The sequence below is a fragment of the Pleurodeles waltl genome, chromosome 7 (assembly GCF_031143425.1).
Source record: "Pleurodeles waltl isolate 20211129_DDA chromosome 7, aPleWal1.hap1.20221129, whole genome shotgun sequence".
NCBI classification, from domain to species: Eukaryota; Metazoa; Chordata; class Amphibia; order Caudata; family Salamandridae; genus Pleurodeles; species Pleurodeles waltl.
This window is the reverse complement of record NC_090446.1, coordinates 1,226,691,248-1,226,979,605: the sequence shown is the minus strand read 5'-3', so window position 1 is coordinate 1,226,979,605 and position 288,358 is coordinate 1,226,691,248.

The window sequence follows — 288,358 nt, the reverse complement described above, 5'->3', positions numbered from 1 at the left end:
TACCACCACCACAGCCTGCATTCATCACTGCCTCAGTCGAAGTTTGCACTGGAGAAAAGCAATCATCGACACACTCACCTACCTCTTGTTCTTTGGGCATTGGCAGTGGCAAGAGTGGCACCTAAAAAAAGTTATCCTCTCTAGTTTGGGACTTCTTTAGGATTAGTAAGCAGAAGGATAACATTGCAATATGCTCCATCTGCCACGCAAGTGTTTGTCGAGGTAAGCCTTGTTCACCCTATGGTACTGGAGGCAAAACGATCCATATGATAAAACATAAAGCATTTCGGTGAGAGGAGCACCTTAAAAAATTGACGCAGGTGGTGGTGGTGAGGTAGGGGAATCAGCTGGGTCAGGTGGGAGGTGAAGCTGATGAGCAAGAAGAGGGTGACAGCATTATGCAAAGCAGTCTTCTCCCCAGCTGTGCACCACTATCACCCACTTCAGCAACCACTAAATGGCGCAAGAGTCAGATGGAGTCAACACAGTATAGATTAACTGCCCCAAGACGCACATTGGGGCTGATTCAAGAGCCCCTAGTGCCTCCTTGAATCACATTAGTGTAATTTTTTATGACTCCAATGTGGCCCAACAAGGCCAAAAATGCTGCGCCAAATTTACAAAGTGGCATAATGCATGCATTGCACCACTTTGTAACCCCTTGTGCTACATTATGACTGCACTAGACATAATGTATGTAAATGGGGCGTTCTCCCGTTAGGGAGGCTGAAAAAATGGTGAAAAGAAATCTAAGAGATTTCTTTGCATACCTTTGCATAATTTTTTTCAGCACTTTCAATGCCAACTCAGAGCAGGCATTAAAAAGAGGCACACTATTATTTATAATGATCCTCAATGGGCTTTGCAAGATTAGTATAAAAATGTTTGACACTAATCCTGCAAAGTTCAGAACTAGCGTCAGATCTTTTGATGCTAGCTCCCCTAACTATTGCCATGGTGTGCCGTATCTTAAATACGATGCACACATGGTGATATTTGGATGGCGCTAAGGGGTGCAAGAAAAGTGGCACTGCACACAGTGTGTGCAGTGCCACTTTTCTTAAATCAGACCCATTGCGTCTACGACCTTCTACTTCTTAGAAGTCACCAGTGTCAGTGGCACCAGAAAAGAAAAATTCCAGGCTACTATTGCAGGCGTGTTTAGGCAGAAGGGCCCTATGAACAAAACCACCCAACAACATGTTTGTTCAATAGGAAGCTGGCAAAAATGTTAGGGCTGGACCTCTTCCCTTTTTCTTTTGTTGAAGGAGTGGGATTTTTTGAATTTGTGGTGACAATCTGCATGAAATGGAAGGTTCTCAATCAGACTTATTTTGCCAGAGTTGCTGTTCAAGGTGTCCATCTCAACGTGCTGCAATTGGTTGAACAAACTTTGCAGCAGAGTGCTGTTTACACTATCCACCTGATGACAGACATGTTGACATGTTCTCAAGTAACTGATTACATGTTCATCACTGTACACTGGATCTCTTTTGCAGGGGATAGGCAACAGCTATCCACAAGTCTCAGCGCAGAAAAACTTTTAAGAGAGTTCGGCGGCATGCAACAGTAGCCATGTTTGCAGTGGAGAAATCCCATACAGCTGCATACATCTTGGACGACTTCCACAGCAAGGTGTTTCAATTGCTATGTCCCAATATTTTTACAATAGGATTTGTTGCCACAGACAATGGCAGCAATAGAGTTAAAGAAATGGCAGATAGTGGCGATATTTAAGGGTCCTGTGTTTGGCACATTGCCTCACCCTGGTTGTGCAGAACTTTCTAAAAAAAGAAGACATAGTCAGGAACATACTGAACACCTGCCAAAGAATCTGCCCTCAATTCAGCCAATCTTTTAAGGCCCTGAAGCATTTGAGGATCTTTCAGTGTGCTAATAGTGTATCAATTAAGGTTCTCAGAAGGTGTCAACCTGTCGGAACTCAACCTATTACACGTTGCAACATCTGTTTGAGCAGTACAGCCTGATCAATTACCGTCATTCAAAGAGGCAGCAATGCAGTTGGGAAAAGCGCAAACATGGATGTGTTCAAACGGGGTCTAGTCAAATGCCTGACATAGAGAGTTTTCATAGGGGAAGTCATCAAGGAGGACAGTACGGTGAGCCAAGCTTTCCTGCTGTTGCATCTGCTACAAGACCAGTTAAAAAAAAGGTGTTGCAAAGGTTTTCCGGTCTGAATGGCAACAGAGAAGAGCACGAGTTGGCTGAGAGCTTAATTCTTTTTTACCTGATAATTCAAAGCTGCAAATAGGGATAGAGGCATATTTATAAGAAAGTGGCACATCGGTCCAGATGCAACACTTGTCTTGTGTCGACCCTGCCCCACCTAACGACACCATGGTTGTGCTGTGTTTACAATATGGTGCACCATGGAAGTCATTAGGACAAATCATCAAATCTTCGAAGCTATTGTGGCGCTTTGATGCACTAGCATCAAACACTTTTATGGTAGTGCAGCAAAGCACAGGGAGGCCTTGTTTAAACTTGGTGTGTCATTTTAATGCCTACTCTGAGCAGGCAATAAAAATGACTGAAAAAATGGCACAGTGAAATATTGCACATTTCAATGCACCATTTTTCTGACCCTCCCTGTGGGGGAACGCCCTCTTTCATACATTATGCCTAGCACAAGCATAATGTGGCACAAGGGTTTACAAAGTGGTGCAATGCAAGCAGTGGACCACTTTGTAATTACAGGGCGGGAGAAAGGCCTGCTTAATGCCGCCTTCATGGTAAAAAGATTATGCTAGGGCATCGCAAAGTGGTGTTAGGGGCTTGTCAATATGCCTCATTGTGCCGTTCAGAGAGTACATCTGTACCACAATACTTGATCCAGGGTACAAAAAAATACTGGCCACTTTCATTCCTTTTTCAGAAGGGGTTGTTTCACTAAACAAGACAAGGATTGTTGAGCAAGCAAGAGACCTGGAAGAGGAACACATTGAAGTTAGAAGCCCAGTATTAGAAATAGGGCTTCTGGTTAGCTAGGGCATGGACCTAAGGCAGGCAGAGCCCACCACTTTAGTCAAGGTAAGGTAGTTACACACCTAAGATAACCTGTGCTCACCCTTCTGGTAGCTTGGCACAGAGTAGGCAGGGAGTCTTATCATAAGAGGCAATGTGTAAAGTATTTGCAAAACACACAAAGTAACACAATGATGACACCACAAAAAGACTCCACACAGGTTAAGAACTCTATGGATTATTTATGTGAATATAGAAAGACCAAAATGACAAATCAGTATATCCCGAGAAATAATTTTTACAAATGTAAATGCCAAAGCAGTGATTAATTTGACTGGGCTCCCTATAGAACCTTTACGGTAATTCTTCAATAGCGACACAATGTCAAATGTTTGACACAGGACTCAACGTGTCCCTGCGCCAAAGTACTTTGGTGGATGATCACAGTCACTGGGGAAGCCGGTAGTCCTTGTACATGGGGCCCGCATTGCTGGGAGGTGAGTCGTGCTGCTGTAGGTGAGGTGCACAGTCGTACAGATGTTGGGGCAATCAGGAATGCAGGGCCGGGGCACACACTCTGCTCAGGGACTCCCGCAGCAGTGTTCATCAAAACCTCATAGATACGGGAGTGCAGCCTCATCAGATGACTGAGTCAGAGCTGCTCCTTCAGTGCTTGCAAATACAGAGGCAATGCCTGTGTCAGCAGACGAGCTGCTCCCCAGGTACTCCTCGAGATGGTGAGCACTGACCTCCAGATGCATGTATATCAAGGAGCGCTCACACATGGGGAACAGTTCAAAGACTGTGATAGAGCACAGAACTCCCTCCTCTCTTCAAGCACTCAGCAGCAAAGAGGCACTGCTCCTCAGTCAATTGTGAACAAAACAAAATGGAAAGGTTCACTTTCATAGAACGGTGAGAGGGGCTGAGATGAAGCACAACACTCTCTACTCTGATGTGCCAGTGGTAACAAGCACACTCCTGCAACTTGGAGCACTTGTCCCGATTGCAGAGTGCAGGGAGTTGGATGCACAAGGTCATTGATGTCCATGAGACCTCAAGAAGAACAGGGGTCAAGCCAGTAAGCCCTTGGGGTCACTCCGGGTTTAGCCCTTGGTCCTTTGCAGGGCAGAGATCAGCAGGCAGCAGAGCAGCACATTAAACCAGAGAAGTAGTTCCTGGGAAAAGCCAAATATGGGAGAGAGGCAAACCTTACAGCACAGCAGTCTTTACTCCAGCAGAGATCTTTTCAGATCCAGTAGTGTACTGATTTCAGGGGGTCAGAGACCCAGCATTTATACCCATGAGTGCCTTTGATGTGGGGGATGACTTTAAAGGCTCTATCTGAAGTATACAGCTCTTCCATTCAGCCCAGCCCTGGCTCCAGACTGTCAGCCCTTTGTGTGGGGCTCAGGCCACTACCTTTGAAGTGTAAGTGTGAGACCTTCCCATCCTCCCTGCCCAAGAAGACCCATCAGTATACAGATGAATGCAGATGCAGTTGAGTGTCCTGTGTTGTGGGTATCTGGAGGGAATGCACAGATGTAGCTATCACCCAGCCCAGACCAGACATATATTGGAGACAGGATGTAAGGCACAGAGAGTAGTGAGAGCAGAGAAATGCCCCCTTTCTAAAAGTGACATTTCTAAAATAGTAATAATAAATCTGACTTTACCAGTAAAGAGGATTATCCATACCATTCCAATGATATGAAGCATGATACAGCTACTCCTTTCTGATCAGGAATTACAGCTCAGAAGTATATATAAAATGTCCAATACCGGCCTCTGAGATGATCAAGACTCACAGTTTTGAAAAATGACTTTCAGAGTTTTTCATTAATAGGACATGTAAAACTTAAAAGTATATGTCCTGCCTTTTACTTACATGGCAACCTGACCTATGGGCTACCTAAGCCCGACCTTATGGATGACGTATATGTAAAGAAATGGGAGTTTAAGGCTTGGCAAGGGATTTTGATCCCAAATCGAAATGCCAGTGAAAGTACACACACAGACTCTGAAATGGTAGGCCTGAAACATGTTTAGGGGCTACTGAAGTCAATGGCACAATCAGTGCATCAGGTCAGCTAGTAGCATTTAATTTACTGACCTTGGGTATATGATGTACCACTTCTCAAGGGACTTTCAAGTAATCTAAATATGCCAATTGTGGATACACCAATGTTAGCTGTTCAGAGTCTTAAGTCCAACTAAAAGATACAGCAATAAAACAGGAGGTGAAGGCAAAAAGTATGGGGTAAGACCACCCTAAGAATGCCACGTCTAACACCTGGGCAGAAGTTGTGATATTCAGCCTTCATCCTCCAGACAGGGCAGTGCTTTTGTCTCACTGCAGTCAACACCTTCAATAAGAACACTGGCAACAACAGCAACAGAAGAATATGACCAAACTTCTGTAATGGCTTGGTTTCAAGTGGCAGGGCTTAAGTTAAGTGCAGAGGTGAGGGCAAGCAAGTGGCAGCACCAATGACCATGCAGATGATGTTCCAGGACTATCTGTTGACTCAAAAGAGGTCTAAATGTATGGGAAGATGCACTAATGTCCAGAGCTCAGCAGGCTAGCAATAAAGTATCAGGCTTGCCTGGTAGTCAGTGTGTCTGCTGTGCATATTTTTAGTGCAGCTGGGCCAGATGTCACTGTCAGAAGGACCAGTCTTGTGGAGAGATTGATCATGATCAAAATGATACAACACTTCATACCACACAATTACACTGTTCCTGAAACACCACAGGAGGAGGAGGAAGATGAAGGTGGTTGGTCAGACTCAAGTATGTTAGCTGACAGGTTCTGGGCAAGCCCCCTGAATTTGAGAACTAACTCTACTTGCCTACTGCTGACTGATTAGGCCAATATAGAAAATGTTATTTATTTATCATTGAACTTCTTAAAACCTGCAAAAAAACATGATATAGCTAGAGGAACTTTATATATTTTGTTTGTGTCTCACTTATGCAGCCCCACCATTTTGGGCACATGTATGGCCGTGTTTGAGTTAGACCAGGGTGCAGTGAAGAAGCCTTCCCATTCCCTTCAAAGACGGTGGAGATAATGCCTGACTCTGTCCAGTGCCTATGCTTCTTTTTTTCATCCCCTCTGGGTCTGACCAAGTAGATTTACAAAACTGTCAAATTCCAATGTATTGCTTGCTTGCATCAAGGAGGAGATACAATTGTATACCACCTTGCTTGAACTGGAACACGTAACTATGAGTGATATATTATTTTTGAGTGATTGTGAGTGATGATTGATGATTCATGTGGGGGCAGACAGTGAGAGAGGGTGTTCAACTAATTTTAAACTTGATGTTGATAAATTGCAATGCTTGGGGCCAGAAGGGTGATCATTTTCTCTGGAAAGTGATTGGCCCTTTAACACTTAGTGAGATTTACTTGCAAGGTCCACTCCTTTTTTCTGGATCTTCAGAGACCAGGTGAGTCACTTTTATTTACAAACACAAATCTGCACAAAATACTGAAATTATGTTTTGCTTCTTGTTCTTTAACAGCAGTGAACTACAAGCCTGTCTCACTTGGGTGGGGATGGAGTTGGACTGATTTGTTACTCTGAGTGAGGAGGAGGATGGGAGGAGTCAGGGTAGGACTACCTCAACAGCCAGAAGAAGGAAGTTATCGACTTCAAAGGGAAACCAAACATCATGATAATGACTCTTAGGCCTACTCAGCTTTGCGGACTGGAGAGAGATAGATTTGAAAAATGCTGCTCAGTGTGTGTGCTGGCTCAGATGTGAAACTCCTCTTATGTGGTCCTAGTCAGTGGGACCTGTTACTTGTAACTGGAGACAGACCTCTGATGCCACATCATCATCACACGATGCACACACTTGACTGAATGTTAGGATGACACTTGTGAGATTGATCAACTCGGTACACGCAGCTACTTTTCTGTGATTGGTTGTAAATTGCTCTCACTTCTCAATTAATCAATCACACATGAGTCTTAAAATTAATGATTGCAGCACTCTATGCTCTTGCTCTGCCTCTCAGTCTTTGTACAGTCCTCATGAAGCTTAGATTCTGTCTTTCTTCTAGACTCTACAATATTGTTTCTGTTTTGCAATTCACTGGTCTTCTCTTCTGCATGAAGGCCGAAGCTCCATAACACTTCTGCTTACCTTACTGGACCAGTTCAGCCAGGCTTCCAAGATGGACATTCTGGGAAGAATGCAGATGCACCACCCAACTGTGTTTGTTTACTTCACCATAATTTGTATTTTTCAAACCAAGATGAAACAACATTTAGATACAACTTAGGACTCTGGAGCTAAAGGACTGTTTGCAATGCATGTAACTGAACTGTGTCATTCCTTCATTTCCTTCCTTAACAGATTGATGATGATGATATGCTGCTTATTGTTCTGATTAATGTTGTTGTGTAGTGTTTGCCTTTGCCACACCTTTCCCCAACTCCCTATTACCATCCATTCATTAAATCACTAACCCTCTTCCCCCGGGCTGTGTGATTTATTGAGTTGTGACTTAATTTACTACATCAATGGATCACATACTTGATGGGGTGGATGTGGTGAAGGCAACACAAACTCACTGCAGTATCTTTTATTATCTGAGCAATAGCACAGAGCAGTCCCATTTACCCACCCATGCATAAAAGGGGTCCATAAGTTTGATATGTAACATCATTCTGATCTACATCACCTTTCGGGCCTTGTATTGCGTAAGTGCTTAACCTTGTCCACTGACTCCTGACTCGAGGATTTTTGTAAATTTAGTTTTAATTAAACACTAGTTCTCCATTACTCAGAAGAAGTTTCTATTGCTAGTTCTTGTTATAATCAGTCACGGCTTGCTGACCTATAGGGGCGGGGCAGGTGCAGCATGCATGGGGGGAGGGGATGGGGTAACATTTAATCTAAAAAATAAAAAATATAAACTTATCTCCTTGTCGTCACTGCAAGCAGGAACAGGCTCCCAGCCTGCCCTGCACACAATGCTGACACCGCTCAGAGTAGCGACACGATTGGCTGGGAGTGCCCTGGCTGGGTGCTCCCAGGCAGACTAGGAGCCTGTGCAGGCTCTTTCCAGCCCGGCAACACAGTGCTGGGTTGGCGAGAGCCTACTGTATATGTATGTTTGTCCAGTCCTAGATAGGTAGTTGAAAAATGTAGAAACTCAAAAGAGAAAAATTTGAGCAGGCATAAATTCGTTATGGAAGCCATGAAATATATGTACATAAATTACTTGGCAAGATAAATGTAGCACATGCTATGAATAGATTTTTCAATTTTTTTGGTCGGCTGGAACAGAAAGAAAGAATAAAGGAGTGAAGTACTTGGAGGTGCCCAAGGAGGCACTGGGGGGGGAAACACACCCTGATTTCTGTTTGTGATTCATTGAAATCTTTGTAAATGTGGCATTAACTGAAGCAGACACACATTACAATGCCAACACTGCAGTGCTTAATTAAGCTGTGCTCCAGTCTGGTGATTGCTGGTGAAATGCCACAGGCAGAGAGGTGATGAATGATGATGGGTGGGATAAACATCCACCTCACTTAACAAATACAGTGAGTGTATGGTAATATTTTTTGTAAATGAGCAAGCAATGTCACTTACCACTGTCCTTCCCTGCCACCACTGGTACTACCCCATTAACCGTCTCTGCTTCTGCATCTGGGGCACTGGCACTGCTGCTGGTCTCAGCACTGGTGGTCTGAGCAGCTAGAAAAACAATTATGTATTTTAGATTCCAAATACGCCTCCCCTTATTAAGTTGTTTTTTTTAAAACAAAATACAACAGCAATATGTCACTACAGTTTGGTTAGCACTATTTTCTATCTAACATCTCACTTTCTGCATTTTGTTGGTTGACACTGTTAGAAAAGCCAGGTAGTCAAGCCAACCAATAACGTTTCACAAAGGATCGGCGGAGCTACTGACTCTGAGTCAATGAAGCAAAACAAAGGGGTGGAATAAATCGGTCAGTGAAGGATGTATGGTCTAGGATGGCAAATGCAAATGGACCTCATACTACTTTGCTGCCAGGCTGCACCATAATGGAAACTGCTGGTATAAAATGAATGATAAAATAACACAACACTGGGGGGAAGGAGGTCCACCATGACCTGGGCCACTCTCTTGGTTTACTCTTTAAGCATGAACAAGAAACATAAAGCATTCTCAGTATAATTACATAGAGGAAAATCGCTTACTTGGTATTGCAATCTTCACATTAATGTACCGAAAACCTGATCACTCAGTCTTACAGCAACAGTTCACAAGATATGGTCTACAGACCAGCCGAAAAAATCTACAGACTACTATAGACAGGAGGAAGTCAGCTACTGAAATACAGAAAAAAGGATAATGCAGGGATGAAAATAATTTAACCCCTAGGGTGGGCCCTCGTCAGCCAATGACATGTATTTTTACATTTTACATGCCCTGGTAGTGAAAAACTCTTAAAATCATTGTTCACCACTGCAGGATGATCCTCTCCTTTAAGACAAGATTGGAGTTGCCTTATTAGATTTTATAAGTGTAATTTTCAAATGGGAAGAGATACACAGTTCATGTTTGGTGTCCCTGGAATCCTAATTTAAAATCTTAATGTATGGTGATGTTGGATTTTGAATTACAATTTGGAAAATACCACTTTTATAAAGTTGGCATTATCATGCCTTAGCCATTTGGTGCCTGCAGTCTGTCTCTGACCAGATGACTGGGTGTAGTTGGCACTTTTGTATTACTCCAAGACAGCCACATGCAATGGGAGTGTAGGTGTGTCTGGATGGACATCACTCTCAGGATGGGAGTGAGAAACTGCACCCAGCCTCACTTATACCATGAAAGGCTGTGTCCTGTCTACACACAAAGGGTTGCATACCCCTTTGATATAGTCTGGTGTCAGGGTAGGGATGTCATGGCATCTGTGCACTTCAAAGGCATGCTTCTAGAATGGCACAACTTAATGTAAATACTGGACCTCAAACACCAACTCTTCAGGACACTTCTGGACCTGTAGGCACTCTGTCGGGAAGGCCTGGTGTTCTGCTGAAGGACTGCCACCTTACTGGACTGCAATCTGCGGGACTCCTGCTTTGCTGTGCTGACCTGCTGCCCTCTTGCCTGGTTGAGAAAGACTGGACCTGCATCTTTTCAACCCAAAACCCACAGTGTCTCCAAGGACTAGTTGGTAGGCCTCCTGGTCTCAAGACTCAGGGACTGAACAGACTTCCAACAACCTTTCATCTGCACCTGGACTCTGCCATCTGTGTTTCTTCCCTTCCAAATGGTGCCACCTTTGTTCTGGACCCTGGGAAGTGGGCTTAAGGTGCTTTACTAGCCCCAGTGGATCCAGCAGAAGCGATACATTGCCCCTGCATAGCGCAATCCCAAGCAAAACAGGTGCATCTCCACTTTTGTGTGGATTGGACACAATACAAAGACTCACAACCTGCATCGCCTTCAGAACAGCCACTGCATGACGCATCCTTGGCACATCCCCTCTCATTTCTCATTGAAAGCAGCGTCATTTATGATGACACAACCAACACATTACCCTGATTGTGCTCTACCTCAGGGATGGCAAACTTTGCATTGGAAGCCCCATCAAAGGGATCCTCAACATCAATGCAACAGGACCTCACACCCCTCATTACATCTCAGAACTGCTAAAGCTGACTGGCTGTGCAACACATCTTCGGCGTGGATCCATGCAATGCTCCACAAATCAGAATTGAAGGTATTCTGTTCTGTGGGCCTAACTGGGTCACTGTGGCCAGCCTGCACTCCATCACAGTCAGCCTGGACTTGTGTCTTTGTCCTGATCCAGTATGACCAGATATCCACAGTTTTCGCTTCATACCATTTAGGGGGTCATTCTGACCCTGGCGATCCGAAACCGCCAGGGCTAGTATGACTGAAAGCACCGCCAGGCTGGTGGTGCTTTTTTCCCCATTCTGACCGCGGCGGTAAAGCCGCGGTCGGACCGCCGGGTCCGGCGGTTTTCCGCCATTTCTGCCCCGGCGGCGATAATCCACCAGGGCAGCGCTGCTTGCAGCGCTGCCCTGGGGATTATGTCCCCCTTAACGCCAGCCTGTTTCTGGCGGTTTTCACCGCCAGGAAGAGGCTGGCGGTAAGGGGTGTCCAGGGGCCCCCTACCAGGGCCCCGGCCAGCTTTTCACTGTCTGCCTAGCAGACAGTGAAAAGTGCGACGAGTGCAACTGCACCCGTCGCACGGTCGCAACACCACCGGCTCCATTCGGAGCCGGCTTCTGTGTTGCGGCCTCATTCCCGCTGGGCCGGCAGGCGCAAACTTGGTTTGCGCCCGCCGGCCCAGCGGGAATGTCGGAATGGGGGCCGCGTGAGTGCAGCCGCCTGAAATTCAAAATCTCCAGATCTACTGATTGGATTTGTGTCATTTTGGTCTTGATATATTTTTCAGAAACTCATCTATCATTATACACCTGTTTTCTGGACTCCTTTGTGATGTGTTTTTACTGTGTTACTGTTTGAGGTGTTGCACAAATACCTTACACATTATCTCTAAGTTAAGGGTGACTGCTCTGTGCCAAGCTACCAGGGGGTTGAGCAAAGGTTAATTTGGATTTTGCTTGTGCCTTAACCTGACATTGATTGTGTTTGTTGCTTGACCAGGGATCACACCTCAGTCAACCAACACCTTGATTTCTTAGATTCAGGAGGTAAAGTTCACCCTGGTGGTGATGTTCACGTTGGTGAGGGAAGGATGAGCTGTGTGTCATTGGAGTAAAAGACAATGTTGGTGCCTTAGGCTCTTATGATGCAGACAAGGGATACCATGTATACTTTGAACAAGGTTGAGGTGAGGGAGGAAACCTAGGGGGCTCCACAGACAAGCTTCTTCCATTCGGAGGTGTGACAGGGGAGTCTGACTCATTGAGTTCTGTTGGAGAGGAAGAAGTCAATCCATCTCATGGTGGGCTCTTCAATTCCTGAGTCCTGGAGTTTGGCGATGAGTGTGCCATGGGAGACAGTGTTGATGGCCACCGAGAGGTTGAGCAGGTTTCCCCCGTCTGTGATCGGCCATATGTCATTTGTTGTTGCCAGGAGGGCGTTTTCTGTGCTGTGGTTGCTGCGGAACACTGACTAGGAGGAATCCGAGAGGTAATGCTGTTCTAGATGGGCAAAGAGTTGTCTGTTGACCTCTTTCTCCAGGACTTTGGATGAGAGCAAGATGTGTCTGTAATTGCTGAGTTGTTTCAGGTTTGGTGAGAGTTTCTTCAGGAAAGCTGTGACTCCTGCATTTTTCCAGCTATCCGGGAAGATTGTGCTAAGGATGGAGGAGTAGATGATGGTGTTGAGGTTGGCACTGATCAGTGTCCTTTCCAGGTTACACATGTGGTGAGGGTAGGGGTTTGTGGGGGACCCTTAATGGATGATATGCATAATTCTGGTGGCATCTTCTTTGGTGAGTTTGCCCGAGTTTGTGGGATGGTGTGGCATTCTTGGTGGTGATGCGAGGTTGCATGATGATGTCTTCCATGGTGGGTTGGGTTGCAAAGTTGTTGTAGATATTGAGTATTTTGTTGTGGAAGAAGTCAGTGAGGTCATCCCAGGGGTCATGTGAGGGGCTAATGGTGTTGGTGGTTGCCATTGGATTGGTGAAATCTCTGGTGATATTGAAAAGTTCTTTGCCGGAGTTGAAGCCGGATTCTAGTCTTCGCACTAGTGCAGCTTTCCTTGCTTCTTTTACCCAGATGTCATACCCTCTAAGTGTTGATTTGTAGGCATCTCTAGAGTAAAACTGGGCAAAATTGTAGATTTTTGTTCCACAGAATTCCACGAAGTGCCAAAACAAATCAGCAAGATTCTGCAGAACTCCACAAATGGGCAGAAGTGCTTGTCTGCCTGTTTGACTTCTTTTTTACTAGCAAGTAGCACGGACCGTGCTTCTGCGCTTACAAATCAGTGCAAATGCCACCATTTTGTGTTACCTGCTTTCTTTTCTCTGCATGGTGTTAGGCTTGATTTTTTAATACATTTGAATCCTCCCCCTTTCTCAATCATCCACCCCTTGTTTACATTTTTTATCCTTTTTGTATTTTATGTTTTTCTCTTTGTTTCTCTTTCTGTGAGTTTGTACTTTTTTGTTTCTCCTTCCTTTCCTTCCTGCTGCTCCTTCTTACCATACCTACTTGGTTTTTCCTATTTCTTTCTTACCCAATGCCATGTCAGAGGAACAGTGCCAGGAAGTAAGCTGTGGTGCCAGTATGGCACCTAGCCGCATTCCTTGCGGTCACTGGTGCCACCAAGGGATGCAGCCCCACCCTATTATTTTTTAAGCAGAGCTGGCTGCACTCTTTTTTTATGTACAGTGCCACCTCCCGTTCATGCTAGCAGAAGGTGGCAGGCCTGGGAGGGAGGATGCTCTGTGGCAGTGTGAGCTGCTGTGAAGGAGCACTGGTGTGTGTGCCGTAGCACTGGGGTCCAGCTCACTCAACAGCAGCTGATACATCACAGGGCTGACATACTCAAACGGGATCATGACCTGCTCAACGCTGGGTGTCAAGGATGCAGGGCTCAGTGAATAAATATTTGTTTTTTAAAATGCTATTTTATTTCCAAACAGCATGAGGCTCACACTAGAGGTAAGTTAATTTTACGCAACCTTATGAATATTATGTGATCCAGTTTGAGATAGCCAGGTGCTTTGTTCTACCTAATCGTTCTTGTCAGCACTCGCTTGGGCTGATTACTGAAGAAGTCATGAAGACTCCTCTGTCCTCCTGTGACTAAGAAGGTAGTAGTAAGTAATATCAGTGAGTTAGCATTCTCTGAGCCTTCCCTTATGTAGCTCATACAGTCCCAATCTCCCAGTGATGTGTAGTATGCATCTATGCATTAACATGGGAGACTGAGGTGGCCCACCAAATGGGGTGAAAACTAGAAGCAAAGATCATTTGTTGCAATGCATTAGTTGTTCCAAATATATCTTAGATTTAGGAAACTAGGAATAGTGGGTAGATGTAAGAAATTAGGAGAATAAGTCAACCCAATATACTAGTAGTTTAGGTGGTTTGATTACTGTGTTTGCTTTTGCCTGTGAAAATATTTTTTGGCGAGATTAGCTGTATCATTAGTCATTTTTGTATCTTCTTTATTTCTTATAGCAGCACCCAAAGGCAAGAAGAAGACTGCATCATTGAAGCAGGTCAGAGAGAAGGGGCTGCCACCAACTGTGCCACGATGGGTGGAAGTTCAACCACCAGCACTACAGCCACAGCTGATTAATTTGCTGACCCAAGTAAGTCCTGCTATTATTTATTCATCTCCCCTTTAGAATAGTTTTGCTGTGCCATGACTACCCTAATCTATAACACTAAACCAGGTGGCAGGAAAGGATAAATCAGCTGATAAATTACAAAAATAGTACTTAATTCTATTTCTTTTAGGTTAATTTCTTTCCCAAATTTATTTTCAATAAATCTAAAAAAGGAGCTGTGGTTATTCAATAAATCATTAGACACCACATTAATACAAACATACATAATATGTACATAGACAATAGACGAGACATTATTTATTATACTAACAAATGATATAATCTATAAAATTTAACAATAAACGAAGGGTTATGCCCCACACATTTAATCAGTGGTCACTATCATGTAAATACAGTTGTGATCCACTTCCAATGCTGTGAATGTGGGCTTTTTTTGCACTTAGCTGTCAAGAACTGTGTATTTCTTTCCCACAGAAATTATATGGTGCAAATCAAGTCTCTTAACTGTAGTCCATTGATTAACGAGCCCACACACTTGCAAGGAAAAATGTCAACGCGTTTCGGCCTTCTGATTTAAGGCCTCATCAGGACTGAAGAAGGGCAATATTATCTCTAAAAAATCAACAATAAACATAAAATTTGTGTTACAGCACAAAAAACTACTTTTTCTTTTCAGGTGGTGTTAAAGTAGTCAGTACATTAATGCAAAGTAAGTCAGTGTCATTAAAGTGCTCTCTATGACCTATTTCCATTATGCCCACACAGATACACAAAGATGTAATACCATTTTATCCCGTTATCAGTGTTCGAAAGGCTCTTTGCGTAATATTGAACCCATTTACCATTATGTGTAGTCAGACTTGTATTGTATGCTTTCCCCAGCCATTGTGCGTTACCTGGATTCATATGAGTAGGGAATTACTGACAATCAGCCTCGTATCCTTCTGTATAGTCGATTGTTAATCAATTAGTTTTACGGCACTCTCGTGGTGTAGGGAACCAAAACCTCAACCTACAGAACAGGCAAACATACACGAAGACAAAGACGCTTGTATGTCTCTGTTACAACCCATCTCGCGTTAATTAACTGTAGCATGGTAATCCCAAAACTCTTACAGAGACACAGAAAGCCCGTGTGACTACACATCACGGTAGTTCAAGGCGAGTCGTGTCTTCGCTGTTTCTGTTTCATAGCAACCATCTGTTCTTCGGAACGCGCAAACGTCAAACTCATGGCTTTCCTGCTCGCATTACTTTATACCTATGTGGGCCAACCACCTTGCGTCAATTATAGACAAGACGCGGCGGCCATCTTGGTTGTGTCGTGATTCTATGTGTTCCTCATCTTACGAGCGTTTTATTAGTCTCTGACTACGTCTGATTATGCAATCCTTCTCCAAATACGGCAGCCCTCTTAGGTGTGCCATAGTCATAAATTCACCATACTGCAATTGTATCCTCTAGATCTGACGAAGTCATCGTCTGACCAGATGATTAAAGAAGTCTATATATAAACTGTTACAGCCAGCTGCCTGAATCTCACACATCAGTCCATCAACTTTCTATAATTATTTTAGGGGGAATAGTATCTCTTCTTAAAAGGCCGCTACACCATATTGTTCCATAACTGTTACATCGGCGTTGGGGTTGCAGTGTTATGTGCTAAAGCAGACTAACTGTGACTAAATAAATCAAAACATTTATATCATACAGTTATCTTTCGAAGGCTTATTTTCTCCGATATCGACAACCAAGTTTCAATTAATTAGAGACCACATTTCATCATCATCGTTTAGTCCAGTCTTTTCAGTGCAATTTCTTCTTATTCTTAGGAATTGCCCATACGGCAAATTTTGTTTGAGTGTGCGTGGGTGACCGCTTGAAAAATGTAACAGTTTATTGCGGTCTGTCGGTTTTTTATATAAGCTGACTCCTAGTTTTCCGTTTCTATTCCAGATCCATAGATCAAGGAAATTGATTTTTATTTTATCTTTACTCATAGTAAATTTAAAGTCAGCTGTACGATGATTAAGCCAATTAAGAAACAGATCTAAATCTTCTTCTGTCTCTTGCCAAATCATCAAAATATCATCGATGTAACAAAACCAGTTACTAATGTGTCTGCTAAATGGATTGACCTGTGGGTAGATCCATTTCTGTTCAAAATGGTCCATCACCAAGTTAGCAATTTCTGGGGCAAAACTACATTCCATTGCTATTCCTTTCAGCTTCTCATTATATTTGAAAACATTGTTTTTCAAACATAGTGTGGCTAGCTCCACTAAGAAATCTGTGGGCGGATTCATTGATTCCGTATTACTATTTAGAGTCTGTCTAATAATCTCTAATGCTTCATCCTGCGGGATATTGGTGTAGAGAGACTCAATATCGAGGGTAACTAAAAGCTGACTATTCTCGTCAAATGTTAGATTTTCTGACTTATTGATGATATCCGATGAATCCCGTACATAAACTGATGTCCTAGCTACAAAAGGTTTTATGAAGACATCAACAAATTGAGCAAGGGGTTCTAGAATAGAGCCACAGGCTGAGACTATTGGCCTACCTGGTGGATGTTCTGCGTTTTTGTGAATCTTGGGAAGGATGTAAAAACATGGAATTCTTCCCTTGTTTTGGTTAAAAAATTCATGTTCTTTTTTACTTATCCAACCATGTTCCCTAGCTGTAGTTGTCAATGTTTCAATTTTCTCGCTGACCTGATGGGGTGTATTACTTTCAATCTCCCATTAATGTGATTGGTTATTCAGTTGTCTCATGGCTTCTTGATTGTATTGTTCTATACCCCAAATCACAATACCACCTCCTTTATCAGCTGGTTTTATTATGATTTCTTTATTTTCGGCTAAATTAGTGATGGCTTCTTTCTCTATTTTAGAGCAATTGTCGTTATAGTGAATCCTTTTGGAATTAAGTAAATCCAATTCCTTCAACACTAAATTTTCAAATATTTTTATTTCGTCAGGCAAATCATTCCTTTCCGGTAGAAAGGTGGATTTGGGTCTAAGACCGCTACCTCCGGTTTCATCTTGTATTGGTTTTGAGTTGAAAAAGGCTCTTAATCTAACCTTGCGGAGAAATTTCAGTATTTCTATTTTACTTTCTACAGGGTCTTGATTCCTGATCGGGACAAACGAAAGTCCTTTACTCAGAACCTGTTTCTCAATTTGTGATAGAGGGTATATGGACAAATTGTAGATAGGGATTGAATCTTCTGATCTCATTACTGTCTCCTGTAAACTCTCCTTCTAGTTCGAAAAAAGTTTTGATCTTGGAATTGTCCTCTGAGATTTCCGCCCCCTCTCGATCCTCTGCGGCTGCCTCTGCCTAAAAAAGGTTGTGCCGCATAGGAGGTACCTTGTATCTCTAGCTCGGAGTCAGACGATGTGTCTGAGAAAGTTATACATTTCTTGTGGGATCTTGTTTGAAATTGTAGGTTGAGAGTATTGGGATTATTATTTTTATAGAAGTCTTCTCTTAGATAGGGATATGTATTAAAAATATTAAAGTTAAGCCTCATAGGTCTAAAATGTACTCCTCCCACCTCCCACCTGGAAGTGGAGAGAATTACCCAACTCCCAACTCCTTGAGTGTTCTTATCACTAAGGTGGAAGAACCTGGATAAACCATCAGCATGGCACGGTCTGTTTCAGGACAGTATTCCACTGTAAAGTCCATTCACTGTAGAGAGATGGACAACCTTAGGGAGATGGACCACCTCAACAGCTGATTTTCACCTTTCATCTCCGTGAGCCATCTCTGTGCCGGTGGACATAAACTCCTGGTAATGAAGGCCACCGGTTGGTCTAGGCCCTTCTTATTTACTGGGTTTAGACAACCCCTATGCCATGCATTGAAGCATCTGTCTGCACTATGAACTCCTTAGAGAAATCAGGATCCATGAGTACAGGTGCTGAATACATGGTCTCCTTGAGGGTATCAAAGGCTTTCTGGCAGGCCTCTATCCAGCTCACCTGTCTGGGCTGCTTCTTTGCAGGCAGCTTTGTTAAGTGAGCACCATTGATGCCATATCCCTTGACAAACTTCCGATAGTATCCTGTAAGGCTCACAATAGCCCTCACCTCAATCTGTGTTTTACGGGGTTGCCAGGCCAGGATAGTGTCAATATTGGTCTGAAGGGGCTCTAGCTTGCCCCAACCCACCATGTACCAGATAAACCACAGAACCTTGCCCTATCTGGCACTTACTGAGCTTTATAGTCATGGTCAGGCAGACCTGCTGCAGGGCCTAAAGCATCTCTTGGCAGTGAAATAGGTGTTCCTCCAACTAAAGCTCTAGACAGCTATATCATCCAGGTAGGCGGCACAGACTTCCTTTTTCCCAGTCAGGACCTTGTTGACCAACCTCTAAAAGGTGGCAGGGGCATTCTTCAAACCAAAGGGCATCACCAAAAACTGGAAGTGGCCCTCTGGGGTTGAGGATGCAGGCCCCACATTTCCTCTCTCAGTCAAAGTGATTTGCCTGTACCCTGATGTTAAATCAAAAGTACTGAGAAATCTGGCAGCTCCTAGCCTGTCTAGAGCTCATCAACTAAGGGGATGGGTGTATGTCTGTCTTTGTGATGGAATTGAGAACCCCAGTAGTCCACACAGAACCTAAGTTCTAGAGTGGTGCCTCGTGGGGCAGCCTTCGGTACCAGAAGTAGAGAGATGGGCCAGGGATTGTTGGAGGGATCTATCACCCCTAAAATCAGCATCTATGAGATTTCTTCCTTGATACTGGCCCTCACCTTGTTCGACAGGACACAGCTTATTCAGGTATAAGTCAGACTTGACCCAGCTTTTCCCTCCCATCATGCCAGTGATGAACATTCAGTCACTCCTAAGCTCCCGTTCTGAATAGTTGTCTAGGAGGAATATACAAAGCCCAACTGCCAACTACACCCAGACGTGTGATCGGAGGCAGACTGCAGGTACCAAGGGCCACATGTATCAAATGTTTTAGCATCTGCAAATGGTGTGAATCGCAAAAATAAGCCATTTGCGAATGTAAAATTGACTTCCACAATGTATGAAAGGCATTCACAAGCCAATTTCAGGGAATCGGAAAATAAGTGATCCCTCAAATTGTGATTCGCAAATAGGTAATCACAAATTCAGTGTATTAACCCTTCACAAATTGCAAATGGTCACAAAACAGGGTTTTGCATGTGAAATTTACCACCAACTCAAATCAGGAGGTAATCAGGTGCAACTTATCTAAAGAGGTACAAAGTGCATCAGCGTTTTCAACAATGGCTGCACTCTAGGTCATGGCGAGGAGGATGAGGATCCTGGCAGGTTTGAGGAGAGGGAGTAAAAGACAGAAGTGCATTTTCTGAGTGCGCATAGCATTGTCTGACCAAACAGATGAGGAGATCAATGACAAGTGTAGCCATAATTCAGCCATCATTTTAGATGTAATAGCAGATTTGCAACCATAAATGCAGTGACACACACACACACACAGACACAAAACCAGTGCAATACCCACTCATGTGCAGGTGTTATGTTCCCAGCAGCAGTTGGAGGTGTGTCCCAAAGTACACTCTCATGCTTCTTCCATGCATTTTTTTATGCAACATTAACCAAAATAAATGAGCACATGAAATTCCCCAATACCACACAGGACTTGCAGCTCACAAAATTGCATTTCTATTAGGAAGCCCAATTCCCACCCATCATTGACTGCATTGATGGGACATATGTCGCAATCTGTCCACCATCTGCCAATGGATATATACACAGAAATCTGAAATTTATGGAAATGTAGCCATTCTATGAGCATACAGGTCATCTACAACTCCTCAAACATCACTAATTTTGTGGCCAGATTCCCTTGTAGCAAACATGCTTCCTTTATATTTAGGCACAGTGAAATCTACATACAGCTACTTGGTGGAGAGTTTGGAGAAGGATACCTTCTTGCTAATTAATCACAGAACGATGTAGCACAGTGTACAGATGCAGTGTTGGAAGGTGGGTAATTAGTTGTGTGGCCTGCGCAAGTAATGAGTCCGCACACGACCACCACTGGGAACCAAACACCCCATTGTAGTGCTTGACTCTCATAGGGTAGCGTTGCAGTGCAGTTCAAGGCTTACTCGAGGGAGGTGGTGTGGGCTAGTAATCCCCATTCACGAGCACACAAGCATGACCCTCAATAAATGATTGTCCAGTCTGTGCTTTTTCTTTTGATAAAGTAAAAGTACATTTATTGCTCACACACACTACTCAATACTATACAACAATCTACAAATATAAACAAAGTGATGGAATCACTCTGGGAAAACATTGTGTAATCTCTCATGTCTCCTCAAGGGAGGATCTAATCCAACAACCCACATGGCAAAACAATTCCCAGTGTTCCCCTTGCAACATTTGAACATTTGACAGTAAGATAAAATGAAAGCACCTACATTTGAAATTAAATACTTGTATCTTGCCAAAAGGTGGCTGTCAGTGTCATTATTCAAATTAGCATCATCAGGGAACATATAGACCCATATTCAAGCAATTTAACCATTATGATTACTTTTGAATTACTCCTAATTGACCATTGAATAACAGCTCAATACACTGGATAATCCAGCCTACATCTCTAGTAGGCACAGTCCCACAAGCTAGAACAAACGTTCACATAAGCTTGAGCTCCAACCACAGGTCTGACCCTTGGGGGGGTTATCCTTCTTTTGTCCCACCGTAGCTATGGTGGGGACACAAACGACGTTGGGGGGAGGCTGTGCTGCTCCTGCAGCTCCTCCTGTCCCTGGGTGTCAATTTGGTGGTGGCCCCATCTTCCTGGGACCACCACAAGCTTGTTTAGGGGACCAATCCCCGGCTCCAGCCCCACAAAGCATGCTGGAGCGGCCGCATATTGAATGAGCGTCTCTCCTGCTGTGCCGGGGAGAGCCGCTTTGCTGCACAAGCCGATGCTGGTCCCTGAGGTGTGCCAGTCCCACCCGGGCACCCCCGCACCAGGTAAAGTCTCCCTCGTTGGAGGGCAGCCCAGGGAGCCCACCCATGACCGCCCCCGCCGGCTACCAGCATGGCCAACACCTCCTTGTGCTGCCGCAGGAGCCAGCCTTCACTGTGTTGTCTGCCCGCTCCAGCGGGCAGAGGCGTGGAGACTCGCGGCCGGACGGGCCGCTTGGGGGAGTGCAACGGCACTCCCCCTTCCTCCCTGCAGCTTTGGGGCCCCAGGACGAGGTCCGAGGCCCCTCCTCATCTCCGTGGGGAGTGTGACGGTCCTCCCCGATGTCATCATCTTCTTGAGGCCCTGGGATGGGGTCCGGGGCCCCTCCTGGGGATTTTCAAGGGGGCGCAACGGCTCCCCCTGACTTGACTTCTGCTGGGGGCCCCAGGCCAACATTCACGGGGAGCGCGACGGCGCTCCCCGGCTTCTGCTTCGCCGCCGGCTCCTTCACTGCCGGCCGCCATCTGGCGGGGGTGCGTGAAGGCACCCCTCCCACTTCTTCACGGGGCCCCGGGTTGGGCCCGGGGGCCCGTCTCACATCTTCATGCGCTCCCTGGCTTTACTTTGGACGCAGGGGGCCCCGGAATGGGGTCCGGGATCCCTACCCACCGCAGCAGGGGGGGTGCGCGATGGCGCCCCCGCATCGATTCACATCAGGCCAGGCTTCACGGGGTCCTGGGATGGGGTCCGGGACCCCTTCCTCTTCCAGAGGGGGAGTGCGACGGCACTCCCCTCGCTCCTCTTCCTAGTCCAAAAACACAATGTGTACTTAAATCAAATGGTTCACCATTAACATGACATAGGTATTGCACGGTTACAAAACAACAAGCACTGGAACATATCCCCATTACTTTTTACATCCACGCACTCCACTGGAACAGCAGTTAGTGGGTTCAGTGACACCTCTTGTTGAGACTTCTGAGACAGCACTGTGTCTGGGACCGAGAAACCTATTCTCCACCACAGGGGAAGTCACACTACTGAGGCCAGAGAGCTCCTCACTATTCCCTTCACCTAGGTCACTGTTCCCAGCGATATGGGCTGTCTGCATGTTCTCCACTGCATTGGTAACCTACACCAATCCCTGTGCAACGTCTCCAATGCAATGTGCCATCTCCACTTCATGCCCACAGCATGTCATGAAAGTAAAGCAGTTGTATTTGTGAGGTAATAGACAGATTTTCTAAACCCATCCAATCAACCTATCAATTGGTGAAGACACCTACAGTGGGTGAAATGGTCCTGCTACATTACTGTGCAGAGTTCCTTAATGGCATTCGTCATATTCCTTAAATTGTCTTCTGTTGCTTTCTGTGCTTCCAACACTGTTGCATTCAGCTGGCACATGTTGTGATTGAGTCACCAACTGCCTGTGCATTAAGTTCATGTGCTTACATTGTAGGTGCTGCACCTTCAACATTGATGCCTCCAGACCTCCAAACATAGATGAGCCCTCACCTTCCTCTAAGGTCTGCCTGACATATGCTCTACATCTCCTGAAGAGAGCGTAATGGTGATAAAAAAGGGACTGACATATGTGGGTGTGTCTATCCTCTGAAGGTAGTGTATGCAAGTCTTGTGTCATATCATCAGACTCCAGGTTGAAATCAGGGAGTGGGACCACTGTTGCCCTGTGTCTGGGTGATGCAGGTGTTGTGGATGGTATGGACATAATGTTTTCAACCTCAGACAGTGGCTGACTTTCCTCACACCCCCAGTTTCTGTTTCTGCTGCATGTGGTGGAGAGACATCTTTACAACATCAATGAGCAATATTTCAGTTACCAATTACTTTTGCTCAAAGTTTAATTTTGAAGTAAACAGTTTTCCTGACATAGGGCCATATTTATACTTTTTGACGCAAAACTGCGCTAACGCAGTTTTGCGCCCAAAAAATTTAACGCGAGCTAACGCCATATTTGTGCGTCGTGCGAGTGTCAAATTTATACTTTGACCCTCAGCGGTGCAAATCAGAGGTGTGAGTCATTTTTTTTTACGCACACCGCAGCGGCGAGTCGCAAAGCAAAACAACGCTAACGCGACGTAACTCGCTTTATGACCGTGCACAACGTATTTGCGTAGTTTTTTGACGCAATTGCGCCAAAAATCGCCGTAAACACAGTCATCGCAGCAGAGGAGAGCCAAAATGGATCCTAGATGCCCCAACAGACCCCAGGAAGAGGACAACAGACCAGGAACAAGCCAGGAGGACCCACACAACAACCAGGACACCTCAAAGAAAAAAAGAAAGTGTCGCTTCAGTGCAGAGGAGCAGGGAATTCTGGTCAAAGAGGTGACAGAACACCAGCACCAACTGTTTGTCACATCCAAATTGCCCATTAGTAGGAGAGAGGCCATATGGCAACAAATTGTTGACAAGATCAACAGTGTGGCAGAAGTACGCAGAACAGTCATCGAGTGCAAGAAACGCTGGCATGACTGCAAACGCAGGACCAAGGAGAAGATGGCCAGGAACAGGAAGGCAGCACTGCAGACTGGAGGTGGGAGTCCAGCACACCAGGAGGCCCTGGACCACATGGAGGAGATGGTCGCAGCCGTCATCCCTGAGGAGATGGTCACAGGGATTCAAGGACAGGACAGCGCAGATTACCAGGAGACAACACACATGCAGGGTAAGTTGCATGGGGAATTAACATGCACTAATGTCAACTGTAAGCGGGGGGATACCAACCACTAAATGCATGGAAGACATCATATACAATGAGTGGCATGGGCTAAGGGGGATGGCATGGGGGCATGGCCTGCACAGACAGAAGCTGGGGCACACCATTACACTACACCATCAACAGTCCCATGGGGGCATGCCGACATGCCAACAATGGAGCAAAGGGAAAGCCAGGCCAGCAGGGAAGGGCACAATGTCAAACTGACATCCCAGCACACGTCAGCCACCATACCCCCTACCCTAACTAGGGCCCTAGTAATAACCACTAGCCATACTGACAACTGCAATGTCACTGCCACAACAGTTGCCACCACCACCTCTGCACTGTGTGCAGCTCAAGTAGCCAATGCCAGTAACTTCCCCATGGATCATACACACCTAAATCAGAGGGTTGGGGATGACAGCTACAGTAATCCCCTGAAAAAAGACAAAGGCCCCAGTACTGTCAAATGTCAATGCCCATAGTTGTCCACAATATCAGCCAACATCAACAACAATAGGAGCCACACAGCACTAAGGACACACCCATGCTGCACATGTCAGGGTCCATCCTGTGCCTGGGTCACAATGTAACATCACAAATGTCATACTGCTCAGACAACAGCATTGAGGGGGAGGACACATGTAACTGCTCACTGAGATACACCTGCACAGTCAGAGAAGGAAATAGGACACCACTACCATTATCAGGGCATTCCAATGTACCACACATTCACAACATCAGCTCCAAACATTACCAATGTCAACATCTATATCGTGCCATAACAATGCTATGCATAGGAGATGCCACATGTCAACTACATTTAAGTGGAAGCGAAAGATCACAGACTGGGGCAGGTCCAGATTAGTAAGTGTGCTGCCAGTGCCATCAGAACACCCACAGCCAGTGAAATGCTCACCATGAGAATGGAAGTAGAGGGAGGGTTGAGTAGGACAAGAAGGTGCCAAATCACTAATTGGCCTAAAACTATACTAGAGGAGATGATGCTGACAAGTCCAATAACCTAATACTATACATGTGACATGCAGGTGGGCCATAGGCCTGGGAGAATGTCCATCTGAAAGACTGGAGCTATGCACACGAAACAAGATCACAATGTGAATCCATCACAAGGCAGCCATGTCACATCACTAATGCCACTACACAGACCCATTAATTGTACCCTGTTTCATTGCAGAGGAAGATGGATCTCCTGCAGATATGCCTGTCCCAGAATACCCTGATGACATGGATGACGAGCTGATAAACATTACCCAGGAGACCATCCAAGAGATCCTTGGAACCCTCCAGACCCCACCTTCAGTCACAAGGAGGAGCACAGAACAAGCAGCCATCACACAGGAAACAACTGTAAGACCTGCCAGCTCCAATACAGCTAAGGACTCAGACGACACTGGCACCAGCTTTGAGAGAACTGTAGACGGAGTACAGCGGGAGCTGGCCAAGGAGGTGTGGGTGGGGATGCAAACTATGGCAGCCAGCCTTGAGGGGGTGCGCTCGTGCATAATGTCATCGGCAGATCAGGCAGCAGCTATGCAAGCGCTAACATCCACCTTGCAGGAACAGCAAAAAACCCAGAAGGAAATCTGCACAGCCGTAATACAGTTGACACAACACCTACAACAGCAATCCTGTCAACGCGTGCACGAATGCAACATAGAACCACTCAGGGCCGACCTGGCTGCCTACCATCGTGATGTGGCTGCTATTCTTAAGAATCAGCAGATCCTCCTTGCAGCAGTACTGCCCTTAATACCTTCCCAAGGAGCAGCGGCCGGGATGTCTGACTCCACGTCTTCTAACACTGAGGTGGGTGTTGCCCCTTCACAACCAGCACCAATAAGGACAGAGGAGGCAACACACACATCAGAAGAAGAAGACATGAAACAGATCACCTTCACACGGAAAAGTACCCGGAAGCACTAGTCCCTGCCACATGGCCAACTATTACCAAGGTCCTGCGCTTTGTAACATGCCAGTCTTACAACAACTCGACTCAATGACTGTTCTGCTAACCACTCTATATCTTGTCAGCCTGTCCAGTGATTGTCTCTCTCCTACTAATCGGCAAATCCTGTCCCTCTGCACTGTCTGTAACATCACCCCAGCATGTCAGTAGCATTACCTTCACCCCTTCTGTAGGATCACAACATATGATTTCACTAGAATGGACTCATCAAACATGGACAATGTACATATTGCACTACAGCACTTTTCAAAAAATAGCACTTGAACAACAAATCTGTCTCTGTGTAATGTGACACATCAACTGTGCAGTATAGAACACAAATGTGCCTGTGTTCAAATCATGTAGCTTGTCAATACAACTGTCCTGATACAGATACATCTGCACAGTGGCCAGGATTGCATCATAGCCTGCCCATCCTGAGGATAATAAATGATGAAGTGAGAAACCACACACCATCATGCTGTGTTGGACAGAATAATGCTTCCTCAACGGATATCAAAGTCAACAAATAGTGGCTGATAAATGTTGTCACCATGCAATATTAACACATATAACTGTGCACACTAATCTAAGCAAACACTACAAAACACTGCATGAATTAAGCTGTCTGAGTTAACATCCAAATAGGTAATCATGGTGAATAGTGCCACAAATGATCTATGTGAGTCATGAAGACAAGAAGACAAGAGTGATTACAAGAACTCATCTTAGAAGGGGTCCCTGAACATCACACTGCAGTCAGACCTAAAACTGTCCCCCCAATACCAAGTCTGGAAGCAATCTTTGTGACGTAGAAAACATACTCATCAACAAAAATACTTTGTGATCCATGTTAACTGTGATTGATGGTTGAAACAAATGGTGGATTCTTACCAAGGTAGCTCTGGGGCAGCTGCCATTTTACACCTCAGTTTGTATTTGTTTGTAGCATAGGACACAAATGTCATAGAACAACAATCATCTACACTGATGCCAAGGCCATGATCAAGTAGCAGTTAACACATACTGTAAAGGGTTATCTATATATTTATTAAAAGCTAATCACACAAGATGAAACTGAGGGAAAAGTCATGCCTACTCTAATCTAACCTGACTACTCATTACCCACAACTGTCCCTAACTAACCTAAGCTAAACTTACTCATCACATGTAACTAATCATTCTAAACATCAACCCCCCACCCCCTATTATGAGACGGGACACATGGAGGACAACACATACTAACCTACACACATACTATACTATCCTAAACAAATATATATATTTTTTTATTTTTTTTAAATAATGTTTTTATATTTTTTTTATGAAACACACAGGAACCCCAACATTGCCCATCCCACACACTTAATAAGTAAAAGTAGAAAGAATCAGGACCCCCCACCCCCTCCCTAACACTAACTAAACTAACAGCCTATACTAACCTAACACTAATCCCCCAAGACCACTAATCATGAGAACAAGGAAAGAGGAGGGAGGGGAGGGAATCATGTCCATTGCAAAAAAAGATATTTCTAGAGGTTGGCCCTCTGGAGGGTCCGCCTGATCGATTTGACCCGCCTCTTGATGTAGCTGACATCCCGGGTAAGATTGTTTACCCTCCTCAAAACTCGGTCCATCTTATGTTCCAAATCCCGGAATGCCGCTGGGTCAACTGTTGGTGCTGATGCCGTTTGTGTCCCGGCCGAGGTGCTCTGTGGCCGTGTGGAGCCTAGCCCACTGGACTGTCCTGCAGCTGTTACACTGCCGGTGGTTGTGGTGGTGGTGGCTGTGGTCGGCAACGTTGGGCCACCCTGTGGTGAAGCTCACCATGCTCCGGAGGCCCGTTCCGCCTGGTATGTACCTGCAGGATGTGTCGGTACCTCATGGCCCACCTCTCAAACTCATGCTTCTGGCCGGGTGTCATGTTTGCAGCTGTGAAGACAAAGGGCAACTATTTACCATAGGAACTGCATTGTTTGAAATAGCACAAGTGGTCAATCTGACAATTCATCTACTGTACTTGTAACAGCTCATATCACCATACAGATCATTGAAAGTCTCAGAGGATGTACATGGCAAGCCTGACTACAAAGGTCATCTTACACATAGCACATCCAAAACCTACATGATGGGTAGCAACTGGCAATAAGTTGCCATCTGAGTTCTGACAGTTGTCAGCTAACAATCATGCTGCACATCCTCCGCCTATTGCCTGGACTACATATGTCAGTGTATGTGATGATAAACAAAAACCACAAGGTCTGCTATTTGTAATAGGATTTGCTAGCACAGTACTCATGTGCCATACCTGAGAGTGTACACTAGGTTCCAAACAAACTTTCAAATAGTCACAAGTATGTGTAACATACTGGTAGCTTCAGTCCCAGGTACCCTATTCACAAACCCATGCCTGTGTTTGAGCGGGGGGAGAACAAAAAACAATTCCAAACAACATGCACACGCAGGAGTGTATAGAAAGCTCATCATGTGTTTGGCTCTACACACACACCACGGGTAAGGGCTATCAACAATTCGGAGTCAGCTAAACCTTGACCTATCCAAGGCCCACACATGTCAGAATATACTGACCTAGGTCAACATCACATACTTCCAGTGAGGCATTATTTTCAACAGACACAGAGTAGCCAGAACACCCATGATCATGATTAGCATGCACACCTAGGCCTTAGCACTCTAGTTCCACACACTTGTAGTACTACATGTGGAAGTACATGCTACCAGAAGGTTCAACCTGCAGTGTAATCAGTACATCGGTGAATAGGGAAGCAGCAGTCTTCAGAAAAGCAATTTGCAGAAGCTATCTGGGAGAATGTGAGTCTGACATGCAGACTCAATCTGAGACGAGTCCCAGTGCAACTCTTATTGTTACTAGTGTATTCCACATGACTCACCCCAGTTGTCATAGCGGGCCTACAGGAAAGGTCTACAAACCCTAGATCATACAATTGGATAAGCATTGGCCTAGTCTAATATTTAAAGACTGAAATCCCACTAATGGAACAAGACTAATGATTGGGCAGCGCATCACACCTTGCAATGTGTTCAACACACAGGAGTCCATCACACATCACCAGCAAACACAAAACATAACACACATGTCAACACTCACTGTAGGTGTCGGGGTCCTCAAAACGAGCCACCTCTCCCACTGTGTACAGTGCCGGTCCACCTGTAAAGCATGGAAGGAAGAATGTGCACTGACAACCAATTTCAATAACAAAAACAATGTGTAATCTGACATAAGTAATGAAACCCTTTCAGACATGCTCATACTGCATGGAATATCTCACGGCCAACATTTACATAGGATGGGTCTCCTGCAACAGTTACACACACTTCTACACACATGCAGTGGCCCTGACTGTCATGTGGTGGCAAACATGCACCTTCATTAGTGGACAGCAACAATATTGGTGTGTATTCGTCTCATCATGTGCATCCAAGAGAGACATCCAAAGGCTGGTTACTTGAGGACTGCATTACCTGTCAAACAGCCTATGTGATCATGACACAGTTGTGACAGATAGGTACAATGAACAGAGGGGCAGGGACTTTGGCAATACCTCATGTTGTTACAGTTTCATCATTTGATGTGTCCCAACAATGGTGATTGGCACCAAACATAGATATTTGTACCCTTGTCCATACCTTTGGACTGCCATCCCTAATCGGAATTTGGCACAACAAACACCAAATACCTGTCTAAGATGTTAGCTGAGGGCACCTCACTCCTTTCCAAAAATGGTTCATGTCCAGATCTGGCATGTATCAATAAAATATGAAGGAGCACATTAATCCCTAACAGGCATAGCACTTCCGTGAACGATTTCCTTACACACTCACCAGACACACATGAGACATATGTCTGGCCCACATTGCTATCATCAATTGACGTGAAGGCAGCACTCATTTTCAGCATCATGTAGTGTTTCCAATGTCAGTCTAGCTATAGCGTCAACATATGTAGGTATGATGTTAGTACATCTATACTTCACTGGCAATTGTGACCTGTAGAGTCATGATTGCCTCATAAATGTTTTGCTTGTCTGACACAAAGGCGGCACTAAATTACATTAAGCAACAAGCATCCTGTAAGTTTGCAGAGCATGAGCTGGCTGACTGCTAGCATTTGTCATCCTTCACATAGTGCATCAATTACCCTGTATGTTTCGGCAGCATTACACACAGTCAGCAACTTATCTGGCAGATTGTGTACCAATCATCTCATGTCACTACCCAGCTTTAAATTGTGCACATTTACATGATCTGTACTCACCAACAGGGCCACCAATCATGATTCCCAGGTGGTCCAGCAGATCTCGCTCCCTGGAGATCAGGTCAGCCCAGCGGTGCTTCAGCTGGTGGTCATTGCGCTGGCTCCCATACACACGCACCAAGTGATGCCGCACCTTCCCCCACCGGACTTTTCGGGCCTTAGTGTGATACCCCTGTATCACCCTGCCTCCTGCCTCGATCATCAGTGGGAGGAAATGGCACACCAGCCATATGAACCCCCCCAACTCCTCCTCACCCATCCTGCCAAGACGTGGCCTACCCGACATCTCAGCACAGATAAGGGGAAAATGTAGGGGAAAAAAAGAAGAAAGGCGAAAAGGGGGAAAGTAGGAGTAAGGAAATACAAAGTAAACTTAACAATTAGAAGAGCCCAACTATCCCCTTTATAACAGTACCCACAACAGACTCCCACAAACAATAAATACACCACTGGACTGGACAAATGAAACAACACACACTCAGACAGTATTATACAACAATATTAAAATCACAAAGATAGCACTCAGGACACAAAAGCACATCACTGGACAACACTGCACACAGCCACACAGTCTAGAAGAATCACAGACTGCAAAGTGAAAGTGAAAGTACACCCACTGTACAAATTCTGTAAACAGGATATCCTATTACATCACATCCAGCATAACATGGCCGCCGTTTTTTTCGATTATGCGTTATATTTTCACGCATACAGCTTGTGCGTCATATTTTTTGACTCACAGGAGTGAAAATAATGCCGCCTCCAAATATTATTAATAATTGGTAAATATAATTTGGATGCGCATAATTTTCACTTACATAGGTTAAAAATATGCTGCATCCAAATATTATTTACTAATTATTAATAATATTTGGAGGCGGCATTATTTTCACTCCTGTGCGTCGGAAAATATGACGCACAAGCTGTATGCGTGAAAATATGACGCATAAGGGAAAATATGTATTTTTTATGGCAAGATGATTCATGCAAATTTGCTTTCGCTAACGGTGCAAAATGCAAAATACTGGGCTTTGCGAAAGAAAATGTGCCTTTCAGGATGTATGGAAGGCATTCACAGTGCAATAGTAAGGATTTGCCAAAATAGCGATTCCTTAAAATTGAGCACACATTTAGATAATTGCTAATTGCGACTCTCTAAATATGAAAGAGCTAATAGGGTGCCCTTATTAGCTAATTTGTGAGCAGATGTATCAAGCTTTTCCTAAATGCAAAATGGCCATTTAGGCAATGCAATTGATGCCAAAACAATTTTTGGTGGTAACCATGTGCTAATTACCAGATAATTTAGAGGAAATATTTTTTACTATTGACATGTAGCGCACACATGCCCCTTAAGCAAAAAGTTTTTAATTGGGCTGCAGCAGAGGGGGATTTAGGCCCCCAGCACCCTGGGATTTGCTGTACCTCACTTGCTAATTCATCAACAGTTTTCCCAATTTATGTACTGCTAAACCATTGGCAGCAGGCCCATAGATGCAAATGGAGTATGATTCTCTATTTGCAAATCAGTAATAGCATTTGCCCATTTGAAGTTGTCCCTATTACTGCTTTGGAAAAATCAGACATACCATTTAGCATTGATTTAATAGCAAATTCTATATGTTAGAATAGCAAATAGGTTTTTTGATACATGTGGCCCTTAATGCATTACCCGGTTTAGTGGCCATGTTTCAATCTTCATGCTAGGTTACAATTGGGACACTACTGTGATAGGCTGCTTGCAACCACTTTGGTGATTGGTGGTGTATGTTCATATGTGAGACATCATACTGCAACGGACAATGCACCACTACTTCCTTAGCTGGAGTTTGACGGTTGGCTGACGCACTAGTTGACCATATGTGTGGGCTACATATATGTCTTGCAGAATTTGGCCATGTTTGCCATCAGGAGAAGATAGCAGTGTGACGTACATGGTTACGATACCTCAATGCCTATGGCTGACTGTGTGTGCAGTGGCCACTAATGTAGTTGTATGCCCAGTGTGTGTGCTTCACAAGATGCATTATAGCAAATTTGCTTGTAGTATGTGTAGTCAATGTGTCCATACCATAGATGCAAGTCAACGTGGAAATGCATTAGTATATGTGTCAGTCATACATGTGGCAACATCCATTGTGTGGCCTTCCAAGGTTTTGGGTAACGTAGACACCACAAATGGAAAAACATGCACCAGATGGATGGCTGACATTTGGTAATGAGAATTGCCCACAGTCGGACCTTCCTATTGTCCTGGATATTTGTAAACTGCTTCCTAGGCACTTGTTGGTGACTCTAACAGTGAGTCAGGCCAAAGCCTTGACGAAGTGGGTACCTTGTAATTGGGCCAGATAGCCAAAGGTGAAGCAGATATGTATTATGAGGACACAGTTGAGGACATATAACTGAGCCACACCTCTCCAGTGGCTGTGGTGTACCAGCATCCGAGGCAGCCCGTGTCCCCATATTTCCTGTGATCAATTGCACAGAGGTATCGTGTTCATGTGTGTGGTCCAATGTTTATCCTGTATAAACTGTTAAGGTGTATGTTGTCACTGTTACGTCCAGGTCTCATCATGATTTAGTGGCAGCTAATCGTGTATCTACTGAGTATCCTTTGGAGATAAATGTGAGTAAAGTCATTGAGGACATGGGAACCTACACGTGGATGGTCCCACCCTGTCACTGAAGACGTGTAATGAGACTTTCAACTGGGCAACCTTGGTGTGCTGAGTGAGAGAATGTCTCAGGTGTCAGGATCCGGCAGATGTCATTGCAACATTTGTACTCAGGTTGGCCTCTGTGGATCCTACTGCATCTGGAAACATCATAGCCTCTGTGCAGAATAATATGGCTGCTATTCACCACACACGGGCCATCTCTAATATTTGGACAATGTTACTCAGCGTTTGAAATGTCAGGGTCCTAAAATGTGTAGACTTTTCATGGACAACATCTGAGGTTGCTGGTTCTGCTGGAGCCCACGTACACCATCCTAGGCTATGGCCCAGGTACACTGTCACACTTTGTAGTTCAGGCATTAATGAGGCCCAGACAAGGGATGGGCCATGATTTTGCTATTCTAGGGCAATGTAACAAATATGGTACAAATAAAAGTCAGATGATGCAATACAATGTATTTGAGTATACATTGATGAGGCACATGACAAATTAGCCTCTGAGGAGTGAGAGGTTTTGTACAGCAAGTGTGGTCCATATGTAGCCTCCTGGAATCTTTAGGGTGAGCCACGGACAGGTGCCAGTCAGGCTGACAGGATGCAGGGTCAATCAGGATCCAGCTCTTTCACAAGTGACATGATCAGTGGTCTGACTAAGACTGGTCGGAGGGAGCAGTAGACAGTTGACATGTCAAACTGTGTATGTCCTGTGTTGTTTTGAAGGTGACACATGAACCCAGATACTGTGTTACAAGGCTTCATTAGTAGCAATGCTTAACAGTGTATTTGCCAAAATGTCAACTTCTATGCTGTTGGAGGCATCAGCAGGGGCGGTGCATGTAAAATTGGGTGGTGTGCATGGAGGTGATCACTGGTGTGGCCTGCATCAGTCTCTCACAAGTCCTGTCGGATGAGATTTGCTTTCAAATGGCCAACAGTACCTTTCACACGGGAAACAATCTACAGGTGATACCAGGCCTTAGAAACTCCAAGCCAGTGTATAATTTGAGCTGACGTCCATGCAGTCAGATAGTACTATGACAATGGTATACCATAGGAAAGGGTGTAGCACACTGGATGACTCTTGTTAGTGTGTGTGTGTAGAGGAGGGAATATCAGGGTACACATGTTTGTATTCCAGGGACCTCTTCAGACTGGCGGGTTGTGACCAGGCGCATGGGTGTGTCAGGATTTTAGAAAAGGGCATACATGTAGATGGAATGTCATGTGCTGAATGCTTGTCTTATGTGTGGCACTTGTGCTGTGTATGTTCTGCTTATGTGGAACTCTAGTGACAGATAGTCTTTGCAAAGATTGTATGTAGTTGGACTTACTGCTGTCATGGGTCTGGTCATACATTCCTGTTCCTGAAGCGAAAGCATGTCAGCTGCCTGATGTGTGAGGCCTGTTTTCCCCTACTTGAGTGATGGTGTTTTAGTTGTGTGCCATATGCTGCAATGAACCATGTTTCCAACATGTATGTGTGTAATAGGTGTGGTCCTCTGCTATTGCCCTTCAAAGGTGAACTGTACAGGATGCCAGTCATTTACATTGTGTGTGTATGTGACCGTTGTATGATAGGCATCACATTTGTTGTGGGATTTTCTGTGTCCTGATTGTTATATCATCAATGCTCCATGAGGTGACACTCTTCTTCTGATAGTTAGAGCTAAAGGTGTGCAGAAATGATTAGCCAGACCATGATGTGGTGTTTCTTATCAGTGTTTATTTACGATAGTTCATAAAGTGGTGATGGTGATTATATTTAAAAGAACTTGTTCACGATGTGTTGGCGCCTACGCACTCCAGCAGCCGTGTTTGGTTGTTTTCCCTCATGTTGCAGGGCAGTATCCTCCTCTTCCTCATCTTCAGGCATGTGTGGGTCTGGTTCCAGGAGGGGAATGTTCCTTCTTATGCAAATGTTGCGCAGGATGGCACATGTTAGTATGATCTTACAGACCATTTCAGGGGAATATAGGAGGCTACCACCAGTGATGTCGAGGCACCGGAATCTCGACTTGAGAATGCAGAAAGTCCTCTCGACTATGCTGCGTGTTCTCCTATGTGCGTCATTGTAAGCACGCTCTGCTGCAGTACTTGGGTTGCCAAATGGTGTCATGATCCATGGCTGGATCCCATACCCCTGATCAGCTGTAGGAGAAAGAGAATGGGATAATTTAGATGTAGCTTGGCCCATTAATATCAGCTTGCATGTCAGTAGTTGCCTTGTGTTGTCTGTGTATCTTTTGTGTTATTGTGTTGCATCCTGGGCTTATAGGATGTGTCATCTGCATTGTGTTGTTCTGTTGGCTGACCGAGTGTTTGGCTGGTGAGTGGTTGTCAGCAGTATGTTTTGGGATTTGCAGTACAGTGTGCCCTCCCTTGCACTGTGACTTGTGATCCAGGTGTCCCTGTGTCTTGATTGGGGGTGAGATGATAGTTCCATACACAGGTTAATTTTGACAGTGTTGTTAACACGTTGATATCAATGTACCATGTACATCCCACACCTTTAGACTTCTGCAATGGATTGTAGAAAACATGATTGTGAGGCTTACTATTTGCAGGTGACATTTAGCTGACCCACTCCAAACGTTGTGATCATAGACGTCTTAACATTAGGCTGTACAGTATTGTCAGATGTGTGACAGGTTCAATGGTGAGCTATGAGACATGGCTAGCGATGTCACGACCTGAGTGTGTTCTTGTCGACATGTTGCAGTTGTGGTGTATGTGTTATGTGTCCTAGAGGGTTTCTGTGCAGTGTGTATGTCAGTAGGTTTTCAGTACTTACCGACAAGTAATCCATTGCCATAGCGTCCATCCTGGAAGTGTTGATTGATGGTACTGTGACGGAAGATGAAAGAGTCATGTACACTCCCAGGATATTTAGCCACGATGTTGGTGAACATTCCTTGGTGATCGACAATGGCCTGCACATTGATGGAATGTGTGTGCTTCCTGTTGCGGTAGAGGTGTTCAGTTGCAGCAGGTGGCACAATGTGTACATGTGTGCAGTCGATTGCACCAAGGACGTGTGGGAAGCCACTGATGAGATAGAACCCCTGTTTTGTTTCCTGCTGCTTCTGCAGTGTGTTAGGGAAGCAGATGTGTTGGGGTGTGAGTCTGATGATGGCATCCAATACTTTGGGCAGGAATGCAGAGAATGATGGCTGTGATATTCCGGCAACCAGGGCACCAGTTGTTTGGAAAGAGCCACTTGCCAGCATGTGGAGTACAGCAAGCAGCTTGGTTTGTGTTGGGATGGTGCGGGGTGTCATCAAGATGGGTGCCAACTGTGGCTCGATGTTTCGCAGCAGGTGCTGAATGGCTTGCCAGTTGAGCCTGTACCTCTGTATGACGTTGTTTTCCCTGAGGCCATGAAGAGTTGTTCTGGTGCGGAATATCCTCTCCTGCCTTCTGCGCTGCCTTTGGGGTCCCTGCTGGTGTTGTGGTAGCTGCTGTTGTTGTTGCTGTGCTCTGCGTCTACGTGCACGCTGGATGAGAAGCACCTCCATGTCTCCCTTTTGCTGCTCTGGTGTTGCTTCTGTGTGTTCTGATTAAATATAGGTGTGTTTGCCCCATTTTAATGCCTGCCCTGACCCAGGCGTTAAATTTTGACGCAAATCGGTCTTTGCGTCATTTTTTGAGTCCGCATCCCGGCCGTGCATCATTTTTGCCCGGAAGCATAAATACGACGCACGCCCGTTTGAGTCATTTTTTGGACGGGAACGCCCACCTTGCATATGATTAACACAAGGGAGATTTCCGCCTCCAGAAAACGACGCAAACGCTTGGATTTTGACGCCCGCGGCCGCGGGCGTCAAAGTTTAAATATAGTGCACGGTTTGCGCCGGATGTGCATCAAAGATTTTGACGCACATTCGGCGCAAACGGAGTATAAATATGCCCCACAGTGTTTCTGCTTGTCATTTGACTGGTTCGAGGATACACAATGCTGCAATGATTGATCTTGGTTCACTATTGGAGTATGGACTACCACTTCCATAAGGCATTGTTGGGTTGCATGGAATGTGTGGCATAAACTATTTTTATCAATGAGTGTTAACACTAATTTACTCAGGGGGATAATTTTCCCTGCACACATGGTAATTCAAATTATTGTTGTCCTTGCCCTTGTTGGTGCCTGTTGTGGCTGAGGTGTCTATGTCAGTGACCTCAACGATGGCTTAAGGCTACAGAGTTGCCTCTACCATGTCCTCCAAGGGGGTTGATGGTGTCTGGGTGGATGGCCCTTCACCAGTCTTAGTTGCCTCCAGAAGCCTGGTTACTATCCTCTCCTTCACACATGTACATAAACCACACCAGTGTTTACATTTTTCGTCACTGGAACACACACACCTTGGTGATATTTGCCTGGATGTCAGTTCATACTTTATGCTGCTCACTTTCTGGGATGCAGGATATGCCCAGACATGGGTCCTGGGCTCACTATGCCACTGGATTCAAGCTAGCCTGGCTGATGAAGGGTGATACCCTGAAACTGGTCCCAGGATGCTTGTTTCTGGTCCAGGGAGGACCTGTTTTGGCAGTTCTGGCTAGACTGTTCCCATGGGCAACAGGGTCAAGACTGATTTGCATATGGCTAGGTCCAAACTGGGAGGGCATTGTGAGCAAAATAATTGATGGATTAAACCCAGATCTGTGACTGGGGTGAATGTTTGATTGGTTCCACATTCTGCACATCATCATTTGTGTGTGTTAACTTTATAAAAGTGGCATTTTCCAAAATGTACTTTAAAATCCAACTTCACCATAAGTTAGCATTTAAAATTAAATCAGGATTCCAAAGACACAAAGCATGAACTTGTTCACTTCCCTTTTTGGAAACTACTCTTATCAAATTAAATAAGCCAACTCCAATACTATCCTACTGGAGAGATTGGCCTTGCAGTGGTGAAAACAAATGTAAGAGTTTTTCACTAACAGAGCATGTAACACTTAAAAGTACATATCAAACTTTTTCAATACATTGCACCCTGCCCTGTGGGCTGTGCAGACTCTACTCTAAGCATGACCTATTTGTATTAAAAATGAAGGTTTGGGACCTGTGAAAAGGTTTATTTTGGCAGGTTCAATTTGCAATTTAAAACTGTGCACACAGGTTTGCAATGGCAGGACTGAGACATGTTTAAAGGAAAACTTAACTGGGTGGTACATTCAGTGCTGCAGGCCCACTAGTAGCATTTACTTTACAGGGCCTGGGTACATGTAGTACCAATTTAATATGGGCTTATAAGTAAGATAATAGGTCCATTAGGGATAAGCCAAAACTACCATGCTTCAAGGAGTGATCACATGCAATTTAGAACTGGTTAACAGTGGAAAAGTTCTTTGTATCCTAATGGCAATGAAAACAAGATCAGAAAAAATGGAGGAGGAAGACATAATTTGAGATAAAATCACTCTGAGGCTGACAGGTTTAACACTCTGGCCCTCATTCTGACCTTGGCGGTCGGCGGAGAGGCGGCGGTCGGACCGCGAACAGACCGGCGGTATTAAAAATGGCATTCTGACCGCGGCGGTCACCGCCGCGACCGACCGCCACTTCCCCACTCCGACAGCCACGGCGGTCATGACCGACGGGCTGGAGTCTGCACACTCCGGTCCGGCGGTCGACCCAAGACCGCCAACGGTATCATGACCCTGCTCACCGCCGCGGTTTCTGGTGTTCGGGCACTATCGGGGCCAGGGAATTCCTTCCATGGCACTGATAGGGGTCTCCCCCACCCCCCACTGCCCCCCCGAGTCCTCCCCCCACACCCTCCACCCCCCTGCCACCCCCCAGAGGTGGTACGAACCCCCTCCCCACCCCCACCCCGACATGCACATACACGCCCCCCGACATGCACACACCCCCAACATGCACATATACACACCCCCTACACACACACATACACAACGGGGACACATACCCGCACACATACATGCCGACATACGCACCCGCCGAACTACACACATTGCCCATAGGCACAGCAGCACTCCCCGCCCGCATGCACGCACTCACACACCCCCTCTACACACTCACACGCACACCCCCATGCACACACACATCACACAACACCCCCCCATCCCCTCCCCTCACGGACGATCAACTTACCTTGTGCGTTGGTCCTCCGGGAGGTGACAGGAGCCATGGGGAGGTGACCGCCAACAGAAGACCGCCAACAGAAGACTGCCACACAGAAATGTGGGTCGTAATTCTGTGGGCGGTGTTCTGCTGGCGTGGCGGTGGAGGTTGACCAGTCTCCACTTTCCTGCCGACCGCCAGTGTGGCTGCTGGCGGTTTTCCGGCGGAACGCTCCCAGCGGTCAGAATGCGCACAGCGGCATACCGCCGCGGTCGGCGGTCTTCACCGCGGCGGTAACTCGGCGGTCTTGCGAAAAGACCGCCAAGGTCAGAATGACCCCCTCTGTGTCCAACATGGCCAACTGAATGAGAGAGACCTGCCTTAAACTGAACACAGACAAAACAAACATCTGTATCTTTGGAAACAAGAGCTCCCCGTGGGACTACTCCTGATGGCCATCAAATTAGGTCCCACCTCTCCCCCTAAAACCACTCCATACAACTCTGCATCATCCTAAATGACAAACTCATGATACATAAACAGGTACGCACTTTGACCGCATCCTGCTGCCTCATTCTTAGGAATGCTTCACAAGATTTTCAAATGGCTTCTCATGCACACAAGACTCAATGTTACCCTGGCCCTCATAACAAGCAGATTCGGCTATGGCAACATGATCTGCATCAGCATCTCCAATGAGCTCATGCAAAGACTCCGGACAATCCAAAACACTACCAGATGTATCACGTAGGAGCTCACATCACTCCCTACCTCACTGAACTACATTGACTACCCATTTAGAAATGTTACCAATTCAGGCTGCTCATCCATGCCTACAAAGTCTTCCATAACACCAGACTAGCATTCCTCATGGATCGATTTCAAATTTATGAGCCTTCCAGACAGCTACTTTCTAATGCTCTTACCCTCACATGGGTTCCCAGCATCTGCAAAAGCAAGTTGGGGGTGTGGCTTCACTTTCATCACTGCCAAGAACTGGAATGAACTTTATTAGCACATCAGGACAGCTCCTATACTTCTCAACTTCTGCAAGAAACTGAAGACCTGACTGTACATCTAGGAGCTCTGCCCGACATACATTCCTGCTCCAGGATCTGGATACCCTCACAGGTGATAAGCTGAACCATCCAAATCAACATAGAATAACATATCAATCGAGAGGAAGCAAAGAGACGCAACATGTCTACCTCAACTCAAGCACTGCAAATGTTTGACTAAGGCCCTCATTATGACAATGGTGGTAAATCCTGCTTACCGCCATGTAGACTGCCGCCAAGCATATTATGATACACACATACCAATCCGTCACTATACAGCCACACACACAAGTCCGCCAGCCCAAAGGTCAGTGATAAACTGGCGGTATCCAAACCCACACCATTATGCCAACAGAACTAAGCCAACAACATTATGACCCACGAATCACCATAGCGGACATTCAATGGCGATACACCATTGGTGGTACATACCTCTGCACTCAAAATACACACACTCAAAGAAAACTACACTACATTGATCAATTCAAACTACATACACCTGACACTCATAAACACACCACACCAACACCACTATAAAACACCCACCCACATTACCCACAACCCTTTACGACTAGAAATAGTTCATACCAGAGATTGACAGCAAAAGCACCCACACAACCAGAGCCATATAACATCATCACCTATACACCATCCACGCACTTTATATCACACACCCCAACACATCACCCTACACACCTTCACCCTCACCATTCACACTACACCCCAGATTCTCTGAGGAGGAGCTGAGGGTCATAGTGGAGGAAATCATCTGGGTAGAGCCACAGCTATTTGGAGCACAGGTGCAGAAGACATCCATTGCTAGGAAGATGGAGCTATGGCAGAGAATCGTGGACAGGGTCAATGCTGTGGGACACCGCCCCAGAACAAGGGACGACATGAGGAAGACGTGGAACGACCTTCGGGGGAAGGGACATTCCACAGCAGCAAGACACCAACTAGCTGTACAGAGGACTGGTGGTGGATCCCCACCTCCTCCCCCACAACTAACACGAGAGGAGCAAATCTTAGCAATCATGCATCCTGAGGGTCTGGCAGGAGTAGGAGGAGGACTGGACTCTGGTAAGTCAAATCTCTATCACTATCACCCCCCAACCTGCATGCCATCACAAACTCCCACTTGTACCCTCACTCTCATCACTTTACCACCTCCCACATACCCCACCATCACAGCCCACTCATCCCAATACCAATACCAAGCCCTGCAAGTAACACCAATGCATGAACACCCCTCACAGACTTGCAATGACACCTATCACCACTGCATGCACACTGGTGAGAATCATGTAGCCCACCAAATAGCAACTCACACAAAAGCAAATCTGCCAGGGCAACAACAACCATAGTGGGCAACACACCCCTGCACATGATGTCACACACAGAAACAATAACTGCATTTACATCCTCACAGGTCCCCCAGCCAACTTCACCGGAGAAGAGGTGCCAGCAACATCCAGTCCTGCCCCCAGAAGAGGCCCACGGTGATGACAGCAGCTCTGCTCGCCTGGATCTGGATGACCAACCTGGCCCATCAGGGATCTCCGGACAGTCGGTTACCAAGGCACACTCTCACACCACCACAGAGCCTCCCACCTCAGGAAATACCACCACAGCACCCACCCAGCGGGCCCATACCACTGTCCCCAGGACACGTCAATCAGCAGCCTGTCCACCACTACAGGGACCCCAGGCCACCCCACAAACACAGGACGATCAGGGACCTGGGGTCAGTGGCGGTGGGCACACGGTTCAGGGGACAGAGGCACAGGACAACAGGGAAGTTGAGAGGACTGCTGTGCAACAGGGGGAGGACAGGCCCAGGGAATTGACTCTCCAGGAGGCACTCACCACAATCTTGGGGGCATACAACCATTCACAGGAGATGATGGGCCAGATACTGGAAAAGTTGCAGAAGAACACGTGGCTGCAGGAGGGATAGTACCTGGGGATCAGGGAGGATTTGAAGAACATTAACACCACCCTGGTCTCCATTGCAGGGGTGCTGGCAGACATGGTCAACACGATGAGGGAGGTAGTGGCACCCCACCGGGCCTCTGCCACTAGCCAAACTGATGAACAGCCCTCCACCTCCGCTGCCGCTAGTGGACAGGAGGCCCCGCCACTGGACCACCAGGCTACTAGCACCCCTCTTCTGCAGAAGGAGAACAACCCTGAAAAGTTCCCTGCGATCCAGGCAGAAGCCAGAGACTATTGCAGACCCCACCAGGAAAATAAGACTCTCCTGATTGTCACCCTTGTGTCCCACTCTGTTACCCTGTCCACCTTGAATTGCCATTGCTCCCCTTCCTATGCCCGCTTGGACAATGCACATGTGATACAAATAGACTGGAATTGTGAGAAAACAGGGCTGATTGCAGAGGCCCCCTAACTTTTTGCCCCCATTTTTCACTTTTTGCTGGTGTTTTCCTGAATCTGATGGTTTCCTGGGTACTGTTAACCAGTCCCATGGCCTGTGCTCTGTATAAAATCAGTATGTGAATTAGGCTAATTATAATTGGCTAAAGTCAACCTACCTATAAGTCCCTAGTATGTGGTAGGGCATGTAGGTTTAGGGACCCTAGCATAGGTAGTGCACCCATAGGTGCACTACTGAGGTGCCCAGTGTCATTTTAACAGCAGGCCTGCCTTGATGGCTGCTTTTAAATTAAAGTTACATGCAAATTCGACTTTGGAATTAAAAGTAGTTTCAAAGTCTTAAACTACCTTATTTTTACATATGTCACCCCTAAGGTGTGCCCTATGTGCCTCTAGGGCTGGGTGCCTTGTAACTGCAAGCAGGGACCTTATAAAAATAGTTTTATAAGCCCTGGTGAGGTAAAACAGCCACATTTGTTTTTCCCTCGTTGTAGTGAATAGCCTCCATAGGCTAGAATGGGGAGACTTTATCTTAATTTTAAAAATCCCCTTAAGTAATAGATACTACAAGTTTGGTATCAAATGAATTGTTATAATAAATCCCACAACTTCCAGTTGTAGGAATTAACATAACTTGTTCAGGTAAAGAGTTTTAAACATTAACTGGAAAGTTGCCAACTTCAGCCCTGCAGTGTTTCTGCTGCTTTGCCCTGATTGGCCAGCCTCTGACAGCCTGGCCAGGCTGCCTTGATGAGGTGTGAAATGGCCTGGCTCAACACAAAGAGATGTAACTGGGGGAGGAGATCTTCCCTCAGCAGATGGGGAAGCAGGAAGGGGGAGGGCTACCAAACTGGTCTTCAAAAGCAAAGAAGGACATTTGGAGCAACCCAGCAACATCCTCACATCCTGGAATCTCAGACAATTAGGTGCCCCCTTGATTAGATTAGAAGAGGGCAGGAGATGGGTGTGTTTAGGATTTTTAGCAACACCAGTGGGTAGGCTCAGCCAGATGTAACCTCCAAAATCACTTTCAGCCATAATGGATTTTTGAGGAATGTTGCTCCCTGGGATTGATTTTTTGTCACACTTCCCATGAAGTGGTCATCGCAGGGGGAAGGACCCTGCCCCTGATTGGAGAACCAGGACCCCTCTGTTTTTCACCCAGGACCAAGGATAAAACTGGCAGACCTGCACCCACACCTCAGTTCCCTATCAGATCCCTATCAGATTCCAAAAAGGAAGAACTACAAAAGAGGAAGGACTGCCCTTCTGGACCCCTGGCCTGCACCTGGACACTGCAGTCTGGAGAACTGCACCAGCTGCACACTTGGGCTTCACCACAAGAAGGACTTTGTCTGGCTTGAACTGGTTCAAGGAAGGACTCCCTGTTTGCTACAGGTGAAAACTTGCTAACCAGAGTCCCCTGCACAACTCCTGATGAAACCAACCAGCTGAACACTGTCCAGTGGCCATAAGGAGTTTGTACCAGGTGCATTCTGGGAATTGTAGTCCGCACCCCCAAGGAGCATCTGAGAGCTTCTGGAACCTTGGGGTGAACTGTGGACCTCAAAAGACCTTAAAAGAGCATCTGGAAGAAGATCCAGAAGTTTCGAGAACTTTGGAGACCTTTTGGAAAAAAGCTCCATAGAGGGACCGACAGGCCGCGTCAACTCTAGCCGGCTTGCCTCAACCGCAACCCGACCTGACTTGCACGTTCGTCCCAGTGAAGAAAATCTCCAAAAAAGTGACTACGTACGAACGTAGGAAGTTGACTGGGACCTCCCAGACAGCGTATCTGAAGAGGGCTCCAAGGATGTCGGATCAAGATGTAGGTTTGCCAAGGTTGAAGGATTTTCACCTCAAAAAAATTACTAAGTCGGAAGGTGAAAATCTCCACCGAGGGCTCCCGCGACGCGTATCCGAGGAATAGTTCCAGGAGGTCGGATTGGACTGGCAATTTCGTCCCGCTGAAAAAAATCTCCAGAAAAACCACTATGTCCTAAGGTAAACTTTTGACCGAGGCCTCCTGCGGGCTGTAGCCGAGCTGGGCTTCATCGCTATCGGCCTTAAACTTTGACTTTGCCACAGTCGAGGTGCGACCAGATGACCAGATTGGCGCTTTTTGTTTCTATGTGCTAGAAAACAATAATTCTTTAAAAATTCATATCTCCAGTTCCCCTTATCCGATCTTATTCGTTTTGGTGTAATTTTAAAGCTAAAAATATTTCCTATTATTATAAATTTATTTTGGATTTTTAAACTGTTTCCTGTGTTTTATTTAATTACTGTTATGTGATATTTGAATGCTTTACGTTTTGTCTCCTAAGTTAAGCCTTGTCGCTTGTTGCCAAGCTACCAAGGGTTGAGCTGGGTTTAATTTACTGAGACCTAACTGGACCTAAGTGGAGGTTAGTGGCCTATTGCTAAGTGTAGGCACTTACCTGCCCTTACCAATAACCCATTTTCCAACAGAAACTATACCGTGGACTTTCCTCCATCATCACCCCAGCCCATTGCACATCTCCTTCTACCTCTTAGCACTTTGTGAAAAAATACAATTATGTATTATGTTAAAGTAAGTATGTATTAGTTCAACAAGGTTTAAACATTGAAAATCAAATGTACAGAAATGTAAACATAGGAATGACCTGTTAAGTTAGCTGCAATGTACACACCATGAGCGATAGTGGGGCACAAATATCTGCAAATAGAGATGCCAAAGGCTACAGTGAGTGGCCATTGAAGTGGGAAAAACAGCCTGCCAGTGATAATGTCAAACACAAAAATGTCAATTAAATATGAAGTTACACTTTCTTACCTGTGAGTCATTGGAAGTATTGACAAATTATTGCACCTCTGTTGCCCTCATCCTCTTCCTCTGCCTCCTCTTCTTCACTGTCCACAGGGTCCACTGCTGCCACACGCTTATCTCCAGCCTCATCCTCCTCCAGAAAAGGCACCTGGAAACGTCAGGCAAGGTTGTGCAACATACATCATGCCACTTTGATCTGGCACACCTTCTTGGGTGAGTAGTACAGGGATCCACCTGTTAGATGAAGGCAACAAAACTTGGCCTTCAGGAGGCCGAAGGTCCTCTCTATAACTCTTGTTCGCCCATGTGCCTCATTGTAACTTTCCTCTGCCCTTGTCCTGACATTCCTCACAGGGGTCAGTAGCCATGAGAGGTTGGGGTAACCAGAGTCACCTGCAGATATCGAGGGACAACTGTTAGCCACACACCAACCCTCAGGGCCCACACCATACCTATATACCAACATTCACTGGGTGGGAACAAGGGCTCACCATTTAGCCACACCTTGTGCCTCTGGAGTTGAGCCATCACATATGGAATGCTGCTATTCCTCAGGAAAAAGGCATAATGCACAGACCCAGGATATTTCAAATTGAGGTGGGAGATGCACCAGATGTCCACCAGGCACACCATCTGCACATTCATGGAGTGAAAGCTCTTTCGATTTCTGCACACCTGTTCATTTCGCCAGGGGGGGGGCAAATGCTATATGTGTACCATCAATTGCCCCAATGATGTTGGGGATATGTCCTATTGCATAGAAGTCAGCTTTCACTGTGGCCAAATCCTCCACCTGGGGGAAAGCAATGTAGTTGCACATGTGTTTAATCAGGGCAAACAACACTCTGGTCTTACTATTGAGAACATTGGTTGAGACATTCCTGTTGCCAAGCCCACTGTCACTTGGAAAAAGCCATTTGCCAGGAAATGGAGCACTGATAGCACTTGCACAAGAGGGGGGATCCCAGTGAGGTGACGGATAGCAGGTATCATGTCAGGCTCCAATTGGGCGCACAGCTCTGTGATTGTGGCAATGTCCAGTCTATAGGTGAGGATAATGTGCCTGTCCTCCATTGTTGCTATGTCCACCAGGGGTCTGTATACGGAGGGTTGTCTCTATCTACTATTCATCCACAGCGGTTGCAATCTATGGGGCAAAATGGTAAGGAGCTGGTTAGTATCTCTTATTTCCAACCACTACACTTCAATGCATGTTGGGGTTGTAACAATATTTTGTTGGGGAGGTCCAAATGGTGCACATGTGTACTTTGACGCAATTAGGGGCCATGACCTGCCCCCCCCCTCAAATGGCGTCTGCCTGTCCTGTGTGGAGGGACAGGTGGAAATGAGGTAGTTCCGCTGACGTTGTGCACTGTTGCGGGTGGCGGTCAAAAACCGCCGTGCAACTTCTCATTGGTTAACATTGGGCTCTATGGGTTACAGTGGCCAATGGTGATGTACGCCGGCAATGACGGTATGTTCCGCCCCAGACGTGACTGCCATTTTCTATCCATTCACTCACTTGCTACCTGACCTTCAACAGGAGAGGACCTACACTGCAATTGCTGCTGTGACCTGTGTCTGGAACTGATCATGGCTTGTGACACTGGGGAAAGGGCCCCTGCCTTCACCTCAGTGGAGTTGGAGAGACTGGTGGATGGGGTCCTACCCCAGTACCGAATGCTGTATGGGCCTCCAGACCAACAGGTGAGTACATAGTGAGTATGATGCATGGGGCGTGAATGCTTGGAGTGCTGTGTGTGAAGGCCTCATGAAGGGGGGTGGATGGGCCCTGGGCAGCGTGCTGCATGTATGGTGGGCCATGTCTGTGCTAATGGGGATGGAAAGAGGCATGGTGGGCCATGAGTGTAACAGGCATGATGGTCGGACTAATATCTTTCCCTGTGTCCATTTCCCTGCAGATCAGCGCCCATCAGAAAAAGGGTATATGGCGTGCCATCGCCAAGGACCTGTGGACCTTGGGGTTCTATGGCAGGCAGAGCACCCACTGTCACAAACAGTGGGAGGATATGAGACGCTGGGCATGGAAGACGGCGGACCCCAAGCTGGGGATGGCCTACCAACGAGAAAGGGGTGCCCATCGAACCCTGAGCCCCCTGATGGCCCGCATACTGGGGGTGGCCTATCCAGAGCTGGATGGGCGCTTGGGGGCATCACAGCAGCCACAAGGGGGTGAGTACAGTGCCCCAATATACAACCTGCGCATGGTGGGGTGGTATCCGGGTGGGGGATGTGTACCTGTGTGTGCCCCTAGGCCAGACTTGACATTGCAGTGTAGGTCTCCTGTTGGGCAGGGTTCTGATGTAAAATACCTCCAACGAAGCTAGTAGGCATCCACTACTGGGCATGTGTCTGTGTGTCTCAGGTATGCTGCAAGTTGTGTTAGTGTCCCTATCCCTGGGCTGGTGACTAGCATTGTGACTGGTAGTGCATTGCCTAGTGCGTAGGGCTGTTCCCTATGAGTGTGTGTGTGTGTGTGTCGTGTGCGCCAACGTTGTTTGTGCCATCAAACAAGTGTATCCTTTGTCTTGCCCCCCCTTTTTGTTTTGTCACCCTGTCCTTATGTGCATTAACATCATCTGGCAGAGGAGCTGAGGCACCAGCAACGGAGAGACCTGCATCCCACAGGGCCCAGGAGGTGGAATCCACTGACGGTTAGGGCACCAGTGGGACGGAGGGTGAGGGGAGCACCTCGGCGGAGACAGGAGGGGACAGTACTGACACGGATTCCTCCTCCAATGGAAGCTCCCTGGTGGTTGTGGACACCTCTGTGCCCAGCCCAGCTACAGGTACAGCTGCCACCCCCATACCAGCACCGCCCTCCCAACAGCCCCTCAGCATGTTTCCCATTCCCGCTCACCCAGGAGGGTCAGCATCTCCTTCTCCCCAGGCACCTCAGGCCCTGCCCCAGTTAGCCCTGCTGCCCCAGTTAGCCCTGCTGCCCTGAGTGAGGAGGCTATTGACCTCCTGCCATTCATCTCTGTTTTGTGCAGTCAACCATTGTGAATGCCAGCCAGGGGCTGGCAGCCCAATTGCAACAGACAAATGCATTCCTGGAGGGCATTCGTACTGTCATGGCGGCCCAACAGAGATCAATCCAGGCTCTATCCTCCTCTCTGATGGCTGCTATTGTCCCTGTTTCTAGCCTTCCCTCTCTAGCTTCCTCTACCAAATCCCATTTCCCTCAACCCCAACCTATCCCAATCACACAGTCAGACCAGCATACACCCAGGACAACACACAGGAGTGGACATGGCAAACACAAGCACCACACTTCATCCCACAGGCACGCACACAAACACTATCCAAATGCAGACATACCAACATCCACTGCCTCCACTGTGGCCCCCTTCTCCTTGTTGTCCACCTCCCTCCCAGTTGCATTTATACTCACACCTGCATGCACTACATCCTCATCCACTACCCCCAGACACCTATCAGCACGTGCCCCTCACTGGCAGTCTCCACCCCCACATACATGCAAACATCCACTGTGTCCTCTCCCACTGTGTCTGTGCTCCCTATTCTTAAAGTACACAAACGCAAGCACTCAGACAACCAACAGCCACCCACCCCACAACAGCATCCAGCCCATGCACCTGCACCCAAACACAGCAGACACCTCCTACAACCACTCCCAGACCATCTCCCTCTTCCCGCACCAATGTCCCTAGAAAGCTTTTCCTCTCCACCCTTGACCTCTTCCCTAGCCCTACCCCGCCCTATCCCTCATGTCAGACCAGGGTGGTCAGAACCCAGGGAAGCACCTCAGCCACCCAGTCCAGGGGCACAGTAGTGTCCACAGCTGCACCAGGTGGGAGAGGATCCCAGGCACCAGGCAGCCACACTGATACGGTGCCTGCACCAAGTGCTGCAAGGAAGGGCAAGGAGGCACCACCAGCTGCTGCAAAGAAGGCCAAGGAGGCACCCCCAGCTGATGCAAAGAAGGGCAAGGAGGCACTCCCAGCTGATGCAAAGAAGGGCAAGGAGGCACCCCCAGCTGGTAAAAGGAAGGGCAAGGAGCAGTCCCCAGCTGCTGCCAAAAGGAGCAAGGAGCCATACAAAGCTGCTGGCAGGAAGGGGCCTGCATCAGTAGGCAAAAAGGACAACAGGCCTGGTGCTGGGACTCAGTCGGAGCCCTCACCACCAACCATGGTGGGTCAGCCGTCCGAGGCTGCAGGGGATGGGCTGGAGTCTCCCCCACCACTACCAGCACCACCACCAGCACCACTGCCAACTGCAGCATCCCGAGTTGGCAGCTGACCGAGGCTGCAGTGGAAGAGCTGGAGCCTCCCCCCACCACTGCCAGCACCGCCACCAGCACCGCCACCAGCACCACTGCCAGCAGCAGCAGCCCGAGTGGGCAGCTGTCCAAGGCTGCAGGGGATGGGCTGGAGCCTCCGCCCACCACTGCCAGCACCGCCACCAGCACCACCACTGCCACCACTGAGCAGCCGTCACTGCCGGAGGACAGTGTGTAGTCCTGCATCCATGGGCTGTTGTGTGGCCTAGCCCCTGCAAATCCTGTGGGTCTGACACCCAAGTGAGAGACTGTGAGCTTGCACTCCCCAAGATCTGCATGACAGGGTACAATGCCCCCTCCAGAACCAGTGGAAGAAGCCATCCACTCACCCCATCCTCCCCAGAATGAAGCACACTGGACACAATGCCCCCCCCCCAGAACCAGTGGAGAAGCCATCCACTCACCCTATCCTTCCCAGGATGAAGCTCACTGGGCACAATGCCCCCTCCAGAACCAGTGGAAGAAGCCATCCACTGACCCCATCCTCCCCAGGAGGAAGCTCACTAGGCACAATGCACCCTCCAGAACCAGAGCAGAAGCCATCCACTCACACCATCCTCCCCAGGATGAAGAACACTGGGCACACTGCCCCCTCCAGAACCAGTGGAGAAGCCATCCACTCACTGCATCCTTCCCAGGATGAAGCTCACTGGGCACAAAGCCCCCTCCAGAACCAGTTGTGAAGCCATCCACTCACTGCATCCTACCCAGGATGAAGCTTACTGGGCACAATGCCCCCTCCAGAACCAGTTGAGAAGCCATCCACTCACCACATCCTCCCCAGGATGAAGCACACTGGGCACAATGCCCCCTCCAGAACCAGTGGAGAAGCCATCCAATCACCACATCCTTCCCAGGATGAAGCACACTGGACACAATGCACCCTCCAGAACGAGTTGTGAAGCCATCCACTAGGAAGACTATTGCCTTGCAGTCCCCAGGACCAAGCAGTGGGAAAGTCACCCACTTAAGAGACTTTGGCCTTGCTCTCCCCAGGACCAAGCATATGGCATGTTGCCCCCTCCATTGCCAGTGGGCAAGTCACCCACTTGGGAGTCTGTGGCTTTCCACTCCCCAGGACCAAGCACAGGGCATGTTGCCCACTCCAGAGCCAGTGAACAAGTCACCCACTTGAGAGACTGTGGCCTTGCACTCCCCAGGACCAAGCACAGGGCATGTTGCCCCCTCCAGAGCATGTAGGCAAGTCACCCACTTGAGAGACTGTGGCCTTGCACTCCCCAAGACAGAGTGATGGACAAGTTGCCCCAACAGGACCAGTGACATTGTACCATCTTCCGGCTGAGGTGTCCCCCCATTCCCCGCCCCCCTGAGGTGCCTGTCTATTTTTGACCTGATGCCCCTGCAGTGTTCTCTCCGTGTAGTTGCAGGAGTGAGGTTGGGCCTTGGACTTTGTGATGTAGCCCTGTGGCCCACGGACATTGAGGACTGGGCAGTGTCCCTTGCATTGTAAATATGTATATACTTTTTTTTTTTGATGCACATAATACTAATATATTTATCTTCTTACACTCTTTTTACTCTATTTTGTTTGTCCTTGCATTATTCCTGATGGGTACAGGGTGAATATGTAATGTTATTGCATCTGGTTGTGTGTGTGGTGTTGGGGGTGGGGTGTTGCGTGTGTGTGTCACTCTCTTTTTCCTCCCCCCTCCCCTGTGTGCTAGGCGGCAGTACTCACTGTGGTCGTCTTCGCCACCGTTGGTGTTCATAGTGGAGCAGAAGGTGGAAGAGCTTGGGGAAGACATGCAACTCGGGCTCCATGGCAGCGTGGTTCTTTCTTGAGTGTCCAGGGGTGAGTCGTTTCCCTTCTGTGCAGTGTTTCTGCTAAGCTTTTGATGTCATTGGTACAACCGTGGAAAAGGTGGATGATAGGTGTGTCATATTACTGTGGGCGGTACTTTGTCTTCTGCCTGGCTATTGGCAGTTACCGCTGTGGTTCCTGTTGATTTCGCCCTGGCGGTCGGTGTGTTAAAGTGTCTGTCTGTCTGAGCAGTTTTCGCCGTGGTCATAATTTCATATTTCTTACCGCTGGCATGTTAGCGGTATTACCGCCGCTTTATCACCGACCGCCAGGGTTGTAATGAGGGCCTAGGTATACATTCTGGAATATGGTGAAGAAGTTTTAGACTGTTGATTTGGATATTTTGAATATCATTGCTGTGATCTCTCACAATGTTTACAATTTCATGCTGAGTGGAGGGATGGAAGTGGAAGTGGTCATGGTCTGTTACTGTGAATTTAGTGGTATTAGTTAATTCAATGCAAATTACGCTGAACCCAATTTTAACACTGACAATGTATTGTAGAAAATTAATAAAGAGTATTTATAAAAAATGTTGTCTTGCAGCTTGTACTTGAAGAAGAAAGGCAGTTTGGAAGTGTGGAATACCTTGATGGGAAACTGTAGAACACAATTGGCATTCAGATGACCCAAACTCAAAAAGGGCTTGGGCTTGATAAAAATACAGATCTGGTGGGATGGTGTCCAATATGGGTCAAACCACAGTGGGATAGTGAGATGTAGGTAACTGAAAAGGAGCTGCAAACAACAGAGTTGAAGGGTGCAGGTACCTCTAGCAGCCACAGCTTGGTATTAGATTGGCAAACTAGCCATGAGCTGAGTGCTTTTTCAGGACCAAAGTTCTTGGCAGCCCAATCCAATGAGAGTGATACAGTTGTCTTCCTTTCATTGCCTCCATCAACACCACGTACACAGAAATATGAAGACCAGTCATATAAAAGTTGAAAAGAGGAATGGGATAAGAGACAAGAGATAGGAGATAGAACAGAGACAATTCTGCTGGTCAATAATGCATAAAGGCTGTTGTGGATATCTAAAAGCAAATAGATATCTTTAGTAACTTGCCATTAACATTTTGCACTATATTTAATTAGTGGATTGCTATATTTTGACAATATTAATAATTAACCAACTCTCTGTACTGTATACGCTGCGTCTCTGCTGTCTCTGCACTGTATACAATGGGTCTCTGCTGAAACTAAAAATAGAAATAATGAGTACCTTAAATACATATTCACTAAACACTTCTTCCTTTGAATAGAATACCTACCTCAAGCTTGGTTGAATAGAATAACTACCTCAAGCTTAGTGCATTGCAACTTTCTGCAGAAGAAGAGTACTCTATCCTGTTTGCTCTCAAGGTAATCAGCAAACCACATATACTCTGCCATTTCTCCTCTAGAAATTACAGTAAACACACTAACTCTCTAATCCCTGATGCTCTGACATTGATACATAACATGAGTACGTAGTCCCGGCTTACCAGTCCTTCCTGTTTTTTCACAGGAGGCTTTCCAGCAAACAAATCAACACTTGCTTAACAACACAAGTTCCTGAAATGCTTCTCTATATTCACAGTATTCCAAAATACAAAGCAAGAAAGGGGCTGGTCTTCAACAAAGGAAATCCTAGCTCCACGTGCCAATGTTCAAGCTGTAGCAGCTTTGTATCATGGCTGCCTAGCAAAGACACCATAGCCCAAGAGAGAAGTTGCACTCTCACAGCAATCAGATCATTAGGTTCTGTCTCTTCAGAGACTGGAAAGAGAGGTTTGGCCATCTCAGCTAAGAAAGATGTGAGCCCATGCTGGTGTAATTCAATTAATTGAAGAAGAGGGTGTTAACCACAGTCTGCTGGTTCCGAAGAGTTGGTCTTCAGCATGACCCATAAATTCTCCTTCCAGATCATTAGAAAGCCCTTCTACCATAAAAAAAGGTTTGGGGGAAAAGGAGGAGGACAAGGTTCCATCTTTGGGAACATACCAAGGAACACTAACCCTAAACCAAAATAAGGGATAATATAATTGTCCTGGTTCACAAACATTTATTCCTGAGGCTGACCAAACCCCATACAGATCTGCTGAAAGGTATCTAGTATAAGGGGGAATGCCTAGGGATGAAGAAGAGGACCTACGTTGCTTATATGATCTGACACTCTTCGACATTAATCTGTAATTCAATTAAAGAGAGGTGATTTTCATCCATCCAGCCAACCTTCTCAACCTTCTTAATATTATCATATTGAACATATTGAAAAGCAATTAATGGCTCTTCAGATGACATACCAAAGAGCATTGTTAATGGATGAGAGTCACTTTCCTATTGGATAACTCGGAAGTCTCCAGTAGGGAGAAAGGAACCTCAATGGTTTTATATCTCAGTGTATTTCCACATAACAATCTGTGATGAGTAGCAAGGCTATTAATCATGGGATCAAGAATCAGGACAAAGAACCAGCCATTATGAGGTACTTCAATCAGGAATGTTACTCACAAGTACCAAAACAACATAATCTAGAGAGCCAGGAGACAGTGGAATAACCCATGGAGTATCAAATGCTTCATGTGCCTTTAGTAGGTTGCAGCTTACTGGGTGGTGAGAAGGCAGAAAGTTTGGATTGCTACTTTACCAGCATTGCTTATTTGGATAGAACCTCCCCCATACTGTGCAAAACAGAGATCAGAAGTGCTGGCAGGGGATGAATATAGATTACACAAACCTCTTGAGAAAATGGCTTACATTTATATGTACTACTATGACATACTTACATACTTTGTTGTCAACAGCTACTCATCCTGGTGAGCTGAGGAGACACCCCCTGCACATGGACAAGACCCATCAAAGGGGACAAATCTTGAAAAATATCTACAGAACAGATTTCAATCTAAAAGGAGAGCCTGAAATTGAAGCTGGCTCTGAGACAGCTTTGATCACAGGAAACACTGGTGAGAGTGTACCAACAACATGTGGAGTTAAGCATTGTGTAGGTACACAGAGATGAAGAACTGCATGGCTTAGAACTTAGGTTCCCTTGCCCAAGCTGCATGGTGGGATTGACGCCAACAGATGTGAGTACTGAAAGTGAACCCACAAACTATATCGCAAGTATCAACATTGCAAGTGGTTGAAGATGGCACAGAGTCAGGGGCACTGCAAGACTTTCAGTGGCAGATCAGTATGGTTTACATAATGATCTTTTTTGGAGGTGATCATACTGAAATTGGTGACAGACTAGGCATTTTAAATTGCAAGGATAATCGGACACCCTTTTCAGCCTTGCCACCACTGACAATCGCAGACCTGATGGATTTATTCCTTTATCTGAAAAATCATCACTGCTTATTTATGTCCTTTTTATAGACAAAGCTGCATTTTGTGACCTATGCTTCAAGAATCTGAGACTCTTGTATGAGTCTAGTGTTTTCAGAAGGTGAATGAGGGTTGAAGTGATTCCCTTGGGAATTAACTGAATACTATGGGGCAATGCTCCAAGTTTCTTACTTCCAAAAGTGTGGTCTTTTCTCAACTCTCTTAACATGAACATTTAAGCATCCTCAAAAAAATGTGATCCTAGATCTATATGTCGTTTAATATGTTGTTTAAAAAACAAAATGAAAAAGTTTCCTCTCAAATAGAAATCTAGCTCTACCACAACAATAAACGCTTGCAACAATTTGATTCTGAACCTGTATTATCTTACCTTTGATACTGCATTAGGTAGTGAAGAATAAAAAGAGCAATGCAAGTATGTGGCCCAGATTACAAAACAGCCATGTCGTTCCTTTTTTTATGCTGATGCACAGCCTTATTGGCTGTACCTGGTGTAGACTAGTAATAAGCACTGGATGACACCAAAAATGTGCTCTCCCCAGAACTGTTAGCTCCCACATGCCCAGGGGAGAGCACATCAGGTTAAATGTGTTCAAATTGCTTCTCTGTGCTTCACTGCAGGTGAAGTCCGATCTGCCTTGGAGGTGACCAGATACCACAGTGATTGTCTGTAACCTCTTTTAGGGCTGTGGCTTGGTTTGCTCTTGTGAGCTTCCATGCTACTTTTGAATGGACAGTATACATAGGGGCTATGCTAACTGTGTGCCAGCTCCTTCTTAGAGCGCATTTAGGGGCCTATTTTTTAGCCCCGTTGCATCACACTTGCACCACAATGCAGTGCAAGTGTGACGCAATTTGAAAATAAGATTTATAAAGCCAAGCAAGGCCACTTTACGTGGCCCTGAGTGACTACATAAATCTGGGATAAAGAAACACTGCACAAATCATTTTATTGCCCTACTCTGCCCTGGGAAGGCACTCGATGGGCATTGAATGGGTGTTCCCATGCAACTCCTATGATTTGTGATGTAGTCCCAGATTTACCAGAAGTGGTAGACCTGGGAATGTCGCTAAAGGGTACGCCTTTTCAGGGGAAGAATAATGAGGAGAAATATCTTCATTTCTCCTTGTTACTTCAGAATGCAGCACCAATAGAAAAAGGAATACGCCTCTCACAATTGTTTTTGTTCAGGATGGTGTCCTTTTTCTGTATGCCCCAAAATTATATGTGGGTCCATGGGAACCCCATCATGGCCTGGAGCTTTGACTTATTTGAATTGAAGTGATGACTTCTAGCTCAAACCTGATATGTACTGGGCACTTAGGTGCCTCCTCTACCCTGTCCAAGGACCCCCTTCTTCCCAATGAGTATATCATTGTAAAGTGGGTCACCTATTGTTCAGGCATTATGGGCCAGATGTAGGAAATTCCGGCTTTGCGAATTGCAAATTGCGAGTCTGAGCGACTGAGCGAGTCGCAAAGTCGGATGCAGGATGGTGTCCCTGACACCGTCTGCGAGTCGCAAGGGGGTCGTAAAGGCCCACCTTATTAATATTTTAATTTGCGAACTCCCTTGCGAGTCGCAGCACTCACAGGGATGGTGGCCTGCTGGAGACAGCAACCACCATGTCTGGGACTGCTTTTAAATAAAGCAGTTTTTGTTGTTGTAATGCAGCCCATTTTCCTTAAAGAAAAACGAGATGCATTACAAATGAAAAAATGAAACGTGTCAGTTTCATTTTTTCAGAGCAGGCAGTGGTCCATAGGGCCACTGCCTGCTCTGCAAAAATATTTTCAGGGCCATTCACAAAGGGGAAGGGGTCCCATGGGGACCCCTTCCCTTTTGCAAATGGGTTTCCACCAGTGTGACACTGGTGGTAACTGCGAATTACTTTGCGACCGCGTTCGCGGTCACAAAGCAATTCTGCATCACGATGCGACTCACAAATAGGAAGGGGAACACCCCTTCCTATTTGCGACTTGCATTCCCATTTTGCGAGTCAGTAACCAGGCTACCGACTCGCAAAATGGGAATGGGCATCGCGATGTGGCTTTTGCGCCTCGCAAACAGCGATTTTCGCTGTTTGTGAGGAGCAAAAGCCTTGCTACATCTGGCCCTATATTTGTACCTATATCATTGGGTGTAACTGAAGCCAATTGTCTCCCCTTAACAATCTCCCAAATCCCTTTAGAATCTCCTGAATTACAGGTAAGCACCAACCTATCCCATGCCTCCTCTTTCAAAGTTTGTTTTCCATCCTTAAAGGCTAGCCTATGAGAAGCTCTGGTATGGGAGATATCCTCTTGGATCCATAGTTGTGAATTAAGTACCTACCATAGTTGCTGATTAGCGGCTCTACATCTATCATTGAAACACCCAGTTTTTTTCTGCCTTATAGAGCCAGAAAGATCTGTGTAATCTGCTTGTTGTTGTGGTTTAGGGACTGGACTGCCTCCAGAGCCTCCACTTGGGCAAATTGACTGAAAGCAATGACTCCATTAGCAGACTCACAGTGGCCCCAATAAGAGATTTAAACAGGACAGGAATCAAGATGCTGTACCTTTTAATTCTAAGACTTTTATCATTGGTGATCAAACCGGTTAACCTGGGATTACTTTTGCATCTAACACCAGTGGATATTGACATGTCAAACATAATTTGTATTGTGGTCACTTTACCAAGTATCCAGGACTCCCCCCGTTTGTACAGTGTTTTCCCTGGACCTTGAAATAAAAACATAATCAATAATTGACACTTTACCCCACCCCACAAAAGTAGTTTTTTGGTAACATTACTACCCCTTGTTGTGGGAAACTAAAACAATATGCACATTGCCATGAATATGAAATGTGAAAACATCATGTAACATCCAGCACGAATAGAGGCCACACCGCTGTTCACACTCAAAAAACAGTTTAGGCGAAAACCCCACAATTGCACAAGTAAGGTGTAGAGGAATGAGGAACAAGAAAAGGTTATCTAATAAAGGTCATGTCCGACCAACCTGCAGGTATTTACGAAATAGGCACACAGGTCCCTGGCACACTCCCATGCCCACTTGCAAGTTATATATTGTTAATCATGTGTAATTAGGTATTGCACAGATTTGTATAAAAGTGCCTCTCTGTGAACAGGCTGTGGAGAAAAACTGTAGAGGCACGTCGTGCAGAAGTGAGGTGAAGTCCACAGTGTTTTTCGCCTTGTCGCGACAGTTAGTAAATACTATCTTTGGAACTGCCAAGAGTAGTCTGCGTGGTTATTTCTGAGCTGTGAGAGTGTATCATCCACCCCGTAACAGTTGGAGAGCCAACCAAGAGGCTCTTTAGTGCTCCCTCCTGATGGTTGGTGCCGGAAGGCCGTCTGCCCCCCGCTGCAGAGACCAGTGCGCACAAACTTGATGAAATGAGCAGAAGTTAACTGAAGTTCTGCCTGTGCATGAGGGGTTGAGAAGGCTTCAGCGAATGCCATCCCCTTAAAGGTGAGGACAAAACGAAGCACAATCCTTGTTCTAAACAAGCGCACTCCTTTTGGCAATACTAAACACAGGGATAACTATAAAATAAGCACTTGCGATTTGTTGTTTTTTATTGTTGAAAGATTGAATAAATGTGTTGTGCAATCAGCAGAAATATATGCCTTTGTGAACTAGTAAAGCCATAAGGGTACCAAATGCAATATGTTGTCATTTATTGTTGAAGAATTGTGTACTTGTAATGCACAATCAGCAGAAATATATATATTTTTGAACTAGTAAGGCCATAAGGGTACCACATGTGGTTTGTTGTTTATTATTATTGAAGGATTGCGTTCATGTGTTTGCAAACAGCAGAAATATATGTCTTTGTGAACTAGTAAGAGCCTAAGGGAACCACATGCAATACAGTTTTTTTATTGTTGTTGAAGGATTGCGTACATGTGTTGTGCAATCAGCAGAAATATATGTATTTGTGAGTTATTAAGACTGTAAGGGAGTTGCATGAGAGATGTTGTTTTTTATTGTTAAAGGATTGTGTACATGTGTTGCGCAATCAGCAAAACTGTGACAAGTAAGGCCGTAAAGGTACCGCATGCAATTTGTCGTTTTTTTTTTTAAGTTGAAGGATTGCTTACATGTGTTGTGCAATCAACAGATATATATATATATATATATGTCTTTGTGAACTAGTCAGGCCGTGAGGGTACCACAATTGATTTGTTAATTTTTATTGTTGAAGGACTTTGTAGATGTGTGTGCAATCAGCAGAAATACATGTTTTGTGAACTAGTAAGGCCATGAGCCTTTGTTGTTTTTTATCGTTGATGGATTGCATACATGTGCGCTCAATAAGCAGAAATATATGTCTTTCTGAACTAGTAAGGCTGAAAGGTTGAAAAGGTACTGCATGTGATTTGTTGTTTTTTATTGTTAAAGGATTGCGTATATGTATTGTGCAATCAGCAGAAGTACATGTCTCTGTCAATTAGCAAGGCCGTAAGAGAACCGGCATGGTATTTGTTTTTTTGTTGAAGGATTGAGCACATGTGTTGCGCAATCAATAGAATATATGTGAATTAGCAAGGCCGTAGGGTGCCACAACTTATTTGATGTTTTTTAATGTTGAAGGATTGCGTACATGTGTTTACACAATCAGCGGAAATATATGTCTTTGTGAATTAGTAAGGCTGGAAGTGTACCGCATGCGATTTGTTGTTCTTTATGTCTTTATCAATTAGAAGGCTGAAAGGATACAAGATGCTATATTTTTTATTGTTGAAGGATTGCGTGCATGTGCTGCGCAATCAACAGAAATATATGCCTTCATGAATTAGTAAGGCGGTGAGGGTATTGTATGTTATTTGTTATTTTTTATTGTTGACAGATTGTGTAAATGTGTTACCCAAACAGCAGAAATATATGTCTTTGTGAATTAGAAAGGCAGAAGGGTACCACATGCGATTTGCTCTTTGGTATGTCTTCGTTAATTAGTCAGGCCAGAAAGGTACCCCATGTGATTTGTTGTTTCTTTTTATTGCTGAAGGATTCCATACATGTATTTCACAATCAGCAGAAATATATGTCTTTGTCAGTTAATAAGGCCTTAAGAGTACTACATGCGATTTGTTGTTATATGTCTTTATGAATTAGCAAGTCTGGAAGGGTACCACATGCAATATGTTCTATTTTTTTGATTGCTGAAGGATTCCGTACATGTGCTGCACAATCAACAGAAATATAAGTATTTTTCAATTAGCAAGGCCCTAAGGATACCTGCATGCAAAGGTATTGCATGCGATTTGTTGGTTTTTATTGTTGATGGATTGTGTACATGTGTTGCACAATCAGCAGAAATATATGTCTTGGTGAATTAGTAAGGCTGGAAGGGTACCAGTTGCGATTTGTTGTTCTTTATGTCTTTGTTAATTAGCAAGGCCAGAAGGGTACTGCTTGCCTTTTTTTTTTTTTTTTAATTGTTGAAGAATTGCGTACATGTGTTGCACAATTAACATAAACATATGTCTTTGTGAATTAGTTAGGCCTTAATGGTAGCATATGAGATTTGTGTTTTACTGTTGAAAGATTCCATACATGTGTTGCGCAATCAGCAGAAATATATTTCTTTGCTAATTAGTAAGACTGTAAGAGTACTGTATGAGATTTGTTGTTTTTATTGTTGCTGGATGGCGTAGATGTGTTGCGCAAACTACAGAAATGTATGTCTTTGTGAATTAGTAAGGCCGTAAGATACCACATGCGATTTGTTGTTTTTTATTGTAGAAGGATTGCGTACAGGTGCTGCACAATCAACAAAAATATATGCCTTTGTGAATTACTAAGGCCGTAAGAGTATTGCATGCGATTTGTTGTTTTTTTATTGTTGATGGGTTGTGCACGTGTTAATCAATCAGCAGAAAAAAATGTCTTTGTGAATGAGTAAGGCCAGAAGTGTACAGCATGCAATTTGTTGTTCTTTATGTCTTTGGTAATTAGTAAGGCCAGAAGGGTACCGAACGTGATTTTTTTGTTTTTTTGTTGAAGGATTGCGCATATGTGTTGTGCAATCAGCAAAAATATGTCTTTGTTAATTAGTAAGGCTGTAAGAGGACTGCATGCGCTTTGTTGTTTTTATTGTTGAAGGATTGAGAACATGTGTTGTGCAATCAGCAGGGCCAGAAGGGTAATGTACATGATTTATTCTTCTTTATGTTTTTGTGAATTAGTAAAGTTGAAAGGGTACCACACGCAATATAATTTTATTGAAGTTTGGTTTGGTGAGTGAATAAAGGCAACCGCATGTACTAGAATGAAGTGTGGCTACAGTGTGATGTTGTTGTGAGATATTGTAGAAATATGCAAACTGTTTTTTCAAATATACATTGCCTGTAATGAAAATGTATTCTGCTACATCTCACATAGGATCTGGTTGACAGAACTAGAAACTGAAAGTCTATTGTAAAAATGAGTAAAATAGAAAATGTAGATGACATTATTCCCCACCAGAAAGGCTGTGTGAGTCTACTTTTGAAAAATTCTTGAAACATGGCAGCAGAAAAGTTTTTAAAAAAAGATTAAGAACACCAGAACATTGAGACCGCCTTACAACATATGCAGAAGGTATTTCCCAGTGACAGAAAGAAATTGCAAAATTAAAACCAGGAGGGGTTTAAAGTGACCCGAAAGCATACGTATCCTTGGCCAGAAGAAGGAACATTCAGGGACAGAGCAATCAAGCAGGTTTTCACTTACCTTCGAAGTAAATATGCAGGAGCCAAATTAAAGAAAAGAGAAGCCACCTTAGCATTATGAAAATTATTTTGTGAATATTCAAAAGATTCTTACAGGAAGAGACCTCCAGCACCCCATCTGTTCCCCCACCACCATATGACCCTACAAGCACTGCACCCACCTACCCAGCATCTAGCCATTAGTGCAGCTACAAGAAGCCGCAGTAGGATTTGAAAACCCTGAAATTGAAACCCCTTCACACTTCCCTAAAGCGGCCCCCAAGGTCACAACAAGAATACCAAAACCAAAAAGAGCAAGCGCTCCTAGAGAGCAAACTAGAAAAGTGGATCCACAATTTTCAGGGCAATTAGAGGCACAGTTCACACTACATCTATACCCTAATTTTCCCCTAAAGGAGAAAAACAAAGAGCAGAGTTCGGGGGATAGCGATGACAAATTGCATATTTCATCAGCAACGCTGTAGTTTCTTTATAAAAAGGACACTTTTGGTACGGTAATTAGGAAACAAGTACCCATTCCACAATGAAGGGATGCAGGGAATGCAGGTTGGAGTGACTATGTGCATGGGACTATAGAGATGATGGGATAACTTGAATCCCAAGGAAGGGAACAGGAACAAAGAAGGACTGAAAGTACTTTGCCACCTTGGCAGGAGGAAAAGGAGGGTGTAATAATCTCACCAGAAAGTATGTAAGACTGGCTATCATGAAGTGAGGACAGGAGAGAGACAGGTGGAGTAAGGAGAGAAGGGCATGACGATGACTGCACAGAGCAAACTCAGGGGAGCATGGGGAAATTAGCAGACAGGATAGTATCCATATGCCAGCATGCGGCTACCACATTATGGCCCTCATTATGACATTGGCGGTAAATCCCACTTACCGCCACGCTGACTGTCACCAACTTACCGCTGTGGCGGTGGATATCCGTTCTCCATATTATGAAACACATACACCAATCCGCTAGTATTCAGCCACATACACAAATCCGCCAGCCCAAAGTTCAGGGATGAAGTGGCAGTATCCAAACCCACACCGTTACGCCAACAGAACAACGCCCACCACACTATGACCCACGAATCACCACAGCGGACATTCAATGGCGGTAAACCATTGGCGGTACATACCGCCGAGCTCAAAATGGACACACACAAACAAAACAACACCACATTGGTCAATTTAAATAACACACACCTGACACCGATACACACACCACACCCACCCACTCACACCACAATAAAACACACACACACATTACCCACAACCCTTTACCATTACAAACCATTGCCACCAGAGAGACAGCAAGACCACAGACACAATGAGAGCCACACACTGCTCACACCTATACACCACTCACGCACCCCCATCCACACCCTAACACATTACTCAACATACCCTCACCTACACACCTCACACAACACCCATGGCACCACAAAGACACCAACACAAAGGAGGAGCTAAGGGTCATGGTGGAAGAAATCATCAGGGTAGAGCCACAGCTATTTGGAGCACATGTGCAGCAGATATCGATAGCTAGGAAGATGGAGCTATGGCAAAGAATCATGGATAGGGTCAATGCCATAGATCAGCACCCAAGAACTAGGGATGACATCAGGAAGAGTGGAACGACCTACGGGGGAAAGTACGTTCCATTGCAGCAAGACACTAACTCGCTGTACAGAGAACTGTTGGTGGACCCCCACCTCCTCCCCAACAACTAACAGCATGGGAGGAGCAAGTCTTGGCAATCCTGCATCCTGAGGGCCTGGCCGGAGTAGAAGGAGGACTGGACTCTGGTAAGTCAACTCTCTACTCCTACCACCCCCAAACCTGCATGCCATCACATGCCCACACCCTCACTCCCATCACTCCACTACCACCCACACACCCCACCATCACATCTCACTCATCCCTGCATAGTCTACCAACGGATGGACATCACTCACAGCCCTGCGTGGGCACTCATCACTAAAGCATGCACACTATAGAGAACTAATCATCTCACCATACACCAACGTACACAAGTGAAAGTTGGCAGGGCAAATACAACCAAAGAGGGCAAGCCACGGATGCACAATATGCCAGACACAGAAACCAGAACACATCATTTACATCCCCACAGGTACCCCAGCCAATGTCACCGGAGAGGAGGTGCCAGCAATATTCAGTCCCCCAACAGAAGAGGCCCACAGTGATGACAGCAACTCTGGTCTTCAGGATCTGGATGACCAACCTGGCCCATCAGGGACCTCTGGACAGCCGGTTACCCGGCCCAGTTACACACCACCACAGAGCCTCCCCTATCAGGAAACACCACCACAGCACCCACCCAGCGTACCCATACCTCTGTCCCCGACACGTCAATCAGCAGTGTGTCCACTTCTACAGGGACCCAAGGGCACACCTCATACCCATGACAATCAGGGACCTGGGGTCAGTGGCAGAGGGCACACAGTTCAGGGGACAGAGGCACAGGCCAACAGGGAAACTGGGAGGAGTGCTTTGCAGCAGGGGGAGGACAGGCCCAGGGAACCGACTCTCCAGGAGGCACTTGCAGAGATCCTGGGAGCATATCAACATTCCCAGGACACGATGGGACAGATCCTGGACAATGTGCAGGAGAACAGGTGGCTACAGTACCAGGGGATCAGGGAGGACTTGCAAGCCGTAAACAATACCCTGATCACCATAGCAGGGGTGCTGGCAGACATGGCCAATATTATGAGGGAGGCAGTCACACAACAGTGGGCCCCTGCCACTAGCCAGACATCTGGACAGCCTTCCACCTCCGCTGCCGCTAGTGGCCAGGAATCCTCGCCACAGGAGTATTAGGCCACCAGCACCCCTCCCCCTGCAGAAGGAGAACCACCCCATAAACATTTCCTGCGATCCAGACAGAAGCCAGAGACACATGCCAAGATCCCCGCCAGGAAAGGAGACTCTCCTGATTGTCACCCTTGTGTCCCACTCTGTCACCCTGTCCACCTTAAACTGCCATTGCTCCCCTTCCTATGTCCCCTTGGACGATGCACCTGTGCTACAAACAGACTTGAACAATACCCTGGACTTTCCTCTATCATCACTCAATCCCATTGCACTTGCCCCTCAATATTTTAGCACTTCAATAAACACACCTGAAAAGAAAAAGATGTTTGGATTATGTTAAATCGTTCAAGTATTTATTCATTTAAATAGGTACAAACACTGCAATTCAATTCTACAGAAAATGAGCATAGAAAATGACCTGTATCTGGCTGCAGCAATCACACCAGAAAGATATGTGAGGTCACCAACATCTGCAAAATGAATTGCCAAAGGGTACAGTACGTGGACATAGACGTAGGAAAAAACAGCATGTCAGTGCCACAGAAATTCAAACAAATGACATTGAAATGTGAAGTCACACTGTGTTACCTGTGTGTCATTGGAAGTATTGTGTGATCCTGTTGTTCTAATCCTCATCCTCTTCCTCCTCATCCTCACTTTCCCCAGGGTCCACTGCTGCCACACGAGCATCTCCAGCCTCCTTCTCCTGCAGAAAAGGCACATGACATCTCAGGGCAAGGTTGTGCAACATGCAGCATGCCACCACTATCTGGCAGACCTTCTTGGGTGAGTAGCACAGGGATCCACCTGTTAGATGGAGGCACCGAAACCTGGCCTTCAGGAGGCCAAATATCCTTTCTATTATCCTTCTGGTTCGTCCATGGGCCTCATTATAACGTTCTTCTGCCCTTGCCTTGGCATTCCTCACTGGGGTCATCAGCCATGATAGGTTTGGGTAACCAGCGTCACCTGCAAATTTTGATGGACAACATTTAGCCACACACTATCCCATATGGCCCACACCATACACCAACATCTACTGGGTGGGAACCAGGGCTCACCTATTATCCACACCCTGTGCCTCTGTAGTTGGGCCATCACTTCTGGGATGCTGCTATTCCTCAGGACAAAAGCATCATGCACCGCCCCTGGATACTTAGCATTGATGTGGGAGATGTACTAGTCCACCAAGCACACCATCTGTACATTCATAGAGTAGAAACTCGTATGATTTCTGAACACCTGTTCATTCTGACGGGGGGTAAATGCAATATGTGTTCCATCAATCGCCCTAATTATGTTGGGGAAATATCCCATTGTATAGAAGTGGACAAATCTTCAACCTGGGGAAATACAATGTAGCTGCACATGTGTTTAATCACGGCAGACAACACTCTTGTCAGCACTATTGAGAACATTGGCTGTGACATTCCTGCTGCAAGCCCACTATCACTTGGAAAGAATGAGTTGCCAGGAAATGGAGCACTTACAGAACTTGCACAAGAGGTGGGATACCAGTGGATGGTCAGGCTCCAATTGGGCACAGAGCTCTGTGATTGTGGCCCTGTCAAGTCTATAGGTGAGGATAATGTGCCTGTCCTCTATTGTTGCAAAGTCCACCAGAGGTCTGTACACGGAAGTATGCCTCTATCTCCTATTCATTCACAGTGGTAACAATCTATGGGGCAAAAGAGTGAGGAGCCGGTCACAAACTGAACAATGTGGCTACAACAGAACTTTGCATGCTGTTAACTTGTAATGGGTAAGTGTGATTGTACATTATGTCCTAATTAGTGATGCAACAATTATCCAGGGTATGCCCCCCCTGAAATTGCGTCTGCCTGTCCTGTGTGGAGGGACAGGTGGAAGTGAGGTAACTCTGCTGACGTTGTGTGCCGTTGCGGGAGGCGGTCGGGAACCGCTGTGCAACTCCTCATTGGTTGACATTGGTCCCTATGGGTTACAGTGGCCAATGGTGATCTAGACCAGCGGTGATGGTATGCACTGCTGCGGACGTGACCGCCATTTTCTATCTCAACCTTCACTTGTTTCCTGATCTTCAACAGGAGAGGACCTACACTGCATGTGCTGCTGTGACCTGTGTCTGGAACCTACCATGGCCTATGTGACAGGGGAAAGGGCCCCAGTCTTCACTTTGGCGGAGTTGGAGAAACTCGTGAATGGATCCTACCCATGTATGGACTGCTGTATGGACCTCCAGACCAACTGGTGAGTACACTGTGGACATGCTGCATGTGGCATGAATGCATGGAGTGGTGTGTGTGACAGCCTTGTGCAAAGGGGGTGGGTAGGACACCCACATAGCCAAGACTCCCCAGGATCAATATCTCAGGGCACGAGGCCCCATCCAGAACCAGTGGGTAAGACACCCACTCAAAAGACTGTGGCCTTGCACTCCCCAGGATCAAGCACACGGAATGTTGCCCCCTCCAGATCCAGTAGTCTTGTTCCATCTCTCAGCTGAGGTGCCCCCCGTCCCCTGTCCCCCTGAGCTGCCTGCCTATTTACCAACTGATGCCCCTGCAATGTTCTCTGTGTGTTGATGCAGTGACATGTTTGGCCTTGGACTTTGACTGGTCTGTGTCCCTTTTTGTGTACATATGTGTTAGAAATGGGGTCATTGGTTGGTAGTCAGGTTACCCCCTGTCCAAGCAAGGACCCTCACTCTAGTCAGGGTAAGTCACACACAATCCAAAGTATCCTGTCCCTTCCCTCTGGTACCTTGGCACTGAGCAGTCAAGCTTAACTTACAAGGCAATGTGGAAAGTATTTGTGCAATAAACCATACAATAACACAAAATAGCACTACAAAAATACACCACACAGTATTTTGAAAAATATATAATATTTGTCTGAGATGCAGATCAAAACATGTAAGATGCAATAAGTAAATTTTTATACATCACTGAAAAGTGATATAAAGGCCCTCATTCCAACCCTGGCGGTCTATGACCGCCAGGGTGGAGGGCAACGGAAGCACCGCCAACAGGCTGGCGATGCTTCCAGGGCCATTCTGAATCCGCGGTCAGAAAAGGGGAACCGGCGGTTTCCCGACGGTTTTCCCCTGGCCCAGGGAATCCATGCATGCAGCGCCGCCATGGGGATTCCGACCCCTTTCCCGCCAGCCTGTTTCTGGCGGTTTACACCGCCAGAACCAGGGTGGCGGGAACGGGTGTCGTGGGGCCCCTGGGGGCCCCTGCACTGCCCATGCCACTGGCATGGGCAGTGCAGGGGCCCCCTAACAGGGCCCCATTAAGATTTGCGGTCTTTCGACGGGGTTACTTTGGCGGGCGACCCCTAAAGTGTCTTAAGTCTTTTAAAGGCAAAGAAAGTCTCTTTCAAGCAAAAGTACCTGGTTTGCGTGAAAAATCTCCGCAAAAAACCGCAGCGGAGGAGATGCGTAGAAACAAAGTGGTGTGTGTCGATTTCTCAGGCAGCACACGGCCTGAGTTTTCACGCAGGGACGGCTGTGCGTCGATTTCCAGTGCTCGGTCATGGATCCTCTTCGGGTTGCAGGGTTTTCAGATGCCCCGGGGACGATGCGTGGATTTCCTGTGCTGGCAGGATGAAGTCACAGGAGCTGCGTCAATTTGGTGGGCGTTGCGTCGAACTTCCGGTCGCTACACTGGTGCTGCGTCGATCTTCTCATTGATAAGTTGGGCTGCATTGTTCTGGTTCGGTGTGCTATGGAATTTTCACCGTGGTGCAGGCTTTGCGTCGTTTCTGGCAGGCTCGCCGCACAAGGATTCCTTCTTGTAGAGATGAAGTCTTTTTGGTCCTGAGACTTTAGGGTACAGGAGGCAACCTCTATCCAAGCCCTTGGAGAGCACTTCTTCACCACAGTCAGAGAGCAGCAAGGCAGCAGGGCAACAGCAAGGCAGCAGTCCTTCACAGAAAGCAGACAGGTGAGTCCTTTGGCAGCCAGGCAAATCTTCTTGGCAGGATGAAGGTTCTGGTTCCAGTTTCTTCTCCAGGAAGTGTCTGAGTTGGTTGGGGCAGAGGCCCTGTTTATATACCTAAATGTGCCTTCGAAGTGGGGAAGGCTTCAAAGAGTGGCTTAGAAGTGCACAAGGTCCTCTTTCAGTTCAATCCTGTCTGCCAGGGTCCCAGTAGTGGGTGTGGAAGTCCTTTATGTGAAGGCAGGCCCTCCACCCTCCCAGCCCAGGAAGACCCATTCAAAATGCAGATGTATGCAAGTGAGGCTGAGTATCCTGTGTTTGGGGTGTGTCTGAGTGAATGCACAAGGAGCTGTCAACTAAACTCAGCCAGACGTGGATTGTAAGGCACAGAAATATTTAAGTGCAGAGAAATGCTCACTTTCTAAAAGTGTAATTTCTAAAATAGTAATATTAAATCCAACTTCACCAGTCAGCAGGATTTTATATCACCATTCTGGTCATACTAAATATGACCTTCCTACTTCTTTCAGATCAGCAGCTACCACTCAAACAATGTATGAGGGCAGCCCCAATGTTAGCCTATGAAGGGAGCAGGCCTCACAACAGTGTAAAAACAAATGTAGGAGTTTTACACTACCAGGACATGTAAACTACATAGGTTCATGTCCTGCCTTTTGCCTACACACCACCCTGCCCTATGGGTTACCCAGGGCATACCTTAGGGGTGTCTTATATTGTAGAAAAGGGGGAAGTCGAATTGGCAGTGCAACTGCACACACAGACCTTGCAATGGCAGGCCTGAGACAAGGTTAAGGGGCTACTTAAGTGGGTGGCACAATCAGTGCTGCAGGCCTACTAGTAGCATTTAATCTACAGGCCCTGGGCACATATAGTGCACTCTACTAGGGACTTATAAATACAATAAATAGTCCAATTGGGTATGATCCAATGTTACAATGTTTAAAGGGACAGAGCATATGCACTTTAGCACTGGTTAGCATCTAAAAAGTGGAGTTAGGCAGCAAAAAGTTAGGGGTGACTACCCTAAGGCTGTCAGATCTAACAATATGTATATATCTATTATCTTGCCTAACTTTTATTTCTTGATGTGTTGCTCTCATTACATTAACTTTTTCCAAATAGTTTTGTCCTTACATTATTCATCTGAGTTACGGTGTAAAAATGTTTTAGTAATGCATCTGATTATGTGTATGGTGTTGGGTATGTATGGTGCTTGTGTGTGTCACTGTCCTCCTTCCCTCCCTTGTGTGCTAGGCGGCTGTACTCACCGTCGTCGTCTTTACCGGTGTTGATAGAAGATCACGGGGAAGACATGCAGCTCGGGCTCCATGATGGCATGGTTGTTCCCTGTGTCTCCAATGGTGAGTCCTTTCCCTTCTGAGCTCTGTTTCCACCAGGCTTTTGATGTCATTAGTACCGCCCGGAAAAGGTGGCAGTTTGCTGTGTCTTAATATGGTGGGTGGAACATTGACTTCTGCCTGGCTTTAGCCAGCTACCACCTACAGCCAGCCTGTAGTTTCCGCCCTGGCGGTGGGGTGGTACATTGGCTGCCTATCGGGGATCTTTCTGCCATGGTCATAATTTGACGGTAATTGCTGCCAGGGTGTTGGCGGTATTGCTGCCATTTTGACACCAAGCGCCAGGGTTGTAATGAGGGCCTATGTTCCTTGGCCACAAATGGGCAAGGAAAACCTCAGAAAACAGTTGCCACTGCTTACAGAGGGAGCATGGAAATGGATCAGAACAGTTGAGAAGCAAACCACAGGCATCACCCTGGCAGTGAGGGATGGGAAAAGTCTGCTTAGTTCCCTCATAGGGGACGAAACAGACAAAGTATTTCAAAAAGCTGGGGTTAGAAAAGGCTGGACCCTCACTGAGACCAGGTGTGATGGATCGCCATTTAACCTGGTCAGATCTGTGGTGTATGATCAGTTGAGGAAAATGTACCCTGATAGACCGAACATTGAATCACTCATGACTCAGTGTCTGCAACCGAATGAAGAAGCTGCACAGTACAACAAAGAAATGAAATACAATTGGACCCAGGAACTGAATCAGGGCTGGGAAGTGATAGGAGGGAATGCTGTGTTACTATATAATGTAGTTAAGAAAGGATTGCCTTCTGACATACAAGAAAGCTTAAATAACATAATGGCAATGGAAGCCAAACCCTGGATCTAAATACAAACACATATCATCCATTTTTGCAAGAAGAAGCAGGAAAAGGATAAAAGCAAACAGGAAGTAGCAGAGAAAGCGACAGCCAAGTTGGTGCAGCTGAGGTTAGTGAAGCAGGGAGTAACAGAAGGTTCTGTAGTGGCAGCGGCCACACTGATGACTGCAATATCTGTGGTAGAGGGCCCAGGCATCACCCAACGACACTACCCGCAGCAGGACACAAGGAAATAGTAGAGGGAGAGGAGGAGGAGTAGGAAGAGGTAGGATGGGTCCTCCAAGAAGGTATCACACATGTTATTATTGTCAGAGGTTAGGCCATTTTATTAGAGACTGTAACGTGAAGAGATGATATGAGCAAAAAAGAAGAATGAGAATTTATGGTCCATCCAGAAATATGACAGTGAAGCCACAGCAGAATCCACAGATCACACATTTACCAAATGCACCATTGCCAAACGTGCAGTCACCATGAAGGCCCAAAAGCAGCAAGGACTGCCTCAATAGAACTATCAAGTACCTTCCATGGAAATTCCACCCCAAAATGGACAAGGGGGAGTGGCTACGAGGGTGGGAAGTCCCTTCCGGGTGAACCCTGCAGAAAGGTACGCTCAATGAGGTTGCTTGCAGAGTATTACTATGTTGGTCATTATCATAATGGCGGTGACTGTTAAAGTGGTGGTAACACCGCCAACAGGCTATCAGTAATTACCGCCAATTATGACCATGGCAGTGATAACTTCTATAGACAGCCAATGTACCACACCAACCGCTAGGGTGTCAACACCACTGACCACAGCGGTAGCCATCAACAGCCAGGCGGAAGACAAGGTACCGCCCACAACATTATGACATAGCAACCCAACAGGATTTCTGGGGCGATACCAACGTCATCAAAAGCCTGTCGGAAACAGATTACAGAAGACGAAAGAATCACCATCAGACACAGAGAAGAACAATGCTGCCATGGAATCGGTACTTCAAGTCTTCCCAATGCTCATCTACACCATGCCTCACCTGGAACACCAACGTCAACGACAATGGCGATAGTGAGTACAACTGCCTAGCACACAAGGGAGGGAGGAAATGGAGAGTGACACACACACACACAACACACGCCATACACACACACACACACCATACACACAACCAGCTGCAGAGGAAAACCAGTCTCACAGGACACACGTCATAATAATGCAAGGACAACATTTAGCCAGAACTGACAGTGTATTTTGATGCCAACAGCCACCATATTGTCCATGTGACAAGAGATATTTGAGTCACTGTTCAGAAAGGGCCAATGGCCAGTCCAAAGTACAAAAGGCCCACATGGCCACAGTGCACAGTCCAAGGCCCAACTTGTTCCCTGATTAAATCCACACTACACTGTACAGGGGCATCATGTTGGGTATGGCCAGGCACCTCAGGGGGAAGAGGGGTTAGGGGTACCTCAGCAGAAGTGGGGAACTTGCCCACTGGTGCTGGAGGGGGTTCCATGCCCCCTTCTCTTTGCTGGGGAGTGAACGATCAAAGTCTCTGTAGTAGGGAACTTGCCCACTGGTTCTGGAAGGGGCTCCTTGTACAACAGTCCCTGGAGGGTGGCCTATATGCCCTCTGCTGGAGGTGAGAGATGCTGTGTCCCAGCTGGAAGTGAGGGCTGCTGTGTCCCAGCTGGAGGTGTGGGCTCCTTTCCCACTGATGTTGGAGGGGAAACCCTGCCAGCATCCGCTGGAGGTGAGGGCTCCTTAGTCACTAATGTTGGAGGGGAAACCCTGCCAGCCTCTGCTGGAGGTAAGGGCTCCTTGCCCACTGCTGTTGGAGGGGTCCTCATGCTTCTCTTAGTTGATAGAGTGGAAACCTTCCCTTTCTTGGGTGGTGGAGTGGGATTCTTCCCGTTCTTGGGTGGTGGAGTGAGATCCTTTCCTCTCTTGGGTGGTGGAGTGGAATCCTTCCCTTTCTTGCCTCCACGACTAGGAGGTACCTCCACTGTCACCGTGGACTGTTTCCCTAAGGTGCTGGGCTCGGTCTCTGTTTCCCTGCGCACCGCGTCTCCCCCTCGCCGCCAGTTTCCCGCTGCCGCGTCCCGTAGCTCCGCCCCCCTCGTACCCCATTGGCCGCCCCGCTCCCACCTCCCAGCTGCTCCTCCCTCCCTCTCCCACTCATATGGAGGCCGCACAGCGGTAGAGAGAGCGACCTCTGACCCTGTTTACCAGGCAGGTCGCTCCCCTCACCGCCACGCAGCCCCTGTGAGACCGCTGACCGCTGCTTTATTCCTGTGTCCATTTGCTGCCTTGTACTGCTCCCCTCACCTTTTTCTGCCCAGTTTGTGGTTCGAAATCTCTGTTTCCCTGCGCACCGCGTCCCCCCTCGCCACCCGTTTCCCGCCGCCGCGTCCCATAGCTCCACCCCCCCACCCCCCTATTGGCCGCCCCGCTCCCACCTCCCAGCTGCTCCTTCCTCCCTCTCCCACTCATATGGAGGCCGCGCAGCGGATGCGCGCAGCGGGCGCGCCTAAGGCAAGCCCGTCAGCGCCCGTCTGCGCCTGGCCCGCGCCCGCCCCCGCAGAGGCCAGCCCACCCGCAAGACCTACAACGCCGCCACTCTCATCGCAATCAACACCGGCCAGATCCCCGGCTGCTGCAGAGCCACCCCTAGACGCACCCACGGGCCCTTCACCTGCCAATCCTGCAAGTTCTCCTGCATTCAGACACGGACCGCACCCGCCAAGCCAAGCACCAGCAGCAACCACCTGAAGTGCATCCTGCTCAACACCCGCTCTATCCACAGACACGCCGTGGAACTCTGGAACCTGCTCGACACCACATCTCCAGACGTCGCCTTCCTCACAGAAATCTGGATGAACGCCTCCTCAGCGCCCGACATCGCCATTGCCATCCCGGACGGATACAAGATCCGCCGGAGGAACCGCGTCAACCAGACAGGAGGAGGCATCGCCATCGTCCACAAGAACACCATCCGCATCACGACTAACTCCAACGACACCCTCACAGCCGCCGAACAGCTCCACTTCCAGATACACACCGACCCCAAGACCACACTCAGAGGCACCCTCATCTACAGACCCCCAGGACCCCGCACACAATTCAGCGAAGACATTGCAGACTTCATCAGCCCAGACGCCCTCCCCTCCGCTGACTACATCCTCCTAGGGGACCTCAACTTCCACCTGGAGAACAACAACGACAACAACACCACCACCCTGCTGGACAACCTCGCCAACCTCGGACTCAAGCAACTGGTGAACACCCCCACCCACTACGCCGGACACACGCTTGACCCAGTCTTCTCCTCCAGCAAGTACATCTCCTTCAGCCACTCCACCGGACTCCACTGGACAGACCACAGTTGCATCCACTTCAGCTTCAGAAGAACCACGACTCACCACCACCCACAACAGGCTCCCCGCAGGAGCTGGAACAAGATCACCACCGACCAGCTCTCCACATCACTGAGCCAGAACCCTCCGGCCAGCTCAGCGGACCCCAACCAAGCAGCCAACAACCTCACACAGTGGATCACCAACTGCGCTGACAACCTCGCACCTCTGAAAACCCATCCCACCAGGCCCAACAGCAAGAAAGCCTCCTGGTTCAACAACGACCTCAAGAACTCCAAGAAGAACTGCAGCACACTCGAGAAAGCCTGGCGAAAAAACCCGACCACAGACAACATGACCGCCCTCAAGCACGCCTCCCGCAAACACCACCAGCTGATCCACACCACCAAGAAGACAGCATTCAAAGAATGACTAGACAACAACGCACACAACAACAAGGAACTCTTCAGCATCGTCAAAGAGCTCTCCAACCCCAGCGCCGGAAACAACGACATCACTCCCTCACAAGACCTCTGCAACTCTCTCGCCTCGTTCTTTCACCGCAAGATCGCCGACATACACAACAGCTTCGGCGCAGAGACCTGCACCCAACCACCAAACCGACGCCCCCCAACACCACCCTCCGGGCCTGGACCCCGGTCAGCACCGAAGACACCATCCAGATGATGAACACCATCCATTCCGGTTCTCCACCCAACCCATGCCCCCACCACGTCTTCAACAAAGCCGACTCAGTCATCGCACCCCATCTCCGGGACATCATCAACTGCTCCTTCAACACCGCCACCTTCCCGGAGAGCTGGAAACATGCCAAACTCAGCGCCCTCCTGAAGAAACCATCAGCAGACCCCACCGACCTCAAGAACTACCGCCCCATCTCGCTCCTCCCGTTTCCTGCCAAAGTCATCGAGAAGACCGTCAACAGACAGCTAGCCGCCTTCCTCGAGACTAATGGATCCCTCGACCACTCGCAGTCCGGCTTCCGAGCCAACCACAGCACCGAGACCGCCCTCATCGCAGCCACCGACGACATCCGAGCCCTGCTCGACAACGGGGAGACAGCGGCCCTCATCCTCCTGGACCTCTCTGCAGCGTTCGACACTGTCTGCCACCGCACCCTAGTGCAGCGCCTCAGCAACATCGGAATCCAAGAGAAGGCACTAGAGTGGATCATCTCGTTCCTCGCCGGAAGAACCCAGAGAGTCCGCCTCCCCGTTCAGATCCGAGGCCACCGAAGTCAGCTGCGGCGTACCACAAGGATCATCACTCAGCCCCACCCTCTTCAACGTCTACATGAGCCCCCTCGCAGCCATCGCACACCAACACAACCTCAATATCATCTCCTACGCCGACGACACCCAGCTGATCCTCTCCCTCACCAACGACCCAGCCACCGCCAGTACCAACCTGCACGAAGGGATGAAAGACGTAGCCGAGTGGATGATGAACAGCCGCCTGAAACTGAACTCAGACAAGACGGAAGTCCTCATCCTTGGATCTTCACCCTCTGCCTGGGACGACTCCTGGTGGCCCCCTGCCCTGGGCAGCGCACCCAAACCAACGGACCACGCACGCAACCTGGGCTTCATCCTGGACTCCTCCCTCTCGATGACCAGACAAGTCAACGCCGTCTCATCATCATGCTTCAACATCCTACGCATGCTCCGAAAGATCTTCAGATGGATCCCCACCGAAACCAGGAAGACGGTCACCCAGGCGCTCGTCACCAGCCGACTGGACTACGGTAACACCCTCTACACCGGAACCACGGCCAAACTACAGAAAAGACTCCAATGCATCCAGAACGCCTCCGCACGCCTCATCCTTGACATCCCCCGTCACAGCCACATCTCCGGACACCTGAGAGACTTGCACTGGCTCCCCGTCAGCAAGAGAATCACGTTCCGTCTCCTCACCCACGCACACAAGGCCCTCCACGACCTGGGCCCCAGGTACCTCAACAACCGCCTGACCTTCTACACTCCCACCCGCCAGCTACGATCGACCAGCGACGCCCTTGTCGCCGTGCCACGCATTAGAAAAGCCACCATGGGAGGAAGATCCTTTTCCTACCTGGCAGCCAAGACTTGGAACTCCCTCCCCATCCACCTCCGCCTGACCCAAGACCACCTCTCCTTCAGGAAGCAACTCAAGACCTGGCTGTTCGAGCAGTAGCGGTCCCCCCTCCCCCAGCGCCTTGAGACCCTCCGGGTGAGTAGCGCGCTATATAAATTTCTTGATTGATTGATTGATTGGTTGTGACCCTGCTCTTATGGGCAGGACAGGGGGGTGGAGGGGGAGGAAAGAGGTCAAGTTGGACAAGGAAAAGCTTCTTAGGGACGGGATGAGGTAGGAGGGATGGGAGTGGCGGTTGAGGGAGTGGTGAGTGTCTGATGGACTTGGGTGCAGTTGCATGGGCAGTGTGCTGATGTGAGGTGGATGGCTGTTGGGTGTCTGAGTGCGTGCATTTGTGTCTCCTAGGAGGGGGGCAGACAGAGTGGGAGAGGACACAGGGGATGCTGGATAGATGTTGTGGATGTGTCTGCAAGTGTGGTGTGTGTGCTTGCTTGTTGTGGTGATGGTGGTGGTGGCTGTTAATGCAGTACATGCAGATGTGAGTGTGGATGTGACAGTGAGGGAAGAGGAGGAGGAGGAGGAGGGGGAGACAGTGGAGGCAGTGGATGTTGTTGTGTGAGTGCTTGTGGCCTAAAGTATGCTGCCTGTGTTTTCTGTGCCACTCTTGTGTGATGTGTTGTGTGCATTCTTGCCTTTATGTGTGCAAGGGGTGGGTTTGGGTTGAAGTGATTGGGTCTGGGAAGTGGTAGTTGGAGGGGGGGCCGTAGGAATAGGGACAATGACTGCCATCAGAGAGGAGGCCAGAGCCTGGAACTATCTACTTTGGGCTGACAATCCACCATGAATGCCCTCTAGGAATGCATTACATTGCTGCATCTGTTTGTGTGAGTGCTTGCGGCCTGAAGTGTGCTGTCTGTGTTTGTCTGTGCCACTCTTGTGTGATGTTTTGTGTGCATGCTTGTTTGTATGTGTGCATGGGATGGGTTGGGGTTGAGGAGATTGGGACTGGGAAGTGGTAGTTGGAGGAGGACGGTAGGAATAGGGAAAATGACTGCCATCAGAGAGGAGGCCAGAGCCTGGAACGATCTCTGTTGGGCCGACAATCCACTGTGAATGCCCTCCATGAATGCATTGCATTGCTGCATCTGGGATTCCATCCCCTGGATGGCATTCACAATGGTTGACTGCCCTACAGAGATGGATCTGAGGAAGTCAACAGCCTCCTCATTGAGGGCAGCAGGGCTAACTGGGGCAGGGCCTGAGGTGCCTGGAGTGAAGAAAATGCCCACCCTCATGGGTGAACAAGCACGGGCAACTCAGTGAGGGGCTACTGGGAGGGCGGTGCTGGTATGAGGGGTGGCAGCTGTACCTGTATCTGGGGTGGTCCCAGAGGTGTCCGCCACCACCAGGGAGCTTCCATCGGAGGAGGAATCAGAGTCAGTGTTGTCACCTCCTGTCTCTGCCGTGGTGCTCCCCTCCCCCTCCCTTCCAATGGTCTCCTTGGCGTCAATGGACTCTTCCTCCTGGGTCCTGTGGGATGTAGCTCCCTCTGTCACCGGTGCCCCTGCTCCTCCTCCAGATGATGCTAATGCACACATGGACAGGATGACAGAAGACAAAAAGGGGGAAGAGAAAGGGAGCACTGAGTCAATTACAGCACCAACACCACCGATGGCATACACATTACTGTCACACATAAGGATCAGGATTGAGCACCATGAATCACACTGGAATTCCATTGGCTATGTACCACAGCAAGATGTGAGCCAAGCCATGCCAACTGCACCCCTCCTGGGAGTCACTAAGCCCTGTCTGACATGGAATGCTACCTAGCTAGGTTACCAGATTTTGCAATGCTACTATTACCCTTGAGATGGATCATGCTGCAATGTCTGACTTGGCATTAAGGGGCACCCACTAACTGATATCCACCACCAGGATCCCATGTCAGCTACCAATTATAGTTGTAACGCCCACTTTACTCACCCCCTTGGGGCTGCTGTGTTGCCATCAAGCGCCCATCCAGCTCTGGGTAGGCCATCGCCAATGTGCGGGCCATCAGGGGGGTCAGGTTCCGATGGGCACCCCACCCGCGTTGGGAGGCTATCCCCAGCTGGGCCTCCACGGCCTTCTGAGCCCACCATCTCACGTCCTTGGCAATGGCATGCCACAATCTCTTCTTCTGATGGGTGCTGACCTGCAGAGGAAACACAGACAGGAGGACACCATTACACATACAATCCAGCCTGTCACACATATGGCCCACAAATACCATTTCCAGCTCCATCGGCACACACATCACCCAGTGCCCACCATGTACACTACCACCAGACATACCACCTCCCCAAATTACATGATGTTTGCACACACATCACCATTCAACCTTGTCTCATGCAACGTGCCCAAGGTGTACTCACCTGTTGGTCTGGAGGTCCATCCAACTGTTCTTTCTGGCGTAGGACCCCATTCACCAATTCCTTCGAATTGAAGGCATGGGCCCATTTCATGGTCACATGGGCCATGGCAGGATCCAGACACAGGTCACAGCAGCACATGCAGTGTAGATGTTGTCCTGTGGAACAGGCCAGGAATCAAGTGAGGATTTAGATAGAAAATGGCGGCCACGTCACGGAGGTGTAAACTGGTGCCGCTGATCCCCATTGGCCACTGTACTCTATAGAGGCCCATATTAGCCAATGAGGATTTGAATGGCAGTGCAAGACCACCTTCCGCCATGACGCCCAACGTCGGCAGAGTTACCTCACTTCCACCTGTCCCTAGATACAGTTGAGTATTGATGTTTTCTGTGTGGCTGTAACAGGATGAAATTCATTCCTTTGCATCTCTACTTACTGTCACCTATGGCTTTTCATTTTGCAGATGTTGGTGATATAATAAATGTGTATTGATGTAATGACTACAGACGGCTACAGGTAATTAAATGTATGCCATCACAGTGTTCAGATCATTTGCATATGATATGACTGTTTCCATAAGTGCACATTTTCATCACATAAAACGTGTTCACTCAAGTAGTGTTCAAGGGGGAGAGTGGCAGACGAAGAAGCCAGCCACGTTCCTGGAGGAGCGTGGTTTATCCAGGTACGAGAACAGGCAGGGAAGGAAGTGAAACCATTGGAGGGGAGGTAAGAGAAATTCTGGGAAGGGGAGCGTGATGCGTTGGGCACTAACCGACCGCAATAAATTAAAAAAAAAGAAAAGAAAGAAAAGAATAAGAGTACTTATAAGAGATAAAGGCACAAGCTGGAGGAAAATAAAGGGTGATACACATCAGACAAGAAAAGAATAAAAGCAAAAAAAACAACCCATGCCACACTACTAACATAAAGATCAAGGATCAACCAGGAAATATTAATTTCACAACTCACCAAAGGCACGGAGGGGGAAAAGAAATACTTATGGGAAGGGAAATGTAGAAAGAATGTATTAAGCTATCCCCTCTACCTACCTAAAAAAGGCTTTGTGTTTTCTTTCCTCTCTCCCTCTATTGATGTGGATGAGATTCTGGAGCTTTTGAATCACCTACCTGGGAAGAAGAACAGAAGATAAAAATATGAGAGACTTACAAGGAGAAAAGAAGCACAATAAGGACAAACAAAGACTGTAGGATATACCGATATTTAGATAAGAAAAGGTGGACAGAGAGAAAAGACATGTCTGGGTTGCAGGGAACGTTTGCGGGGTGGTTCACCTTATGCAGGGGGAGGGGTGCTGGTGGCTTGTGGGTTCTGTGGCAGGGCCTCCTGCCCACTAGCTGCAGAGGAAGTGGTGGGCTGGTCAGTAGACTGACTAGTGGTAGGGCTCCGCTGGTGTGCTGACCATTCCCTCAGGATATTGGCCATATGTGCCAGCACCCCTGCTATGGAGACCATGGTCGGGTTGAGGGCCTGTACATCCTCCCTGATCTCCTGATGGTGTTCCTCCTACAGCCGATTGTTCTCCTGCATGTTGGTAGGGATCTGGCCTATCTTGTCCTGGGATTGTTGGTAAGCCCCCAGGACATTTTGGAGTGCCTCCTGGAGAGTCGGTTCCCTGGGCCTGTCATCCCCCTGGCACACAGCGGTCCTCCCAGTGTCCCTGTTCCCCTATGCCTCTGTCCCCTGAAGGGTGTTCCCACTGCCACTGACCCCAGGTCCCTGATTGTCTTGGGGTTGAGGTGTGGACTGGGGTCCTTGTACAGGTGGGCACACTGCTGATTGACATGTCCTGGGGCAGAGGTGTGGGGACATTGGGTGGGTGCTGTGGTGTTGGATACTGTGGGGAGGCTCGGTGGTGGACTGTGAGTGGGCTAGGGTGGCCCACTGACCAGTGGTCCCCAATGGGTCAGGTAGTTCATCCAGATCCTGAAGTCCAGAGTTACTGTCATCACTGGGGGCATATTCTGTTTGGGGACTGGATAGTCGTGGCACCTCTGCGCCGCTGAGACTGGCTGGGGCACCTGTGGGGATATAAGTGATGTATTATGCTTCATGTCGGTGAAATATTGTCATCTCTAGCTTCCCCTCTATTGTTGCTGTTGCCCTGCCACCTTTGTTTGTGTACGGTAGTGTATTGTGGGATTGTTAGTTCTCCAAGCTGTGCATGCTTTGGTGATGAGTGTAGATGCAGGGCTGGGAAGGCTGTCCATGCATTGGTATAGCATGCAGGGCTTGGCATTGGGGTTAGTCAGATGTGCAGGTGCAGTGTGTAGGATGGAATGGAGTGATGGGAGTGACGGTGGGAGGGAGACATGGCATGCAGGTACGGGGTGATAGGTAGTAAATATTGACTCACCAGTGCCCAGTCCTCTGGCTACTCCAGTAAGTCCTTCAGGATGCAGTATTGACGATATTTGCTCCTCCCATGCTGTGATCATTGGGGGAGGAGGTGGGGCCCACCGCCAGTCCTCTGGATGGCGAGCTGGTGCCTTGCTGCCACAGAATGTACCTTCCCCCGTAGGTCGTTACACCTCTTCCTGATGTTGTCCCTTGTTCTTGGATGCTGTCCCATGGCGTTGAACCCTGTCCACAATTCTCCACCATAGCTCCATCCTCCTGGCAATGCATATCTGCTGTACCTGTGCTCCAAACAGCTGTAGCTCTACCCTGATTATTTCCTCCACCATGACCTGCAACTTCTCATCAGTAAAACGGGGGTGCCTTAGTGGGGAGATGGGTGTTGTGTGGTATGTGTTGTGTAGAGGGTGTTAAGTGATGTGGTGGGGTGCGTGATGTGGGGTGATTGACGGATGGGTGGGTGTTTGTGGTGTGTGTGTGTAGTTGTCTCATTGGTCTTCATGTTAGTCTTGTGGTGATTACTGATATTCATAAAGGGTTGTGTGTAATGTGGATGTGTGTTTTATAGTGCTATGGGTGGGTGGGTGTGGTGTGTGTATCAGTGTCAGGTGTGTGATTTTCGTTTAGGCCAATGTTTTGTTGTTTTGTGTTGGGGTGGCCATACTGAGCACGCCAGTGTGTACCATCCATGGTTTATCGCCATTGAATGTCCACTGTGGTGATTCGTGGGTCATAATGTGGCTGGTGTTTTTTTTGTTGGCGTAACGGTATGGTCGTGCGTACCAACACTTTACCACTGAACTTTGGGCTGGTGGATTTGTGTATGTGGCAGTATTTTGTCGGTTTTGTGTGTGTCATAATATGGCAAGCAGATATTAACCACCGTGGCGGTATGTTGGGGGCCAACACTGCAGCGGTATGTGGCATTTACCGCCAATGTCATAATGAGGGCCTATATGTTCAGTCTTGTCCGATCAGATGAGGAACCCACTGTAATGGTGTTAATTAATGACAAGAGATATATTCATCATAGATGCAGGATCAACAAACTCATCCTGTATTAAAGAGGGAGGACTCCTCATTTCCAGTAGATCCATGGACACAGAGAGATTCTTTGGGAAAATTATAAGGGTTCCTTTTACCAAACTAGTAGAGATGGAGATGGAAGTGGGGGAAGACAAATTTGGCAGCTACTTACTGTTCTCACCAGCTGTCCCAGCGAATTTGTTAGGCAGAGACTTGATGGCAAAATGTAATATGACCATTCATTTTAAGCCAGACAGTAGCAGGGTTTGCTCCACAGCCAGAGTTCCACCAGCAGAGACCGGACTAGAGCACAGCCCACTGATGTGGAGCCTATTACTGCAGTAGTATACACCATCATAGCAGAGACACCAGAGCTATTGGGGAGGAAAGTTCAATTGCCAAAGAATTCTTTTTTAGGCAGCAAGGACAGGACCACAGACTATCAGAAGCAGGGGTAATATTGCAAATAGAGGCTCCGGAACTAACACCTACCTATGGCGCCTTGATAGCCAGTGACCATAATGGTACTTTGTGGGCTTGAGCCAGGAAAGATGATTGGGGAGATACTGTAAGATGAGCTATTTGATCATGGCCCCAAGAAAAAGACTATACTGCTCCAGGATGACATACCACCAAGGACTGTGCTTGAAGTCAGAATGCTCACACTTTGCACAGTTTTGGATGCAGTAGAAGAAGCATTTCACAGGTGCCAGACATCTTGTGGACTGAGGGTCCTCATGTCTTTAGCCTCATCTGCACTGCTGCACTATTCCTGATTACATTGAAGGAAGGTGCCATTTTACCCAGAGTAAAACAATACCCCTTGTCCAAGGAGGCAGAGAAGGGCATTTCCCTTCCTATACAGGCATTATTGGAAATGGGAAAAATGTACCATGGAGTGTCATCTTGTAGCACCTCTATATACCCAGTTAAGAAAGATAGGGAAAATACTTGGCGCATGGTTCAAGACCTGGGTCCATTGAAAAATATTATGTTAAGCGAATTCCTAATTATCCCAGATCCCTCCATCATCCTCACAGGAAGCCAGGTACCTTTCAGTTATCAATCTTAAGAATGTCTTCTTCAACATTCCTCTCAATCCAGGCAGTCACTATCTAAGTATTTTCATATCCTGGTTTTCAGTATTTTTACTCTTGTTTGCCCTAAGGATATTGCGAATCCCTCAGCGTTTTCAACAGGGCAATAAAAAATGATCAGTCTTATTTTCAATATTTCAGCACTCTGCTGCAATATGTCGATGACATATTGGTTTGTAGTCCTACTGAGCAACAGTGTAAAAGGGACACTATGGGCCTCATTACAAATACCATGGTCGCAGTGGCAGTCAGACCACCACCAATGCGGCGGTCTAAGCGCCATATTACGACCAAGGCAGGTGTGCTGCGGTCGGACCGCCAGCACCGCCAGGTTATGACTTAATGCTAATGGTCCTAATCCACCAGGGCAGCACTGCAAGTAGTGCTGCCCTGGGGATTACGACCCCCTTCTCTACCAGTGATTTCATGGCGGTAACACCACCATGAAAAGGCTAGGGGACCCAGGGTGCAGGCGGATCCCGGGTGGCCCTGCATTGCCCATGCACTTGACACTACAGCAATGCTACTGTATTGCAGAAACTGAATTTCTGCCTGCTGACCTGCTCTTCAGCAGGAAACTCATAATGGGCCTGGTGGGGAGGCTCCCACACTGGCGGCAACCTACCATTCGCGACTTCGGTTGACTGAAAAGCCCATCCCCCGAAGTCACAATAGGGCCCTATATATGCTATAACCATTCTTGCCCAGAGAGGATACAAAGTGGAGAAGGGAAAAATTAAGTATTGTAAGGAAGAAGCCGATATATTTATGAAAATTTCTGTCAGCATCTGGTAGATGTGTAACACCTGAAAAGGAAGCCTCCATTTGGCAAATGTCAGAGCCAGAAACATGCAGAAGTTTCTGGGTCTCTGTTACTACATGAGACAACGGGTATTTAACTATAGCACTCTAATAGCCTCATTGTTAACAGCTATCAAGCAGGCAAGAGATAGGGAGGATAAGATAATCTGGACACCAGAAATGAGGGAAAGTTTCCAGAAGCTTAAGAATGAGATAACAAATTCTCCTGTCCTGGGAACTCCAGATTACACCAAAGAGTTCTACCTATTCTGCCACTGCAATGGTCAAGTGATGACAGCTGCCCTCACACAGAAGTATCCGCTAGACCACAAACCAATTGCATACTTTAGTGGGCTGCTGGACTCAGTCATGAAAGGGCACCATCCCTGTGAACAAGTTCTGGCCACTGCATCATTTGAGTACAGAAGAGCTTTCCCATAGCTATGGAGGAACCATTGACACTCTACACAGAACATGCAGTGTTTGCGATCATCCGGAAGGCTAAGGCCACTCTGACTGCTCAGAGAGTGTGTCAGGAAGTGAGGTGATACTGTCACTACCATCCTTGAAGATTCTGAAGTGTTGTATATGGTCAATCCTGCAACATTCTTCATCCACCCAGTATTAAATCTCAAGGATGACAAGCACAACTGTGCGACACATAAGGCCTGATTACAACTTTGGAGGAGGTGGTAATCCGTCCCAAAAGTGACGGTAAAGTGACGGATATACCACCAGCCGTATTACGAGTTCCATAGGATATAATGGACTCGTAATACGGTTGGTGGTATATCCGTCACTTTACCGTCACTTTTGGGACAGATTAACACCTCCTCCAAAGTTGTAATCAGGCCCATAGTCTTGATGAATTTAGTCAAGCTATAAATAATCGTATACCTGACAGTGATGTCTATTTTGTGGACAGTTCTTCCACAATTGACCAAGAAAGAGGAATTAGACACACAGGAGCAGCAGTAGTCCAGTGGATACACTACAGGTCAGAGATCAATTGCCCCTGCCCGCAAACTATTCAGTGCAGGCAGCAGAGCTGACAATATTAATAGCGACCCTCAAGTCGGGAGCAGAGAAATAGTTAAAATATTCTCAGATTTAGCATATCTAACAGCCAGGGTGCACTTCAGTATTATGAGATTGAATGGGAGAGGGTTCCTTAAATCAGATGGTATACCTGTGATAAATAGAGAACTCATCGAGGCCATAGTAGAAGCACTGACACTATCACAGACAGTGCAGTTGTGAAGTGCGCAGTGCACACAAACCGAAAGGATTTCATGTCCCAAGATAATGCGCTGGCTGATCAAGCAGCTAGGGCTGCAACCAGACGTACATCCCAGAAGGTACCATCGCACCCACATCCTGCTCCTGTCCTGGTGGCTGAGACTGCCTCACCAGTGGATACCGAAGCAAAGACTACCATAGACAAGGACACACCCACTTCACTGAGTCAGCAAGTTTACACCTGAGGAAACCACAGGAAGCTGCTTTGTCACGTAAAAAGTAGTCATAGGAAAATAGAAGGTGCATCCTTCTACACATGTCAGAGTAGTAATCTCCTAGTCAATGCCACAAAATACTACACGTTACCGTAAGTATTATACATCCTTGTAGACAGACACAAGATAAGAGAGAAAATAACATGCATGAGAAAAACAGGGCACCCCATCACTGAAGATTGGAAACAGATGATCCAAGATCTATGTTTCCTAGTGGTAACACACCCACCAACTGAATTTAACAGCTATTTTGCAAATCCCTTGTCCCCAGATTGAGTCTGGAGGCCAGGGCTTTAAGTCAGAGGGTCAGTCTTTGCTCATAATCAATGGCATCCCGACATTAATTTTTCCTGTAGGGCCATATCTTTATAGGATGGCACTGACACGAGACAGGATGCCATAAGGAAATGTGCAATCATCTGGGATGAAAATATTCCATGCTATACCTGGATAGGCAGCTTTGAAAGTTATCAGACTGTCATTAAACTAACCTCTGTCTCCTTATGTTTCAGGGTAAATGGGATAGTCGACTTGGATCAGAATGTTGGTTGCAAGGTCACAGCCTTCCACGCTGACGTGCAGTTGGCCACCTCCAGCCTTATGGATTTCTTTTGGCAGTGTGGAGAATTTCTGTATGCCCATTTACCACCTAACTGGGGAGGAATGTGTTACATGGTAACTTTGAATGCTCCAGTTTTAGTAATACCCGGAATTAACAAATCTGTTTTACATGAGTACTCCATGAGTCATCCAAAGGACTTGATAAATCACAACTGGAAGAAGAACTGCAGAACATCCCTCAAGCATACTGCTTGTTCAATTACACTGAGCTTTTCTTTGGGAGCATTTTGCCATTTGTCCAAGGTAAGGCAACTGCTCTTGGATCAATTTCACAAGTTGGGAACTCCTCAAGGTCATTAACACCACAAATGGGGGCTTCAATGCAATAAAGACAGAGCTGTGTGCCCTGAAGATGATGGTGCTACAACACTGTTATGTAATGGACCATATGACGGCCATGCAAGGGGTCTCACCTGGCATCAAAGGCAGACCAAGATTTAGATAAGGTAGTAAAAATATAAACTAGATGGGGAATGTTGTAGGAAATTTAAAAATTAAGCTCACTACATTAAAAATTAAATGTGAAAACATCGCACAACATCCAGCACCAATAGAAGCCATACCTCATTACACAATCAAAAAACAGTTTAGGCCAAATCCAGCAGAATGAGGAACATGAAAGGGTCATCTCTTAAAGACAACTCATGTCTGACCAACATGCAGGTATTTACGATATAAGCACACAAGCCCAAAGCACACTCTCTGTGCCTAAAAAGAAGATCGCGGACAGATTAGATACTGGGCACATAATTGAATTAGCCCAAAGCACACAGGTGTGCCACTTACAATAGGTGTAGGAACAAAATAAAATTCTGGGTAACTGGAGTCTCGGACATACAGTGCTGTCAGCACATACTTCAAGCCAATTGGATTTACAAAAGAGCACATATCCATTTGTGGTCAAAGAATGCTCAGTCATAAACCTATGTCAAATGTATAATAAAGAGAGAATATTGTCTTAACCCAGAAATTTGGGGTTATGGTGTCACATGTTTCCGAGTGTTTCTATTTTAATCTGTAACCTGCAAGTTATCTATTGTTAATCACATCCAATAAAGTACTGTACAGATTTGTATAAAAGGGCATAACTGAGAACAACCTGTTGAGAAAAACTGTAGAGGTAGATTGTGCAGGACTGAGTCTATAGTGTTTTCTCCCTGTTGTGACAGTTAGTAAATACTGTCTTTGGAACTGCCAAAAGGTGTCTGTATGGTCATTTCTGAATTTTGAGAGCGTATTTGGTCACCTTGTAACGCCCACACTAATCCCCACATTGAGGATATTAGCCTGGGATAGGGCATTGTTCAATCCTCTACCCCTGTCATCCACTACTGGCTGGCAGAAAGAGGTACTACCTATTGCAATGGGGTCAGTGTCATTAAGATTCTGACCCACCTTGGCGTTATCCCACACAACACTAAATTAAAACATTGCAGCATAGAGAGGGCTCTAACCTCTATAGCAGACAGCACCTCAAAAAATGATCAATTTGGCAACCAAGTACATACACAGAATTTTAGAAATTGACTAGGAAGAAACTAAAATTACTTGATGCCACTACCCACAAAACCTGAATCCTCCTATGTTTCACAGGTACAAAAATGACTTTAAACAGTTTGGATATACCCATCATGGTAACTAGCCCCCCTCAGGCTCTCTGCCCTGTAACAGCCTTAGCTTGCATACAAAACCACTCAAACTGAGCCACAGATATCCTTTCCCGTACAAAGGTTTCCTGTAGTATTATCATACTGGGTGGTTAGGTCAAATAATTCTATGTCTAGGATTTTAGACCTGATGCCTGCTATGTTCCAGCTTATAATTTGTAGAGCAGAACCCTGATTTATTCTCTCCTTATTCACAGTTGAATGAGCCAACAAGAGCTATTCCTCCATTTTACAAATAGGGGGAGAGTCAGGAGTGTCAAAAAGTCAATTAGTATTATCCAAACTAGTCAATGAGAGGAATCTGTTATTGGTAGGGATAGTTGACTTTTATAGGGTTCTAACAGAGAGGGTGGATCATTCCCTAGGTCTGGTTTGTAGATGCCTATAAAAGAACCCTAACAGTACAAGACCTTTAGCCTCTTCCAAAGAATATTGTTCATTAAAACTTTAAGGCAATCGCGTTGACATTGTAGGGTATCTGCAATTGAACACCACACAGTCCCCCCTCAGATGTTAACTACCTCACCCCCCACCTGACCCTCCTAACAAATAATATGTCACTATATTCCCTCATGTTAAAGTTAGTATTTTTCCAAGCCAGTGGCAAACTATATTTTGCAACTGGGTAGTGGTCTCCTCGATATCAGTAGTTAATTCTGAGACCCCAGGTATTATAGCTACGTATGAACTGCATTACAACTGTAGATTCAGAATGGGCATGTTGTTACTTTCATGGTCGGTTCTCCTATTCCTCCCTTTACCTCTCCTGATCCTTCCTAGATCACACCCTTCACCCATCATCATTGATTCTTCACTTCTAACATTTAAAGGGAGTCCTCCATTACATTGGTAACTCTTCAGATAGGGCAGGAGGATAAATGTGCAGTACCTGGAAGGGAGTTTTGCCCCTCATCCACACTGTTAAAATCCGGGGCTACCACTTGGACTGTGTTGGCAGCGAAGATACCATTTGCTGTGTCTATTGTCTTTATCAAATTAGTAACCACTGTCTCCAAACTTTGCAAATTATCTACTGGGGAGCAACACAATGAGCTATTACAGGTTTCATTTTTTCCAAAATATCATCCCAGTTAATTGGAGCTGTAGTCCTACACTCTTCAGTTGTCCCAGTTAGTTCCTGCCTAGAGTCTCCCTCCAATAAGCCGCATGTTTTTGCACTTTATTTTTGCTGCAGGAGCACTGTCACTTCCATTAAGGGCATCTATTCCGCTGTTTTCTATGGAGGCCTCGTCAGAAGGTAACTGAGAGTTAGGTATTTTGGCTAAACCATGACTGTCACTACCCAGTGTATAACTTGGCTTGATAAACTCAGCAGGGTGGGGGCCTTCCCTATGTCCTCCATCACTCAGGCCAAATAGGAATCCAATGTGTTCCTGCTGGGAGGTTTATGCGCAGTATCCTTCGGTTTGATCTTTTCTGCATGAAGCTTCTGCTCTGAAGGCAATCTCTAGGGAAAACCATGGGGGTGATTCAGCTGGGCCCCTTCTGGGTGCTGACGGGTACAGGACGGGCCTGTCCTTAACCCGGGTTGTGCCTGTGCATGGCCGGCACACATCCCGCACCGCGTCACTCAATATTGCACTTCATAGCATATTCTTCTGTCCAGGTGCAAACAGGGACTGGCTGCTGGGGCCCTATGTATGCCAGTTGATTTAGTTGTATCATTAGTTATAGTAAGTTTTATAGGATTGTTTGATTTTGGGGGTATAGAGTGGGAAGCTAATTAAGTTATTACAAATAAAATAGTATTGCCAATTATTTTATAATTGTTTATTATTATATCATGTATTTTAATTATGTAAATAGTTTATTGACTATTAATTTAAGTTATACATTAGTAGTGGATTTTTGAGGTTGTAAGGGTGTAGGGTGGCAAGTTCATAAAGTCATAAAAAAGAAACCAGTGTTAATTCGTGCTTAATTGTTAATCATTTAATTTGTTAATTAAGTAGATAATTTAATACTGATTAATTTAAGCTATATTTGGATTTGTAGGGGAAATATAATGGGTAGCTGAATTAAGTAAACATTATTTTAATTTAATGCAAGTTTTAAAAAACATAGGCCCTCATAATGGGTTTGGTAGGTGGCGGAGGCTGCCCGTCAAACTCATACCCCTTCCTGACCACCAGTGCGACCAGAACACCGTCGGCCTCGAGCAATGTGGATGTGCAGCAGCACCTGTCGCGCTTTCCACTGCCCGTAATTTCGCCAGTGGAAAGGGCGACTGGGCTGTCCATGGGGGCCCCTGCACTACCCATGCCAAGTGCATGGGCAGTGCAGGAGTCCCCATGGAGCCCACAGCACCCCCTTTCTGCCTGCCTTTGCATTGGGGGGCTACCGCCATGCAAAGGCTGGCAGAAAGGGGACTCATAATCCCCAGGGCAGTGCCTCAAGCACTGCTGCCCTGGTGGATTGAGACCGCCGAACTGCCAGGCTGTCGTCAGCCTGGCGGTGTTAGCGGTCCAACCCTGGCGTCTGCATCACAGTCGTAATGTGGATGGCCGGACCGCTGCTTTGGCGGCAGTCTAACCTCCACGTGGAAGGTCGTAATGAAGGCCTCAGTTTATTTGGTTATCATGCATATTACTTACTTTATTTATTATTGCTTAATTGTAATGTTTTATTTATTTTAATGTGCATTTTAGTTTTGTATGTCTATTAAACATATTTATTAAACATATGTGTTTAATGTTGTGCTTTTTTGGGTGAGTAGGTTGCTAGGAAAATAACAATATACTATATTGTTTATATTAATGTATTTTTGTATGTCATTTATTAATTGGAAATTGATTATGTATGCTATTTTTAGATGTATTATTTATTAATAAAGAAAGTGTTTAATGGTAAATAAGTGGGATAATTTGTTTCTGAGATATGTGTTACTTATAATTAATTGAATAGTGTGTGGGGAGCTGGCGGAGCTAACAGAAGTTTTGGTACTCCACTAGCCCCACCAGTGCCAATCTGCGCTGGCATTGAGCAGCCCATAAGGCTCCCAGAGGGAGGCAGCCGCTGCAGGGAGAGAATTGTTGCCATTGGATGACGAAGAAAGGAGCACCCCCGGGAAGACCCACGTAAGTCCTCATCTCTTTTATTGTTATTTGTACACACTGGTACACAAACAAGGACTGAAAAGGCAATGAAAGCTGCCATTTCAGGCCTCTTGTGCAACTGCATGTCCCGTGTGCACTGCACAAAGGATGGACAGGTGCACAAGAGGCCTGAAATGGCAGCCTTCACTGCCAACGGCCCGCTCCTGAATTTACCCGAGCTGCTTAGTGCTACCGAGATCAAGCGCATTCAGGAATCTGCAGGTCACGGAACTCTGCCTCTACGGAATTCCATGGAGTTTTTTTCAACTCCGCAGAATTCCCCAGAGTCGGACTGCGTGAACTTCACCCAAGCCTAAATTAATTATGAATTAATGAAATTAAATAAATGAGTGATGATTTCATTATTGTGTTTTTTGTAATTAGTGAAGTTGATATTATTATATGTAATTTTATTTTTTGTTTTTCTTTTAAAGTTAATGATCATTTTTTCAGAACTGTATATTTAATTCTGTTTACTGTATTTTAATGTTTCTTAGTAGGTTTTCAATTTTTGTTTACTAATTTAATAGGATTTGCAATAATTTATGTAATCCTTTTGAAATCAAATAGTTCCCCAGCTGTTGTTTACATTGTTAATAGTAAATTTAACCCCACCAAAGTCTAACACTTTCCCTACTGTTTCACTGTCTGGAGTAGGAATAAGAAACCTAACTCCTCCAAAATCTAATGTTATTAGTAAACTTAGGCCCATATTTATACTTTTTGACGCAAAACTGCGCTATTTCAGTTTTGCGTCCAAAAAATTAGCGCCGGCTAACGCCATTCTGAAGCGCCATGCGGGCGCCGTATTTATTGAATGACGTTAGCCGGCGTTAGCCGCGGCGCCGTCTGGTGTGCGTTAAAAAAAACGACGTACACCAGGCAGCGCCGGCGTAGTGGAAAATGGAGCTTAGCCGTCAAGAATTTGCAATTTTTGCGCCTCAACCCGATTTGCGCCATTTTTTTTCCACTCCCAACCCCCATAGAAATGACTCCTGTCTTAGCAAAGACAGGAGTCATGCCCCCTTGTCCCCTGGGCATGGTCATTGGGCATAGTGGCATGTAGGGGGGCACAAATCAGGCCCCCCTATGCCACAAAAAAAAAAAAAAAAAACACTTATCTGAACTTACCTTAATGTCCCTGGGATGGGTCCCTCCAGCCTTGGGTGTCCTCCTGGGGTGGGCATGGGTGACAGGGGGTGTCCCTGGGGCATGGGGGGGCACCTCTGGGCTCCTTCAGAGCCCACAGGTCCCTTAACGCCTGCCTTTTGCAGGCGCTAAAAAACGGCGCAAAAGCAGCCGTACGTCATTTTTTTTGACCCGCCCACTCCCGGGCGTGATTTTTGCCCGGGAGTATAAATCCCACGCACATGCCTCGGAGTCGATTTTTTAGACGGGAACGCCTACCTTGCATCTCATTAACGCAAAGTAGGTGTCCACGCTAAAAAATGACGCTAACTCCATGGACTTTGGCGCTAGACGCGTCTAACGCCAAAGTATAAATATGGAGTTAGTTTTGCGTCGAAATTGCGTCAAAAAAAACGACACAATTTCGGCGCAAACAGAGTGTAAATATGCCCCTTAATGTATCCAAAGTCCAACACTTTCCTTACTCTTGCTTAGACTGCTGTAAGAAAAGTAAATTTAACCCCATTGTATTCTAACACTTTTCCTACTGTTCTATAAATAGTGAAAATAAAATTCTCAGACTACTGTTCTTTTCTTAGTATTAGTTAAATAAATTGTATAGTATTATTTGTTTATGTTTTATATCATATATTATTTGTTTTTTGATGTTTAAATATTCAGAGCATTTTTAGTAAATGTGTTTTTTTGGTTTTACATTTCCAAGAGTTCATTTATAGGCTAAATTAGTTAATATCTGTTGTTATTGAATTGTTTATATTTTTATTTTTTCATTTGTGAAGGTATTTTATGTGTGTGTGTTTTCATAGTAGTAAAATATTGAAAAAATTTAATTAATATAACGTAAACATATTTTATTTTAATATATGTATGTCTATATATACGCATGTGTGTTTATATTAGTATATATTCATATATCGTATTAATATTAGTGGGATTTATTTAATGTACTTCATATTTATTTGATATATTATAAGCTGTACCATGTAATATTTTAAATTGTTTATAATTTTAACTCACTATATATTAAAAAAACGTTATTTTTGTATGTTTTGGATGATATTACTGTCCATGATTTTTTCCAATGTTTGTGTTCCTATCATTATTTGTATAGGAACACATTATTGTGGTAAAGATATTTTTGACCTAATATTTTTAGCAATAATATTGTTAACCACATTGTGTCATTTAAGCCTTGTGCTGCCATGCCTTTTCCCCCTCAGGTGCCAAGCCTTTTTTTTGTTATTTGGGGCAGTTCACGCTTAGGCCCTCATAACCTTTATCCTCATACGCTCCTAGGGATTATAGAGGTATTCAGAGTTTGTGGGTTCCCCTGGAGGAGACCAAGAAATTAGCCAACATACAACAAAATGTTTTTTTTTTTTTTTTAAATGGGAAAAAAGGGCTGCAGAAGAAGCTTGTGTTTTTTTTTTTTTTCCTGAAAATGGCATCCACAAAGGGTTTGTAGTGCTAAAATCACCATCTTCCCAGCTTTCGGGAACAGGCAGACTTGAATCAGAAATCCACAGTTTTCAACACAATTTTGGCATTTTACTAGGACATACCCCATTTTCACTATTTTTGGTGCTTTTAGCCTCCTTCCAGTTAGTGACAGAAATAGGTGTGAAACCAATGTTGGATCCCGGATAGCTAAACATTTCTGAAAAGTAGACTAAATTCTGAAATCAGCAAGGGGTCATTTGTGTAGATCCTAAAAGGTTTTCCTACAGAAAATAACAGCTGAAATAAAAAAATATTGAAACTGATGTAAAAAAGCAGAAATTTTTCTCCATGTTTTACTCTCTATCTTTTTCAAAAGCAATATACTGTTACGTCAACTGGACTCTTCTGGTTGCAGGGATATATAAGGCTTGTAGGTTTATCAAGACCCCTAGGTACCCAAAGCCAATAAAAGAGCTGCACCTTACAATGGGTTTTCATTGTATAGCGGGTATACAGCAATTCATTTGCTGAAATATAAAAAGTGAAAAATAGGTATCAAGAAAAACTTTGTATTTCCAAAATGGCCACAAGATAAGGTGTTGAGAAGCAGTGGTTAATTGCACATCTCTGAATTCCGGGGAGCCCATACTAGCATGTGAATTACAGGGCATTTCTCAAATAGACGTCTTTTTTACACACTGTCTTACATTTTGAAGGAAAAAATGTAGAGAAAGACAAGGGGCAATCGCACTTGTTCTTCTATTCTGTATTTCCTGAAGTCTCCTGATAAAAATGGTACCTCATTTGCAAGGGTAGGCCTAATGCCCGCGACAGGAAACGCAACATTGACATATCACATTTTTATATTGAAATCTGTTGTGTTTTTTAGAAAGTGCCTAGCTGTGGATTTTGGCCTCTAGCTCAGCTGGCATCTAGAGAAACCTACCAAACCTATACATTTTTAAAAACTAGACACCTAGGGAAATTCAGAATGGGGTGACTTGTGTGGCTCTTACCATCTTCTGTTACCCAGAATGCTTGCAAACCTCCCAATTTGGCAAAAAAACACTTTTTACTCACATTTCAGTGATGGAAAGTTCTGGAATCTAAGAGGAGCCACAAATTTCCTTCCACCCAGCGTTCCCGCAAGTCTCCAGCTAAAAATGGCACCTCACTTGTAAATGTAAATGTAAAAATGTAAATTAGCACTTGTATAGCGCACTACTCACCCGTTAGGGTCTCATGGCGCTGTACTCATACGGCTATGGAACCCCTCCTGGCTTTTCCCTGTGAGGCGCCCACTCCTGAGCACCCCCAGGGTGAAGCCAGGCATCCAAGCGCTGTTGGGGCCGTTGTGGAGATTAAGCAAGCTATTGCCCAGAGTTGCAGAGTGGGACCCATGAATTAGATTAGGCACCGAGGCGAGAATTATCTGGTCAAGGGGAATTGAGCCCAAGACCTGCCGAAGCGGGACTTGAAGCCTGGTCTTGAGCCAGTTCTCTGCTTCAGGGTCTGCCGCTCTAACCATTGAGCCACACTTCTCCACACTTGTGTGAGTAGGCCTAGTGCCCGTGACAGGAAACGCCCCAATATGCAACGTGGACACATCACATTTTTACATTGACAACTGGCGTGTTTTTTGGAAAGTGCCTAGCTGTGGATCCTGGTCTCTAGCTCAGCTGGCAAATAGGAAATCCTACAAAATGCATTTTGAAAACTAGACACCTATGGGAACCCAGGATAGTGTAACTTGTAGCACTCTCACAAGGTTCTGTTACCCAGAATCCTGTACAATCCTCAACATTTGGCAAAAAAAAAAATTTCCTCACATTTCGGTGATAGAAATTTTTGGAATCTAAGAGGAGCTACAAATTTCCTTCCACCCAGCATTCCCCCAAGTCTCCTTAAAAAGATGGTACCTTAATTGTGTGGGTAGGCCTAGTGCCCGCGACAGGGAATGCCCCAAAACACAACGTGGACATATCACATTTTCGAATGAAAACTGACCTATTTTTTGCAGAGTGCCTAACTGTGAATTTTAGCCTCTAGCTCATCCGGTACCTAGGAAAACCTAGCAAACCTGGAAATTTCTGAAAAATAAACACTCAGGGGAATCCCTCACCAGGTTCTGTTACCCAGAATCCTTAGCAAACCTCAACATTTGGAAAAAAACTATTTTTCCTCAAATTTCTGTGCTGTAAAGTTCTGGAATCTGAGGGAAGCCACAAACTTCCTTCTACCTAGCACTCTCCCAGGTCCCCCAATAAAAATGGTACCTCATTTGTGTAGGTACCATTAGTGCCACAACAGGAAATGTCCCCAAACTCTATGTGGACACATCAAAATGATCAAATACAAAACTACCTGTTTTTGCGGGGGGCACCTGCAGTTTTGGTCCTGGGCTGAGCAGTTATCTAGGGAAACCTACCAAACCCAAACAATTCTGAAAACTAGACACCTGAGGGAGTCCAGGGAGGTGTGACCTGAGTGGATCCCCCAGTGTTCCCTTACCCAAAATTCTCAGCAAACCTAAAATTTAGCAAAATAAAATCACATTTTTCCCACATTTCTGTGTGGGATCACCGCACCGTCACAAATTTCCTAGCACCCAACGTTCCCTCAGTCTTATGGTAAAAATGATGCCTCACTTTTGTAGGTGGACGAAGTGCTTGTGACAGGGTAGAGCCAAAAACATGTTGAAAATGAGGGGGAACCAAAAGGGGTAAAAAAAGGTAGTTTTAAAAAAAAGATTTTAGGCTGACAAGCGGGGCAGAATTTTTATCGGTATAGATGTGACAATGCTGGGTGGTGGGAATTTTGTGGATTCCTGCAGATTCTGGAATGTTCCATCACAAAAATGTGGGGAAAATGTGTGATTTCAAGCAAAGTTGGAGGTTTGCAGGGCATTGTGGGTAAGAAAATGTGTGTGTGCATGTGAAGCACACCACTCTGGACTCACCCAGATGTTTTCAGATGTGTCTAGGTCTCGTAGAGTTTTCTACATGGGAGCGTCCCAAAGTCCAAAAAGTACAGCCCTCACCATTCTAAGTGGGATGATTTTGAGAATTAGGCAAGCTCTCATGCCCCAAAGGTAAAACCAAAACTCAAAATAATCAAATGTCCTCTTGCATGTTGTGGGATAAAATGTTTTAGTGTGCGGGGGAAGAGCTGAAAGACTGTTACCACTTTCAGTTGGGGTGCGACATAACCATGCCCATACTGGTTGGTAGCCGCCACCCCACTATTTTTTATTTTTTTGAAATTCCCTGGCATCTAGTAGGCTTTCTCTCCACCAGGGAGTGGATCAGGGGTAAAAGCCCCATCTGCCCACCGGTGGGGAGAACAACTTTGACCTCATTTTTTTGGGGTGGGGGTATGGCCATTCCCCACCCTCTTTTTTTAAACAAAAATCTTCTCTGGCCTCTGGTGGGCTTTCTGCCCAACTTGGGGGAAGATGGGCCTTACAAAAATAGGCCGCTCTGCTCCCAAGGGGGGTAGAAATGGCCAACTTTAATGCCCAAGGGGCTGCCCCACCAAACAAAACACCCATACCAATCCCTGGTGCCTAAGTGGTTTCTGCCCCCCTGGGGGCAAATCAGCCTAATAGAAATAGGCCACACTGCCCCCAAAGGCCTAAAATAAATTTGGCCTCCAGGGGAGTGACCCATGCCTAAGGGGTCGCTCCCCATTTGAAAAAAAAAAATTAAAAAAAAAATCCCTGGTGCGTAGTGGTTTCTGCAACCCTTGGGGAGAGGTCAGCCTAATACAAATAGGCCAATCTGCCCCCAGGTGGGCAGAAATGGCCTAAAATATATTTGCCGCCCCAGGGGAGTGCCCATTGACTAAGGAGTTGCTCCCCTTGTGTAAAATTGGTACAAAGAAAATCCCTGGTGTCTAGTGGTTTCTGTCCCCCTTGGGGGCAGATTGGCCTAAGAAAAATAGTCTGATCTGCCTCCAAGGTGAGCAGAAATGGCCTCAAATTAAATTGTCCCCCAGGAGAGTGACCCTGGCTAATGGGTCGCTCCTCATCTGTAAAAAAATGTTTTAAAAAGACCCTTGTGTCTAGTAGTTTCTCCCCCCCTTGGGGGCAAATTGGCCTAAATAAATATAGGCAGAAATGGCCTAAAATAAATTTGCCTCCCACAGGAGTGACCCTTGCCTAAGCGGTCGCTCCCCTTGCACGAAATTGACCTAAAAATAATTCTTGGTGTCTAGAGGTTTCTGTTCCCCTTGGGGGCAGATTGGCGTAATAAAAATAAGGCAATCTGCCCCCAAGGGGGGCAAAAATGGCCTAAAGACAATTAGGCAAGGGTTTCTCCCCTCTTGTAAAAAAAATGACCTAAAAAAATTAGCCCTGGCATCTAGAGGTTTCTGCCTGGGGGGGGACTGGGGGGGCAGAAAAGGCCTTAAAACAATGCCCCCCCCCCCCAGGGGAGCGACCCTTGCCAAAGATGTCACTCCCCTTTATTGCAAATATAAGGTAAACAACCATCCCTGGTGTCTAGTGGGCATTTCTGCAGAATGCTCAAAGAGACATCAAAGGAAAGGAAAGGCCTTTGATGCCTCTGCCTGCCCCCATCCTGGCGATCGGAGGAGAGACTGCTTCCAGCTCGATGGGGGCAGCCACTGATGAGGTCACCACACGATCGCACACTGATGTCATCAGACATCACTGGAGGCGGGTTGAAAGTGGGAGCGATTCCCCTTCCATCCCTGCCCTGCAGAGGTGTGGGGGAGGCCCTCGGTGAGAGAGCTAGCACTTCCCTCGAGGGCCAGTACAAGGATGTAATGGTTACATCCATGGCGCCTCAGCGCCGTGCCACCGGAAGTAACCATTAAGTCCTTGGCGGGGAAAGAGTTAACCCTATGGGGCAATCTAAGGGTGCCAGATGGGTTGGACTGACAAATCAATGTGTGTCTCAGGTTGTGTGACTGTTTCTGTGGTTCTTTTAAGGTCTGGTGGGCCGCTTGTTACTGGTGACTTCTCTGATCTTAGCCCAAACATTGCCTTCAGCAAACAATAATGTATACTTTCTCCAAATACATGCTGCCCCCATACCTTGCAAAACATATATATATATATTTTGTGTTTACTATTACAGAATTGCCCAGATTTGCAGAATGGAGGCATTTTTATTTTGATGCAGATGCCTATTTCCAGTCCCATTAAGATCCTATGATACATAATTAAAGCAATCAACTGCTGAAGCTATAAGGGTGGGAGGGCTCCAGATCTATTTAGAGTTGAGACCTGCCGAGACTATAACACAATCTGATAAAAACTAATTTTCTGGGTGAGCTGTGGTTTTTGTGTTATGCCAAGTCTGGAAAGATGTTAAAACCTTGCAGTCCCTTCTTTGGAACTAACATGCAAAGTTTTAAACACATCTCTCACTTTAAGGCACCCCCCTGCCCCCACCCTCGGCAACTGTACCTGCTTTATGCAGTTTCCAAATTACCTCGGTTCACTGGTGCATGCACATTGCACAGTTGGTGTGGCATTAAAACATATGGACTATGTGCAAGTAAGAAAAGATTTTCTGTTATAATTACTGGCTCTTAAGTCTTATCTTGCTGTGCAGAAAAAAGACAATGATTATTAAAATTCTTTTCAACTCCTTGCCGAAGGAACGTTTTCAGATGTCTCAACCAAGCCAAGAAAACTAAAGCACGCATAGTGAAAGAGGACAGCATTTAGTAAGAATGGAAGGTAGCCTCAAAGGAGACCACTACTGAGATAGAGCAGTAAGACTAGATATACAATTACTAACTGCCACCACAGCCCTCCTATCTACCTATAAGATAGGGAAATCCCTGTCCTTCTCCCCTGCGCTGGTGCACAAATTGCTGCCAAGTGCCACCTTGGTGCAAGGATGCCTGCATTTCAGGGATGATTGTTTATGTGCAGGAGAGGTCACGTTCCTGCACATAAACAATCATTAATGGCATTTTTCTCTTTCTATGTGTGCTGCAAAATGCAGCACACATAGAAAGAGGAGACAATGGGAAGAAATAATGTTATTTATCCCTGTTGGCCACTTTAATGCCACCCCTGAGGTGGAATAGGAATGTGATGCATTCTCAGACTTGTAAATCTGAGAGTGCATTAGATTCCATGGGTGTTGTTGTGGGAACACACACAGCAACACCCATGGAACACCCCTTTCACACGGAGTTATGCATACATATTTACAAGGTCATGAAAAGCCATGCAAGGTGGCTTTGCATGGCCTTGTAAATATGGGTTGGCACACTGCACTAATGGAGAGTAAAAAACAAATATGATGCTCTGGTGGCGCAGTGTGCCGCTAGGGCTTCATAAACAAGGCCTGAGTACCTTTTGCAGTTTTCATTACTGAAGCAAATGTTGCAAATGTAATGAAAGCAGCCACTATTATTCTTTGCCTGCACTGCATCTTTTACCGACACTTGGTATCTGCCTGATCTGTGTTCTCATAGGCACACTGGCAGTACACAAAGGTGAGATCCAAATTATTGCGGTCCAAGAGCGATGTTGCTGGCAAGGCATCTGCTCCATGTTACAACTCAAGTAAAGTGGGCTCACTTCTCTTGCGCTGTGATTCCAGCAGAGGGTGGTGAGGTAGGTTTACTATTTCTGGGGAAGCACCACACCCACAAACGCAGTACTACAACCATTCTTGATCAGTAGTATAGATACAGATCAAATTCAAAGTAGGGGGGTGGATACATGCAGTGGCGACTGGTGACCATTTGAACAGGAACAGCACCCTGGCCTGGTCCACACGTGTGCATGCTTGCATGAGACTAAGGAAGAGGAGGTGGGGATGCATATTTTAAAGTAACAGTGAGTTGGAAGTATCTGAATTGTCATTTATTTGGAAGTTGAAGGAGATGCTACAAACGACACTTTTGACTTTGTGGCTTTAGGAGGCTGGCTCTCTACATAGTGAATGAAAATGCCGTGCAGAGTCCAGGCAAACCCATCTTGGTATCCAGAAACAAAAACAGACAACCCAATGCTCTATTTTTGTACTAGCTTGGGTGAGAAGTTAGGCATATCTAGGAATCATGCTAAGCATTTGTTGCACTCACAGTATGAATAAATGAAGACACACACTCAAAAGAATAACAAGTCCAATTTACAAAAATAAAATGGATTTTATATTATTTTTAAGACCAAGAACTTCATTACAAGGTAAGCAGTTTTTAAATTAAAAATACGTTTCAGTTTACAAAAATCAATACAGGGCAATTTTCAGAATCTTCCATATTAACCTATGGTAGGACAACAAGAATACAGTTTTGCAGTTAAGTACACAATTTACTCTCTTTTACCATCGACTCGACTCAGCCTCACCAGACGACTCCTTCCTGACTGAGACATGGACGAACCCCTCCTCAGTGCCTGGCATCGCCATAGCCATCCCGGATGGCTACAAGATCACCCACAGGGACTGCTCCAGCAAACCAGGAGGAGGCATCACCATCATCCACAAGTACACCGCTCAGGATGACGAACAACACCAAAGACACCTTCAGCACCGCCGAACACCTGCACTTCCAAATCTACACTGACCCAAACACCACCCTCCGAGGGACCCTTGTCTACAGGCTCCCCGGCCCATGACAGCAGTTCAGCGACTCCATTACCGTCATCATCAGCACACACGCTCTCGCATCCACTGACTACATACACCTCGGAGACTTAAACTTCCAACTCGAGAATACCAACGACAACAACACCACCACCCTGCTCGACAACCTCTCCAACCTTGGCCTCAAACAGCTCATCACAACACCAACCCACTCCACAGGACACACACTCGACTCTATTTTCTCTGCCAGGAATCACGCCTCTTTCAGCCACATCACCGAACTCCACTGGACAGACCACCGCTGCATCCACTCCTCCTTCAAGAAACCCACAACACACCACCACCCACAACGGATCCCCCACCGCAGTTGGAACAATGTGACCGAAGACCAACTTATCGCAACCCTCTCCCAGAACCCACCCATCAACACCACCAACACTGATGCAGCTGCCTGCAACTTCAGGCAATGGGTCAACACCTGTGCCAATACTCTTGCCCCAATCAAGAACCCCTCCAACAGACGCACCAACAGAAAGGCCTTCTGGTTTACCGCCGACCTCCACGAATCTAAGCAAAGCTGCAGAAGACTCAAAAGAAAGTGGTGCAAATGTCAGACTCTGGACAACTTCACAGCCTTCAAAAACGCCATCTGCAGACACCACCAACTCATCCGAGCCGCCAAGAGAACCGCCTTCAAAGACCGAATCAACAACGCACACAGCCACAAGGAGCTCTTCAACGTCATGAAGGAACTCTACAACCCCAGCTTCAACTCCAATGACATCCCACCATCCCAAGACCTCTGAGACTACCTAACATCCTACTTCCACCACAAGATTGCAGACATCCACAACAGCTTCAGCACCCAGACCCCCCGGCAACTACCAACACCACAGATTCACCACCAACCAACCTCCTGCTCCCCTGGACCCCCATCAACTACAACGACACCATCAAAATCATGAACACCATCCACTCCATCTGACCCCTGCCCTCACCACATCCTCAACAAAGCTATCTCCGTCATCGCACCCCAACTACGGAAGATCATCAACAGCTCCTTAGAGTCTGCCACCTTCCCGGAGAGCTGGAAACACGCTGAGATCAACTCCCTCCTCAAAAAACCCAAGGCAGACCCAAAGGACCTCAAGAACTTCCAGCCTATCTCCCTGCTCCCCTTCCCAGCATAAGTCATTGAGAAGGCTATCAACAGACAACTAACCTGCTTCCTCGAAGAGAACTGCACTCTGGACCCTTCCCAATCCGGATTCTGCAGCAACCACAGCACTGAAACTGCCCTCTCGCTTTCACCGACGACATCAGAACCTAATGGACAGTGGCAAAACCGCGGCCCTCATCCTCCTGGACCTCTTGGCTGCATTCAACACCATCTGCCACCACACCCTACGCTCACACCTCAGCAATGCTGGAATCCGCAACAGAGCCTTGGACTGGGTCACCTCCTTTCTCACCGGCAGAACCCTGGGAGTCAGCATCCCCCCATTCTTCTCGGAGGCCACTGAAATCATCTGTGGCGTACCCCAAGGTTCGTCCCTTAGCCCGACCCTCTTCAACGTCTACATGGCCCTGCTCGCTAACATTGCCTGATCCCACAACCTCACATCATATCATACTCCGATGACACCCAGCTGATCCTCTCCCTCACCAAGGACTCTGCCAAGACCTACCTCCATGAAGGAATGACGGCCATCGCCGAATGGATGAAGAGCAGCTGCCTCAAACTAAATTCCGACAAAACAGAAGTCCTCATCTTCAACTCCACCCCCTCCGCATGGGATGATCCTGGCGGCCTGCCACTCTCAGAGCCACTCTGACTCACACCGACCACGCCCGCAACCTTGGATTCATCTTGGACCCCTCACTATCCATGACCCAGCAAGTCAACGCCATCTCCTCCCCGTGCTTCAACACCCTCTGCATGCTCCGAAAGATCTACAAATGGATACCCACTGAAACCAGAAGAACAGTCACCCAAGCCCTTGTAAGCACTAAGCTGGACTACTGCAATGCCCTCTACTCAGGAACCATGGCCAAACTCCAGAAGAGGCTGCAACGCATCCATAACGCCTCCGCACGCCTCATCCTGGACATCCCCTGCCACTGCCACATCACAGAACACCTAAAAAACCTGCACTGGCTCCCAGTCAACAAGAGAATCACCTTCAAACTCCTCACCCACGCTCACAAAGCACTGCACAACACCGGTCCAGAATACCTCAACAAACGACTCTCCTTCTACACCGCGACCCGTCATCTCCGCTCCGCTGACCTCGCCCTCGCAACTTTCCCACGTGTCTGCAAAACTACAACCAGCGGTAGATCATTCTCGCACCTCACCGCCAAAACGTGGAACACTCTTCCTAACCACCTGCGCCAGACCAAAGACCTCCTTACCTTCAGGAAGCTTCTGAAGACCTGGCTCAGTGAGCAGTAGCAGCACCTCCCCATATTCCCCCCTCTTTCCTCACCACCTTGAGACCTTCACAGGTGAGTAGTGCGCTTTACAAATTCCTGGTTGATTAATTGATTGATTGAACATTGTTAAAAAACTTGGGATATTACAGTACCAATAACTGTCTGTGAACACATTAAAATGAGAATTTAGACAAAAAAGTCGGAAGGATTGAAGTGGCACAACCTCACAGATTTCCAGTTTTTTTTCGCAAGCTTTAAAAATATCAGTTCAAAGAAGTATCTGTTTCCTTGAGGCATGCGATCACAGCCTGTCTGCAGGAATAAATTCCATGCTGATTAAAGAGGGCTCTTAGCAGTCCCTTCCTCTTGTTGAGCAGACCAGGACAAAGACAGGTTATGTGGATAATTATTTTCTCCCCTGATTTACACCATCTGCAACCCACATTTTTAGAATCCCAAACCTAAGGTGCAGCGTGTGCAAGATCTCGGAGGAGGCCAAAGCAGTGCCTGGTAAAGAGCTCTTTTAGCTCCCCATACCACCCAGCCTCTACTTAGGGCTGGGAGTTGAGAGTTTTATAACCTTTTAAAATCATCCAGGCATGGGATCTGGATGAGAGAGCCTCTTTATCTTTTAACACTGAGAGTGTTTTTTTACCACTCCATTATTCACTTTTTTAAATGTCTCTTGGGACAAGGGTCTTTCCTATAGAGTTGGAATGGTAAGGTCGTCCATCACCAGGTCTGCGTGAAAGGCACATTTATATTTGTTTGAACTTCTTGCCAAAGGCGTTGGCATAGTTGGTTTCCCATGGTTGATTTTATTCTTTTCCATACTTTAATCTTTCCTTACAATTGTTTGGTTTAGTAGGCCAAACTCAAGCTTTATCTGGTATACGATTCTCACATTCACATAAAATGTTTATTATTGGCAACATTGTTTCAGGTTTCCCAAGCACAACAGAATAGAATCAAGAGATGGAAAAATAAAGAAAATTTTACACTTAACTCCTGTCATCTTTGTCTGTGTGTTTAAGTAAACTGTGATGCCACAGAGCCAAGTAGATCAGAAAGAGAGCAGACTGTGAATGCAAAGAAAGCCTTCCCCTTGTGCTCACATTAGGATCTGCATGTTGGATAGGAAAACAGCCAGAAGGAACAGGGGTGTACCAGCTGCTGTCAATCAGTATGTGGTACTACTGTAAAAAGAAATGTGTGTGGCAACAGAAGAAATTGATATGTCACAGAACATTGGCATCTAAAAGTCTTTTTACTTCCAAGGTAGAAATGCTCGAGATGTCAAGGCCTACTTTGAGATGGGTGTGGTAGGGTGGGTTGAGATTTAGTTGAACTCTGTTATCACATTTGCAGCAAAGATGTATTTGTCAAGCCTAGATTATGAAGGTTCAACACATTAATAGTATCTCAAAAAATATAATTATACTTACAGTACAAAATGGAATCAAATACACAAAAATGAAAATGCAATACAATGCAGTGGTGAAACAACAGTCCTTGGCTTTCATAGTATTTTGTGCTTGTAATCGCTTAAGACTGTGAACAAGGACACAATGTGGAATGTGAAAACAGTACATTAGAAATACAATTCTCTTTCTAATGCAACGTTTGATAGTGATTGCTGAGTAATCGCAGTCACCACAATATAAAATGGAGGATCACATTCCTCCCCCCAAAACTGAGATACAAATCCACAATCCACATTTTTGATATTATTTCCCAAACATCGAAAACAAGCTGAAACAAAGCATATACAATTGTACTCAACAATAAAGTGTGCCAGCAACTTGCAAAGGGTTAGTAGTTTCCAGTTTGCATAAGTAAGTGATTATGGCAGGAAAGTTAAGACTAACATCTAGATGATATCATAGAAACTAACAAGCTTAGCAGCATCAGGTCAGTTGCTCCACACTCCTAGGAGAGAACAACAAAAATAACAAAGTGAGCAAGGCCTCGATTTAGATCTTGGAAGAGGGGTTACTCCATCACAAACGTGACAGATATCCAGTCCACCGCATTGCGATCTGTATAGGATAAAATGGGATAGAAATACAGCGGATGGGATATCTGTCAGGTTTGTGATGGAATGGTCTCCTCCACCAAGATCTAAATCAAGACCTAAGACTTCATTCTTATACAAAGCAACATGAGTAAGCCCACAGGCAAAAAAGGTCATCCCAGCTACACTACAAGTCAGGCAGATCTGGATTACAGCACCAGTAGTAGGGTGCATTGAACAAGAAAATATTAAATGTAAGTGCAGGGAGTGTGGTCATTAGTCGGAGCCATCACTAAAATTACATGTTTTTGTTGCAGTAAGATTTCAACACACTATGCCTGTTTTGCTGGACTCCTTGGGCTTTATGGGAGATTCCACACAGAGAACATGATAAGCAACATCAAGACAACACTCAGGAGTGTGGTTAGCAAGGCCATGTAATCTTCGAGCTCCACAGCCCGTGCTCTGTCATCCTCTGACATCCCTGACACCGGATCACATCTGCGCCTCCAGCAACTCTTGAAAGCCTGGGATGCTGCGGGGACTGTGTGAGAACTGTGGTGAGACTAATGTGAACTGGGTCCTGCCCCCATATTGGAGAGGAGCTACTGATGCGCTGTGGTTGCACAGCAGGGCTGGTGCCTCAGGGTGAGCCTGTGACCCAAGAACTGTGCAGCTTGATCTTGGAGGTGGCCTGCATGAAGTGTGGCTGTGTTCCTCCACCTTCTTCTCTCTCTGCACAGCAGCAGCTTACTGACAGACAGTGATCTGACTCTCCGGAGGGCTCCGGATACAGGTGGGGCTCACAGTGCAGCTTGGACACCACCACAACCACTTTAATTGTTACAGGCTGGAGGCACTGCAGCATTTCCGCCTGGTTTTCCCACTGACTGCTCCAGGGGCGAGGCTGTGGTACACCGGGGAGAAGCCCAGAAACAACTTTGGGACCAGTTATGGCCTGTTCCTGTGAATACAGGCCATTCATTGCCCCTGGGGCTGCCATCACAATGGTGAGGCCTGTGAGACATCTGCCAATTCCGCCCATGGTGAGTGCCTTTGTTCTGCAACTTACAGCACTGAGGTTCTTTACATGGTTCTTCCAGGTGAGCTTCGGCCAGCGTGAGACCTATGCCAGCGTGATTGTCCACCATTGGATTGGAGGCAGCATGTCTGCTCAGGTCTCATCAGGAGGGGGATACTGTAGGGGCTGGAACTAGACTTTAGCCTAGTGGGCTGTTCATGCTATGCTGTTGTGCATTCTTCTGAGTTCTGGTGGCTGTAAGCAGGCAAATATGGCTGCCTGTCCCCCTTGCATCCCCCTTCTCCATGCGTGGGCCCACGCCATCCTTCAAGTCATTGAGACCTCCAGGACTTTTCTTGAAACTAAGATTGACTCAGTGGCAGTGGATGTGACCCTACTGAAAGATGATCACCGCAAGCTCAAAGACCACTTTCCCCAGTCAGAAAATACAGTAACTACCCTCATGCCCCAAGCTGCCAACCTCCAAGCCCAGGTGACAGACTTTGGGGAAAGGATCAAATTCCTAGAACACCAGGTGGAAGATGCAGTGGGCTGTTCATATCATAGCAACATTAGAGTGGTGGGCTTTGCAGAGGGCAACATGGGCCAGCAAGCAGAGGACTTCCTAGAAACTTAGATTCACAAATTGGTCCAGAGTGAAGACCTGGCCCCATACGTTTTGGTGGAGCGGGCACACAGGGTGCCCCTGCAGCAGTCACCACTGGGAGCAACCCCCTGGCCCATCACAGTCATGATACTTCATTTTAAATGTCAGGACACTATCCTGCACATGTCCAGGAAACTGGACCCTATCCTCAGAGATAACTATTGCATCCCAACTTTCCCAGACTACACCCTAGTGGTCCTGAGGAAAAGGGCCTAGTTTCTGGTTATCAAGTGGTGATTTTGTGACCTAGGCCTGACACACACAATACTATTTCCAGCAAAACTTAAAATCATAGGAGTCTAAAGTCACACTTCTCCACTGACCCAGAGCATGCTTGTAGGTGGTTGGAGGCAGGGTAACCCACCAGGGTTGGATGAGCCTTGTGAATTGACCCCCTGGGGGCATGTCAGTGATGACTTCAGTGATCCTATGGAGGACCCCTGCAGACAATGTGATCATCAGCAATGTCACACCCAAAGGAGGCCAGTGCTCAGTCTTAGATTTTCTTCTATATCTCACACAAAGACACTTTCAGTCATCTCGGGATGAATCCCTCCTCCTCTTCAACTCCACATAGTCTGAGCTCCCCTTCTTTGGTGACTCAGCAGACTGCAGGCAATATACTCTGATCTCCCAAGGAGTGGCACCCTCCCATGCACTGGCTGATCTGTTTGCATATGTTCAAGCCTCTTATTGACACTTAACAATGAAACTTGTATTGCGACCCCACACTATAAACCCTCCTCCACCACGACCCAAGTGCCTTTCTGTCCAGCACACACAATCTCCTCTATCTCATGAGCCTGTCCTAGCCCCATACTCACTCTGTCATCTAGCCTGCCCAGACCCCTGCATTGGGGTTTTTCTTCAATGGTTTCGACAGCCACCTCATGGTCCATCGCCCATATTATTCCATGTTAGCAATGCCCTGTTGGTATTTTGTTCTTATGGTTTTACATCACACCCACCCTTCCTTCGCTGTCCTCCCCCTACTGGACACACTTGGCATGGGTGACCACAGTACCCCTATCACCCCATGGGAAAATACGAGTGTCAGCCTACATTAATGTCTCTGCACCACACCTTAAAAATCCTTTCCTGGAATATTCGAGCCATACACACACCCACCCTTCACTACAAAATATACTTCTATCTTGAACACAGGTTGGTTGATATAACACCCTTGCAAGAAACCCAGCTTACAAATACGGAAGCTGAACATCTTCAGAGACCCTAGAGGGGCCAAGTTTACTCCACCAACTAATTAGCCTATGCCAGAAAACTCTTGTCTGGATATTGTCAGGTATCTCTCCCCAGATATTGGCCCGCCCAGGAGATAGAACCTAAAAGCCATTTTACCATTTTAGAGGCCAGGTTAGATGGCACACCCATGCTGTTACGTAGTGTCTGTTCCCCAAATTCTGATCAGACATAGGGGGTCATTCTGACCCCGGCCGGCGGCGGAAGCTGCCGGACTGGCTGGAACCTCCAGAATACCGCTGCGCGGTCAAAAGACCGCCGTGGGTATTCTGAGTTTCCCACTGGGCGGGCGGGCGACCGCCAGAAGGCCGCCCGCCCGCCCAGCGGGAAACACCCTTCCATGAGGATGCCGGCTCCGAATGGAGCCGGCGGAGTGGAAGGGGTGCGACGGGTGCAGTTGCACCGTTGTGATTTTCAGTGTCTGGGTGGCAGACACTGAAAATCTTGGTGGGGCCCTGTTAGGGGGCCCCTGCTGTGCCCATGCCATTGGCACGGGCACAGCAGGGGCCCCCAGGGGCCCCACGACACCCCTTACCACCATCCTGTTCCTGTACCGCCGCGGTCAGAATTGCCCATGTAGCACCGCCAGCCTGTTGGCGGTGCTACCCCCGGCCTGACCGCCAGGGTCAGAATCAGGCCCATAATTTCTACATTGCCTAGCCAAATCCTTGGCACACTGGGCTCATCTGTTGTGGGTCATGCGAGATGACTTTGGGTTCTAGATCCCTCCCTCAACCACTCACATCCCCAATTCCAATGGTCCTTACGATGGCTATCGCTTACAAACTGGCCTCCTGGCTTCTTTAGTGGAACCTTAACCCATTCACCAGACTACATTCATATTATTTCCATGTTCACAACCTTTATGTGCATATGAATCACATAGTATGCTCCACTTCAGTTTGTCCTATGGTCTCCTCCCCTGAATATTTAAACAGAGGTCTGTCAAATCACAACCCCTTATTGATAGGCCTGAACCGGGAAAAAAAACTGCTCCAGAATTCCTACCTTTAAGCTGTAACCAGTTGCCCTGGAAGACCCTGCATTGAAGTCCATGGTCTCTGACAAAATCATAGATTACTTTGACAATAACAAAGGGTCTATTTCTACCTTATCCACAGAATGGGAGGTATTCATTATGGTTCTTTGAGACTCCTGCCTTCGCACCATATGCAGCAAGCACCAAGGTCTTTTGGACACCCCGTGGACAACAGAGCAGGCCTACTTAGATATGGAGAGACTAGTGGTGGATGACCCAGGGCTCCCAACCGCCCTAACTCCACTTCTGGAACGGATGTCCCAGACGCTTGAATATTTGCACTGCCTGGACTACTGGGTATACTTTTCCAAATCACACATGGAGAGTGATAAATCAGGCTGCCTCTTGGGCTGGTTAATTTGAGATGAGTTGCCCCATCCCGCAGTACTACATGTCCAGTGAGCTGATGGTCTTGACCTTTATTTGTCGGGGGACATACACAATGCCTTCATGTCTTCCTATACCTCACTCTGCTCCTCACTCCCTGCAGCCTCCAAGCTCGACATAATCAATCAATGAATCAGGAATGTCAACACCAGGACAGTGCGCGCTCTATGGGCATCTAGAATGCAAAAAACCAACACTAATTTATGCATTGTGATGATTTGTTATGGTTTAACCTTTTGCATTGCAGAATTCCATCCAAAAGATTAATTTTTAAGGTGCTTATAAATAATGTACATTTGCAATGTATTGCTGCAGACATTCAGAGTGAGTTAGGGTGTGGCAGGGTGTGGTCCCTTTCCAGGGCCTTTCAGAGACTTTCCCTGCAACATGCCTGGGCGTGGTTCTAGGCGGGGCCAAGACTCTATAAAAGAGAGTCAGCCCAAATCCCAGTGCTCACTATTCAGAGGTCCCGGTGCAGAGCAACAGCTTCTTCCTGAGCTCCTGTCCCGGCGGCCTATTTGGATTTTCCAGTCTTCTGCACTCATCTCTCATTGGTGATCACTGTTTCCAGGCGGTAAGACGGTGTTTGGACATTTCCCAACACCGTAATTGAGAATTTTCGTATTCTTGATTTTAATTCTTAAATGAATAACAGATTACTTGTGCGCTGCCATTTTTTGACATTTGTATGGTGGTTTGCAAATAGGGAGGACGCGCAATTTATTCCATAAAGATTTGACTTCGTTATTACATGGTTATTCATTGCGCGCTGATGTTTCTTGACATTTACATGATGTTTTACGAGTTGGCAAGACGTGCAACTAGTTTCATGAGCATTTAAATTTGTTGTTCATTGCGCGCTACCTTTTCTTGACATTTACATGGTGGCATTCGAATCTGCGAAACGCGCGATTCACTTCTCGTGTGTAATTCATGCTGTTCATTGTGCGCTACCATTTTCTGGCATTTACATGGTGGCATTCGAATCGGCAACACGCGCGATTCTTTCCTTGAGTGTTTTTTCATGTTATTCATTGTGCGCTATCATTTCTTGGCATTTGCATGGTGGCATTTGAATCGACAAGACGTGCAATTCTTTCCCTGAGTGCTTTTCATGTTGTTCATTGTGCGCTACCATTTCTTGATATTTGTATGGTGGCATTTGAATCGGCAAGACGCGCAATTCTTTCCTCGTGTATAAATAATGTAAATTACTGTGCGCTACTATTCTAAGACATTTTCTTGGTAGCATTTCAAGTTGACACGTTGCGTGATTTATTCCTTGAATCTACGTTGTGTGATTTCATGGTGCACAATCCTTTATGGTGTTTAATACTCATATAAAAATCTGCAATGTGTGCAATTCACTTCCCAATGTTTTTTCTGAGATGAACACAACAATACCAGAATTCTAAATGTAATACTGTGTGTTCCTGATATGTATTCTTAAAAGGAGATTCATATGGTTGTTTAGAAATTGCTCAGAGTGTTTCCTGATTCTAATGCTAAAGAAAGTACTCAAATCTGAAAGTCCTATTTAACTTTTCCTGTTTCCTCCTCAGGTATTCGGTCATCTAAAGCCTAGTCAGTTTTAGGACTATTCTAGGGTTGTTCATGTTTTTTGGAAAAGACGAAGCTTAGAGTTGTAGCATGGTACTGAATTCATGAGATGTAATTTTGATGTTGTGTTTTAACCTTTTGCTTCCTACAGGTCTCCTTCCCAGCTGTTCCCATCCTAATCCCCTTTTCCCCACTTGGACTCTCTTAGACTCTGTGATAAATCTAATCAGATTATTGGAGCTGTCTTGTGGTGGAAGTGTTGGGAACGTGCACAGACCCCGAGGATCTGGTGACTCTGACAGGAATTTGTAAAGCACGCTACTCACCTGTGAGGGTCTCAAGGTGCTGAGATGGTGGGAGGTGCTGCTACTGCTCGAACAGCCAGATCTTGAGAAGTTTCCTGAAGGTAAGGAGGTCTGTGGTCTGACGCAGGTGGGTGGGAAGAGTGTTCTACATCTTGATGGTGAGGTGCGAGAATGATATGCCGCCAGTTGTAGTTCTGCGATGCATGAGAAGGTTGCGAGGGCAAGGTCAGTGGAGCGGAGATGCAGGGTCGGGTGTAGAAGGAGAGCTGTCTATTGAGATATTCTGGTCCAGTATTGTGCAGTGCTTTGTGAGCGTGGGTGAGGAGTTTGAAGGTGATTCTCTTGTTGACTGGGAGCCAGTGCAGGTCTCTCAGATGGCCTTTGATGTGGCAGTGGAGGGGGGGATGTCCAGGATGAGGCGTGCGGCGGTGTTCTGGATGCATTGCAGCCTCTTCTGGAGTTTGGCCATGGTTCCTTTGCAGAGGGCATACAGACCTTCTTGGAGGAAGCATCCCTCTGACTTTTGGAGGAAGCACCCCTATGACTCTCTCTGCAGTTGAGAGGCTTGAGATAAGAGCTCCCATTACAGTGGCAGATATAAAAAAATGTCATGGGGGATGGCATGAGAAGTTGCCAGGGACTGATCAATCAAAAGCAGAACTCTAAAAGTAATAAATGGCTTCCCTGGCCCCACGCCTGGAAAAACTGTTTGACTCCATATTGAAGACAGGACATAAGGCACCGCTGGTCTCCCTCTTGAAACCAGGGAAGGTCCCCCTGAACCTGTCCTCATACCATTGGATTGACATTTTGAACACGGATTATAAGTTCCTTTCTAAAGGTTTATCTCCCAGCAACTAGAGAATTCTCTCCCATCTGGTTAACAGGGAAAGTGGATTCATCCCCGGCGGTAACTCTGCCCTTTTTTTCTGCATAATGGAAGGGCCTGACCCATCAGGACCCAGGCAGCCATCCTGGTTTTTGACCTGGAGAAGTCGTTTGACTCCCTCAATTGGAATTACCTCTTTGCAGTGTTCTCTCACTTGGCTTCTGGGACCATTCCCTTAAGTTTATTAGGTTACTCTATGACAATCCCATAACACGTGTCCACACAGGAGGCCGTATAACCCATGCTGTCCCAGTGGGGAGAGGTATCTGGCAAGAGTGTCCTCTGTCTGCCCACATATTTGCTGCTTGCTCATGCACATCAATAGGAGACCCGATTGGGCATCCCCTCTACTGGATTACACCCACAACCTCTTTCTTTCTGCAGAGGACATACTATCCTACATCAATGATCTGTCTTTCCCTCTTCCCTCTTCCTCACCACCTACGGAGACCTCTTGGGACTTCTAGTGAGCTATTCCTTGACAGCCTTGGCGCCCTGCTCCTCGGTGAGTCTGCGTGGCTCGCCCCTCCAATGGAGAGCCTGCTCCTTCAGGTAACTCGGCCTCAAAGACTAACACGCTGACTCAGATCTTCTGAAGGGCAACCTGATCAGAATGTTGCCTTTCTTTAGGGAAAAAATTGCCTTCTGGAAAACACTCCAACTATCTATAAAGGGGTGCATAGCCATCGCGAAAATGGTAATGTTCCCCCTTCTGTGTTATTAGTTTAATACCTTCCCTATAATCCCTCTACAATCATTTTCCTGTGATCTACACCAATTATTGGGAAGTTATAACATGCATGCAAATAGATGTAGAGTAGCTCTCATGAACATGCAGCTGCCATCGACATCAGGCAGGCTTGGGTGCTCCTAACTTTAAACTATACTATTTAGCATCCCAGCTGCAATGTCTGGCCCACTGATTAGCCAGTCTTGACCTAGTGGATAACAGTACAACAGTCCCTCCCTTGTCAATGGAGACACTCTTCATCCTCTTGGTCCCTAGAGTTAGGCCCCCTGTGAGCAGTCCACTGTCCCCACAGAGGTTACAAGCTCACCTGCCGCTTTCCCCTTTGTATGCCTCCTCTATCCTCTTACTGGGTTTCCCTGGTGGGCTCAGAACCCTCTCAGAGAGGGCCCTACAAGTTTGGGACCAGGTCAAATTATCAATACGTAGGTATTTATATGCAAACAACCAGCTTCTATCCTTTGAGGAACTGGCAGAGCACTATGGGTTCCACCAGGGACAGTTCCTGACCTATGGCCTCCTCCAAGACCTCATGAGAGACCAGTGACACGTTGATACATCCACACCATATATGAATGCCTTATTAGACATACCCTAGGTAATGGCAGGAAATGTATTACTTGGTTCATGGAGGCCATGGTTACCTACAATCAAGTCACCTTGGAACCATTCAGTGACACCTGCAAGGCAGAATTCATTCTAGGCCTACATGATAAGAAATGATTGAGAGCTCTAGCATACTTGCAAAAGATCTCTCATAATGCCAGAAAACAAGTCATTCAATTTTACATTTTGCACAGGGCATATCTCTTGCCAGACCGACTTCTACTTGCCATTAAGTGCATAATAATCCTACCCTCACATTCGACACCCTCTCATGCAAATATTATCCGTTGACTTCAGCTCAACCCTCCACCCCCTCCTCATTAGCATCCCCTTATCATTCCACTGTTGCACCCAGTTAAATATTATTTTCCCTCAGCCTCACACAGATACGTTCAAGCTTTGAGAACTCCACTTTCCATTGTGATCTCTTCACCACCACATCTTTCACAAGCTAGTTTGATATGAGTCTGTTTCTCTTTCTTATCCGTGAAACTCTATAGACTATCCCAAGGCCTAACATATCATACCGTATGTCTGATGTGTAGCCTCAGGATGGTTTACGTTTATAAAACTAGTAAAAATTGTTTACAAAAATATGATAACACTCAACTCCTTGTTCTGGAACCACTATGTTGTACTTACGCGTGTAGCCTCGCGCACTGCCTCGCGTCTAGAACCCCAATTGTGAAGGGGTTGCTAGGCACTCAACGGCAGCGCGAGCACAATGCGAGGAAGACGGTTTGGAGATGGAGCGGCGAGCAGCTTTGTCCTGGGGACGCACGAAGACTTGGGATCAGCTTATTCTTAAAGATGAAAATAAAAGCGTTTTAATTTTACCGTGCTCCGTGTTTACGTCAGCTTTGTTTACATCACTGTGGCGACGAGATGGTCCGGTCTTCGAGCACTGCGGGCCCACGCATCAGCTGATGAACAGCTATCAACGAAGTTGCCTCCAGTGCTTTTTTCGGTGCCTGCAAGTTCGTGAGTGGATCTCCTCCTACACAAAGGACTGCAGGTGTTTCCTGTCAGAAACCGGTTTACTCCACCTCGTGGGAGGGGTTTCCTGCTCCGGTGTTACTTCAACCAACCATGGAAATCACCTTTTGTGTTTTTTGATGTGGAGAGGTTACACAAGTGAAGGTGAGGCATTGCTAAAGAAGAGTTCTATTCTATAGCGCCTCCGCTGAACATTAAAAAAAGTTACAATTTTAAAAGGAAAAGAACACCCCTAGGAGGCAATAAGGACTGGTTGGATTATCTATTTATCGTCAACTTACAAAAACATTTACAACAAAGGGCGTTGCGATTTTGTTTTGTCTCCAGGAATATTTTTTTTTATTGTTTTTTTGGGGGCACCATGCAATCCGTTCTCCCTCCACCACCATTTCTAGAGAGCCCTGGTGAACCACATATAGGCGGTCATTCTGACCGCGGCGGGTGGCAGTAGCCGCCCGCCACGCGGTTACCGTCATATGGCCGCTCCGCGGTCAAAAGACCGCGGCGGCCATTCTGGCATTCCCGCTGGGCCAGCGGGCGACCGCCAAAAGAGCGCCCGCCGGCCCAGCGGGAAAGGCCCTGCAACAAGGAAGCCGGCTCCGAATGGAGCCGGCGGAGTTGCAGCGTTGCGATGGGTGCAGTTGCACCCGTCGCGATTTTCACTGTCTGCTAAGCAGACAGTGAAAATCTTTATGGGGCCCTGTCAGGGGGCCCCTGCACTGCACTGCCCATGCCAGTGGCCAGTGGCATGGGCAGTGCAGGGGCCCCCAGGGGCCCCAAGACACCCGTTCCCGCCATCCTGTTCCTGGCGATAAAAAACGCCAGAAACAGGATGGCGGGAAGGGGGTCATAAAGCAGCGCCGCCATGGAGATTCAGCCCATGCAGGGGAAATCCGGCGGGAAACCGCCGGATCCCCTTTTCTGACCGCGGCTTTACCGCCGCGGTCAGAATGGGCTGGGAAGCACCGCCAGCCTGTTGGCGGTGCTTCCGTGGTCCCCAGCCCTGGTGACCCCATAATCTGGAAGCAATGGTATGATGCCTTTGAGACGTATTTAGGGGCGATAGGGGCATCACGGTACAGACCAGAACGCAAAAAGTGTCTTCTTCTGAATTCCATTGGCTTCGAAGGGAGGGCTATTTTTAAGCACCTACCGGACTTACAATTGGAACATGGTGAAATGGATGAGTACCAAGTAGCTGTGAAAAAAATGAGCGTCAGGTTTGATGCACCTCCCAGCTTAGTGGTTGCTAGGCATAAGTTTTTTAAGAGAGAACAACGCTCTGGCGAAGATGTTGACACTTATATTTCGGCGTTGCGTCTTCTGGCTGCGGAATGTCAGTTTGGAGAGCTGGGTGATCAACTCATTAGAGACCAATTTATTGGTCAAGGGACAGACAAGTCTATCAGACACAAATTGTTATCGTTGGACAATCCAACATTGATTGAAACTATAAGAATTGCAAAGAGCATCGAATCTTCGATCAAGTCCTCCAGAGAAATAGAACAGGTACCGGCTAGCAGGGTTAACGCAGTCATCAACAGAGAAGATAAATAACCCATACTCAAAGCAAGTGGACAGAAGAACATTAAGTTTTCCAATTCTAATGTTTTTTTTAAACAAAAGAATGTTTGTTTTAGATGTGGAAATGCGCCTCATCAAAAAGGGTTTTAGAGTTGTCCTGCATGGAATATCCAATGTAGGAATTGTGGCAAAGTTGGGCATTTTGCTAAAGTGTGTCAAGGTGGAAAGCGTGAATCTGTCATGGCAGTGTTGGATGAGAATGAAGAAGCAGTAGAGCACCTCATGGGAGAGGTTCAGGATATGGTTCTAGTTGTTGATAGTGGAGTGGTTAAGTCTGGTGATCCAGAAAACTGTGTGGATCCGTATGTGTGCATAAGAGTTGGTGACAAGTCCTTGCGTTTGCTGGTGGACTCAGGGACTAGGATCACCATGATCACTCTAGACTTGTTCAAGCAGAATTGGGAACAGCGAGCTCTGGAGCCACCGGACAGGGCTCCAGTGTCCTATGAAGGGAGGAAGATTGAGCTCCAAGGTTTTTTTGAGGATATTCTTGAGTTTAGGGGAAGACGTATACATGGGAAAGTCTATGTAGCAGCAAAAGGTTTGAACATTTTTGGTTGGTTCCATCAGGGTTTGTTTTGTATGGTGTTGCGACCAGGTACATCAGAGCAGGTTGCAGTGATTAGAGAAACGGATGTGATTGAAGGTCTACTCAACGAGTTTCCTAAAGTCTTCTCAGGTGAATTGGGAAAGCTGAAAGGTTTTAAACATAAGATAAAAGTGAAAATGAATGCCGCCCCAGTCAAACATAAGGTTAGGTCTGTGCCTTTCAGTGTGAGAGAAGATCTGGAAAGAGAATTAGAAAGTTTACCGAACGAGGGGATTATAGAACCCATTGAGTTGTGGCTTTCTCCATTGGTAGTAGCAAAGAAAAAGAATGGAGAGTTGAGAATTTGTGTGGACCTGAGAGCACTCAACAGAGAGATATGGGTGGACTCACATCCCTTATCTAATATAACAGACATATTGTCTACCATTAAAGGCGCAAAGGTGTTTACGAAGTTAGACTTGGCCAGTGCGTATCATCAGGTGGAACTGGATCCGGACTCCAGGTATTTGACAGCATTTGTATCGCCTTTTGGCATTTTCCAGTTTTGTTGTATGCCTTTTGGGCTGGCGTCTGCAGCCTCAGTGTTTCAAAGGATTATGTGTACACTGTTAAAAGGTATTTCCAATGTGCTGGTGTTTCAGGATGATGTTCTAATTCATGCACCTGATTTACAGGTGCATAACAAGATCCTCAGACAGGTGTTGCAGAAATTCAAGGATCATGGCATCGTTCTTAGAAGGGAAAAGTGCCAGTTCATGAAATCCTCTGTGGAATATTTGGGTCACGTGATTAGTCAGGAGGGCGTTAGCCAGAAACCTGGTTTGATTGATGCCATCAAGGCAGCACCCCCCCACTGACAAAGCCGGGGTGAAAGCTTTTTTAGGCATGTGTGAGTTTTACTCTCGGTTCATACCGGAGTATTCTAGTTGGGTTAGAGTCTTGTCGAATTTATTGAAGGATTAGACCAGTTTTGAGTGGAGTGCGGAGTGTGAACGAGCGTTTGTGGATGTCAAAGTCCTGTTAACACAAGCCAAAGTGCTAAAACCGTATGATCAACGGTTCCAATGTTGCCTAACGGTTGATGCCAGCAATATTGGATTGGGGGCTGTGTTGACTCAAACGGTTGAGGGTGAAGAAAACACCATTGGTTTTGCGTCTAGAGTGTTAAGGGCACCAGAGGTGCATTACTCCGTCATCAAAAAGGAGTTGTTGGCCTGTGTGTGGGCCAATGAAAAATTCAGAAGCTATGTGTGGGGGAGGCATTTTGTGTTAAAAACAGATCATAAGCCTTTGGTTTCTATCTTAAAAGGGACAAACGATAAGTCTGGTACACCTAGGATTGCTAGTTTAGTAGCTAGACTGATGCAATACGATTTTGAGGTCATGCATATTCCTAGTGGAAGGAATATAAGAGCAGACTATTTGTCGAGATTTCCCAGTCAGACTAGCCCAACGACTGATGAAATGGTGGACGATGAATGTTGTATGATTGCAAGGGTTGAGGTTGACCATGTCTGTGTTTGCTCTGAGACAGAGTGGAAGGAGAAGTTGACTGGAGACAATGACTTGTGTGCTGTAATGAGGTTCATTGTTGATGGCTGGCCATATGAGAGAGAGTTGTCGATGGCGATTCAGCCATTTTGGAAAATTTCAGATGAACTTACAATTGAGGTGGGCATTCTCTTGAGAAATGATAAACTCATTCCTCCGGAGGAATTGAGGAGTTCAATAGTGAAGAAGGTGCATGAAGGCCATTTGGGGGCCACTATGACCAAAAGACGTATACAAGACAGCTTTTGGTGGCCACGTATGGACAGTGATATTGAGCAATTGGTAAAAAATGGTGCTGTGTGTTCCGATTCTGACAAGTGTTTGAAAACTGCGACACCAACCCTCATGCCTATTGCGTGTCCTGGAGGTCCGTGGCAAAAATTGGTGGTGGATATGGTGGGACCCTTTCACTTGCTTAATTCCAGCCTACGGTATGCATACGTAGTGGTGGATTATTTCTTGAAGTGGCCATATGTCAAATTTGTACAGGAGCCTAATGCTAGATCTTTAGTGACTTTCTTAAGAGAAGTGTTTATGAATGAGGGCTTTCCGGAAGAAATCATTTCGGACAATGGGGTTCAGTTCGTGTCTGAGGAGTTTAAAGCATTTCTGAACCGAGGTTCAGTCAAACACCTGAGGTGTTCCCTCTATAAGCCTCAAACAAACGGTTTGGTGGAGAGATTCAACCATGTGGTGGGGGACTGTATCAGGTGGGCATTGAAGAATGGGTGTGATGTGTTGGCGTCGGTACAGGCTATGCTTTGGTTTTACAGAACAACTCCTCATTCTACCACGGGGGTATCTCCCTTTGAAGCTCTGAAAGGGAGAAAGCCTAATACTCAAATCAAACCTGGGTGGATGTCTAAGTTTTTTTAACAAATGCTAGTCGGAGAACGTGCTGACGTTATCAAGGCCAATGTGGATGGCTGGCCATATGAGAGAGAGTTGTTAGCAAGCAGTTTACACAGAAGAGATACTTTGACAATAAGAAAGCGGCTAAAGAGTCACTTATTGCGGAAGGTGATTGGGTAGTGATAAAACTGCCAACGTTTGTTAAGAAAGGTAATGCCAAATTTTCCGAACCTGTTTGTGTTGAATGTGTTTTGGGCAATGCAGTGAGAGTTCAAGGCAACAAGTGGTGGAACAAATCCAAAGTGGTTAAACTGAAGGGGAACTGGGATTCTCAGGTTGTGACCAGGCGAGAGTTGTTGTTAAAATCGGACCTGAGTAAGAGTGGAGACGATGGTCTTGTGTTGCGCCGGAGTGATAGAATACGTAAGTTACCTTGGAAATTGCGTCAATGAGGGTATGGTTTACTATTCTGGAAATGGTGTTAACAATAATGTTTATCTTTAGCGTTTTAGTTCCATTGTTTTTATTTTAGTGGGATGTTTGATAATATTTATTGAAAATGTGTAAAAAAAAAAAAAAATGTTTACAAAAATATGATAACACTCAACTCCTTGTTCTGGAACCACAATGTTGTACTTACGCGTGTAGCCCCGCGCACGGCCTCGCGTCTAGAACCCCGATAGTGAAGGGGTTGCTAGGCGCTCAACGGCAGCGCGAGCACAACGCGAGGAAGACGGTTTGGAGACGGAGCGGCGAGCGGCTTTGTCCTGGGGACACTCGAAGACTTGGGATTAGTTTATTCTTAAAGATAAAATAAAACCGTTTTAATTTTACCGTGCTCCACGTTTACGTCAGCTTTGTTTACATCACACTACCATCAGGGTCCACACAAGCCTATATTCAAGACGGTTTTAGTAAGTTGGGGGGAACTTCCAATTTATCTTTCCTAGTCCTGCAGAAGAACAGCAACTCACTGTGAATCAGTTGGTACAGTCCACATTTTTAAAATCTATCCAGTTAGTCCGTAATTTTCCTCCATGTCCCTCTTACCACTCTTCCCATAGTTTCCATGCAGATACATATCTAACAGGTACATCTTTCAAGCGGTTACTGTGATAAAAAAAAGTGTTTTTTCCCTTCAGACAACCATAGAAGCAAAGGGAAGGAAAAGATTAAGAGGGGGAAGCATTAATCCTCCATGTTGCATCCCTCATTCATCAAAATAAATAGAGGTGAATGGCTAAGACAAACTCAATGACAGGAGTATCATTACTATGTGTGAATCATTTTCTGTTTGCATACAATCCAATGGTCATGATCAATATTGTAAAACGTATGTGAATATTGTGGACAAGCATTTAAAATAGAAATAAGCATGGGAGGACACCGTCTGCCACAAATCTCTCAACCTAAATCATACTGTGAAGCACGTTATAATGCTGCCGCTCATGTCTTACAAATCTATGAAATGCTGCCATCATTCTAGGCTTGTGACCTGCTATTAAGCAGGAGTTGGTTGCACAGGTTATCGCACAACAATAAATATACTTTGGGAGTGCCTTGATTGTCTTAAAGGAAATTGTAATATTTACATTGTGCTAATACAGAGATTCTACCTTCTCAGATAATTATAGAACATGTTTTAATTTGACAAGGCTGTTTTCGCCACATATGTACAATGGTGAGAGTGAAGCCCAAATGAGTATTGAGGAGTCTACCCGATAACTTAGAGTGCAGAAACATCTCGATCTAACGTTCTAACCTGCTATATTTTAAGGATGTATGACGCAGTGGTTGAAGTGATGATAAAATAAACACAGGATAGGTTGATTTCCCAAAACAGTTTTAATTTATATTCTTCTCAAACTCCACATGACTTGAACGGCCGCCAGTACCCAAAGGCACAAATTACGCACACGTTACTAATATCCTCCCTGCAGATAAGGCAAATCAGGCGGATGACAGCATAAAGTTGCACTACAGCGTTACACACAATAAAGACAATCATTATTAAAGGGTATGTTAAACATCCAATATTACTGTGTGTAGAAATATATGCATTATTGTCTGAGAACCATTGATAACAGTCAGTGAATTCATCAAGGTCGGTCAATTTTGCTTCAGCCCATGTTCCATCCTCTTTCTCAGAAGGAGACATTTACCTCAACCAGGAGTACTCTTAACAAATTAAGGGGCATATTTAAGAGTGCCTTGTGCTGCCTTAGCATGAATTTTTTTACGCTAAGGTGGCCGTCCTGACGAGCCATATTTACAAAGTGGCACAATGCAAGGATTGCGTGACTTTGTAACTCCTTGCGGCACATTATGCCTGTTTCAGGCATAATGTGTGCAAGGAGAGTGTTCCTACGTTAGGAGGCCCACAATAATGGTGCAGTGAAATTTAACAGATTTCACTGCCACCATTTTAGGGTCACTTTGAACGCCTGCTCAGAGTAGGCTTTAAAATGACACATACATAGAAACGTATGGGCCTCCTTGCACTTTGCTACACTAGTATCAAAATTTATGATGTTATGTTAGCAAAATGCCACAATAGCATCATTAATTTTGACGCTATTGTGCTAAGGACCGCCATGGTGCACCGTATTATAAATATGGCACAAACATGGTGTCGTTAGGTACTGGTGGGGGGGGATGCAGAAAAAGTGGCGCATCAGAGATGCGCCACTTTTTCATAAATATGAGCCTAAGAGTCTAGTCAGGCCACAATGCTGTTACTCGTAGGCCCATGTGAAATTGGATTTACACCAGTGTAATTTCCAGCATTGCATGTCACAATTGTTGTGCAACTGCCTAGGTTATGCCACTGTGTCATGCGTGGAACTGAGACTTCTTTGGGGAAAAAGACTTCTGTGAGAGAACAAGAAGAATGTGAATGAACGCCACTGATATATATATTTTTTTTTTGCATGAAACGTGTCCTGGTCCCAAAAACCTAGTGAGGACGCATTCTGTGCTTAGCTATGGTGCAAACTGATGAAACCAGAATCCACTGTCCAATGTCCAATTTTTGGGCATTTCACGTAACTTCAGCAAAGGAAATCACATGAATTTCACCAAGGCCTAGTTAGGCTGGAGCATTCTTTTACCATATGGCTGAATAGATTGCCACTCAGTTAGGGACACATCAATAAACACCATACGTTTTAAAAAGGACTCGTGATCTGCAGTTCTTAACAACAAAACATGCAAGAAAAAAAAGAGTACATTTAAACATCAAATCCTTTGAAAGCAATTCATTTCCAAGTGCCTAGTTTGAAAGGTTTCCGGCCTCCCAGTCTCCACAGTGGCACCCTCCTGGGGAAATCTACGTGTTGCATCCAGAGCTTGAAGAACTATAATCACCTCGCCTTCATCCTAATGAAAGTCCATTGGCACCCCTTGCTGGCCCACATTGTCTTGAAATTAAGCACCCCGCCTGCAAGATCACCATCTCTGGTAGATCCCAGTATATCCGCAGTCAGGACACCATCAGACTGCAGACTAAGAGGTGTTAAAAAAGAAAACAGAAGTCCTTTTCCACTGATGCACACAGGGTCTGGCACAACAACCCTCTATTCATCATGACTACCCCAATTCTTCTCCAAATGAGGAAGAGTTCCATAATCACCTCTTTAAGAACACTAAATCACAAAGCATTAACCACTGAAAACTCAGCTTCCTTTCCACTTACTCATTGACATTATGCTAGTCTTTGACCATTGAGTGCTTCACAGCTATTGGTTAGGTTCTTGCTATAAAAATATCATATGCATACATACTTTGCAGGAACAAATTAAAATGTTTTAAAAAATCACATCTGAGTCGGCATAGTTTCAAGATAATGAATAGGTTGTAATGCCTGAAGCCATTGCAATATCATTTGCATTTAAATGTCTAACAAAATGTTTGATAAACTCCACTGTTTCTTCTAGTTTTTGTGTGCAATTTGGCCACTGGTTGTATTTCCCGACTTACTGTTTTTGCTAAGTGAAGTGTATTGTACTTGCAATATGTATGATTGTTGATGTTTCTTGATGAACTGTTGCACATTTGACATCTGGCTAATGAACTAATAAGTTAGGATAGTTTACTATTATCCGTGTGAGAGTCCCAGAGCTTCATACTCACTTTTCCCACTATGATATAATCTGCATGGTTTGAAGAAGTTCAGTGCTATTGAACTTTCAATAATTATTCAGCGTGGAAGTATGTCTAGGCTCTTAGTTGATAGAAAACTGGCATTTACATACGACTGCCAATAGCCATATGAAATACCCTACCAAGAGCCTGTCTTCTCTTCTGCAACCAGTATTGAGGGCATATTTTTTGTCAGTGTGCATGTGTTAATCATTGCATGACGTGCAGTTCAATTTGTCAGTATTCCAACTCTTGCTTTTTGTCGGGGTGTTCTGGTGACTGGAGAGTAAACTTGCATAAGATTACGCTACAATAGGTGTTTGGCAATGGGCAGTGCCATCAAGTTAATTTGTACATCAGTGTTCAGGGCATCCTAAATGGTTAGTATACCATTGTTTATTTTGCAAGCAGGTGGTTTCCTAGACTGGTACATTCAATTATGCCATAGAAGTAGTATGATAGTTTACTGGTGCAGCTTCCCTGTTCTACATTTAAGTATTTATTTTTTTAATACATTTACAAAGTGCACTGTGACCATTCAGGTATCCTGCAGCTGATAGTCGCCCCCTGGGACCAGGAGGGAGAACGAAAGGGAAGAGGAAAGCTGCAACAGAGTGCCAAAGGAATTAGAAACTGCAATACAAACATATTACAATGTAGGCCGATGTTACTGTGGGAATAGCCAGTTTTTTTTAGTTTTTCTGAAATGCAGGCGGTCCATCAAGGACCTGATGGAACCGGGGAGCTGATTCTAGATTTTGGCAGTTCTCACCTTGAAGGTACGTCCGCAATATCTGGACACTCTAACTTTAGGAATGCACACAAGGTTGGCAGAGGCGGAGAGAAGGCGCCTCCCAGGAAAATATATTTTTAGTTTGTTTTGCAGTGGCACTGGGCCCTTGCCCTGAAGTGCTTTAAAACCAATACAAAGAGAATTAAAGAATATGCACTGCTGCAGCAGAAGCAAGTGCAGATATTTTAGCACCATATAAGCAGATGATCTCCTGGATCTGTTTAGAACCAGCTTAGCATCCACAATCTGGACCTTATATAGTCTATTTAGAAGGTACTGTGCAGCATCTGGCAAAACGTCAAAGTAACCATCTCGGCCTACAAGACAATGCAACTTGCTGCTGCCTTTGCCTGGTTGTGAATTAAAATAGCTCAGGAGCTGTCTGCATATAAATAGGAAGGACTTACTTCAATGAAAGGGTCAATTTCTAGAATCTAGTACATTCCATCTTAGTTTCTGTAAGAAAACCTTTCAAATTAATGTTACCAGATCACCTGAAAAGAAGTTATTCATGTTTTTGTGAAGATTCTTTAGTACCCACTATGCCCAGTTTTGGGATATATGTGGGACGAAGGGCCCCTTGCTTACGTTAACATATTTTAAGTCAGAAAGGAGGCTGACTTTCTTAAACAATTCAGGAACTCGTAGATTAGGTCCAATCATTTTATAATACACCTTAGAATGGTTTTATTCCCTATCCTACGTGCTTACATCAACAACTTTCATGTGGGCATATTCAGAAATGCTGAATTCATTGTCCTCCCTATTAGAAATATCCCAAGGTTGCATCTATGTAGAATAAATCATAAAAATGCAAATTGCAGCTTGTAATTAATAGCAAAACACATTTTGAGAAGTTTAATATGTTGCTTTCAAAAGCATGAGTATTTTAAATTTATGGGTTGGCGGAACTTGCATAATTTGGCTTTGCAGAATTCTGCAGACTTTCAAAAAATCTGTGAGATTCTGCGTAGTTCCAACAATGGGCAGAAATAGACACATCACTCTGCTAGCAGTGTGATTTAGCAAAGAGAGCATGTTCTGTGATGAAAAATGAGTGCATATTGGCACCATGTAGTACGCAAGAGGGTCCAGCTACTCAAGTTCATTTTGCTGCAGCTCGAGAAGACGATCTACCCGAGCAGCAGCCTTCTGACAGTGAATTATCACAACCACCTGCAAAGCTAGCATTGGAAAAAATTCATGGTAGGGACACAAAATCTTGCTCACACTCACAAACTGATGGACATATTTAAGAAAAGTGGCACAGTGCAGCACCACTTTTCTTGCCCCCCTTAGTGCCCCCCTAACGCCACCATGGTGGTAGTTAGGGAACGAGTGTCTGAATTTTTAATGTTAGTGCAGCACTTTGCAAGATTAGCGTCATAAATTCTGATGCTAATCCTGCAAAGCATCCAGAGGCACATTGTAAGCAATGAAAGCCTCCTTTTAACACCTGCCCTGAGCAGACATTAAAAGTGCTGAAAAAATGGTGCAAGAAAATCTCTTAGATTTCCTTGTGGCATTTTATTGGTCCCTGTAACAGGGGAACGCCCTCTTTGCATACATTATGCCTGGTGCAGGAGTAATGTAGTGCAAAGGGGTACAAAGTGGCACAATGCATGCATTGCACCACTTTGTAAATATGGTGCAGTATTTTTGACCTTCTAACACTACATGAGAGTACAAAATTACGCCAATGTGGTGTTGGAATGGCACTAGGGCCTCTTAAATATGCTCCTTACTGTTTTGGCAATCATGCAAGAACAAATTCAGCCGCATGACGATTGGCCAGAATCCTGCGGTATAAGAGTAACGCAGAATTGCCGAATTACCTCCAGTTCCACTGGCAGAACAGAATATTTCACCCCCGGTATTAAAAATGTCTGTTACGTACAGATAGATTTCTGCTTTCTTGCATTGAACCAAGGTATTTCTATGAATATTCATGATGCTTGTTAGAAATTGGTTTGTTGGATGACTGGGGTGTGAATCCTGGTTAAGCAGCAATCACAATCCTAATCAAGTTGTCAGGCGACCCTAAATTAACCTGTACTCACCCTCTGGCAGCTTGGCACAGAGCAGTCAAGCTTAACTTAGAGGCAATGTGTCAAATATTTGTGCAACACTTCAAACAGTAAAACAATGAAAACACTACTCAAAAAGATCACACTCCAGGTTAGAAAAATAACTCTTAATAAATAAAACAACATCAAAACAACATAAATCCAATAATTAGAACTTGAGTTTTAATTTTCTAAAGAATGAAATGCAATATAGTGCTTAAAAGCAAGAAGCGCCAACCAGGGATATGTGGTTGCTGTGGACCGGGACAAAGTCAAACATTCAAGCTGACTGCAATGGAGCGTGGGCTGGCAACAAGAACCCAGTTAGAACCAAAGTACCTTAAACCTTGTTTTGGAGCCACGTGCAATTCCGAAACACAGATGTGTTCTGAGAAGCAGCGAGAATATGGTGTAAGGTCCTGTTGCGTCGTCATCAAGAATTCTGTCTATAGGACTTACAATGCGAAGGCGGTGTCAGGGATGTGTTGTGCAGCTGCAGCGATGCGTCAGATCAAATGAGCACAGAGGCTGTGATGAGGAGCTGTAGAGTTGCAGTTAAGGCTGCTGTCAGCAAAGGATATAAGGAGCTGGAGAAATTATGGCACAGGGGCAGCTCTGAAAGGAATGTGGAAGTTCCAAGATGCAATGATGCAAGCATGTTGCATAGGTTTCAACCCCTGCAAATGTGGCGATGCTTCGGTTCTGATCCAAACAGCAGCAGCAATGCTTCGGTTCAGCTTTCACAGTAGAGGATGAGTCGGTTGCACTTAAGAAAACACCTTAGGCTCACGTCCAAGGGTCCAGGACTGGAGTGGCACCACTTCGGATTGTAGACTCACAGATGGCACAGTCCAGATGTAGGAGCAGGGTGGTTGGAAGTCTTTTATGACGGTAAGACTTCAGATCAGGAGGCCAGCCAGCTATCCTTTGGAGTCAATATGGGTTCAAGTGATGCATGGGGAGTCCTTCTCCTCCAGGCAGGGGAAGAGCAGACAGCAGGGTACCACAGCAAGATAGGAGTACAGCAAAGCAGCAGTCCAGCAGAGCGGCAGTCCTTCAGCAGCATGGCTGTTCTTCTTTTGGGCAGAATCTTCACAGGTCCAAAAATGTACTAAGCTGGTGGTGTCAGAGGTCCTATACTTACAATTAGGTGGACCTTTGAAGTAGAGGAGACTTTAAAGACAGGCCTTTGATGTCACACAGAGGTCCTACCCTTCCTGCCTTGACTCCAGACTGGCTATCGGGGGTTATGCAGCTCTTTATGTTGGGACAGGGCACAGCCTATTCATTTGTAAGTGAGGCTGTGCTAAGTTCCTCCCATCCTCCCAGGATGGCTCATCCAGTCACACCTAAGCTCCCATTGTGTGTGGCTGTCTAGAGGGAATGCACAAAGCCCAGCTGTCACCTACTCTGGACAAGCGATCAGAGAGAGGCAGCAGGCACCAAATGGCAAACGTCAGAAAATGTTAACTTTTTAAAAGTGTCATTTTCAGATTTTATAAAATCCAACTTCACCATAAGTTGTGATTTTAAATTATGATTCTAGAGACACCAAATTTGAAAAGTTTATCTCTTCCAGATGTGGATTGCACTTATAAAATGTAATAAGTTAATCCTAAAGTTATCCTATGGGAGAGATAGGCCTAGCTTAGTGATGACGACATTGGAGGTTTTTCACTACCAGGACTAGTAAAACTTAAAAGTACTTGTCCTGCCTTTTAAATACATTGCACCCTATCCTCTGGGTTGTCCAGGGCCTAACGTAGGGGTAATTTACATGGATAAGAGGGGAAGGTTTGGGCCTGGCAAAAAGGCTGTTTTGCCAGGTCGACATGTCATTGTAAAACTGCACACAGGCTCTGCAATGGCAGGCCTGAGACATGGGTAGAGAGCTATGTGAAAGGGTGGCACATTCAGTGCTGCAGGCCCACAAGTATTATTTAATTTACAGGCCCTGGGCACATGTAGTGCACTTTATTTGGAACTTATAGGTAAATTGCCATGACAGAGCCTATAAGTGCAGTTTTAAACTACCATTTCAACCTGGGAAGTGAACCCACTTGCCAGGCCCAAACCATCCTTTTTATGACATGTGTCATCCCTACAGTAGACCATGGTTAGCCCCAAGGGCAGGGTGCAGTGTATTTAAAAAGTTGGACATGTACTTTGTTAACATTGGGGTTACCTTTAAGCAACCTTTAAGTGTAACATGCAATTGTGAAAAGATAAAAGTTTATTATCTCTGGACTCATAATATAAAATCACAACTTATGGTGAAGTTGGATTTTAAGTTGTAAGTTTGAAAATGCCACTTTTATAAAGTTGCCATTTTCTTACTTTAACCATTCCTGGCTTCTGCCTGTCTTTGAATACATGTCTGGGGAGGGTGATGTCTGGGCTTTGTGATTTCCCTCTGGATAGTCACACACAAAGGGGTGTGACATTTGCATTCCAATGGCCCATCACCAGGCTGATGGATCTTCCTGGGCTAGATGGAAGGGAGGAGTTGACACTCACACCTAAGGAGGGCTGTGCCTCTTCCCACACAAAAGGCTGTAAAACCCCCTGTAGAGTGTCCAGAGCCAGTGAAGGGATGTCGTGGACCTTCTGCACTTCAAAGGCCTCTCTTTGAAGTCTCCCCTACTTCAAAGGATCAATTGGGTGTAAGTACTAAACCCCAAACTACAGCAAATCAGTATACTTCTACATCTAAAGGACATTCTGCCAAGAAGAACGACTGCTGTGCTGCCAGGAGGAACTGCTACTCTGCTCAACTGCATTGATGAATTGGCCTGTTGCTTGCTGCCTTTTGCCTGGGCATGAGAAGAACTAGACTTTGCTGTCTACATCTTCCACAGAACCAAGTGACCCCAATGTCTTGCTGGCTTGCCCCCTGTTCTTGCAGTCTCAGGGACATCAAAGACAGCCTGCAACTCTGCCCCTGCTGCTTGACTCTGCCATCTATGGGTCCTATCCTTGCCCGAGGTGCCAATTCAGTCCTGGTCCTTAAAAGTGGGGTTTTCAACTGTTCCTCTGCAAGAATTGATGCATCTGTGCTGTTGCGCTGCTCAGAACTAATGCAGTGCCCAACCACCCCAACGCATTGCCAATTTAATGATAGCTCTGCACCCGAATGTGAGGGGCGGTGTTGACGCAGCATGGATCCAAAGACGTCGCTGTGTGGGTCAATGACGATGCATCACAAATATCCCAACAGAGTTTGATACTAATGCAGGACCTGACTGCGGGGCTTGATACCGATACATCTACCCTACTGCCTTGATTGGAACTGGCGCATCGCTCCCCGACATTGCCACTTGCTCCATCCAAGGTACTTTTTCAGTAGGCCTTGCGAGAGTCCTGTAGCTGGCCTGCCTTCCCTCGCAGTCGGGCTGAACTTTGTATTTTTCCTGGTTTAGAGCAATGTCAAGCAACCTTACAGCACATATGACTTTAAAGTACAATATTGCAGTTTATTTAAAAAAAAAAATTATCTTGAGTTCTCCTTATTGGATTTTAGTTTTTTTTGTCTTGTTTTCCTCAGTTAAATGTTCTCAATTTTCCTAAACTGGTGTGGAGCATTTTTGTTGTGTATTTCACTGTGTTACTGTAACTAAGCACTGCACAAATACTTTACACACTGCCTCATAAGTTAAGTATAACTGCTGTGTGCCAAAATACGTGAGGTTGAGCGCAGGTTAATTTAGGGTGTGTATCTGACTTACCCTGACTAGAATTGTGGCCCCTACTTCAACAGGGTGCATATCTCTGCTAACTAGAGACCTGATTTCTAACATTAGTGATAAACGGTGAGGATAGGAATTGTGTTTGTGCAGTACCTTATAGTAATTTGGTGTACCCTCCATATCTAGACCAATTCAAATCAATTGTATGCATTCCCCACTGCCTTTTTATCTGCTCTCTTTAATTGGCATATTTTATTTTTCAATTCTCCCTGATTTTCATTTTTGTTTTTATTCTAAATCATGTTTCGGATTAGAGGTCCTATAACTGGACCTGAACCGGCAAGCATTGATTTTCAGTTGTCCAAGTTGAAGAAATACACAGTGCAACAACTCAAGGATTTGTGCAAGGTGTTTAAGGTTAAGGTCTCCACCAAAAGCGTCATCAATAAAGTGGCGCTGCAGGAAGTGCTGAGAGCCTGGTGGGAATCAAGGGATGCAGGTAATGAGACCACAAAGTAAGATTATGTGGAGATAGAGGATTATAATGAGCTGAGTCAGTATTCAGTGGAGAATCTGGGACTGCCTGTGGTGAAGTGGCACCCAGCCAGTGAGGAGGGATCCCGCCCCCCAGGCCAGGCAGCAGTGTGTCATCTAAAGGTCTGTTACCAGAGGACCTGACGGACAGGAGGGAGGAGAAGAATTTACAATTATGAATAGCTAAGCTCCAATTGGAACAGGAAAGAGCCTTGGAGGAGGAAAGTTGGCTATGGAGGAAAAGAAAATTACGTTGGCTCAAGAACTGAGCTTGAGAGAGCTGTACATCAAAGCTAGGATGGTGAGTTGAGCAGTGATGGTAGCAGCAATTAGTCTGTGCCCTCTGACAGGAGAGTCCACATGCCCAAGGGTCTGGTGTCTGACTTTTTGATGGGAGAAAACATAGACAATCATGGATTGAAGTCTATGAAATTGCTCTTCAGACGAAAAGGGCCCCTAAGGGGGATTGGGCAGCCGGTCTATGGAGACACATTCCCAGTGAGTAGAGGGACACTCTATTGGACCTAGAAGGGAGAGACAGGATGAGGTATCCCCCATTGAGGATGTTTGGTCTGAGCCCAGAGAAGTACAGACAGAGGTTTAGGGACAGTAGGAAGCTTTCCCAACAGACTTGTGTGGATTGTGTGGGTACCTTCTACAAGGCACTGGATGGTTGGGGGTTGGGCAGGGTGATAAAAGATTACCAGGGGCTGTAAAATTTGTTTGCAACAGAACACCTGTTCAGTCTTTGTTTTACAGATCTGCATCAACACGTTTGTTGATAGTAAGCTCACTGACCCCAGAGATCTTGCTTAGGAGGCTGACCATTGGGTCAGCATCAGGGTTCATAAGAAGGTATCTGGGGAGATCATTTCAAGGGTGGGCAGCTGCCAGAGGTGGAGCACATTTTAATTTAGGGTGTGTATCTGACTTACCTTCACTAGGACTGTGGTCCCTACTTGGACAAGGTGCAAACCTCTGCCAACTAGAAACCCAATTCCTAACAAACACTATAATATTGCATGTTTATTTCCGTTTGAGCTGCAGCATTTTAACACACAAATTCTGACATGTATACCTGCCGTAACTTTTGTGAGGAACATTTACAGTATTGCTGCTCTGTAATCCCAATTCAGATCAAGCTCATGTGTGAGACGATAGGGCTCTCTAACATGCTGGCATAAATGTTATTATTTTTTGATCAGCTACAGGGATGGTCATAGAAACACAAAGACAAAACACCTTTCTTATGAGGCAAAGGGGTTGAACTTTGGAAATACCAATGAATAGGTAGCTCTTGTGCAATTTCTTTGTAGAGCAGGACAAAAGTACACAAGATTGTCCATTGTTTTTTCATTTATTTTTTTATTTGATATAGCAGGGATTGTACCTCTCATCCGCTATAGGCCATTTTGCTCTTCTGAGCTTTGCCCCACTAACAAGATATCCTGACTTTCATGCTTTTATTTTGCAAATGTTTATAATTTGATGGCATATTTGTGAGCCCCTTGTGCCACCCTTGAGTACTTTTTGTGATGCAACTGTGACACAAGCCTTGAAATCAAATCTATGAGGCCATGCAAAGCCACTTTGCATGGTTTTTAATGGCCTCATAGGTATGGAGTAAGGCAAGGCAGCGCAAATCCCTGTGTTGCCTTACTCTGCACAAGAGAGACATTCTATGGGCATTACATTGGGTGTTTCTATGCAACAGCATGGATTTTCACACATCACCAGATTTACAAGACCTTGTAAACCTGGGGATGCACCAAAAACTTAAATCTACCCAGGGGAGGTGCAACTAGGAGAAATATGCTTATTTCTCCTTGTTTTTTCCTCATTCTAGAAAGAGGAATATGACTCTCAGAATTTGTTTGTGCAGGAAGGTAGCAGTCAAAATGCCAACTGGTTCCTTGGTCTACTTCTCAGTACTAGAAGAAATTATTTTTACTAAGAAATTAAAATGTGTACATTCTGACTTTGAAATTTTCAGCACTGGGTTCTAATTGTGGTTTGGCATTCTATCAAAAAAAGATGTTTGTGGGTAACTCGAAACGCCCCCCTTTCATCTTGAATTGTAAATATGATAAACCTGTAAGTTAGCTGATTAAATTGCTCCAGCTAGTCAACTGCTTCTGGTTTTTGTAACATATGCAACATATTTCTGTACAGTAACTGATGTTTGAGATGCTGTTGCTAACATAGAAATCCTCTATGTAAAGCCCATAGATGTCCCTGCAACCTGGAGTTTCATTACATCAAAATAATAACATCTAATAAAATAACATTGAGATTATACACATGCACTCTATATGTGCAAATGATACAGAAAGGTATCTAATTTGCATCAGACCCACTAGTCTACAGGCCATTTAAAGATCATTGCAGCAAGTTGTCAATCTTTTGAGATCTGCTTTGGATTGAAGCCTGTAACTTGAAAGAGAAAACAGTTTCATAGCATGTACTCATTTCAATTCCAACTTTCACAAGCTCCTATTATTCACATGTGTAAGAAATTGAAGTATTGGTTGAGGTGGTGAGAACCCTCTTCAAATAATAAATAAGTATTTTTCATGGACAGCCTCAAAAGATTCTAACTAAATATGTGCTTAACCCTCTGGTAGCATGGCACAAAACATTCAGGCCTAAAGTAGAGGCAATATGTAAAGTATTTATGCAACACTCAACAGTAACAGGGTAAAACCACAACACAAGAAAACTGAAAAACAATTTAGAATAGAATATATTTGAATAAATACAACGACACTAAAATAACACAAATCCAATAGGTAGAACTAGAGATAAGTTTTTTTAAATTTAAATATGAATAGCACCAAAAAGCACAAAGCTCCAACCAAGGGCATCTATTCACACTACACTGGATCAAAGACAAAAGTTAAGGCTGACTGAGATGGATCATGGGTCAGATGCATGGGCCAGGTTCACCCCAGTGGAAAGTTTACCATCTGACTTTCAAACATTTTTTGGAGAAAAAGTGGTCATCGATGAGTCATCAGTCCCGGTGCAGTCATTAACAAAGGCAGGAAAGCTCCAAGAAGTCTGACGTCTGTGCCCAGGAAAGCCTCTACATCAATCAGGTATTGCTATGCATCTATCATTGTAAAGACCTCTACAGAAAGTTGAAGCAAACTGGTGATTTCATGTCAAAAGCTGGACTTCAATGGCGACACCAGTTCCCATTGTTTCTCCAGGTAGAAAGTTGCCAAAAACATTCTATGTCCCAGTTCTAGCAGTTTAGGGATTAAAGGATGATACTACAACACCAGGCAAAGGTCCAGGCCTTGAAGGGTTCACTTGGGGAGTAGGACTCACTTCAGCAAAGGCCAGAAGCAGGGTCCAGTTGGAACTGGTCAGCTTTCTATGTGGAGAAAGAGAGGCCTCTAGAAGCTTGTTCTGTCCTCTAGCTCGAACCCAAGCTCAAACTCACTCCAGCAGAAGACAGCAGCAGGGTCCAGGGCAGGTTCTGTTGGAACTGATCATCTGGGTAGTTGCAGAAAGAGAGGCCTCTGGAAACATGTGTCCCTGCAGCTCAAACAGGAGGTCAGCCACTGACACTTGGAATCACTTCTGGGGTCCTGGGTTCAAGGCAAGCAGGATCAATCTACCTTAGTTTCTTCAGCCAACAAAGCAAGTAGAGGGCAGGGCTTTGTCCACCCCACCAAACCAGTTTTGGTCAGTTTTTATTCTCCCATTGGATTTGGAGCAAGCCTGACTAGAGAGACAAAAGGGAGGGTGGCCTAGGTGTGAGCTTCACTTGCCAGTAAAAAGGCAGACATATTTTAAAACTCACGAAGTGGCTGGGCACATCCCCCAAACCAGGTTACCAAGAGAGGAGACCTTCCCCCACACACAGAGCCCTTTTTTAACTGTCAGACAGTAATACACACCTTGCCACAGGGGATCTATCAAGGGTAAGAAGACAGCTGGGCAGTGGCAGGAAAGCCTTTTGGTTGTAGGCAGGAAAATACCAGGGCCCATATTTTTACTTTTTTTTAATAATCTGCATTTGAATCATTTTATTTTACGCAAATGCAGTGCAAACTTAACTCCACATTTATATTTTGACATTAGACACATCTAACGTCAAAATATTGGAGTTTGCACCAATTTTTAGATGCATGAACCTACCTTGCGTCAATGAGATGCAGGGTAGGCATTCCCATCTAAAAAATGGTTCTATCCCTATAGCCCCATATTTATCCCCCCGTGCTAAAATGACGCATGGGTGGCAGGAGGGGCTAAATAATGGTACAAAGCTTGCTTTGCACCATTATTTAATGTCTGGGTCAGACCAGGTGTTAGGGGACCTGTGGACGCAGTTCCATGGTCAGACACCATGGAATGGATCCACAAGTGCCCTCCCCAAACCCCAGGAACACCCCCACCCCCACCAGAGGGACACTGGAGGATGGGGAACCCCATCCCAGGTAAGTATGGTCAGTAGAGGTAAGTATCTTTAAAACGTTTTTAAAGTGCCATTGGGGGCCCTGAAATGCCCCCCCTACATGGTACAGGGTGCAAAGGCCATGCCCAGGGGATCCTTGTCCCCTCTGCTGGCCATTCGGGTGGTGGGCATAACCTCTGTCTTTTGTAAGACAGAAGTCATGTGGTATGGATGGTTTTGCATCAGAAAATGATGCTAGGCTGGTTAGAGGCATATTTTTTTTGCCTCCAATCAGTCTAACGTCATTTTAGGGAGAAAAACTCCTTCTCCCATACCCCCACCCCCACCCGGCTAACTGCATTTTTTTTACACTAGCCCGACGTTTGTGCCGGTTTGTGGGTTCCATAAATTTGGCACCAGGCTGGCGCTCTGGAATGACGCAAGCCGGCGCTATACTTTTTGACACAAAACTTCTTTTGCGCAGTTTTGCGTCAAAAAGTATAAAAATGGGCCAGAATTTCTAAAAGTAATATAGAATATAACCTAACCGTTACCATGCAAATTATTAATAAAATTAGTACTTGAAAGCGTTTTTTGTAGCTATTCATACACAGAATTTAACATGTATTAAAGGTAATAGTGAAACAATGTTAACCTATGGGAGAGCCAGTCCTGCCATAATGAAAAACAACTTTGAAGGAGACATGCAAAACATTAAATTCAAAACATTAAATATACATGCAAAACATTAAATATACATGTCATGCTTTTAAAATAACATGCAGCCTGCCCTTTGGCATTTAAGGCCTACCTTAGTGGGTGACTTATAGGTATTAAAAAAGAAAGGGTTAGGCCTGGCAAAAGATTTAGGGGGTCATTCTGACCCCGGCGGGCGGTGGGCGCCGCCCGCCGGGCGGAGACCGCCAGAAGACCGTACCGCGGTTAAATGACTGCGGCGGTCATTCTGACTTTCCCGCTGGGCCGGCGTGCGACCGCCAAAAGGCCGCCCGCCGGCCCAGCGGGAAAGACCCAGCAACGATGAAGCCAGCTCCGAATGGAGCCGGCGGAGTTGCTGGGGTGCGACGGGTGCAGTGGCACCCGTCGCGATTTTCAGTGTCTGCCAAGCAGACACTGAAAATCTTTGTGGGGCCCTGTTAGGGGGCCCCTGCACTGCCCATGCCAATGGCATGGGCAGTGCAGGGCCCCCCAGGGGCCCCACGACACCCGTTCCCGCCATCCTGTTCCTGGCGGTAGAAACCGCCAGGAACGGGATGGCAGGAAGGGGGTTGGAATCCCCATGGCGGCGCTGCAAGCAGCGCCGCCATGGCGGATTCCCTGGGCCAGGGGAAAACCGGCGGGAAACCGCCGGTTCCCCTTTTCTGACCGCGGCTTTACCGCCGCGGTCAGAATGGCCCAGGAAGCACCGCCAGCCTGTTGGCGGTGCTTCCGCGGTCGTTGACCATGGCGGTCAATGACCGCCAGGGTCAGAATGACCCCCTTAGTTTTCCAGATCGATATAGCTGTTTAAAACTGCACACCTAGGCTGCAGTGGCCAGTCCAGAGACTTGCTGTACAGTGTTGCCTCAGTGTGTGTCACATTGAGTTCTACAGCTCACAAGTATCATTTAATTTGCAGTCCATAGGTACATATGGTACAATATAGTAGAGACTTACAAGCAAACCAAGCAAATGTCACCTTACAATCAGGTGTGTATTAATTTCAACATGTTGAAAGGAGGAGCACAAGCACTTTTCCTCTGGTTTGCAGCAGTAAACTGCACGAGTTCTATAGCCAACAAAAATAGCATTCAGCAAAAAGGCAAACATTATGGGTGACTACGAAAAGGACAAATTTCCTATAAGAATGTTCTGTGCTTTCAACCTCCCTCTCACTGGCACCATAATTTCAGTCTTCAGTTCTCTACCTTCCTGCTCACCTTCCTCGTGCCCTTCACGCTACACTTTTTTTTCGGTTATGTACACATCAGTGTAAATCTCAGACACACACCACCCAGTCTCAATAACTAAGATATGCCCCTGGCTAATTGGTGAAAACCTTTGCTCAAACGGATTTGCTCCAGAGCAGACAAACCTGTTAAAAACGATGTGAGAAATCTGGCTGTAATACCTTCACATTTAGCCTTGAGTGAAAATACACGAAGAACAACATAAAGAAATGTAATCACCACATGTTCCTCTGCAAAGTCAATAATATTATTTAGTTTGGTTTCCACGAGACTTTTGCTGACCAATCATGATAGTTCTGCGAGCAACATTTGATATAATTATGGGTCTATCCAGCCGATAGTATTTTATCACGTTTCAAATTTTACGGCACAACTTTAAATGTGCTTAGAGGTGTTGGTTGGTTGTTGTCTGAAAATACACAGCTGCTTTTATTTGAATGCAGCAGAAGCACTTGCCATCTTTAAAAAAAACGTTTTCGCTCCTATGAATAAAAAGGAAAAACCAGATGCACCAGCTATAACAGTATAAATAACGTCGCAAAAACTCTAGCAACATTCTGCAGCGATGCCATTCCAATGGGAAATGAGGAAATCTTAGAATGTGCGAAGGTACATCACCCAAACGTAGCAAACACATTAATGCTGCAACCCTTGATGACAGGCCAGCATTCTATTGAAATAGTGTTCTGTTATACAACGGGCTCGGTAATTACAGGAATCACCTTTAAACTCCACTTTGGGACCGAGGGGAGCGTTTTTGATTTATGAAATAATTTGTTCCTGTATATATCTGGTGTGCGCAAGGTTTGACATCAATTCACACACTGCTGCAGGGTGAGTTCTGTAATAATGCCGTTACGTTGGCAATAAACGACAATATCTTTCTGCAAAACCATTTGGGAGTCCAGTGCTGCCCCCTATTTCCTTGCTGAATCTTGGAATACAGAAAAAGGAAAAAAGATTTTTCTGAAGTTCGGTAATAAATATACATGTAATGATGAGTGCAATTTTTAATTGCGAGTGATCTATTGTGGGAAATTTTTATGTAATTAGCTTTCACGTAAAAAGGTGAAATTCCAGGACAATTAAGGCATAATTGCAAAAAATGCGTGTCTGTAATTATTCGCTATAATATAATTTAGCGTGAAAAAAAGTCATTGTGTCAATTGCTTGATGTAAGGACGCATTTAGGGGCATATTTATACTTCTTGCTGCAGAAATGCGTTTGCGCAGTTCTGCTGCAAAAAGTATAGCGCCGACTTGCGCCATTCCAGAATGACAGCTGGGCGCCATATTAATAGAATGGCGCAATCCAGCACAAAGAGCGAGCTAGCGTAAAAAAAAAAAAAACGTTAGCCGGATTGGCGTGGCGGTATGGGAGACAGAGGTTTTGCACCAAGAAATGACGTAAGGCTGGTTAGAGGCAAAAAAAATACTCTAACTAGCCTAGAGTCATTTTATGGCGCAGAACCATCCATACACCATTGACTCCTGTCTTATAAAACATAGGATTCATGCCCACCACCCCAATGGCCAGCACAGGAGGAAGGATAAATAAGGCGCTAGGGCCTTTGAGTCATTTTTTAGATAGGAAAGCCCACCCTGCATGTCATTGATGCAAGGTGGGTTCACGTATCCTAAAAATGACTTTAATTCCAATATTTTGACATTAGACTAGTCTAGCGTCAAAATATAAATATGGAGTTAAGTTTGCACTGAATTAGCATAAAAAATGACACTAATTCAGTGCAAACAGAGTATAATTCTGGTCCTTAGTACTGCAAAAAGTGAGAAAAAAGTGCTGCACGCAACAGCCATTCGCTCTGTAGCTTAATGCTTAGATATTTTTTTAATGAAAACTGTACCAAATTACTCAATGAGGTGTAATCATAATTACCATAGTGATCATGATTCATGATGAAGGCAATAGTAAGCTGCTACTATTACGTCACGTTTCATGCCACAGGTGATACGATATATCTCAAGATATTTTGTGATTTTCAGAAGCCTACTGTGAAAATCAAATATCACTTCATCTGTAAACTCTGGTGAAGTGACTACTACATAGGGCACAGCAAGATAACTTGTACATGTTTCAAAAAACTTCTATTTTCTCTATAATGTATTAAGGAGACAGTACACTCATTTCTTAATTTTACATTAAACAAAGATTTGCACTCAAAGTATACTTTTCATACTTGAACCCACCGTTTGCAACAATGGCAATCATTTCTTTCCCCAGTAATTAAGACACTAAGGCCAAAATGTAAGAGTGCTTAGCACAGCAGTAGCCGACGCAATTGTCAGGAGGGGCAGGGGACAAGGGAAACAAGAAAAAAAAACGAATAAAATACTTACGGTTTCATAGTTCTTCTTCTGGTATCCCAGCGTTCAGTTGGACACCAGCACATGCATCCCAGCAATCCTGGCACTGAAAGTAGCATCAGGATTAGTCTAAGCGGCAGTGACACATGCACACTTAGGTGCACTCTCTCCTCCTCCCCCCTTCAACCTTCCATGGCCCAGCCCCGTCCTTTGCTGTGCTGCTGTCAGAGCCAGCAGATGAAAAATAAAGCAATATTAAAATATTGTTTTATTTTTCATCTCCTGGCTCTTGGCCAGGGGGCGACGTTTCTCTGCCATTGCTTAGCGCCTCCTTGCGCCACATTAGCGTAATTTGTTATGATGCTAGTGTTGCTCAACAAGGCCAAATTTGCTGCGCCAGATTTACAAATTAGTGCAATCCATGCATTGCACTACTTTGCAACCCCGTGCACAACATAATGCCTGCGCCAGTGTTAGAAATGGCCTCTCTTAAGGGTCACCCCAAAACTTTTTGCCTTCCTCCTCTTCTTTTTCTGACCTCATTTTTGCTGTCGTTAGGACTCTGGACACGTGCATGTGCTCTCTCCTTAAAAACATGGTAACATTGGCTCATACCAAATTGGCATATTTAATTTACTTGTAAGTCCATATTAAAGTGCACTACATTTGCCCAAGGCCTGTAAATTAAATGCTACTAGTGGGCCTTACAGCACTGATTGTGCCACCAACATAAGTAATCCCTTAACCATGTCTTAGGCCTGCCAGTGCAAGGCCTGTGTGTGCAGTTTTACTGCCACTTTGACTTGGCATTTAAAAGTACTTGCCAAGCTATAAACTCCCCTTTTCTACATATAAGTCACCCCTAAGGTAGGCCATGGGTAACCCATAGGGCAGGGTGCTATGTGGATACAATGCAGGACATGTACATATGTGTTTTATGTCTTGGATGTGGGAAACTCCTAAAATCCTTTTCCACTACTGTGAGGCCTGCTCCTTTCATAGACTAGCATTAGGATTGTCCTCATATACTTTTTGATTTGTAGATTCTGAGCTGAAAAGGGGAAACCAGGTCATATTCAGTATGGTCAGAATGGTAATAGAATATCCTGCTTATTGGTGAGGTTGGATTTTATATTACTATTTTAGAAATGCCACTTTTAGAAAGTGATCATTTCTTTGCACTTAAAAACCATCTGTGCCTTACAGTCTGTCTCCATTCCATGTCTGGGCTGGTCTGGTTGACAGCTCCCTTGTGCATTTCACCCAGACAATTACAAACACAGAACTTTCAGTCACACCTGCACTCATCTACATATTGTATAGGTCTCCCTGGGCTGAAAGGGTGGAGGGCCTGACACTTACATTTCAAAGACCAGTGGCCTGCCCTCACACAGTGGACTGCTAAACCCCCTACTGGGAGTCCCTGGCAAACAGACTGCATGAAAGGGGAGCTTGAGCACTTCAAAGCCATTCTTTGAAGTCTCCCTGACTTCAAAGGCATGTTTGGGTTTATAAACTGGGTCCCTGACCCCACCAACTCAGACACTTCTAGACCTGCACCTGATCTCTGTCAGAAGACCTGTCTGGATGCCCTGGACTGCTTTGTTGCAAAGGACTGATGTCCTGCTGTTGCCATGCTGCCCTGCTGACATCTGAATGTGCTGGAAGGAATCTGCCTTCCCCCAAAGTGCTCTCCAAGGGCTTGGATTGAGCTTGCCTCCTGTTCTGCGGTCTTGGGCTCTACAAAGACCTCCACTGCTAGCTTTTTGCTAGTAAACTGACTTCATCAACTTTGGAATGACTCCAGCAATGCCAGCGACGCCGTAGTCTCCTCCAGCTCTTTGGACCTTTCTGCGCGCAACGACCTCGACTTGCAACGCAAGTCTGACGTTGCCACAACTCTGCTGACATCACACGGGGTTATTGCGACCCTGCAAAGTTGACACATCATGTCCTGACAGACCAGAACCAGTGACCCTAGTGAGTCACAAGGAATTGATACATCGCGGACGCCGCTGCATCGTCTCCCCCTGCATCTGGACGGAACCAACGCCACACCTCCACCTGCTTCGCAGCGCAGAAACAACACCTCACTCCTCGGACACCGTAAGTGACTGACGCCGCACCGACTCCACCGATGCTTCTTTCCGACTCTGTGCAACGTCTTTGTTCTTCGTTTTCAAAAGGTACTGTGCCTGGGTGTCCGTGTGACTCTGACCAGCTCCGGAGGTGTCGGATTGTTGGGAACAACTCCGTCAATGTCACCTTGGTAGCCCCTGTTGAAGCTATTATGTTTTCTAGGTGCTTTAGTTGGATTTAACCTTTAAAAATTTATAACGTTGCTTGTGTACATTGGATTTTCATCATTCCAACAATATTTTATTCAGATAAATATTTCCTATTTTTCTACCCCTATGTGGTATCTTTTTGTGGTGTTTTCATTGTGTTACTGTATGATTTTTTGCACAAATACTTTACACATTGCCTTCTAAGTTAAAGCCTCACTGATTTGAGCCAAGCTACCACAGGGTGGTCATAGGATCATTGGGATTGTGTGTGACTTACCCTGACTAGGATTGTGGTCCCTACTGGGACAAGGGTGTATACCTCTACCAAGTATGGACCCCATTTCTAACAGCCAGGCATAATGTATGCAAGGGAGGCATTCCCCTGTTAGGGGGACTGCATAAATGGCACAGTGGAATCTATGAGAATCCACAGTGCCATTTTAGTGGCTATTTTTAATGCCTGCGCAGAGCAGGCCTTAAAAGGGGGCACATCATTTTTTACAATGGGCCCCTATGTACCTTGCAGGATTAGGGCCAAGATTTCTGGCACTAATTCTGCAATATACCACAATAGCTTCAAACTTTTGATGCTATTGTCCCTACACCAAGGTGCACTGTATGTTTAATACGGCACAGACATGGTGGCGTAAGGGGGCTCTAATGGGTGCAAGAAAAGTAGCATTGCATACAATGCAGCGCCACTTTTCTTAAATTTGGGCCTAAGGGTCTCATTTACAAGGAACTGGAGCATTTGCTCTGATGTGCCAGTTTCCTTGCATCGTCCTGCCCCCCCCAATCACACCATGGTAGTGCTGTATTTATAATACAGCGCGCCATGGCACTCATTGATGCTTTGCTGGATTAGCATAAAAAATGCTGACACTTGTCTAGCAAAGTTCGGGGAGGCCCATTGAAAAAGACTAGGGTCAGTTTAACGCCTGCCCCAGCAGGCGTTGAAAAATAATGCTTGAATGATGTAGTAAAATCTTGTAGATATCACTGCACCAATATTTTTGGCCTCCTGCGGGAGAATGTACCCTTGCATACATTATACCTGGCGCAAATATAATGTGGTGCAAAGGTTTGTAAACTGGTGCTATGGTGATATTGAACGAGTTTGTAAATACGGTGTGGGGTGGGGGACTGTTTTGAGCCATCATAGCTTAAAAAAATGACGCTAAAGCAGCACAAGGAACTTGAAAATGAGTCCTAAAGGGCTTATTTACAAGCCCCTAGCTTCACGTAAGCATCACTTTTAGTGACGCTCCGGTGGCGCTGTGCCATTTTCCATATTTACACAGCATCATTAAGCCACTATGGTGGCCTAATGCCGCATTGTAAATATGGGGCCCTTGATGCAGTTTTCAGCAACAGAGGGGCATGCAATGTGTGTTGCTGTGGGCGTTCCACTGCAATACCCATTGCATTTTGACACTGCGCCAGATTTACGAGGGTCTGTAAACCTGAGGCAGCACCAAAAACTAACGCCACCCCAGGGGTGGTGTTAGCATGGGGCTATGAGGTGAAATCCTTTTACTTCTCCACATTTTTGCTTTTCTTATGTGTGCTTTGTTCTGCAGCACACATAGGAAGAGCAAAACACAATGAATGATTGTTTATTCACAGGAAGGTGTCCCTCCCTGCTCACAAACAATCATTAATCTATGACAATTTGCTACTTCTATGTGTGCTGCATTCTACAGCACACATAGAAGTAACAAATCGCCATTTTCGTTTATGTGCAGCAACGGACACCTTCCTCCACATAACAATCATTCCCTGCAATGCAAGCACCATTGCACTATGGTGCAAGGGTGCCTGTGTTGGCGCTAGGCAGCTAAATTCAGCTCCAGCACTAGGGGAAACACAAGGGTGCACTATATTTTCGTAAATACAGTGCATCCCAGCATTTCTGAAGTGACACAGCACAGCACTGCCAATTTTGTCACCAAGCTGCCCCACATTCTTGTAAATCTGGCCCTCAATTTGCAGATCATGCTCCAGACCCCTAGGTGACTAGGGACAAGGGACAAGGCAATTTGTATTCGCTTTTCTCATCAACACAGTTTCTGATGTGCCAAAGGGGAGAGGTGCATATGTTGTGTGCACCTTAATGATTGAAGGGCCATGGCATTAAATCTACAGACAGTAGCATAATGAAACTTGAGGGAGCTCTTGGACCTGCAACCCATTCACAGTAGGGAGGGGGCCCCCTGGAGCTTGGAGGTCCCCACAGTACAGGGGCTCAGAGGCTATTTTTACACCACTGGCTGCAGAGTGAGTCAAACGGGAAAAGAAACAACATTATGTTTACCTTGGATGCTTAGTGTAGCATGTAAGAACCAAGGATCAGATGTGCGAACCTTTTTTCAGGTCGCAAACAACCCGATTCGTAGAATGGGGCCATTTCCTACCAGAACAAAGCATTTTCCGATGAACAAAAAACGATTTTGCTATTCGTAACCTATTACCGAATTTCAAAACAGGGGAGTGATTTGGTATTATGAAAGGGCTTGTTAAGGTCATTCCTTCCTAATAGTGACAAGCAGTGGTATTAATGAATATTTTGCGACCAAAATGTGGTTGCAAAATATTCACTTTTTACCACCAAATTCAATTTGGTGGTATCTCATTTGCAAACGTGAAGGGACCACTCCCCATTTGTTAATGCATGCAAAAATGTTTTTTCAGGGTAGGTAGAGGTTCCAGGAACCACTGCCTACGATTAAAAAAGAAAACAAAAACGTTTTTTTTTTTTTTAAACATATCCGGTTTCCTTTAAGAAAAATTGGCTGCATTAAAGAAGAACATTCCTTCATTTTAAAGCAAACACAGACATGGTGGTCTACTGTCCCCAGCAGGCCACCATTCCGGTGTTTTTAGCAATTCCCAGTGGGATGCAAATTGTGACCTACCTCATGAACATGATGATGTATGTCAATTTGCGACCCCGTTAGGAATCGCTAAGTGTGTCAAGGACATATTAGTACATAGGTGTTTGCGATTTCCTAATAGCGAATTGCAAAGATTGTTATTAGCAATACGCAATATGAAACCTGTGTACATCTGGCCCCAAGATGTACGAGCATTCAGTTATGCAAGTCTCAATTGGCGAATCGCCAATTGTGAATCACTTAACTGAACCGACGTACACCGTATGTAATATCTATTCGTTAACATTCGTAGATTGTGACTCAGTAAAAGTCCTAAATTGGGATTGATACATTCACAACGTCTGATGAAGTCAGGAAAAGGAGACCATTGCACCACTAAATAAAACTCTTGCTTGAGAGCACTTTTACAGTGATTTGGAGAAGCCAGGCCTGTGTGAATTGTCAATTCAGGACAAGCACCCAGAGCAGAGGCTTATAAAGAAGTTTTCAATAAAGAGCTCAACATGCTAATACAGGAAGTATCAGCACTAGAACAGTTTTTGGCAAGACAGCATGAAAAAGCCCTGTATTAACAAGGAAACATATGTGGACTACTATCAAAAACTGTATACTTTGTGAAAAACAACTAATGCAATATTACATTTTTTCAGGAAATATTATATGACTTTTTTTACCAGGAACAAGGACAAGCAGTGGGTCGACAAGAATCAAGCATGAAAGGATCTACACACCAACAGAAGATATGGAGCAACACACAGGATGATGGTCAACTGCTACTGAAAGCACCGAAAATTATACAAATACTGGTCCATCAAATGGTAAGCCCACTGTCATGTAGTAAACATACTTGGTCAATAGAAACAATGCTGCCTTAAATGCTTTCATTATCTATATCACAGGAGCATGTTTCAATAGACATAAGTGATATCTTTGGTAAAACAAATCTTATTTATGAGGTCCTCAAAAGTACTGTGACTATTATTTGTTGGCTACTACTTTACTATGATAATACAAACTATCTCTACGTAAGTGATATAGGCTTCTCATCATATGCAAAAAGAACAGATAATGGACAGAATGCCGAATAATGTCATACATTCACCCCCAGTCGCAGATCTGGGCCTAATTCCATTGTTTTTTGCTCACCAAGCCATTTGAGTTTGGATCCATTCATATGCAAATCAATCGTGACCCTGCACCCCATGTGAACAGTGCTTCACCTACCCAAGTACATGGTATAAGGTCTGGTCAACTCGAAACAATATATGAATAATATAATGCCATTTGGTAGGTATTGGCCACAGACCCTCAATCTACCTATTGTAAATATCTGCAAATGGCACTGAAAACATCTAATACATTTTTCCTATTGAACAAGAACCTCACATTTTCCTTGTTTCATAGAATAATAAATAAAATCGCTAAAGTGCAATCTCTCCTAGACAATATGCTGATCAAATGCTCCCATGCCTGGATGGTCTTGTAATCATATGACATGCTGAAACCAGCTGCGTATTTAGGCACAACGTTTTCAGTACACTTAAGGAGGAAACTGATGGCAACCCGATTCAGTATTCTTCTATCCCCGACTGAACAACCGGCCTGGTAATACAAGGGCCAAGCTACGTGTAGATTATGTGGTGTTACAAAAGAGAATATTATCCATATGGTTTACATTTGCCCAATGCTTAAGTGAGTCAGTGTTTCTTTATTGAAAAGCAACCCTCAGAGGCAGAATGGCTATAATAAAAGGACATGATCCAATATATCCACAGTTCAACATTAAATTGATGAAATTCATAAAATCATAAAATCACAGACTGATTGGATCATCAGACCCCAGCATGTGAAGCCCTCCATATTAATCACATTATCTTTGACAACAGACCTACAGCGCAACCGCAAATTGATGAAACCAATAAAATTGTGTGAGAATTTAATGGGGTAGCTTTCCCCAGACTGATTTGACCATCAGACCTCAGCATGTGAGTCCCTCCTTATTAACCAAATCATCTTTGACATTATTCTTAGATCCTATGATACTTTTGAGTTGATATACGCCGTGTGTCTATTTCAGAGTGGAGTGGATCTCCAATGGTGATTTTAATGGTCCTGAAAAGATGGTTTCTAATGATGACTTTTGCTGATTTTAAGTTGATTTTGTAATTGACTTTATTACTTGAGTTTGTTGTAATGGTTGTATGGTCTTTTATCATGTTTTATTTATTGTAATGGTTTTTATTAACCCATTGGGTGCGCGTGACGGAATGGTTCCATCATGTGCACCGATGCTCATGTGGGGAGGCCAGAATCATTCCATCCTCATCACACAAACTGCAAATCCCTCTACTGCTTACAGCAGAGAGATTTGTTTTTTTGTAAAAATAGCCTAGTGAACTGGAAAATTGCTTTCCCAGCTCCAGAGTCTATTTTTAATTTTCAATTAAATGATGAACAGCGCGCATGGCACGCTGACATAATTTTACTGACAATGAAAGTGAAATGAGCCGATCAGCTTGTTTCACTTTCACTGCCTAGGTGCTCAGGGGGCTATTTCAGCCTTTCCAATGGTACCCTTCCTAGTGGATTCCTGACTGAGGATCACCACAGAAGGGCAATCTCCCAAGCAGGGATCCACCCACTGGACACCAGGGAGAGGGGAGCTGCCCCTTGGGCAAAGACTTTTGTACCTCCCTTAAATGTGTGCCATAATCAGTCCTTCTGCCCCCTCAAGGGGCATATGGGACCAATAGCCCCTGATCTGTCCCCTCAGGGGGCAGAAAGCCCTCAGAATCCGTTTTTTTTTTACTTATAGGGGTAAGGGCTGTCCAAAATGGGCATGCCATTGCCCCCACCCCTCCCTAGACACACACAGCCTATCTGCCCCCCCCTCAGGGGGTAGATGGAGGGTATTAGCCCTGATCTGCCCTCTGGAGGAAGCAGAGAGCCTACTAGCACCAGGAATTGTCTTTGAAGTGGGGTGGAGGCTGCCCATAATGGGCATACCAAAGACCCACCCTCTAGACACAAATGGGAACAGCATTTCTGCCTCTCCCAGGGGGAAATAAGGACATGTCCCCGTATCTGCCCCCACAGGGGGTAGAAAGCCCACTGGACACCAAGGGATTGTTTTTTTGTTTGTTATTTGTATTGAAGGGGGCAGCCCAGCTTGGGCATAGCCATGCCCCCCCCCAAAAAAAAATAGGGAAACAATCGTTATGCCAACTGGGGAACATATGGTGCCAATTACCCCATCTAGCCCGTAGGTTGGGGGTTGAAAGCCTCCTAGATACCATGGATTACTTTTTTTTTATTTGTATTGGTGGGGACTGCCAAACATGGTCATGTCCATGCCTCCCCACTGAAAAATTGGAAACAGCCTTTCTGCCCCCCAGCAATAAATGGGGGCAAATACCCCCCCCCCTTACTGGGGCAGAAAGTCCACTAGACTCCAGGAATTATGTTTTTTTTGTAGGGGTGGGAGCTGCCCAGCATGTTCTTGGCCATGCCCCCACCCTCTCAAAAAAAGAGACACAGTCTTGGTGCTCCCCTGCGGACTAAAGCCTTTCACCCCAATGGCAAGCATGAGGATATTTGATTTTGTTGGGTGTTGTTTTTACAAATTAGACCAGGAGAGTTTGGCTCCCAGTATCATCCCACTTGCAATGGTGAAGAGCTGCACCTTTTGGGTTGGGCTAGGATGATATCTGGAAAAACCTACCAGGTCCAGACAGTTCCGATAACTAAACATCTGGGGGAGTCCAGGGCAATGTGCTTTGCATCCATCCCACAACATTTTCTTACCCAAAATGCCCTGCAAACCTCAAAATTTGACTAAAATCACATATTGTCCTTGCATTTCTGTGCCAAATTCTTCCAGAAACATCAATAAACCACAAATTGGTCTCTCAATAAGAATGATACCTCACAACCTGCAACACCGCTAAAGACAGGCAAAACAGACTACACCAGGCTAGGGTCCAACAGATAGCCTTCAGGGCCCTGACTGTTAATCCAGCTTGCTTATGCTGCACTACAAGGCACATTAATGTCCTCCTCTAAATGAAGCACTTTATCAGTGCTAAAAGTAGATTCACTATCAGATGATTCTCTATGGACAGAAAATTCACTGCCACAATCTTGCAATTAGTTCTTTGCCTCAGATGGAGAGACAGTCTCAGAACCATGTTCAGAGGCAGATTGATAAAGCAAAACAGCGTCCTGCTGGGTGGTGAGCTTGTGAGCAGTCATAATGTTTACTTACAAAACTCTCACAAAAAAGCAGACAGCTATAAAAAGCACTGCATCAAATTAGAACTCAACAAGTAGTGGCTGTAACAAACTGTAAATACAAGTGTTGAAATATTACGACCTGGAAAGAGACTATCAATGCAAACCACACAATGAACTTTCTATTACAAAACCATACCACAATGCCTCTTACTTGCCACAGATAGCTAGAATGACCCACTCTGCACAGACACAACAAGAAGCAAAGATATCCCACTACAAAGAAAAGAAACATTGCACACAAAACAACGCATTATCGATCTTGCACAAATCCAATGATGATTTGGAAAGACAATGAAACATAAACTAAACATGGTAAAATGTTATAACAGCAAAAAATATTCAAACAGGGCAATGATTCACTTTTAAGGTAAACATTACAAAGATATATCCTTACCAACAAATGCAACTGCACAAACTGCACATCTACCAATACCCAACCTGTAAGCATGATACGCCACCAAGTAAATCAAAAGCTTCACATTAACATTAAAAAAATTAGTGTCACAAATGCACAAGCATGAAATAAGAAATAAAACAGTCAATGCAATGAAATCTGCTCTGAAGGGCAGAAACCACAGAAGACCGGTCTAACCCAAGGGGGAGGCACAGAACAGAGGCAAAAAATTGTCACCCTGGAGAGGAGTGACCTTTATCCCAGGGGCTGCTTCCCCTCACATAAAGAAACTCACTTTAATGGTTTCTATTGGGTTTCCATCCACAGGGGCATATCATCCTAAAAAACGTCCACAATATACCAAGCTTAGGGCACAACATGCAAGAAAAATGCACTCTTGAGGTGAGCAACCTTTGCCTAGATGCCGCTCACTGTAAATAAAATATATGGCCGCACATCCCTGATGTTTAGTGGATATACACTCCCTTGAGAGGGTGATCAGCCTAAAAAGGAGCCAGTTTGCCCCAGGGGGATGGAAACTAAAGGAAAAGCCATATTGAGGAAAGCAACTCTTGGGCAAGGAGCCACTTCCCAACAATAAAACAGCTGCAGAAATCAGAGGTGTCTGGTGGGTTTCCACCCCTCTGGGGCAGATCGGCCAAAAAACAGATGATCTGCCCTCACAATGGGTGGAAACAAAACATAATTGCCTCCTTGAGTTGGTAGACTATTTCCTAGGGTGTCGCTCCCCATAAAGATGTATGTGTAAAATAAATCCTGGGTGTCTAGTGGATTCCCAACCTCCACCATCAGGGAGAATATCAGTCTAAAAAATGGTTGATCTACCCCCTATGCAAAAGACAATTTCTCACTTTAGGGGAGCCAGAAAAACCCTTGCCCAAGGGGTCACTCAACATAAAAATCATGTTTAAAAACATTCCTGGTGTCTAGTGGGTAGCAGATTGGCCTAAACACACTTGATTATCCCTAGGAGGGAGAGAAAACCGTGAAAACACAGGCGCCCCAAATTAGGGAATTGGGGAGAGACCCTTGCCCAAGAAGATACTCCCCCAGCAGAAAAACACCACTTGTGGCCTAATGAGTGCCACCCATGATCCACAACAAGAACAAATTCACAGGAGAAACGAACGTGAAAGGAAAACCTCTTTCATTTCCCCCATTATCTCTCTTGCTGCTCGATTGAGTTTGGTCATTAGTTTTCATTTTTTTTCCTGAATAGCCAGAAGCTTTCAAGTATGAAATGGAGGAGGAATGCATCTGAGATGATTCAGCCTGAGAGTGCAATCCCCTAGCACAAAAACTTGTACTTGGCCAGTTGGAGGGTATGTAGGTCCAGGAATAGACATATTAGGTACACATGTATACTGGGAAATCACTTAAATATATGAATCAGCAACCTTCTACACACAACCCTGTGATCAAAGCTAGAGGTTTTGAACAATGGGTCAGATGTACAAAGATAGGTTGCATACAGTGATTGTAAAGCATGCGCTGTTTTTAACCTGTCTGATTTGACGATGAGACCTATGTACTGTTAGGTTGTGTCCCAAAATTTCCACATACAGGGGGTCACAAAACAAGCTTCCTAATCAAAATTGATTAGGCAGGCCAATTTTTGTGACCCCACTTGTATTCCCAAATGTAAATCATTTTTAAAACAGATGGTGTTCCCTAAAATAATAGGTGATGCTTTCAGTTTTCCACTTTGGAAAATAAATCATGGAAAAGAGGACGTGGGCTATTCCACTGCCTTCTCCCGACTAAGGCAGCCCAACATAATTTCTAAAGGGGAAGCTGTCAAACAGTCACCACTTCCCCTTTGTGAATCTGTTGCTAACTCCACTGACACACTAATATACTTGCTATTAGGAAGGGACACACCATTCATTCCCATTGTTAATTGTGGTTTAGAATGAGTCATAAAATCCCTCTTCAGATTTGGTAAGGCTTATTCTAATCAGAAAGGGGACTTAGTAAATACTTGATGTCATTTTCTGGTTTCAAACCATGTACTTTAGTAAATTGCATGGTTTGTGACAACATAATTCTATTTTACATCTTCCTCACTATTGACCATTTTATCAGTTTCCAGAGTAGGGCGTAAAATGAAGAGGTGATGTGAACTAAGAGGTGCAAAATCAAGATGAGGTGTATTTTGACCCCTTTGCAGATTACTGATCGTTTTAACTGCAGCCTTATTTACAAGGCATTGCAATATTTGAATCAGGACATCACCGTTGTGGAGGCAAGTGAGGTGTGGTGCAGGTGTATTAGTAAAGGCTGTGTTCCTTGTACTGAAGGGTGTATTGGATATAGTGCTTAAATGAGACACCAGAAGGTTGAGAACAGGATCATTTGGGGTTTGACAAGGATTGTGGACCTTGACAAGGATTGTGGTTGCTGTTTGAGTAGGGTTTCACTCCCATCAACCAGTAATCAGATTTCTTACATCACCTAAACAGAGTATATTATTTAAATGAGAGGGGCACTCCACTTCAAAATAAATAGCCCCATTTCTGACTCCTGACAATATAGAACCTAGAATGATTTCTATGAGACAGAAAACCTTAATAAAGATTGCAGACACACAGGACCTGAACAGTGCAGAGGTTGATGACACAAACACAGGGATGTGAAGATAGACCATTTAGCTACTAGTAACCAATGAAGTTCAATAAGGTGGCTAGAAACAGAAGATCGAATAGGAAAGCCCAGATGTGTTTCTGGAATATCAAGCATGGAATATCTGGCACAGAAAGTTGTGCAACCATAAAATAGCAGGTAAAATATTGAAAACAAAAATATTGACATGCATGAATATATCTTCTATAATTAACTCCAAATATATGTACCTTCGATATATATAGGGATCTTCAAGGTACATAGATATGGAGTTAAAAATAATAAATCCAAGCCTTCCTCTGTGCACTTACCTGTGAATATTACTGTCCTCAATATTTTGGCTATGATATGTCATAAGTGATACTCTCTACTGCATCAAAGCCAAAAACCTGGGAAGCAGCATCATTTTCAACCATCTATAGACTGTTCAACAGATAAACTGGCAAGTCCTGATTTTGTGAGTTTCTGTAATGAATTGAGGAAAGGATTACTACCTAAATGACTATCATTTGGCAGCATGTGGGAAGAAATTTAATGATTTTGCAAATAAGGAACAAATAGAAAAAACCATAAAGCTATCCTGAGAATGAAACAAAGCTTCTAAAAACTTCTCCAATGCAGCAAGACGATGACACTGGGACAGGAAACACACCTAGTTCTTGTGTCAAAAAAGCAGATTACCAAACTGAATATCAGATATGTAAGTAATGGCCTGTGGCTATGTGTAAATAAATATTATTGAAATGTGTGTGTTCAAGATCTTTTATCATCTTCTTTGAGCGAGTATTCTAACATGAACATTGTAGATTTGAAAGGGAGTTGGTGACAGATGTCAGTTGGAGAAAGGCAAAAAAGCTGACTGCATGGAGCACCTCTTTATGTAGCTGGCTTTTTTATGGCCTGGTTTGATGGCACAGCTGTTACCAAACAATTATAGGAGAATCACCAAGATAAGGGCTTTGACTCCACCCACATGTTGGGAGCCAGGAGTACATGTTTTGATTGGGCAGAAGTTGTGTGATTCCATAACAAGGTGCTTGCCATCCACGCAGCTGTGATAATTTTGTTTATTTATCCAGCTGCCTAAGCTTGAACCTTCAGAGGCACACAAAACAATGTAATGTCATTAAAGTGTCTTAGATAAATAAATGAATTATGGTGTTTTTCTCTGGCAGCAGCGCAGAAGTTCATTTACCTACAGGGCCTCGGTTGACAGCACAACTTTCCCCTGATCCTCCGTGATCCAAAAGAAACATGTTAGTCCCTTGAGTACAGGATTTTTTGGGGCTGAATTTGTGTGCTTCCACTAAAAAGACTGCATGTATTGTACTTTTTAGTTTATACTTGATGCAGCAGGACTGAGTTGGTTATGGTGGCAAGGCTATGATTATCATTAAAAGTCTGATCTCCTTCAGAACCTAATAATAAAGAACTAGGCCTAATGGATTTATTTAAAAAAAACATATGTTAAAGTAGATATGCATTCTGGTCTTAATTGTATTATTCTATATTAAATTCTACACATAGGTATTTTGTTGCATGTAATCTCACTCACAGATTCCCATAGTAGGCAATGGTTTTGACAATTGTTACTTACTTTGACAACTCCTGGAAGGGGAGTAAAGGGGTTCTTACTATAATATCTGTAATGTTGTAACTGTATGCATGATGGCACACTTACTCGTCTCCACGCTGGCCCTTTCCTCGGCATGTACTCCGAGATTTGAGATTTATCATGGTCTCACATAACTGCCACTTTTCTTCCTTGTGACTACCATGAAAGAGTTACTCATAACCATACTTCTGAAACATACTCTATCTTCTTTTTACATACATTTGGAACTTTCCAGACCGTGCCTCTGCTTTGAGCCTTGAATAAGTCACTTGCTGTGATGAGACACGTGTTGGCTAGCTTATGCAACGATGTTCATCCAACTGAGTACGATGGCTGTGGTTAAGGAACTTTGATGAATCAATGGACCTTTGCTGATGCCTTCTAATGAAGGATGATTTTGCAACTGTTTTCAACTGAAAGACTGATATATATGTATGGACTTTCTGAGTGCAGAGGTGTCTATTATTAACTATGTTGATTTGGAAAAGCCTGCCAGGTTTGATATGTTTAATCTGTTTATTATGAAACATTACATCAAAGTCAGTAGGACTGATATATTTACTGTGAAATGCATGCATTAAAGATAATAGGCTTTTGCGGATAGATTGCCTGCAGTCAGGTTCTTTGTTACATGGATATCACAGACTACTGTAGTAGGCAATGGTTTTGGATGTTGGTGATCTGCCTGAATAGACCATGGGCATAGAAGATATGAACTTGAATATTGGACTCTTTTATGAGAGACATTATTTTGCTTTACCATCAGTAATTGTGAATATATGTGTACTTGTAGGACTGTATTCTAGATGGTTGACTTGTGGAAAGCTTACTCTCATTACAATGGGCTTATTTTGGTTATGGTGACAAGCCAATGATGAAGGCTATATGCCTGATTGTTTATTATGAAAAGTTGTGTTAAATGCAGAAGTCCTGACATATTGATTGTGAAAAGCATATGCTAAAGTCAATAGACATTTAAGAGTGGATTGTTGTTACTTTGAATTAATGCTTGTAGGTATGTTTTTTTGTTTTTTTATTGCTATTTGAATTCTCTTTGATTTATTTAATAAGCAAAGGTTTTGTTGTTGGTTACTTCTTTGGCAAACCAGGAGTACAAAAAAATTGCACTGTGAGAATCTTTTATTAAGCTCCTACGGTCTGGCCTGTCTATTGTGAAAAGTTATTACAGAAGCAGTAGGTCTGGTGTACCTATTGTGAAAATCATATGGTAAAGCCAGTAGGCCTCTAACAGTGATTTGTTGTCACATTATGTTATAGTTCAAAGGAAGGTAGTTGGTTGGATGTGACCTCACAGACTACCATAGTAGGCAAGGGTTACTGCATTGTTCACCTACTCTCACAAACCCTAGGAGTGGAATTTCACAGTGACAATTCTTGTTAGACCCTATCGAGAGAGGCGGTATATTGTTTTGCCCACTGTAATTTTGCTTATTCTTGTAATTTTATAAATGTATGACTGATGGCTGTCAACTTCTGCTCACTTCTGTATGCCTGGGTTTTATAATGTGTCAAGCCACTGGAAAAGAGTAAAAGCCTTCTCAGTTCACTGGGAAGAGTTATGTCAGATTCCTTAGGCCTGATCTGTTCATAAGGAAAAGTTATGACAAAACAAGTAGTTCTACATATTGTGAAAATTATGAGTTAAAGGCAATCAGCTTTTAAGAGTGATTGTTATTACACTGTGCTAAAGCCTGCAGGCAGACATTTTGTTGCATGCAATTTCTCAGATTACTGTAGTGAACAAGGGTTTGGTGCAGGTGACCCACTTAAACAACCCTTGGGAATAGATAATTTGCAGTGCGGTAATCCTTAATAGACTTTGTTAGTAGGGATTTTTCACTGTTTTAACCACTGTGCTTTGTGCATATGTGTAATGCTATTTTAGTACATCTGATAGTTACCTTATGGGAAGGATTATGATCCAACACAGCAGATCTGAGTGCTTATGATGACAAGCCAATTATACAGATTATAGGTGTGATTGGTTATAGTGAAATGATACTGTAAATGCAGTAGGCTGACATAAGAGGTGTAAAAAGTCAGTAGGCATTTAAGGGTAGATTGTTATCCGAAGTTTAATCCTGGGGAATTCAACAGAGTTACATGAAAACTCTGTGAGATTCCACAGAGTTCCTCCATTGAGCAGAAATCAGCAAGTCGTGCTGCTGGAGCTCACTTTTAGCTTCAGGAGATCATTCCTACATGACAAATTGGTGCAGAAAGCACCAAAGGACGCGCAAGAGGGCACTGCTGCTTGAGCCCCTGCCCGTGACCACCCCTGTTGGGAAAATCTCACAAGATGTCCTACTGGCACCCAAAAATCACGCTGAGGACACCAACTCTCAATCGAACTTTGTCTGGAACTCCAGGTTACAAGCATAATGCAGATTCCACGAAATTTTGCCAACTGCTCTGGATGAGCAGAATTTATTGCCCGCTCCTAATTGTTATTATTCTGTATTAAAGCTTACAAATAGGTATTTTTGTTAAATGAAATCTCAAAGATTGCCATAGTAGATAAGCATTTTGGTGTTGGTTACCCCCTCTAAAAAAGCAGGGACATAGAAGATTTGTACTCTAAGAATCCTTGTTAGGCCCTCTTATTGGAGATAATATTTTGCTTCACCAACTGTGATTTTGTACACATTCTAACTTTACTATTGTCTGCCTGATGGTTCCCCTGCAAGAAAGCATATGCTCAGTGCAGGAGGCCTCAGTTGGTCATGCTGATAGGCTATTGATAACAGATACAGACCTGATTGGTTCACTTAGAAAACATATTTCTGTTGCTGTATGTCTTGTCTGTTTGTTGGTTATGCTAAATATATTAGGGTTGATATATTGATTGTGAAAAGCATATGTTAAAATCAGCAGGCAGCAGGGTTTTTAAGGTGAGTTGTTATATCTCTATATTGAAGCCTAGAGATAATTATTGTGTTACAAGGAATGTTAAATTATTGTTGTGGGGAATGATTTTGGTGTAGGATTCCGCCTCTGCAAACCCTTTGCAAAGCGATGGCACACCTGGCTCACATTGATGTCTTACTCCAAGCTAGCACCTCAGCAATACTTGGGCATAGCCATCAAAGCCCAGCTTAAAACAGTCTTCACAAGGTTTCGAATGGGCTGCCTTCCCTCACTTTCAAACTTACCTCCATGGAAGTGCACTAATATGAGAGGGCTCTGCAGATTATGCCGAAAAGCTCCAGAGACATTGGTCTACCAGATCTGTATCTGTAAAGCCAACACAAAAGACTGAAGAGCAATCTGAAGACCAGTCTGGAACCAAAGGGGTCTACTGCCCTGTAGGCTAGCAATCCTAGCCTGTTTCAATGACACATCCAGCAGTTTAGCTGCAGGCTGGCAAAAATTCTGATTAGGCTGGTCCAGAAAACTCCAAGAGAGTACCATAAGTTGACTGTCGCAGCAACGAAGGCCCTGAATATGATCTTTTAACAACCAGTGCATCAGAGACATTTCAGGACTAGCAGCCAGCCTGGAGCATGACCGACATCAACCGAAATCCTTGCCTGTTACAATGCCACAGACATGGAGTTTAACTGCAGATTGATAAAATGTGTGTTTTAATTTGACTAGAAAACTCCAAGCATACCGGATGTGTTGACTGCCACAGCAGCCAAAGGCCCTCAATATGAGGTTTTAGTAACCAGCGCACCTGAGACATTACACGACTAGCAGCTAGCTCGGGACAGCACCTTGGACTGCAACCACAATTTATTACAAGGATAAATAGGCCTTCGTGGTATCCAGCATTTTAGCATCTTTAACGTACTACTTTTTAACTCAGTTAATTTTTATGTAACTTTTTATGCAAAGCTTTTTGAATAGACACACATTGCAGAGGTTTTAATTAACGGTTCACTTAATAAAACAACAAAACTAAGAAGTGCAATTAAGGCTTGCTTCTTATCCGGGTAAGCATTGCAGAGCGAAAAGAAGCACTAAGGAGGTCACCAATAGATACACAATTTGTATCAATGACTTATTGAAGTATTCAAACAGGGCAGTGATCCAAATATGATTGGGATTTATAACACAGAGATATTTTTTGATCTATCAGATGAGAGATGCAAGAATTTCGTAAAAGAATTAATGATATTGACACTGAAGTCAGTTTTTGTTGAGCGGTGACATCTAGCTTGAACCTAGAAAGAAATGTATTTTATTGAAATTCCGCAAGTGAATCATGCAGACTGCAATTTAGCAGCAAGAGCTCCATGGAAGGCACGAACTTCAACAGTTTTAAATACTTCACTTGTGGAATAAGGAGCACATTTGTGAACAGGAAGAGTGGGTCCTTCTGGTAAAAGGTAGGTATTTTCTCAATGAAACCTACAGATGGAGCTGGTACTGTCATTATATTGCTGTCCCCAGAATCTTTCTAACATTTTGAAATCGGTATTGGAGAAAGCTCGTTCATTTCTACACGACGGAGCAGAGGAGGTTATCCAAGTAGCCTTTTATGTTTAGTTTTGATTTGTCAATGAAGTATTCAGTTCACTAATGGACCTTACAATATCATTGTTCCAATCTGTTGACAGTCAAATGCTAAAGCATCCTGAAATTTGGGCCCTTGATTCGGCCCCTGCTCGGACAAAAATGGATAGGAGCACTAGAGCAAGTGTTTCTGAGAGTTTTATTTTCAAATAGATGGTACGTGGTGTAAAATGAGAACAATATGTTTGACAATGTTGTTATTTTTTGAAAATATGATCAATTTTAAAATCAAATGTGGGTTCTACATTTCACTCTTGTTCGAGAGCATGGGGTGAACTCAGGAAGGTTCGCCAGCAAAATGGAAACCTGGAATAGTAAACTGAGCTTTTAAGCTTCTCTCTAGTATGTGGCATTTAAGGATGATCCTGAAATTTCTATTGGTTTGGGCATCGAACAATAAACAACTCAACTCAGACTGATGACAGTTATGAAGCTTTTACACCTTATAGAGTGCAGTCATTATAATTATCAATCTCAAAGTTTCTCTGTTTCTCTGACTTGGATTGGTAAATAGCTGGACCATTGTTTGATAGCATATTTCATATTCTGGTATTATTGCTTGGCAATATTTCTGTACAGCACTATTTTGACATTTCTGTTGAATTGTACAGCTGCTACCTTGTATTTGCAGCAAAGATGAAATACTGCAGATGGGGCAAACACAGCTCTTACATATTTTCTTTTTGGAATTTTTCTGTATCTAAACATTGGAAGAAGCCCAGATACCGGCGTTTTAGTCTTGAGCACAACCCACGGGTAACCATTTATTGTAAATGTAAAATGTGTTCCATTTATAGGGAATTTGAGACTCAAGTCAAAATGCTTCTAGTAAACTAGGCTTCGTATTCTGAATGAGGTGGGTCGTCAATTAGGCATGCTTTCAAGCAGCAGAACACAATTGGGGATGTCAGAGGTCCCATTTTTGATAAGTTCCAGTTTAAAGAAGGGTCAGAAGTTTGGGGGTAGAGGTTTAGTGGGAAATGCGATGACGAAGTTGGCTTAGTTGTGCAGCATAATATAGGTGAAAGCCATTGTCAATGATCAATTTCAATAGAGTGTGTTTAGACCATAGAAGCAGTAGTAGACTGGGAGTGTAAAGATCCAAGCTTAAAAAGAACGGGCCCAATTCACAAAGGTAAACGTAGACCAAAAGGCCACATTTAGGCCAAAAGTCTAAGTTTAGACATAAATTCTAACTTTTCTTGGTCTAACTTTAGGTTTTTGGTCTAAGTTTAGAAAAAAAGTCTAAACTTAAACCAAAAATCTAACTTTACCCGAAGTAAAGTTAGGCTTCTGGTCTAAGATTAAACTTTTGGTCTAAGCTTACCTTTGTGAATCAGGCCCAATGTGTGGTTCCATATAGGAATGCGCTGGCAGGTCAAAAGACTGATCTGTGTTGAGGTATTCTATTTCAATAAGAATGCTTAAAGCTTATGAAGTTAATGGTTTGTCCACCCAGATGTCTAGATGGGCCAAGAAGATAACACTGGTGACAAAGAGAGATTTTTGTGAGGTCAAGCACATTCATATGAAAAGTGAATAGATAGTATTCGGAAAGTGATAAACTTTCTGAGCCTAGGAAGGAACAACCAGCAATGATGACACATATCAACATTGTGGGAAAACTGGGCTAATTGCAGGAACCCCCTATCTTTTTTACCCCTTTTTTCAATTATGCTAGTGTTTTTTCCGACTCTGATGGTGCCCTGGGCACTGCAAAACAGTCTCAGGGCCTGTGCTCTGATTAAAATGATTAAGCAAATTAGGCCAATTATAATTGGCTATGTCAACCTACCTGTAAGTCCCTAGTATATGGTAGGGCATCAAGGTTTAGGGGCACCAGCATAGGTAGAACACCCAAAGGTGCACTGCTGTGGTTCCCAGTGTCCTTTTAAAGGCAGGCCTGCCTTTCTGGCTGCTTTTAAGTTAACATTAACCCCAAATTCGACTTTGGAATTAAAAGTAATTTCAAAGTCATAGGCTGTTTACCTTTAAGTAACCAGCCCTGGTGAGGGAAAAATAGCTAAATTCATTTTGCCCTATGTAGTGAATAGGCTCCGTAGGCTAACATAGGAGACTTTGGGCCTGATTTATGAAAAGGTAGTGCCGCCTTTACATCATTTTTTGACGCAAAAGCAGTGCAAACTTACAAAATATAATTATGTTATATTTTGAATGTTTGCGCTACTTTTGCGTCAACAAAAATGACATAAAGGTGGCACTAACTTTTCATATATCAGGCCCTTTATTTTAAATAATAAAGTCTCATTTTCCATGTGAAGGAGAAACATATTGCATGTCTAGTATCAAATTAAAGGTTATAATAAATCCAACAACTTGTCACTGCTGAATTTAATATAACATGCACCTAGAAAGAGTTTTAGAACGAGTTTTAGAACTCTTTCTACAAGGTATCAGTTTCAGCTTTGTAGTCCCTTTCTCTGATTGGCCAGCCTCTAGCAGCCTTGCCAGGCTGCCTTGATAAGGTGCCAAGTGGCCTGGGCTAAACAAAAAGGAAGTGCCTGAGGGAAGAGAACTGCCTCAGCAGATGGTGAAACATAATGGGGGGAGAGCAACCAAACTGTACTTCAAACGAGGGAAGGACATCTGGGCCAGGAAGTCAACCGTCCCCATTTCCTGCAAAGTCAGACAGACAGGTGCCCCTGAGTAGATTAAGAGAGGGCTGGAAAGGGGTGTGTTAAGGAAAACGTAGCCACACCAGTGGGTAAGCTCAGTCAGACCTAACCTCAGAGTAAATTTTTTCCATCTTGGATTTTTGGAGAATGTTGCTCCCTGGAATTGATTTTTGCCACACTTCCCAGGAAGTGGTCACTCAAGAAGGCCTACATGTGATTGAACAGAGCCTCCCTGCTTTCCAACCCAGGAGTAAGGATAAAACTGGCAGAGCTACACCCCACCTCAGATACCTACGAGGAACAAGGCAAAAGAAGAAGGCCTGTCCTTCTGGACCCCTGACCTGCACCTGGACACTGCACTCTGAAGGACTGCATCAGCCTTACACTTGTGCTTCACAACTAAAAGGACTTTGCCTGTCTTCAACTACTTCAAGAAGGGACTCCCTGTTTGCTAGAGATAGAAAAAGCTGAGCAGAGTCCCCTACATCAAGTTCTGAAGAAACTGACCAGCTGACCAGTGGTCATTTGTATATTTGAGCCAGGTGCATTCTGGGAGTTGAAGTCCTAACTTCTCAAGGAGCAACTCATAGTTTCTGGAATCTTGGGGTGAGATGTGGACTCCCAAAGGACCTTCTGGAAGAATATCTAGACGTTTGGAGAAGTTTGGAGCACTTTTGGAACAAAGCTCCATGAGGGGACCGACCTGATGTCATGAGTCAAGCCAGGTTACATTGACCACGACCTGGCCTGACTTGCAAGTTCATCCCATTGAAAAACTCCGAAGCCCCAGACTTCTGGAAATCGATCGGGGGCTTGTGGAAAGGCAACCCAACGATATTGACTAGAAATTGGCTCGCTTTGGAGGGTCGTCTGACATCGAAGAGAAAAAGCTCCAAAAAAGTTTGTAAGTCTGAAAGTAAAAAGTTGACCGAGGCTTCCCATGCAGAGTCTCCGAAGAGGGCTCTAGGGTGGTCAGCTTCAATTCCAAGATTCTCCCAGATGGAGACTTCCATCACGAAAAATTGTGTAAGTCCGAACACAGAATTCTTCTTCAAGGTCTCTGGCTATGCATATCCGAAGAGGGCTCCAGGGAAGTCAAATCCAACTCGCGACTTTATCCCGGTGACTAAAATCTTCAAGAAAAAGGATAAGTCAGAAGGTAAGACTTTGACCGAGACCTCCCGCTCCCTGTAGCCAAGCAGGGCTTCATCGCAGTCAGCCTCAAATTTTAACTTTTCTCCAGTCAAGTGCGACCAGATGTCCAGATTGGTGCTTTTAGTTTCTATGCATTTAAAAACATTTAGGGCCTCATTACAAGTTTGGCTGTCTGACAGTAAGAATACTGAGGTGGCGGCTGCCAAAAGACCGCCATGTTGGCAGTCATACAGACTGCCGTATTATGAGTTACACAGCCAGGACTGCCTAAACCCAGCCAAAATTCTGATACCCCCAAGACTGTGGAGGACGGAAAAGAGGCGATTCCACCACCAGCACCGCCAGCCTGTCAAAAATCCTCCGAACCAATTATGATCCACAAAACACAATAGCAGTTATCCCATGGCAGTAAACCAATGGCGGTGTGAACCATGGCAGTTGACAGTCTACACAGCAATACACCACATTGGATAGTTTGAATTCCACATACCTGACACATGCACACACCCAACACACCTACAAATTGCACTATTTAACACACCCCTTCACACCCCACAATACTTTGCATCAACAATGCCATACACAGCACAATAGAGTCTGCACACAGAAATTGGGAACCATAGAATAGGCACCCCCTAGCACTCCAAATACCACTCATCCCACACCTGCCCATCATACATGTCACACACTTTTTTGTCACACATCAGACACCACCTGTCACCCACTCACAACATAGCACCCACACCCCATCACCTGTTGTTTTTCCTTATCTTGCTGCCAACCACTACAATGTACCCCGACGAGGAGTTGAGGGTCATGGTGGACAAAATCATCAGAGCAGAGCTACACTTATTTGGAGCACAAGTTCTACAAACCTCTATTGTCAGGAACATTGAGATGTGGCAAAATATAGTTGACAGGATAAATTCTGTAGGCAATTATCCACACAGATGGGAGGACATCAGGAAGAGGTGGAATGACCTCAGGGGGATGGAACATTCCATGACCTCCAGGCACCAGCTGGCAGTCCTCAAGACTGGCGGTGGGCCCCCACCTCCTCCTCCAGCTTTTACACCATCGGCGGAGAAGGTCTTGGACATCCAGGAAAACCTGTTGGGAAGTTTTGGGTAAGTCACAACACTCAAAATGTGACCCTAAAGTTGTGTCTTGCATGATCACTGATCACCTTTTGACGTCTTAGCAGCCAGCACACTCACCACCCCTGAGTCCAGCTGTCCAAATACCCCTCTCTGGAATGCCACATGACAACTAAACTCACCTGGGGACACAGTGTCTGTGTATAGCGTGGGTAGTACAGGGACGCACAGCACTATAAATCCCAGCAGGCCCTGTTCTACCATTAGGAAAACCAGAACAGTGTACCAAATTGTAAATAGCCCTGCATGTCAACTGCTCAATTGACTAAACCCACCTGAATGATCCACAGTGTTACAGTCTAGGGCAATGACAGCAATGTCATGTGCATCTGCCAGTACAATACCACCAACACACAGCTATACCTGTGTCCAATGCTAAAATGGCCCTTTTTCCTCCCATCACCCATTGAAAGCTATTCACCTGGGAGGAATACACATATCTGTAGTGTCCCATATTAGGTGTACCCTGATATATATGGCCAGGTAGAATGGTTACCTCTAAGCTGATGTACAGGTCAATTTCCACTTCACATTCTGCAGCTGTCTGGTGTCTTAATACTGAAATATTGCTAATTGGGAGGTAACATGGACAATATTAGGCCACTCAGCATAGAAGATATGAGTCTATCGACAGACATCCAATTGTTAAACTAATCTGGTATCCTGTACCAAGGTGTATGCCATAGACATTCCCTGTATCCCATACAGTTGTACCCCAGATTTGAAAGCAGGTGTCTCTGTCATATCAGGGAATCAATCTAAGCCTTTCTTTACCTGGCTCAAAGCATATCTGCCTGTCAAAGTTTGATACCACATGTTGCATTTCAATCTGTAACTGTCTGTTCCACTTCTTCAACAGGTCACCTACCCATTGTGACCAGGAAGAGGACACCTGAGACAGCCACTTCCCCCTGGATGAAGCCCTCAGTGAGGAGACACCCCTGGATGTGAGGACATTCAGGACGACTCTAGCCCATCTGGAACACCTGGTCAGTCTACAACTGTCAGCCTCACCCTGCCTTCACTGACCCCTCTCAGCTCAGTTACATCTACATCCCAAGCAACCATTCACCACAAAACCTGTGTTCCAAGGACAGTTACAACCATCATGTGCCCCCCAGTACAGGTACCAGAGTCACCACTAGAAAGCCCTGGCAAATGAAGGACCTAGCACCAGTGGGAGTGGGCAAACTGTACCAAGGGCACAGGCATGTGAGTTTAGAGTGCGTGGGAGGGATGGTGTAGGCCAGCGGATTGAGGCTCCTATGGATACAATTGGCCAGGACACCCTCTTCCAAGCATTGGGAGCCTACCAACAGTCCCAAGGCAAGAGGGGCCACGTAATTGCCATAATGGGGGATATTAAGCAGCTGCAGAGGAACAACCATCCGGAAGCCAAGCAACTGTGGGAGACCCTCAATGCCAACACGGCCTCTCTAAGAGGGGTGCTGAGAGACATCAATACCACCCTGAGTAGGGTACATCTTCAACAGCAGACCCCTTTCATTGGGCATGTAACATCAGCCCCTTCTACATCTATGGCAGCCCATGGAATGGAGGCTCTGCAAGGGAAAGGACATGCCTCAAACACCACAGCCTTTAGCTGAAGAACTCCCTGCAAAAGTTGACGTCACCAAAATATCCATAAGGAGCAGAGGCCAAGACTTTAACCACTGCCAGGAAGTGATATTCTACTCATTGGTTCCCCTTGTGTGTCACAGATACACCCTGTCAATTGTGTTACAACCACTCTACATTTTCCAGTGGTACAAGGACAGTGGGCTTGAGACTCCAAATGTTGTAGCAGCTACCCTGATGATTACATCCACCATGACAGAACCCTTCATTTGTGCACTTAATGATTTGATCCCATTCCTTAAATTTCCATGTGTACTTGTAAATAAACACAACTAAACCACACATCATGTTTTAGAGTCATTTATCAGATATTTTGAACAGTTAACTATTAAATTTGTTGCTTACACATGATATTCACAAGTGTACCAAATCTGTTAAGTCCCATCTAGCATGTACTGTTGAATCTGGTTCAGATATATGAATACTTATACAAATGTACACACTCCTAATCCCATTCATTGCATTTTCCTCTCGTAGGTTGACAACATGCCAAATATCACACTGTGCAGTACAGCTTCCCAATTTAATGCTTCAGAATAGATGGGAATAACAAACACCCCAGGGACTAATGAAGTTAGGGACATGTCAGGTTTTGTCTATAGTAATGGGCAAACAGATTGGGTCAATTAGTCATCAGCTAAAGCCTTATCTCATTCCCATATCATACATCTATAATGACCATACCACATGATACAGACAGAGGTCAATACAACTGTCCAGAGTCATTGAACCTTTCACCTACCATGGTCAGCTATCTGTAGGCATGCTTCTCACTTATGTCAATCTTGACACACATGCACAGTGGCCTGCAATGAGGTAATGCAGTGACAGCTACATACAAGTTAAATAGCATCATCATCAAACCAATGAGAAGGTAGAGGTTATGGATTGCACAGGATGATGTGTCAGATTCACACGATCACACTTCCCACTGTCCTAACAGTCGGGGCATGGAACTCATGCACCACTAATATGATGCCATACAGTACCTGGACCTATCCATGTTCATTTCACAAGTCAGGCCTGCCTGTGAAACAAATCAGAATTGACCAAATGAGGATGACCTTGTGAAAAAATCTGCAAAGTAAAAATGTGATACAAGAGGTATAGGCAGGTAATGATAATGGAGACCGACAAACACATGTCCTAAATACAAAAGTAACACTGATTGTGCAGTGTGACAAACATTAACAAAGGAGATAATCACAATAATCACAACTCCAAATACAATTTTGCATGTGAATCTCAGCTATTTACTGCTAAGCAACTAATGAGCTGTCTGATGGTCATACAAGGACCCTGCAACACATAGGTTTCATTGCCAACATTAGGCTTCCAAGCATTAGGCTTCCAAACAGCAAGGACTCATTTGCCACATCCTTCATAGCAACAAGAAGTAGACATAACTGTTTGAAATGTTGATTCATTACTGAACCTTTCAGTTGATACATGATGTTGATATATATCTGTCAAGAATGTAACTGTGAAAAGGCTACCATTGCCTATGTATTATTCCTACAATGGTATGCCCAAGGACAATGCTACGTGGCCACTTTCCACTAACAGATCATTAGCAAGGTTGTAACATTCCTATCTTATGATATCAATATATGTATGCCCATAGAAATGTTGGAACACCTCAATGGTATCCAACATGCATGTTGTCTACTCTGAGGAGACTTCACAAATGTCTATGTACATCCCTCACTTACCAAGGGGAATACCTTGTAACAGGTGCGAAGCTGTTAACCTTGTATCTCATGTGACATGTCAGATGGACATCACAGCCTCACATGATGCTGTAAATTTTCAAAAAGCATTGCAAAACTAGTGATGAATAGAATATGCCTGACTCTATGTTGCACATAAACAGGAATCCTGAGACATTGCAGAGGACAGAGATCAAGGACCTACACACCATGCCACCATTACATAGGGAGGATTGGATTGTTGGTGGGTATTAACAATCATCAAAGTAGAAAATGCTGTATAGTCGTACATATATGACACATTAATATGTGCACAATTATATGCTATTATACTGAGGGAACAAAAGTAACAAGCCCCTAAATACATTTGTGTGTGTACACCTGTGTGCTATAGATGGCTACGGTACATCAATGTGTACACAGGAGATCTGTAACACTTTGCACTTACCACATCATCAGAGCCAACATTCCGTTCCCTCATTCAATCACCTGGTAAAGGGACACACATGAGTTAGATCTGCACTTACCCTTTTGGCTGCTGTGCTGCCTTCAAATGCCCATCCAACTAAGGGTAGGCCACTGCCAAAATGTAGGTCAGGGTGTGACAGACACCCCATCCTCATTGGGAGGACATGCCCAGCAGGGCCTCTGCAGTCTTCTGGGCCCAGTGTCTCAGGTCCTCCCACCTCTTCTGACAGTGGACGCTCCACTGGCTGTGGACCCCTAACGTCCACACTTTATTGGAGGTGGCATGCCACATCTCCTTTTTCTGATGGGCATTGACCTGCATGGATGAGGTAGATAAAAATGGTATGTCATGTCCACATGTATCATACAGCAAGAGGCAGGATTATAACTAGTTAGTATATCACAACAAACACAGACTGTCTTTAACATCCCCTCCACTGATAGATGAGCATATGCAGCTGGGCCAGATGTGAGGTGGAAACAGCCAGACAACATGCATCTCCATCACCAGCTGCCACTTTACCACAAATGACCAGAGAGCAAACACATTTGCAAATATGCTATTTCAGGAGGAGTCTGGTATATCAACTCCCCAAACCTTGTGCAATAGTTACAAGGTGGGTCAGGCAACATACATCAAACACTCTCCACAATGTCTCAAGACTCACAATCTGTCACCAAATGTAAGTACATGACCAGGAACTCATCCCATTCTATCAAAAGTTTGGCACCCTACAGACTTTAGGGACACAATCAGAAACAATGGCCATCAGCCTTTGATTAGAATTACAAAGTATAGTTGGGCTAAGGAAATGTTTGTGCATATGGTGCACTTACCTGCCCCTTTTGGTGCACCATAGGGATGGCCATACAGGGGTAGGACCTCCTCCACAAGCTTCTCCAGCTCTTCAGGTGAGAAGGCAGGGGCCCTATCACCTGTAGAACGTGGCATGATTGCAACAGCTCCAATCATGGAGGTCTTGCTGGCATCAGGAGTCAAGTGCAGGATGAAGTATGAAAAGGCAGTCATGTCTGCCATGCATGACACTGTCACCACTGACAGACATAGCCATTGGCCCAAGACCGTCAAAGGCAATGTGTTCAATTGGCAATAATCACTACAGTAGCATCAGCCTACCGCCATGATAACTTCCGCCGGCGAACGCATCTCATTCCCTAATGTCCAGTATAGAAGGTCAGGCAGCTGCGATTTCAAGGTCCTTAGATGGATGTAAACATTTAAAGATGCATCACGAGGTCAGAAACATATCTACACCATAGTTTTCAGTGATGATTTGAGAAACCATATTTAAATTCCGATTTAATGTACATTTTGTGAGATACATGATATATGAGTTATTAATCATTAGTGGCATGGTCTGCACCCTCATGTTAATTGGATAGATGGTATTAGTGTCTATCATATGAGAAACATGAGAAGAATGTGTAGTATTGTTTGTGTCAACTTAGGTTATATTTAGTTGTAAAGCATTTTTATTCTCAGGACATCTGTTCATTTATATCAAATATTGCAGTTGGTATGGTCTGGTTACCCCCTGCACCAGCTCTTGTATTATCTGGAATGCTCCAGGGTTCTATTCTGTTGGAGCAAGAGGAGCTGTGTGCAGGTGTGGTTGGAGTTTCTGTTACCTTCATCTCTGCAAAATAAAGAAGAACTTTCTACAACTATTCAGACTGCAATTTCTTCTATCACTTGGAGGAATTACTTCACTTTTGGTGACCCAGGTGGGACTTGAACCCACAATGGATTAGCAGGAAACTCCAACACGCTGATGGTTTGTGTGATTTTGTAACAGTGTGACGTTTATTTGTCTTTCCTGCATTCCTTTTCCGATTTTATTTTAAACTCAGTATCTTTTGTTGTGGCTTTGTATGAGTTATTTTTTTTTACCGGCACCCTTTCAATTGCCGTGACAACGTCTTTGCTTGCACGAGGATCTACGCATCATGTTTCCTTGACAACGCATTTTCCTCCGCTGGAGCTACGTGTCCGCTTCTTAGCAACCTCAAGCATCCCACGCTTTGTTGCCACGCTCTTCAATCACGAGCTTCACTGGTGGCTCTATTATTTCAAGGCAAGTGCCTCATTTGAAGCTTTCCTTGCGGGTTTGTTTCATTGCTGCTGTAATTTAGTAGCAATTAGATTAAGCATTTGCAGAAGACATCTTGTATTTAGAAACTATTGTGAACATTTCGCGGAATACATTTTGTATTCATGGCAGTCATTATCTCTGCCACATGCTGCCATGTGCTCGCCATGTGCTCTGTCCTACCTTCCTGTTAACTACTCTTGAAAATCTGTCTAGTGACAAGTTATATTTAGCATCCCCCACTTTGCACATGCCCAGTAAGGTCTGCAGCTGTTAGTAATTAGTAACCGACAGTAATGTGTCTACTAGTCCTTGAAAACTGTTAGCCCCTCCTACCTGTCAACTGTGCATTTCCATATGACCTTATATGTATATAAGTCTTGCTTCTATAATTGTACCACCTTCTTTTAGCCCCTGCGTGGGTATAAAAGGACCATGCTCTCTTAGTTCAGTGTGCTACTTCAAACATTACCGAAGGGTGCTGTTTGAAGTGTAGTACCACCTCATGAGGTTTAATAAACTTTGTCTTTTATTTCAGTTTCTGTGCCAACTTCTTCTTATATGGTCTGAGGACTTTGTGCAGAGAAGGGCAAACCCCTTGCACTAGTAGGCCTTGCTGAGGCTTACTTCGACAAATTGGCGCCCGAACAGGGACTCATCGGCGACTCGGACGCCCGACGGATTGGTCGCGAGGAAGGATTGGGATCTCGCTGCGGACAATCAATGCCTGAGGAGACCTGGGTCTTGGCAACGACAGCGTTTTTCCCTTTTTTCTGATTTGACCATCCAGGTGGCGCCGGTCCTCAACTGAGATCCTTTTTGTTCATTCGTCGTGCAGTGACCATTTGGTCGATTTTAGAACTTGGCAGTTGGAACCTGGACGCCCTGTGATTGGTAAGAGCCGTTTTACGGCACTTGCTGTGGGTTTTGATGCCTTTGTTTCACCACTTACTGTGGCTCTCGTGTTTTGGGTGACTAGTCAATTCATGTTCTTTTAATTGATATATCAATTGCAATTTATAAAGGCAGCTAATGAGGAGAATTTTCTCCAATTTACTTTTGATTTGAGCGGCACCTTAAGTGCTACTTTGATTATAATACTGCATATTCTGCACTATTTTTGGCATGCCTGTTTTTAGCGCACTTCGTAGGATGTGTTGCTTTTGTAATGGTACCAATTTGAGACTGGAAGAATTGAACCGGCACCCCCAGAGGGGACGCCCAATAGAGATATGTATGTTAAACATGGTCTTTCTTCTATAATGTACAACACATTATGGAATAAACACACTTGTGCGGATCCTGAATTACGTTGGCCTATGCATGGGTCATTTGATTTGCAAAAGATTGAGTATGTGGAACAATGTATGTGCAAGCGAAGGTCTAGGCAAGATATGTTTGACTGTGTACGAATGTGGGAGAAAGAAGTGCTTGGACGAGTGAAGCGTGAGCAAGCCTTGCTTGAGAAAGAGCAGCGGAAGAATGTATATGTGAAAGCATTGGAAATGAGAAAGAAAGAAATAAATGACTTAAAGGAGATAGAAGAGAAAGAACGTAAATTACAGGTAACTGGCCAATACACTGTTCGGCAACCTCTCTATCCTATCCTTAATAAACCGCACAATGATTTTTTGTTACTAGATCGCCCTCCGTCTCCGTATGTCTTTCCTTCTGCCCCTAATGAGTTAGCTCAGATCTCGGGTACAGAGCAACAGAAGATACGAGACAGTCGCTATATGTTGCCTGCAGACCGTGCGTCTGAGCTTAGATCTATTGCTCGTAAAGCAATTTATAGCGTTGTCTCTGCTTCTGAACTTTTAGACAACATGAAAGGGTGGATGGAAAAGGAGCAGCTATATTTTACTGAGGCACTTGGCACAGAAGTTATTGAACTATTTCGGAAATATTCTGATGAGTTAGAGCCCAATGATGTAGCAGCTGATCGTAAGCAAATGCGTGATGGTCTTTTTGTTTTCTCCCAGGTGGCTGATGCAATCAGGCGTTTGGTGAAATTATGTGTTGCGGCAGTCCGTTTGCAAGAAGAGAAAAGGGCAGTGGATGTAGTTGCACGGACATCTCAGACCGGCGGGGTGCAAGCTTCCATCTTTGGAACAGATAAGACTATGATAGTTCACGCGAAACCGAAGCGGGAGGCCGCGCCTTTGTGTTTTCCTCCTAAAGGATTGGGTACAAGTGATGATAAAACTTCTGTTGATGCTAAGGGTTATTTACTCCTTGGAATAGGGCAGATGTAATGGCACATAAAACAGCATTACTTGACCCGCGGAAAAATCCAGCCGCCATCTATGAGGAAGTTGAGGGAGCAATTACTTCTTGTACTATGACTTTGGCTGACATTGATTTATTTTTCGGATTGATATTACCACCAGATATGTATAGAACTGTTCATAAAGTTGATGATCGTGTAGTTTTTGGGGCATCATGAAAAGAATTATCACAGATGGACGGGGATAGGGAACATGCGAAAAAGCCATATCAGTTGATTCTACATCTTCCCGCAGCCATACTAGTTAAGTAAAAAATTATTATTCCCCCTAAAAAGATAAATTGGACTGTTTTAGAGTCTTGTAAGCAAAAGGCAGATGAATCGGTCTCTGATTTCTTTACACGCTTTGAAGAAGCATTTCATGATTTTAGTAGACAGTTATTGTCAGATGATGTAGGCAGACATTTGTTCGTCGATAAATATGACGCAAATCTTTTATCGGGAATAGCTAGTCATCTAAGAGCTAGTGAAAGTTCATGGACTACCTCTACTCCGGTTTCTCTTTTGACTATGGCTCAGTATTATGAATGTCAGGAATTAGAAGCAAAAGGTAGCAAGGATAAAAAGATTAAAGAATTATAGACGAAGGTTATGTTGGCTCAAGCTTATGGTCTGCCTTTTAGAGGTAGTGATAGAGGTGGACATAGATCTTATGGTTCTTATTACACTAGTTCGAATTTGTCTGTTGATCAGTGTGCGTATTGTAAGAAATTTGGGCATTGGGCTGCCGAATGTCCAGCTCTACGTGTTCAGCAGTGTTCACGTGGTTGGGGACAAATGAGAAATTGCTCAGGATATTCAGGGCATAGAAGAAGCACGAATGATCATGCTAGGAATGATGCTAATGTACAAGGGCAGGATGGGTTTAACACTTTTGATAGACGGAACCAATACCAGATGTCTAACTATGTGCAGCCTGATTTCCAAGATTCTGGTTATGCCTAGGATTGCCTAGGATGGGGTAAGGAATCAGTTGAAGTTCCAGTAGATCAGAGGGGTCCCTATGTTACAGCACATGTTTTGGGTTCTACTGATCAGTTTCTGGTTGATACAGGAGCTACTCGTAGCGCCTTGTCTAAACAATTGGTTCCAAGGGCTCCCCTGTCTGGCTTAACCATTACATCAATAGGTTTCGATGGAACACCTTCCCCTAGCCCATTGTCACAACCACTTGCATTCCATGTTGCTAAATTTACTGCTCCATGCCCATTTTTGCTTTCTCCAAATACACCAGACAATATTGTGGGTCTTGATATGCTCAAGTATTTCAGGGCTACAATACGAAGGAGTGCATGTTATTTTGAATGATAATCATCCTGTGATGGAAAGAGTTTGTCTTGTTAAAGAGGATATTGCATTAGCTTCACTCCCTAGTACTTTGTGGGCTACTACAGATACTGATGTGGGACAAATGATTATTCCACCGGTACATATTAGTGTCAAGGAGGGAGCTGTATTGCCACGTTTGCCTCAATACAAAATTTCACAGGAGGGTGAAGAAGCACTCACACGAATTGTGCATGATCTTATTGCAGTTGGAGCTGTTGAGGAAGTTCTGTGTAATGTTTGTAACAGTCTGATTCTTCCTATTCTGATAAAGGATACTGATACTAGGATTTACAGATTCATTATTAATTTACAAGAAGTGAATAAGATTGTGGTACCACAATATCCTGTGGTATCTGACATCACAACACTTCTTACTTTGGTTCCCCCAACAGCAACTACGTTCTCTGTGATAGACTTGAAGAATGCTTTCTTTTCAATCCCTATTCATCCTGACAGCCGATATTTGTTTTGTTTTACTTTGAGTAAATGATCATATAGATTTTGCAGAGTTCCTCAAGGCTATACTGAGAGTCCTAGTATTTATAGTCAAGCGTTAAAATGACAACTTGATTCTTTTGTTTTGCCTGAAGGTGTGGCTCTCATACAATATGTTTATGATATTTTGTTGGCAGCTGATACCCCTGAGCAATGTGAAAAGTGCACTTTGTCCTTACTTTCTTTTCTTGCTTCACACCATCATAAAGTGTCACAAAAGAAATTGCAATGTTGTAGACCAAAGGTAACCTATTTAGGTCACCTTTTGTCTAAGGAGGGCCATGCACTTACATCAGATCGTATTCAAGCAATTTTAGACACATCAGTACCCTCTACTCAGAAAGATGTTCGTGCATTCCTTGGTCTTACTTCTTTTTGTAGGCAATGGATATTAGGGTTTTCACACATTGTCAAACCTTTGCTAGCACTTTTGACTAAAGATACTCCAATGCCCCTCCCATGGACAGATGAATGTGAGACTGCTTTCCGGCAGCTACGACAAGCCCTTTGTTCAGCACCAGTGTTAGGTACTCCAGATTACACAAAGCCTTTTGCACTTTACGTACATGAGAAAGATGGATGTGCATTGTCAGTTTTAGTACAGACACATGGCGATATGTGCATATTTTTCAGCAGTACTTGATCCTGTCGCTCGAGCGTTGTCTGGGTGTTTTCGTTCAGTTGCGGCAACAGCTGTGTCAATACGTCAGAGTGAAGGGATAGTTTTATCACATAAGCTGTTGGTGTTAGTACCCCATTCGGTTGATGCTCTTTTAAATCAAACAACAACGCAACATTTAACTAGCGCTTGCCTGACAGGATATGAATTGACATTGCTGGCTCCTCACATTACACTGAAGAGATGTGCAACACTAAACCCAGCCACTTTGTTGCCATATCCGGTGACTCAGCCTCAGTCACAAGAAACACATGATTGTATATTCCTTACCAAAGAACAGACAAAGGGTCGTATTGATTTGCACGATACGCCCCTTCCAGATGTAGACGGGGAAATGTGGATTGATGGGTCTTGTTTGAAGTTTCCAGATGGTACAACTTCAGCTGCATATGCAATCACCACAATACACACGGTAGTGGAGACAGCTCGTATACCACAGAAGTCAGCACAAGCAGCTGAACTAATAGCTTTGACACGAGCAAGTGAGCTTAGTACTGACTTATGTGTGAACATTTATACAGACGGCCGCTATGCCTTTGGAGTGGCTCATGATTTTGGTTTGCTTTGGAAGGAGAGAGGCTTTCTCAAATCCCACGGGATGCAGATAATGCACATAGAATTGGTGCATAACATCTTGACTGCATTGACATATCCAAAGAAAATAGCTATTGTGAAATGTAGTGCACACAAGAGAGTGACCGATAAGATAGGGCAAGGTAATGCCCTTGCGGATCGCGTAGCACGTGAGACTGCGATGCAGCGAAGTACTACTTCTATGTATGTAGTGAAGTCACAAGCTGAACGTTGGCATAATGCTAGACAAGACGTATTAAAGATACAGAAATCTGCTTCTGTGAAAGAACGTGAGCAATGGTCTGAAGAAGGAGAATTGGATGATGAGGGCTGTTGGCAGAATAAGCACATGGATAAATGGAAATTGCCAATAGCTTTTGTACAACCTATGGTTCAGACGGCACATAGGCTGGCACATGTTGGAGCTTCAACAATAACAAAGTTACTTATGCAAGTTTGGGAACATCCAGAAATTACCAGTACAGCTAAGAGAGTAGTACAGTCTTGTTTGATCTGTTGACAATACAATCCTGGAAAAGGGACACGAACTCCTGGGGGAGGGTTTGCTACACCAATTGCACCTTTCGAAGTTCTACAAATGGATTATATTCAGCTTGAACGCTGCAGCAATTTAAAGTATGTCTTGGTGGTGGTATGTGCCTTCAGTAAATAGATAGAGGCGTACCCCACAAAGGATAATACTGCCATTACCACAGCGAAGGTGTTTTTGAAAGAATTTTTCCCTAGGTGTGGTGTTTGCAGACTTTTATGGAAATATAACGGAGCTCATTTTGTTGGGGAAGTTATTAAGTATGTCCTAAAAGGATTAGGGATCAAACAGAAGTTCCATGTGGTTTTCCACCCACAATCAGCAGGGTTGGTGGAAAGGTATAATGCTACTTTGAAGCTGAAGTTAGCGAAGATACAGGCTTCCACATCTTTAACTTGGCCGGATGCATTAACGTTGGCATTATTGTCTATTAGGTCAGTGCCACACTCTCAAAAAGGCCTTACCCCCTATGAAATAGCATTTGGAAGGCCAATGAACATTTGGGGAGTTCCAAAGCCAAATTCTGTATATGATGTACCTTGTGTCCTGATGAATGATTATTTGGCACAGTTAACCGACAATTTGGTTTCTATTCATCAACAGGTTCGAGAAGCACTTCCTGACAGATCTACAGGTGAAGGCCATGAACTCCGACCTGGTAACCAGGTGACGATTAAGTCCTTTGAAAGATCAAGCAGCTTGGACCCAAGGTGGTGAGGCACAGAGCAGGTGCTCCTTGCGACAAGGACAGCAGTTCGAGTGACGAACGAAAGAATTGGGTCCATAGTACTCACTGCAAGAGAGTGCTACCTACCTTGGTGGAACCTGCTGTGCTGACCGATCATCGAGAGATCTTGACTACGGAGAAAGGCCGTGCTATATAACCTGATGAATCTGCAGAGCTCTTCCCGGACCATACTATTTCTGGAGTGTCACGATATAATTTGAGACCTAGGAAAGAATATGTAGTGCTCAAAAAAACTGGTTGAGCTACCACCCTGGGTTAGTGAAACAGAGAGCCAATGTGGCAAGGGGGGGAGATCAGTCATGCCTTAGAGTAGAGACAGCCATCATGGCCCGTGGTGAAGAAATCAGCGGCTGCCCAGAGATAAGAGCTTCAACGATTGTTTTAAATTAATTTCTAGAAGGGTCGATTATCACTGTTGCTAAAATGAATAACAAATTGATCATTAGTACCATGGGGTTTGTTGTTGTTTTGGTGGTTATAGCAATAATCACCTGGTTTGTTGAAAAGAAGACTCCTGCTTGTGAGTTTTTTGTTGCCACTACTCCAGTACCAGAGGATGACTATTACTTTACGCTTCCCTATCATGAGCAGAAGCACTGTCAATCGTACTTCAATAATACTTTCATTCAGATGTTGCATCATACTCATAATGCTACAAATACTACTAACTGTTGGGTATGTGGAATGATACATGCGCATCAAAAGAAAGGAGGAACACCTTTTATTCCTCTTCCTTTTTTACACAATGGTTCTTGTCAAGCTTGGTATACGCTTTTGTTTGCATCTGGAAAATGTACAGAGGGTGGACTTATTTTTCGCCTTAATAAAGTATGCTACCAAGACAAAGATGGGTATCCCCAAGCCATAGGAACTAAATGGGAATGGGAAGAGTATCAACCGGACAATGTTTCAATACCATGGGGGTTATTCTAACTTTGGAGGAGGTGTTAATCCGTCCCAAAAGTGACGGAAAAGTGACGGATTTACCACCAGCCGTATTACGAGTCCATTATATCCTATGGAACTCGTAATACGGCTGGTGGTATATCCGTCACTTTACCGTCACTTTTGGGACGGATTAACACTCCTCCAAAGTTAGAATAACCCCCCATATGTCTTCACAAATATAAGAGACTCTGACAAGAAAGAACAATTTGTGATTTCTGTTACAAAAACTAAAGCAGATTTATGTATACGTAGCATTGGGCGAATTCCAGTGGGGATAAGCGATTGTACCTTGATTTTAACTATTGAGGGTGTAAATAATAGTAGTTTTACAGCTTCATATAATACATATTTTGTTTGTGGTAACTATGGATATTACCAACTACCTGTTGGGTCGTCAGGCATGTGTTATGTATCTTTTCTATTACCCCCTGTGCTTTTGGCACCTGCATCATATCACCGAGATTTTAAACTGTTCAATGACATCATAAAAAATAGATATAAAAGGACAATAAGTACAAATGAGGTAGACCAAATGGACACTAGCCTGCAACAAAATGTTGATTTCATTTTAGGGTTGTTCTCCTTTGTGGGTGCTGCGTTAAACAGTAGGAAAGTGAGACGATTGACTAGGGTTGTGGAAACTGTTACCAATCAGGCAGCTCTGGCACTTGGGAGTATTACTGAGGAGCTCCAAATTGCGAGGATTGTCCCGCTCCAAAACCGTATGGTACTAGATGTGATATTAGCTGATCGAGGTGGTGCATGTCGCATCATCGGTAGTAGTTGCTGCGTTTTCATTCCAGATCACTCACCTTCAGTTTATGATGCAATATATAAATTGCATAAAATTGCTGCAGAAATTCACACAGAGACTGGTACTTGGACTTTTTCTGGATGGTTTTGGGCTCTTGTTTCCGCTTGGGGCTGGAAACTACTGACTATCCTGTGTGAAATGATTGCAATATTTTTCACATGCTGTATTTGTATTCAGTGTGGTCCAATGTTCTGCTCCTTGTGCATTACTGCTTGTATGCCTACCAAAAGAAGTATTACAGAAATGAAAGCACAACACATGTTAGATAAAGAAATAGCTGAAATGATGAGCATAAATATACAAGATGAAGATTTAGATTATCCCAGAAAGACAAATGTGTTCAGATAATGCTCAAAGGGTCGTCTGTTGTAATTTAGTAGCGATTAGATTAAGCATTAGCTGAAGACATCTTGTATTTAGCAACTATTGTGAACATTTAGAGGAATCCATTTTGTAATCATGGCAGCCATTATCTCTGCCAAATGCTCCCATGTGCTCACCATATGCTCTGTCCTACCTTCCTGTTAACTACTCTTGAAAATCTGTCTAGTGACAAGTTATATTTAGCATCTCCCACTTTGCACATGCCCAGTAAGGTCTGCAGCTGTTAATAATTAGTAACCAACAGTAATGTGTCTACTAGTCCTTGAAAACTGTTAGCTCCTCCTACCTGTCGACTGTGCATTTCCATATGACCTTATATGTATATAAGTCTTGCTTCTATAATTGTACCACCTTCTTTTAGCCCCTGTGTGGGTATAAAAGGACCATGCTCTCTTCGTTCAGTGTGCTACTTCAAACATTACCGAAGGGTGCTGTTTGAACTGTAGTACCACCTCATGAGGTTTAATAAATGTTGTCTGTTATTTCAGTTTCTGTGCCAATTTCTTCCTATATGGTCTGAGGACTTTGTGCAGAGAAGGGCGAACCCCTTGCACTAGTAGGCCTTGCTGAGGCTTACTTCGACATTGCAGCACGCGCTGCTTATGATGTTTATCACAAGGCTTTCCTCGCAACTTTATTTCGCAGCTGCACATGCCGCTTGTGATTTTAATCACGAGTTTTCATCATCGTAGAAGGGCACGCGTGAAGTGTCTGATTTTATTCCCTGTGACTGTATGCTTTCTTACAAAGCACCCTGCTGGCTTCAAATATTGTTCATTTAAGAACTTGTTGGTTTGCAGCTCATGTTGGCAGTTTGTGAATGTCACCATCAGCCATACTTTATTGACAATATTCTCCGATTTCACAAGATATAGTATTTAACTTATAGAAAATTGATTTTTATTGCGGCTCCTCTGGACATTACAATCCATATTACTAGACTCCTGTTCATTCAATTATTATTTTTTCTCCATTTTCATTAAAATTTTAATGCCACCATCTAAGATCTGACTATACTTTTGCATTTTTTTCAGTTTTTCTTCATTATCTATACTGTTTTGGAACTATGCAAAATATTACTCCGCCACCGTTCTTTTTGTCATTACCAGGCGATCCACCTATTCCGTGGAACAAATGGAAAAAAGTATTCCTTACTTATATTCGTGTTTGTGGCAGCAATTTATCAGCAGACATAAAGACCTCTGTTCTACAACATTGTCTGGGAGCGGAAGGACAGGAGATTTTGAAGACTCTACCTTCGATCAGTACTCCTGATGGTGCAGAAGGAGACACTACTTTAAATGAATTTGAGATAACATTGCTTAAGTTGGATAGACATTACTTACCTAAAGTGTCAATTATTCTTTGTTGGAAAATGGGTTATTGGTAGGGCAGGTAGGTACCTACACCTAGCAACAAGCCACTAACCTCCACATAGGTACAGTTAGGTCTCAGTAAATTAATCCCAGCTCAACCCTTGGTAGCTTGGCAACGTCGTCAAGGCTTAACTTAGGAGACAAAGTGTAAAGCATTCAAATATCACAAAACAGTAATTAAATAAAACACAGGAAACAGTTTAAAAATCAAAAACCAATTTATAAAAATAGTTTATATTATTATCTTTAAAATGACACAAAAACGATTAAAATCGGTTCAGGGGAACCGGAGATATGAATTTTTAAAGAATTATTACTTTTCTAGCGCTTAGAAACAAAAAGCGCCAATCGGGTCATCTGGTTGCACCTCGACCGGGGCAAGGTCAAACTTTCAGGCCGACCGCGATGGAGCCCTGCTCGGCTACAGGTCACGGGAGGCCTCGGTTAAAAAGTTACCTTCTGACTTAGTCTTTATTTTGAAGTTTTTCTTCACCGGGACGAACCTGCCAGTTGAATCCGACCTCCTGGAGCCCTTGTCCGGATACACGATGTGGGTTTCCTCGGTGGAGACTTTTACCTTCGGACTTAGCCGTTTTTTCGAGATGAAAATCCTTCGACCGGGGTAAACCTGGATCTTGATCCGACGTCCATGGAGCCCTTCTCGGATACGATGGCTGGGAGGTCCCGGTCAACTTTTTACGTTCGGACTTAGTCTCTTTTTTGGATGTTTTTCTTTACCGGGACGAACCACGAAGTCAGGCCGGGTCGCGGTTGAGGCAAGCCGGCTAGAATTTCTGCGGCGGGTCGGTCCCTCTCTGGAGCTTTTTTCCAAAAATTCTCAAATCTTTTCCAAACTTCTGGGGCTTCACCCAGATGTTCTTTTAAGGTTCTTTTGGGGTCCACAGCTCACCCCAAGGGTCCAGAAGTTCTGTGATGGTCCTTGGGGGGTGCAGACTTCAACTCCCAGAATGCACCTGGCGCAAACTCCTTTTTGGCCACTGGACAGTGGTCAGCTGGTCGCTTTCTTCAGGAGTTGGTGCAGGGGACTCTGGTTAGCAATTTTTCACCTGTAGCAAACAGGGAGTCCCTCCTTGAACCAGTTGAAGCCAGGCAAAATCCTTCTTGTGGTGAAGCCCAAGTGTGCAGCTGGTGCAGTCCTTCTGAATGCAGGGTCCAGGTGCAGGCCAGGGGTCCAGCAGGGCAGTCCTTCTTCTTCTTTAGTTCCTTTCTTGTTGAATTCTGGAGGGGATCTGAGGTGTGGGTGCAGGTCTGCCAGTTTTATCCTTGCTCCTGGGTGAAAAGCAGGGGGCCCTGGTTCTCCAATCAGGGACAGGGTCGTCTCCCTGTGATGACCACTTCCTGGGAAGTGTGGCAAAAATCCATCCCAGAAGGCAACAGTCTCTAAAAATCCAACATGGATGAATCTGATTTTTGGAGGTTACATCCGGCTGAGCCTACCCACTGGTGTGGCTAAAAATTATAAACACACCCCTCTCCTGCCCTCTCCTAATCTAATCAAGGGGGCACCTAGCTGTCTGGGGTTGCAGGATGTGGGGGTGTTGCTGGGTGCTGCAAATGTCCTTCTCTGCCTGTGAAGACCAGTTTGGCAGCCCTCCCCCTTCCTGCCTCACCATCTGCTGAGGGGAGATTCTCTCCCCCAAGCACATTCCTTTGTGTGAAGCCTGGCCACTTCACACCTCATCAAGGCAGCCTGGCAGAAGCTGCTGCAGGCTGGCCAATCAGAGCACAGCAGCAAAAACAATGCAGAGCTGAAATTGGCAACTTTTTAGGTAAAGTCTAAACTTTTTACCTGAACTAGTTATATTAAATCCAACAACTGGAAGTTGTAGGATTTATTACAACAATTAATTTGATACCAAATTCTTGGTATGCAACATTTAAGGAGACTTTAAAATTTAAAATAAAGTCTGCCCATTCTAGCCTATGAAGGCCATTTACTTCAATGAGGGAAAAACGAATTTGGCTGTTTTGACCTCACCAGGGCTTATAAATCTATTTTTATAAAGTCCCTGCTTATAGTTACATGGCACCCAGCCCTAGGGGCACATAGGGCACACCTTAGGGGTGACTTATATGTAAAAATAAGGTAGTTTAAGACTTTGGAAGTACCTTTAATTCCAAAGTCGAATTTGCATATAACTTTAATTTAAAAGCAGCCAGCAAGGCAGGCTTGCTTTTAAAATGACACTGGGGACCTCAGCAATGCACCTAGGTGTGCACCACCTATGCTGTGGTCCCTAAACCTACATGCCCTACCATATACTAGGGACTTATAGGTAGGTTAACTTAGCCACTTATAATTAGCCTAATTTGCATATCCATTTTACACAGAGCACAGGCCCTGGGACTGGTTAGCAGTACCCAGGGCACCTTTAAAGTCAGGAAAATGGGGGCAAAAAGTTATGGGGACTCTGCAATCAGCCCTGTTTTCTCACATTCTTCAAAGGTATTATTTTGGGAAATGTAAACAGCACAATACTGAAACTGTTGAGGACTTTGCAACAGATTTATGTAAATTAGCAGCTCAATGCAAGTTTGGAGATAATTTAGATGAACGCATCAGAGATCAATTCATGCTAGAGTGTAGAAGTGACAAAATAAGGTAAGCTTTGTGGTCAAAGGGTGATCCCACTCTGGAGGAGGTTTTGATTGTGGCCAAACAGATAGAGCATTCTGAATCTTGTATTGAGGATCTAAGGAAATCGAAAATTGTAACTCATGCTATTCAATCCTTGGATGCTAAAGTCTAAACCTAAGGGGAATACCAGTGCAAAAACAAAATTACTGTGTTTCAGATGCAATTCACCATCACATTTAGCCAACAACAGAGATTGTCCTGCTTTTAATGTGGTGTGTAAGAAGTGTGGCAAAAAGGGTCATTTTGCCAGGTGTTGCAAGTCTTTGGAAAAAAAAATTGTGAAAGTGAATGAGGTTGAGTGTGATAAAGAGGATGATGATGGAAAAAGTTTTATTTTACAAATAGTTAATGATGTAAATTGTATCTCTAATGTTCTGTGTGAGTACCCTACCGATATTGTGGAGGTGGATGGTGTTAAAATACCAATGATGATGGACTCAGGAGCAAAGTTGACTTTAGTTTCGGGTACTGATTATACTAAATATTTTCAGAACAAAGTGATTCGTCATGCACCTGATGTAACACCTTTTAGTTATGGTGGAAAACCTATAGAGTTTAAGGGCTACTTTGATGCTAGAATTGTTTTCAAAGGGAACACAATTGAGGGGAAGGTGTATGTTCCTGTTGTAGGTGATACCATACTAAGTTGGCCACATCAAAAATTATTGAGAATTAAATTAATCCCCAACTCTGTACCACAAGTACAAGTGCAGATGGTTTGTAGTTGGGGTGAAGAATTAATGAGGAGTTTCCAGATGTTTTCAATAGTAAGATGGGCTGCATTAAAGTGTATAAGCATCGTATTGTACTAAAAAAAGATGCTTCACCAGTCACGTGTAGGGTCAGAAACATTCCCTTCAGTATTCGAGATAAAGTAAAAATGGAACTTCAGAGGTTGCTGTCTGAAGACATAATTGAGAAAGTAGAGGCGGCTGAATGGATCACTCCCATTATGGTTGCAACAAAAAGTAATGGAGACATTGGACTGTGTGTTGACTTAAACAATCTTAACAAGGTAGTCATTGAAGATTGTTTCCCCTACCTAATATAACTGAAATGGTTAGTTCTCAGGGGGATGCCAAGTACTTCAACACCTTAGATCTGTGTTCAGCATATCATCAAGTGCAGTTGTGAGAGGAGTCCAAGTTACTCACTTCTTTTATTACACCATTTGGGGTGTTCAAGTTCAATAGAATGCCTTTTGGACTCTGTTCAGGAGCATCTGTATTTCAAAGGCTAATGAATGAAATTCTAGGTGACATTGTTGGTGGGAAATATTTTCAAGATGATGTTTTTATTTTCTCAAGTGCCGTTGAACAATATAAAGAATTGGTCAGGAAGGTGCTCGATACATTTCGATTAAAAGGAATTACATTGAAAGGTGCTAAATGCAATTTTTTCAAATCGGAGATTTCGTATTTAGGTCACATAATAACAGGTGATGGTGTTAGACCTAAGGAGGAGCTGGTGAAGTCTATTCTTAATTTGGCCGCTCCTGAAAATAAGTATGAGGTTCAAGTTTTTTTTGGGATGGTAGAATTTTACGCTAGGTTTATACCTGATTTGGCTAAAAGGAGTTGTTCTATTAGGAGTTTGCTCAAGAAAGGTACAGATTTTATTTGGGATTCTGAATGTCAAAAGGAGTTTGAAGACAAAGTTTGGTTTGTCTTCAGCACAATTGCTTAGCAGTTTTCAACCTGATCTTCCCTGCTATATCACTACAGATGCCTCAGAGAAAGGTTTAGGTTGGGTCTTGAAGCAATTGAATAATGGCAAGGTCAATATTATTGCTTTTGCTTTACGTGGTTTACGAGGAGCGGAATGTAAGTACTCAACAATTGAAAAAGAAGCCTTAGCTATACTCTGGGCTGTCAAAAAATGTAAGCAGTTTCTTTGGGGTACTAGGTTTGAAGTACGAACTGATCATAAACCTTTACGTGAAATATTTGAGAAGAAAGGTTTGGACAATGTCTCTGCTCGTATATGTAAATGGATTGTTGGCCTTCAAGATTATCATTTTAGTGTGAAGTATGTTCCTGGGTGTGAGAACAGGACTGCGGATTGTTTGTCCAGGATGAAGAAGAAAGAGTTGATTGAGAGTGACAATGATAGGTCATGGTGGGTAGATGAGGAAGTTAAAGTTTGTATTGTCACAGATGGATGTGTTTCTGAGGAAGAGTGAAAACAAGAGTTGAATAATGATGAGGAATTACAAAAGGTCAAGGACTTACTGTCTGCTGGATTACGACCTGGTCATACTGTGGAATTTAGTGAACAATTTAGGAAAATTTGGCATGAACTTTCTATACAAAATGAAGTGGTTGTAAGAGGGTGCAGATTGATTCCACTGTGTAAGCTATGTGAGCGTTTAATTGATCTGGCACATAGTGGCCATCATGGTATATGTAAAACTACAGAAAGAATGAGGGGTGTGTATTGGTGGCCGGGTATGGATCTAGCAGTTGAAAGAAAAGTTTGTGATTGTGTGGAATGTAAAATGGCGGATAAGACTTTAAAGCTTAGGACACAACCTATGGTGTTGAAAGAAATCCCTAAGGAGGTGTGGGAGGAAGTATCCATTGACATTTTGGGCCCTATAAGTGATGGAACACTTTCCAAGTATGTATTAGTTCTCATGGATGGGTTGTCACGGTGGCCTGAAATATTGATTACTTCTGAAGTTACATCTTTGAAGGTGATAAGGTTTTTGGCGGAGGTGTTTGGAAGAGAAGGTAATCCAAGATATATTTTATCTGATAATGGTGTGCAATTCACGTCAAAATTAATGTGTGAATTTAAGAAGGAGAGGGGAATTATTCACAAAAAATGAGTTACCCAGAAACTAATGGGATAGTAGAACGTTTTAACAGAACATTGAAAGAAACCATTCAATTGGCAAAACAGTTAGGAGATGATTGGGAGAGCATGGTTAGGAGTAAAGTTGAAGATTATAGATTTACACCTCACACAAGCACTGGCCAGTCTCCTTTTGCATCTTCAGAAAACACGTTCCTCACACTAAAATAGATCCACCATGGATTAAAGATTATACTAAAGAGCAATTTGACTATGAGAAGCAAAAAGAAATTGCTGTAAGCAGAGATTTGAGTTGTCAAAAGAAAAGAAAACTTATGTATGATGTACGCAAGTCTGTGAAAGAAATACAAGTTAATGTGGGTGATTCCGTCAAGGTCAGGTTTCCAGGTAAAACAGGCAGTGGACAGTCTCACTACTGTAAAGTTTTTAAAGTTATCAAAATGTTTAGGGGAGCTGTTAAGGTGGATAATGAACGTATTTAGAATGTTAGTAGAGTTGTCAAGCTAAAATAATATATGTTTTGGTTCTTTCTCTCTCATATTTAAAATTTGTTTTTGTCTTTGAAAGGGGAAAGGTGGTGTAGTATTGTATGTGTCAACTTAGGTAAAGCATATTTTATTCTCAGGACATCTGTTCATTTATATCAAATATTGCAGTTGGTATGGTCTGGTTACCCCCTGCATCAGCTCTTGTATTATCTGGAATGCCCCAGGGTTCTATTCTGTTGGAGCAAGAGGAGCTGTGTGCAGTTGTGGTTGGAGTTTCTGTTACCTTCATCTCTGCAAAATAAAGAAGAACTTTCTACAACTATTCAGACTGCAATTTCTTCTATCACATGGAGGAAATACTACACTTTTGGTGACCCAGCTGGGACTTGAATCCACAATGGATTAGCAGGAGACTCCAACACACTGATGGTTCATGTGATTTTTTAACAGTGTGACGTTTATTTGTGTTTCCTGCATTCCTTTTCCGATTTTTTTTAAAACTCAGTATCTTTTGTTGTGGCTTTGTACAAGTTATTTTTCTTTACCGGCACCCTTTCAATTGCCGTGACAACGTCTTTGCTTGCGCGAGGATCTATGCGTCATGTTTCATTGACAACACATTTTCCTCCGCTGGAGCTACGTGTCCGCTTCTTAACAACCTCAAGCGTCTCACGCTTTGTTGCCGCACTCTTCAATCACAAGCTTCACTGGCGGCTCTATTATTTCATGGCAAGCGCCTCATTTGAAGCTTTCTTCGCGGCTTTGTTTCATTGCAGCACGCGCTGCTTATGATGTTTATCACAAGGCTTTCCTCACAATTTCATTTCACAGCTGCACACGCCGCTTGTGATTTTAATCACGAGTTTTCATCATCGTAGAAGGGCACGCGTGAAGCATCTGATTTTATTCCCTGAGACTGTATGCTTTCTTACAAAGCGCCCTGCTGGCTTCAAATATTGTTCATTTAAGAACTTCTTGGTTTGCAGCTCAAGTTGGCAGTTTGTGAATGTCACCATTGGCCATACTTTATTGACAATATTCTCCGATTTTACAAGATCTAGTATTTAACTTATAGAAATAGATTGTTATTGCGGCTCCTCTGGACATTACAATCCATAATACTAGACTCCTGTTTATTAAAAAAAAAAATCTCCATTTTCATTTAATTTTTAATGCCACCATCTAAGATCTGAGTATACTTTTGTATTTTTTTTCTGTTTTTCTTCATCATCTATACTGTTTTGGAATTATGCAAAATATTACTCTGCCACTGTTCTTTTTGTCATTACCAGGAGATCCACCTATTCCGTGGAACAAATGGAAAGAAGTTAACTATTTCCTATGGTATGTCCATGCATCTTGTGTGACATATGTGGATTCACCCCTACAATGGACACGATGACTGATAGACATACCTTCTTTCATTCCTTCACCTAGTTACCCTGAAATGAGAAGGGTTAGACAATCTCCAGTGTAACATTTACTAGCAGGCCTGCAGAACATGGAGGATCAACTTATCATCCAGATCTACCGCCTTGATAGGCAGACAATCATGGACATGTGTCGTCAGTTGGAGCCAGATCCGATGCCTGCCAGTCATCATCCAAATAGCATACCACCCATTGTACAAGTATTGTCAGTGCTGCATTTCCTAGCCACAGGGTCCTTTCAGAGTACTGTGGCCCTAAATGCAGGCATGTCCCAGTCTATGTTCAGTCTTGTCTTGAAGAATGTACTCTCTGCATTGTTAAAACACCTGGACAGCTATATCAGATTTCCACAACGTGAGGATTTGGCCCATGTGAAGGCAGATTTTTATGCTGTGGCACACATCCCACATGTGGTGGGAGCCATTGATGGTACCCATGTTGCATTGGTTCCCCCAAATGGCAATGAACAGGTGTATCAAAACAGGAAGAACTTCCACTCCATAAATGTGCAAGAAGTCCATTTGGCGGACCACTACATTTCCCAAGTATGTGCAAAGTACCCGAGTTCAGTTCATGATGCCTCGATTATGTGAACGGCAATATCCCACTCCTGATGATACAAGAGTGCACAGCGAGGACCTGGCTGGTTGGTAAGCCATATATCTGATATGTGTCAGTATCTTATGTCTGCCTCCAAGTTTTAGGATGTCAAAGATGTATGTTTGCACACATGTAATGATTCCTTACAGAGGATTCTGGCTACCCAAACCATCCCTGGTTGTTGATACCAGTGAGGTAACCAAACACGCCAGGGGAAATTCGCTTCAGTGAGACCCATGGAAGGACAAGGCATGTCGTGGAGCATACTTTTGGGATCCTAAAGGCTGGATTTTGTTGCATTGATAAGTCTGGTGGAGCCCTCCCCTACTCACCCTCCAAAGTGTGTCAAATCAATGTTGCTTGCTGCATGCTCCACAACCTCACCCTGTGGTAGTTCACATACACGTGTGAGTAGTAATGGAAGTGTATCTGGGCTTGCATCATGGTAGGTGTACCTGTCATGTTACCAACACATGTGCTTTGGCCCAGAGAATCCTTCACGGATAGATATAAGGCTTGCCCTGTCTGTTGTGTGTGTAGTGATGTACCCTCTCACTCAGTCAGTGGCCCAATGATGGACTGATTGCATGATTAGGTAGGTCTGATTGTCATCTTTCTGCACAGTATAGTTGTCCATATTTCAGGGATACTCTTTTTGACACCTTGTTTATATGTGTGGGACATGTGTCTGAGCTAACTTGGCCCTCAATTGACTGACGTTTGTTGTGTGAAGACCAATGATCTAGGTGACTTAGGCCACATTGTATTTTCAATTCTTGATACACTATTGGTACACGTGTGTGACATATGTTCTGACTCCTTTACCTAAAATTGAAATGTATGACAATTTGAGTTGTTACACATTTGCATTTGTCCATTGTGTAGGGTTATAAATATGTGAAATGAAGAAGGTTTGGCTTGTCTAAACTAGGGTTGCTTGCCTTTACATTATAACAGATGTCATAGCATGCTACATCATAGTAAAATATTTGTATATGTTGAGTGTGTGTGTTTTTGCTCAGTGATAAGCAATTTCACATTCCTACACTATTACTTCATTGGTGCTTGACCATGTGTTTGTGCATAGGGAACATGTATGAACAATCACCTTGTAATGGCCTGGTCAGTATATTTGGACTACTTCATTCTTGGTAATGTAGGTGTCAGTTACGTAGCTTAGCTGGGATTTAACAATGTTCCTACTGAGGAACATTCATCATATTGTGTTGTGTCATGAAGTTGGCATTTTACTGGCACTACCTGGGGTTGTTGGTGAACAGGATCTAATGTGACTTATGTGTACTGCATGATGGAGTGGTATCTTGTGAATGTGATGACCATATATGACTTTGGTGGTCATTACAACCCTGGCGGTGGGTGTTAAAGCGGCGGTAAGACCGCCAACAGGCCGGCGCAAAAAAAAATTGAATTACGACCGTGGCGGAAACCGCCAACAAAGACAGCCACTTTAACACTCCGACCGCCACGGCGGTACAAACGAACAGCGCGGCGGTCACCGCCAACAGACAGGCGGGAGACAATGTACCGCCCACAGTATCACAACCTACCAACCCGCCACCTTTTCTGGGGCGGATTCACAGCGAACAAATACACGGCATTAACAGGACTTAGAAGGGAAAACGCTCACCTCTGCACACATCATGAGGAACCAGGACGCCATGGAATCTGAGCTCCATATATTACTAGCCTTTATCTTCTTGCTCCTCTACCAGGAGCACGAACTCCTGGTAGAAGACCACGTGAGTACTGCACCTACGACACAGGGGAGGAGAGAGGGAAAAAACAGACACACACACACAAGACGCAACACCCCCGCCCCCACCCTGACCCACGACAACACACACACTAATACAGCATGATACATTTCAGTAGCACCCCCCAACCTCCCCGGAAGAATGCAAAGACAAAGGGAAATGAGGTGAACGATTGTAATATATTCAAATTCAGTAGTCAAATAATATACATACACTATTTACAAATATATACACCATGAATATTAGTCCAGGGTATTCCACCCTTAAAGTCCGTGGACCACTGGGCCCACACTGCATGGGTGAGGCCCACACAAGATACCCGAACATGATGGAGAGAACACTGCAGGGGCATCAGATAGAAATAAAACAGGCACCTCAGGGGGAAGGGAAAGGGGGGGCACCTCAGCCGGTTGAGTGCACGACGCCAAATCCACGAGGGGGCCCCATGCCCACTGTTCAATCCTGGGAAGTGCAAAGCCACAGTCTCACAAGTCTCTACAGTGGGTGGGTTGCCCACTGTTCAATCCTGGGGAGTGCAAAGCCACAGTCTCTCAAGTCTCTACAGTGGGTGGGTTGCCCACTGTTCAATCCTGGGGAGTGCAAAGCCACAGTCTCTCAAGTATCTACAGTGGGTGGGTTGTCCACTGTTCAATCCTGGGGAGTGCAAAGCCACAGTCTCACAAGTCTCTAAAGTGGGTGGTTTGCCCACTGTTCAATCCTGGGGAGTGGAAAGCCACAGTCTCACAAGTGGATAACATTCTCCACTGGTTTCTGGAGGGGGCTTGGTGCCCAGAGTGCTTCATCCTGCCTAGGACAGAGGTAGTGGATGTAAATCTCCACTGGTTCTGGAGGGGGCTTGTTGCCCAGAGTGCTTCATCCTGCTCGTAGCGGCCTCAGTAGCGTCAGTGCTTTTGGCGCTCATGGGCCTGCGGTGCTTGTGGCGGCAGTGTCTTTGGCAGAGGTGCTTGTGGTGGCGGTGTCTTTGGCAGCGGTGCTTGTGGCGGCGGTGGTGTCCTTGGCAGCGGTGCTTGTGGCGGCGGTGTCCTTGGCAGCGGTGCTTGTGGCGGCGGTGTCCTTGGCAGCGGTGATTGTGGCAGCGGTGTCCTTGGCAGCGCTTCAGCTGCTGGCGGTCCTGTCTGGGCCAGCGGGGCTGCTGGCGGTCACCTCCTGGGCAGCAGGGCTGCTGCTGGTGGTCCTGTCTGGGCCAGCGGGGGTGGTGGCGGTCACCTCCTGGGCAGCGGGGGTCACCTCCTGGACAGCGGGGCTGCTGCTGGCGGTCCTGTCTGGGCCAGCGGGGCTGCTGGCGGTCGCCTCCTGGGCAGCGGGGCTGATGGCGGTCTTCTCCGCCATGCTGATCTTCCCAGACTTGCCGGGTTTCTTGTGCCCCTTCCCCCCTTGGAAGGTGTTGCAGCTGACTCCACACTCCCACCTATACCCCTGGGAGCGGCTTTGGTGGCTGGTGTCTTCCCCCTCTCCCACCTGGCACTGGCCAACTTTTGATGCTTGACAGGTGGGGGACTGTCCGTGCTGAGGCTCCTTGCCACACTGGGTGCCCTGCTGCTTGGTGCACTCCAGAATCCGGTGACTACTGGCACCACTGGTCCCGCCGATGTTGTGGCTGAGGTGCTAGATTGGGACCTGGAGAGTCGGGCCCTAGGAGACTGACGGGGTGGGGGAGGTGAGGGAAAGAGGTCAAGGGTGGCCAGGAAAAGTTTCTTAGGAACACTGGGACGGGTAGATGGAGGGGATTTGGGAGTAGAGGAAGAGGTTGTGGTTGTAGGAGGTGTACGTTTGGTGACTTTGGGTGAAGGTGCATGCACTGGAGGCTGTCGTGAGGTAGATGGCTGTAGGGTGGGTGTGTGCCTGCGTTTGTGTACCTTGGGAGGTGGCGTCAAAGACACACTGGGAGAGGACACAGGGGATGTGTGAATGGTAGTGGGGGTGGTGACTGCACGTGAGCGGGGTGTGGTGGTGGGTGTGCTGGAGATGTAAGTAGTGGCTGTAGATGTAGTGCATGCAGGTGTGAGTGGAGACAAGACTGGGAGGGAGGAGGGAGACGAGGAGGAGGGGGACACAGTGGAGGCAGTTGGTGTGTCTGAATGGGGATAGTGCTTGTGTGACTGGAGCCTGAATCCACCGACGGTGAGGGCACCAGTGGGACGGAGGGTGAGAGGAGCAACACGACGGAGACAGAAGGGGGTACTACAGACAGCGATTCCTCCTCCGATGGAAGCTCCCTGGCAGTGGTGGACACCTCTGTGCCCACCCCAACAACAGGTACAGCCACCACCCCTATAACAGCACCGCCCTCTCAGCAGCCCCTCAGCGTGTTTCCCATGCCCGCTCACCCAGGAGGGTGGGCATCTCCTTTGCCCCAGGCACCTCAGGCCCTGCCCCAGTGAGCCCTGCTGCCCTCAGTGAGGAGGCTATTGACCTCCTGAGATCCCTCACAGTTGGGCAGTCAATCAAAAGGCATTTGCAACAAACAAATGCATACCTGGAGGGCATCCACTCTGGTGTGGCGGCCCAGCAGAGAGCATTTCAGGCTCTGGCCTCTGCACTGATGGCATCCATTGTCCCTGTCTCCAGCCTCCCCCCTCCAACTTCTTTTACCCAGTCCCAGTCCCCTCAACCCCAACCTATCCAAAGCACACCTTCAGACCAGCAATCACCCAAATCAACATACAGAAGTGGCTCAGGCAAACACAAGCACCACACTTCATCTCACAGGCAGTCACACAAGCACTATCCCCATTCAGACACACCAACACCCACTGCCTCCACTGTGTCCCCCTCCTCTTCATCGTCCACCTCCCTCCCAGTTGTGTCTCCACTCACACCTGCATGCACTACATCCTCATCCACTACCTCCATCACCAGCATGCCTATCACCACACGCCCCTCACTGGCAGTCACCACCCCCACATCCATGCACACGTCCCCTGTGTCCTCTCCCACTGTGTCTGTGACCCCCTCCTCCCAAAGTACACAAACGCAAGCACACACCCACCCAACAGCCATCCACCTCACAAAAGCATCCAACTCATGCACCTGCACCCAAACACAGCAGATTGACATCTCCTACAAGCACTCCCTCTTCCTCCACTACCAAACCTTCACCCTCTACCCACCCCAATGTCCCTAAGAAGCTTTTCCTAGCCAACATTGACCTCTTCCCTACCCCTCTGCCTCCTCGTCCTTCACCTCGGGCCAGGGTGGCTAGAACCCAGCCCAGCACCTCAGCCACCAAGTCTACGTCTACTGTGGTTTCTGCAGCTGTCAGAGGCTCTAAGGAGGCACCATCAGCCCAGCCTGTGTGCCACCAAGACCTGCCAAGAAGGTTCTGCCGCAAGTAGCACCACTGTCAGTAGCAGTAGCCCAGTGGGCAGCCGTCCAAGGCTGCAGGGGAAGGGCTGGAGCCTCCCCCCACCACTGGCAGCACCGCCACCTGCACCTTGGCCACTACCGCCACCTGCCCCGCTGCAAGCACCACCGCAATCACCACCACCTGCAGTGCCGCAAGTAGCACCACTGTCAGTAGCAGTAGCCCCAGTGGGCAGCCGTCCAAGGCTGCAGGGGAAGGGCTGGAGCCTCCCCCCACCACTGGCAGCACCGCCACCTGCACCTTGGCCACTACCGCCACCTGCCCCGCTGCAAGCACCACCGCAATCACTGCCACCTGCACCGCCGCAAGTAGCACCACTGCCAGCAGCAGCAGCCCCAGTGGGCAGCCGTCCGAGGCTGCAGGGGAAGGGCTGGAGCCTCCCCCACCACTGGCAGCACCGCCACATGCACCGGCACTGCCACCACTGTACAGCTGTCCCCACTGGCAGATGGAATGTAGTCCTGCCTCCATGGAGTGTCATACATCCTGCCCACAGAAAATCGTGTGGGTCTGACACCCAGGTGAATGACTGTGACCTTGCACTCCCCAAGATCTGCGTCACAGGGCACAACGCCCCCTCCAGAACCAGTGGAAGAAGGTATCCACTCACCCTATCCTTGGCAGGATGAAGAACACTGGGCACAAAGCCCCCTCCAGGACCAGTGGAAGAAGGCATCCACTCACCCTATCCTTGGCAGAATGAAGCACATGGGGCACAAAGCCCCCTCCTGAACCAATGGAAGAAGGCATCCACTCACCCTATCCTGGGCAGGATGAAGCACACTGGGCACAAAGCCCCCTCCAGAACCAGTGGAAGAAGGCATCCACTCACTGTATCCTTTGCAGGATTAAGCACACTGGGCACAAATCCCCCTCCAGAACCAGTGAAAGAAGGCATCCACTCACCCTATCCTTGGCAGCATGAAGCACACTGGGCACAAAGCCCCCTCCAGAACCACTGGAAGAAGGCATCCACTAGACAGACTGTGGCTTTGCAATCCCAAGGACCAAGCAGTGGGCAACCCACCCACTTGAGAGACTGTGGCTTTGCACTCACCAGGACCAAGCAGTGGGCAACCCACCCACTTGAGAGACTGTGGCTTTGCACTCACCAGGACCAAGCAGTGGGCAAACCACCCACTTGAGAGACTGTGGCTTTGCACTCCCCAGGACCAAGCAGTGGGCAACCCACCCACTTTTGAGACTGTGGCTTTACACTCCCCAGGACCAAGCAGTGGGCAACCCACCCACTTGAGAGACTGTGGCTTTGCACTCCCCAGGACCAAGCAGTAGGCATGGAGCCCCCTCCAGGAGCAGTGGCATTGTCCCATCTTCCGGCTGAGGTGCCCTCCCTTCCCCATCCCCCTGAGGTGCCTGTGTGTTTTCGACCTGATGCCCCTGCAATGTTCTCTCCGTATTGAGGCAGGAGTCAAGTGTTGGCTTGGTCTAGGTGTTTTGGCCCAGTGGGCATATATTGTAAATACTGTTTTTGATTGCTGAACGTATTTCTAAGTATTTCTAATATTACACTCATTTGACTCCATTCCGTTTGTCCTTTTGTCATTCCTGAGGGTTACGGTGTATATGTAATGTTGTTCCATGTGTTTGTGTGTATGGTGTTGGGTGTGAGGATGGGGGAGGGGGTGTTGGGTGTTGTGTGTGTGTGTCACTCTCTTTTTCCTCCCCCTCTCCCTTGTGTGCTAGGTGCAGGACTCACCGTGGTCGTCGTCGCCAGCATTGGTGCTCCTGGTATATGAGCAGATACACCAGCATGGGGAAGACCTGCAGCTCGGGCTCCATGGCGTCCTGGTTCTTCCTTGAGTGTCGAGAGGTGAGTGGTTTTCCTTCAGAGTACTGTTTCCGCCGTGCTTTTGATGGTGTTGGTACCGCCCCAGAAAAGCTGGCAGATGGGCGGGTGGTAATATTGTGGGTGGTACATTGTCTTCTGCCTGTCTGTTGCCGGTTACCGCCACGGTGTTTGTTGCTACCACCGTGTCGGTCAGAGTGTTAAAGTGGCTGTCTGAGTTGTAATGAGGGCCATAATCTGCAGTTTTCTTTGCAACTGTAAAAGACGTAGATTAGAAGGTGAATTCATAGATTTTTGTTCTTCATCATTTTTTAATTAAGAGGGATCTGGTCTACACTGTTAAACTATTTGTATTTACAATATTTTTTTACTGTGTTATTTGTATAACTGTTGTTGGAATTGGATGTTAGCAATTCTTGATTTGTATTAATGTAAAAAGTGGGGATGGTCTATCTACGTTGCTTGCTTCCTAGCAACTGGATAAACCACAAGAGTTCTGGAATGTGGGGCATGTAGTTTAACTGTTGGATAGGGGACATTGATGAATAAGTTATACTTACCTGCCCTCCTATAAAGCTACTTCTATAACTTAACTATCTATGGGTACTATTTCTACGCAGTTCTTGTTGAATGTAAGATTTATTGATCATCAGGGAAATCAGTAATCTATCTCCCTGAATGTTCACTCCCGACCAGCAATGCAAATGACATCCTGGAACTTCCAGGAGTGACACCATGATAATATAACCTCTCACCCAAACGTTCTATAACAAATGAGAAACACAAAGAAAAGACAGTAAACCATGACTTCAGATCATAACACTAATTCTAAGACTGCACTCTTGACTGGCTTCACATATTCTATTAGTCATACTGCATTTTCAGAGCACCTGGCAGTCCTGTAAGGCGTGCTCGGTTGCAAGAAAAATGTTTGAAAGCAAAAAAGGTGTTTTACTGGCAATCCACGTACATGCCTATGTTAAAATTGTCTATAAGTGACATTCACATTTTGGAAGGTCCTCAATCTATGATTACCTACATTAAATACCTTCGCATTCTTTTACAAACAGCAATGGTCCCAAGCCAAAAACGTGGCATATCTCAAATTATAGGTATCTATGCAGGTATATGTGTGAGATATAGCAGCAACGTGACAAAGTTCTAGACATGATAGTGGTTTTACAGTGAGTAGTGTGGTGGGTAGTGGGAAGGAAAATAAAGAAGGGAACAAGGATAAAATTTGGTTTGGTAATATATAATATGTTGATTGTGGTTTGTTAAATTTTGATGGTCTGATGATCACAGAGATGGTCGAGTAATAAGGGAAGTGACAGAATATAGTGGAAACTATTAATGGCTGGGTACTTGACAGTTACATCCAACACATTTGAAAAGATAACCCTCGCTGTTCAAGCACAGAATTGAAACAAATCTTGCAAAAAATACCAAAAAATTCGCCAACTTTCCACCAAACCGGACACACAGTGGAATCCAAACTAACTGACAAGCAACTTAACCTTGTATCTTCCATCAAAAGTAGAAGTAAAACATGTGACATCATTTACATTCATTTACAACATATCCTTCCACATCTGTTCTATCGAACCACGACAAGTTAGGATCTTTGGGTTGAATCTTTGGGTTGAATCTTTCATTTCATTAAATATCAATGTTTGTTGGAAAGTGGATTATTGCCAAGGCCAGATAAGTACCTGCACTTAGCAAGATGCCACTAAATCCCACTAGGTCCAGTCAGGTCTCAATAAATAAATCCCAGCTCAATATTTGGTAGCTTGGCAATGAGCAGTTAGGCTTAACTTAGGAGACAGGTGTGTAAAGCATTTAAAAACACAAAACAGTAATTGAGTAAAACACAATAAAAATCCAACACGAATTTATAAAAATAGACAATATTAGATTATATTTTATCTTTAAAATGATACTAAAAAGACAAAAATCCAATAAAGGGAATCAGAGATATGAATTTGTAAAGAGTAAGTGTTTTTCAGTGCATTGAAACTAAAAGTACCACTGTTGACATCTGGTCACACTCGACTTGGGCAAAGTTAAAATTTTAGGCCGACCACGATGGAACCCTTCTCGGCTACGGCGAGCAGGAGGCTTTGGTCAAAGTTTTACCTTCGACTTAGTCTTTTTCTTGAAGATTTTCTTCAACGGGACTAAGTCACAAGTTGGATTTGACCTCACTGAATTTTTTGTGATGGAAATCTTCGCCCGAGACAAACTTGAAATTGAAGCTGACCTCCCTGGAGTCCTCTTCGGAGACGCTGCACAGGAAGCCTTGGTCAACTTTTTACATTCAGACTTAGAAACTTTTTGGGAGCTTTTTCTCTTCAACATCAGATGACCCTCCACAGCATGCTGATTTTGAGTAGACATCTGAGGCTCCGGAGCTTTTCAGTTGGATGAACCTGCAAGTCAAGCCGGGTCATGGTTGACGTAAGCCAGCTTGACTCACAATGTAGGGTTGGTCCACTGATGGAGCTTTTTTCCGAAAGTGCTCCAAACTTCTGGATCTCGCTCCTTAAAGGTTAGGACTCCAACTCACAGAATGCACCTGGCTCCAATCCAAAAATGACTACTGGTCAGCTGGTCAGTTTCCTTAGGGCTTGATACAGAGCTCTCTGGTCAGCTATATTCTGTCTGTAGCAAACAAGGTGTCCCTTCTTGAAGCAGTTGGAGACAGGCAAAGTCCTTTTAGTGGTGAAACCCAAGTGGACAGCTGGTGCAGTCCTTCAGAGTGCAGTGTCCAGGTGCAGGACAGGGGCACAGCAGGGCAGTCCTTCTTCTTCTTGTCTTGTTCCTTGAAGGAATCTGAGGTGGGGTGCAGCTCTGCCAGTTTCATCATTGCTTCTAGGGGTGGAAAGCGGGGGGCTCTGTTCAATCATGTGCAGGCCACTAACCTCTTGACTGACCACTTCCTGGGAAGAGTAGCAAAAATCAATCCCAGGGAGCAACATTCCGCAAAAATCCAAGATGAGAAAAATAAAAATCACAGAGGTTAGGTCTGACTGAGCTTACCCACTTGTGTGGCTAAGTTGGTTAAGTTTCCCTTAACAAATCCCTTCCCAGGCCTTTCTTAATCTAATCAGTGGCACCTGGCTATCTGGTTTTGTAGGAAGTAGAGGAGGTCCATTTACTGGCCGAAATGTCTTTCCTTCTATTCAAGTACAGTTTGGCTTCTCTAACCCCAACCTGTTTTACCATCTGTACAGGCAGTTTTCCACCCCCAGACACTTCCTTTAGGTTCAGCCCAGGCCACTTCAAACCTCATCAAGGCAGCCTGGCCCTGCTGACAGAGGCTGGCGAATCAGAGAAAGGCACTACAGAGCTGAAACTGGTAAATTTAAGAAAGAGTTCTAAAACTCTTTCTAGGTGCAACTTATATTACTTTCAACAGTACCAAGTTGCTTGATTTATTATAACTTTGAATGTCATAGTATACATGCCATATTTTGCCCTTCCCCATTGTATATAAGACTTTATTATTTTAAAGTAAAGTCTCCACATGTTAGCCTATGGATCCCATTCACTATAATGGGGGGTGGGATGAATTTAGCTATTTTTCCCTCACCAGGGCTTATAAAACATCTATAATAAAGTCCCTGTGTGTAGGTACACTGCACCCAACCTGGGGGGCATTTAGGGCATACCTTTGGGGTGATTTACATGTAAGAATAAGGTAGCCCAGGACTTTGGAAGTACTTTTAATTCCAAAGTCGACTTTGGGGTTAGCTTTAATTTGAAAGTAGCCAGCAAGGCAGGCCTGTTTTTCAAATGACACTAGGCACCTAGGCACCTATGGGTGTACTGCCTATGCTGGGACCCCTAAACTTACATACCCTGCCATATATTAGGGACTTATAGGTAGGATGACACAGCCAATTATAATTAGCCTAATTTGCAAAATCATTTTAATCAGAGCACATGCCCTGGGACTGTTTAGCAGTGCCCAGGGCACCATTAGAGTCAGGAAAACACCAGCATAAGTGAAAAATGGGGGCAAAGGATTAGGGGGTTTCTATAATAAACTCAGTTTTCCTACCCAGCCCCCCAGCCAATACACCCAGGAGACTCAGCCCAACCCTGAAAAAGTCATTCTGGCTTATCAGATGAGGAAGACAGTGAGGAAAGCTTTTGCAGGGCCTACTCTACCTTCCATCCTTCTGTCAGGGCCACTCCCTCTGGGTAGTGAGCCCATCCCAACAGTACAACAGTAAAGGGACCCATTTTAAACTGAGATTTCCCTCTAGGGGGTCTTCCTGCTCTCTCTTTGCCAACTTGGATAGTGAGGTGTCCACCTCCCCATCCCTAACTTTGTTAGGGCAACGCACAGCTTACTCACAGAGGTTACTCAACATTTGAGCAATGTCATTATGACCGACAGGAGCCTACATTGCTTTTGGTCCTGGGGTCTGCCTCCACGCCAAGTGCAGTGCTGACATGAAGGCCAGCACCCAGCAGAGGCTACAGACAGCTGTCAGAATCCAGAACTGCACCCTAAGCCCTCCCTTGACAGGTGGTTTTAGGTGTAACTGGTGGGTCCTGGCACCCCTCTTGCTGGATAGAGTAGGGGGTCACCACAACCTGTGGCAGACACCCTTTCTTCACTCTCCCTTCTGTCAGTGCAGGGGCAACACCCTGCAACTGGATAGCTGCCTGACCACTCAGGGTTTCCTTGGGGGTCAGGTAAGACATCAACAGTGCCCACTCTGGGCTCCACCCCTCTCCTACTGGGGCAGAAGGCCTTTAAATCCCTGGATCTCTTTTAAAGAGTGGCCAACCCTTCCTTTTCCTTTTCCATTTTTTGGGGACCATTGTCTCCGAACTGTAGGGAATGACTCCCCAGGACTTTAGGTTGGGGGGGGCAACCTGAGCGTCCGCTCCATCTGGGATCAGACTGACCGCTGGGAAGTCATTGTCCAGGATACAACCTAGGGGGAGGTCAGCTCTGACCACCACCCTATCCCAGTCAAGGATACCCTCCATCTCTAGGGGCACTATGGCTACAGGTTTGGTGGTGATCTCACCTGTGAATACCCTGACTCTCCTCGTTTTCACTGGTACAAACATGTTTGGGGACACTAACCGATCTTCACCATGGTGTGACTGGCACATGTGTCTCTCAGGCCAGTGGTAAGGATCTCATTCACTTAATGGGGTGAAAGTGCCTACTTCCGCCCTGAGGGATCACCAGCTTACCATCTGGACCTGCCTCCCAGCCCAGTGCTATTAGGACCTCATCATCTGAGGAGTCCTACTCTATGGCTACACTGGACAGCCCAGTGCTAACGACCTTCTTTGGACAGCCTGTATTTCCTCTGAAGTGACCGGTTGGCTGACAGTCAAAGCAAGCCTTGTTGTCCAAGAGCTTTTTTAACCCCTGGACTCCCTGCCTCTGCTTGTCAGAGTGGGAATAGGATTTACTCTTCTCCTTCTTAGGGTTCTGGGGTACATAGGGAGTCTCTGTGGTGGGCTTACCACATCTCTCTTTAGGCTTTTGGGGACCTGCCCCCCCCTTCTCAGAATCGCCCCCCGGGACATAACAACCTCTCTGGTTCGCAACCACTCATCAGTTGACTTCCCCAGCTCTCTTGGTCTGGTCAGCTCAGAGTCCACTAGTGGCGTAACCTCTGTGAGACACAGTTGGTCAAGATTTGCTCCCTCATGATCAAATTGTACAGCCCCTCATAAGTTCTTACTTTGTTACCCTATATCCAGCCTCTAGTGCCTTAGCTAAGGTGTCAACAAAGTCAACCCAAGACTATGTATTGTGCTTCTAGGTGTTCTTAAACTTTCTCCTGTACTGCTCTGGGGTGGGACCAAACTTCTGGGTGAGGCACTTCTTCATATTGGTATAGGACTCTGTGTCATCCTCCCTTTAGATCAGGAGCCTATCCCTCCTAGATACTGGGATCAATCACCATAGGAGTGAACCTTATGAGGCTTAACCCTCCTAATCCTGAGAGCCCTCTCAAAGGCTGTCAGACACTTGTCTATGTCATCCCTTCTTGATAAATAGGAATAACCCCCTTGGTTAGTCTGGGGCAAAAACACCACCCCTAGACACTTCACCTTCTCTGCCTCCAAAGCTATGAGGGCTACCTGGGCTTCAGGTTCCCTCTCCCTCAGGTCCAGTTATGTTTCTTCTTGGGCTGATAACTCAGACCCTTCCTTCCTACAAGCTCTGGATGGGGTCCTAACCATTGAAGTAATGGACAGGTGATAATCCCCCTCCCCCTGGAGTTTGTAGAAAACATCTTACCTCTGGCTTCCTATCTCTGAAGCTTTCTCCGGCTCCACCTGCACTGCATAGGCTTCAAGGGACTCAATCATCACATTCTTCCTAAGGTTGTTACCAGCAAGCAATCCCCTCCGTCTACACAGCACCCTAAGCTCAGCTATAGTGAGTGTGGATAGGCTAGCCAGATCAAGCTCCATGGTATCCCTAGGTTCCTGTGTCATGTAAAAAAAAAAATGAAGTAATTATAAACAAGAATAGTACAAATTTGAAAAATCAAAAATAGTTTTTCCTTAGGTTAATTTGGAGGATTCCTAACTTGCTTCACTTAAATCTGTATTGTGATATTAAACACAAGTACTGGATCCCACTACTGTGCATCAAAAATGTTGAAAAGTGGATTATTGGTAAGGATATGTATATACCTACATTTAGCAGTAGGCCACTAACCCCTTGCTAGGTCCAGTCAGGTCTCAATAAATTTATCCTGGCTCAACCCTTGGTGCCTTGGCAATGAGCAGTTAGGCTCAACATAGGAAACAGATGTGTAAAGCATTTCAAAATCACAAAACAGTAAGTAAGGCACAAAACAAAATACAAATCCAATACCAATGTATCAAAATAGATTACATGTTTATCTTTAAGATGACACTCAAATGACAACAATCCAATAAAGGGAACCGGAGATATGAATTTTTAAAGAATAAGGGTCTCATTTTGAGTTTGGCGGTCTGAGGCCCGTCATGTTGGTAGTGGGGGTCCGACCGCCAACAGACCGGTGGAGAAGACCACTAAATTATGACATTGTTGGTGATGCATAAAGAATCTCACTAAAGCACTCCTGGCAATGTCACAGTTCACCAAACCTATTATGCCATGCCCAATACACACAGACTCAAACAGGTCAAACACACAAAACCACACAGCAGTACAAAAAACACACATCTCACACACTAACACAACAATTCGCTACATACACATAGGCCCTCATTACAACCCTGACGGTAAATCCTGCTTTCTGCCGTGCTGAAGACTGCAAACATACCTTTGCGGAGGCGGAATACTGCTACAGGTATTACAACCCACATCTCGGAATCCGTCACAATACAGACACCCACACAAGTCCGCCACACCAAAGATCAGTGATAAACGGGCGATACCATAACCCACACCGTCACGCCAACAAGAATACACCCACACTATCACGACCCACAAATCAACACGGCGGTCTTTCAACTGCGGAAATCCATTGACGGTACACACCGCCACACTCAAAATACACACATATTTACAAAACACAACGACATTGGACAATTTGAAATACACACACCTGATACACATACACACACTACACCCATATATCCACACCACTATAAAACACACACCCACGTTACCCACAAACCCTTACAACCTAAAATTTCAAAAAAGGCCAGAGAGAGAGATTAGCTGACACAACACCAACATCCACAGACACACAACACCATCACTTATACAACACCCATGCACCTCAAACAACTCACACCAACACATCCCCCCACACATCACAACAGACAGCACCTCACACATCACCCACACCACATCATGGCACATCAAAGACACCCCAGGTTTTCAGAGGAGGAGCTCAGGGTCATGGTGGAAGAAATCATCCGGGTAGAGCCACAGCTATTCAGATCACAGGTGCAGCAGACGTCCATTGCCAGGAAGGTGGAGCTATGGCGCAGAATAGTGGAGAGGGTCAACGCAGTGGGACAGCACCCAAGAAATAGGGATGACATCAGGAAGAGGTGGAACGACCTACGGGGGAAGGTGCATTCTGTGGTCTCAAGACACCACATCGCGGTTCAGAGGACTGGCGGCGGACCCCCACCTCCTCCCCCACAACTAACAACATGGGATTAGCAAGTCTTGGCTATTCTGCATCCTGAGGGCCACGAAGGAGTAGCTGGAGGAATGGACTCTGGTAAGTCAAACCTTAACTACTATATCCCCCAACCTACCTGCATGCCATCACATACCCTCACCCTCGCCCTCACCCCCATCACTCCTACTCCTCACAAATGACCAATATCACAAACCACCCATCTCAACACCAAGCCCTGCATGCAACAACAAAGCATGGACACCCATCACCAATGCATGGCCACTGCACATACCCATACACCCTCCTAGACCATCATCACACAAGGTCCCACACAAGAATGCAAGCACTGGGGTACACGGTCACCCACCCATTGCACACCATGGTACACCCAGATGCAAAAATCATGCTTTTACACCCCTGCAGGACCCCTACCCAACGTCACCGCACAGGAGGGTCCACACATGTCCACACCACCAACAGAAGAGGCACACAGTGATGACAGCAGCTCTGTCCAACTGGATCTAGACGACCAGCCCGGCCCATCTGGGACCTCGGGACAGTCGGTTCCCCTCACACTGGCACAGGCCACTACAGAGCTTGCCCCCTCTGGAAACACCAGCACAGCAAACACCCAGCGGGCCCATACCTGTGTCCCCAGGACACCTCCAGCAGCAGTGTGTCCACCACTACAGGGAACCCAGGCTAACCTACCACCCCAACAACAACAGGGATCTGGGTGCAGTGGCAGTGGGCACACCGTTCAGGGGACAGAGGCCCAGGAACACAGGGGAACAGGGAGGACTGCTGTGCGACAGGGGGAAGACAGGCCCAGGGAACCCACTCTCCACGAGGCCCTCTCTAACATCATCGGAGCCTACCATCATTCCCAGGAGACGATGGCAACGGTACTGGCCAAGTTTCAGGAGACCCAGCGGCTGCAGGAGGAACAGTATTTGGGCTTCAGGGAGGAACTCAGATCCATCAATTCCACCCTGGGCACCATCGTAGGGGTGCTGAAGGAAGTCCTCAACACCAGGAGGGACACTGTGGCACAACAAGGGTCCCCTGACACTAGCCTGGATGATGAACTGCCCACCACCTCTGCCGGCGCTAGTGGACAGGAGGCACCGCCACAGGACCAGCACCCCACACCCTGCAGAGGGAGAACCACCCTGCAAACGGTCCCTGAGATCCAGGACAAAGATTGAGAACGATGCCAAGACCCCGCTAAGAAATGAGACCAACCCTGAATGTCATCCTTTTGTCCCACCTTGTCACCCTGTCCATCCTCAAACTGCCCCAGCTCCACTTGCTATGCCCCTTTGGACAATGCACCTGTGAGACTAATAGACTGGACTCTGCCATGGACATTCCTCCACCATCACCCCTTACCATTTTACAACCCCCTCCAATATTGAGCACTTAAATAAACACCCTTAAAGCACAAAACAATCTGGAGTCTGTGATTTCGAAATAGTGGATTAGCAATTACAGTGGCAAAATGCTCTTTCAAATGTAATGTCAACATACCTATGTCACACAGCTCTACTCCATGAGGAAACAAAGCAGTTGTCACACAGTGGGACCCACATCTGTGAAATCGTAAGGGAAAGTGACAACTCAGTGACCATACACTGGGTGAAAAGGACAGACAGTAGAGAGGTAGTAGTGTTAAAGTACATGTAGTAGGCAGGTTTGTATTCTTACCTGTGTCTCACTGGAAGTATTGCAGGATCACAGAGTTCCTGTTGTCGATGTCCTCTTCTTCTGCTTCCTCGTCTTCACTGTCCACAGGCTCCACAGCTGCCACAACACCTCCATCTGGACCATCTTCCTGCAGAAAAGGCACCTGTTGTCGCAAAGCTAAGTGGTGAAGCATACAGCAGGCCACAATGATCTGGCACACCTTCTTCGGTGATTAGAATAGGGAACCACCTGTCATATGGATGCACTGGAACCTGGCCTTCAGGAGGCCGAAGGTTCGCTCTATAATCCTCCTAGTTCGCCTATGGGCCTCATTGAGTGTTCCTCTGCCCTTGTCCTGGGATTCCTCACTGGTGTCAGTAGCCATGACAGGTTGGGGTAGCCAGAGTCACCTGCAAATGGCGAGGGACAACTGTTAGACACATACTAACCTGTAGGGATATCCCAGACAACTATTCCCATTGATTTGGTTCCAGGAGCCATACCTGATTTCAGCTATCCGCCAGCCCACAGGTATCCCCCTCTTGTGCAGGTCCTGTCAGTGCTCCATTTCCTGTCAAATGGTTCCTTCTAAGTGACAGTGGCCATGGCATCAGGGATGTCACAGCCTATGTTCTCAAACCTGTTGACCAGAGTGTTGTCTTCCTTGCTGAAACACATGCGCAGCTACATCATATTCCCCCAGGTGGAGGATTTGGCTGCAGTGAAGGCTGACTTTTATGCCCTGGGACATATCCCTAATATCATTGGTGCCATTGATGGTACACATATAGCATTTGTCCCCCCTCTCCCCCAGAGGAATGAAAAAGTGTTCAGGAATAGGAAAAGCTTTCACTCTCTGAATGTGCAGATGATGTGTTTGATGGACCAATACATCTCCCATGTGAATGCCAAGTATCCTGGCTCTGTGCATGATTCCTTTATCTTGAGGAATAGCAGCATTCCATATGTGACGTCTCAACTCCAGAGGCACCGGGTGTGGCTAATAGGTGAGCCCATGGTCCCCACCCAGTTGTTGTAGGTATATGGCTGTGGGGTTGTCCCTAATGGTGAGTGTCTGTCAAACTGGTATCCCTTGAATATTTGCAGGTGACTCTGGTTACCACAATCTCTCATGGCTACTGACCCCAGTAAGCAATGCCAGGACAAGGGCAAAGGAACATTACAATGAAACACATGGGTGAACAAGGAGGATAATTGAATGGACCTTTGGCCTCCTAAAGGCCAGATTCCGGTGCCTCCATCTGACAGGTGGATCCCTGTACTACTCAGCGAAGAAGGTGTGCCAGACCATCGTTGCATGTTGCATATTGCACAACCTGGCCTTGAGATGCCAGCTGCCTTTTCTGCAGGAAGATGTGCCTGGGGGAGGTCTTCTGGCAGCAGTGGATCCTGTGGACAGTGAGGAAGAGGAGGCAGAGGGAGAAGATGTGGGCAACAGAACTTCACTCATACAACAGTACTTCCAGTGACACACAGGTAAGACACTGTAACTTCACTTCCCATTGCAGTGTTGTGTTTGACATTGTACATGGCAGCCCGATTTTCAATATTCTACGGCCACTTACTGTACCCTTTGGCAGGTCTATTTTCAGATATCTGTGCCCCACTCTGGCTCCTGGTGTGTTTACTGCTGCCCACTACAGGTCAAACCTATGTATCCATGACTGTACAGTTGAATTTCAATGTTTACAGCTTGTTAAACAAATACATATTCTAATCAATTGACAGACTCTATACTTGTAATTGTTTCAAGGGTGTTTATTTATGTGCTAATAAGTGGAGGGGTTATTGCAATGGGCTGGGTTGCTGATGGAGGAAAGTCCAGAGTAGAGTCCAGTCTATTGGTATCACAAGTGAATTGTCCAATGGGGCATAGGAAGGGGAGCAATAGAAGTTCAAGGTGGACAGGGTATCAGAGTGGGACAGAAGGGTGACAACCAGGAGAGTCTTATTTCCTGGCAGGGACTTGGCAATGTTCTCTGGCTTCTGCCTGGATTGCAGGGACCGTTTGAGTGGTGCTTATCCTTCTGTGGAGGTGGGGTGCTGGTGGCCTGTTGTTCCTCTGGCGGGGCCTCCTGTCCACTAGCACCAGCGGAGGTGCAAGGCTGTTCTTCGGTTTGGCTAGTGTCAGGGGCCAGTTGGTGTGCCACTGCCTCCCTCATGGTTTTGGATTCCCCCCCACCCCCTCAATGGTGACCAGGGTGGTGTGAATGTCTTTGAGGTCCTCTCTGATCCCCTGGTACTGTCCCTCCTGCAGCTGCTTGGTCTCCTGCAACTTGTACATTATCTGGCCCATGGTCTCCTGGGATTGGTGGTATGCTCCCAGGATCCCTGCAAGTGCCTCATGGAGAGTGGGTTCCCTGGCATGTCCTCCCCCTGTCGCACACCAGTCCTCACAGCTTCCCTGGGAACTGTGTGCCCACTGCCACTGACCCCAGGCCTCTGCTTGTCTTGGGTTTGTGGGGTTGTCTGGGGTCCCTGTAGTGGTGGTCACCCTGCTGATTGACGTGTCCTGGGGACCGAGGTATGGGCCCACTGGGTGGGTGCTGTGCTGATGTTTCCTGAGGGGGGAGGCTCTATGGAGGGTTGGGACTGTGGCAGGGTAACCAACTGTCCAGAGGTCCTTGGTTGGCCAGGTAGGTCATCCTGACCCAGGCGTGCAGAGCTGCTGTCATCACTGTGGGCCTCTTCTGTGGGGGGACTGGATGTTGGTGGCAACTCCTCTCTGGTGACATTGAGTGGGGGTCCTGTGGGGATGAAAAGCAGTGTTATTTAATCTGTGTGTGCCATATTGTGCATGGATATGTTTCCCTCTATGGTTGTTATTACCAAGGCAGCTTTGGCTTGTGTGAGTTGTGATACGGTTGGCTAAGTGATTGTCACTCAGGTGCATGCTGTGGTGATGGGTGTCCATGCAGGTCTGTGATGGGTGTCCATGCATTGTTGTTGCATGCAGGCCTTGGTATTGGGATGGGTGGGGTGTGATAGTGGGGTATATATGAGGTGGTGGTGTGATGGAGATGAGTGTAGTGGTTTGGAGTTTGTGATGGCATGCAGGTAGGGTGGGGGATATAGTGTTAAAGACTTGACTTACCAGAGTCCAATCCTGCTGCTACTCCTGCTAGGCCCTCAGGATGCATGATCGCTAAGACTTGCTCCTCCCGTGTTGTTAGTTGTAGGGGAGGAGGTAGGGGTCCACTGCCAGTCCTCTGTACAGCTACCTGGTCTCTTGCAACCACGGAACCCACCTTCCCCCGTAGGTCGTTCCACCTCTTTCTGATGTCATCCTTTGTTCTTGGGGGCTGTCCCACGGCATTGACCCTGTCCACGACTCTCCGCCATAGCTCCATCTTCCTTGCAATGGATGTCTGCTGCACCTGTGATCCGAATAGCTGTGGCTCTACCCGGATGATTTCCTCCACCATGACCCTTAGCTCCTTCTCTGAAAACCTGGGGTGTCTTTGTGGTGCCATCGGTGTAGTGTGGGTGGTGTGTGTGAGGGTGTTTGGGGTGATGTGTTGGGGTGTGTGCTGTGAGGTTCGTGGATGGTGTATGGGTGATGGTGTTATGTGGCTCAGAATAAGTGGGTGCTCCTGACTTGCATCGCTCTCAGTTGGCAATATATTTTTTTTGTCATAAAGGGCTGTGGGTAATGTGGGTGTGTATTTTATATTTTATTGGGTGTGTAGGCATGGTATGTGTATGTGTGTCAGGTGTGTATAGTTTGAATTGTCCAATGTGGTGCTGTTTTGTTAGTGTGTGTGTATTTTGAGCGCGGCGGAATGTACCGCCAATGGTTTACCGCGGTTGAATGTCCGCCGCAGTGATTCATGGGTCATGATGCTGTGGGCGTATTTCTGTTGGCGTAACGGTGTGGGTTTTGGTACTGCCAGTTTATCACTGACCTTTGGTCTGGCGGACTTTTGTGGGTGTCTGTATAGTGGCGGATTTCTCTGTGTGGGTCATAATACCCGTAACTGTATACTGCAGTGGTCACGGTATGTTGGCGTTGGCAGCATTTACCGCCAGGATTGTAATGAGGGCCTATATATCTAAAGATGAGTTGAATTATCCTATTTTGAAATCATTCATTTTTTAGGCAACATAACAGATCTTCCTGCGTGAGTAGATACTCCACCCTCGCTCAACTTATTTGTGCCTATTTGAGAAGTAATTTGTCTGCTTGTGTTTTGAACAGATGTTGAACCTAGTGCCCTCACATTGGTACTTAATTCTACTGCATCATCCCACAGCCACTCATTAGAATGAGGAATGTATGTATTCATCTATTTATTTTGCCATTTCAGAATTTTGTTACATCTTGACATTCTTCTAAAATGCCACACTTTCAAATAACTCAACATTGCAGATTTTGCATACACTTCTTTGACTTGCATTGGTTCTGAAAATGTACTACATCCCTTTTTTGATTTTGTAGCCTAGTTTCAGTCTTACCCAATCACCTGGTTTTATATGAACATCCTACACTCCATGTTTCTTCATGTAATACTCCATGTACAACATTTGCATTTTAAATAAGTTGATTTTTACCACTGAAGCACAATTTCATACCAATCCATGCTCTGTTATCCTTCATGAATGGTTCTTTCCCTCTTACAATTCTTAATGGGCTACATCCCATTAATGTTCTTGTAATCCTATAAGCCTAAAGTGTGCTTGCTAATTCTTTTTTCCAATCCAACCCCATTTTTATGGCTGCTTATGCACTGCCCATTATCCCTCTGTTAAAGCGTTCCACCACTCTATTGCCTGCAGGATGATAAACCAGAATCAACTTAACCATGATACCGTTTCTGCTCAAGAATTTTGTAAATTTCTCTGCTGTAAATTGTTGACGATTGTCGCCAAGTAATCCTTTAGGAATCCCGTCCCTTAAAAATGTTGTCTCAAAGAAGGAAAGGATAGCATTTGCATCCACCATCTCTGTTATTTCTACCATTTAGGCCATTTAGAATAGTGATCCAGGATGACTAATATGTATTTAGCTACTCCCCACTCATCTAAAATGGGACCTAAAATATCCATGCTCATCTCTTCTCGAGGATTGTCTGCATATTTATGTTCTCCTAAGACAGCATTGATTGTGCTTTATCTGAATTAGCAAATACCTAACAGTTCCTGACAAACCTCTCTGTATCTACATATGTGCCTGGCCACCAGTGATTTCACTATTTTCTTCAATTTGACAATGCCTAATGCCCTTTATGATGTATCTCTAAAAACTTTAGCCGTAAACCTTTGGGATGCACTAATCTGTCCCCCCTCAGAATATATCCAGTTTCATTAAGAGACAGTTAATTCTTGATCTCCCACAATTTCTTGCGTTCTTCCTGTAGTTTGCTTTTCTCTGTCCCTCCGTTTGTGATGAACATTTTCACCCGCAAAAGCATTTGGGTGGTCGTTACGAGTCTAGCAGTCCATGGACCGCCACGGTTGAGGTTGCTCCGCTGCGGCCCCAGCAGAGAAGACTGCCATATTATGACCACGGGGATGGAACCAACCGAACACAGCCAAGTCGGCGTGCGAACCGCCACTACACACGAACCGCCGACCCTGTGGTGAATCCTAGTTTGTTTTAATAGGGATACAGGGTAAGGAAGCTTTGTTTAGAGCATGCCTGATTCCTGTCCAAATGATCTTTTCAATTGACACCATTCATCAGACATCCTGTCTGGGGTTACATAAAGATAAAGAAATGAACACTCCCAGTATCCCCACACCGGCAAAGTTTATCGATTGGTGGTAGGCATTTCCAGGCTGGTGGTGAGGCTGTTTCCCACGACCTTATTACGAGGCTAAACACTGCCAGGATTTCCAAGGCGGTCGCACCTCCAAGAAAACCCTGGCAGAAACGAATCACTGAATAGGAAACATTCACCTTCATGAACACAGGCATGTCCACTGGTGACATGGCATGTGAATTGCAATGCTCCCGCTGGCCATTGAACTCCAGGACCAGCGACGGCAACAAAGACACCAACTGTAAGTAGAACTGCCTAGCACACACTGGGGGAAAGGACATTAGTACACACAGACAACACACATACAGAGCCCAACAATCCACTCCCACACACACATGCAAACACCCATACCAAAATACACACACACACACACACACATCCACACATTCACACTTTCACACATGCCAAATTGCATATTTACGGTACATACATGTGGAAGGAAAGCCACATGTATGTAGGTTGGTACCATCGACACCAGCTGTGCAGTGATGCAGATATATTTAAAAATAGTGAAAAATGTAATGAAGAACCATGTGCAAAGAGGCCCAAGGGCCAGTCCAAAATGTCTATAGTGCCCCTAGCACACTGGGCAAAGAACAAGCCCCCAACTTGACTCCTGACTGATGGCCTCTACATGGCAGGGGCACCAATGGGGCATGCAGGCACCTCAGGGGTGAGGGGAGGACCCAGGAGTGGGGGTTTGGGTTTGGAGGAGGGGTCCTTGGGTATGGATTTGAAGTGGGGTCCTTAGGTTTGGGGTGGGGGTGGTTGGGCTTTGACTTGGATTTTAGGGGAGTGGTCTTAAGTTTGGGTTTGGGAGGGGTGACTGTGGACTTCGTAGGGGTGGAAGTCTTAAGTGGGGGAGGGGCATTCCAGGGGAGATCTGGAAGGTGGAAGGCAGGTGTTTGGTGAGGGTAATAGGGCACTTGGAGGGGGTATGGACTAGTTTACTGGAAGAGAATAGGGAACATTCTCGGAGGAAACAATTCTTGGGTGCAGGATGACTGTTGTACCTGGCCCTTTTCGCAGGATCATCCCAAATCCTTTTGCCTCCTTCCTCCTATTTTTTCTGACAAGTTTTTGTTAGGACTCTTGGCACTTTACCACTGCTAATCAATGCTAAAGTGCATATGCTCTCTGTGTAAATTGCATTGTTGATTGGATTATCCATGATTGGCATATTTGATTTACTGGTAAGTCCTTAGTAAAGTGCACTAGAGGTGCCCAGGGCCTGTAAATCAAATTATACTAGTGGGCCTTAATCACTGATTGTGCCACCCACATAAGTAGCCCTGTAAACGTGGTTCAGACCTGCTACCTCAGTGTCTGTGTGGCAGTTTTAAACTTCCCATTCGACCTGGCAAGTTTACCCACTTGCCAGGCCCAAGCCTTCCCTTTTGATACGTGTAAGGCACCACTATGGTAGGAGCTAGGTAGCCCTATGGGCAGGGTGCAGTGTATTTAAGACAGGACATGTACTGGTGTGTTATACATGTCCTAACAGTGAAAAACTGCTGAACTCGGGTTTCACTGTTGCACGGCCTATCTCCCTCATAGGTTAACATGGAGGCTGCCTTTACATACCTTTAAAGAGCAGATTCCCTTTGAGGGCAGATAGAAATATGGAATTTGGGATCTCTGACCTCACAATTGAAAATTATGGGCCTCATTCCGAACCTGGCGGTCTATGACCGCCAGGGTGGAGGCCGGCTGAAGCACTGCCAACAGGCTGGCGGTGCTTCAGTTAGTATTCCGACCGCGGCTTTGAAGCCGCGGTCGCCCAGACGGGTCCGGCGGTTTTCCGCCAGATTTCCCCCGGCTGGGGGAATCCTCCATGGCGGCGCTGCTTGCAGCGCCGCCATGGGGATTCCGACCCCCTTCCCGCCAGCCTGTTTCTGCCGGTTTTCACTGCCAGAAACAGGATGGCGGGAACGGGTGTCGTGGGGCCCCCTAACAGGGCCCCATACAGATTTTCACTGTCTGCTTAGCAGACAGTGAAAATCGCGACGGGTGCAACTGCACCCGTCGCACCCCTGCAACTCCGCCGGCTCCATTCGGAGCCGGCTTCCTCGTTGCAGGGCCTTTCCCGCTGGGCCGGCGGGCGCTCTTTTGGCCGTCACCCGCCGGCCCAGCGGGAAAGCCAGAATGGCATCCGCGGTCTTCTGACCGCGGAGCGGCCTTTTGGCGGTTCCCGTTTGGCTGGCGGCGCCCGCCGCCAGCCAAACTTGGAATGAGGCCCTATATCTTTTACTGAAGTTGGTTTTTAGATTGTGAGTTTGAAAATTCCACTTTTAGAAGGTAGGCATTTTCTTCCTTAAACCATTCTGTGACTCTACCTGTTTGTGGATTCCCCGTCTGGGTTAGTTTGACAGTTGGGCTGATGTGAATTCCCCCTAGACAGTGACACAAAGGGATCTGGGGTATAGCCTGCATATCCTGATGGGCCATCTGAGCTATAGTGGAGGGATGAGTGGTCGCTTAGACCTGAAAGGACTGTGCCTGCCCTCACACAATGCAGTCTCCAACCCCCTGGTGTGTCTGGGGCCTGGCCTGGACAAGGAAGGATCTTTCAAACACTTGAGACTTTGCTTTGAAGTTTGCCAACTTCAAAGGAAGAACAGGGTATAAGAGGAAGACCCAAAATCCCAGATGTTTAGAATGTTTCTGGAATCAAGAGGAACCTCTGCCAAGGAGAAGAGCTGAAGAGCTGGAGGAGAAATACTGTCCCTTTGCTGTGTTGCTTTGCAGGACTGGCCTGCAGTTGCTGCTTCTGCCCGAAAAGAGTGCAAAAGGTGAACTTTGCTGTGTGTCCTGCTCAAGAGAGTTTCCAAGTGCTTCGGGTAGAGCTTGCCTCCTGTTGGAAGTCTCTGGGACACCAAAGACTTCAGTTTCCTCGACCTGCAGCACTGGAAACTGTGTGTTTTGTGCTGTTCAAGAGGAGAAACCACTGCAATGCCGGCAACAACGCAGCTGGCCTCCACGTGACCTACTGACGCCGCACAGAGTCGCATTGCCCCGCTTCGTACCGCGACCCTGGTCCCACCAATGCCATCATCGGACAACTTTACAGAGGAGCTGCTTGCACCCTGACCTGTGGGCCCTACACTCCAGCATTGCCTGCTCACACTGCAGCCTGGGCATTTCAGATGACGACGTTCCTACTGACACCGACGTCACTACCTGCACTGTAGCCTGTGGACACCACTCGTGATGTACATGAAGCACCGTCCCGTCCCGCACCCCAGCCCCGGTCCACCGATGCCAGCATCATCGACGCCAGTGTCGTCACCAGGCATCCTGCCTGCTCCGTGGCCTGTGGACACTGCTTGTGAGGGTCATAAAGCTCCATCTTGTCCCGCACCACTGGCTTGGGCGTACCGACAACAGCGCTTCGGCAATGATGACGCCGCTGCCTGCACCGTGACCTGGTGATGTCGCACCGCCCTACTTCACACTGCAGCCCTGGTCTCACCGACACCGCTGGACGCCATCATCAAGCCGCTACCTGCACCGTGACCTGTGGGCACCACACGTAGCATTGTCCCGCTTCACACCACAGCCCCAACGCCATCCACGCCAACGCTCCTCACTTCCTCAACCCGGAGTCCTATCCGCAAGGGGTGTGACTTCAAGGGGCGATGACTCCTGCACCGACTCTGGAACTGACACCACAACGTCAGCGACGCTGCTCTCCTGAGCTCACTGCGAGGATTACAATGCCCTGCAATTCCAAAGGTACTGTTTGTGGGTCTTCTGGTCACCATAGCTGGCCCGGGACGCCGCAGCTGGCCTAAATTGTTGGTTTTGTTGATCACGATGCCGTGACAGCCCCAGGTGGAGGTATCAATTTCAAGGAACTGTATTTGTGAGAAAATATTGCAAAATGTAACACTGTATGTTGGATTTTTATCGTTTTGGTCTTGTTTTAAACAGATAAATATCAACTATTTCTCTAAAACTGGTGTGGTGTCCTTTTGTAGTGTTTTCACTTATCACTGTGTGTTATGTGCATATGCTTTACACATTGCTTTTGAGATAAGCCTGACTGCTCGTGCCGAGCTACCAAGGGGGTGAGCAGGGGTTATTTGAGCAGGTATCTCCCTTATCCTGACTAGAGTGAGGATCCCCACTTGGACAGGGTGAAAACTGACTGCCAACTAGAGACCGCATTTCTAACAGTGACGGTCATGGCAGAAAGGTATGGGAGTGGAGGGAGAGGGCAGGGTTGAGAGATGTGTATGTGGAGGTGATTTGGGGGCAGATGCCTGCTTGGATGCCATGTGTGCTGTGTAATTGTTGGGTGGGTGAGTGTGGGCATTTAGATGTAGTGGGAGGAGGGGGAGGAGATGCAAGGATATGGCGGGGAGGTGTGAGTGAATGTTGTGATGTTGTCTGCAGGTAGGGTGGGTGGGTTGCTTGTGGGGTGTTGAAAGTCATGCTGAGTGCGCATGTGGTATATAGAGTGTATGAATGTGGGTCAGATATTGTGGTGACGGTGGCAGTGAGGGTACTTGTGGCAGGATCTGGGACTGATGAGGTGGTGACTGCAGGTGTGAGTGGTGTAGTGCCTGTGAGGGGGAAGGTGGCGGGGAGTCGGTGTAGGGAGTTGTCATGTCTGCATCTGAAGTTGTGTGTACATGGCGGTGGTGACGTTTGTGGTGCTTATGTTTGTCCTTGCATACCGTGTCTGTTGATGTGAATGCATGTGGATCAGAAAGTGTGTCTTGGATGGGTGAGGGGAGAGGGATGTGGGTTTGGGAACAGGTAGCTGGAGGTGGGGGAGGAAGACGAAGGGACACTGGCTGCCATCAGTGATGAGGCCAGAGCCTGAAACAATCTTTGCATGCAAGCAAGGGCACCATGAATACCTTCCAGGAACACATTTATCTGCTGCATCTGCAATGCCAGTCCCCGGATGGCATTCATGATGGATGACTGTCCCACATCAATGGACCGCAGGAGGTCAATTGCTTCCTCATTGAGGGTAGCAGGGCTGACAGGGCAGGGGCAAAGGTGCCTGCGGCGAAGGAAATGCCCACCCTCCTGGGTAAGCGGACACGGGCAACTTGGTGGGGAGCTACAGGGAGGGCTGTGCTAGAATGGGGGTGGCAACAAGGATGTTACTGGAGTGGTCCCAGATGGGTCTGCTACCGCCAGGGAGCTGCCATCCGAGGAGGAATCGGAAGATGGTGTGGTCGATCCTGTCTCCCCAATGGCACTCGTTTCGCCCTCTGCCCCACTGGTCCCCTCAGGTCCACTGCAATCAGCATCCTGGTCCTGTGACCTGCAGCTTCCCCACTCACCGGTACCCCTTCTCCTTCACCAGATGATGCTGATGCACACAAAGTCAGGGAAGGAGAGGAAGGGAGGGACAATGGGAGAGAGAGACAGGGTGAACAACAGTCACAAAGGGTAACAAAATCATTATCTGCTGCCATGCCCTCACCTATACATGGTACAACAGTGGGACACCATGAGGGAAACTACAGCAATGTTGATGTGACCTGCTGATGGTGGTACAGTTGCACTCATGTACTTGATGTGAGTCATACTAGTCACACTTGCCCAGTACTTGGGAAGTTTACATGGCCATTTAGGGAAACAATTCCTGTACACATAAATCAACTGAATCCTGCATGAGTAGGTAGCATGCCTACTAAGCTATTGACAATTAGCATCGGTACATCTTGGCCCACTATGTCTCACTACACGTACAATACATGGCAGCAGATTGAGGACTCACTCATCTTCTCTGGCACAGTGGTAGGCAAATACATATGACAATGCCCTGACATCTTAGATGTACTGATGACCTTGGCAGGAGCTGGGTTCCCAAACTTGGTTGAGGGTGACCACATAAATTACACATTGGAAGTAATTGCCCTCATAAGTCACTGTCTGAATGGTATGGGCACATCTGTGATACCACTCCTGCCAGGGTGGCTGATACCCATAGTGGACAGGCATCTTCCTAGTATCTAGGCTACAGCGTCCCACTAGTACTCATCCCAAACCCACCTAAGCAACACATAAACGAGGTGAGACTGTGAACTTATCCCCTTGTGGCTGCTCTGCTGCCCTCAAGAGTCCATCCACCTCAGGGTAGGCCACTGACAAAATGTGGGCCATTAGGGGGGTCAGGGTTCGACGGGTACCCTTCCCTCTTTGGTAGGACTTCCCCAGTTGGGCCTCTGTGGTCTTCCGGGCCCAGCATCTCAGGTCCTCCCAACTCTTTCTGCAGTGGGTGCTCCCCAGGCATGGACCCCCAGGGTCCACACTTCCTTGACAATGGCCGTCTAAATCCTCTTCTTCTGATGGGTGCTGAACTGCATGGGTGACACAGAGAGAAGGACAAAGTCATGTACAGTGGCATCACAGGGACAGCACTGGATAGCACACATCTCATGCCTACACTCACATGCCTTTACACCACTTGCACTCAGACTCCTCACCCATCTCCATGCATCCACTCTACCTTGTCCCAAAGTCTCTCATCCCCATACACATCACTATCAGATAGGATGGTGACATTAGACTCATCTACTGCTCTGGTGCCCCATACAACTGTCCATACGAGGGTAGGACTATATCCACAATCTTCTCGAGTTCTTCCTGGGTGATGGCTGGGTCCCTATCTCCCACAGGAAATGGCATCTTGGGTATCGGAGTCAGAACACAGCAGCACATGCAGCGGAGTTCTTGACTTCAGGAGCGTAAGGAGTCAAGTGAGCATAGCCACATGAAATGGCAGCCACAGCTGCTGCGGAAATCACTGTCACCGCCGGCGGCAATCACCACTGTCTCCAGTCTCCCATAGGCAACCATGTTATCCAATTTGGAGTTGCACAGCGTTTGCCGCCGCATACAGACATGACAACTAACACCAGCAGTTTGAGGTCACTTCCATCTGTCCTGCCATTTTACATGTATTTAGTGAATAGTGGCTGAATGTTAGGTGCATCATGGGTGACATTTGATGACTTTTGCACAGCTTTACTGTGTCCACACAGTCAATGAAGCTTCTGGTGACTTCTCTCTCTCCTATTCCCAGATATGTTGCAATGATGAGGATGTGACATGCTCCTGTGTACCAGACCCTAGTTGATTTGCCACCCTGGAAGAGTGACACATCATTCAGACCTTTCGTCTGAACCGTCAGACCATTATGGAGTTGGTGACCCAGTTAGAACCTGATCTGTTGCCTGGCATCCATCATCCCAATGCCATCCCTCCCACAGTACAGGTGTTGTCAGTCCTCCACTTTCTTGTGACAGGATCGTTCCAGATGACAGTGAGCCTGGCAGCAGGGATATCACAGCCAATGTTCAGTAACATTTTGAGGGATGTACTGTGTATCCTGCTAAGACATCTGCCCTGCTACATCAGGCTCCTCCAAGGTGCTGATTTAGCCACTGTCAAAGCTGCCTTCTACAATTTGGCCAATGTCTCTCATGTGAAAGGGGACATATATGGCACACACATTGCCTTGGCGCCACCCAGGAGAAATGAACAAGTGTTCAGGAACCGAAAAAAACCTTTATTCTATCAATGTGCAGGTGGTGTGTCTCCCTGACCAATGTAGCTCCCAAATTACGGCCAAACTCCCTGGTTCTGTGCATGACTCCTTCATTCTGCTGAACAGCAACATCCCACACATGATGGCACCACTACAGAGGGACCAGGCCTGGCTCATTTGTATGTATCCATTTGTATGTGTGCCCCTGTACACTCAACTCTCTTCACACCCTGCCCTATCTCCCGCGCGGTCTTGACATCGGTCCTACCTCTGTGCACACAGGTGACTCTGGCTATCCCAACCTTTCCTGGCTACTGACACCTGTGAGACATCTGACTACAGATGCTGAAAACCGTTTCAATGAGGCCCACAGTAGGACAAGGCGTGTGATCGAGAGAACATTTGGCCTACTGAAGGCCCGATTCCGGTGTCTACACATCTCCAGAGTTGTCCTACTCTACAAACCACTGAAAGTGTGCCAGATCGTTGTTGCCTGCTGAATGCTACACAACCTGGTCCTGATACATCACATCCCATTGCTCGATGCAGAGGAGGTGGCAGCTGGACCAGTGGCTGATGAAGGGGACATAAGGAGTGATGAGGATGCAGCTGACTCAATAACAGAGTTGATCTGGCAATTCTTCCACTGAGATACAGGTATGTGTCAGATGTATGGTATGTGACCTGTACTCCTGGCTGCCTTGTAAAATAGATCATCCTGGTATGTATTAGCACTGGTGGTATTGGGTGCAGTTCTGCCTCTGGGTTGATTTTAGGGGGTCACATTTGCCCATCAGTGGATATGCTACTGTGCACATTTCAGTGCAATTCTCACCCTGCTGTTGTGTTGCTTCACTTGTGACATGTTTGTGCATTTCCATTGTTCCCTGAATGGCCATATCAAATGCAATATGTGTGCTAAACTGTTTGTCTCAACAGTATTGCTAGCTATCCTGACAGTCCACATTGGGAGGCATTGCAACATTACTGTTTCTGACTGTCGAACGTGTCTTAAGTTGAACTTTGTCTGCTGTGTTAGAAAGACCATTGGGGATGGTTGTCTTGGGAAATGTGGGTCTGACATGGGCATGTGCTTAGAGCTGACACTTGCCATCTCACCCTAGGAACTTTATAAGTGTAGTGCATGTGTGTTGTAAGGCATATTTTACTCCCATAGTGATTGTTGTCCTTGTCTTGTCCTACTTGCAGGGCATTTGTGTGGTGCACTCTGGTTCATGCATCACCTGTTACCTCCCTTGACACATGTCTGCAGCCTTTGGCTGCTACACTATCAATCTTGCTGCATATTGCTCCCCTCTTCTGTCACTCTCACAAACCTTTGCAGTAAAATGGGTTGACAGTTAAACATGTTATGCAAGAGTAAATAGTACTTACAAAAAAACATGCAGACAGTAGCTGTGCTCAATGTTTATTTGTGACTGACACATGCAAGGGGTGATGAGTGGGGTCATGGTGGGTGAAATCATCAGTGTAGTTAGCCCAGCTGTGGGTCGTGGGGTCCAGTATAGGGGGCGATGGGAAAATGGAGAGATGATAGTGGACAGTCAACAGGGTGTCTCAGTGGCGCACAAGGGAGAATGTTCAGGACAGGGTCACTTCCTTGGCGGTGGTGTTGGTCTTAGCATCAGTTCCTGCAGGATGTCTGGTTGGACGTACTCACTTTTGTGGGGGTTCCCAGCTACAGGGGTAGGGGTGCTGGTGGTCTGGGGGTCCTCTGGCAGGGCCTCTATTCCACTAGCTGCTGCTGAAGTGGAGGGCTCTGTTGGCATGTGGCCAGCAGAAAGGGCCTGCTGGTGGGTGGAGGACTCATGCAGGATGCTGGTTAGTTCCCTCAGCACACCTGCAATGGGCACACTTCTGATTGACCCGCCCCAGGGGCACTGGATTGGGGACGAAAGGCTGGCTGAGGTGTAGTTGCCATATGAGAGGGGGAGTCCGGTGTGTGCAGGGTGGGGCTGCTGGGTGTTGACTGACCAGTCGACTCAGATGGGCCAGGCAAGTCATCACTGTCCTGACATCCACTGGGGCCTTCATCCTGGGGAGGGCTGTCTGACTCTGGTATCTGATGGCGATTGGCAGTAGCAGCGGGACCTGTGGATGGAAAGGGAGAAAGTTAAATTTTGGAGATGTACTTGTTGGCCACATCATGTGATGCATGTTGTAGCCTCACGTGCTTCCCAGTGATGTCAATGACAGCTGCAGTACAGCAGACATTGTTTGGGGGATGCAGATTATGCCATTGTTTCCATGTGCCATTGAGGGTTGAGGATAGTGGATAGCATTGCTGTCATTGCCATGTGTTGTAGTGCAGTTGAGGCACCCAGTTGGTGTGGTATGTGGTATGGATTTCCATGCAAGTGTTCCACTGTGAAGTTGGACTGTGATCCTCTGATGTGCTGATGAGTGATGCATTGTGGGAGTTGTGGTGCTTGGCATTGTGCTCGGTATCCATGCACTAGGGGGAGACTGGTATGGGGATTGTGGCAGAGGGGTGGTGTGGCATGCAGAGGAAGAGTGTGGAGTACATGGGAGGGTACAGAAGTGTGGGATGTGGTGGATTGGGGAATGATGGGTGGTGGGGACACATGCTGGGGAGGAGTGGTTAGTGCCTGTGAGGTGATGTTGACTTACCAGAGTCAATCCCTCTGATGATTCCAGTCAGGCCCTCAGGATGCTTGATGTCCATGACCTTCTCCTCCCAGGTGTTAACTCAGGGGATGGAGGTGGGGGACCATCGTCAGTCTTGTTAAGGGTGATCTGGTGCCTGGCCGCCATGGAACGCACCTTCTTCCTGAGGTCGTTCCACCCCTTTCTGATGTCCTCCCTTGTGCGTGGATGTGTCCCCACTGAGTTGACCCTTTCAGTGATCCTCTGCCATAACTTCGTTTTCCTTGCCAACGATGTTTGCTGGACCTGGGCTCCAAACAGATGTGGCTCTTCCCTGGCGATTTCATCTACCATGACCCTCAACTCATTGTCAGTGAAACATGGGTGCTTTTGATGTGCCATGTTTTGGGGGGGTGTAGTGCACGTAGGGTGCAGTGTGGGGTGGCTGGTGGGGTGGGGGAGTTGGATGTGGGTGCAAGTGGGTTGTGGTGTTGGTGTGTGACTGTGATGTGTGCCTAGTGCCATGCGTGCAGTTGTTTGGTGTGTGGTGAGTGTGCAGTGTAACGGTGCCTGTGGTGTATGGGATCTATTTGAATGGGTCGTCGCTATGTGTGTTGTTAGTAGGAATCGCAAGGGATTGTGGGTGTGTGTGTGCGCACCGCTAGTCATGTTCCACCGCGCATAGACCGCTGGGCAGAAAACTGAACTTAATGGGGCAGACGGAATGGTGTCTGCTTGGCAGGGCTGGTGGTCGGACAGGCATTCTTACTCCGTTGGTCTGCCTGGCGGTGCCTCCAAGAGTTAAATAGCAGACATTTTCATTTGTTTTAATTAGATAAAAACAGATTTCCAAGGACTGTCTAACAAGGAGTAATGAATGGAAGAGATGCATCAAGTATTAGGTCAGACTTCTAAGGGATACACAATCCAAGCAGATGGGTAGAATCACAGAAGTAAGTGTTCTTTTAGGGTGATGTTTGCAGATGCGGTTATGAATGGGGAATTGTTTTTGTGAAACAGTGGAACTCAAAACGCAAAATTCCAGACTTTGTAAGGGAAGGCTTTGTGTATTTTTTTAAGATAAGACATGGGTCATCAGTCATAGAAACGTGGGTACTGTGTATCTGTTCTATCAATAAAAGAGCATACAATACGTGTTTTTTGCAATCATTATCTATGCAGTGGCCAAGATATAAAGATTAAACATATGATCTGCCAGAGCAAGTTATTTATTTTCAAAGTTTGTAATGCCCATTTTAATTGTGCTTACACCTGAGCCTGTCCTTTATGCAGAAGAATGAAGTCTTCATTTAGAGGTTTGGGGTCAGAAGATGTATAGTTTAAAATCCTGCATGTTTGTTTTGAGAGGTTTTGAAAATCATTATCAATTGCCTTAAATGAAGTCTGCATTACTTTTCTGTTTCCCTTATTCTTTTTGCACCTTTTTATTCGGATAATGCTTGCTCTTCTTTAATAATGCCATATATTAAAGTAGGTATTAACTGTTTATTTTTCACTGGAGGCAGACACGGGAAGAAATCACCCAAATCCATGACTTCACTAAATTTTAACAGGTGTTCCTTCACAGCACTTAGACTGGAATGGATTATACACCTTTGGCATAACTTGCTACCACTTTATGTAGTTATCATCATGGGAGAACCGATACTATATCACGGGTCTCGTCTGTTTGCTGATTGATCAACAGCTTTGGAAAGATACCTGTTCATACACACATCAGCATCTATTGGCCAGAAGAAAATTCTATCCCATTTGAATACAATTACACTATATATTTATTTTGCACCACTGCACTCAGTTCAGCATCAGTAATAGTTCCTTTCGACTTCCAGTCTGAAAAATGTAGGTTTCATAATGGAAGGTGTCTTTAGACCTCTAACAGACTCAAAGTGCATGTTTGTTGTATCATCGTACTGAGAAAAATCATTTTCCTAAGAATCATGCATGCTTTAAATAGGATATCTGTATCCTTAGTCTGCCAAAACCCGATTCCCCAAACACTTCGCATTTATATTTTCTTTCCAACATGCACAACTTTGGACTGCACGTTAATGAACAAACTGTGTAGAATCGATACATTTATATTGGTGATCAGGATTTTTAGGGGTCTGATTCACGGGAATGATAAAAACAGATTGGTCAGACCTGTCCTCACTACTAAAACAAGGGAACCTTTCCTGGAAACTTCTGAGACCCTTTATGGTCGAGGACCAACAATGCTTCCACTGTGTAGAGTTATATACTTCTTGGGAACTATTTTACCTACGAATGTAACGCTGTCTGTAATGAAAATAAAAAGCCACTGATGAGTTTAAGCATCTAAATCAGATCTTCATTGTTTAAGGAAGAATAGGAGCCTAAACCGACCATTAGCTGTTCAACAGCATTCACACAAAGCAGTTTGCACATCGCAAACAGTGACTCGGGCAGTTTGCGATGTGCAAAATGCACTTTGACATGTTCCAACCCATTTTTGCGATTCGGTAAACTATTTGCCGAATTGCAAAAAGGGATTGCAAGTCACAATTAGGAAGGGGTGTTCACTTCCTAATGGCGACTCGCAGTCACATGTATGATTGTTTTGTGACTGCGAATGTGGTTGCAAAACAATCGCAGTTAACATCATTGTCACACTGGTGCTAACCCATTTGTGAACGGGAAGGGGTCCCCAGCGCACCCCTTCCCCTTTGTGAATGTCAGTAAAAACAATTTTTCAGAGCAGGTAGTGGTCCTACGGACCTCTGTCTGCTCTGAAAAAAATGAAACAAAAACGTTTCAATTTTTGTTTTTTAAATGCATCTCATTTTCCTTTAAGGAAAACGGACTGCATTTAAAAAAAAAACTGCTGTATTTAAAAGTAGTCACAGACATGGTGGTCTGCTGTCTCTAGCAGGCCACCATCCCTGTGAGGGCCACCATTCCCAAGGGGTTCGCAAATGAATATTCATGAGGTGGGCATTTGCGACCCCCTTGCGAATCGCAAATAGTGTCATTGACAATATGCAGCATAAGGTTTTGCGACTTGCAAATTGCGAGTCACTCTGACTCACAATTTGCGAGTCGCAAAACCAAACATTGGTACTTGTACGCCTTATATCCTATAAATTTGCAAAAGGGCCAGGAATTATAATGTCATCAATAGTTAATTGTTAAAATATAAGTAATCTGAATAATGTTTGTTAGACACATTATTCAACAGGGAACTTTCTCCCAAGCAACACCATCTAGCACAGGATACTCGGTAATGTTCACAACTTCATAATACTGTCATTCTCTGTGAGAAGAATAATGTGGCTACAATTCTTGAACCATAGGCAGCAGGACTGTTTTGGCAGGAATATCATTCCTATGTGCTAAAAGCAAAATTATAAGTTATATTGTAACCCCTATTACAATAGAGAGAGCTGTAGTAGAAATCCAAATGTAATACAATGGTGGGAAAGGGTATCCATCATGGAATGATCAGCAAGCAAAAAGGACACCTGCAGCACTTATTGACTAGAGGAGGAATGATAATTGTCATCTATAAAAAATCTGGGCGCGAGTAATTTTCATTTAGCATAATCATTTCCAATGGTATCATATCATGATATAAATGGTATATGTTCCAATATTGATTAATGCTCAGGAGTGGCCTTGTATGGGTGAGGAAAATTGCCCCGAAGGGTTTATCAGAAATTGTAAGGGAAGTCTGTGCTGGCCATGCAACAATTGAATGTTTTATTAGTTGACAAACATTGCATAGCTGCACATATTTTTGTAATATTGATACAGTTCCACTGATATCAGCATGTGCCAAAAGTAGTCCCTCATGAGCAACCCTAAATCGATCTAATCTAGCTTGATATTACAAATATGTCTGGCTACCATTCCAAGTAAAAGAAAACTAGGAACACTATACTTAGGGGTGGTACAAGGGTATTTAGAGGGAAAACCATCATGAGGCTCCTCCCAATCACAGTGTTACTTGTATTGATACGAAAATATCTGTATCGATCTCGGGGGAATATTTATGAAAAATGGTGCTACACCTAGTGCAGTGCCACTTTTCTTGCACCCATTAGCGCACCCCTAATGTGTTCCGTATTGTATTTAATATACAGCACACTATGGCGGCAGTTAGGTAACTAGCATGAGAGTTTTTGATGATAGTTCAGCACTTTGCAGGATTAGCCTAAACAATTCTGATGCTAATCCTGCAAAGCACTCAAAGGCCCATTGAAACTAACGGGAGCCTCCTTTTAACACCTGTTCTACTAAACTATAATGATTTGTTTCCTGTGTGCCAGAGGACACTACTTCAGTACAGCTGTATGTACTGCAGTGAGAGTTTTGTAGTATCTAGTATCATTTCTCAACAGGGGAATACAGATGATAACTATGGGCCAGATGTAGCAACTTAAAAATTTGCGAGGTGCAAAGTGACAGTCCATGCGACTCGCAATTTGCACCTCGCAAATTGGTATGCAGTACGGTGTCTCAGACACCGACTGCAACTCGTTATGGGGTCGCAATGACCCACCTCATGAATATTCATGAGGTAGGTCGCAAATTGCGGCCCCATAGTGAGTATAGGCACTCACAAACATGGAGGCCTGCTGTCGTCAGCAGACCTCCATGTTCGTGACTGCTTTCAATAAAGCAGTTTTTTTTTTTTTAAGTGTAGCCCGTTTTCCTTAAAGGAAAACGAGCTGCACTTAAAAAAAAAACGAAACCTTTAGTTTCGGTATTTTTTCAGGGCAGGGAGTGGTCCCTGGGACCACTCCCTGCCCTGAAAAAATATTTTTGGGTCCATTCACAAAGTGGAAGGGGTCCCATGGGGACCCCTTCCAATTTGCGAGTGGGTTACCATCCACTTGAAGTGGATGGTAACTGCGATACCATTTGCGACCACGTACGCGGTCGCAAATGGTATTGCATACCACTCAGACTCGCAAATAGGAAGGGAACACCCCTTCCTATTTGCGATTCTGAAATGCATATTGCGAGTCGGTACCGACTCGCAATATGCATTTCTGCATTGGGAAACGCGTTTAGCGAGTCGCAAACTGAAATTTTTGCCGTTTGCGACTCGCTAAACGTTTCCTACATCTGGCCCTATATGCAGTTGCAGGAGTTGCCTACCTCTCTTTGTATACTACATATACATAGCCTGAAGTGCTAGGAACAACCCTGAATAGTTAGGCCCGGATATATAATTATTTGACAAAGTGCAACACAGTAAGACAACTCATTGCACTTCGCTGCATCAAATGGAGAGGGCAGTAATGCACAATAGCTTTCAAGATATAGTGCATACTATCTGTCTCCCTGTGTTGACACACTGTGTCCTGCACAGCACAATCCAAGCACCCTTACTTCATTGTGCAAGGATGTCTGCAATGCACAAATGATTGTTTTATGAAAGAAGGTTGTAGGAAACTACCATCTTGCCTGGCATGTTACCCCCATTTTTACTGTATGTATGTTTGTTTTTGCCTGTGTTACTGGGATCCTGCTAGCCAGGACAATGCTGTTCTGGTGCTTCTGCGGGTGCTGCCTGCTTCTGCACGGGCTCTCCGTGTTGCTGAGCACCTCCTCTGCCTCCTTCTCCAAGGGGCGACCTCCTGGTCCTTCCTGGGCCCTGGCAGCACCCAAAACCTTCAACCGTGACTCTTGCAGCTATGAAGGCTTGTTTGCAGTCTTTCTGTGTGAAAACCACTCTGCATCCTCAAGCACGCCATGGGACATCTTCTGACCAAAGGAAAAGTTCCTGGCACCTTCCGTTGTTGCAGAATCTTTGGCTTCTTCCACCCAGAGGCAGCCCCTTTGCACCTTCATCCGGGGTTTAGTGGGCTCCTGCCTCCCCGGACACTTGTGTGACTCTTGGACTTGGTCCCCTTCCTTTGCAGGTCCTCAGGTCCAGGAATCCATCTTCAGTGCTTTGCAGTCAGTTGTTGTCCTTGCAGAACCCCCATCTCGATTTTACTGTCTTTCTGGGGTAGTAGGGTAACTTTACTCCTACTTTTCAGGGACTTGGGGTGGGGTATCTTGGACACCCTGAGTGTTGTCTTACACTCCCAGTGACCCTCTACACATTACACTAGGCCTGGGGTACATTCATGGTTCGCATTCTACTTTTGGAGTATATGGTTTGTGTTGCCCCTAGGCCTATTTTCCCCTATTGCAGTCTGTTGTGTTCTATAGTGTTTGCACTACTTTTCTAACTGTTTACTTACCTGATTTTGGTTGTGTGTGTATATTTTGTGTATATTATTTACCTCCTAAAGGAGTATATCCTCTGGGATACTTTTGGCATATTGTCACTAAAATAGAGTACCTTTATTTTTAGTAACTCTGAGTATTGTGTTTTCTTATGATATAGTGCTAAGCGATATAAGTGGTATAGTAGGAGCTTTGCATGTCTCCTAGTTAAGCCTAAGCTGCTCTGATATAGCTACCTCTATCAGCCTAAGCTGCTAGAACACCTCTAATCTACTAATAAGGGATAACTGGACCTGGCACAAGGTGTAAGTACCACAAGGTACCCACTATAAGCCAGGCCAGCCTCCTACAAAGGGACACTGTCCTGAACAATAATCTGAACAATAATAATAATTAGAGGTGTTTTCCTCTTTCTAGGTGTGCTGCGGAATGCAGCATACTTAGGAAGAGGAAACAATGAGGCGAAACAAAGATATTTCTCCTTCTTGCACTTCTAGCCAGAATGCATATAATGTTGATGCATTCCCAGGTTTACCTGTCTTGGTAAATCTGGGAATGCTCCAGAAAGCATGGGTGGATGTGAGGGAACACCCACATTCCACCCATGTAAGACCTTCACAGAGGAGAGTAACGCAAGGCAGAAACTTGGACTGCCTTGTGTTGCTCCAGATTTACAAAGCAACGCATAACCATGCTAGGTGGCCTGCATGCCTTGATAAATCTGACTTAAGGATTGTGTTGTCCTTGTGTAACCTTGTGTGACACCAGGGCCACACAACGGTTTGATACATCTGGCCCTAGGTTTGCTTCATAGTCCTGTTTTTGTAAATATGTAATCACTAACATGTCTGCTTGCAGTCTACACATGATAGTTTTTTGTCTTTTCGTCCTATTCTTTTCAGAGGATGTAGGAGTGATTTTTTTCATGCAAGGACTTAACCCGCTCAGCATAATTTGGCAAACCTCCTCTGTCAACATTGTGAAATCCCATTAGGGATTATAGTGTCCTTAATTAGATTAGAGGTAGTAAAGCAGTATATTACTGCAGAAATTTAGGTGCCAAGATTTTACACTCACTGAATACCTCATCCCAGTGAAGATCACATTAGGATAAGCAATTTTGTTGAAAATTATAATACCCGTAACTTGAAAGCCCTGCCACTATCCTGCCCACCCTAGCCAGGTGTCATTCAATTAATTGTTGGACCTTGCCCTTTAAGCAAGTTCATCCCCTGACTTTTTTGCCTCCTTCCTCCTAATTTTTCTGACCTCTTGCTGTGGGCTCTAGGACTCTGAACACTTTATCACTGCTGATCAGTGCTAACGTGCATGTGCTTGCCCTTCTAAAGTTGGTATGATTGTCTTATACCTAATTGGCATATTTAATTTACCTGTAAGTCCTTTGTACAGTCGTATCTCTATACTTAGGGCCTGTAAATTAAATGCTACTGGTGGGCCTGCAACGCTGCTTGCGCCACCCACTGAACCTGTCTCAGGCCTGGTAGCGCAATTTCCTGCCACAGGGACCTGGCATCTAAATTTACTTGCCAGGCCCAAAACTCACCTTTTACTAAATGTAAGTCACCCCTAAGGTAGGCCCTAGCTAGCCTTATGGGCAGGGTGCTATGTATGTAGGAGGCGGGATGTGTGCCTAGTAGCGTGGCCTTTCTTGGTAGTGACAAACAGCCTAATTTGTTTCTCACTGCTGTGAGTGCTGCCCTCTCATAGGATTGCATTGAAAATCCCATGCCTTGTGTGTAGGGGGTATTGTCTGATTCATGAGGGGTAGCAAGACATGTTTGGTATGGTTGTAATGGTGGTGAAAAATGCTGCTTACTGGTGTGGGCGGATTTTTTATTACTATTACAGAGATTCCACTTCCAGAAAGTGAGCATTTCTGTGTGCTTATGATTCTGATATTTTGAGCTTGACTCCAATCCACATATGGGCAGAGTGATAGTTGGGCTTTGTGCATACTTTTGAGACAGCCTGTACACAGGGAGGGTGGAGGTGTCACAGAAGTGCATCTGCATTTAGAATAGTCTTCCAGGGCTGAGAGAAGGGGGAGGCAGGGCACACATACATCTGTAAAGGCCGTGCCCTGGCCTCACACAGAAGGGTTGTTTACCCCCAACTGATGTTTGGTGCCTGTACTGGAGGAGAGAGAGGGTTCCCAGAACCAGTTGTAACTGGTTGGAACCTCCTCTTTCCTTCTTTGTTAACCCACTACAAAAACTGAGTATAATGACAGGGGATTTTTCCCCACAATTTGGAGACATTTTTAGAACTGGAACAGACTTGTACCTGGACACAGGATGCTGCTGGGGGGACCCACCAGGAATCACCTTGGCCTGCTGCTTCTGTGCTGACCTGTGACCTGTCTGGTCACTTGGAGGAACAGTTGAAGTAAGCCTCAGCAAGGCCTACTAGTGCAAGGGGTTCGCCCTTCTCTGCACAAAGTCCTCAGACCATTTAGGAAGAAGTTGGCACAGAAACTGAAATAAAAGACAAAGTTTATTAAACCTCATGAAGTGGTACTACAGTTCAAACAGCACCCTTCGGTAATGTTTGAAGTAGCACACTGAACTAAGAGAGCATGGTCCTTTTATACCCACACAGGGGCTAAAAGAAGGTGGTACAATTATAGAAGCAAGACTTACATACATATAAGTTCATAAGGTCATATGGAAATGCACAGTCGACAGGTAGGAGGGGCTAACAGTTTCAAGGACTAGTTGACACATTACTGTCTGTTACTGATTACTAACAGCTGCAGATCTTACTGGGCATGTGCGAAAGTGGGAGATGGTAAATATAACTTGTCACTAGACAGATTTTCAAGAGTAGTTAACAGAAAGGTAGGACAGAGCACATGGCGAGCACATGGCAGAGAAAATGGCTGCCATGAATACAAAATGGATTCCGCGAAATGTTCACAATAGTTGCTAAATACAAGATGTCTTCTGCTCATGCTTAATCTAATCGCTATTAAATTACAACAGAACTGCCACTGAGTGCAACCCTTTGAGCTGGCCTGTTGCTGGGCCCTGCCGCCCTGTGCTCTACCTGTTGTGTCCCCAAGGGGCAGGGTGCTGTGGCCCCTGCAAGTGCCTGTTTTTTCAGCACATGCTGAGTGCTGTGCTGAACTCCTTCCTAGCCCTTTGCTGAGATTATTCAGAGCGTCTTGAGAGCGTTATCTTTTGGGGAAAGTTGCATGGTGTATGCCCTTTGTCACTTCCAAAATTCACCACCGGACTCGGGGCTCTCCAAAAATCCGAGTGCGTCAGAGATGCGCTACATCTGGTGCACCCAGGAGATGAAGGAGCAACGATTGGAGCTGCTGTGCTCCTTTAAGTTCTCCTGGGGTGGAGTGCGCGGAGAGAGGAGCCCCGGGGCACAAGCAGGCACCCACTTTGGTGCCTGCTGATTGCTGCAGCCCGGGCGGGCTTTTCTCTTTGTGGCGAGAGGACGGGCAGGGAAGGATGCCTCATCGGAGGCTCCCCTGCCCACCAGGTCCCTGTGTGTTCTGTTGGATGGGTAGGGGAGAGAAGCCTCATCGGAGGCCCCTTGCCCTACCGGATCCCTCATTCTCAGAGACATGCTGGCGGGGCAGAAGCCTCGCTGGAGGATTCCACACCGCACGTTCCCCTTGGTGGGCCCCTTGTTGCTGTTGGCCTGTTTTGGTCTGGGGGGCCTCCAGAGATTGCTGGCCAAAGAAGGGGCCCGACATAAAAACCAGAGTGCGTGCTGCCCCCCTCTAACATCAGCGCGAGGCCCCTGTTGTGCGCAAGGAGCACCGCCCTTGTTTCCTTCATGGCACTAGAGATGCCTTTTCCTTAAAAACAGGTACTCTTAATGGACATATGATTTCAAATGTTTCTTGTATGGACATTAGGGATTATTATTTAACCTGGTTCTTTGATGATGTGCCATATTTGTGGTGATGTTCCTTTTATTGGCATGACATGCTGATATGTTCATATGATTTGCCATATGTTTTCTAATGTTCCTGGTATGGGCATTTATGACATTTTTATGACAAGTGCATTTTCTTAGTAATGTGATTCCTGACTACTGCTTATGTTGCAGAATAATAAGTAACCTGTTATATGTGACTATGGCTGTTTTTTGCAGAGTAACTATTGTGTAACGTTCTAACAACTGCTCGGGTAGCGGGTATTACTGACATGTTGTGTTTGAACTAATTATGTTGTGTACAATACAGTTTATTTTCATTTAACTTGGTGTGGTGTTTCCTTTGTGGTAGGGATAGTGTGTCACGTGTGTTGTGTGTGTTGTGCAAACACTTTACACATTGCCTCTGCAATAGGCCTGACTGCTCCTGCCAAACTATCAAGGGGATGAGCAGCGGTTATCTTGGACGCGTAACTCCTTTGTCCTGACTAGAGTGGGTGAGTTCTGCCTGGCTTAGGTGCATACCCTAGCCAACCAGAAACCACATTTCTAACAGTAATCATCTATTATATACATGTCATCAATAAAAAATGGTGCCTCAGTGTTAGACCTGTTAGGTCTTGGCATGGTTTCTCTTCTCTTTTTGCTTCTGATCTTCTTTTTAGGATCCTGTGCTGAATGTCATTTCAATGCTGACTTTAGGCCCCTTTCTGACTTTAGGACTCTGAGCTCTTTACCACTGCTGACCAGAGCTAAAGTACATGTGCTCCCTGTCTAAATTGTATTGGTGACTAGCTTATTCATGATTCACATAATTCACTAGTAAGTCTCTAGTGTAGAGCATTAGGTGTGCCCAGTGCCTGTAAATCAAATGCTACCAGTGGGCCTGCAACTCTGATTGTGCCACCCACATGAATAGCCTGCAAGCATGTCTCAGGCCTGCCATTGTAGTGCCTGTGTGTGCATTTTTAAACTGCCATTTCGACCTGGCTCCCACTTGCTAGATCCAACTCGTCCCTTTTAGTGCATGTAATTCACCCCTAACATAGTCCCAAGGCAGCCCCATGGGCAGGATGCAGTATATTTAAAAGGTAGGACATGTACTGGTGTGTTGTATATGTCCTAATAGTGAAATACTGCTAAATTCAGTGTTCACTATTGCAAGGCCTAGCTCACCATAGGGTAACATGGGATTGCCTTGAAATACCCTTTAAGTGTAATTTCCCATTGAGAGCAGATAGAGATGTGGGGCGTGGGGTCTCTGAACTCACAATTAAAAAATACATCTTTTAGTGAAGTTAGTTTTTGAACTGTGAGTTTCAAAATGTCACTTTTAGAAATTTTGCATTGTCTTGCTTGATCAGTATGTGCCTCTGCCTGTCTGCTGAATACATGTCTGGGTCAGGATGACAGTTGGGCTGTTTGTGCATTCACTCTAGGCAGTCACACAAACGGAACTGAGGTGTGCCCTGCAGATCCTGATGGCCCATCACCAGGCTGATGGGTCTTCCTGAGCTAGAGTATTGTGGGAGTAGCTGACACGTGCACCTGAATAGGGTTCTGCATGTCCTTACACAAAGCCGTCTCCAAACCCCTGGACTGTGTCTGGGGCCAGGGCAGAGAAAGGCAGGGTCTTGTGCACCACAAAGACTTCTCTTTGAAGGTTGCCTACTTCAAAGACAGAAATGGTATGCAAACCTCTGACACCAAATAGAATCCTTCTGGACTTAGGAAATTCCGCCATGAAAAAGAGTTGGATGACGTAGTAGGGACTGCCAATCTACACGTTGCTTTATTGTGCTGGCCTGCTGCTTGCTGTTTCTGTTCTGGGAGAGAAAGGACAAGACTTGGCTTTCCTCATCCTGCTTTCAAAGATTTTCCCAGGGCTTAGACCGAGCTTGCCTCCTGTTAAAATGTCTTAGGGACATCAAAGACTTCACCTGCTGGCACCAGGGATCTCTTGCTGAGAGTCCTGACTTGCCAAGTGGTACCAAATCTAGGCCCATATTTATACTTTTTGGCACAAGACTGTGCTAATGCAGTTTTGCGTCAAAAAATGTAACGTGGGCTAACGCCATTTCTTAGCACCTCCCGTGTGTAAAATTTATACTTTAACGCACGGTGGTGCTAAGCACGGGTTAGAGTAATAATTTATATGCTAACCATTGCGCCGCATCGTAAAGCAAAATTACGTTAACACAGGGAAAATGACGCTAATCCAGTTTGCGACGTTACAAACAGGATATGCGCCATTTTCCACTGCAATAGCATCAAAAAGTGGCTCAAACGCAGCAAACAGTGCTAAGGAGGCCCAAAGAGGAAACCAGAAGCCAGGAGAGACCCCAGGGAGACCTCAATCTACCAGGAACCAGCTAGGAGGACACAGACACGACCCAGGGGAGAGACAAGAAGAAAAGGAAGTGTCACTTCAGCACAGAGGAGCACGAAATACTGGTCACAGAGGTGACAGAGCACCAGCATCAACTGTTCATTATCTTTATATTGCCAATTGGGAGGAGAAAGGCAATTTGGCAACAAACTGTCGACAAGATAAACAGTGTGGCAGAGGTCAGGAGAACTGTCACAGAGTGCAAGAAACGCTGGCATGACTGCAAGCGCAGGACAAAGGAAAAAATGGCAAGGAACAGGAAGGCAGCATTTCAGACTGGAGGTGGGAGTCCAGCACCGCAGGAGGCCCGGGACGAGATGGAGAAGATAGTTGCAGCCGTCATCCCGGAGGAGATCATCACAGGAAACGCAGGACAGTGCAGACTACCAGGAAACAACACATATGGAGGGTAAGTTGCATGAGGGACCAAAATGGCTAAATGCTAATTGAAAGCAGGGAAAGGTACATACCTACTACACAATGCATGTTAGCCATGGAAATCAGGCATTGGAAAGGGGAAAGGGGCATGATACAAGTGCATGGGCTGTGCAGGGGCATCCAGGGGCACAGCACAACACAACACCAACAACCTTTGCATGGGGGTACACCGCCATGCCAAGGCTGCTGGAAAGGCAAAGCCAGTCCAGGAGGGTTGTCTAGAATGCAAAACTGGGCTGCTGTCACAGGATAGCTGGTATTGTCAGAATGTGAACTAGGGGACAATGCCCAGTCTCAGGCCATTGCCTCAAGCGGCATTTATCATTGACAACCTTTGTCACTACTACCTGTGCTGTGTGTGCTGGTCAATTAGGAAATGGCAGTTAGGCGCCTATGGAACAAACACACTCAAAATGAGGGTTCAGGATGACTACGCGATCAATCCCCTTCAATTCCTAACCAAGTGTAACTCCTGTCAAATGCTCATGTCTATAGGCGCAAAAAACATCAGGTATTGTTACTTACATTATGAAGTACACAGCAGTAATGTCATACCCATGCTGCCCATTCCAGGGTCTACCCCGTGCCTGTGTTACAATAGCTGCAATGCTACCTTGCAACATCTCAACTTTCATACTGCTAAGACAACAGCATTGAGGGGGAGGACATATGTGTGTAGGTAGGCAAATACACCCACACAGTCATAAGAGGTAATGGAACTCTTCCAGGCCCATCAGTGCAATGCAATGTAGCACACATTTACAAACATCAACATGACACACTACCAATGCTGACACCTGTATTGTGTCATGCCAATGCAATACATGGTATGTGCTAGGTTTCAGCAACATATAGGTGTATGTGAAATATCACAGATTGGATCAGTCCCATATTGTTATGTGTGATACAAGTGGCATCAGAACACCAACAGGCATTTCAAGGCCTCACCATGCTAATGGTAGTAGAGGGAGAGTTGAGTAGGACAAGAAGGTGGCAAGACACAATTTGGACAGAACCTACACCTAGAGGATGTGACGCAGACAATTCCCCATCCTGCACACACTACATGTGACATGCAGGTGGGGCATAGGCCTGTGAGAATGCTAATATTAATGACAGGAACAATGAACGGGAACCCAGATTACAATGTTCGACTAATAAGAAGTCAGTGACATCACATTACAATTGCCACAACACAGACACGCTAATTGTAGAATATCTCATTGCAGAGGATAATGGCTCTCCTGTGGATATGCCTGTCCTGGACTACCCTGATGATATTGATGACGTGCTAACAACCATTAGCCAAGAAACCCTCCAAGATGTCCTGGGAACCCTTCAGACCTCACTTTCAGTCGCAAGGAGGAGCACAGATGTAGCAGTCATCCCAGAGGACCCACCCACCACCCCAATAGAATGACCTGCCAGCTCAAACACAGCTGAGGACTCTGATGACACTGGGAACATCTTTGAGAGGACAGTTGTGGGAGTCCAGCCGGAGCCGGCCAAGGAGGTGTAGGTGGGGATGCAAAATATGGCAGCCAGCCTTGAGGGGATGCTCATGTGCATAATGACATCTGCACAACAGTCAGCAGCCATGCAAGTCCAACAATCACTACTGCAAGGACTACAACAGTATGTGCGGGACTTCACCACTGCAGTGAGGGAGTTGCCACAAAAGCTGGCCTCCCAAACATTTCACTGAATGCATGAGTACAATCATGACCCCCTCAGGGCCGACCTGGCTGCCTACCACAGGGATGTTGCTGCTATACTCAATAACCAGCAGCTCCAATAGTTCCACAGTTGGCAGCTACCAGGAATTCAGAGTCCACTTCTCCAAACACTGAAGTGTGTGTTGCCCCCTCAAACCCACCACCACCAAGTGCAGAGGAGACTACACACACATCAGAAGATGAAGATGTGAAACAAATCACCTTCATCTGTGGGAGTACTCGGTAGCACCAGCCCATGCCACATGGGCAGTGATTTTCCTATGTCCTGTGCTTGACAACATGCTGGTCTTGCTACAGTTGGTAACATGCACTGTTCCCCAACACACTGTTTACCTTACCACTATGGACTGCAATTGTCTCTCACTACCTAATTGGTAATTCATGTTCATCTGCACTGAATGACACTCCATTGCAGCATGTCTAATGATATGTCCCTCAACATTGCACTTGTGTTGCGTCACAATAGAATGCGTCACACTAATGGACTTACAAACCTGGACTATGTAAATATTGCACTACAGCTCTTTAAAATAAACAGCACCTACACAACCACTTTGTCTCTGTGTAATATGACACATCTACTGTGCAGGAGTTTTGTGATGCATGTAACATGTCAATGGCCACAGAATGTCAATACAATATTGTAGAAAGAATGTGGGCTGATATCTATGCACAAGGGTCTGGATTTTACAATCATCCGTGCTGCTTGTGGCTCATTTCGGAACTTGAAGCATCACAAACAGTATAATGCTGTGTAAAAATTGCAAGAGTCAGGCCCAAGTTATCTACAAGATGAAACTCAATGCTGCCTACATCCCCAACAAGACAATCATTGTGTATGTGACATATGACTCTAAACTTAAATCCCACACCCACACCATACAGCAGGAATGGATGTGTAAGAGTGTTTGGACAATAACATCACCTGGGAGTACAATGTAAAAAATCATAGGTGTGATTTATGTATACTGAACCTCATAAGATTATGACACCACTCAGTTTATCAGGGTTCACATGAACATCAGACTGCAGGCAGATGTCCCACAGTGCCCAAGATTCCAACACAGGACCTAAACGATGACAGCTTTAAAATCACACCTACCTCTCCAATACATGGGAACGATCGTCACCTTGAGTGGTGGTTTCAATGGATGGCAGATGCATAGACATGTAGCTTTGATGTAGCTGCCAATGTGACATCTCATTTGGAAGTGGGAATAAACATGTCAAGAATGGGATGTGGATAAAAGATGTAACACAGGCAAACACAAATGTGCCACTGTACACTCATGCAAAGGCCAGGATCACCAAGCATATGACACATTCTGTAAAGGAGTACCTAAAACTTTATTACATATGTATGAAATAAAACTTAAACTATGTCAAACACCTATACTAACCTAACCATCCTAGCTATACATTACCCACAACTGGCCCTAAATACCCTATGCTAAACTTACTTACCACATGTAACTAAACACTCTAAACATCAAGCACCCACCCCCTTATATGATGGGACACGTGTAGGACAACATATACTAACCTAAACACTTACTAACTAATACTAAACAAATACATATTTTTTTGTATTGTTTTTTTTTGGAATACACATAAACCCCAACATCAAGCCCCACCCACACACAAACTAACATGTAATAGTATAACTCCCCCCACCCCCAACCCACTTATCCTATCTGAACTAATAGCCTACTCTAACCTATCACTAAACCCCATAAACCCACTAAAAACGGTATGAGGAAAAAAGGAGAGAGGGTACGGAATTAGGGATGAGGCAAAACTGTACTCAGAGGTTTGCCCTCCTCAGAGTTTTTTTAATAGGCTTCAGTCTTCTGCTTTTGCGGGCCCCCTCTTGCTGGAGACTGACCATGTGCCTCATCATCCTTCACATGTCCTATTGTAGCTGGCGCAATTCGGCCATGTCCATACCACCTGCTGTGGTGGTTTGTGTTGCAGTGGATGTTGCAGGTGCTGGTGCCGTGGTTGTGGGTCGTGCCATAGATGGTGCAGCAGTTGTGCCTTGTGCTGTAGATGATGAGGGTGCAGCTGTAGTGGCTGAGATTGCAGTGTCCACTGTGCCTGCAGTCGGGGTAGTGGCGGCACCTGTTGTGGCCAATGATGGCCCCCCGGTTGGCTAAAAGCCCTCCATGCTCCTGTGGCTCTTTCGTGATGATAGCGCCTTCCCATCATGCGATACCCAGCCTCCACATCGAGGATGTGCCTGTACCACACTGCTTGCCTCTGAAACTCACGAATTTCCTGGGCATTCATGTGGGCAGCTGTAAATCAGAGATAGGCAAACATTAGTGTCATCATTGTGTGATGCATGTTCAGATGATAATCTACCACTTCCTCACAAATAGCACATGCAGTCCAAATCACAGTACAGATGAGAGAATGTCCCTGAGGAATTACATGCACACGCAGCCTACCCATCAACTATCTACCAGCACAGCAATGCACACCAAGGTATGTACCAAATTAACTGATCTGTGCTTATATGTAGTGCAATTGGTCTCATTGAAAATGCTGCAAGTGCTCGACATGTGCCAGGCCAACTAATCCCTATCATCTGGATCAACTTCAAGGCACACAAGACCTGTGATTTGTATATGGAACTGGCAGGATGGTATGCAGTTGCTAATCATAAGGGGTCAGTGTAGTTTGGCACACATACATGCTTGAATTACATGTCTGTCATCTACACTGTGACCATCACACCTAGCTACATATATTTTCTCCCCCTAACCCTGTGCCTCAGGGGGGATGGGCATGCAATACATTTTTTCAAACGTCACGGACAACCACAAAGCTTTGTCCAGATGTACATTGATTTAGTCAGTGGAACACAGGTAAGGAGGCCTGCCAACTAGGAGTGAGTCAACCATTGGTCAATCACATCTACATTCATGTTTCCATTTGTAGAACCATCAACATCAGATGTCACTGACACATTTCCTACATCACCCACATTGATGCAAGCACACATCTGGCCTTGACCTGCATGCACGCCTATAACATATCACTTAAGTGCCACGTAAATGGAGTACAACATGTGGGGCTAGATGCTGGGGGACAGTCACCCATACAGTCCTACATGTTCATTACATTACAGGGATGCGCATGTTTGTGTGTAAAACTGATGCACTACTGTTTTGTGTGAACTAGGGTATGACTTGCTTACTAAATTATGACACTGGCCACCTCCAAATCAATTGTGGGCATACATGTGGCTACGAATCACCTTGTTCACCTGCCCATGCCTAATGCGCAGCACTATACTCCCAATATATGACTCTCTGCCAGTGAATGTGTAACTCTTCCATGGAACACTATGTCAACCTCCAATCAAGTCACATATCAGATCACGTGCCAGCTGCAATCACAACATAGGACAAACATTTTCACACTTACTGGATACGTCTGGGTCCTCGAATCGAGCCACTTCACCAATGGTGTAGGGGGCTGGTCCACCTGTAAAACATGGAAGGGAGATATATGCTCAATGTCTGATCACTGTACCAACGTGGGAACAGCAAATCACAGTGTGAGACATTTTATATGATAGAGCTGCACATCAGGCATGTAGACACTCCAACAGACATACCATCGCAAACTTGCATTGACATGGTCACTCCAGTAAGTGATAGGCACACACATGTGCACATGCACTGGCCCCATCATGTGGGGCCAAACCTGACTACACACTTTTGTGGCTAATCCTTTCCTGATGGTACTCCATTTCATCATTTGTCACTGGGTGACAATTGCAATGCCATGTTCCTGGTGCACTGCAATACCAGTGACTCTGGTATTGTGGCGTGTGCATCAAGCCACAATGAGTAACTGTGTGGTGGACATGTGGGTTGATTTGCTTTCAGGAATTATTGTCCTTTCAGTGTTCCATAATAGGTGTGTCAGTGTTGTATGTAGGTTACATATGCCCCATTGGCAGTGTCCCCTAAGCCGTATATGCCCCCTATGACAACATGATGACAGGAATCCTGTGTGTGAATTGATGACAATGTAGCGCTAAACAAGGATTGGCCACTTTGCTGTTACAAAACTGCAAAATAATGTATGCTGAGAGTGTCTTAGTTGATCATCGTTGACAGAATGCATGGGCACAGGTGTGGTCATTGCTCCTGAAATGTGTCACTCAGGGACATGTGTACCTATATCAGGTATTGTGAATCACACATTGCAAGATTCAGTAACTAGCAATTAGCAAGTTGGATGATCAGAGGTAGAACACCCAAAATGACACTGTTTTCAAATGAAAAATGGGGTAGCAACAGACCTACCTCCTCAATATACAATATTTGTATGTTGCAAGTTTGCTCTACTTTTGCGTCTAGAAATGAAGCAAAATGCTTGCTAAAAAAGTATAAATTTGGGCCTAAGGTTCTGAAGAGCTTGGTACATATGGCCCTGAATACTGTTCGGACATGGCTCAACAAAAGTGTGGACTGCATTGTTACCATGCATTACCATGTGTAATACATCACATTCCTGATACACTTACAGTTTGTTCAATTGCATTCCACATGCCCACAAACATTGCATGCAGCATGTCACAACATCTGCTACTGTCATTCCAGAGCATTGAACTGTACACATTTGTCAATTTGGTACTCACCAACAGGGCCACCAATCACCACACCCAGGTAGTCCACCATGTTCTGCTCTCGGGCCACCAGGTCAGCCCAGCGATGCTTCAGCTGGTGCTCATTGCGTGCGGTGTTAAAAATCCTCCTCAGGTGGAACAGCACCTTTGCCCATCGCAGTCATCTTGCCTCCGTGTGATACCCCTGTATCACACAGCCCCCAGCCTCCAACATCATGGGGAGGAAGTGGCACACCAGCTACACAAATGCCCCAAGCTCCTCCTCACCCATGCACCCCAGCTGTGACCTTCCCTACATCATACAAAACACTATTTATTAAAGTAAATAGGCAAAAACAGGGAAAGGAGGTAGAAAAAGGAAACTTATATAACCCAATTAAAGCCCCAAACTACCCCAACTAGTCCTACCCACAAACAGACCCCCAACAGTACAAATATAAGTCTAACTACAATAGAAGACACAAAAATACTTACACAGGTACAAAATACAGTTACTAATCACCAAAAGACAAACTATAGACCACATAGGAGACAAAATTACAAAATCCACAGAGAAACAATCCAACACACAGCCACACAGTCTAGAAAAATCACAGACTGCAAAGTGAAAGTGAAAGTGCACCCACTGTACCACTTCTGTAAACAGGATATCCTATTACATCACTTCCTGTCTCATTTGCGGTCCGTTTTTTGTATTGCGTGTTAGTTTTTGATGCTTAGGTAGTTTGCGTAAATTTATTTTTTACTCATATGCGTCAAAAACACACGCATTCATGGATCAATACATTTCCAGTGGATATCCGCATGCCTGGGGTGTGCTAGTGGAATTAACGCTAGGGACCCATTGATGTATATTGTGCATTTGAATCATTGTTTGACACGTTTGCATAAATATTTCTGACTCAAACTGTGTTTGTGTCATTTTTCATATTTTAACATGCATGCAGCCTATAAGTAGACAAAGATAGGATGGTATGATCTGCAGTGTGAGTTCTAGTGTTTGGTCACATGTGGCAGACCATGCTACTGCGGCCGCATTACTCATATCTTTGTGCAGGATTAACTTTCTTAACTGATGCAACAGCAGCACAAACTTTGGAAATTAAAATGGAAATTTTAAGTTTGAGCTGGTGTTGCGTCAATAGCGACAGCAATGCTACGCTATAAAATTATGAATCATTGTCTGTGTGAATTGACTGTTAAAACTATTTGTGTGCTTCTGTTAGAAACATGCAATACATTTGGGGTAATGTTCATGTATGAATGTGTTACAAATGGGTATCACCATCAGATGCCAATCAACGAGGTACAAAAGTCATGAGATGTGTTTGTAATATCTGTTGCCTCTTTTGCTATGTGTAGTTGCTTGACTTTATGGACAATATTTTTCCCATGACAAACAATACACAGGAAAGATCGAGGATGGCTGATGAGGGCTATGTCAGATATGTTACCTCTCACATGTCATGAATTGTTGGCTACCACTTCATGGTCACTTGTGTGTATACTACCCATGAGTCAGGCATTTTAAAATGTTTGGTAGGTACAGTGTTTGCGACACAGAGCCTCAAATCCAATTATAACATTGTTATGTACACCACAGTTTGACTAATGTAAATGACCTATGTTCCTCCCGTGGCTGTGGTGGACCAGCAGCCCAAGCTGCATGTGTTCGCATATTTTCAGTGGTTCATTGCACAAAAGTGTCCAGTTCAAGGGTGTGGCCATGTGTACCCTGTGTCAGTATTGACCTCCATGGTATAACGATTACGTGCAGGTCTAGCCAGGAGTCTGTCGAGACAATCCTTGAGTTAACAGAGTATCTTTCAAAGCAGATTTGACCTAAAGCCAAAAATCATCTAAGGGCATAGAAGGGGATAGGGCAGCTATGGTACAGCAGAAATTACAGAAGAGTGACGACAGAGCAACCTTGTTGTGGTCAAATACATTATGGATCAGTAATAGACAAACATGCAGGTTTCATCACTACATTTGTACACAGGGTAGGGCTCTGAACTTTCTACAGCAACAGCGAACATCAGTGCCTCGTGCAGATTAATCTCATAGCTAGTCACCACACAAGCACCATCGAAAGGTGGTGGCAGAAGTAAATCTGCGTCTGGACCGTCAGGGCACAAACAAGTATTGTCCTTATATACACATTACCAGGCCTTGTTTGTTGGGCTGGCGGCACAGTACCAAATCGAGGAATACAGCCATAGCACACTGTCACTGTTTGGCACTAATGAATACATGCAAAACCAAACAAAGGATGGGGGCTGGAATTGCCCCCTGGAAATATGTCCCGGTACAAAAAATAAAAAAAACAATTTAAACTATTCTATACAGTTGAGGACTGATCGCAGACTTACCAGACACAATACTCCAACAGGAAACGGAGGGCATGGAAACCAACTATGAGCCAAATATAGGCACAGGGAAGGGCTCTGGTTAACACAAAGACTGGAACCAGTCTGGCTAACAGGAAGCAGGCTCTGTCTGGAAAAAACATGAACAAGGCAGAAAAACAGGGAGCAAGAGTCTGACTGGAACAAGCAGGAACAACATTCTGGAAACAAAGAGCAGTTTCAGGTGTACTCAGCACTGTAACACAGTCCAACAAGGGCCCTGGTACATAAATGAATTGCACTCCAATGCACAACAAGGAGCTTCAGAAAATGGCAGCTTCTAAGCAGTTCCAGGCAGCAGCAAGGCCAGGGCAGAGTCAAATGGCTGGGCTGCATGAGAGAGCTTACAGGTGTGTGCAGCTTCAGTCTCTCACAAGTCCTGGAGGAGAGAATCCAGTACAAGGGGCCACCCGGACTTTTCCCATAGGAAGCAATGGACAGAAGATTACAGGTCTTACCGACTACCAGGCAGTGCATTATGGGACCTGAAGTCCATGCAGGCTGAGGAAGTTGAACTATGGCATGCCATACTGAAAAGGGAAGCACACAGGAGTCAGAATAGGAGTCTGGGTGAGTGTAGATGATGATTCCCAGGGTACAGATAGTTCATTTACAGCACACCCTAGAGAAAAGTAGGCAGAGACTTAAAACATGGCAGTGGCAGGACTTATTCCATGAGATGGACTGCGCAGGGCATGTCTTGGGAGCATTGCTTGTCATATGTGGTACACTCGTGCTATCCATTTACAGTATTGATGCACCACTTGTCACCCAAGCTCCCTCAAAGGTGCATGCAGCTTCAGTCTCTCACAAGTCCTGGAGGCGAGAATGCAGTATAAGGGGCCAACCAGACTTTTCCCATGGGAAGCAATGGACAGAAGATTACAGGGCTTACCGACTACCAGGCAGTGCATTTTGGGACCTGAAGTCCTTTGCAGGTTGATGAAGTTGAACTATGGCATGCCATACTGAAAAGGGATGCACACAGGAGTCAGAATGGAAGTCTGGGTGAGTGTAGATGATGATTCCCAGGGTACAGATGGTCCATTTACAGTGCCCCCTAGAGAAGGGTGGGCAGAGACTTAAAACAAGGCAGTGGCAGGACTTATTACCTGGGATGGACTGTGCAGGGCATGTTGTGTGAGCATTGCTTGTCATCCTTGGGACACTCGTGCTATCCATTTTCAGGACTGATGCACTTCTTGTCACACATGCTCCTTCTAGAGATAGCTGATGTCACACTTACTGATGTCAAGGGTCTGGTCATACATTCCTGTTAACAATGCTATTTCACATCAACTGCCTCATGTATGATGCGCTTTTTTACCTTATGATTGATGGTGTCATGGTTCGGTGTCATATGCTGCAATAGACCATGTTGGCAACTATGAATTTGCCCTTCAAATGTGAAATAGACAAGATGTTTTTCATACAAACTGTGTGTGATATTTGCTGTACATTCAAACCCATCAAATGTGATGTGGCATCAGAAGTAGTCAAATTGGTCTTTCTGCAATGCTCCCTTAGGTAATATTCTGATTCCTAGAGAACATGTGATGCATAAATAATTACCCAGAGTGTGATTGAGTGATAAAGAGAGGTGTTTAATTCCATATCGTAACAATGTGTTGATAGTGACTATTGTTGAAAAATGTTTTGAACTATTTGCTGCTGCGACACATTCCTGCAGCTGTGTTATGATGTTCCCCCTCATTTTTCCGGACAGCATCCACCTCCTCCTCCTCTTCAGGCAGTTGTTGTTCAGATTCATATAGGGGAATTTTCCTCCTAACACAAATGTTGTGCAGGATGGCACAAGTCAAAATGATCTTGCAGACCATTTCTGGGGAATATAGGAGGCTGCCTCCGGTGATATCCAGGCACCTGAATCTGGACTTCAGAATGCCAAAAGTCTGTTCAACTATGGTGCATGTCCTCCGATGTGCCTCAATATAGGCACGCTCTGCTGCTGTGCTTGGTTTGGCAAAAGGGGTCATGATCCATGGCTGGATCACATAACCCTGCTCAGCTGAAAGAGAAAATAGGGGTAAGTATTTTGTTGTTACTCGCACCAGGAATGTCATTTTGCACAGCAGTTGTTATCTTGTGTCGTTTGTTGTGTTTGTGGTATTTTGTGGGATCCTGGGCCTCTGTAAGGTTCTTTCTGCATTGGGTTATTTGACTTGAAAAAATTGTGTTTGGCTAATTGACCTGATATCTCTGGTATATTTTTAACTTGCAGTTCAGTGTGTGTATCCCATGCGTTCTGTAGTAAGCAAAATGTTTTAGGGTGCGTTCATTGGAGGTGAAATTATACTTCTACACACACAATAGATTCCACTGTGGTGGTAACATGGTTGCAATACATGGCCTGGATATCCCATCCAATTAGACATATGTAACTGCAGATGAAATGCAACAGTGAGGCCCTTTGATTAGGCTGAGTGACAATGCACAACACATCTCCATAAGTTGGCAGCAGTGAGGAGTTCAGTATTGACAATGCACAATTGTCCCTTGTGTGACTAGTTCTATGCAAACCTTTTTTGTTCCCTTTGCTAGTTGGCTCATGTGCAACCGTGCACCTACACTACTGAGCTTGCTCCAGGTGAGCTGGCTAACTTGGTTGTGGAGGTGGATGTATTTGTGTAGGAAGGTCCATCTCCCTGTACATCTGTTATGTAGATGGGGAATTGTCTCTTTCAGTATGTGCAGCAGTGTGCACTTTGCATTAGTGTCACATGTTTTCATAGCACAGTCCACTTCCTTATTGCTAGCTGGCAATGTCACCCCAGGAGTTTTGTGAAATGTTGGTACTGCCCAAGTAATTCCGTGTCACCTTCATTTGAGTCAGCGTCATCATGCTATGTGTCTCATGGTGTTTGACCTGCAGCAACACACATTGCACATCCCTTACACAGTACATATTGCTTGGAACGGTGTGGGATTGACTATGTGGCCTTATGTGATATTGAATGGTTAATCTTCCAAGTTGTACTGCCAGTGCAGGACATGTCATTGTCACTGTGTGGTTTTTAATTGGTCCCTTGTGGCTCTTGAGTGGCTTCTATTGTTATTGACAGCCGTCATTTGTTCATAGGTGTTAATCCCATTGGGTCAGGATATGAAACATAACTACCCGTGTCACATCTTAGTGTCTTCCTGGCCACAATGTAGTGGTGTATGTCTTGTGTGTCCTACTGGGTTGCCGTGCTGTGTGTATATTACTAGGTTTCTGGACTTACTGACAAGAATGCCACTGCCATATCGTCCATCCTGGAAGTGCCGATTGATGGTGCTGTGGCAGAAGATTAAGGAATCATGTACACTCCCAGGATACTTTGCCACGATGTTGGTGATGGTGAACATTCTCTGGTGATCAACAATGGCCTGCATATTGATGGAGTGGGTGTGCTTTCTGTTGCGGTATAAGTGCTTGGTTGCAGCAGGTGGCACAATCCGGACATGTATGCAGTCAATGGCACCAAGCGCATGCAGGAAGCCATTTATTTGGTAAAACCCCTGTTTGGTCTCCTGCTGCTTCTGCTGTGTGTTGGGGAAGCTGATGTTGCTGGATGTGAGGGAGATGGCATCAAAAACCTTATAAAGGAAGGCAGAGAATGAGGGCTGTGAGACCCTAGCAACCAGGGCACCCATAGTTTGAAATGAGCCACTTGCCAACATGTGCAGGACAGCTAGCAGTTGGTCTCCAGTATAATAATGTGGGGTGTCTGCAGGCTGGCTGTTAACCGTGGCTCAATTTGGAGCAGCAGCTGCTGAATGGCTTGCCAGTTGAGTCTGTACCTCTGGATGATATCCTGCTCCCTGAGGCCCAGGACGGTTGTCCTGGTCCTGAATAGCCTCTCCTGCTTTCTGCGTTGCCTTTGGGGTCCACCTTCTTGACCAATGATGTTACTTGTGTGAGTTTTCCTTTAAATAGTGATGTGTTTGCCCCATTTTAATGCCTGCCCTGACCCAGGCATTAAAATTTGACGCAAATCGGGCTTTGCGTCATTTTTTGGGTCCGCTTCCCAGCCGTGCGTCATTTTTGCCCGGTTGGATAAATATGGCGCACAGGTGTTTGAGTCATTTTTTGGACGGGAATGCCTACCATGCATCTCATTGATGCAAGGTGGTTTCACGCATCCGGAAAATGATGCAAACTCCGACATTTGTACGCTAGACGGGTCTAGCAGCAAAATATAAATATGGTGTTAAATTTGCACCAGATTAGTGTAAAAAAAAATTACGCTAATCTTGTGCAAAGGGAGTATAAATATGCCCCCTAGTTCCTGGGCTTTTGGGAGTGAGTTCTGGTGCAACAGGGAAGAATCTAGTGCATCGACTACCAGAACAACTTTGGAACCAGTGCCGCTCTCAGACCTCATGCCACTGGCTGCACCAAAGCTGTGGTCCCCGCTGAGTGTTACGACTGCAACCTGCAACACAGGCCTGATGCTGCCACAGCACCTCCAAAGTACTGCCACAGCTTGAGTCCAGAGTCCTGTGTCACCAATGTTCATGCAACCTGACTCCACAGCAGCACCTGTGACCCCGTGATGTGATCGCAACTCCACAAAGTCGACACCTCGTGTCTTGACCTGCTGGATTCATTGACCCTGATATGTCGTAAGGAAACAACGCCTCGCTGCCAATGCCGTATCACATCATCTGCAACTGTAAGGAACCGACTCCTCACCTCTCCTGTCTAGCAGTAAGGATCCAATGCCTCATCTTCCCGGTGGCAGTAAGGAACCAACGCTGCACTGGCTCCAGCGACACCTCACATCCTCAGTGCAACATTTTTGTTTCCTCATTGTTTTCCATGGTACTGTGCCAGAGGTCTCCACAACTCCATGGTCGGTCGCGCTCCCTCGTGGGTGGCGCCATACTGTTGGAAGGGACTCTGTCAAGCCAATTTGATGGACCTATTTGGATCTACTGTGTTTCTAAGTACTATACTGCATTTAATATTTGAAAATTCATATCTTTACTTGAGTATGTTGGATTTGTGTCATTTTGGTCTTGTTTTACTCTGAGAAATGTTGGGTATTTTTCTAAACTTGTATGGCATTCTTTTGTGGTGTTTTCACTGTGCTACTGTGTGCGTGTGTGTACAGATACTTTACACATAGCCTCTAAAGTAACCCTAACTGCTGGACCAAGCTTCCAGGAGGGTGATGAGTTTTTTTTTAGCTGTTTGACTCCCTAACCCTGACAAGAGTGAGGGTCCCTACTTGGACAGGGTGCAAAGCACTGCCAACTAGAGACCCCATTTATGACACTCAGGATCTTCTTGTAAGACCACTATAAGAGTAAAAAATCTAGGGCTATTCTTATGGGCCCCAGGAAATTGTGTGTACATGTACTGAAAACTGCCTAGTTAAAAAAACATTTAGATAATGGGGTTCAAGCACTATATTATGACTTAAGAAACCATTAGATCTGTCTAACATGGTTTTGTATGTTTTTCCCGACTAGACTAACAATTAATCCATTACTGTAAGCATGTTGTTTAGCATGTGAATGTGTATGTATTTCTATAATATAAAATGATTCTGTACCATACCAAGAGAAGTGTTCATGGAGGAATTACAAGGTATTAATATACCTTGATTTTGTAGCTGATGTTAAATAGCTTTTATCACACTTAGCTTTTGACATGAAAGGATTTTAAGCTTTAGCTTGAGGCTGACTTCTTTAGAAAATTACATGTGTGACAGGATTCTTTGTTCCAACACAGGGACCTCCTTTAAACGTACTTGCATGCACATCTTTCTCTGAGATCTTTAGATACAAAGGAGGAAAATGTTTGACTATTACCTCCTCACTACAAGGCACATCCCTTATAAAAACTCCAATAAAAAATAATAATTTTCTCTGATAATGGTACCAGAAGAAACTAGTATCTAGTTTTAATTTGGCTCAATTAATCTGTAGCGGTTTTGGTCCTGCTCAAGTTTGTTAGTGTTAGAAATTGGGCCTTTGGTTGGCAGTCATGTTACCCCCCTGTCCAAGCAAGGACCCTCACTCTAGTCAGGGTAAAGGAGAATCACACTCAGTTAACCCCTGCTGACCCCCTTGGTAGCTTGGCACGAGCAGGCAGGCATAACTTCAGAAGCAATGAGTAAAGTATTTGTAGCAACACACACAGTAATACAGTGAACCACTACAAAATGACACAACACAGGTTTAAAAAAATAGGTAATATTTATCTAAACAAAATAAGACCAAAACCGACAAAAATCCAACACACACAAGTCAAGATATGAATTTTCAAATGAATAAGGCCCTCATTACAACCCTGACAGTTGGTGCTAAAGTGTCGATAATACCGCCAACAGACTGGCTGTAAGTTTTGCAAAATTATCTCCATGGCGGAAACAGCTCAGACAGACAGCCACCTTAACACACCGACCGCCAGGGCGGAAGCAAAAGGCACCACGGCGGTAACCGCCTGCAGCCAGGCAGAAGACAAGGTTCCAGCCACTGTATTAAGACACTCCAATCCGTCACCTTTTCCGGGGCGGTACCAACGACATCAAAAGCCTGGCGGAAACACTGCACAGAAGGGAAACGACTCACCTGTGGAGGCTCAGGGATGAACCACTCCGCCATGGAGCCTGAGCAGCATATCTTCCCAATTAACCTCTACGTGCTGCTCCACTATAAATACCAACAATGGCGAAGACGACCGCGTGAGTACAGCCGCCTAGCACACGGGGGAGGAAAAGAGAGTGACACACACACGCAACACCACCACCCCAACACCATACACACATACAGCTGCAGTAACATTACATATACACCCTGTACCCCTCAGGAATAATGCAAGGACAACTACTATAGCATAAAAAGAGTGCAATAAGATTAAATAGTAGCAATATGTGCATCCAAATCAAAAAGTATATACATATTTACAAATTTAGGGACACTGCCCAGTCCTCAATGTCCGTGGGCCACAGGGCCACATTACAAAGTCCAAGGCCCCACTTCATTCCTGCACCCTACACAGAGAGAACACTGCAGGGGCATCATTTGGAAAATAGGCAGGCACCTCAGGGGGACGGGGAATGGGGGGCACCTCAGCCGGCAGATGGAACAACACCACTGGTCCTGGAGGGGGCAACATGCCCATTGCTCTTTGACTTGGGGAGTGTAAGGCCACATTCTCTCAAGTGGGTGACTTGGCCACTGGCACTGGAGGGGGCATCGTGCCCTGTGCTGTGTCCTGGGGAGTGTAAGGCCACAGTCTCTCAAGTGGGTGACTTGCCCACTGGCAATGGAGGGGGCATCGTGCCATGTGCTTTGTCCTCGGGAGTGTAAGGCAACAGTCTCTCAAGTTGGTGATTTGCCCACTGGCACTGGAGGGGGCATCGTGCCCTGTGCTCTGTCCTGGAGACTGCAAGGCCTCAGTCTCTCAAGTGGGTGACTTGCCCACTGGCAATGGAGGAGGTATTGTGCTTTGTCCTGGGGAGTGCAAGGCCAAAGTTTCTCAAGTGGGTGACTTGCCCACTGGCAATGGAGGGGGCATCGTGCCCTGTGATCTTCATCCTGGGGAGGATTGGGTGAGTGGATGGCATCTCCACTGGTTCTGGAGGGGGCATCGAGCCCTGTGATCTTCATCCTGGGGAGGATGGGGTGAGTGGATGGCATCTCCACTGGTTCTGGAGCAAGCATTATGCCCTGTGATGCAGATCTTGGGGAGTGCAAGATCACAGTCTCTCAGGTGGGTGTCAGACCCACTAGATTTGCAGGGGGCAGGCCGCACAACAGCCCATGCACGCAGGTCTCCAGAATGTCCACTGGCGGTGACGGCTGCTTAGTGGTGGTAGTGGTGCTGCTGCAGCTGCTGCTGGTGGTGGTGGGGGAGGCTCCAGCCCATGCCCTGCAGCCTCGGACAGCTGCCCACTGCTGGCGTTAGCAGTGCTGCTGGTCGAGCTGGTGGTGCTGGTTGTGGGGGGAAGCTCCTGCCCATCCCCCGCAGCCTTGGACGGCTGCCCACTGCTGGTGGTGGCAGTGCTGCTGGTGGAGCCGGATGTGGGGGGAGGCTCCAGCCCATCCCCTGCAGCCTTGGATGGCTGCCCACTGCTGGTGGTGGTGGTGCTGCTGGTGGAGCTGGTGGTGGTGTTTGTAGGGGGAAGCTCCTGCCCATTCCCTGCAGCCTCGGATGGCAGCATCACCATGGTTGGTGGTGGGGTCTCCGACTGAGTCCCAGCACCAAGCCCCTTGTCCTTACTGCCTACTGGTGCAGGCCCCTAGCCCTTCCTTCCTGCAGCACCTGGGGCTGGCTCCTTGCCCTTCCTTCCTGCATTACCTGGTGATGGCTCCTTGCCCTTCCTTCCAGCAGCACTTGGGGATGGATCCTTGCCCTTCCTTCCTGCAGCACGTGGGGGTGGCTCCTTGCCCTTCCTTCCTGCAGCACTTGGGGCTGGCTCCTTGCCCTTCCTTCCTGCAGCACTTGGGGATGGCTCCTTGCCCTTCCTTCCTGCAGCACTTGGGGCTGGCTCCCTGCCCTTCCTTCCTGCAGCACTTGGGGCTGGTTCCTTGCTCTTCCTTCCTTCAGCACCTGGGGCAGGCACCCTTTCTGTCTATTGTGAGGTGGATGGCTGTTGGGTGTCTGAGTGCTTGCGTTTGTGTACCTTGGGAGGGGGACACAGACACAGTGGGAGAGGACACAGGGGACATGTGCATGGATGTGGGGGTGGTGACTGCCAGTGGGGTGTGTGTTCTAATAGATGTGCTGGTGATGGGGATAGTGGATGAGGAAGTAGTGCATGCAGATGTGAGTGGAGACGCAACTGGGAGAGAAGTGGAGGACAAGGAGGAGGGGGCCAGATTGGAGGCAGTGGATGTTGGTATATCTGCATCTGGATAGAGTTTGTGTTTGCCTGTGCACTCTTGTGTGTTGTCCTGTGTGCATGCTCGTCTGCCTGTCTGCTTGGGATAGGTTGTGGTTAAGGGGAATGGGATGGGGTAAAGGAAGTTGGAGGGGGGAAACAGGGACAATGGCTGCCATCAGAGAAGAGGCCAGAGCCTAGATTGACCTCTGTTGGGCTGCCAAGCCAGTGTGAATGCCCCCAGAAATGCATTGGACTGTTGCATTTGGGCTGCCAGTCCCTGGATGTCATTCACAATGGCTGACTGACCAACAGAGATGGATCGCAGAAGGTCAATAGCCTTCTCACTCAGGGAGGCAGGGCTAACTGGGGCAGGGCCTGAGGTGCCTGGGGCGAAGGAGATGCCCACCCTCCTGGGTGAGTGGGCACGGGCAACTTGATGAGGGGCTACTTGGAGGGCGGTGCTGGTACGGGGGTGGCGGTTGTACCTGTAGCTGGGGTGGTCACAGAGGTGTCCGCCACCACCAGGGAGTGTCCATTAGAGGAGGTATTAGTGTCTGAACTATCCCCCCAGTCTCCGCCGTGGTGGTCTCCTTGTCCTCCGTCCAACTATTGCCCTCAGTGTCGGTGGGGTCTGCCTCCTGGGTCCTGTGGGATGCAGCTCCCTCCGTCGCAGGTGCCATTGCTGCTCCTCCAGATGATGCTAATGCACATAAGGACAGGGTGAAAAAACAAAAAGGGGGGGAGACAAAGGATACACTTGGTTAATGGCGGCACCAACACCAGCGTTGGTGTACACAACACACACACAGAAAACAGCCCTACTCACTAGGCAATGCACTACCAGTTACAATGCCAGTCACCAGGCCATGTGAAGACACATACCGCCAAATGCAGCATACCTGAGACCCACACACCCCTGCCCAGTAGTAAATACCTACTAGCTAGGTTGGAGGAATTTCACATCAGAACCCAGCTCAACATGGGACCTACTCTGCTATGTCAGGCCTGGCCTAGGGGCACCCACAGACACACATCCCCCCCAGATACCACCCCACCAGGCATAGGTAGTAATGAAGGGCATTGTACTCACCCCCTTGTTGCTGCTGTGATGCCCCCAAGAGCCCATCCAGCTCCATATACCGGATAAGCCACCTCCAGTATGTGGGCCATCAGGGGGTCAAGGTTCGATGGGCACCCCTTCCTCGTTGGGAGGCCATCCCCAGCTGGGCCTCCGCCGTCCTCCGTGCCCAGCGTCTCAGGTCTTTTCATCGTTTCCGACAGTGGGTGCTCTGCCTGCCGTAGACCCCCAGGGTCCGCACGTCCTTGGCGATGGCACGCCATATACTCTTCTTTTGATGAGCACTGACCTGCACAGGAATACACACAGGGAAAGCTATTAGTCGAACCATCCTGCCTGTTACACTCATGGCCCACCATAGCCCTTCCCATACCCATTAGCACAGACATGGACCAGCATACATGCTGCACGCTGCCCAGGGCCCATCCACCAACCCCACCCTACACGAGGCCTTTACACACAGCACTCCATGCAATCATGCCCCATGCATCGTGCTCACAGTGTACTCACCTGTTGGTCTGGAGGCCAGTACAAAAGTCGGTACTGGGGTAGGACCCCATCCACTAATTGCTCCAACTCTGCCGAGGTGAAGGCAGAGCCCCTTTCCCCAGTCAGACGCGCCATGGTAGTTTCCAGACACAGGTCACAGCAGCACATGCAGTGTAGGTCCTCTCCTGTTGAAGGTCAGGTAGCAAGTGAGTTAACAGATAGAAAATGGTGGCCACATCCGCATCGGTGCATACCGTCACCACCAACGTAGATCACTATTGGCCATTGTACCCCATAGGGCCCAATGATAACCAAGGAGGATTTGCACAGCGGTTCCCGACCGCCACCCGCAAAGGAGCACAACGTCAGTGGAATTACCTCATTTCCACCTGTCCCTCCATACTGGACAGGTGGAAGCCATTTCTGGGGGGGGAGGCCATGGATATTACTGAGTCACAGTTCACATTTTCTAAATCTGGACATATTTCACCTAAATATTGTAACAATCACAATATGCATTGAACTGAAGTGGTTACAATGTTCAGAGGATGACCAGCTGCTCTCTATTTTACCCCATAGATTGCAACCGCTGCAGATGAATAGGAGATGGAGACATCCTCCCGTGTACAGACCCCTCGTGAACTTAGCAACAATGGAGGACAGGCACATTATGCTCACCTATAGACTGGACAGGGCCACAATCACAGAGCTGTGTGCCCAATTGGAGCCTGACCCGATATCAGCTATCCGTCATCCCACTGGGATCCCCCTTCTTGTGCAATTGCTATCTGTTCTCCATTTTCTGGCAACAGGTTCTTTCCAAGTGACAGTGGGCTTGGCAGCTGGAATGTCCCAGCCAATGTTCTTAATAGTGCTGACCAGAGTGTTGTCTGCCCTGATTAAACACATTTACAGCCACATTGTTTTCCCCCAGATGGAGGATTTGGCCACAATGAAGGCTGACTTCTATGCAATGGGACATATCCCCAACATCATTGGTGCGATTGATGGGACACATATAGCATTTGTCCCATCCCTGGTGAAACAAACGGGTCTTCAGAAATCGAAAGAGTTATCACTCTATGAATGTGCAGATGGTGTGTTTGGCGAACCAGTACATCTCCCATGTTAATGCTAAGTATCCAGACTCGGTGCATGATGCTTTTATCCTGAGGAATAGCAGCATCCCAAATGTAATGGCCCAACTCCAGAGGTACAGGATGTGGCTAATAGATGAGCCCTGGTTCCCACCTAGTTGATGTTGGTGTATGGGTATGTTGTGGGACATAAGGGTTAGTGTGTGGCTAACAGTTGTCCCACGATATCTGCCGGTGACTCTGGTTACCCCAACCTCTCATGGCTACTGACCCCTGGGAGGAATCCCAGGACAGAGGAATGTTACAATGAGGCATATGTGAGAACAAGAAGGATTATTGAACGTGCATCCGGTCTCCTGAAGGCCAGAGTTTGGTGCCTCCATCTGTCGCGTAGGCTCTCATTATTCTAATGAGACTACTGGATTTTGAGCAGCAAGATCGTCCACAGTGTGGGAGACTGAGTCTGGCCCACGGTGGGTGACACCTGTCACTCCGAATCCGGGTTTTGCTCTGGCCAACTAGCAGTGCCTCATCTCTCCCAAAAGGTAGAGATGATTGGGCAGCCGAGAGCATGACATATCATACTTCTCAGGGAAGTCGTGGTCACTCAGGTCGCACCTGGTTCTCTCATTCACAATTCGGTCTCATATATAAATAACAATGAAAGCAGTATAAGTTTTAAAGATTGGTTTAATAAAACGACCGCATTTTAGATGGCAAAGAATGAACTGCAATAACCAGAATGACACAGCACAACAATATTAAAATGGTGACAATAAGAGTGAAGCATAAGAATAATGCTATCATATTGCCACCAGAATCGATGGACTATTTTCTATCTAAATCATATTTTGAGCACGGCATGTTAAGCTCTAATCCTGCCTTTCAGGTTCCCCCGGGAGGACATCAACCCTCATACCTGAGCAAAGGCCTGTAGTCTGCGTTAGCATCTGCAGAGAAGCATTAAGTGTGCAGTTGTGGTTCCCTGTCTGGAATCTCCCTCTTGATGTGTAATGGGACTAAGAAGTGTTTTTATAATAACACAGCTGATGTTCTAAGAAAATGTCCCTACGTAAGGATGTGTATTTTTTACGAATGTTGGAGACTAAACTTCTACCACGTTCACCGGCAATGTACCAAACTGTAGCCTTGACTGAAGCACAGAGTGATCAAGAATGTGTTGTTTGAGAACACAGTGCTGGGCTAAGCAAAACAGTTAGATAGAAGAAATTAAAACAAGACCGTAAATCTGGTTATTGTAAAAATAACAATGCAAAGCTGAATAAAATATATCTAGGTCAAGGTGCACACTGGCCTAATGTATTAAACTAACGCGCATGGAGCTATAACTAAAATGGCTACACAACACATTTAACAGGTGGAGCCCTGTGCTACTCACCCAAGAAGGTCTGCCATATAATCGTGGCATGCTGTATGTTGCACGACCTTGCCTTGAGACGCCATGTGCCTTTTCTGCAGGAGGAGGAGGCTGGAGATGGCGGTGTGCCAGCAGTGGACCTTGTGGACAGTGAAGATGAGGAGGCAGAGGATGAGGAAAACAGAAGTGCAGTCATTCGTCAATACTTCCAATGAAACACAGGTAAGACAGTGTTATTTCACAATTCATTGACAGTTTGATATGTGACATAGTCACTGAAAGAGTGTGATTTGCTATTGCTATGGCCACTCACAGTACCCATTGGCATCTCTTTTTGAAGATGTTGTGCCCCACTATTGATCCTGGTGGGTTCACTGCAGGCAACTACAGGACTTTCCAATGTAAACATTACTGTACAGTTGAATTGCAATTTTAGAACCTTGTTAAATGAATACATTTTGAAATCATTTGACATACTCCATGCTTGTATTTTTTCTAAGTGTGTTTATCGCAGTGCTCTGACAAAAAGGGGGAAGTGCAATGGGCTGGGGTGATGATGGAGGAAAGACCAGGTTAGAGTCCAGTCTATATGTAGCACAGGTGCATTGTCCAAGGGGGCATAGGAAGGAGAGCAATGGCAGTTCAAGGTGGACAGGGTGATAGAGTGGTACACAAGGGTGAAATTTGGAAAGTCTTATTTCCTGGCGGGGGTCTTGGCAATATTCTCTGACTTCTGCCTGGATCGCAGGGAATGTTTGTGGGGTGGTTCTCCTTCTGCAGGGGGAGGGGTGCTGGTGGCCTCTTGGTCCTGTGGCGGGGCCTCCTGTCCACTAGCGGCAGAGGAGGTGGAGGGCTGTTCAGTAGTCTGGCTAGTGTCAGGGGCCTGCTGGTATGCCACTGCCTCCCTCATACTGTTCGTCATGTCTGCCATCACCCCTGCAATGGAGACCAGGGTGGGGTTAATGGCCTTCAAGTCCTCCCTGATCCTAAGGTACTGTGCCTCCTGCAGCCACATGTTCTCCTGCATCTTGTCCATGATCTGGCCCAGCGTATCCTGGGAATGTTGGTATGCTCCTAGGATCGTGGTGAGTGCCTCCTGGAGACTCGGTTCCGTGGGCCTCCCTGGTGCACAGCAGTCCTCCCAGCTTCCTTGTTGTCCTGTGCCTCTATCCCCTGAACCGTGTGCCCACTGCCACTGATCACAGGTCCCTGATCTTCCTGGGTTTGTGGAGTACCCTGGGGTCCCTGTAGTGGTGGACACACTGCTGATTGACATGTCATGGGGACAGAGGTATGGGCCCCCTGGGTGGGTGCTGTGGTGGTGTTTCCTGAGGGGGGAGGCTCTGTGGTGGTGTGAGACTGTGCCTGGGTAACCGACTGTCTGGAGGTCCCTGATGGGCCAGGTTGGTCATCCAGATCCAGGCGAGCAGAGCTGCGGTCATCACTGTGGACCTCTTCTGTGGAGGGACTGGATGTTGCTGGCACCTCTTCTCTGGTGACATTGGCTGAGATAGCTGTGGGGATGTAAATGCAGTGTTATTGTTTCTGTGTGTGACATATTGTGCATGGGTGGGTTGCCCTCTATGGTTGTTATTGCCCTGGCAGCTTTGCCTTGTGTGTGTTGTTTTTTGGTGGGCTAGCTGATTGTTCTAGTGTGCTTGCTGTAGTAATAGGTGTCCTTGCAGGTCTGTGAGTGGTGTCCATGCATAGGTATGGCATGCAGGGCTTGACATTGGGATGGGTGGGATGTGATGATGGGGTGTGTGGGAGGTGGTGGAGTGATGGGAATGAGGGTAAGGGTTTGGGTATGTGATGGCATGAAGGTCGGGGTGATAGTAATACAGATTTGACTTACCAGAGTCAAGTTCTCCTCCTACTCTTGCCAGGCCTCAGGATGCAGTATTGCCAAGACTTGCTCCTCCCATGTTGTTAGTTGTAGGGGAGGAGTCCTCTGTACAGCGAGTTGGTGTCTTGCTGCAATGGAACGCACCTTCCCCCATAGGTCGTTCCACCTCTTCCTGATGTCATCCCTTGTTCTGGGGTGCTGTCCCACGGTGTTGACCCTGTCCACGATTCTCCGCCATAGCGCCATCTTCCTAGCAATGGATATCCATGCACCTGTGATAGAAATAGCAGTGGCTCTGCCCGGATGATTATCTCCACCATGACCCTTAGCTCCTCAGAGATTCAGGGGTGTCGTTGTGGTGCCATGAGTGTAGTGTGAGTGGTGTGTGTGAGGGTGTATAGGGTGATGTGTTGGGGTGTGTGATATAAGGTGTATTGCTGGTGTATGGGTGATAGTGGTATGTGGCTCTGGTTGTGTCGGGTGCTCTTGCTGTCTCTCTCTGCTGGCAGTCATTTGTATTCATAAAGGGTCGTGGGTAATGTGACTGTGTGTTTTATAGTGGTATATGTGTGGTGTGTGTATCTGTGTCAGGTGTGTATAGTTTGAATTGTCCAATGTGGTGCTGTTTTGTTAGTGTGTGTGTATTTGAGAACGGCGGTATGTACCTCCAATGGTTTACCGCCATTGAATGTCCACCATGGTGATTCATGGGTCATAATGTTGTGGGTATAGTTCTGTTGGTATAACGGTGTGCGTTTTGATACCGCCAGTTTATCACTGACCATTGGTGTGGCAGAATTGCGTGTGTGACTGAATAGTGAAGGATTGGTGTGTGTGTGTGTCATAGTATTGTGAACGAATATCCGCTGTGGCAGCGGCATGTTGGCAGAAGTCAGAATGGTGGTAAGTTGGATTTACCGCCAATGTCAACCCTGGCGGTCTATGACCGCCAGGGTGGAGGGCAACGGAAGCACCGCCAACAGGCTGGTGGTGCTTCCAGGGCCATTCTGACCGCGGCGGTAAAGCCGCGGTCAGAAAAGGGGAACCGGCGGTTTCCCACCGGTTTTCCCCTGGCCCAGGGAATCCTCCATGGCGGCGCTGCTTGCAGCGCCGCCATGGGGATTCCGACCCCCTTCCCGCCAGCCTGTTTCTGGCGGTTTATACCGCCAGAACCAGGATGGCGGGAATGGGTGTTGTGGGGCCCCTGGGGGCCCCTGCACTGCCCATGCCACTGGCATGGGCAGTGCAGGGGCCCCCTAACAGGGCCCCATGAAGATTTTCACTGTCTGCTTTGCAGACAGTGAAAATCGCGACGGGTGCTACTGCACCCGTCGCACTCCTGCAACACCGCCGGCTCCATTCGGAGCCGGCTTCTATGTTGCAGGGGCTTTCCCGCTGGGCCGGCGGGCGGCCTTTTGGCGGTCGCCCGCCGGCCCAGCGGGAAAGCCAGAATGGCATCCGCGGTCTCCTGACCGCGGAGCGGCCATTTGGCTTTGACCGCATGGCGGGCGGCGACCGCCGCCCGCCCGGTCAGAATGACCGCCTAAGTGTCTTAATCCTTAGAAAACAGTGAGAATGCTGTTGTTACACAAAGACCTGGTTAGCATAAAAAATAAAGCCGCACAAGTGAGCGTGTGTCGGAAAAGGGTAGCAATGCGTCGATTCCTTACTTGCAAGTGAGGCTGTGCGTCGTTTTCTTCACCGGTCGGGTGCATCAGTTTTCTCGTTCGCAAGAGAGAGATGCTTCGATTTCCAGATGGAGCATCTCGGATCCGCACAGAATCAGGTTGACTTGGATACCCAGGGACGATGCATGGAAAATCCTGTTGCACGGTATCAGAAAACTGTGCTGCGTGGGGTTTGCGTCATTATCAGCCTCTGTTAGCAGGTGTTGCAAGTTGTTTCTCCAGCTGCGTTGCATCGATCTTCCAGCCGCGATCCAGGTGGAGCATTGACTTCAGCCGCGAAGTTGGCTGCGCGTCGTTTATCAGCTGTGTCACTGAAGGTGCATTGAAAACTTCCCTGCACGGCGTCTGTGCATGGATTTTTAGTTCTTGTTTGCCAACTTCACCTTTCAAGGGCCCAGAACCTGGATAGAGCACCACTTGGCAGGGCAGGAGTCTCAGCAGGGAGTCCAGGTGCTGGCAGGGGAATTATTTGATGGTTCTGAGACTTCAACAACAGAAGGCAATCTCAGTTCAAGCCCTTGTAGATTCTTCTTATGCAGAAATGCACAACAAAGTCCAGACTTTGTCCCTTTTCACAGGCAGAAGCAGCAACTGCAAGATAGCCCAACAGAGCACAGTCACAGGCAGGGGCAGCACTTCTTCTCAGCTCTTCAGCTCTTCTCCTTGGCAAAGGTTCCTCTTGACTCCCGAAGTGATCTAATTTTCAGGGGTTTTGGGGCTCTTCTTATACCCCTTTCTGTCTTTGAAGTAGGCAAACTGCAAAGGAAAGTCTCTCTTGTTTGTAAGATCCTGCCGTGCCCTGGCCAGGCCCCTGACACGCACTAAGGGGTTGGAGACTACATTGTGTGAGGGCAGGCACAGCCCTTTCAGGTGTAAGTGACCACTCCACCCTTCCCTCCTAGCACAGATGGCTCATCAGGATGTGCATGCTACACCCCAGCTCCCTTTGTGTCACTGTCTAGAGGAGAGTGTCGTAGTTTGGACTCTTGCTCTGAGCAAGACTGCTGGTCTCAGGATGACAGTACTTTTGTTTGTAGGTGACTAAGGGGGTCATTCTAACTTCGGCGGGCGGCGGAGACCGCCCGCCAAAGTTCCCCTGCCAGAACACCGCAGCGCGGTCAAATGACCGCCACAGTGATTCTGACTTTCCCGCTGGGCGGGCGGGTGACCGCCAAAAGGACGCCCGCCCAGCGAGAAAGCACCAGCAATGAGGAAGCCGGCTCCGAATGGAGCCGGTGGAGTTGCTGGTGTGCGACGGGTGCAGTTGCACCCGTCGCGATTTTCAGTGTCTGCCACGCAGACACTGAAAATCAATGTGGGGCCCTGTTAGGGGGCCCCTGCAGTGCCCATGCCAGTGGCATGGGCACTGCAGGGGCCCCCAGGGGCCCCATGACACCCGTTCCCGCCATCCTGTTTCTGGCGGTGAAAACCGCCAGAAACAGGATGGCGGGAAGGGGGTCGGAATCCCCATGGCGGCGCTGCTTGCAGCGCCGCCATGGAGGATTCCCTGGGGCAGCGGGAAGCCGGCGGGAAACCGCCGGCTTCCCTTTTCTGACCGCGGCTTTACCGCTGCGGTCAGAATGCCCCCGGAAGCACCGCCAGCCTGTTGGCGGTGCTTCCTCCGTCACCTACCCTGGCGGTCTATGACCGCCAGGGTAGGAATGACCCCCTATGTCTCTTCCTACAACTAGTTGTAACTGTTGTCCAAACCTTACCGGCTTACTAGCAGTACCTCACCATAAACACAATAGTCAAAGGTGATTTGTAGCAGTCGCTTACGCATGGACTCAAAGTACAATATCTCAGGGTTTGTCGTTGTTAAACGGAAATTACCCTTTTCTCACAGATTTATTATGTCTCATACAAACAAAGGCAATAACACAGATGCAGTAAAGTTATAATAGTTTTTATTCAACATAACTGCAATTTGTGATAAGTTGCATGAACTGCAATGATTAGGATAATGAATATACCAAGCAACAGTAGTTTGAAGAGGAGAGTCATTGTTATAAAGACCCCCACCATTATGCAATATATGAAAGAAATATATGTATATGTAAAAGATGGAACAAGCCCTAATACCTCAAGGAGAGTAGGTCTAACCTCCTACCTAAAAAAGGAGAGCTGGGTTCGTTAAACCTAATCTGCCAAAGCCGTGTCCATGAGAGGAGCCCCCAACCCTCGTTACCTTGGAATGAGGTCTCTATCTCAGACTCCGCAGGGACACGAAGACTGGGTTTGTGTCAAGATGACTGCAGCATCGGTATCAGCGATGGTGGCGATGCCCTCTGGTCGGAATCCCTCTGATTATCTGTCTAAAAGTATGTTGTATTTATACAGATCTACAAAGTCCCCTGACATAAGTGTTATTCATAACAATAGATAACAGGCATGCTTGGGACGGCAATTAATATCAACAATCCCTCGAAAGTATAGAGAGGGAAAATCCCTAAGTGTGAATGCCTACTGTATGTTTGTCTTTCGTGCTTGATCTTGACACCTTGGCGCAGTGACACTGATAATAGAACCCATAACAAGTGGCCTAACTATAAACAATGCCGCCATTTTAAAGGAAATAAATAATTAAATGGACTAAGACAGAGCAAGCTAAGTAGGTTAAATGTCACTGGGTGACGGGGGCACGGGTTTACAAGCCGACGGCTAAGTTAACTCCTGTTATCCCGTTAAAACAAACTAGGATTCACTACACCCTCCCCATTGCCGTAACAGGTATGATGAAGGTAAAGAAACCCAATCGCTAAAAAGCCGCTACTGAACTAAAAAGCCAAAAAAACTCAATGATAAAATAAATGCTGTGTTATAAAATTCATTAAAAAACATTTCAGAGATGTTAATATCAACCATGACAAGCATAGTAAATTTTTAGTATAATCGCTATTTTGAAAACCGGGAACTGGCAAGCAAATTCATCAAATTATGTGCTATATGCAGGATCTTGAAGAATGTCATCGAAGTCACCATTCAAGGATCTTAAAAATGCTGAAGTGAAATTGAGAGCTGGACGGACAAACGGATCCACAGAGCAGAAGTGAGCCATAGTCATCGGTGTATCGACACTCGCTGCAGTGTCCTCATCCATGTTAGATCGTATAACAGAAGGCTCATAGGTGGCCTCACGGAGCAACCGCAGTCTCAAGGGGCATGACCGTGTATGAACCCTCATCGTGGACATCAGCAGTTCGTGGTCCACAGGAGATGTCGGTGCAACAGCAAGACAGACCATAGGCAGATGTTCAAAGAGACACCATATGCAGCGGAACACTGGTTATATGCACCACAGTAGAGGCCGGAATGACAATGACCAGTCAAATTCCAGTTTCACCAGCAAAGGTGTACCGAAGATCCGAACCATGCGTTCACGGCTCAGCGGTGTTGACGGGAGCGGCTCCATTGCTCTGTGTCGCTGGAAAAAAAACAACCACTGCGAATCAGAAAAATAGCAGTAGTAGTCCGCCAATTAAAGCCAAAATAATTGGAAAGCCACCAAACACACTGGAAAAGAGAGAATGGATAGCTGATGGGATGACTCCGAAGACAGTCTGGAAGATGGACACAAAACCAGACCCGACAGCCTTAAAGAAATGAACAATACCATTTGTGCTTGAAGCATTGAATATTCTGGACACCAACTCTCCAAAGTGTTCGGGGAAATCGGTATTTAAAAGGGATTGTATCTCGGCTGATGATCTCGCAACCTGGAGAGCATACATCTCTTTTGCGGATGTCAAGGTGACCTGTTTTTTAAACAATAGCGCCTTCAGTCTACTCAACTTGTCATAGTTCATATTAATAGTATCAATGTGGGGCCACATTTCAGATACTTGTATCTCTCGTGTGGGTGGGAAACAAAACATGGCCGCAACAGCTGTCATCGCTCAGAAGAACATAACTCCCATTAGAAAGTACATGAAACATTGAACGAATCAAGGGGACGGGAGTACCCTTCAGAAAACAGGCCAAATTCGCGACCCCCGCATTGCAAAGACCGTGAAGAGACACCTGTTTGCATATCATGGAATGACGAACAGTAGTCTCACATTCACTTCCGCTAAGAAAGACCTCCTGTTCGCCGTTCAGACATCGATACTCAAAGGGCAACTCCCACTCTTCCTTAATAAAGCTATCTCCTAGCCGTTCATATCGTCCCACTGCAAGATGTTTCAGGCAGCTTGAGAAACGAAACGTTGAAAACGGTAAATTAATAATGCTGTGTAAGAGCCAGATAGTTGAAGGACTCTCTGCTACCGTGAAGGGCAACTTATCTAATTTTTCAACTTGAAGCAAGGTGAAACGAGCCTCCCTTTTAGCCATTGTCTCTTGTTCCCTGGAAAAATTAAAAGCAGCGAATAGTTCACTTCCATTAATTTATTTCCATGGAATGTGGCCACTTCCCAGCGTCTGCAATGCCCAACTCAGCTGCATGATGGAACGCAGCTGTGTTTGCCCATGGTATAACCGAGACAAATCAGTCTGAGTGATATCAATTGCAGATGACACTATATTCAACAGGGAATAAATCCTGTTGGATAGCGTGTTCATGCCATTGTCGACAACAGCCAATGTTTTTTCCAAATTGTCTCTATCAAGTTGCCGTAAATGTGCAGCAGCCTCAATTTGAGAAAGTTTCCAAATTTCATTATACATGGCATATAAAAAACGTTTCAAGCGTTGTTTTCTAGGACCTAATAGGAAATCTTGTAGGTCAATACTGTCAGAAAGAGTATTCAGGTGTTGTTTCACCGTTGTTAAGGTGTTCGTTTGTACCCATTGCTGGTACAGCTTACCCACCCTGTATGTTGTAATTATACCAGTATGCTGACCTGACAAAAAGCGAGGGTCTGGCCTATGAATGGAAAAAAACCCTGAAGAGTTCAAAAAACGCCTCTGACACTCATCAGTGTCGGTGGGCCATACCAACCATCCCCCGGGACGGGAAAGTGAAGAATTATAGGCACCAGCCTTAACCAATGCGTGTAGCCTTTCCTCAGAAACATTTAAAAAGTGTTGCCAATCTTTAAATTTTGTCGGTGTAGGAATACTGGGCGTGTTTAGATCCTTAATTTTTGCTAATCCTAGACATGATGTCTGCTCAACAGTGTCATTCAAAAAAATCATTTGCACAGGAATTAAGCAAGCTCGAAACAAAGCCTCTTTACCCTGTATCTGCCAATCCTGTGTCCCCCATACACTCTTCAAATCAATAGTGTTTTTCCAATAGTCATAACCCTCAATCGAAAGTCGTGAAACAAAGGGATCTGAATAAATCAGTTTCGTATCTGTTAGCCATAGTTTTCTAATGTGTTTCGTGGGTAATTTAAAATAATAAGATTCAGCTTTCTTTGTATCATGCCCAGAAAAGTATGTGAATTTGTCACTTTAATACTTTGGACTCCCCACCCGTGGTGTTGAACAATGCTCCCATTGTGTGTAGTTAAAGAGAGGCCTATATCTAGTTGCACGGTGCAGGTAGTGATGTCCCCAATTATTATAGCAGAACATTTCACCATAATTCATTGTAAAATCATATACATCATCACTTCCAAAAGCGGAGTAGTCCTTCATTTCAGTTAGCATGGAATCAACTGTTTGGACATCCCAATCATCAGAGACAACATTAGGTGTAATAACATCAGACATAGAAATTTTAAACACGTATGGTATTTGAATTACCTTTGTAGGCCCGTATATATCGAACAGAACTTTGTCCCAAACAATACCATCAGAAATTGGAATAGCTGTAATATTGACAGGGGACAAATCACGTCGGACCTTATGTGATGAATGATGTGGTGTTAAAAGTACATCAACAGGCTCCACTGAGGAGCGATCAGCAATATAGTGACCATTAATTAGTAAAAAGAAAACAGTCACAAAACCAATCCATAAAAACAATGCAACAAATGTCAAACAGAACCAGAGATAGTTCCATGGATATATCAAATAGTTCTTTTTAAGCCATCAATAGAACTTGCTACCTCTGGAAAGTTTGTCAGTCTCAGTTGAGGATGAATCGGAAGAAAAATCATCAATGCCCACAAAATAGCCAGAGGAAGTCTCCGCAAACACAGGACTCATCGAATTCACATCCACTGTTCGTGGAGGTTCATGATAGATGACGTTACCAGTCGTGGAAGTGTTCGTGTAAAATACAGCCAAATCCTGTAGTGGTTTGTTCTCCGAAATTGTTACTGGAGCCAACAAAAGTTCATTTTCCGCCCTCCCCATGGTCAAGGAAGTCTCTGGAACAGCAGCTGACATAGTTGCATAGTCAGTAGTAGCGATGGTCATCCTACTATGTAGAGGGATGTCCTGTTGGGTAGTGAGAGGGGATCGGGAACTACCCAAGGGACCTCCTGGTCTACTGTGAAGAATCAGCCACATGGTGTAATTTGATGTTGTCAATGGAGATGAATCTGTTTGATTTAGAACCAGACAACGGCGGAAGGATGACAGTACTGGTGCCTTTTATCCCCAAGACCGGTACAGGTGCTCTGTAAGCTGGACCAAACTCTTTTTTCACAGCGATCTTCTCACGAACCAGATCCCCAACGTTAGGAATCCAGCCAGTCGGAGTTTTCGCCAAGTCCCTTATTCCCAAGGTGGCAGCACTTGCAGAAGATTTATCAGCACGGAATTGTTGAAGCTCCTGTAAAACAGCGAGACGTTCTTTTATGTCAAATGGTGTTTCTGCTGCCACCATACCAGGGGCATCAAGATCGGGAACATACATAGTTGTCCCAAAGAGAACCTCATATGGAGACTTTCCCCCCAAGGACCGTCTTGGCAGATTATTCAGTGCTCTCTGGACCCCATATAGGTGATGTAACCAACTGCGGCCTGAACCTAATACTCGAGCTGTTAAGGACTGCTTTAGATCACGATTCCGCCTCTCCACGACTAAATTTCCCTCGGGATGGTATGGTGAGGAGTAATGGAGTTCAACACCCATCGTCCCCATGGTGTCCCTGAAAGCCTTAGAGGCAAATGCAGGGCCCTGGTCCGAATGGAATGCTGCAACCGCATATGTACCGATAAAGATCAGCAAATCTTTTATAACAGTCCGGGCGTCAGCCGATCGCTGTGGCCATACCCACAGGAATCTAGAACAGGAATCTACAGCCACTAAAATGTATTTGTATGCACCATCAGGTTGCAAAGGACCACAATGGTCCAGGTACACACAATGGAGTGGTTTGTCCGACACTAAGAGAGATGTCTGCGGAGGGCGTCTGATATTCGAACCCTTAATCTGCTGACAAATGTCACAGCAAAGGACATACTGTTTAGTCCGTCTGCATAGACCAGGCCACCAGTACCGTTGTTGTAGAATGGTGATAATGGCCGGTATACCAGCATGTGCAGAAGCGACACCTTCATGTGCAGCTGTAATTAGTTCCAATCTTTGGTCTTCATTTGGGATCACTCGATCACCAACATCAGGAATTGTTGCAAAAGCAACATTCTGTGCACTGATATGATAGGTATAGTTCGTAGGGTATCCTTTCGGAAGTGTCCTGCCTGCAGCCGAGGCTTTAACGGCAATTAGTATTTCATTATCCAACCTCGTCCGAGAACGAGTCACTGCAGCCACAGAAGCCGTAGCTACTGATGCTTTGGCTGCTTCGTCAGCCAATGTATTACCGGCAACATGTATTCCTACACGTTGGTGCCCTAATGTATGAGCTAAATGGACACATGGCAGCTTATCCTTAAGATCAGCCACCGTCCCCACAACATTTTGTGTTTAATGGTGTTCCCTTTAGAATCTCTAAACCCGTTCAGTTTCCAATGATTAAGGTATTCATTGTATGACTGGACGCAGTAATACGAATCACAGACAATCAAAGTCTGTGTTCCTGGCTCTGAATGTTCGAGCGCTAGAAGAAGAGCCTTAAGCTCGGCCAACTGGGCTGTGCAGTCCCCTAAGGTCTGAGTGTAGGTATTATGAGGATGGAAATCTCCGTCTTCCATTACCCCGCACACGGCTGCGCAAGCTGCCGAGTTTTGATGTTTAGTACCCACAGCCGGTTGTGCCGACCCGTCAGTATAAATGATTGTATCATAACTGTCTATTGGCAATATGTGTAAGGGAGCGGGGTACTCCTGTTCATACTGGAGAAATTCCTGTGTCTGAAGTCTTGGGTCAAACAGATAATCAACATCAGTGGCGGTCAGAGACGTTGCCAACTGAATCCAGCGTGGATGCAATGCCTTAGCGTTTGGAACGCTCGCTTTAGTGGCAGCCTCTAAGGCCGGAACCGGGGAGACAACAACAATGCGTTTCCCCTGGGCAAGCGGTCTCTCCTTTATGACGGCCATCTGAACTGCCGTCAGAATTTTTTCAGTAGGAGCAAAACGTTTCTCTGCATTGGAGTACAAATGTGATTTGTATGCTATTGGCACTGTGTCACCCTCATTAAAGGTGACATAGGTAAATCCTAGGGCACCAGCTATTATTCCGATGACCAAATTTGTTTTATTGTCCCGTGTGTACAAGTGTCTAGCTTCCAGCATGTCTCGTTGTATGTCTCTTAGGATGTGTGTGTGTTCAATTGTCCATCGCCTGCTAGAATAATTGGGCTGAATTAAGTCATATAGTGGCTTGACGCGTTCAGCATAATCAGGAATGTATGTTCTGCCAAAATTAAAGAAACCCAGTAATGACTGCAATTTCTTTAGCGTGTTCGGTGGCTGTAGCTGAGCACACTTCTCTAGGAAGTGCGGGGCCAGGCTCTTTCCCTCGTTTGATAGCTCATATCCCAGGAACAATACACTAAGAAAGGCAATTCTGCTTTTTTTTAAATTAAATTTATATCCGTAGGCAGCAAATCCTAGAATTATCTGATCGACCCTTGCAAGATGAATGTCAAGAGTGTCATCAGTGAGATAGATATCATCCACATAGGATAATGCCTCGGAATCAAGCTCGTGCAAGATTGATGTGACACGGGCCGAAAACAGTCCTGGGCTGTTTTTATAACCTTGGGGTGAACGACAAAAGCGTTTCTGAGAACCAAAGGAAAATGCACTTAGGTCTCTACTTTCATGTGCTAAATTCTGGGAGAAAAATTCATTAGAGATATCCAATGTAGTTTTGTATTTTTTACGCACTATATTATAAATCAGAGCTGTGCTGTGTGAATTTTGTATAGCATATGTGCGTGCACGACTATTCAAGTGCCTATAATCAACCACTATTCTATATGAATGATCAGGTTTTGCAACGGGAAATAGCGGGTTATTCATTGCCGATGTACAGGGCTCAATTACTCCCTGATATTCAAGTTGTGACAGTATCTCCGTCACTGGAGCTTTTGCTTCCTGTTTAACAGGGTATTGTGGCTGCGGGTGTGGTGTAGACTGAACGGGAATAACATGACAAGGAGAGTCCTTGTCCCATCCTACATGATTACGGTATAATGCAGGTGCCTGCGCTAAAGCCCATTCAGCAGCATATGCTTGTTTGTCTGCCTCCGGAACAAGATCGGAGAAAGAAGGCAAAATGACATCTTCCCCATGTGGGAGCTTGCGGACATGTTCAGGTGGCCAGTCTCTCTCTGCCAACAGGATATCACTAGTAAGTTCATCCCAGAATATTACACTAGTAATGCGTTCCACGTCTCCCTCTATCTGAAGTGTTAAATCATAAACCCGATCGGGTGGGAGAACAAGGCCATCCGCCGTTTCAACTGCGATGTAATCGCTAGTTGCTGTCGCATCCAGATGATCTTTCAGACTCTGGCGACATATCGTGACCTCTGCCGCGCTGTCCAACAGAGTCACTGCCCACTTCTTGTTCCTCAACAGTGTTCTCAATACTATTGGCATTTTTAACGGTCAGGGCTGCCACCTTCTTCTTTTTAAATTGTGGCTTTTGCTGAGGAGTCTTTTCTTCTTTTTTAATGGTAGACTGCGGCGAGTCTTTCTTTTCTTTCACGTATTCCGGACGTCGATCTTGACAGCCCCCTCTCTCGCTACGTCTATCCGGTGCGTCCTGAAAGGAACGAGAAGGACGTGAATCATTATATCTGTCTGGAGTTCTAATGTTATCCCTATTTCGGAGTACTCCGGATGTGGAGAATCAGCTCTTTTATTTCTCCTATCTTTGAAATCTTTTTGTTTGTCCCAGCGCTTTTTAGAGCCCTCTTGTGCTTGCTTTGTACCTTCCTTGTGGGTGGTACTCGGTATGTCCAGTTTTTCAGGTTTGGCTCCCAGCCCATCCCGTCCTATACTAGTATAGGTATCAGATATTATTCTCGGCAGCTGTCTCTCTTGTTCCACATTTGGAGTTTCCCGGAGACTCTGGCGTATTGCCAGTGCCACCGCTTCCCCTTTACTATTACTTAGTATTATCGAGGAGACAGCATCAAAGTTACGCATCAATTTCATCCCCAGATCCAGGGCCGGTGCGGCCCCATGTTCATTTTGTATTTGTTTTAACACTTCCGGTAAATTGGCAAGTGTAGGGGTACCATGTGTGGTAGTATAAACGGCAGCAAAGACTGTACCCCAAGTGGCACATTCATCCACCGAGGGAACCATCCCAAACGGCAAGCACATAGTGAGCAATCTATGTTTGTCCTGTGGCCCCGTATGGGGGAACACAGCTTCCAGCTGATTAGTTTTCTGGGCAATACAGAACAGTATTTTTTCCCGTTCCGTGGGCACTTTACCCATAATGGTATGCACTGTTTGTGGATTAATCCCGGTAGCCAATTGATATCCACCAGCTACTGGCGGTGCTGGACGCGCTGGGGTAGTATTCAATGTTCGCATCACAAACTGAACCAATCGTCTATAAAATGCCACTAATTCATTATATAATATTCGTAAATCTGCGAGTGGCATATTCTGTATGCCTGGGTGAGGTGTATATGTGGCAAACATAGGCCATGTAGGTCCCTCATTACTTAAAGGACCTAGCCTCACCCGTCTTAGTACATGTGGTAGGGCGCCTTCAAACCAGTTCTGGTGTTCTTGATATGTGAGCGATATTTCATGATACTGGTATGCTTCGTATCTTACGGGTACGTCCGCAATGTCATATGTGTAAAATGTGTGCGTCCGTTGGTCAACCTCAGGAAAGGCAAACCAACAGTAAAATGTTTCTGTTTGGTAGTCTTCACTTGCTTCTACAATCAGAGTAACTTCCCCGCCCTCTTCCGTAAGGCCATGCGCTATTAAATGTTGTTTAAGTGCATTTCTAGCATTTGCAGGAATGTCTATGGTATTGGCCATATTTGTTGCTAGAGAAACGGAACACCAAAATAGGGGAAGTTTTTTCCTTTTGTGAGTTCGAGCTCGAACAACCTACAGCCTAATCAGGTATTACCTTTTTGGCTGAGGAGGATTCTCCCAAAGACCACGGACGTCTCTGTATAATGGTACTGAGGGTACCTGTTGTCTGTGAGACAGTGATAGTCAGGGTAACCGTAAATTAGTGCCTAAACACCATCGTTGGGTGCCATGTCGTAGTTTGGACTCTTGATCTGAGCAAGACTGCTGGTCTCAGGATGACAGTACTTTCGTTTGTAGGTGACTAAGTCTCTTCCTACAACTAGTTGTAACTGTTGTCCAAACCTTACCGGCTTACTAGCAGTACCTCACCATAAACACAATAGTCAAAGGTGATTTGTAGCAGTCGCTTACGCATGGACTCAAAGTACAATATCTCAGGGTTTGTCGTGGTTAAACGGAAATTACCCTTTTCTCACAGATTTATTATGTCTCATACAAACAAAGGCAATAACACAGATGCAGTAAAGTTATAATAGTTTTTATTCAACATAACTGCAATTTGTGATAAGTTGCATGAACTGCAATGATTAGGATAATGAATATACCAAGCAACAGTATTGTGAAGAGGAGAGTCATTGTTATAAAGACCCCCACCATTATGCAATATATGAAAGAAATATATGTATATGTAAAAGATGGAACAAGCCCTAATACCTCAAGGAGAGTAGGTCTAACCTCCTACCTAAAAAAGGAGAGCTGGGTTCGTTAAACCTAATCTGCCAAAGCCGTGTCCATGAGAGGAGCCCCCAACCCTCGTTACCTTGGAATGAGGTCTCTATCTCAGACTCCGCAGGGAAACGAAGACTGGGTTTGTGTCAAGATGACTGCAGCATCGGTATCAGCGATGGTGGCGATGCCCTCTGGTCGGAATCCCTCTGATTATCTGTCTAAAAGTGTGTTGTATTTATACAGATCTACAAGGTCCCCTGACATAAGTGTTATTCATAACAATAGATAACAGGCATGCTTGGGACGGCAATTAATATCAACAACCCCTCGAAAGTATAGAGAGGGAAAATCCCTAAGTGTGAATGCCTACTGTATGTTTGTCTTTCGTGCTTGATCTTGACGCCTTGGCGCAGTGACACTGATAATAGAACCCATAACAAGTGGCCTAACTATAAACAAGGCCGCCATTTTAAAGGAAATAAATAATTAAATGGACTAAGACAGAGCAAGCTAAGTAGGTTAAAAGTCACTGGGTGACGGGGGCACGAGTTTACAAGCCGACGGCTAAGCTAACTCCTGTTATCCCGTTAAAACAAACTAGGATTCACTTCAAGAGGTGCATACAGCATGCCAGCTCAAACTGACCCAGACAGGGAATCCACAAACAGGCAGAGTCTCAGAATTGTTTAAGCAAGAAAATGCCTACTTTCTAAAAGTGGCATTTTCAAACACCCAATCTAAAAACCAACTTCACTAAAAGATGTATTTTTAAATTGTGAGTTCAGAGACCCCAAACTCCAAATGTCCATCTGCTCCCAAAGGGAATCTGAACTTTAGTAACATGGAAAGGCAGCCCCTATGTTAACCTATGAGAGAGATAGGCCTTGCACAGTGAAAACCGAATTTGAGAGTAATTCACTGTTAGGACATATAAAACACATTAGTATATGTCCTAACTTAAACATACACTGCGCCCTGCCCATGAGGCTACCTAGGGCCTACTTTAGGGGTGCCCTACATGTAAGAAAAGAGAAGGTTTAGGCATGGCAAGTTGGTACACTTGCTAAGTCGAATTGGCAGTTTAAAACTGCACATACAGGCACTGCAGTGGCAGGTCTGAGCATGTTTGCAGGGCTACTAATGTGGGTGGCACAACCAGTGCTGCAGGCCGATAAGTAGCATTTGATTTACAGGCCCTAGGCACCTCTAGTGTACTTTACTAGGGACTTACTAGTAAATCAAAAATGTGTATCATGGATAAACCAATCAACAATACAATATACACAGAGAGCATATGCACTTTAGCACTGGTTAGCAGTGGTAAAGTGCCCAGAGTCCAACAGCCAACAAAAACAGGCCAGAAAAAATAGGAGGAAGGAGGCAAAAATATTGGAGATGACCCTGCAAAAGGAAAAAAGTCCAACAGTTAGCACAGCGGTGCATGCTAGATTTCTTTCCTTTCATCCAATGGTCTGGTACACGGATCTCAGATTCCTGAGTTTTTGATTGTCCTTTGTTTGTTAGGGTCGAGCCTGCAAAGTGCTCTGTCCCTGTTGTAATCTCTCTATGGGTTTATAACCACGCCCATGTCACGCCTATTGGCTGGTTTGTTCATGGGCTTCATTTCATTAGTGAAAGGCCTGCCTACGTCATGCCTTTTTCAATGTTTAGCCCTCCTCAAGCGCACTGGCCAACGACAAAAAATACTAGGCTCCCTGTTTTTCGTTAGGTTTCTGGACTACTTTTTCTTTTTCTTATTTCGTAGGCAGCGCCATCTCACTGGGCAATATTGGAGTGCTTTGCATGACATCGACCCTATTAAATGGATAATTGCACCTTTGCTGGTTGCATGGATAATTGAACTTTTGCTGGTAACATGATAATTGCACTTTTGCCGATACGTTTCACTGTGAGAGAACTTCTGTATCCTTTTGTGTGTCGCACTCATGGCGGCCGTCGGCTCGCATATGTTAAACTGTTTTACTTTTCATTTTGAGTTCATGTGGCAAGAAAAGTCCAGTTAGGAGTTTGCAATGCTAATAGCTCTAACGCGAGCAAACCCGAGACCCATTGCATTGTAAATGCTTGTTTTTGTTGTTGTCCTTTGCTGGAAGCTGCTGTGGTCTTGCAAGACCTTGACAAGTCACTGAAGCCATGTTGGAGGTAATATGCAGAGCTGCTATTTAACTTGCGTCCACATCTCCAATGCCTCTTTACTTCATTGAGCCCTAGCAGGAGCGGCCTCACGTTACTAAGGAAAAGCTCAGGCCTATTCTTATCTGTTATGGAAAGCCGAACTGCCACTGTTCAATTGCAGCATTCTCAGCCATGAGTCTCTACAGTAGTAATCTATTATATGATTTCTCAGCCGTGAGTCTCTACAGTAGTAATCTATTATATGATATTGCCAACAGGCTTTACATCTGTAAAGGAAACACATTGCATGCACTGGCCTCGTATATTCTTTGGCATGCAGGATTTTACTATGATGACTGTGCATGAAGATGTGTACACCCTAAAGCGCACGCCGATACTTATTGCTATGGATTCATAGCACATGCTATAAACTTTGTATCTTGCAGTGCTACTCAGCTTGAACTACCTTATGCAAAACATTTAACATGCATTCGATTGTGGTCACCTGACACTAGTGAAAAGACAACTGGATTGGGCACTTTATTTTGAACTGAAGGAGGCATACTCAAACTAAAGAGAGTGTTACAAGCGACACTCTCTCCATTGTCTGTACTTTGTTAGTTTAGGAAGAGTTCTTCTACTAATTCACGAGAGTAATACAAAGATTGTTATATGTGTCTACTCTAATTATAAATCATGTTTATGAGGTGATTGTTTGTATTCACCCTGTGTATCTATGTTTTAGAATTCCCCTTTTTGGGGGGATGCCTCTGGAACCTATAAGCCTACACCATATCGTTCCTCAGATACTGGATGTCCAAGTGGAAATCAGGTAGTCATTATACTGTCCAGGGTGCAGAGGCACACAGGGTAGAAATGTATGCTCCTTCAGCCAATAATGTATGTCCTTTTTTTAAGGTCCACTACGCTACACATAGAGGGATTCCATACCGAAATATCCAGGACCTCCTACCCCGTGCCCTAACTTCTCTTCCTTGTCCAGTCTTACACATTCACCAGCACAACGGTATGGATAGTGGTGTTGGCCCACATCATCTCTGAGGTGCCGCACCACGGGATCCAGGTAAGGCTTTCACTGAGTCTGACAATATCACTCTCAATTTGTTTTTCTACTAGGGCTGGGTGAAAAATTCTGCTCCGCCAATGGAGTTTGTGGAGCTTTGCTCACTCTAAGTTCCATGTGTAGCACAGAGTTCGGGCATAATTCCACCTTTTATGTTGGCAAGTGAGAATTGCCGTCCCCTAGTGCAATGTTTATGTGCTAGATCGCCTTCCAGAGAGAGATTTCTCAACACGGGTGGTTGTGGAAAGTCGTGACCTTTCACATTGAGAAAGCTGCCTCTCGAGTACAAAATGTACTCAAGTGGTAGAAAGAAAAAGCACCTCTGTAATGATACGTTGCGGTATTGGTGTAGATTTTGTAGCACTGGAACAATCTCCAGGTGCTAAAAATCAGTACGAGTAGTGTGATGTGCCAAAATTCAGCCCTCTCGCGTAACACTGCAAAAAATTGGAGAGTGCCTATGTAACTCTGTGAATTCCGCCCAGACATTCATTCTACATCATAAATACTGTTGCATGTCCATCTGGTGTCTCTACCTGTATGCATTTTAGCTGGCGTCACCATCAGGTGCTTTGTGAAAGCCTGGTAGACTTTTGACACTTTTGCTTTGCTGCCCAGGAGTGATACTGCGCAATTCTCTTTCTGTAGAAGTATTTCTAGTTTGTAGGGCATGTGTTTTCACTGAACCAGCCACTTTCATTTTCTTTTAGTACATTTCTGAGTTTGAACCTTTCTCTTCTTTCTTTATGCTAACTTTAGCTTCACATACTGGTTCACTTTTCGCTTTGATGTACTTATTCTTTCAGTAATACTTAGTCTGTGCACTCCTTCTTGTCCTTTTATTGTTGATAAAGTCCTGAAAAGAAGAGGACGAATGGCTATCAGTTTAATGAAACGGATTGGGCGTTCTGATTTTATCACGCTCTATTAAGTTATATTCACCCCTTCTGTATTACAGTGATGGAGAATATCAAATTATTTTTTTGTTTTGCTCTTTGGTTTTTCTCTGTTTTCTCATTCTCATTTTTGCTTCGAAATGTACTACAGTCTGAGAACATATGCCCTCATTATGACATTGGCGGTAAGTGCCGCTCACTGCCATGCTGACTGCCGCCAACACACCGCAATGGTATACCGCCACGGGTATTATGACCCACACATAGAAATTTGCCACTATACAGACACACATATAAGTCCCCCAGCCAAAAGGTAATTGATAAACTGACGGTACCAAAACCCACACCGTTATGCCAACAGAAATACGCCCACAGCATCATGACCCACGAATCACTGGGGCAGTCATTCAACCACGGTAATCCATTGGCGTTACAGACCGCTGCACTCAAAATACACATACACTAACAAAACAACACCACATTGGACAATTCAAACTACACAGACCTGACACACATGCACACACCACACCCACACACCCACAACACCATAAAACACACACACACACACTACCCCCAACCCTTTACGACCCAAATAATTTGACAACTGAGAGAGAGACAAGACAGGAGCACCCACTGAATCTGAGCCACAAAACACCATCCACGCACCTCACAGCACACACCCAACACATCACCCCACACACACACACTACTCACACTACACCCATGGCACCACAATGACACCCCAGATTCTCTGAGGAGGAGCTAAGGGTCATGGTAGAGGAAATCATACAGGTAGAGCCACAGCTATTTGGATCACAGGTACAGAAGACATCCATTGCTAGGAAGATGGAGCTAAGGTGGTGAGTCGTGGACAGGGTCAATGCCGAGGGACAGGACCCCGGAACAAGGGATGACGTCGGGAAGGCCTACGGGAGAAGGTGCGTTCCCGTAGTAGCAAGACACCAGATGGCTGTACAGAGGACTGGCGGTGGACCCCCACCTCCTCCCCCACAACTAACAACATGAGAGGAGCAAGGCTTGGCGATCATGCATCCTGAGGGCCAGGCAGGAGTAGCTGGAGGACTGGATTCTGGTAAGTCAAATCTTTACTACTTTATCCCCCCCACCTGCATGCCATCACAAACTCCTACCCCTACCCTCACTCCATCACTCCACCACCATACGTACACCCCACCATCACAATCCACCCATCCCAATACAAAGCCCTGCATGCAACACCTATGCATGGACCCCCATTACAGACCTGCATGGACACCCCTCACCCCAGCATGCACGCTAGTGACAATCACTTAGCCAACCAAATCACAACTCCCAAAAGCCATAGCTGCCTTGGTAATAAAATCCATAGAGGGAAACATACCTATGCACAAGATCTCACACGCAGAAACAATAACACTGCATTTACATCCCCACAGGACCCTCACACAACGTCACCAGAGAGGAGGTGCCAGCAACATCCAGTCCCCCCACAGAATAGGCCCACAGTGATGACAACAGCTCTGCACGCCTGGATCAGGACGACCAACCAGGCCCATCAGGGACCCCTGGACAGTCGGTGACCCAGCCACAGTCCCAAACCACCATAGAGCCTCTCCCCTCAGGAAACACCACCACAGCACCCACCCAGCGGGCCCATCCCTCTGTCCCCAGGACATGTCAATCAGCAGTGTGTCCACCACTACAGGGACCCCAGGCAACCCCACAAACACAGGATGATCAGGGACCTGTGGTCAGTGGCAGTGGGTACATGGTTCAGGGGACAGAGGCACAGGACAAAAGGGAAGCTGGGAGGACTGCTGTGCGACGGGGGAGGACAGGGTCAGGGAACTGACTCACCACGAGGCACTCACCATTATCCTGGGAGCATACCACCATGCCTAGGAGACCATGGGCCAGATACTAGCCAACTTGCAGTAGACCCAGCGGCTGCAGGAGGGACAGTACCTGGGGATCAGGTAGGACCTGAGAGAGATCCACACCACCCTGCTCACCATTGCAGGGGTGTTTGCAGACATGGCCAACACCATGAGGGAGGCAGTGGCACACCAACGGGTCCCTGACACTAGCCACACTGGAGAACAGCCCTCCACCTCTGCCGACGCTAGTGGACAGGAGGCCCCGCCACTGGAACAACAGGCCAGTGAAGTCAGAGAACATTGCCAAGACCCCCGCCAGGAAATAGGACTCACATGATTGTCACCCTTGTGTCCCACTCTGTCACCCTGTCCACCTTGAACTGACATTGATCCACTTCCTATGCCCCTTGGACAATGTACCTGTGACACCAATAGACTGGACTCTATCCTGGACATTTCTCAACCATCAACCCAGGCCATTGCAATACCCCTTACACATATTATCACAGAAATAAACACCCACGAACAAATACAAGTATGGAGTCTGTCAATTGATTGAAATATGTATTACTTAAACAAGCTATAAACATTGCAGTTCAAATGTACAGTTATATTTACATGGGTGTGACCTATAGTGGGCAGCAGTAAACACACCTGGAGCCAGAGTGGGGCACAGATATCTGAAAATAGAGATGCCAAAGGGTACATTAAGTGACCATAGAAATAGGGAAATCAGGCTGCCATGTACAATGTCCAACACAAAACTGTAATGGAAGGTGAAGTTACAGTGTCTTACCTGTGTGTCACTGGAAGTACTGGCCAAGGTTGTGCAACATGCAACATGCAACAATGATCAGACACACCTTCTTGGGTGAGTAGTAAAGAGATCCACCTGTCAGATGGAGGCACCGGAATCTGGCCTTCAGGAGGCCAAAGGTGCCCTCAATGATCCTCCTTGTTTGCCCATGTTCCTCATTGTAATTTTCCTCTGCCCTTGTCCTGGCATTCCTCACTGGGGTCAGTGGCCATGATAGGTTGGGGTAACCAGAATCACCTGTAAATATCGAGGGATACCTGTTAGCCACAGACTCACCATTAGGGACAACACAACACCCATATACCTACATCAACTGGGTGTTGACCAAGGGCTCACCTATTAGCCACACCCGGTGCCTCTGGAGTTAAGCCATCACATATGGGATGCTGCTATTCCTCAAGATAAAGGCATCGTGTGCAGAGCCAGGGTACTTTGCATTGACATGGGAGATGTACTGATCCACCAAATACACCATCTGCACATTCAGAGAGTGAAAGCTCTTTTGATTTCTGAACACCTGTTCATTTTTCAGGAGGGGGACAAAGGCAATCTGTGTACCATCAATAGCACCAATGATGTTGGGGATATGTCCCAATGCATAGAAGCCAGCCTTCACTGTGGCCAAATCCTCCACCTGGGGGAATACATTGTAGGTACACATGTGTTTCAGCAGGGCAGACAACGCTCTGGTCAGCACGTTTGAGAACAAAGGCTGTGACATCCCTGATGCCATGGCCACAGTCGCTTAGAAGGAACCACTTGCCAAGAAATGTAGCACTGACAGAACCTGCGCTAGAGGGGGGATATCTCAGGGGTGGCAGGTAGCTGAAATCAGGTCTGGCACCAATTGGGCACACAACTCTAGGATTGTGGCCCTATCAAGTCTGTATGTTGGGATCATGTGCCTGCCCTCAATTGTCGCCAGGTCTACCAGGGGCCTGTACACGGGTGGATGTCTCCATCTCCTATTCATCCTCAGTGGTTGAACTCTAGAGTGAAAAATGGTGAGCAGAATGTCACATTCAAACATGCACTCAGAATAATATGCAATTTTTGTTTTACAGAAACAGTATGTGAACTTGTAAGTCAGTTGATGTGCCTAGGTCTGCTGTGACGCAGTTAGATGCCATGGCCTGTGCCCCCCTGAAATGGTGGCTGCCTGACCTGTGCGGAGGGACAAGTGTAAATGAGGTCTTTCAGCTGGCGTTGTGTACCTTTGCGGTCGGCGGTTGATGACCGCCGTGAAACACCGAATTGGTTATCATTGGGGCCTACGGGTTCCAGGAGCCAATGGCGATGTACGCCGGCGGTGACGGTACGCACCGCCGCGGACGTGACCGCCATTTTCTATTTGTTCACTCTCTTGCTACCTGACCTTCAACAGGAGAGGACCTACACTGCAAGTGCGGCTGTGACCTGTGTCTGGAAGCGACCATGGCTCGAGTGTCTGGGGAAAGGGCCCCTGCCTTCACTTCGGAGGAGTTGGAGAGACTGGTAGATAGGGTCCTACCCCAGTACCCTTTACTTTATGGTCCTCCAGAGCAACAGATGAGTACACTGTGAGCATGATGCGTGGGGCATGAATGTATGGAGTGCTGTGTGTGTAAGCCTCATGTAGAGGGGGCTGAGGGGTCCTGGGCAGGGCTGCATGTATGGTGGTCAATGTCTGTGCGTAAGGGGATGGGAGGGATATGGTGGGCCATTAGTAAGACAGTCCGAACGGTATGACCAATCCCTTTTCTGCTGTATTTTTCCTGCAGGTCAGCACCCATCAGAAAAAGGGTATTTGGCGTGCTATCACCAAGGAGGTGCAGACCCTGGGGGTCTTTGACAGGCAGAACACCCACTGCCGCAAACGGTGGGAGGACCTGTGTCGCTGGGCAAGGAAGATGGCAGAGGCCCAGCTGGGGCTGGCCTCCCAATGAGGAAGGGGTGCCCGTTGTACCCTGACCCCTCTGATGTTCCGGATGCTGGCGGTGGCCTATCTGGAGTTGGATGGGCGCTTGAAGGCATCACAGCAGCCACAAGGGGGTGAGTACAGATTCAGATTCTTGACTTTGTGCGTGTTAAAGTGTTATCTGGGTGGGGGATGTTGGCTGTGGATGCCCCTAGGCCAGGGTGAACATGGCGTGGTAGGTTCCATGATGGGCAAGCTCAGATGCACTCCAACCACAATAATGTTGGTGGGCATCTACTACTGGGCAGGGTCCTGTGGGTTTCAGGTGTGCAGCTAACGGCGTTAGGCATTGTACCCCATGGGCTGGTGACTAGCATTGTAACTGGTAGTGCATGGCCTAGTGCATAGGGCTGTTCCCTGTGAGTTGTGTTCACCAACTGTAGTGTTGTTGCTGGCATTGACCAAGTGTATCCTCTGTCTCCCCCCTTTTTGTTTTGTCACCCTGTTCTTGTGTGCATTAGCATCATCTGGCGGAGAAGTAGAGGCACGGGTGACGGAGGGAGCTGCATCCCACATGGGCCTGGAGGCCGAATCCACCGATGGTGAGGGCACCAGTGGGACAGAGGGCAAGGGGAGCACCACAACAGAGACAGGAGGGGACAGTTCCGACAGCGACTCCTCCTCTGATGGAAGCTCCCTGGCGGTGGTGGACACCTCTGTGCCCACCCGAACTACAGGTACATCCGCCACCCCCATACCAGCACTGCCCTCCCAGCAGCCCCTCAGCATGTTTCCCGTGCCTGCTCACCCAGGAGGGTGGGCATCTCCTTCGCCCCAGGCACCTCAGGCCCTGCCCCAGTCAACCCTGCTTCCCTCAGTGAGGAGGCTATTGATCTCCTGAGATTCCTCTCTGTTGGGCAGTCAACCATACTGAATGCCATTCAGGGTCTAGCAGGGTATTTGCAACAAAGAAATGCATTCCTGGAGGGTATTCCGTCTGGAGTGATGGCCCAACAGAGAGCATTCCAGGCTCTGGCCAACTCAATGATGGCAGCCATTGTCCCTGTCTCCAGCCTCCCTTCCCCCTCCAACTTCCTCTACCCAGTCCCAATCCCTTCAACCCCAGCCTATCCCAAGCACACTTTCAGACCAGCAGTCACCCAAATCAACACACAGAAGTGGCTCAGGCAAACACAAGCACCACACTTCATCTTACAGGCACTCACACAAGCACCATCCACATGCAGACACAACATCCACTGCCTCCACTGTGTCCCCCTCCTCCTCCTCATTCACCTCCCTCCCAGTAGCGTCTCCACTCACACATGCATGCACTACATCCTCATCCACTACCTCCATCACCAGCACGCCCCTCACTGGCAGTCACCACCCCCACATCCATGCACACGTCCCCTGTGTCCTCTCCCACTGTGTTTGTGACTCCTCCTCCCAAAGTACCCAAACGCAAGCACACAGACACCCAACAGCCATCCACCTCACCACAGCATCCAGCCCATGCGCCTGCACCCAAACACAGCAGATTGACACCTCCTACAACCACTCCCTCTTCCTCCAATCCCAAACCTTCACCCTCTTCCCGCCCCGGTGTTCCTAAGAAGCTTTTCCTCACCACAATTGACCTATTCCCTACCCCTCCCCCGTCCTTCACTTCGGTCCAGGGTGGCCAGAACCCAGCCCAGCACCTCAGCCACCCAGTTCACGGCCACCATGGTTTCTGCAGCTACTGCAGGTTTGAGAGGCTCCAAGGAGGCACCCGTCAGCACAGCCAGTGTGCCAGCACCACCTGCCAAGGCCAAGAAGGGTCCGCCACCTAGCAAGGGCAAGAAGGGGACACCAGCCAACAAGGGGAAGGAGGCACCACCAGCCAGGAAGGGGAAGAAAAAAAACACCATTTGGCAGAAGCAAGGAGGCACCACCATTTTCCAAGGGCAGGAAGGGGCACATAACACCAGCCATGGCACTTCAGCCGTCCGAGGCTGTAGGTGAAGGCCTGGAGCCTACCACTACTGCAGCCAACACCGCTACCTGCACTGCGGCCAGCACTGCCACCTGCCACGCTGCCAGCAGCACCAATGCCAGCAGCAGCAGCCCCAGTGGGCAGCGGTCAGGGGCTGCAGGTGAAGGGCTGAAGCCTACCACCACCACTGCCAGCACTGCCACCTGCACCACGGCCAGCCCCGCTACCTGCACTGCAGCCAGCACCGACACCCGCCCTGCCACCAGCAGCACCACTGCCAGCAGCAGCCCCAGTGGGCAGCCGTCCGAGGCTGCAGGTGAAGGGCTGGAGCCTACCACCACCACTGACAACACCACCACCTGCACCGCAACCAGCACCGCTACCTGCACCGCGGTCGGCAACGCCACCCGCCCTGCTGCCAGCAGCAGCCCCAGTGGGCAGCCGTCTGAGGCTGCAGGTGAAGGGCTGGAGCCTACCACCGCCACCTGCAGCGCAACTGCCATCCACTGAGCAGCCGTCACTGCCGGAGAGCAGTGTTTAGTAGTGACTACATGGGCTGCAGTGCATCCTGGTCCCTGCAACACCTGTCGGTGTGACACCCAGGTGAGAGACTGTGACCTTGCCCCATCCAGGATGAAGCACACTGGGCACAAAGACCCCTCCAGAACCAGTGGAAGAAGGCATCCAGTCACCCCCTCCTTGGCAGGATGAAGCACACTGGGCACAAGGCCCACTCCAGAACCAGTGGGCAAACCACCCACTTGAGAGACTGTGGCTTTGCACTCCCCAGGACCAAGCAGTGGGCATGGTGCCCCCTCCAGGCCAGTGGTGTTGTACCATCTTCTGGCTGAGGTGCTCCTCCATTCCCCACCCTCCTGAGCTGCCTGTGTTTTTTCGACCTGGTGCCCCTGCAGTGTTCTCTCCGTATTGAGGCAGGAGTCAAGTGTGGCCTTGGCCTATGTGTTATGGCCCTGTGGGCCATGGACATTTTGGAGTGGGCATTGTCCATCCTTTTGTATATATTGTACATACTGTTTATTGTTTAAGGACATATTTATCTAAAACTGTACTATTACACTCATTTTAATACATTCCTTTTGTCCTTGCATTATTTCTGAGGGTTACGGGGTGTATGTGTAATGTTGTTGCATCTGTTTGTGTGTATGGTGTTGGGGGTGGAGGTGGGGGTTGGGGAGTTGAGTGTTACATGTGTTTTACTCTCTTTTTCCTCCCCCCCTCCCCTGTGTGCTAGGTACAGTGCTCACCGTGGTCTTCTTAGCCGGCGTTCGTGTTCCTGGTGTATGACAAGGTACACCAGCATTGGAAAAAAGTGCAGCTCGGGCTCCATGGCATTGTGGTTCTTCCTTGAGTGTCGAGAGGTTAGTCGTTTCCCTTCGGTGTACTGTTTCTGCCATGCTTTTGAAGGCGTTGTTACCGCCCTGGAAAAGGTGGCTGATTGGCCTGTTGTAATGCTGTGGGCGGTACATTGTCTTCTGCTTGGCTGTTGGCGGTTACCGCCGCGGTGTTTGTTGCTACCACTGTGGTGGTCGGTGTGTTAAAGTGGCTGTTTGATTTGGTGGTTTCCACCATGGTCATGATTCAATTTTATTTACCGCCGGCCTGTTGGCAGTCTTACCTCTGCTTTATCATCGACGCCAGGGTTGTAATGAGGGCCATAGTGTATTATGGCACACAAAGGTGTAGATGTCTGAAATAATTTTGGAAAACTCTCATTCATGATCTTGAATAAAAAACAATGTTAATGGCTGGAGTATTGTCAGTACTGCAGTTTCCTCCTGAATGTTAAAATGACACATTACTTTCATTCCCAAATCAAGAGCAGGTGCAGTTCCGGGCTCATTCTATATTTGCTTTAGCACCTCTGGTAACAATGCTAATGAAGGTGTGCCATCACAAATGTTGTTCCTGGGTATGACATTCTTCTACAGGTGGTGCCATACCAGGTTGAACATATATAGCAAATATTCTATGTCTACCCTGTTATGTGTATGACAATAGACTGCTTCTAGCTGAATAATTTTGTGAGCAATCCAAAATTAAATCTTGTCTTGTTTTTGTCAATTTTGCCCTTGTTAGGATTATTAGTCTATGGCTGATCACCTGCACTGTGGAATGCACTTGTTGTGCAGGACCAGGAGCAACTGCTCCCGTAACAGTCACCTGTACCTGATATTTCTGAAGTTGCCTCTATATAGTCACCAGCTGGTTTACTAAGTTTCCTATTTTTACAATTGTAAGATTTGCTATATTAGGATATGGTGTATTTTGGACTTGGACCTCTCTGCAGTGTCACTCCCAAACCTTAATTCCTCCTGTTTTCTGAACCTTGTTTTGGCTTTTAGTACTCTGGGCACTTTACAACTACTAACCAGTGCTAAAGTATTAGTGATCTCTCCTCTAAATGTGCCAACATTGGCCTACACTCAATTGGCACATTTCATTTACTTACAAGTCCCCATTAAAGTGGTACAACAAATACCCAGAACCTGTAAATTAAATGCTGCGAGTGGGCCTGCAGCACTTATTGTACCACCCATTTAAGTAGCTATTTAAAACATGTCTCACATTGCAGCCTATATGCAGTTTTACACTGCCTATTGGACCTGGTAAAACAAACATTTTACCAGGCCTAACCCCCCCTCTTTTCTTACAAGTTAGCCAACCTTAAAGTAGATCCTAAACAGTCCATAGGGCATGGTGCAGTGTATTTAAAACGTTGTATATGTATTGTTGAGTTTTACAACTTTAACATTTGTTTTTCACTACTGTGAGGTCTTGGGTTACCTTCTTACATTTAATAAGTGATAACTATTGATTGGAATCAGGCACAAGTGCCATGTTCACACTCAAATGACTTGTAATGTAAAACTCTCTTTATTGGTAACGCTGGATTTTAAGTCATAATCCTGAATATACCACCTTTAGAAAATTGGCATTTTCCTGTCCACAACATTTGGTGCCTGCAGTCTGTGTCGTAGTTTACATGGCGGGATGTAGGTGGCAGTTGGCCTTTGTGTATTCCTCCCATTGAGTGAAATAAAAGGGGGAGAGATAGGGTTTGGCAGGATGCCCCATCCTACCAGAATGGGAGCAGTGGAACTGTTCCCTGTCTCATTTACCTTCCAGAGGGACTGCCTCGGGACGCTCACAAAGACCTTAAGACCAGTCCATTGTCACCCTAAACCCCTTGGAGCCTGGGAAGGAGAAGGAATGAAATTCTAGAACCAGATGTGTGTAAAGTCCACATGTTTCGATCACCTCAAAGTTGGCACCAGGTTTAAAAATAGAATCCTCAGACCCACTCTTCTGTACACTCCTAAAATCGTTGAAGACTTAAGAAAGACTTCCTTGCATTTCAGAGGACTGCCTTGCTGCATGAGGCCTGGTTTGTTTCTTACAGGACCTCCTTGCTGCTTGAGGCCTGCTTTGTTTCTTACAGGACTACACTGCTGCTACCAAAGGACTGCCATGCTGCTTGAGGATTATGTTATGTCTCAGAGGAATGCCCCACAGCTAGAGGCCTGCCTTGTTCTTCCGAGCACTTCCCTGCTGCTTGAGGCCTGTCTTGCTGCTTGAAGGAGATATGACCCTCTTCTTGATCCCAGGCTACCTGAGTGACTCCAAGGGACAGTTGGCTGACTTCCTGTTCTGAGCTACAGGGATAGAACAAGCTTCAGAGGCCTCCCTGCAAGCTCCCAGATGACTTGCTGCTCTGGACCTGCTTGGATCTGCAGCTGCCCTGTTGGTCTTTGCTGGAGTTAGTTCCTGATCCCCAAAGGTGCCTCCCCAGGTCCTTAACCCTTTGCTAGCATCAGCAAGATCTTTTCCTGGTCTAACAGAAGGTGCCACAAAGCAAAGTAATGCCCCACAAAGCCTTGTGACACAGCTGCAAGTTACATCGGAAATTACAGCAGGGAAAGCAAAGCCCCACAGAGCCTCACCGCACAGCTGATAGCTTCCTTGGAACTGCTGCTGAGCAACGTGAATCCCCAATGAGCCTCACTAAACAGCTGAAAGCTTCATCAGAACCAACTCTGAGCAAAGTAAAGTCTGGCTAAATAGCTGAAAGTTCCATCAGAACTAACACTGAGTGATGCAAAGCCCCGCAAAGCTTCACCACATAGCCTCATTGGGACCTATCGCTGACATTGTGAAACCTTGCAAAACAACGCCATGCAGACCATGCACCATGGATATAAAGTACAACACTCAGCAGGTCACACTTGGTTCTGTACCTGGCCTGTGCTCTATCGATGTGGGCCTGAATATGCAACATTGTCCCAGTCCAACATGACTAGATACCCAAAACTTGGGCTGTATGCTTTCAAGTCTTATTTTACTCTAAATCTTTGAAATTATATATGTCTGGTTGTACTGATTGGAGTTTTGTCATTTGTGTCTCATTTTATTTTAGACATTTCACTCTGCTTTTCTCAATTGGCATGGGATTTTTCTTGTGTTTTACTTTATCACTGTTTTATTGCTGAATAAGTACTTAAAACATAGTCTGTAGGTTAGCCTTAATAACTTTAGTGACTTTTTGTTGTTCACCCTAACACGGATTGTGATTGTTTGCTTTAGAAGGGTTAACATCCCCCTCAACAAAAGACCCAAATCCCTAGTACAATGTATATCCAGCCAACACAGGCAAGGTAGCCCCATCATTGCCATAGGGCCCATCCTGATATTTTGAACTACATGAGTGGTTGACCACAGAACAATGCTTCATGTTCATGATATCCTAAGAGGACTTCTAGGTCATGATTAGGTTTGCAATTTGCTGGGATTACTGCAGCTCTGTATGTATGAAAAGTTTCTGTACTGCGATTCACAGCATCAAACTCCAATCATGAAAAAAATATTTCACAACTGTATCCATTGTGTCAATTTACATGAAAAGTTATCCCACTTACTGGATTATGGAAATGCCTAGCAAGAAGATGTTGTGTGACTGGTGCCCTGAAATGTATTCAAACAGGAATTAGCTGGACCATTATCAAACAGATTCAAATCATGAAACTCAAAACTGAAATCAAAATAGGAATAATCTTTTATAAGTCAGGCACCTGACAAACTCACAGCAGAGAGGAAGCAACACTTTGAACTGAACGAAGTATTCAATATTACAATGGATGTCTCCGCTAATTGAATCAATTGTTTTCTTGAGTGTTTTATCCTGAATTACTCAAAGCTAGAACAATATTCCCCACGCTTGATGCCAAATGACATGTTTTCAATGCCAGAACACAGGCCAGAAATAGGTTTCCTATACCTCACTGCATTGAGGACTTTGTCAATATGCCAACCTGAGACACAAAACCAGCTGCACTACAACCACCCTGCAACCCACTGAGCAATGTTTGAGTGAGATTAGTTTCAGGTAAAGAAGTCACAGGGATAATTACTGAAAAGGTACACTCCAAAATGCTGGAAAACAACAGATATATTGTCAAGATTTTTTTTTGTTTAAATGAAACCTCTATGCTAATGAATGCAACAGGAAAAGTAACTATAACAAATGCAAGAACATAGTACCTACAATGTTTATCAGGAGTGTAGACAGCAAAACAATATTGAAACATATTGGTGATATAACGTTGAATTAATATCTCCAGTCCTGCCCTTGTTTCTCTAGTTAGATAAGATGAACCCAGCACCAAAAGGGGAGATAATTTGAGTTTCGAAAATGGTTCATACCTACATACCTTTTCTGAACAATGGAACTAATGTGCAGCAAAGCAGCCACATCTGCTATTCTTGTCTACATTTGTCAGGCAGGGAGATTAACCCACCAAACAAAGGCTAAATGTGCCTCCTAGTAGCCTTCAGCAATATGATTCTATATGATCTCTGTCTTGACTATCTGGGACAAAATCTTTCTTTATCTCATCACACTTTGTTCTTAGGTTATATAACAAATCAGATAATTGTTGAACCTTTAAAGAGAAACAATAATCAGAAAATTGTTTGGCGTCCTTTAATTTATTTACATTCTGTAAAACCTTGCAAATTATCTTATATAATAATAAAGGAGAGTTCAAAAAGGGGGTCACAAAAAGGGGAAAATGCATGGTAACTATGACACTCATTACTTCTGAGTCAGCTTTTACAGAGGTTATCATTGCCAGTCCCCCATTTACCCAAAATCAGGATGCACAAGTGTTTGCACTCTATGCTGGATTACATGTACTGATAAATTCTTATTTTGGTAACACTTTTGCCAGGAAAATTATGGTGACATTTGTGGAAAAGAGATTGGAAAGAAGGAAAACATAAAATGATTACAAACTGATACACCATGCAGGTGCTGCTCTTCCATATGGGTGGAGGAGCGTTGCCCCCCCTCCCCACCAGCAGCAACCGCTGCAAATCCTTTTACATGGAAACAATAACTCTTTTTATTATCCTTTCCATGTAAAAGGGGCGGGCATTGTGGGTGACGAGCTGAGGGGAGTGCACTGTGCGCTCCCCTCAGAGCGCAAGTGTGTTTGGCCGGCCGGCCGTCTGGGATGGCGAAACACACATGCCCAAAGGGCTCTCTCCAGCACAGCAACATGGTTGCTGGAGTGGAGAGAGCCTGCCCAGGCTCCCAGTCTGCCTGGGAGTTCTCCCAGCCAATCTTGATGCTGCTCTGAGCAGCGTCACGATTGGCACAGGATAGGCTGTGAGTCTGTGCCTGCAGCAGCGACCGGAGTGGAGCGCGGTGCGGGAGCAAAGCAGGTACATTTTTTTTTATTATTATTTTTTTCCCACGCCCTTTGCACCCCCCCCACACACCCCACCCAGCTCCAGCCACACGAGCCACTCCTGACACCATGTAATCCATCATTGACACCTACACATGTTCGTATTCACCTCCTAATACCGACCAATAGAAATAACCCTTCCTGTAATATGTGTATTTGGCAGGGAAGAATTACCTTGACATAATACTGACAAACATTTATTGGAAACCTATAGGCTGAAATACGTTGTAATCAGTTGCTAATTATATGGATGATTTGGTGAGATACTTTACTTGCCAGGTTTAGATCTGTATTTAAAGCGTGGTGATAACGTTTCCATGTACATTTTGTATTAAACAAGCAGCAAACAAGGTGATTCCTCAAGTCAAACCTCAAATGAGCCTTAGCAGGATCCACAAAGAGCACATATTTTATTTTTAATGTATGTGTAGCCAGTTCAAGCTTTCAAAACAATGTTTCCATACGGCCTTTAGTTACATCCATATCTCATTTAAAATGTTTGTTTGCATTGGAATGCTAGTCTACATTGTTTTCCCCAATAAATCATTCTATTTATGCCTAATTTAGCTCTTGCCTCTGGGAGTTTTAATAAAACGTTGCAATATTCATAACCCCAGCAATTTTTGTAGTTGACTGGATGATTTTTCGGTTTTAATGGCTTAGTTATTAAATTTCACGCAAGTATAGTTGAAATTTTGCTCTGATATACACAAGTGGGGTAGACTGTACAAACCCCACCTTCTCAAAGCAAAATCCATCTAGTTTTTAATGCACGTAATTTTGCTTGAAATATCAATTTAAACAGAATAAAAGCTGCACATCAGGTCAGAATGTTTCTTCTTTTATTGTGGATCTTCCATTTGAAGTCCTTAAAATACAATAGAGCAAAGAAATTCATGAAGCAAATAGGCTCAAACTGAATAATGAAGAACCTGTTTAAATGCAAAAAGGCATTTACTAGCATGTAATGTTTTGGGATAAAGAGAGCCTAGAAAAGCCCTCCAGTTGGTCCGATCCCTGTGGTGCTAAAGTCAGGTATACTATTGAAAGAGCATTATGGGAGCTGGGAGCTCACGTGCCGGCATCTGCGTCTGTTACCTGGATTTCACTTTCAGATGTGACTGTGAAGGAGGTTTCGAAGCAACGTAAGGGCAGCAGAGGAGTCGCATGGAGGGCATAAGCACTAGGCACATTTATCAAGAGACATTAGCATAAGGAAACAGATGAGACTTTGGACTTGGAGGTGTGCAGACCGGAAGTGGTGGTGAACGACGGATTTTCAAACCTGCATTTCTTGAATGAGCAAACTAGCCATAAAAAAATGCTAGAGAAGGCGGAAATATAAAAAAAGAAGT